The following is a 288358-nucleotide window of genomic DNA, read 5'->3' on the forward strand; positions in this document are numbered from 1 at the left end:
GCTCCGGAAGTCTGCAAAGTGCAGCAGTTTGCCTTTGGGACTTGGTGTTGCCAAGGGCTTCTGGGGCAGAGAAACCCTAAGTGAAACCTGGTGAGGAAGGGGTGAAAAAGAAGTTAAAAAAGAAAGATTTCTATTCCCTCAAGTGAGGGGACTTTCTTTTATGTAGAAAGGCAACATAGGAAAGAAAAGTAAGCACTGTAGAGTCAGAAGACCAGGTTCAACTCCCAGCTCTGTTACTCACTGTGTGGCATCAGACAAGGGTTTTAACCTTGTCATTCCAAGTCTCTATTCCTTCATTTGTCAAATGGATGTATAAATACTACACCTAAAGGGGACTGCTGAGGCTTAAATGAGATCATTCTGTGCTTACTTCCTAGTACAGTGCCTGGCACATGGTAAGTACTGAATAACTATAGCTGTTATTAATACGTCTCAGGATGTAGGGGATGACATTGTCTAGTGACTCTGAAAGTCATACTGGATATTGTTAGTGTGCTTTGTGGACAGGCTTCCCCACAACCTCACAGACTCCCTTCGCTGTCCTGTTCTGTCGTAATAGCTGATGTTGCTGCTTCCCTTTCCTTCTCCTCCCTGCCTTGTAATTCTGAACACCACGCTTCCCTGTTACTATAAGTGTTCTGATTTAATAACTTAGCAACTCCATAATATGCTTTTAATGTCTTTCTTTATAAATGAGCTCATGGCAATTAGTGACGACGCACTGAAAATGGGAGACACAAGTTAGAGCAGAAGTTATATAAATTGATGAAAGGACTCTGGTCTTGCATAGAGAAGGATCCATTAGCCATTTAGTACTATTCTTAGAAGTGGCAACCAGTGTCTATGTTGCAAACCCATGTATTGATGAGACTGTTGTTCCTTAACAGGCCCTAAAAGATATTTTGATTACTACAAAACTCTCATTGTTAGTGTGCAACTAACATCTCTTTTCACTAGCAGTACCACTAAAGTATCTTCAAGTGGCATGAAAGTGCCCTTAACCAGATGGACTAAGAATGACAGTATTGTTCAGAATTCAGCAAGCTCCAGCTTCAACCACCAGCATCAGCTGGGAGTTGTATCCATTTACCTCCTCATTTGCAGTCTCCACCCTGGAATCTGGCATGGCATTAGGGAATCTCAACTTGGCGTCCACGGACTTCTGGATACCAGAAGTAGACAGTCCTAAAGAAGGACTACCTGCCCTTGATGTGTAGTTTTGTATGTGTATTCTCTTTTTGGGAAAAGGATCCATAGCTTTCTACAAGGGGCGTTTAATCCTCAAAAAGCTTGAGTCATAGTAGAGGAAAACTCTATTCCTGCTGCCCATGTTCTACCAAGACACCTGGGTTCTGCACAAGTATAGCTTCATTTTCAAAGAAGGAAAAGATCTTATTGTTCTGAAGGACTTTTTTTTTTTTTGAAGGACTTTTTATCATGTGCCTTCTGCCAGTTCATTCTCAGAAATCTTCACCAAATTAAGCTAATTAAATTATTATCCAGGCACATTCTTTCATCATTTGATGGATTTGATTTCCCCACTTCCTGCCATGAACTGTCCACTTACTGCATTATCTGTTTCAGACCAGACAGTCTGCAGACTGCCCTAAGGCTTTGGCAGGGGAAAAAAAAACATTAAACAAAACTAAACGTGGATGAATGGAACAGAGAACATATGATTTCTCAATTATTGGGGGCACAGCTGTCTCACTGAACCAAAATAATGCTTCTCTCAGTTAAAGCAGCAGAAACCACAAAACACAAGTTATGTTGGTGGGATTCAAATGACTTTTAATTCTTATTTTCCTAACGTTTTACAGTTAAGTGTGGGGAGTAGAGACAGGGATGAAAAAGGAAGGGAAAAGGGAAAGGAAGAAAACTATTCTTTCAAGTTCCTCGAATGACTGAAGCGTGTGCTAGGATAACAAAGTTCAGTAAAAGCATCAAGTCCTTTTCACCACAGAGCTGCTAATGGAGATGTGTGACAGAGATATGGCAACTCTTAAGATCTGGTGGAAGTGACTCCAACAGAGAATTAATTCTGCATCAAACTTGGCACACATGGAAGACTGGGCAATGCAGCTGCTACACAGCTGGGCAGATGAAAACTGGACTCTCCAGAATCTACTTCCTAGCATGTGAGTAGGCGCGTGTGTGCCCCTTCTCTGGTCTGAGCATCTCGTCCTCTCCAGCAGGGAAGAGACACCCCACCAACCATGCATCAGTGGGAAAATTGTCTGGGCAGGACTCTTTTAGAAAAGAAAAGATTTCTTTTTTATATTTGCTGGTGGTGTTGATTGACCAGAAGTGACTTTTACTTTTGGGCAGGAGCTTTGTGTCCTGGCGATAACATAATCTATACTTAGCATTCTTAAAAGGCATAGGAGTGAAAACAAGGCCTCTTTAGGACCTAGACTAGTGGGAACGGGCATACGTGGATTCTGCCGAAGGGTAAAGGCATGAAACAGCTAATTCTCTATCACAAGTGAACTGCCACAGATAAATGAGACCTTGGCTTTTCCCATTCATACACATACTCACCTCTTCTAGCTTTTACTACTAAAATCTAAGGTCAGCTTAATCACAGTTTGGGATTAACTATGATTGTGCTTCTAAAAGTTAAGGTGAAAAGCTACATTCTTAATAACGTTTTCCTTTTTCCTAATGAAATGGATTTGAATAAGCTAAAAGCCTAAAATCTAGGGACTCTTTTCATTATTTTATTTGTTGGGGGCAAACCATAAAACTTATCACTGCCATTTTTTTTTTAAACTATAGGAATAGAAGGACATGAAACGGACAGGAAGTCATTACACGCATCACAGAAATGGGCAGCATGCATCTAATTCTACCTACTGAGCAGACAGAGCTAAAGGGGGTCAGTTCTCTTGAGAAGAACCTAAATGTGTCTTAAAGGGAAAAATACTGCACTAGCCTTTCTTTCTTTTTTTTTTTCTGAATGGAAGAAAAGGATATATGGAGTTGAGGGGGGCTGGGAGGGAAAGTGTCCATTAAACAAACACCTATCATTGAGTGAGACAGCTCTATCAGGGTGGTGTTGGGTGTGGACTGTGGGTTTACCTTTGGCAGCGATCTTATATCTTAGGTAACTGGAGTGAGACTGAATAGTGGGGTAATAGCTGCGTATGGTGAGTGCATATGGGTTTCAAATTCGGTTCACAGCCAATGAGGATGAGTACAGACTCAGCGCCCTAGTCTGCTCCTCCCCCGACCCTGAGCCATCTATCGCTGTGAAGCCTGAGCGTTTGGTGAGAAAGCTGCATTCTTAGGTAGCTCCCCTGTGATTGCTCTAGGACTGCGGTTTGCTCCGATCTGAGGTGTGGTTTCCTTATTAGAGAAAGAAAGTGTTCAATGCTAAATAGGAGACTGAAGCCTTGAAGACATTGTATAGTGGCGACAGGTGTTCTGCATCAGGAATAGGCTGTTTAACAAGTCAGATGCATATTATCCCCCCTTAAGCATTAACTTTTTTTAAGCAACAGAATTATATTTTTTGGCTTGAAATGGTGCTTTCTTCTATATTGGATTTCTCGGTTTTCTTAGTAGATATCACTGTCTCCTCCAATATTTCTTCAAAACTTTCCCCTATCTGGGAGGTTTTCTTAGAGGCTACCTTAGACGCCTCCTCTTCCTCCTCCTCTTTCTTAAGAGACAGCCCAGTGGATGAGACTTTGGAGGTGGTAGAACTGAGTATTCTAGGTGGGAGCAGATAACTTGGATTGGGAAGTGGAGTCAGCCCTGAAATGCTTAATCCACTGGTGCTAAAACGTGTCTCTTCACCTTCCAGAAGTTTCCTGTAAATGCAACAGAGAAATATTCTCAGGAAGTCGACTTGAAAGTTGTTTTTTTTAAGATTTTAATCCTCCAGCCCCTATTCATTTTAGAAAGATTCCAGATTAGAAAGATTTTGCAGTTTCTTCATGAGAATGAGACCACTAAATATTGAATTTCAAGGCTCAAAGACCTGGACTTTATCTGGCACGTACACACGTACACACACACACACACACACACACACACTCTTACATCTTTAGCACCAGCTGCGTTTAAGGCACTGTCAAGGGGAAACCTATCCTATTCGCAAATACATTTTAAAAAAAACCCTACAACTCCCCTTGGTCTCATCACACCCATTTTTGGCACTTAGAGTCTACAAAGCTCTAAGGAGAAGTAATTTTACTAATTAACACCTTAAGTGAAACAGGGATAAGCAGGTAAGAAGTCCACAAAGGAACTGCCTAATTCAGCCTGAACTTGAGATTTGTATTTTTTCAATGTGTAGGGATACAAAGGAAAGGGAATCAGCAATAACAGAAACCAGTGAATTAAGCTGTTTCAGATACCAAGCTTTTCCCAGGCTGGCTTAAACAGCATCATAAAAGAATGGCCCCAATACCTTTTTTCTCATAACTCTAATAATTTTTTATCACCTTTTTTTAAAAATCAGAAAATCGAAACACTATCAACTCCTCTTGGAGTTTTGTTTTGAAGTAGTATACCTAGTATAAGGATAAAAAGGAAAAATTCTCAGACAGATCTGGGGTTGAGTCTGAGCTCTTCCATTGCCAGCGGTGTGACTTTAAGCCTGTTATACAATCTGTGGTTCAAGTTTTCTCATCTGCAAAATGGGAATAATATGACTTGATACCTAGATAATGTATATGCAGTACCTAATATAGTGCCTGTCAGTAGTCATTCAAAAAATAGTAGCTGCTGTTATTTATTTATTTTTTTAAAGGTAAATGTTCACTTACATATTGCTTGAGTAGGAATCCAGGGGGATACCTCACCTATAGGGACTTTCTATGGCATATGAACCCTATTTTTAAAGTGAAGGTCTGATGGATTTTATTTCAACTCACATTATCCCCTTAAATCCTAGCAGAGGTAGGTAGACTACTCCAGGCCGAGTAAGATGGAGCTGGATATAACCACGTCGAGGGACGTAAGGGTCAGCTCACCTAGAAGGATGTCTTTCCTCATCCCCCCGCCCCCCACCCATCAGAAAGCAGAGAGATTAAAACCGCTTATTTGGGCAGCGATGCGCCAGGTGATGGGATAGGCTTGGGTGAGTGTGCCCTGTGACGTACCTGTAAGCTGCTATCTCAATGTCAAGAGCCATTTTGACATTGAGCAAGTCCTGGTATTCCCGTAGGTGGCGGGCCATTTCACTCTTGGTGTTCCTCAGGTCATTCTCCAGTTGCCCAATGTTATCCTGAAAAGCAACACATGCCCAACATATTTAGGCCAAACCAGATGACATTCACTGAGACTGAGACTGAGACTGAAAGCAAGGATTCGCAACCTTGCCTACACATTAGAAATTCAGACCTGTCCCCCAGCCCAGATTCTGATTCATTTGTTCTAGGGTGGGGTCCCAGCATGTGCATTTTTTCTTAAGGTCCCCAAGAGATGTGGATATATTTCTGCCACGGGGCACATGGTTCTCAGCTGAACACTGGGGAGATACTCGTTTTTTATTTACTCACCATCCCCCCCTTGCTTGTTATATTACTGCTGAATCACTCAGTTGATACACGTCCTTTCCAAAACCAAAGGTTCAGATGAGGGGCTTAGATTCAGGAAATTCCAACTGTGGAAAGCACAGAGAGGATGGCAAGTCTTCTCTGCCTCCATTCGTTTTGATGCTTTCCTGGAAGTCTGCTACTCAATCACTTTACTGAAAGCATTTTATATGACAGATAGGGAGGAAGCATAAACACTCCAACGAATTTTTTTTAATCTAAATGGCAGACTGAAGTTATAATATTTTTGGATTGTCAGCTTCTATTTGAAATTATAATACTTTTAAAAAAGAAACTAAGTTCATATAATACTTCTGCTTTAAGCCCCTCCAGATGCACACCTAGGCAAAGAAAAACAAAATAGCTTTAAATTTGTGATTCTTGAGAAACCAGAGGATCTTTTAAAAACACAGCAGATCCTACTACTCATCTGCTTAAAACCCTCCAACAGCTTTGGAATTCAGTCCAAACTCCTCAGCACGGCCTATACTCTTCCCATTGCTCAAAGTGTTTCCGTTACCCTGGTCTTCTCTTTTGCTCCTTGAACTCAGCAAGTTCATTGCTATCCCAGGCCCTTTAGGCTAGCTATTTCCTGTTTGGAATGCTCCGTGGTGGGTCTTCACATGGCTGACTCCATGTCATACGAGATTCCGTTCAAATGCCCTTTACTAAGACAGGTGCTCCTTGGCATCCAATACAAGTACCCTTTCCACACCGATCTAGTTTCCACACTGATCTAGCCTGTGATTTTACCATAAGCCAGGGCAGCTGCTAGCCCAGGAAGGAACTTTGTGTAAATGAGAAAAAGTCACTTCCAGTGGGAAGACAAATTAGAAAAAAGCCCCCACTTGAAACTGGCCACTCTGCTTTTTAGCGCTTATCATTATCTGGATAATTCTTTGTTGGGGGGGAGGGGAGGTGTCCTGTGAATGTAGGAATTTTTAGCAGCGTCCCTGATGTCTACCCACTAGATGCTAGTAGCACATGCCCTCTCTCCCAGTGGTGATAACCAATGTCTTCGGACATTGCTAAACGTCCCCGGGAGGGTTAATCACTATTAGAGAACCATTGCACGCAGATGTAATTTACATGGAAATGTGGACCCCTTCTGTCTAGTTCACCCCTGGAAGCCCACAGCCCAGATGCTCAATGAATGACTGTTGAATGAATGAATGATGCTACACAAGCATTTCTTTTCTTATTCTGAGCAAATAACTTGTAATTCAGTTGCAACTCCGTCAACACAAAGAGCATAGTGACTGAGAGTTATTTTCATCAAACAGTGATGCAGATAAACATATTAGAAACCTCAAGAAAGTAAGTGCTGAGGAACCCTTTGAACTTCCCTTGTGTTCCCTTGTGGGGACGATGAAGTGATGGTGAAAGGCAGGGCTGATGCATCAGAGGGTGCAACCTTCCAAATCAAGAGAATCTGCACAAAGAATTAAAATTCATACCACCTACCTGTTCTATAAATATTGACAGGATTGCCACAAAGAAGAAACTCAGTTAACTGATAGGTACAGAGCAAGGGATGATAAGCAGTGAAGAAAATACATAACACACTGAACAGCGATGAAAATATTCCAGAGCGTATTAAGAAATCATGAAGGTTTAAAAGGATTTTTATCAAGAAATTTTACCTGATGGTTGCTATATTTGAGGCTAAACTAACCTAGAAGCAAGCCTGCTAGTGACGCATTAGGGGTAAGAGAATCAATATTACGGTGGTAAGGGGGAAAAGAGTCTAGGGTGAAGGAAAAAGGAGAGGGAGTATACTCATTACACAAAGGAGCAAGAGAAACGTTATACGAAGAAAAAAAGAGGATTTCGTCAGGATCTTTGGGTTGCACTTCTTGCCCTGCCACAAACATCTAATGTACCTCAGGCAAATCCCTTAAAACACCAGATTATTATTTTTTGTTTGTTTTTCATGAAGATGTATATATCCATAACAGATTTTTTCAAAATGACAATTCTAAATAAAAACCCTTCTAAAGTGGTTTGTACTACTCTTTCCTAGACATAATGCAACTTTTCTCAGCAACTACTCAGGCTGCTTATTTCTATCCTAAATGCCCCTTAGAGCAGCGTTCGAATCAGTGTTTGCTACGTATTGCTTTTCTTTGTCCTGAAAGTTGAACTAATCTGTTTCTCCTCTTGACAATGCCTGACTCCAGTGATTCCTCTTCTGTCTTGCTGCAGGATTGAAATCCAAATAGCAAAGTGCTTTAGAATCATGTAAAGTAACAATAAATAGGCTGGAGGCAGCATAAGGGCCAACTTCCTAATATGTGATTCAGAGATAGGCTTTTTGTCACATCAGCAGGTTAACTAGGTCTTTTTTTTTTTTTAATTATTTTTGTTTCACAGCTGTGTTTTCTGAATAAGAGGTTGTTGAGGACCTGAGTTCCAGATAGATGAAATTTCTTTGACCTTTTCTTTTGTACATTTCACGTCTCTTTTATGAAACAGTGTAGACAAAAAGCACAACTTTGCTCCTTTTAGAAGGAACTGTGTTGACTGCTGACCACTGCTCCTCAATGTCTAGTCTCTTTGTTTGCACTCTCTTCCCCATACCAGGCTGTCTTGCATTGCCCTTCAAAAGCCCTGCCAAAGATGGCCTCCAGCTCGAAATGTGAGCGGAGCACTGCGGTCTGCCCCCTCCCCCAACCATGCAGCTGCTGCTGGCTTAGCCTGAGGGAATGGGAGAGAGGCACTCCCTGCTCCACCGGGGTCTCTCCTGGAATGGCTAACATGAGTGCTGAGCATCTTCCTCAGGGCCAGAAGGATGTGGGCTGGGAGTAACTGGCCACACTAGCATCTGCAGTGGAGCACAGGAACAACAGACAGTGCTGTGGGTTTCATCACTTTTAGGGACCCTCAGCCAGGTGAGCAGTAGTGAGTGCAGCACAATCTGATTGAAAGAGGCTGTTCAGAATTACTGAAAGACGCTTGATAAACGGAGGTGGGGAGAGGGGATTCTATATGTGGTACACGCGCACGAAGGTCACTCCGCTGGCCTTTTCTCACTCCTGTCTTTGCTTTAGCCCATCTTCCCCCCGCCTCCCACCACCATACTTTAAAATGTTGCATTATACGTATTTCTATAGGCTGGTTTACACTGGGAAGTTTAAGTCAATGCACCCCCAAATCAGTCTGAGGAATGACAGTGCTTTTATTGAAATTGCATATTCCTGGGCCCCACCTGCAAACTACTGAATCCATATCTTTGTGAGTGGGCCTGAGAATCTTTCTGTTAAGCTCCCAAGTAACCTTGGTAGGTCAATGGGTTTAGGAACCACTAGTTTTTTCTGTAAAGGCTCTATCAGGATGGCCCAGGTGACAATAATACAGTGAGGTAGAGGGGGCAAAAACAGAACAAGAGAGAGCAAAAAGCACATGGAAGAGTTGAAAAAAAAAGAGAAAGAGAGACCGAATGAAGCTTTTTCCTTGAATTCTAATTTCAGAAATGGATCTATCAAGCTATAGATTTATACTCAGCCACTGCCACTCCCAATCTCCAAGGGGCCAGCCCCTTCCTGCTATTTAATTAGGCTGCATTCCAACCTCATACTGGAGAGAAGAGGGCAGACTCGGCTCATCTCCCTGGAGAGCAGTAACTAATGGTGTGATCTTGATTGTTCAGCAAGGTCTTTCAAGGAAAGCTTCAGCCTTCCAAGACTGACCATAGTATAGGGCCAGGGCCTCCAGTACTCTGCAAAAATGTCCTTAGACATCTTTGGCAGAACAGGGACCCTAATGGTGGTGAAGCAGCTATGCAGGAACCAGAATCACTCTGTGTCAGAAATGGAAAGCCTTCAGCTAAAGAGGGTGGCTCCTTTTGGCTTCTGAGGACAACAGCCCTAACTCCTCATAATTTTTCCTGCTCTCTCATCCACCATTGTATACTTACTGTGTCACCTTGAATCATTCGTCACCCTTTCAAAAGTGTGATAAGCTTTCTTTCCTCAAGGAGGCTGTCAATTCTCAGAGTCAGGGAAAATGTGACTTTAATGGGGCCTTCCTCTGCCTCTAAGAGCGTGGCAAACCTGCAAAGGAAAATGGCCCTACCACTAATCTCTGAAGCAGAAGAAAGAGAACGGCCTCCCATTACTGCAGTGAAAGGGGAGGGTGATGGGGTTAAAGGGCAAGAAAACAATGGCTGAATCTCACTGTGGAGAAGGAGGCTTTTCATCTCCATCAGCATTGCTAAGACTGTTAGCGAGAATAGCCTGATGACACCCTTGTGACTTCAGGATCCACAGGGGAAGATGTGAGCCCCTCCTCAGCCTTAGGTCCTAAGAGGTAGGAAATATATATATACACATACATATATATACACACACACATATATATTAACACACACACACATATATGTGTGTGTATATATATATATATAAATCTGTTGTCTGATCTTCACTTCCATTCACAGCAGGTCCACTGAGGCTCTGAGGCTAAAGCTGATGGGGGCAGCACAGCAGAGCTGCAGACCTGGCAGCTTCTGTTGTTTTGTTGTTTTCTGCAGACTACGTCTGGATGACCCTACTATTGTCTAACACTGAAAGCCTTTTAAAGCAAACAAAACAAGTCAGACAATACTATCACTACCTCTCAGAATATAGGGGCTATAACCAGGAAACAGAGGACATGGCAAAGCCCAATTCAGATGGCAGTTGTGGGTAAGTCATCCTTTTAAGAGCAGTACTGAGCTAGCCCTTCTGAAGACCACCTAACTCATCCTTTGAAGCTTCTAGAAAAAAACATGAAGTCTTAATTAACTAAATGGGATTAGTTCAGGCCATCTGGGACCTAGGCCACATAGTGAAAAGTTCAAGTTACAGATATTGAAACAGAATAGAAGTATTTATTGGAATATTACTGTAATTCCAAACACCAAAACGAATGTTCTAAGCAAGCTTTCTTCCTTTATCAAAGGGAGTAATTTATAATGAACAGCAAATACTGCGTGTCAATAATAATTCTCTAACTCCAGACTAAAATAGCACTTTGAGGTTTCACTCCTTTCTTGATTGCATTTTATTAATGTTCCCAAACTCTATTAATTTTATGAAATGTAAAATCTTGGCTAGGATGAATTACTGCAAGTTTCCAAATTATTAGCATTCTATCCCATGAAGCTTTTATTGCAACTTGAAACTGAACCACACTATTTAGATTCTTTTCTACACGTTTCTCTTGCCTCTGTGTCCTTTGTAGTCATAAGCCCAGAATGTTCTGTGTGGTAAAATGAAGATGCAGTGGCCTTTGTTTGAAGAGAAAAGGAGAAAAGAGCCAATCGATACCGTCACGAGAGCTTAGAGGACAGGCAAAGACAGAAGAAAAATAAGTGACCTATAACAAAGATGAACCCATCTCTGTGATTTAGCACATGCATTTAGGATGGAAAAATGTTAAGGAAATGGGCATTTTCAAGTGGGACTTCACTGCTGCTGAGCAGATTAAGTGGTTTTTGTTAAGTGCTAAGCCATCCATGAAAGTGAAAATTGATGCTGTCCACGAGGTGACCTTTGATTGCAGGTAGCCGAGACGGATGTGTTGGTGTTGCAGAAGAAAAAAAAAAAATCAAAGCAGTTAATTGCCTGGAGAGTCATAACTGGGACATGAGACAGGAGGGAAATTCTGAGATGGGAAGAACTCGAGATCAGCACCGAGGACAGCGCCCGACCATTCTCATTTGCTAAAGGCTGTAAAGCTTTCCTTAGGAAGAAATATCTTTAGTCGGTCGACGAGGGAACCGTGTGTGTGTTGGGGGAGGACAGAGCAGGGCGGTTATTACCCGCCCAATCACTCATCTCGTTGGCTCCCAATCTCTACTCCTTTGAGGGCAAAAGTCAAGACAATGGGATAGAACCCTTCCCAGTTTAGTCCTGCATTCTTCCTCCAACCCAAGGGCAGAAATATTTCCAGGGCGCACAGAAAGCCTTCTAACGTCAGTCAAACAAGCCAGACAGCGGAAACAGCACCGCCAACCACGGAGAGGCTATGACCCACCCCCGCTGGGCTCACTCCTACTTTGGGTGGGGGCTGTTCTTCAGGTCGCCAGCGTGTTTATGCCCACTTGCTGACAAGAAGGCATGAGTTAGATTTTCAGACCCCGAAAAACAGAAGCTTGAGGGCTGCTTTGTTAGAAGGGCTCGGAAAGGAACATAAGAGAGGGGCAGGGAAAGAGTGCGTCTAGGCCCCTAAAATTAGCGAGAGAGGCTCCAGGGCTTTTTGTTTGCCAATGCCTCCAGGCGGGGCTCTTTCTGTCCCCTCCCTTAGCCTCCCCTTGGTTTCTAGGCCCCAACTGTGCGAGGAAATATGCGCGGGAGAGAAAAGGACTCCCCTCCCTACGCAGCGCTCCAACTTTTACCTGGTAGCTAGCCACCTCGGCACTGTGCCGCTCCTCCAGCTCCAGGATCTGCCTCTCCAAGGACTCATTGGCCCCGCGCAGCCCCTCGATCTCAATGGTGCGTGCCTGCAGCTGGCGCCGGTACTCGTGAATCTCCTCGCGGCTGGCCCTGATGGCCTCGGTGCTGCGCGCCGCCTGCTCGTTCAGGTTGGCAAACTTGGACTTGTACCACTCCTCGGCCGACTGCAGATTCTTGGCGGCCAGGGACTCATACTGGGCGCGGATCTCCCGCAGCGCCGAACTCAGGTCTGGTTTAGCCACAGCCACGTCCACCTCGGCCGCGGCCTGCGACGACGCCTGCAGCGTGGCCAGCAGCTCAGCCACCTCCTCGTCGTGCACCTGGCGCACGAAGGCTAGCTCGTCCAGCAGCGACTCCACCTTCTTCTCCAGATCCAGACGGGCCAGCGTGGCGCCGTCCACGTCGCGCTGCTGCGCCTTCAGGGCGCGCTCGGCCCCTTCGCGCCCTCGGCTCTCCTCCTCGCAGCGCGCCCGCAGCCGCTGCACCTCCTCGGCCAGCCCGTCGCGCTCCAGCAGGGCCTGCGCGCGCGCGGAGCTCGCCTCCTCCAACTGCGCGCGCAGCTCGCGCAGCTCGCGCTGGAAGAGCTCGCCGACGCGCGACGGCTCGGCGTGGCGCTGCCGCAGCGCGGCCAGCTCGGCCTCGAGCGCGCGGTTCTGCGTCTCCAGCTGGTGCACCTTCTCAATGAACACGGCGAAGCGGTCGTTGAGGCCCTGCAGCTGCTCCTTCTCGTTAGTGCGGATGATCTTGTATTCGTTGGTGCGCGCCGCCGCCTGACTCAGGTCCAGCCCGTCGGACGCCGGAGAGCGGCGGTAGGCCAGGCCCAGGCCGAGCGACGAGGCCGAGGAGCAGGCAGCCGCCGAGGCCACATTGCCGCGGGACAGCGACTGCGAGCGGAAGCTGCCCGCGCCGCCGGCCCCGGAGAGGCGCGAGGACAGGCGCGAGCCGTCTCCGAACACCTTGCGGTAGGAGGAGGCGGCGCACAGGTAGTGCTCCGAGCCGAAGCTCATGGTGCCGGGACCAGGGCCGGGAGAGCGGCTGCGGCGGGAGCTGGCGAGCAGCGGAGAGGTGCGGCGGGCGGGGCGCGGCGGGGTGGCGTGCACCGGGTTTTAAGGCGGGGCGGGAGGGGGGGGGGGGCTGGCGCGGCGCGTTGTGGGCGGAGCTCCTGCTCCGGGTCTGGCGGAGAGAGGGAAGAGGGGCATCCAGGAGCGGGGGCGGGGAAGCGCAGTGACTACCGCAGCTCCTTGCGCCACGGACCGAGGGCGCGGGGACAGAGCTGTTTGCGGAGGAGCCACCCCCTGTCTGAAGCGCCCTTCCCTTAGAATCGTCTGGTTTGAAAGTGTCTTGTGCAGAGAGTGCCTAAACGATCGGGGTTTCCCCTACGGAAACCACACGGCTCCATCGCGTCCCTTGACCCTGTCCTCCTTGCCGCCTTTAATCCACTGGGAGGTTAGTGTTTTCTGGAAGGTGTGCTGTACGCTTATCTCCACCCCGGAGCTCCCGAGCGTGAGGCCTTGTTTTTCTAGATAGAGTGTGGACCCTCAGGGCGCGGCTTTGTCCCCTCCTTCCGCCCGCTTGGGGTTCCCAGGGGAAAAGTGGGTCTACGTCAGAGAGCATCTCATCAGCTGTTCCTCTGCAGCTCTCGGGAGCGCCCGGGGTTGGGTGGCTGTGCCGAAAAGCTGCGACACCCGGGGGAGAGAAGGGAGGAAGGTGAAGAGCGTGGGCCTGAGTTGCAGGGAGTGGAGAAAAAAGGAGGAAAGAGCTGGGATGGCCACGATGGGCAGAGCTGAGGTGTCCCTGCCACTTGTATAAGTGTGCTCTCCTGTTCACCACCGTCCCCTACCACTCTCCATTGAAAAACGTCCACCTTCTTACTGCATCTGCTTTACCTGTGTGGCCCTATAGCCATTTGAGATTTCAGTCTGTGTAAATCTTCATCTGGTTTAGGCAGGGCCCCTTCTTGTGGAAATCTGTCTTTGGACAAAAGGAGTCCTTGCAAACAGATTAAACTCCAAAAGTGGGGTAGAGTGCTGATGGCTGAGCTGGCCTCCATCACTAGGCGGTGGTGGATTTCCAAGAATGGGATCTGTAAAGATGAAGGCTGGGAGGAGGCCCTGTGGGGTCTTCAAACTTATAATCTTTCAGGATGTGGCTGTGCTTTGAGAGGGAGGAGGAAGAACTTTTTAGTAGATTCCAGAATTCCAAACTGAAGGCCTTTCTTAATCTTGGAATCTCAAGGATGTAGTTCTAGGGTAAGTTTTACTTCCATGGAGGAAATATTATATGAGACAGGCCACTAAAGGAAGAGGGGAATAGAGTCCTATGGGACTTTGGAGCATATTCTTGGCTTTGTGTTGTGTGTCATGTACGATGGTCAAGCTCTGCCACAGCCTGTCCCCGAGGTTCCTAATCATTCTTTCCTCACTGCGTCATTCTGCTTGTTAGAGCAGTGAGACTCTTGAAGTCTTATTCATTTCCATGCAGCCAGAATAAGGCTAAATGGGCTTCAGAAAGGTTTTGGCCAATAACAAAGTAGCAGGCTGGTTTATGATTCAAACAAGGTGATGGGTTTGAATCGTGGCTCCTACCACCTACTAAGCATGCGGAGATAACAACACCTACCTCACAAGGTCATGAGAGATGAGTTGGTGCATGTGAAGGTGCTTCGTACAGGTGTATGGCGTTGTTTTCATCATTGCCCTCTTTTAAATAACGGATGTGGCTTTGCATCTACCATCAACAGCAAATGAGGTGGGTTTCATAGTGGGATTGTCCACAATATCCTTGCACAGGCCTCCAGGCTGTCCCTTAGGAGTGCGAATACAGCCCTCTTGACTCTTTGTGCTACCAAGGGCCAACATGAGTGTGGCTGAGTGGAAACAACCACAGATAATTAAAAAATCTTACTTCTGGGCTGTTGTTCCAATCTCATTGTAACCATATTTTTCAGGACTACCACAACTCAGCAAGATATCCTAGTTGGAGTTTCACCTCTCTTTTTCTTTCCATCCTCCAACAGAAGCAGTAATCCAAAGGCAAAACACACACAGAGCAGAAGAAGGTGAGGCAAAAGGCCTGAATAACCCATCAAAGGGGTAGTGACCCTGGAAAGTCTAAAGTGGGCTGCATTTTGCAGTTTCTGACTAGCTTACCTGAGATTCCACACTGAGATTCCTGCATGAGACTTGTGCCTCCCTGCCTCCCCTTTCTTGGCATACCCCCCATAGACCCAGATTGTTTGGCTTTAATCATTGTAGCACAAAGCTGTACTACCAACGAGTGATCTTGGCTGAGTCTCAAACCACAACTCCTTCCAGCTGGCCAGGTCTCCTGAGGGAATGCCCTGCCTTATGCAAAAGGGTGTGTATTCATCTTCCTGTAGTGTCAGACTCAGGCACTGCAGACCCATTGTTCATTTATCCCGAGGTTCTCCCTTGTGCTACATCCTCTGTGGCCTCTCTGCAGCATTTGGCAGTGCTCACTACTCTCCTGGGTGTCAAGGACTCAGTCCTTGGCTTTCTGCTCTTCTTCATAAACTTTTTTTTTAGATATGATGTCTCCCAGAGGCAGGGTCCCTTGTGGTAAAGTTCTCTCCGTAAGAGCTCTAGTTTTGCATCATGGTTCTTCCTAGCCATGGAACTTAGAATAAGTCACTATTATTTGCTGAACATTAGTCTCTTCATCTGTAAAATTTCAATAAAACCATCCACCTGAGTGGTCTCCTAACCTGACTGCTCATTAGAAGTACCTGGGAACTTAAATTCAGATTCCCAGGCATTACCCCAGACTCATTGAATTTAGGTTTGAGAACCCTTGATCTCCCCCTTGTGAGATTACTGTGAGATTTAAATGAGGTTATGTATATAAAGTGTGTATCACACTGCCTGCCATGTGCTTGCTCAATAAGTGGTGGCTATTAGAAGTAGTAGCTTCTTTCATTCATTTGTTCAGCAAATATTTACTGAGTATAAGGCACTGGACTAGGTGCTAGGACTCTGATTCCATGCGACTGGACTTCTAGCAAAAAAGACAGATTAAACAACTAATTACACAGTTAATTGTTAATTATAATTGTGACAAGTGCTCTAAAAGAGAATATCAGATCCTATGGGGCATAAAACAAAAGACCTGACCTATGTTGATGGTTCCCAAATCCCTATTTCCAACTTCCAACTCCAGACTCACATCTCCAACTGCCTGTTGGACATCTCCTCAAGAATGGTTGTTGCTCTCCAAGTACTGTTATCTAAAAGTGAACTTATCATGTCCCTCTAGCCTCTCCACCTCAGCCCACTTCTCTCTCTCTCTCTCTTTTTTTTGGCTGCTCCATGCAGCATGCATTCCCTGACCAGGGATCGAACTCAGGTCCCCTGCATTGGGAACACAGAGTCTTAACCATTGGACCACCAGGGAAGTCCCCCTACATCTTGATCTTAACTGTTCTGTCCCACCCGTTCCTCTTCTTGTGCAATTCTTTCTTCCTGGGATTTTTTCCTCTGTCCCAATTTCAACTGTTAAGGCTCAAATGCTACCTCCTTGAGGAAGCCTTCCCTGATATTTCCAATGTAAAGTGATCCTCCCCTCTCATGAACTCTCCTCCTCCTACCCACAGGCTTTAAAATACTCACATGACTCAAAATTACCTCCCATCTTCTGCTGTAATTATTTGCGTGTTTGTCTAAACTGAACTGGAAGCTCCTTGAGCACAACTCTTCTATATCTATGTATCTCTCTCAGCATCTGTCACAGTTTTAAACACGTGTGAGGAGAAAAAAAAATGGTTGAATTTTTCCAAACACTTGGGAAGACTCTTTAGCATGGCACCAAGGGTGTGATCTATAAAAGAAATCAAGAAACTTGACCCCAACGTTTAATAAGATGAAAAGACAAACCACAGACTGGGAGAAAGTATTTGCAAATCACATATCCAACAAAGGATTTGTATCCGTAGTATATAAAGAACTCTAAATACAGCGGTAAGAAAATGAACATTCCAATTAGAAAATGGACAAAAGACTTGAGCAGACACTTCATCAAAGGGACTATACAGATGGCAAATAAGCATTTAAAAATATGTTCAACATATTTTTGGGGAAATGCAAATTAAAACTGCAGTGATATACACTATATACTTACTAGAGTGGCTGAGACAAAATACTGACACTAGCAAGTGCTTACAAAGATTCAGAGCATCTGGATCTCTTACCCACTGCTGGAGGGACTGTAAAATGGTACAGCCACTCTGGAAAACACTTTGGCAGTTTCTTATAAAGTTAAAAATACATTTACTGTATGACTCAGCAATCTCACTCCTGAGTATTTAGCCTAGAAAACTGAAAACTTATGTCCACAGGAAAATTTGTATGTGAATGTTCACAGCAGCTTTCTTCTTTATAGATGAAAAGAGAAAACAACCCAAATATCCTTCAGCAGGTGAATGGATAAACAAACTGTGATATATCCATCCAGTGAAATGCTACTCAGTATTAAAAAGAATCAACTATTGGGCTTCCCTGGTGGCACAGTGGTTAAGAATCTTCCTGCCAATGCAGGGAACACGGGTCCCATCCCTGGTCTGGGAAGATCCCACATGCTGCAGAGCAACTTAGCCCCTGTGCCACAACTGCTGAGCCTGTGCTCTAGAGCCTGCAAGCCACAGCTGTTGAGCCCACGTGCCACAGCTACTGAAGCCCGTGCGCCTAGAGCCCATGCTCTGCAAAGAGAAGGCACAGCAATGAGAAGCCCATGCGCCCAGAGGAAGAGTAGCCCCGCTCTCCGCAAGTAGAGAAAGCCCATGCACAGCAACAAAGCCCCAGTACAGCCAAAAAATAAATAAATGAATAAAATAAATAAATTTTTTAAAAAATCAACTATTGATGAATAATTCTCAACAACTTGGATGAATCACGAGGGCGTTATGCTGAGTGAAAAAGTGTTCTGTATTATGTGACTCCATTTATGTAACATTCTTGAAATGACAAAATTATAGTGATTGAGAACAGATCAATGGTCAACGGATTAGGGTTGGGGGAGGATGCAACTATAAAGGGGTAACATGAAGGTTGTTTTGTGGTGATGGAACAGTTCTGTTACTCAAATTTATACACATGATGAAAATTCATAGAATGAAAGAGGAGAGAGAGAGAGAAAGGGAGGAACTTAGTGAAATCCAGATAAGGTCTATAGTTGAATTAATTTGTTCTGTCAGTGTCATTTTCCTGGTTTTGATAATGTACTAAGGTTATGTAAGATGTTATCATGAAGAGTGAGCTGGATGCATGGTACCTGGGAACTTTCCATACTATTTTTGCATCTTCTTGTGGGTCTTAAACTATTTCAAAGTAAGAAATAGTTCTTTGAAAATTATACATATCAAAAATAGGCAAATGTTCTTTGGAGATATGTGCTGAAGTATTTAGGTTTGCAATGTCATGATTTATATAACTTACTCTCGGTTTGGCAAAAATAGTACACACACGCGCACACACACACACAGATGCGGGGGAGATAAAGCAAATGTGGTAAAAAGTTAACAGTTGGTGAATGCAGATGTTTATTGTATTATTAGTCTTGCAACTTTTCTATAGGTTTGGAACTTTTCAAAATAAAAAGTTATGAAAATTGATTAATATATAGACAGATAGGTAGAAAGATAAAGTAAACAAAAAAGAATGTATTATCCATATCTGGAATTGAACCAGTGACCTTCAATCTAATACTCTACCAACTTCATCTAATTACAAATGCTCTCCCTCCTCCCCTCCTGCCCAGCAAATAGGAAAATCCTGCTTGTTCTGGAGTAACAACAACCAAAAAAAAGGTCAGAATTTACATTCTGTTGGGAGTATTTTAAGTGTTATACTGAATCCTTGGCATTACCATAGCCAATTAACAAATATTTACTGACCCCTGGCTATGTGCCAGGTGCTGGAATTATAGCAATAAACATAGCTAGAAGTGATAAAAAGTGTCCGTTTCTCAGATTAATTTTTCAGTAAATATAGAATCATACACATTTTATATACTGTTCTACAACTTTCATTCTTTACTTCAAAAATTGTGGCCATTTACCCACATCAATTATATAGACCTGTTTACTTCTTTTTATAATTCAGTGTGGTGTTCAGTTATATGGATGTGCCATAAGTTTCTTTTTTTTGAGGTACACCAAGTTCAATCATCTGTATTTATACCTATATCCCCATATTCCCTCCCTCCCTCAACTCCCTCACACCCTCCCCATCCCAGTCCTCTAAGGCATCATCCATCCTCGAGGTGAACTCCCTTTGTTATACAGCAACTTCCCACTGGCTATCTATTTTACAGTTGGTAGTATATATATGTCTATGCTACCCTCTCACTTCGTCTCAGCTTCCCCTTCACCCCCCACCCCCCCAAACCTTGAGTTCTCCAGTCCATTCTCTGCATCTGCGTCCTTGTTCTTGTCTTGTCACTGAGTTCATCAGTACCATTTTTAGATTCCGTATATATGAGTTAGCATACAATATCTGTCTTTCTCTTTCTGAGTTACTTCACTCTGTATGACAGACTCTAGGTCTATCCACCTCATTACATATAGCTCCATCTCATTCCTTTTTATAGCTGAGTAATATTCCATTGTATATATATGCCACATCTTCTGTATCCATTCATTTGTTGATGGGCATTTAGGTTGCTTCCATGTCCTGGCTATTGTAAATAATGCTGCAATAAACATTATGGTACATGTTTCTTTTGGGATTATGGTTTTCTCTGGGTATATGCCCAGTAGTGGGATTACTGGATCATATGGTAGTTCTATTTTTAGTTTTTTAAGGAACCTCCAAACTGTTTTCCATAGTGGCTGTACCAACTTACATTCCCACCAACAGTGCAGGAGAGTTCCCTTTTCTCCACACCCTCTCCAACATTTGTTGTTTCCAGATTTTGTGATGATGGCCATTCTGATCGGTGTGAGGTGATACCTCATTGTGGCTTTGACTTGCATTTCTCTGATGATTAGTGATGTTGAACATCTTTTCATGTGTTTGTTGGCCATCATAAGTTGTTTACTCAGCTTCTTGTTAGACTTTCATACTGTTTTTAGTTTTTCCCTATTAAAAACACCCTAATTTTTTAAAAAGAAAGAAAAATACATTACCTGAAAGACAAAGAAAATATATTAAGTCCAGCCTCCACCTCTACTGTGCCTTAAACAGTCAACCAGCCAACATTTATTGAACACCTACTGTGTGTCCAGCTACACGTTTGTGCTGTTTGTGTCCATTTGTGTAGAAGACATGAGACGTGGTCACTGCCTCTAAGGAGCTTACGATTAGTTGAAGAGCTATGACTAATTTGAGGTCCTAACTTACGGACTACCATAAGGCAGTATGTATTTGACTGAAGATGACTTGTGCTAAGCACTTAGAGGTAAGCCCACCCCTTTTCTGTGTCTGGTTTTATACAAGTAATATTTGTTCAGCCAAGTTTCTTTAGCACCCATGAAAAGATGTTTGCATGAGTGTATCATTAAGGCATGTGGGGAGGATTATGTCCCAAACTTTCTGGAGAGGTGGGTATTTTTTTTAACCAAGACACGTGAAAAAACATGGCATCAAGCTAAGTCATACACCTATTTGTCTTCTGTCCATAGAAATGAAACTATTTGTACCTACAAGAAAAGATAAAAGACTATGAGTTCTTTAGTATGGCTCAATTGATGGGCTACAATCTATGTGGTTGTAGCTTTGCTCACAAATTGGTGTTTACACAGTTTTGCATTGCATTGTTTGATGCACAGCCTTTTGTGCCCTTGAGCTTGTTCCATATTTTTGCTTAGGTATTACTTGGTGATCATTCTTATTTAAAAATAAAATAAAAACAAAAGTTTCTGTGTTTTGGCTTTAGCAGTCTCTCCATGCTTAAGCTGATCCAGAAGGCTCTGTGTGTTTGTGTACTTCTCTCTCTCATCCTTCCCCCCTTCCCAGAATTAGCTCTTCATTTCCCTCTTCTAAATCCTAGTTTAGGCTGAACCAGAGTTGCCAGGGCCCCAGGGTTAGGAGAAACAGGGACGCTTGCCCGCTCAGTTAAACTTCAGGACCTAGGACAGCTCCTCAGCCTTCCTGGTGTGGGTGCCTACTTTTTAGACCTCACAGAATGTCAGAACGGAATCAAATTTGAGAAGCCATTTGGCCCACCACCTGCCTTTTGATGATGCCTAGAGAAAGGATCCCACTCAGCAAATATTTCAGAATTATTAAGTGCCTGGCTGTGGGAAATACAAAGGGATCAGAGGGCTCCCTCTCCTCCAGCATTTTCTGTACCTACGTGTCTGCTGATGCCTAAAATATCCTTCAGTTCAACTCAGCAAACTTATATGGATCAAGCTTTTTCCTCCCTGGAAAGAGATACGGCCTAAATACAGCTATGCTATAGGAAGGGGAACAAAGGGACCCCAGTTTGAATGAGAAAAAAGTTCCTCTCGAGGGCTTGTTTCAAAGGGGACTAGAGGAAAAAAAACAAAACAAAACAGAGGGGACTAGAGGAAAAGACAGCACAGAGCATTGGGAGCCCAAAAGGAGCTGGAGAGGCAATGGCAGGAGGAGGTAACGGAGAGGGGCGTTCAGAGAAGTTTGGGGTCTCTGAAGGCAGATGTGGTGAGCTTCACACTGTTGACACCAGTGTACCGTGAGCACGCAGTCCAAGGAGAAGCCTCACACTTCCTTTTAAAGAATACAGAGGCCTGTTGTTTCCTGTTCCAAATACACATAGCAAGAGTCACCAGACTCATTTTCAAAAGATATTATGTAATGATTTAATACATTTTTGTCTTCATTGTTCCTCACAATAAACTTAGGAAGGGTCTTATTATTTCCATTTTTCAAATGAATAAACTGAGACACTGAGAGGTTGGGTAAGTTGCCCAAAGTGACACAGCTGGAAAATGACAGAGCTGAGTCTTGAACTCAGTTTCTCTGACTCCAAGCTGGTGTTCTTTCCATCACATTGCATCCCTAACAGGGTGTTTGTGTGCATGTGGTAAAATATATATAACATGAATTTTACTGTTTTAACCGTTTTAAAGTGTACAATTCAGTGGCATTAATTACATTCACAAGGTTGTGTAATCATTACAACTATCTGTTTCTAAAACCTTTTCATCACCCCAAACAGAAACGCTGTAACCATCAAATAATAATCCCCCATCCCTCCCAGACCCCAGCCTCTGGTAACTTCTATGTTCTGTCACTTTTATTTTGACTATTCCCGATACCTTATATAGGTGGGAATGATAGAATATTTGTCCTTTTGTGCCTGGCTTATTTTATTTAGTGTAATGTTTTCAAGGTTCATCAATGTTGTAGCAGGCACCAGAGTTCCATTTCTTTTCATGGCCCAATAGGGTCTTTTTTTTTTTTTTTGACCCCAACTTATTTTTTTAATTGAAGTATAGTTGATTTACAGTATAAAAGTTTCAAGTATATGACATATTCAACATTTTTATAGATGATACACCATTTAAAGTTGTTACAGAATAGTGGCTGTATTTCCTTGTGCTGTATAATATATCCTTGCTGCTTATTTATTTATTTATTTATTTTTAAGAACTTTTATTGAGATACAGTTAACAGACAATAAACTGCATGTATTTAGAGTGTACAATTTGGTATCCCAATCTCCCAATTCATTCCCCCCCAATCCTCCCCACTTTCCCCACTTGGTGTCCATATGTTTGTTCTCTACATCTGTGTCTCTATGTCTGCCTTGCAAACCAGTTGAGATCAATTTTTCAGTACCATTTTCCTATAGTCCACATATATGTGTTAATATACGATATTTGTTTTTCTCTTTCTGACTCACTTCACTCTGTATGACAGTCTCTAGGTCCATCCACGTCTCTACAAATGTCCCAGTTTCATTGCTTGTTACAGCTGAGTAATATTCCATTGTATATATGTACCACATCTTTTTTATCCATTCATCTGTTGATGGACATTTATGTTGCTTCCATGTCCTGGCTATTGTAAATAGTGCTGCAGTGAACACTGGAATGCATTTGTCTCTTTAAATGATGTTGTTTTCTGGGTATATGCCCAGTAGTGGGATTGCTGGGTCATATGGTAACTCTGTTTTTAGTTTTTCAAGGAACCTCCATACTGTTCTCCATAGTGGCTGTATCAATTTACATTCCCACCAACAGTGCAGGAGCATTCCCTTTTCTCCACACCCTCTCCAGCATTTACTGTTTGTAGATTTTCCGATGATGCCCATTCTAACCAGTGCGAGGTGATACCTCATTGTAGTTTTGATTTGCATTTCTCTGCTAATTAGTGATGTTGAGCAGCTTTTCATGTGCCTCTTGGCCATCCATATGTCTTCTTTGGAGAAATGCCTATTTAGGTCTTCTGCCCATTTTTTGATTGGGTTGTTTGTTTTTTTGACATTGAGCTGGGTGAACTGTTTATATATTTTGGAGATTAATCCTTTGTCTGTTGATTCACTTGCAAATATTTTCTCCCATTCTGAGGGTTGTCTTTTCATCTTGCTTATCACTTCCTTTGCTGTGCAGAAGCTTTAAAGTTTCATTAGGTCCCACTTATTTATTTTTGTTTTTATTTCCATTACTCAAGGGGGTAGATCAGAAAAGATCTTGCTGTTATTTACATCGAAGAGTGTTCTTCCCTAATAGGGTCTTTTGATTGCAAAGCACAGATTCACTCAGACCACCAGAAGTAAGGAGAGGTTATTGTAAGCAATCTTATAGAATTTTTAAAAATTTTATTTATTTATTTGGCTGCCCTGGGTCTTAGTTGCGGCAGCAGGCTCTTCATTGCTGCATGCAGGATCTTTAGTTGCAGCATGCGGGCTCTTCGTTGCAGCATGCGGGATCTGGTTCCGTGACCAGGGATGAAACGCGGGCCTCCTGAATAGGGAGCATGGAGTCTTAGCCACTGGACTGCCAGGGAAGTCCCAGCAACCTTATAGAATTAAGGAAGACAGAAATTTCAGCCACAAAGCTAGAAGTTCAGGAATAGCCATATGGCTGGACCTACTGGGGACTTAAATACAGTTTAGAATATGATAAGCACAGCTTTAGGGACCAGAATGTCTCATTGCCCCTTTAGAGGCAGGAGTTTGCTGTTTTCTGATACTTGGCCATTTTGCCATCTTAGTAATCTGCTTCCACAGCTCCTGTATGGTCTGGCACTACCAACCACTTACTTTTTACTGTCTGAAAAGCAATGATCAGGCTTTTGCTGACCCCAGATTTCTACCATTTCTTTTATCCCTCTGTGTGCTTCATCTCCTGTGCCCACTGTCAACTGACAAGCTTTCTCCAAAAATCTGATTCTGTTTGCTGATTCGTCTGGTTAGTCTCCAATCATCTCATACCATACCTCCTCATAAGCCACCTGCCTGCCCAGAAATTAGCTGCCCTTGAGTCAGGCATCTTTCCTTGCTCTGATCACTTGTGGCCAGGGTGATAAGTCACGTGGTATTAAACATGGCTCTTAATGGTAAAGGCCTGCCTCTGTCAGTCAGAGGTTGAGAGCATGGCAGGCAGGAGCCCAGAGAGTCATTGACTTCGTTCTTCTACATCAGCTCTCCCACACTCTGCTGTGGGGCTGTCTGTTGTACTTTAACTCTATGGCCTGCATCTACTTCTGTGACTTCTCAAGTCATGAAGTCATGGAGCAGAGGTGTAAATGTCTGGGTTAATGTATACTATGCAGATGTTTATACACATATTTTTGGATTTTATTTTAGATTTAGGTACAGGTGTACCTCAGAGATATTGGGGATTCAGTTCCAGAACAATGTAATAAAGTGACTATCTAAAACTAATATCACAATAAAGCAACTCACATGAATTTTTTGGTTTTCCTGTGCATATAAAAGTTACATTTACACTACATTACACCGTAGTCTATTGAATGTGCAATAGCATTAGGTCTAAAAAAATGTACATACCTTAATTAAAAATATTGCTAAAAAATGCTAACCTTCATCTGAGCCTTCAGCGAATCACAATCTTTTTGCCGAAGGGAGGTTTTAAATATCTCAAGAATTACCAATATGTGACACAGAGACATGAAGTGAGCAAATGCTGTTGGAAAAATGGCACTGATAGGCTTGCTTGATGCAGGGTTCCCACAAACCTTCAATTTGTAAAAATAAAACAAAACAAAAGAAACCCACAGTATCTACAAAGCATAATAAAGTGAAGGACAGTAAAATGAGGTATACCTGCACAAATAATTGCTGTATGGTAATATGTAGTTTGGAGTTGCTTGAAATATCTCCAGCTTGTGTCAAGCTGCCTACTTACAGTTTCTGAATGGGATTGTTTCAAGACTGAAAATCCGTTTTCAGTTCTCTTGCCAAGTCTGCAGTAACAGGAAGGTATTCAGAACACAGGGTACACTGAGGTGTTCCAAATCCATGAAGTGGATTCCACTTCATATAAACTGTAGGGAAAAGGCCTGGACCATGGGACTCAGGGCATTCCTAGTTGGGTGACTGTGACAGAGGATGGAGTGCCTACCAAATAGCACATAAATACCTCTGTTCCCAATACCCTTGTGGTTAGGCTAGGGCAGGTGACTAGTTCCAGCCAAGGGGCTGTGAGAAGTGATACGTGTTCTCCACACTTTCTCTTCCTGGAAGGTATGAATTGAGTTGGCAGAACCCACAACAGCAGACTGGATCCCTGAGTTATCATCTGGAATGGTGTTTCCCTGGGGGGTCTCCTGGCCTGCAGAGGACTTTTTGTGAGTAGGAAATAAATCTCTATGGGTTAGGCCCTAGAGACTGGGGTTTGACTGTCACTACAGCACAGTCTAGTGTTCCCCTAACTGGTACAGTCACTAACTAACAACGTGAGCTTGGACAGGTAACAGTATCAGTCCTCATCTTCCTCTTCTGAAACTCAAGACACGCCCCAGATAGTCTCAAAGGTCACCTTCTAAGATTCTCTGATTGCTAGTTGACCACGTCCTCTTGATTTTTCCTGGGTGAGGTTTCTGTCCATTTCTTTCTATTCTTACTGCCATTGAGGTATATTATTTCTCACTTAAGTCATTCCAATAGCCTTCTAATTGCTCCCCACCATGTCACCCGCCTCATGCATTTCAGCCTTCCTAGTTTCTCAGCGTAGATTATGCCATCTTCTTCTTCAAAAGCCTTCACTAGCTGCCCACTGCCTACTGAACAAAATCCGTGTGATGTCTGACATTTGAAGTCCTTGATAATCTGTGATTGGTTATTTGTGCAGAGCTCTCTCCCCAAGCTGTACTGTGGGCTCCTTGATTTTCAGAATCATGCGTGTCTGACTCAGTTTATAGCCTCCCACACAGTTAATGACTATTGATGTGGAACATCAAATATCTCCAAACTAGGAACGAAGCCCTAAGAAATTGATAGAAACCACCCAAGGAATTTCAGTGATGGTATTCGGCAGTTAGCATGCCTGTGTTCTGCATAGTGGACACATGCAGAATATGTGTATGTTAAAATTTGCATCCAAGGTTGATTAAAGACTATCTGAAAGGCCTTGTGCAGTAATGGAGGTAAGGAACTTACAAAAGTTGTAAGGCAAGGCCCCTGCCCTCCAGGGATGCAGGGGACATGTGTGCATGAAGAGGTCTGCATAGAACAGCAAAGGAATCCTTGAAGTGGCTTCCTGGGGACACAGCAAAGGGAAACTGCTTAGTTGGGCTGGCCCTGGTGCAGCCCTCCTTCAAAGAAGTACTGTGACTCAGACCCCATTGGCTTCACCCCTGGTGTCACAGGGGACCCCTGGTGGGCGCAACACACAGGCAGAGGAGAAAAAAAGGAGAAATTAGAAAAGAAGATTTTCCACGTATGAGTTTATGTCATCAGTGAATAGGAATAGTTTTACTTCTTCCTTCCTAATCTGAAGGCTTTTTAAATTTCTTTTTTCTTGCCTAATTCCTTGGCTAGAACTCCAGTACATGTTGGTTAGACATGGGAAGAGTGGATATCCTTGTCTTGTCCCTGATTTTTGGTGGACAGTTTTCAGTCTTTCACCATTGTGATGTTAACTCTGAGGCTTTGTAGATGGCTTTAATGAGGCTGAGAAAGTTCCTTTCTATTTCTAGTTTGTCGAGTGTTTTTGTCATGAAAGGGTGTTAGATTTTGACAAATACATTTTCTGCATCTATTGAAATGATCACATGTAGCTTTTGTCCTTTATTCCATTAATGTGGTGTATTACACTGATTGATTTTCATACATTCAGCAACCATTGCATTGCTGGGATAAATCTCACTTGGTCTTGAGGATCAAGTACTGCTTGAAGCAGTTAAGTAAATACAAAAGACAGTACAAATATATTTTTTGTAACTTTATTTTCTCCTATCTTATTTAAGAGATAACTACATAAAGCAATAATAATAAATTTGCATTGATGGGCACACAATGTATTAAGATATAGTCTATATGACAATAATATTATAAAGAAGGGGAGAGGGAACAGAGGTATATGGGGGCAAAAGTTTTATATAATAGTGAAATTAGTTGGCATTAATCAGAACCAAATTGTTATTAGTTAAGATGGTCAATGTAATTCCAATTATAACTGTCCCATTATACATTGTTCATAGTCCAAGGGCAATGACTAAGAAGTTAACTCAAAAATACAGTAAACAAGGGAATTAAGATGGTACACCAGAACATAGCTAATCAACACAAAAGAAGATAGTAATTGAAAAATAAGAGGAACAGAAAAGATATACAACATATAAAAAACAAATAGAAAAATAACAGATAAAATTCCTATCTTATGATCAGTTATATTAAATGTAACTGGGTTGAACATTTCAATTAAAGGGCAGAGAGTGCTATAGTGGATTTTTAAAAAATGATCCAACTATATGCTATCTACAAGAGACTCACTTTAGATTCAAAGACAGGAATAGGTAGAAGTAAACGAATGGGAAAGATATTCCATGCAAATAGTAACTAAAAGAGAGGTGGAGTGGCTGTCCTAACATCTTACAAAATAGACTTGAAGACAAAAATTGTTACAAGAGACAAAGAAGGACATTATATAATGATATAAAGATACAACACTTACAAAAATATATGCACCTAACAGCAGAGCCTCAAAATAAATGGAGCAAGTATTGACCATATTGGAAGGAAAAATAGTTCAATAATAGTTGGATGCTTTATTATCCCCATTTTCAATAATGAATAGAACAACTAGACTGGTGCACATGGAATATTCTCCAGGATAGACCAAATATTAGGCCAGAAAACAAATCTCAATAAATTTTTTAAAAATTGAAATCATACAAAGTATCTTCTCCAACCACAGTAGAATTAAGCTAGAAATCAATAGCAGAAGGAAGTTTGGAAAATTCACAAATATGTGAAAATTACACAACACACTCCTAAATAACAAAAAAACCTATTAGAGTTACTAAACAGGTTTGGCAAGGTTGAGGAATCAATGTACAAAAAAAAAAAAGAAAAGAAAAAAAAAAGGTGTGCTTCTATAAGCCAGCAATGAACAACCTGAAAATTAAATTTTAAAAATTCCACTTATAATAGCATTAAAATAATAAATACAGTTTACCCTTGAACAACATGGGGGTTAGAGGTGCCAACCTCTGCTCCAAGCATGCAGTTGGAAACCCATGTATAATTTTATAGTTGGCCCTCTGGGGTTCCACATCCACAAAGTCAATTAACTATGGATTGTATAGTACCATAGTACTTATTGAAAAAAATTCATATGTAAGTAGATCCATGCAGCTCAAACGCATGTTGTTCAAGGGTCAACTGTACTAAGAAATAAATTTAACAAAAGAAATTCAAAACACTGAAAACTATAAAACATCATTGAAGGAAGTTAAAGATCTAAATAAATGAAAAGATATCCCATGTTCGTGTAGTGGAGGGCTTAATATTGTTACGATGGCAATACTCCCTGAATTGATCTACAGAATTAATGTGGTCCTTATCAAAATCCCAGCTGCCTTTTTTGCAGCTGGACGTGGACAAACTGATTCTAAATTCATATGGAATTGCAAGGAATCCTGAATAGCCAAACCAATTCAGAAAAAGAAGAACCGAGCTGGAGGACTCATGGTTCCTGATTTCAAAACTTATTACGAATCTATAGTAACTAGAACACTGTGGTACTGGCATACGATAGACATATAAATCAATGGACTAGAATCAAGTGTCCAGAAATAATCTCATACATCTAAGGTGACTTGATTTTGACAAGACCATTCAGTGGGGAAAAGAATAGTCTTTCCAGTAAGTGATTTGGGGTCAACTGTATAGATGCATGCAAAAGAACGAAGCTGACCTGTATTTGTTTGCTAGGGTTGCCATAACAAATACTACACACTGGATGGCCTCCCACCACAGAAATATATTTTCTCACAGTTCTGGAGGCTGGTAGTCTAAAATGAAGGTGTTGGCTGAGTGGATTTCTTCTGAGTCCTCTCTCCTTGGCTTGTAGATGGCCATCTTCTCCTTCTGTTTTCACATGGTCTTTCCTCTGTGTGTCCCTGTGTCCTTATCTCCTCTTCTTACAGGGAGACCGGTCATATTGAATTAGGGCCCACAGCAGTGATGTCATTTAACTGTAATTACCTCTTTAAAGATCCTGTCTCCAAATACAGTCACATTCTGGGGTACTGGGGGTTAGGACTTCAGCACATGAATTGGGGAGATGGGGTGCACACTTCAGTATGTGAGGGTGACCTTGGGAGCCCAGCCCAGAGCATCACAGAGCCCAGAGATCCAGAGTAGCAAGCTCCCTGCAGCAGGTAGAGGCAGGCTGTGCATGGAGGTTTTTATCAGCCACACATGTAGCGGTGACAGAAGCTCCCCCAAACAGGTTCTCTGGTGAATGGTAATGTATCTTCCGTTCTCTGTCCTTAAAGCACTTAGAAGACACTGGCCCCTTTGGTTTGTGTAAAACCGGGGATGCAGGACAACTCAAGGGGAGAAAGGGATATTAGACTTTCTGTTTATCTGGCATGTGGGTGATCAAGCTGATTTTCTTTTGAAAAGTAGAAGAGATGTGACCTTATGTGTCTCCTAGGCTGGCGATTCTGTTGTTTCAGGTCATGCTGGTTATATCAACTCAAGCTGGGCTTCTGCGACACAGTTACTTCATATCTTTTGTCATTATTTCTTTCCTTGTTTCTTTGGCTAGCAGGGCTAGGATAGTGGAAAACCAGAATTCTAAAGCGAATAGAAGGGCCCTTAAAATGAATAGAGAGCACTGCCCCCCCATGTATCTTAGTATCCGGTAAAATGCGACCATGCCCCCTTCCCACTCACCACAGATAACGTGATTTTCTCATCATTTGAGACAATTTGCTTCCCAGCCTTTCCATCCTTGTTGCTTCTTCTCAGTCCCCATAGGTGGACACACGCTGAGTGGTCTGTAATGAATGTTTTGTGATCTATCATTTCTATTGCTCAGATAAATTCATTTTTAAGAAATTAATTAGGATGGATTATTCCTGCTCTAGGAGCTCATGTTTAATGACTTGGTGCATTTAAAGGCCCGGACATGCAGGTAGTGTCAGGCCCTAATTCAAAGGCTTTTTTCCTCTCTGTTTCTTCATTTAGAACAATGTATTCCCTCTCTCTCATAAAAATAGGTTCAAAGTCGTAGGTAGGTTGTAGCTACTCCTCCAAAGATTCTTTCAGAATTAGGGTTTTTTTACCTCCTCCTTTTGGCTGCGCCACACGGTTTGCAGGATCTCAGTTCCCTGACCAGGGATTGAACCCGGGCCACGGCAGTGACAGCCCGGAATCCTAATCGCTAGGCAACCGGGGACTCCCAGGGCTCTTGTGATAATTAGAGAAATGTCCCAAACTGAGATTCCTGCCAGTCTCTTGAAAAGAACAAAGGTTTATTTTTTCCTCCTATTTCTTCGTTCTAATTCTCTCTTCTGGTTTTTAAAAATTTAACTTGTACTTTCTATTTCTCATGTTGCTATAGTCTTCAAATATTTTAAGAATTATATTTCATAATTTTCACTTTTAATAGCTGTATTATAGCCCATCAGGTTGGTATAGTTTACTTAGTCATTCCTCATAGCTGGACATTTAGGTTTTTTGTTCTTCAGTTTTTACCATTGTAAAAAACACTGCAGTGAACACTTTTTCTCATTTTTTTTCTTCTTTTCAGTTATTTACTTAAGGCAAACTCCCAGAAGCAGAATCACTGTATTAAAGTGCACAGACATACGTTGCAAAATTGTTTTCTAAATGGATGTGCCAGTATATCATTTGGAATTTATTAGTGTGTTTATTTTACCATACCCTCACCAACATGAAGGATTATAATTTTAAAACTTTGCTAACTAGAATGTATATCTTTATTCTCAACTTTTTGTTTTGAAATATTTCAAATCTTCTGAAAAGTTATGAGTGAAACAATGAACACTGGATGCCCTTTCCTTAGATTCAATTGTTAACATTTTGCCATATTTGCTTTAACTCTTTTTTTTTTTAATTTATTATTTTTTTGGGGGTACACCAAGTTCAATCATCTGTTTTTATACACATATCCCCGTATTCCCTCCCTCCTTCGACTCCCCCCCCACCCTCCCTCGAGTCCCCCCTACCCTCCCTGTCCCAGTCCTCTAAGGCATCTTCCATCCTCCAGCTGAACTCCCTTTGTTATACAACAACTTCCCACTGGCTATCTATTTTACAGTTAGTAGTATATATATGTCTGTGCTACTCTCTTGCTTCGTATCAGCTTCCCCTTCACCCCCCGCCCCCGCTTTAACTCTTATTTAAAAAAATTTCATTTATTTATTTTTTGGCTGCATTGGGTCTTTGTTGCTGCACGTGGGTTTTCTCTAGTTGTGGTGAGTGGGGGCTACTCTCCATTGTGGTACGCAGACCTCTCATTGCGGTGGGTTCTCTTGTTGCAGAACACGGGCTCTAGGTGCGGGCTTCAGTACTTGTGGCACGAGCTCAGTAGTTGTGGCTCACGGGCTTAGTTGCTCTGCAGCATGTGGGATCTTCCCGGACCAGGGATCAAACTCATGTCCCCTGCATTGGCAGGTGGATTCTTAACCACCGCCCCACCAGGGAAGTCCCTGATTTAACTCTTTATATAGAGACATACATACATACAGCTTTCCCTAAACTATTGAGTTAGTTGTAGGCATCATGACACTTCACTCCCAAATACTTTAGCAAGTGTCTCCCAAGAACATGGACGTTCTCCTGCATAGCTGCAGCATAATTATCACCCTTGATGATAATTTAACATTGATGCAAGGCTATATTTAAGATATATCCATATTCTAATTTCCCTGATTATCTTTTATAGCTTGTTTTGTTGGGGTGGGTTTTTGTTTTTGTTTTTGTTTTTTTGATTTTGGATCATACATTGCATTTGGTTGATATATCTTTTCTATTTTCTTTAATCTAGAAGAGTTTTTTGGTGTTTTTTTGTTGTTGTTTGTTTGTTTTTTTAACATTGATCTTGTTGAAGCAGCCAGGACAGTTGTTTTGTCTTTATCTGATTCTTTCATTGTGTTTACATTCAAGTTAGACACTTTTGGCAGGAGTACTACACAGACAATGTTGTGCCCTTCCTGGTGCATCACATTTGGAGGCTAGTGATATCAGATGGTCTCATCATGTTAAAGCTTTTATTTTGTGACCATTTTGACTTACAATTATTATTTCCTAGGAAGGACAGTGCCCTCCAAACTACTGGCTAAGAGAATCCAAACTACTTCCTTTCTAATAGGAAGGGAGAGGGAAGTAACTCCAGTTGAGCACTTACTCTATTCCAGACACCATGCCAAGGGTGTTTACAGAATTAATCCCTTTAATCCCTTATAACAATTCAGGGGTTATTATACACATTTCACACATATGGAATCTAAGGCTTAAAGAAAGGACCAACTAACATTTCAAAGTTCCAGAAACTGATGGAGCTTATTAGTTTTAATACAGGTCAGTCTTACTTTAAAGCTCATGCTTATTCAACATATTATACCTTCTTAAAACCAGGTTCAGAATAAAGTGGAGTATCCTCACATAGACCCATCCAACATGGGGTAATGAAAGGATGGCAAGTACAAGGTGCGTACATGACCTCTCACCATTTGTCACCCACGGCAGGCATTGCTAATCAAACCCACCACGTAACCCTCCAAGCCTAGGTGTTTTGAATTCTTTCCCAAGTCACTGTTCCAGGCATGTGCTAACAATTGAGAGGAGTCAATAGGGGAGATAAAATTATTCTGTGGATTTGTAAGCAGGCACACATAGGTTCAAACCTATAATTTACCGCTTACCAGCTGTATGACTTTGGGCAAGTCACTTAACCTTTCTGAGGCTCAGTTTTGTTATCTATAAGTTGAAATAATATGTAATTTGCACTAAAGTTTTAGTAGAATTATCACAGGATTGTTATGTTTGTAAAAGTTCACAGACTTGTACCTGGTCTGTATTTTGAACTCAAGAATGTATAGCTTTTGACGCTCAACATTGCTAATCATGAGAGAAAGGTACTGATAAATCAAAACCACAATGAGATATCACCTCATATCTGTCAGGAAGGCTATTATCAAAAAGACAATAAATAACAAATGTTGGTGAGGTTGTGGAGAAAAGGGAAACCTCATGCACTCTTGGAGGGAATGTAAGTTGGTGCAGCCTCTATGGAAGACAGTATGGAAGTTCCTCAAAAAACTAAAAATAGAACTCCCAAGCTATCCAGCAATTCCACTCCTGGGTATATATCCAAAAAAAAACAAAAGCAGTCATTCAAAAAAGATACATTCATAGCAGCATCATTTACAGTAACCAAGATATAGAAGCAACCTGAGTGTCTGTCAACAAATGAATGGATAAGGAAGATGTGATACACACACACACACACACACACACACACACACACACACACACTGGAATACTATGCAGCCATAAAAAAAATGAAATTTTGCTTTTCGCAATGACATGGATGGACCTGGAGGGTATTATGAAATAAGTCAGGGAAAAAGTGTATGTTATCACCTCTGTGCAGAATCTAAAAAGATAAAATGAATAAATATAACAAACAGAAAGACTCAGAGGTTTAGAGAACAAACTAGTGGTTACCGGTGGGGAGAGAGAGGGGGCAAGATAGGGGCAAGGGCTTAAGAGGTACAAACTACCATGTTTAAAATAAATCAGCTACAAGGATATATATTGTACAGCACAGGGAATATGGCCAATATTTTATAATAACTTTAAATGGAGTATAATCTATAAAAATTTTGAATCACTGTGTTGCATACCTGAAACCAATATTGTAAATCAACTGTATCTCCAAAAAGAAGTATGGCTTTTAAGGAGCCCCTTCTATCACTTCAGTTCTTGCTCTGTAGACCCTGGAAAACATTAAGAAAACAAGGAAATTATATCAAGGAACCCAAGTTTGGAGAGAAACACACACCGCACATAAGTACAGGCTGTGAGTTCTGTAGAGGTTAAAAAAGTAGTGAAGGAGAGCCTGGTTGGAGTGCTACAGGGTGGCCTTCTGGAGGAGGTGGGATCTGAGCGGGTCCGATGGAGATTTAGGGTTTGAATGAGCCACCGGTGAGGAGGTGGTGCAACATATGCAAAAGTGGTAAGAGAAAGTCAACAGTACAGAAAGGAGACCGGCCCGTTTGGAACATAGGGTTGAGCCTGAAGAACGGCTTGGGATAAGGAGAGTCTTCAGGTGAGAAGGAAAAGCCCCTCCAGGCAGTCATCTTTGGTTTCTCTCGCTTTCCCAGCCGGCCTTACCCAGTTAGCCCCAAAGAGCACCCCGGAGGCCAGAGACGCTGCACAGCTTTGGGCTACCACCAGGGGGCAGTATGGTCCAACATCTTAGCGCCTCTCCTGTTCGTTTAGAACTTTTTCTGAGGTCCTCTTTTGTGCCAGGAGCTGAGCTGGGAGTTTAAGAGTATCTATCCACCAATCTAAGGGTCTAACGTTTGTGGTGCTCTTTGCATGGAGGTTACAATGTACTTTTTCCTCGCTGATCTCATCGGATACTAATCACAACCGTGGTCTCTGTGTATTAGTCTCATCTCCATGGAGGAATTGGTGTTGAGGGGTTTAAATTCAAACTGACTGTGAGGGGATCTGCATTTGAACCCAGGGCTGCGATCTCCAGCCTGTGCCCTCTGCTACAACCTGCAGCCTTTTGTCAAGGGGCTAAGAGTTTACAAATATATAGCTCAATGAATGAGTTATATTAATAATTATTAAAAAACAGTGGCAGGGGGCTTCCCTGGTGGCTCAGTGGTTAAGAATCCGCCTGCCAGTGCAGGGGACACAGGTTGGACCCCTGGTCGGGGAAGATCCTACATGCCGCGGAGCAGCTAAGCCCCTGTGCTATAGCTAGTGAGCCTGCGCTTTAGAGCCGGAGAGCCACAACGATTGAGCCCGCTAGGGGCAACTACTGAAGCCCACGTTCCTAGAGCCCATGCTTAACAACAAGAGAAGCCACCACAATGAGAAGCCCGCGCACGGCAGTGAAGACTAGCCCCTGCTGTCCGCAACTACAGAAAGCCCAGGCGCAGCAACAAAGATCCAATGCAGCCAATAAATAAAAAATACCCCCCCAAACCAGTGGCAGAATTTCAGTTGGAGAATATGAAAAAGTTCTGGAGATGGATAGTGGTGGTGGTTGCATAGCAATGTGTATGTACTTAATGCCACTGAAATGTTCGCTTAAAAATGATTAAAGTAGTAAATTTCGTTATGTATATCTTACCACTATTTAAAAACTTTCACTAATAATAATGGTTAATGTTATATATTAGTAGCTGTCTTTTTAAAGCACTTATGAATGTATTAATCATTTAATTCTCACAACCACTAGTTGAGGTAGGTTCTATTCTTATTGCCTTTTAACATATAATTTCAGGAATTCCCTGGCGGTCCAATGGTTAGGACTCCGCATTTTTACTGCCCAGGGCATGGGTTCAATCCCTGGTCGGGGGAACTAGGATCCTGCAAGCTGAGTGGCACAGCCAAAAAATAAAATAAAATAATTTTTATCACTTGGTCTGTCCTTCCCCCCTCCCTCCCCCACAACAACTCCAGTACAGGCTATGATCTGCACCTAACTAATCCTTGTTTGACCAGCATTTTAAAGTGTGATGGAGTGGAAAGACCATGGGCTTTGAAACCGACTGATCTGGAGCTGATATGGGCTCCGCTGCTTTACCAGCTGAATGTTCTTGGGCAAGATACTTAATCTCGCGGAGCCTCAATTTTTTCATTTATGAAATAAAGATAATAATAGTACCCACTTCATAGGGGTGTTGTGATGGGCAGATCAGTGTAAAATGCTTAGCGTAATGCTGATACGTGGTAAGCACTTGAAAACAATGGCCATTCTTATTATTTGCACATAGTAGAGTATTCAGGAAGTAATACATAAATGGATTGCTGTGTCTTGAGAGTACCAGAAATAGCTCCTGGCCCTCCTGGGCACCTTGGAGGGAGGATATTCAGTCCCAATCGGTTTAACCCAATCAGTCCAGGAATGATAGGACTGGGTAAGGTTCTTTGAGTCCAGCTCCATCATTTTACAGAGGAAGCCAAAGCCCAAGGAAGGGAGTCGTTTTGTGCGAGGCCACCCTTTGTGTTGGTCAGCCAGGAAGCTACCCTGAGAAGGAGTCTGGTGTGGTGAGAGCCCCGCCCCTGGATCCAGGCCTGGGTGGTGATTCGAGCTTCATGTTAGCCAGCCTGGGGCCCCTCCCAGAAAGCAGGTTGTCATCAAGTCCCTTCCGGCCTTGGATCTGTTCTGAGAGGTGCTCACCTCTGCCCTTTTCCTGCAGGAGCAGCTAAGAGGATCATGAAACTGGGAAATCAGCTGTTCATCCTAGCTTCTACGGTGGGGAGTGAGGGAAGAGAGGCAAGTTGAGGGGCCCTGGGCACCTAGCCCCAGAAACACCTTTAGTTAATATTTATTCTTTTGCCTTCTTTGGCCTGGAAACCAAGGGGAATCCAGGCAGCACCGTGTGAAGCAAGATCCCAGGGGCTCTGAGAAACATGTTTCAGTGAGAGGTAACTCAGCACAGGCCTCGGAACCACAGGGAGTGGCCCCCAGCCTGGATTCTGCGTAGGCCTGTGCACACTATGTGGGCCACCGTAGCTGTTACTCTTTGTTTTCTCAGGGGAGATTTTGTCTCCTAGGAGCCCGAGGATGTCCTGGCCACCCCCCAGCTATATGTGGGTGGTAGGATCAGAGTCCTTGTTGTGGTTTGATCTCTAAATAATGCACTTTCCCTTGAAGAAGCCCTTCACATCTTGCCTGGATGCAGCAACTCTCCTTCTCTCCAGACTGGGATTTCTAGAACAGATGTTATCAGAACACTCCCAAAAGGTGCCTCACTGCTTATAAATTGAGCTCTCATCCTTAGCACAACATGGTCCTGACCAAAATTTCTGTCTCATCCCAACCCCCGCTCCTTCCTCCCACCAGGTACCCTACACTCTAACCCAGGGTTTTGCAGTGTGAACTGTCCTCAGAAGCACCAAGAACACGTCGTAAAAATGCAGATTCCGGACTTCCTAGGTGACGCAGTAGTTAAGAATCCGCCTGCCAATGCAGGGAACATGGGTTCGAGCCCTGCTCTGGGAAGATTCCACGTGCCACAGAGCAACTGAGCCTGTGCGCCACAACTGTTGAGCCTGTGCTCTAGAGCCCGTGAGCCACAGTTGTTGAGCCCATGTGCCACAACCATTGAAGCCCATGCACCTGGGGCCTGTGCTCCACAACAAGAGAAGCCACTACAATGAGCAGCCTGCGCACCACAATGAAGAGTGGCCCCCGCTCTCAGCAACTAGAGAAAGCCCGTGTGCAGCAACGAAGACCCAACACAGCCAATAAATAAATAAAATAAATAAATAAATAAATAAATAAATAAATAAATAATTTTTTAAAATGCAGATTCCTAGACCTACCAAATCCATTGCTCCTGGGGCCTGGGAACCTGCTTTTTAATGATGCTGAGGCTGATTCTTGTGCAGACTACCATTTAAGAACTACTGCTCTGCCACACCAGACTGTCAAGTTTCATGACTATCTGGGCCCTCAGTGCCCTTTCTCATACTCTTCCTCTTCCTAGAATGCCCTTCCTACCCTCCCCAGGCTGGTGCACTCTGTTCCTTCTTTAAGGTTTATCTCACGTCAGCTCTTCTGTGCTCCTTCCCCCAAATCTAAGTTCCTTTTTTTGTGTTCACACAACCCCACTGTACTGTCTACCTACCTCTGCCCTAGAATTTTCATATTGTCAGGGTTGGTTCCTCTGCTTGTTTGTGAGTTCCATAAAGAGTGTAGGATAATTCGTTTTTGAATCCCCGGGATCTGTCAAAGTAGCTGGCAGCAAGAAGCCATGTTTGCTGAATGAATGAATGAATGAATGAACGAATGAATGAAGAGCAGGCTCCAGTCTAACTCAGAAAGGTAGACTCAACCCATTTTGAAACTGAGAGAGCCAGGATTAATCATGCAGGTTTCCTGCCTCACAGTTTCAGTCTGCTACTTGGTCTAAATATTTGGTCTACTCTTGAGGAAGCTACAGATTTACATTTTGGCAAGAGGTATTTAGATTAGCCATGAGTTAGCACTTAGAATTTTTTTTTTTAAATCTCAAAATGTGATTCTGTCTTAAACCAAGGAACTACTTTCTCCTAATCTCTTTGAGGATAGAACCCATCAGACTTTTTCTCCACCTCACATCTGTTCCTCGGGATCATCTGTCTCATAATTCTTGACCTTTTAACTCTAGTGCCATACCTGCCACTTCCGCCAGGCACACCCTGGACCTTGTCATGACTCTCCAGCTAAGAAATGCCAACATGCTGGTCTTTGGCCAGAACTTCCTTGCCTTCGGCTTACTCACTTCCCACTCCCAGTTCACCTGCTCTCTGACATTATGACACCCTGGTCTCTTTCTTAAGCCCCAGCCCACAAGTAGCCTCCTTTCTTCTTCCCCTTCCACAGGGAGGTGTCCTTCCTCCCATCTGAGGCAGTCTCTCACCTGGGCGCTGGACTCCATCCCTCCTCGTCCCTCGGCACTGGGCCATCATCGTCACCTCCCTTTCCTCCATCTTCAGTCCCTCCTCTGGCTGTTTCCCTATCATACATCAACACAGTCAAGCTCCTCTCACCTTTGCAGCTTCCGTCCTCTAGCTATTAGTCAGTTAAGGTCTGGGACCAGTTCTGCTGCATGGAGGTTTCCCCAAACCACCAAGCAATACTTGGATACCAGCTGGGTGTCCTACAGTTCAACTCAGTTCTGACACTGTCTACCCAGAGATAGCATCAGATCCCACAGGTTAAGGGCTCAGTCCAAGACTGCCCACCCATCTTCAGATGCTAATTGAAAGCCCATGTTGTGACCCGTGCTTCTGACCAGCTGGCTATGAGTTAGAAGTTCCCACAACCCCCTCCTTCCTTGGGTTTGATTAATTTGCTAGAGGGGCTCACAGAACTCAGAGACACATTTTACGTATTAGATCACTGGTTTATTTTAAAAGGATATAACTCACGGATAGCCAGACAGAAAGAGATGGTCACCAACCTGGAAGCACTCTAAACCCCATTCTTTTGGGTTTTTATGGAAGCTTCATTGTATAAGCATGATTGATTAAATCATTGGCCATGGGTGATTGATTCAACTTCCAGCCCCTCTCCCATTCCCGGAGGTCAGGGCCTGGGAAAGGTCCCACCCCTCTGAAAACATGGTTGATTCTCCTGGCAGCCAGCCCCATCCTTAGGTGGTCCAAGAGACCTCACTAACAAAAGACATTTTATCACTTTCATCTCTTAGGAAATTCCAAGGGTTTTAGAAGCTCTGCCAGAAACATATGAAGACCAAATATATATATTTCTTGTTATAAATCACAGTATCACACCAATCTTTCAAGTTCCCTTCATAGCATAGCTCATCAAGAGTAGGTCCAATTTGCTGCCCACTCACTCCCAACCGGTTTCTGTCTCCACCACTCCAGTGGTTCTTCCCAAGGCCCCAGGTACTCCCAGCCTCCTAATTGTAAAATCCACTGAGCAGTTTTTAGTTGCTATCTTGCCTGCACTTTGTGTGCTATTTGACACCAGGAGCCACTTTTTTCTTCTTGAAGAAAGAAAGTGGCTCCTGTTCTTCCTCAGTTTGCGGAGCACTCTACCGACCATGGTCTTTATGGGGTCCTCTTCCTATTCTCAAATGTCAGTAGCCCATACTTTTCCTTGTTTAGCCTTCTTAGCTTCTTGTTTTATTCGCTCCCTCTGATTATACCTCATATAGTCTAAAGCTTGCCACTTGTTATACGAGACATCTAACATCTCTGAACTTTAGTAAAATGATAGTTGTCATGAAAAGTACAACGTGCATATGAAGCACCCGGCAAAGGACCTGCCACAGAGTAGAGTGCTTTATTCTCCATTTGTTCCCTAAACGGTAGTGCTTTGTATTATTATTGTTAATAATATAAAATAATGTCTTTATCTCTGCCCTATAGGTTTACATCTCTCATTATTATTATTTTAATTTTTAAAAAAATTTTATTTATTTTTGGCTGCATTGGGTCTTCATTGCTGCACGCGGGCTTTCTCTAGTTGTCGCGAGCGGGGGCTGCTCTTCCTTGTGGTGCATGGGCTTCTCAGTGCGGTGGCTTCTCTTGTTGCGGAGCATGAGCTCTAGGCGAGCAGGCTTCAGTAGTTGTGGCATGTGGGCTCAATAGTTGTGGCTCTTGGGCTCTAGAGCGCAGGCTCCATAATTGTGGCACACTGGCTTAGTTGCTCCACAGCATGTGGAATCTTCCCAGACCAGGGATCAAACCCGTGTCCCCTGCATTGGCAGGTGGATTCTTAACCACTGTGCCACGAGGGGAGTCCTCTTATTGTTTTTTAAACCTTTTTTATGGTGATTTTTGACCAGTCCCTGGAGTAGACAGAATTGCATGATGAATCTCTATGTGCCATGACTCAGTTCTAACAACCATCACCCCATGGCCAGCCCTGCCCCATTCAAACCTATTTTCTACAAAAAAATACAAACTTTAAAAAAATAATAATACTATTATCATACTTAAAAACATATCCAACCTTCTGAGATCAATATGTAGTATATCTGATTCCTTTAAGATATTGCCACCTGGATATTCTCCAGGTGCTTCAAACTCAGCTTGTCCAAAGCTGAACTCACCACCTTCTCAGAAACCTGTTTCTCCCCCACAACTCTCTGGGCCCTGTCTTGGTGATGGACACCACTGTTCATCACTTCCTCAGGTCAGGACTTTGGGAGTAGCCTTTCAGCTCCTCAACCTTCCTGACGCCCCATCCAGCCACCAACTGCCTAAAGATCTCTAGTGTCTGTCCCCTACGTCTCCCCTGCCACTGTCTTACTGTCAGGCTCTTCTTGGGTTCTTTGCCTCTGGGCATTAGTTTTTTTTTTTTTTGGATGCTTTGGGTCTTTGTTGCTGCATTGGGCTTTCTCTAGTTGTGGCGAGTGGGGGCTACTCTTTGTTGCAGGCTTCTCAGTGTGGTGGCTTCTCTTGTTGTGGAGCATGGGCTCTAGGCATGAGGGCTTCAGTAGCTGCAGCAAGCAGGCTCAGTAGTTGTGGCTCACGGGGCTCTAGAGCGAAGGCTCACTAGTAGTGCCGCACGGGCTTAGTTGCTTCGTGGCATGTGGGATCTGCCCGGACCAGGAATCAAATCTGTGTCCCCTGCATTGGTAGGTGGATTCTTAACCACTGCACCACCAGGGAAGTCCCCTGGGCATTAGCTTTTTTTTTTTAAAGGACTTTTATTGACATGTAATTGACATACAATAAACTGCATGTGTTTAAAGTGTACAATTTGATCTTTTTTCCTCCTATTATTAATGTATATATGGCAATCCCAATCTCCCAATTTATTCCACACCAACCCCCCTCCCCCCAAGTTTTCTCTTCTTGGTGTCCATATGTTTGTTTGTTTGTTCTCTACATCTATGTCTCTATTTCTGCCTTGCAAACCACATTAGTTTTTTAACCGGTCTTCTCATTGAATTTTCACCTAATAACCTATTAATGCTATTGCCATAATTTTTTGTGTGTGGTAAAATCCACATAACATAAAATTTACCGTTTTAACCTATACGGTTAAGTGGCATCAAGTGTATTCACATTGTTGTGAAATCACTACCACCAACCAGCTCTAGAAATTTTCATCTTCCCAAACTGAAACTCTGTACCCATTAAACAATAACCCTCCATGACCCATTCCCCTGGCTTCTGGTAACCATGTTTCTACTTTCTGTCTCTATAAATTTGACTGCTCTGGGTATTTCATACAGTATTTGTCCTTTTGTGGCTGGTTTATTTCACTTAGCACCATAAGATTCAAGGTTCATCCACGTTGTAACATGTACCAGAATTTTCTTCCTTTTTAAGACCGACAAATGTTCCGATGTATATGTGTACACTGCATTTTGTTTGTTTATTCATTCGTCACTTGGGTTGCTTTTACCCGTCAGCTATTATGAATAATGTTGCTGAAACCATGCACCTCAGGTTGAGACTTGAACCCACGTGTCGGGACTCATACGCAGCCAAAACCCACGGTCTTCCAACTGAGATCACACACCTGGTTTCAGGACGTAATGAAGCTCAGGTTCTTGATGTCTTATTGTAGGAAGAATTCAGTGAGAGACAAAGTGATAGGTAAGAAGTGGGTTTATTTAGAAAGAAACACACTCCACAGACAAGAGTGTGGGCCATCTCAGAAGGCGAGAGAGGCACCAGGGTATGGGGTTGTCAGTCTTTATAAGGGTGGGTAATTTCATAGGCTAATGAGCGGAGTATTCCAGCTATTTGGGGAAGGGGCGGGGATTTCCAGGACCCTTGCGGTCAGCCTTGGAACTGTCATGGCGCCTGTGGGTGTGTCATTTCGCTTGCTGCTGTGTTACAGTGAGCATGTACTAAGGCTCAAGGACCCGTGGAAGTCGACTTGTCCGCCATCTTGGACCCATTTTGTTCTCATCAGTTTATGTCCTGTCCTCGGGCTGTGTCATTCTTTCAAAGATTGCACCCTGCCTCCTTCCCTCCTGTTCACTGCTATGAACGTGAGCGGACAAATATCTCTTTGAGACCCTGCTTTCAATTCTTTTGAATACATAACCCAGAAGTGGAATTGCTGGACCATACAGTAATTCTATTTTTAATTTTTTGAGGAACTGCCCTACTGTCTTCCAGAGCACCTGCTCCATTTTACATTCCCACCAGCAATACACAAGTGTTCAGTTTTTCCATTCTCACCAACACTTGTTATTTTCTATCTTTTTGATTATAGCCGTCCTCCTGGCTGTGAGGTGATTATCTCATTGTGGTTTTGGTTTGAGTTTCCCTGATAATTAGTGACAATGAACATCTTTTCATGTGCTTATTGGCCATTTGTGTGTCTTCTTTGGAGAGATATCGATTCAAGTGCTTTGCTCACTTTTGAATTGGATTTTTTTTTGTTGACCCATTGCAGGAGTTGCCCTTTTTCTCTGTTAAGAGTGTACTTTGATGCACAGTAATTTTTAATTTTGATGTAGTCCACTTTTTTTTCTTTTGTTGCCTGTGCTTTTGGTATCATATCCTCCAATAACCTTTTAAGCACATACATTTACATCCTTCCACTGTCCGTTTATAATCCTACTATGGTTCCCTCTTTTAAACTCCTTAATGATCTAGTCTCTGTACTTCAGTCTCACCTCTTGGAGATAGCTCCACCCAAGTGTACTTATCCAGTCAGTATGAATTACTGCATAGCTCTGAGCTTTCACCATTCTTCACACTGGCTAGTCCTGCTTTCTCTACCTTTTCGCTTTTCACTAAACTACCTTTCTTTCAGCTTTTAAGACTTCTTCAATACCTCCTCCTCTAAGAAGACTTCTTTGACTTTTCCCAGAGTTAGGTGCCTTCCTTGTCCTTCCATTGTTGACTTTTACTATAACACTTAGCAGACTGTGTTTTAAGTGTAGGCTCACCTGTGTCCTGTCCCTCCAGGTAGACTGTAAATTCCTTAAGGGCAGGATCCTATCCCTGCGCTGTCATCTGTATGGTGCTCAAACTTAGTCGAACAGTTGAACTGGAATCTCTGCCACTGTTCAGTTGTTTTGACCTTGAGAAAACTAGTTAAACTCCCCGAGGCCTCAATTTTCTCATAAAACTATTATGATTTTGTTTGTAAAGTGCTTGGTACTTACTCTGACCCAGAATAAGTGCTCAGCAAAAAATGAGCTGCTATTATCAGCCTGTTGAAATGATATCTCAAACTCTAATCAGTTGTATGACTTTGAGCAAAATTCTTAAACTGCCAGGGTTTTCCTTCTGTGAAGTCAGGTGTTTGACCTGGATCCTCTGTGGCAGTGGTTCTCAAGCTAGGCTGCACATGGCAATCTTCTGGGGAGCTTTAAAAATACTGATGTCCAGGTCCCTCTTCCAAAGATTCTGTTTCATTGGTGTGAGGTACAGCCAGGCAAAGTTATTTTTTAAAAGCTCCCCTGTGATTCTAATGTTCAGCCAGAATTAAGAACCACTGATCTAAAGTTTCTTCCAGATATAACACGTTGATATAACAAGCTGAGCTGCCAGGATTCTTTGGAGGCAGGGGGATGGAATGTCTGCCAGCATTCTTCTGCTATCACTCTTTGTTAGTTTAGCAGGAAGCGTTACTGAACAGGCTCACTAAGCTGGAATTCCAAGAGTATTTGTGGATTCCTGAGTGTTTAATACTTAGCAGCTCCCTCCATCCAGGAGCGACCTGGGGGACCAGGACTCTGAGAAAGAAAAAATTGGCTTTTCCTTACCCCACTGCTCTAACCCAAGGCCTTGGAGTCTACCCTGGAGTGTTGTACTGTGGCGTCCTAGTCCGGCTGGAGGAGAAGGTGGAGGGAAGGATCATGGGTATAAATTAGTGGGGAAACTTGGGGCCCTGACTGGAAGGGGCTGAGACTGAGCATCACAAATATGCATTGTATACAGTGCTTTAACACCAAATTCACAGCCATTACTTATGTGATTCCCACAACTACCTTGAGAAATACGAAGCAGGTATTACTGCCCCCATTTTGTAGAAGAGAAAAGAAAAGAAAAGGGTCTGAATGATTGAGGACCTCACCAAAAATTACACAGCTGGGTGAGCAGCAGGGCCAGCATGGGAGCCCCTGTGTCCTGACTCCCCATCCTGGCCTCTCTCACTATGTCTGCGCACCCAGTGTGAGATAACAGAAAACACGTACTGGTCTCTTTCTCTGGTTCCTGGCACAGAGCTCCTGAAACCCTTGTAGTTTCCTGGGTGATAGGAGTGTTTTTCATTCTAATGAGGTGACTCTGGGTGGGTTCCTGGATGGCTCCTGGGTGACCTAACTGGAAAGACCAAGCTATGATTAGAAGCTTGGACTTTTCAGCCCCGCCTCCCATTCCCTTAAGAAGGGAGAAGGGTTGAAAATGGAATTAATGATCAGTCATGCCTATGTGAAGAAGCCTCCATAAAAATCCCAAAGCCATGGAGCTCGGGGAGCGTCTAGGTCGGTGAACACATCCACGTACTAGGATAGTGACGCACCCGGATTCACTGGGACAGAAGCTTCTGTGCTCAGACCCTCCGAGACTTCACCTTTGTATCTCTTCATCTGGCTGTTCATCTGTATCTTTATCATATCCTTTAATAAATCAGTAAATGTAAGTAAATGTGTCTCTGAGTTCTGTCAGCCACCCTAGCGAATAATCAAATCCAAGGAAGAAAAGGTCATGGCAACCCCCAATTTGTAGCCAAGTCAGACAGAAGTTGTGGGGGGCCTACTACTTGTGATTGGCATCTGAAACTTGGTTGCAGTGAGGGGAGAGGGGCAGTCTCATGGGACTGAGCCCTTAACCTGTGGGATCTGATGCTATCTCTAGTAGATAGTGCCAGAATTTAATTAAATTGTAGAACACCCCGCTGTGTCACAGAGAATTGCTCGGTGTAGGGGAAAACCCCACACATCTGGTGGCAGACGTGTTCCGAATGTGGTAGTGATGTGATAGTAAAGGCAAAACTCAAGTGGAAAGACTGAGGTTTTTTTCTAAAATACTCAGGTAGCTTAGTCTTTCTTGGCTCCTTGGAATGGGAGCCATGGTTCTAAAAGGCTCCATCAAATGCTGCCGTGAACAATTAAAATGACTCTGCCCAATTCCCTGGTGATCCTTCACCTCTGAGTATAGCAGTGCTACCCGGGATCATTAGACAGTGCCTTCAGTTTTGCCGAGTTTGGGGTGTTCAGTGCTAGCTTTGGGGCTTGGACATTCAGGGAGGTGTTTAGTTACAGTGGCCCATGTGTCCAGGGACACTTGCAAGGGCCTGTAGAGCACTGTTACCAAATGCTGGGTCACGGACAGGGGTTGGCCCTAGGCCACTGGCTCAAGATGAAATGGAAAAACCAGAACAGGGTAGTGATTTTTTTTTTCCCACTAAGCTCAAGTTAATTTAAAGTCTTGTCTTTTATTCTGAGATTATGTCTTTCCTTCTTTTTTTGGTGTTAAAATTGCCTTTCATGAAATAGTAGTGATGGTAGATGGCGGTTTATTTTAATGTCCTGAATGACATAGTTAAAATGGCCACCCGGACTTCCTAGGTGGCGCAGTGGTTAAGAATCTGCCTGCCAATGCAAGGGACATGGGTTCGAGCCCTGCTCTGGGAAGATTCCACACGCCGCGGAACAACTAAGCCCATGCGCCACAACTATTGAGCCTGTTCTGTAGAGCCCATGAGCCACAACTGTTGAGCCCATGTGGCACAACTATTGAAGCCCGCGTGCCTAGAGCCTGTGCTCCACAACAAGAGAAGCCACTACAATGAGGAGCCCGCACACCACAATGAAGAGGAGCCCCCGCTTGCATCAACTAGAGAAAGCCCGTGTGCAGCAACAAAATCCAATGCAGCCAATAAAATAAATAAATAAATAAATAAATAAATAAATAAATAAATAAATAATTTTTAAAAAATGGCCACCCTATGTGAATTCCCAAAACTGCTTTTGAAATGTTATCGATCCAAGGAATCCTGAGTCTGGTAACACTCACCATTTTGGAGGGCCGTGTGATCCCAACTCCTCAGGAGCATGGAAGGCCACAGAGAGAGCATGAACAATGAACAGTAAAGTAATTAAAATGCCTGGAATTGGGCTTTGCCTTCCATAAGTTCACAGAACCACTCTGGTTTTATTTAACGAACATTTACATGGTGCTTCCTACGTGCCCAGCCTCAATTGCTACACAGTCATGATCTCATTTCATCCTCATGAAGCCTATGAGGTACATGCTATTATTATCGTCACCTCCATTTTAAAGATGAGGAAACTAAGACGTGAGGGTATTGAGAAACTTGCCCAATGTCACAGCTGGTTCAGAGCAGAGCCAGAAGTCGAAGCCAGGGGTTCTGGCTTTGGAGGCCATACTCTGAATCTGTAAACCATGCTGCCTGGTTAGAAACAATTTCAGACTTCTGTGTCCTGTAATGATCTATTTTCAGCCTCTGATTCCATGGACAGAAGCTGCCTGTGGACTAAGCTGCCTGATCTGTATTGAGCGGCTGTCAGTGATCTCTTTTGAGCCCTTCCCACAACACCATTGGGAGAATCAGTGGGCAGATGGCCCTTGGGCAGAGCCTGGCAAGTCAGCAATGACAAAGGCAATGAACTTTGGATAAGGTCAGCAAGTCCTTGTAACTTGGAACCTGAGTCTGTGCAAAGGCCTTCTGAGAGGTCCCCTAGAGCCTAGACATGTGGTTTTCAAACACATTTTTTAAAACAACTATACCCTTTTTTCAGTCATAGACACATGGGCAGTTAATACATACACACATACACCCCATCTATGTGAAATCCCTTCTTAAAACAAATACAAGGGGAGGGTGTGTTGAAGCAGAAGTGGGGATCCAGTTGACCTTACTCTTATCCCCTATGAAGTATGGAGTCACTGTCTGGGATCCTAGAGCTTTGAAGTTTGAAAACCATTGCTCCAGACCAGGGTTTCCTGGACATGTCCTACAAAATATTAGTCTTGTAAGATGCTTTGTAGGAAAAAAAAAGTTTCATGGTCAAATATGTTTGGGAAACTCTGTGTGTTTTATCCTTACTTTGGGATTACAGTTACTATTTAGCAGATACAGAGTCTGAAGTCCTGGAAGGAAGTGAAACCACTTTTAATCCACAATTTTCCTTTTAAAAAAATGGATGAATTGGAAAAAAAAAGGGTGAATTGTTTTATATTTACACAGTGAAATACTATAGAGCAATGAAAATAGACAAACAATTGCTACATATGGATGCATCTTACAACTATAATGTTAAGTGAAAGAAGCCAGGCACAAAGGCATGCATACTATATGAGTCCATTTATGTAAAGTTCAAAATCAGGCAAAAATACATCTATGGATTGGAAGTCAGAGTAGTGATTATCAATGAGAGGTGAAGTAGTGCCCGGACAGAGCATAAGATGAGTTTTGAAGCCTCTTTTTATATTTTATATCTTGATTTGGGTGGTGGTTACATAGGTATGTTTACTTTGTGAAAAATGATTTGTGCATTTTTCTGCATATATGTATGTTTATGTTATAGTTCAGAAACAATAAAGGGAAAAACAAACAACATACCAACATTGAAGGAACCAAAAAAGAAATGTACATGAATTTAACTCATCAAAAATATAATCTTTTTTTTTTCTAAATAAATTTATTTATTTATTTATTGGCTCCTGTTGGGTCTTCATTGCTGCGTGAGGGCTTTCTCTGATTGTGGAGAGCAGGGGCTACTCTTCGTTGCTGTGTGGTGGCTTCTCTTGTTGCGGAGCACAGGCTTTAGGTGCACGGGCTCAGTAGTTGTGGCTCGAGGGCACAGTAGTTGTGGCACACAGGGTTAGTGGTTGTAGCTCTAGGGCTCTAGAACAGAGGCTCAGTAGTTGTGGTACATGGCCTTAGTTGCTTCGTGGCATGTGGGATCTTCCCGGGCCAGGGATCGAACCTGTGTACTCTGCATTGGCAGGCAGATTCTTAACCACTGCACCACCAGGAAAGTCTCTTTATTTTTTTTTTAAGCTCTTTATTGGAATATAATTGCTTTACACTCTTGTACCAGGTTTTGAGGTACACCAAAGTGAATCAGCTGTATTTATACATATATCCCCATATCCTCTCCCTCCTGCGACTCCCTTCCACCCTCCCTGTCCTGGCCCTCTAAGTCATCACCCATCATTGAGTTGATCTCCCTTTGTGATACAGCAACTTCCCACTAGCTATCTATTTCACAGTTGGTAGTGTATCTATGTCTATGCTACTCTCTCACTTCGTCACAACTTCCCCTTCGCCCCCCCGCTAGACCCGTGTCTTCAAGTCCATTTTCTACATCTGTATCTTTATTCTTGCCCTGTCACTGGGTTCATCAGTACCATTTTTTTTAGATTCCATATATATGAGTTAGCGTACCATATTTGTTTTTCTCTTTCTAGCTTACTTCACTCTGTGTGACAGTCTCTAGGTCCATCCATGTCTCTACAAATGTCCCAATTTTGTTCCTTTTTACAGCTAATATTCCATTGTATATATATGCCACATCTTCTTTATCCATTCATCTGTTGATGAGCATTTAGGTTGCTTCCATGTCCTGGCTATTGTAAATAGTGCTGCAATAAACATTATGGTACATGTTCCTTTTTGGATTATGGTTTCCTCTGGGTGTATGCCCAGTAGTGGGATTACTGGGTCATATGGTAGTTCCACTTTTAGTTTTTTAAGGAACCTCCGAACTGTTTTCCGTAGTGGCTGTACCAGCTTACATTCCCAGCAACAGTGCAGGAGAGTTCCCTTTTCTCCACACCCTCTCCAACATTTATTGTTTCTAGATGTTTTGATGATGGCTATTCTGACCGGTGTGAGGTTATATCTCATTGTGGCTTTGACTTGCATTTCTCTAATGATTAGTGATGTTGAACATCTTTTCATGTGTTTGTTAGCCATCTGCATGTCTTCTTTGGAGAAATGTCTATTTAGGTCTTCTGCCCATTTGTGGCTTGGGTTATTTGCTTTTTTGGTATTAAGCTGCATGAGCTGCTTATATATTTTGGAGATTAATCCTTTGTCAGTTGCTTCGCTGGCAAATATTTTCTCCCATTCTGAGGGTTGTCTTCTTATCTTGTTTATGGTTTCTTTCGCTGTGTAAAAGCTTTTAAGTTTCATTAGATCCCATCTGTTTATTCTTGATATTATTTCCATGATTCTAGGAGGTGGGTCAAAAAGGATCTTGCTTTGATGGATGTCACAGAGTGTTCTGCCTATGTTTTCCTCTAGGATTTTTATAGCGTCTGGCCGTGCATTTAGGTCTTTAATCCATTTGGAGTTTATTTTTGTGTATGGTGTTAGGAAGTGTTCTAATTTCATTCTTTTACAAGTTGCTGTCCAATTTTCCCAGCACCACTTATGGAAGAGGCTTTTTTCCATTGTATATTCTTGCCTCCTTTGTCAAAGATAAGGTTCCCATATATGTGTGGGTTCTCTATTCTGTTCCATTGATCTACCTTTCTGTTTTTGTGCCAGTACCATACTGTCTTGATCACTGTAGTCTTGTAGTATAGTTTGAAGTCAGGAAGCCTGATTCCACCAACTCCATCTTTCCTTCTCAAGATTGCTTTGGCTATTTGGGGTCTTTTGTGTTTCCACACAAATCGTAAGATTTCTTGTTCTAGTTCTGTGAAAAATGCCATTGGTAATTTGATGGGGATTGCATTGAATCTGTAAATTGCTTTGGGTAGGATAGTCATTTTCACAATATTGATTCTTCCAATCCAAGAACATGGTATGTCCCTCCATCAGCTTGTATCGTCTTTGATTTCTTTCATCAGTGTCTTATAGTTTTCTGCATACAGGTCTTTTGCCTCCTTAGGCAGGTATATTAGTACAGGTTTTCTGAATCAGGTTATCTGATTCAAAGGCAAGCCTCCTGGAAAACTCATAGGATGAAGGGTTTCCCCTGGACCACCACTAGAGAAAAGGCATTATAGTATGCACTGAGCAAGGAGGCCCACATTTGTTTGACTCTCTAGTCTGTTGTGTTTCAGGTCTTCATTCCTAATTCCCTGTGTATTAGTTTCCTATTGCTGATGTAACTAATTATCACAAATTTCGTGGCTTGAAGCAACACAAAATTATTTTCTTAGTTCTAGAAGTCAGAAGTCTGAAATGGATTTCAGTGGATTAAAATCAAGGTCTTATACAGCTATGTTCCTAGGTTCCTTCCAGAGGCTGTAGGGGAAAATCAGTCTCCTTGCCTCCTTCAGCTCTTAGAGGCAGGTATTCCTTGGCTCACGGCCCCCTTCCATCTTCATAACTAGCAATGGCCTGCCAAGTCTTTCTCACATCGCATCACTGACAGTGACTCTTGTCCTTCCCTCTTTTACTTTTAAAGATCATTATGAGTCCATTGAATCCACCTGGAAAATTCAGACTACACTCCCTACTTAAGGTCAGCTGATTAGCAAACAATTTCATCTGCTACCTTAATTCTCCTTTGCTCTATAATTGTGATATAGTCATAGGTTCTGGGGATTAGACCATTATTCTGTTTACCGTACCTGCTAAGGGATTAGATACAGATCCTAGAATTTAGCCTATTCTCTCTTCTGGTAGCATGGATTTTCTTTGAGATAGTTAGCATCTGACCAAAAAATTAATTGAAAATAATTGTTTTGGGTTCGCTAAAACTAAAATTAATGAACTTGACTATCCATCACTCAAATGAGAGAAGATTTATTTACTATTAACCCAATAGGACACTTGTTACAAGAGTGCTGTTGATGCAAGGTAAGGGAGGACCCCAGTTTGTGACAGGCTTGGAAAACTGTGTGGGTCTCAGGGATTGTACCCTTTTCATACCAATGAAATGCAATCATTGAGGGCTAGTATCTGACATCTGAAGTGGAGCCAAGAAAGGGGATTAAAAGACTGGTGCTCTGAAGGTGAGGTGGCATAGTTTATAATCCCCGATTTTACAACTATGAGTCAGTTTCGTTGTTTGGGTCAATTGAATAGTTTCCACAGTATTGAAAGACTGCTGTTCACAGTGACTCCTTGGACTAGCAAAGAAGGAATAGACCCAAAAAGTCAGTTGTTGCCCAGGCAGCAGGCAGCAGGCAGCAGGAGGTGGCTCAGATTGCCTGCTACCATGGCAACATTGAGTACTGTCACAGGCAGGCATGGGGTAGATAGTTAGCAATTTCAGAGAACACATGGACCACCTGCATCAGAATTACCTGGAGAGTTAAACATGAATTCCCAGGCCACACAGCCAGAGATTGGGATGGGGTCTGGAATCTGTCCTTTTGAAAGGCAATCCTTATTCTTGATTCTAGTTTGAGAACCACTGATTGAAGAAAATAATGCATCCCTGTTACAAGTCCCTATACAAACCCTTGTTGTATATCCCTGGATGAGGCTTCACCTCTTTGCTCTGAAAACCAGAGCCATTTTCTTGCTTACAACGGCCCAATCTTCTAAAGACAAAGTAGATGTGCTGTCCCAGGAATTTACAATGACAAATGTCCAAGCTTTGCAAGTGCTAAGAGTTTAAATAGACCTTTCATGATTTCTGCAAGAATGGAACTTTTTCCCCCCAAGGAATATCTAGTAACATCTCACAGAACTACTCATGCCAAAATATACTTTGGGACTCCCCAGATAAATTTTCCAAGTGGGGGAAATGCTGTTCAGTATCACTGGGAAGGACTAGGGTGGGACCTAAGCAGGGTTTGATATGAACCCAGGACTGGAGAGGATGGTTAAGATGCAGGACTAAGTCTCTGATATGACAGAGAGATACCATTCTCTCTCTAGGAAGGTGGGACTATAGCACATACATAAAGAACACCACACAAGCTTCCTGATTTTTCTAATCACTGCTGTCACGAGCCACTGTTGCTGATGAGAGTGTATTCTTATCCCTATGTGGGTTAAGAACAAGTGGATTGGTGGATGTGTGAAGTTCAAAGTGTTTTATATTTCTCTAATACTATTGGGTTGGCCAAAAAGTTTGTTCATGTTTTTCCGTGTAAGATGGTACAGAAAAACCTGAACAAACTTTTGGCCAACCCAATGCTTGTAACTCAAGGCCTGGGCAGATTCTGATTTGCTAGTTGTAGTGAACACTCTTGACTGCCTACGTAGCATCCAACCCCCACCCCTTCTCCCTGTCAGAAATCCTAGTTTTGCTCAGATATCCTCTCGATCCCCAAACCCAGGGACAAATGTGATTAATCAGTGTATGGTCATTCCTTGGCAATGATTATTGGTCTTGGGAGTCTGCATCTGTCCTAATTCATCCCAATGAGGTTGAAGGGAAAGACTTAGAATCTTTTGTTGACACAAACAGGGATACTTGCAGCCATCCTACAAGCAAATGAGGGGAACGTGTTTTAGGAGGAAGGCAACCCTGAAGGTTGTAGGACAGAGAAATCAAACCTGTTCCTTGTGGCAGTGGCAGTGACTGAATCATGTACCCCGGAGTCCACCATACCTCTGGATTTTCTTTTTACTTTTTTCGTTAATTAATTTATTTTATTGGCTGTGTTGGGTGGTTTTGTTTTTTTTTTTTTTTTTTTTTTTGCTGTGCACGGGCTTTCTTTAGTTGCAGTGAGTGGGGGCTACTCTTCATTGTGGTGTGCAGGCTCTTCATTGCCATGGCTGCTCTTGTTGCGAAGCACGGGCTCTAGGTGCGTGGGCTTCAGTAGTTGTAGCACATGGGCTCAATAGTTGGGCGCACGGGCTCCATGGCATGTGGGATCTTCCTGGAGCAGAGATCAAACGCGTGTCCCCTGCATTGGCAGGTGGATTCTTAACCACTGCGCCACCTGGGAAGTCCCTGGATTTTCTTATTGTTTAAGCCTGTTTTTTTTTTTTATAGTTCTTTTCTTTTTTTTTTTTCTTTTATAAATTTATTTATTTATTTATTTTATTTATTTGCTGGCTGTGTTGGGTCTTCATTGCTGCACACGGACTTTCTCCAGTTGCTGCGAGCGGGGGCTACTCTTCATTGTGGTGCGCAGGCTCCTCATTGTAGTGGCTTCTCTTGTTGCGGAGCACAGGCCCTAGGCGTGTGGGCTTCAATAGTTGCAGCACATGGGCTCAGTAGTTGTGGCTCACGGGCTCTAGAGCACAGGCTCAATAGTTGTGGCGCACGGGCTTAGTTGCTCCGTGGCATGTGGAATCTTCCCAGGGCAGGGCTTGAACCCGTGTCCCCTGCATTGGCAGGCGGATTCTTAACCACTGCGCCACCTAGGAAGTCCTAAGCCTGTTTTAACTGGGTTTCCTGTTACTTGTGGTCAGAAATCTCCCAATGTCTACAGTTGCTGGTTTGCTTTGTACTCTCTGGTTTATGCATCTTATATGTAACATGTAAAAAAGTAAAAAGATTAGATTGTGGGCTGAAAAAAAATTTGTTTATATAAAAGTTGTTGTGAGTTGTGTGCTTCTTCCTGTGTTACCAGGCCTTTCAGTTGTCACAAGTGTCCACATCCAGAAAACAAATTCATTAAATCAGTTGCTTTTTGTATTCCTTGTCTCAAAAATAATTATACATTTGTTTAGCTTCCTTTTAGCACAGGATGTTGTTTACTGGGATTGATACATAGTGCCAAGATGGGGACATTCAGTTAGGAAGTGCTTTTACTGACTAATGGCATAAAGCCTAAACTTACCTATGCTTATCAAAGAATTGGTTTGCCAGTTTAATGTAATCAAATGAGTAAATGCTCTTTTTCATTCTGACATTAGTATGCGTTATTCTTTGGTCCTAATATAGATGTTGCTTAACCTGAACATGTGAAATGCTCTATAGGGGGCTGGCAAGTCTGGTCCCACAGGGAAGATGCAGTGTCCCACAATGTTCCATCATAAGCACAACAATTTAACACTTAGAGACCGAGATTGGAACGCTTGGTGATGTAGCAGATCTACCTGGAAACAGTACTAGTGTCTCACTCGAGTTCCTGCTCCAGGAGACTGCTGGCAACTTCACAAGGTAGAACACAGGGATGTAAGCCCTGATGTGCTTTTTTTGGTGGTTTTAAATAATTTAATCAAACTCACAGCATTGTAAAAGGCATTAAAATAAAATCCACTCACAATCCTACCACACATTCATTTAGTTATTAATTAATTTATGTAAAAAATATATATGGAATACCCAATATGCCAGATCCTGGGCTAGGTGCTGTATCCTCTCTCAGTGGATGAGACAGACACAGTGGACAAGACTGTCCCTACTCCTCTGGAGCTTGCAGCCTAATGAAAAGGCAGATATTAAATACATAATCACACAAATATTTATTTAATTGCAGTTATGGGAAGGGGAAGGAAGGTATGGGCAACATGAAAGAAAATGCTGGGGTAGGGAGATGGGAAAGGCCTCTCTGAGTTACATTTGCACTAAGGCTGACAGGATGAATAGAATTCAAAATGTAAAAAGAGCTTTTATGGAGGGACATGGGGACCAGCAACTGAAAAGTGGCAATTTGGAAGGAGCTCAGTGAACATGGAGGAAATGGTCCTATTTATGTATTTGATTTTTGTTTAAGTTTTTTTGAATTTTTTTTCCCACTTTTAAAAAATATTTTAAAGTCTGTGTAATATGGTTTAGCATATTAGGCTTTACCTTGGGATAGTGAATATAGTTCTCTGCGCTATGTAGTAGGACCTTGTTGTTTATCCATTCTGTGTGTAATAATTTGCATCCGCTAACCTCAAACTCCCAGTCCATCTGTCCCTTGAATTTTTTTTACTATGGTAAAATATATATAACAAAATTTGCCATTTTAACCATTTTTAAGTGTGCAATTCAGTGGCATGAGCACATTCACAGTGTTGTGCAACCATCACCACTGCCTGTTTTCAACATTCTTTTTCATCATCACAAACTGAAATTCTGGGCCCATTAAGCAATAACTTCCTGTTCCTCCCCACTGCCCCAGTCCCTGGTAACCTCTCATCTACTTTCTGTCTCTATAAATTTGCCTACTTTAGATATTTCACAAAAGTGGTATCATATGATATTTGTCTTTTTTGTTTGGCTCATTTTACTTGGCATGATGTTCTCAAGGTTTATCCATGTTGTGGCAGGTACCAGAACTTCATTTATCTGTAGGGCTGAGTAATAAATAGTCCATTGTATGGTTGTATCATACTTTGTTTAACCATTCATGTGTTGATGGACATTTCGGCTAATTCCACCTTTTGGCTACTATGAATGATGCTACTATGAACATTCACATGTGAGTGTCTGTTTGAATCCTCAGGTCTTTTGGGTATATACCCAGAAGTAGAATTGCTGGGTCATGTGGTAATTCTACGTTTAGCTTTCTGAGGAACCACCACAGAGGCTGCACCATTTTACTTTCCTACCAGCAATGCAGAAGAGTTCCAGTTTCCCTACATCCTTGCCAACACTTACCACCTCCTTTTTTTCCCTTAAAGTATGTATGAAGTAGTATCTCTATGTATTTGATTCTGACTCTTCTGTCTCCTCAGGAATCCATCTATCCTGAAACTGTGAAGTTCTTCAAGACCACTGATCTGGCATGGGGCTTATAACGACCTACCTTCGTGTTCTACACAAGTGTCTCATTTCCTAAACAGATGTTCAGCAGCTCTGGGGTAAAGTGTGGCTGGGGGACCACCGTAGATTTCCAGTATTTACTACCTGGTAGATGTTTGGTAAATAGAATGATTGTGATAAAGGTTGCAGATCTTGTCTCTTTCATGTTGTAAACACTCAGTGGAAGTTTCCAACAGGCATTTAAGACATTTTTGCTTGATTCACATGAATTAATTTTCATGAGTATATGAGGCAATTGATCGGCTGGTTACATTCCATTCATTTAAACTGCAGACGTGATCTCTGCTACTCCTCTGCTCTGTGCTGTCAGGTACTATCCATTGCACTTAAGATAAGGTTGCAGATTATTTACATGGTCTGCCGTGCCCTGTGAAGTCTAGTTCTGCCTCCTTACAGGCCTTTTTTTTTTTTTTTTTTACCACTCTCTCCCTTTCTCTCTAGGCTGCTGATCATTCTGCAGATATACAAGGCTCATCCTTACTTCAGGGCCTTTGTGCCCACTGGTCCCTTTTTCAGGAATTCCCTACTCTTCCAAGAAAGCCCATCTCTCATTTTTTTACTTTAAAAAGTCCTATTCATCCTTTAGGTCTCAGCTGAGATGTTTCCTCGGAGAAATGTTTCATGACCCTCTCCCTACCCGAAAGCCAAGCCCCTTTTACTTTTCCTGCATCTTTTACTTTTCCTGCATAGCACTTACCAAATTGTAGTAAAATAGTTATTTGTTTATTTAAAGTCCATCTTTCCAGGCAGTCAGAAACCTACACGAGGGCAGAAACTCATGTCTTTTTTATCAGTGTTAGGCACATGGAAGGAGTTCAGTGCATATTTTTGAAGACATGTAGGTGCTCCTGAGTCCTACATGGATGTCCTATCTCTCGAGCTGGACAGATGTTTCTAGCTGGACTAAATGTTTTCTGATTGCTTCCTTGAATAATGCCTGTACAGGCATTATCACAGTAAGTGCTGACCCTGTGCTACTAGAGAAAGGCCGATGAAAAAGAGAGGAGACTTCCAAAGTGGCTGATTGGATCTACGACTGAATACTTCCTGGGAGAAAGATTTGGGGGCAGGCTGTTCCTAGGCCATAGGCCAGGGTGTTGAGCAATGCTTGCATTTCTCTGAGGGATTCTGCCAAGAAGCAGAGAACTGATGAGTGACCTGTGAATGCAGCTCACATTCTGGGTGACTCAGAGTTTATGGTATTCTGGAGGGAAACTGTGTTAATCAGAGGGGTAGGGCAGCCATATGGGTGCTTGGGCAGGAAGTTTGGTGAGAAGCCATCCACGGCCACAGTGGGATGGCCTTTCTTGCCAAATACTGCCTGGGCCCTTCCGCCAATGTCAAGAGACACCAAGCAAGCCACTTAAGGCTCTTCATTGCTTCCTCAGGCTCCCCAGCCCTCTGTTAGAAGGTTGTCTTGTAGTTGGCATGGCCTGTCTTACTCCTGAAAGTCATGAGATCAAGTATCTTGTCCTTTTGCTTTCTTTTGCATTTTTAAATTAATTTTGGATTAAAAAAGCAATGCATGAGTACATTTATCTTCTAAAACTTTGAAACTAAAGCTGGTACCCCCTTTAAACATTACCCTCAATCTTGATCCTTTACCCCTATCTTTAAAGATAACCTCTGATAAAAGAGTTTGGCAGGTAGCCTTACAATCTGTTCTGAAAATCTTTTACAAACTTAGCGTATAATTGTCTTAGTTTGGGCTGCTATAACAGGATACTAGAGACTGGGTGGTCTATAAATAATAGAAATTTATTTCTCACAGTTCTAGAGTCTGGGAAATCCAAAAGCAAGGTATTAGATTCAGTGTTTGGTGAGGGCCCACTTCCTGGTTCAGAGACAGCTGTCTTCTTGCTGTGTCCTCACAGGGCAGAAGGGAGGAGGCAGCTCTCTGGGATCTCTTATAAGGGCACTAATTCCATTTATGAGGGCTCTGCCCAAAGGTCCACCTTCAGATACCATCACGTTGGGGATGAGGTTTCAGCATACGAATTTAGAGGGGATACAAATATTGTCTATAGCAGGGATGATAACAAATAATGGTATTTATGTTTGGTTTTTTAAAAATATTTTATGTATTTATTTATTTATTTGGTTGCACCAGGTCTTAGTTGCAGCAAGTGGGCTCCTTGGCTATGGCATGAGAACTTTTAGTTGCGGCCTGTATGTGGGGCCTAGTTCCCTGACCAGGGATTGAACCCAGGCCCCCTATGTCAGTGTTTTGTTTTATTTATTTATTTATTTATTTATTTTTGGCTGCGCTGGGTCTTCATTGCTGCACACAGACTTTCTCTAGTTGCGGAGAGCGGGGGCTACTCTGTTGTGATGTGTGGGCTTCTCATTGTGGTGGCTTCTCTTGTTGCGGAGTGTGGGCTATAGGCGCGCGGGCTTCAGTAGTTGTGGCACTTGGGCTCAGTAGTTGTGGCTTGCAGGCTATAGAGCACAGGCTCAGTAGTTGTGGCGCTGGGGCTTAGTTGCTCTGCAGCATGTGGGATCTCCCGGACCAGGGCTCAAATCTGTGTCCCCTGCATTGGCAGGCAGAATTGTAACCACTGCGCCACCAGGGAAGTCCCTGTGTGTGTTTTATATTAACTTTTTATTTTGAAATAATTTTAAATTTACAGAAGAGTTACAAAGATAGTACAGAAAGTTTCACTGTACCTTTCACTGAGCCTGTCTTAATGTTAACAGCTAACATAACTCTGGTTCAGTGATCAAAACTAAGAAGTTAACATGGGTACAACACAAGTAATTAAACTATACACTTTATTAGAACCTCACCAGTTTTCCCACTAATGTCCCTTTTCTGTTCCAGGATCCAATCCAGGATCCCCAATGTGTTTAGTTGTCTCCCTAGTCTCCTTTAATCTGTGATAATTCTCTGTGTTTTCTAGGCTTTCGTGACCTTAACACTTTTGAAGAGTCCAGGTCAGGTATTTTGTAGACTATCCCTCAGTTTGGGCTTGTCTGATGATTTTTTCATGGTTAGACTAAAGTTATGCATTTTGGGGGGAGTTTTTAAAAAATATTAAATCAATCAATCTTATGCTGCAACTTGCTGTTTTCATTCAACAATATGATTTTAAGACAGATCTATATTAACATATATAGATCAAGGTCACATTTAAAATTCTCTACATTATTCCATTATATGAGTATTCTGCACTTTATTTAGCTATCCCCCTATTACTGGGCATTTTGGCTGATTCCAAATTTTCTTTATTAGCAATATCATAGTAATTATCCTTGTACATACGTCCATAACATGGAGTTATGGTAGATAACTAGAAGTGGCATTGCTGAGACATGGATTTAATAGATGTCCAGTTGTCCTCTAAAAGGCTGTGACAATTTACATTCTTTTGATATCATGAAGCTTGAAAATTGTTGCCAATATCAGTTTTAATTTCCATTTCTCTGGTTACTACTGAGGTTGGGAATCTTTTTTTATCCTATTGGCAACTTATATTTTCTTTTCTTTACTGCCTATTTACATTTGCTCATTTTTCTAGTGAATTTTTTTTTCTTATTGATTTGTTGAGTCCTTTATATGTTCCAGATACAAATCCTTTGTCTTACATATTACAACTTTTTTCTCCTAGTCTGTTATCTCTTAACTTTGTTTCCCATTTTTTTCTTTAAGTTATTTCATGTGTCTGATTAAACATCTTTTTTTCTTATTTTTTCTTTTGGAAACAAAATTCTTGATTATAAAAGTAATATAAACAATGTAGAAAATCTGGGAAATTTATGAAAAAGTATAAAGAAGAAACCACCCCAAGTCTTATGACTGAGAGAAAAGCCCTATGAACATACTCAGTCGCATATTTCTTTCTAGTCTTGTATGTGTGCACGCACGTTTTTTGCTCAGTTGAGATCACATTGCGTATTTGCTATTTGTTTAGTGCCATGGTCCTTAGACACAAACTCTGGCCTTTTTCCACATGCACTTGGTTTAAAGGTAGTGTCAGACTACCTTCCAACTCTGACTTCTTCTCCCCACACATCCTGAAAAATCTAGTAGGTGAGAGGCCCAAGGCCTGTCCTCAGCCGACCTGAAGTTGGCTCAGAAACACAAGAGAGGGTAGAAATGCGCCAGCAGGGCGCTTATTAAAAAGTCTTGGAGGTTTTAGCTGACTGTAAGCTCAATGAGTCAATAGTGCAGGTGCCAAGAACTTTATTGCTTGAATGCAAGGCAATACAAGGAGGAAGCTACAGTCCTGCTTTGCACTAATGGTACCACAAACATTTGGTTCAGTCTTGGGGAACGTACTCTAAAGCAGCCACAGTCAAACTGACTAGGTTTGTGAGAAGAATGAAGACGAAGATCCTCCAAACTAGGACAAAGGAGAAACAATGGAAGGAATGGGAGATACTGGTCTGGAAAAGAGAAGACCTTGGGCAGAAGTTTTCAGGTATCTGAAACGTAGAAGGTGGGAGAGAGACTAGACCTGTTTGTTCTCTGAAGCTCCAACGGATAGGGCTTGTCCAGACAGTGGACGCTTAAGAAACACCTTCTGGCTGGTCAGAGCTGCAGAGACTAAGGAATGCATTGCTCTGGAAATAGTGGCTTTCTGTCATTGAGGAGTCTTCTTTCAGACGCGAGTTGGTGGTGGGTGGGTGGGAGCTGATACAATAATCCACATCTTTTGAGTGCTATGTTCCAGGACTGTGCCGAGGATTTTCCCTCTATTGTTTTATTTCATCCTGTCACCACCCCATGAGGTAGGTACTGTTGTTATCCACCCCTATATTAAAGATGAGGGAAACTTGGTGTACCCCCCAAAAACTAAAAAAAAAAAAAAAAAAGATGAAGGAACTGGGCATGCTGAAGTCACGTATATGGCCCAAGGTGACACAGTTGGCGAGCTGTGGAACTGGGATTCCAACCGTTTCTGACAAACTCCAAAGCCGGTACTTTCAGTCGTCATTGGGATTCAAGCATGGTATGAGAGTCTGGACCAGAGGGTTTCTGAGGTCCGTTCGAGTGGAAGATTCTGTGGCTCGGAGAATGGATGCCCCCACTCCTCTAAGGGAAAGCGTTGGAGTGTAAGTGAGGTAGTCCAGGGCCCTACAGAAGGCCCTGGGATGTAGACCTAAAGGACATGGAAGGGTTGTCAACGTGCGTCACCCCAACAGGTCAGCGGCGGGCGATGCTCTGTGTTTTGAAGATCCGCAGACCCGCGCGAGGGACGGGAACGCAGGCACGCCTCGCGGCTCCACGCCCGCCGCGCGGCCAGGGAGCGTCGCAGCTGCCGCGTTCTGCGGCGGAGCTGGAGGACGGAACAGCGCGCTGATCCCTGGCCGGGCGCGAGCGGGGGGCGGGGCCGGGGCGGTGGGGGCTGGGAGGGCGCGCGCCCGGGAGGCTGCGGCAGTTGCGCGCTGGGATTGCTGCCGTGCGGCGGGGCCGGTGAGTGCGGCGGGACCGGCGGGCGGGAGGGGAGGGAGGGGGCGGGCGAGGGAGCGAGGGAGGGGGCGCGGTAGAGCGCGCGACCTGGGCCAGGGTCCCCCGCCTGCGCCCGCCCGGGCCCTGTCAGGCCGCTGCGCCCCTCGGGCGCATCCCGTCCGAGCGCCCGCCTGCGTGCCCGTGGATTCCGCGCCCGCGGCTCCGCACGCCCCCAGCCCCAGGTCGCCCGTTCTCCGGAGCAGCCCCTTCCTCCGCGCCGCGGAGACGCCCCCGGCCCCGCGTCACGCTCGCGCCATTGTTTCCCGGCCTCGGGCCCGCTGGGACCCGCCTTCCTCTCGGAGCGCGGCCCTCCGACTCGCCGCTTTCCGGCCCCTTGCCCCGCTTTTCCCTCCGGCTGATGGCAGCCCCCATCCCGCCTCGGCCGGACACCCCTCTGCTCCGTTATGCTTGCATTTTCCGGCCGACGCCTGGCTTCCTCCCGTCCGCAAAGCCTGGCTTTCCGCCCTGTTAATGGACCTCCCCACCCCTTGCGCGTTCCGGGTCAACGCTGAGGAGCCCGCCGGCAGCTGTGTTAGGATGCAAGGCTGACAGCGTTGTAGCAAGAACCACCAGAAATTGCCAGCTGAAAGCCCACATGCCAGTTTTGTCGTTTGCAGCGCTTCCTGGAAAGCTCACATCGAATTGCAAGCCGCCAAAAAAAAAAAAAAAAAAGTGCTGGTTATTTCCCAATGGTTCCCAAGTCAGAGGCCAGCTGTCCTGTGGCAGTCGATCCTTTTCCTGGGGACCCCTGAAGCCCTGGAGAGCTGAGTGAGAGGCAGATCCGAGGCCTACACCATTAGGTGTAAACATGACGTGTGGGGGCTTTGACTCCGGTAGGCCTTAGCTTTTAAAGACAGTAGGTAGAGTTGGGTGTCAGATGTAGTGTGTCCCCTCGCTGTCGACTTTGGGCCGTTGTTTTGAGGATGCATTGTAAGTGCTGTGCTCTGCCGTGACTAGTCACCATTATAGGGTTGTGTGTGTGCGCCCGTGTGCGTGTCGGGGTGCGGACAGCTTCTTCTTGATTGAACTTGTTTCATAATGACTGTATACTGTTCATTTTGCCTCTTACGGCAGCGGATGCAAACTCTGAAAACTGTAATGTGAAACAGTGCCATTTACCGTGGAAACTTAATGTTATTGACGTCTTTTTAGATTTTTACCTCGATACTTTTAAACAGTGGTCCGAATTTATCCAGATGAAGACATCCAGGCCTGAAGAGGTTAAGTTCAAGAAGACACAGCCTGTAATTAAAAGCAGAGCTCCACATGCTGAGTTGATGCTAGAGCACACAGACTTTATTTTTGAAATGCATTTCTATTGCAGTATCAGCCACTGCATTTCGGTATGGGTTGCTTTATCACTCTCATCAACCCAGACTTTAGAGATCAACTAATCTGTAAAATGAGAGGGCCGAAGGAGATATTCGGCAGGGGTTCTTTCAGTTCTAAGATTTTATTCCATTGTTTGCAAATTTACAATCAGCTACAAGTTTCCAAAAGTTCATAATTGTAGGAAGATTTATGTAGATATTTACATAGGGTGTCTGCAAAGCCTTACTAGTGATGTCAGGTGTATCTTCTTAAAGAAAGCCAAATTACAGTGGAATGTTAGGAATGTCCGTTCATCTGTCTCTAGGCTGTTTCTGCTGTTTAATGGAAAGAAAGCACACAAAACTTTTTTTTAAGTACATCTTTTTATTGCTTACCTCTCTTACCAAAAAGCTTAAATTCAATAGTAAAAAAAAAAAAACCCAACCAACTTTATCATATTATTTATGATAAATAAATACCATATCTTTTCCAGTTCTTATCTAAATATACTTTTTATGTAGTTATAATTGCTGTACACATTTAAAATTTTGCACTTCCCCACATTTCTGAGATGTCTGTGTATCTAGAGAATTCATCTACTTTTCATTTGTGGAGGCTCTGTAACATGCTTTTATGCCTAGTAGTCAATAATGCTTGGCATACAGGCCCTCAGTAAATTTTTGTTGAATGAATGTAATATTTTGAGCAGCTTAAACAACATCTAGGAACACAAAATGTTAAATATCACAAGGCATATGTTAAATGACATGTGAGCAGTAAAGGCAGTCAATACGAAGGCACATGAGCCAGGAGACGGCATCACATACGTTTAAGGGCCTGGGTTTTGGAGTCTGGGTTTGAGACCTGGCTTGCCACTTACCATCCATGCAGCCTTGGAGAACTGAACCTTAGAGAGCCTCACTCAGTTTCCCTCACCATGAAAAAGGGAAAAATAGAGCAAATTTCAGAGTTGTGTGTGTTGAATGGGATAATTCTATTGAAGCAATACTGGCACATATTAAATTCTCTATAAATGTTAGCTATTAATACTGTTTTTTTGGTTTAAAGTGGAGAGATTACTGTAGGTTGGTGGGGTCAGGGAAAATATCATAGAGAAGGTGACACTTGAGAGTAGGGAGAGGATGCAAATGTGGATATATCGAGAGTTTACTGAATAGATTGTTCTCACTAAAACTGGGTTTGATAGATAAAACTGGAGAGAGAAATTCTAGTAAACTGTTTACAAGATATGCTACATGGGTTTCTTGCAGATAGAGCAGAATTAATGGAGTAAGGCAACCCTTATTTATGAGTAGCTGCAGTTTGTTTTGTTTTTTAAGTTCAGACATGAAAAAGTCATTTGCTTTAAGGAAATTAATAGCAAATTGTTATGGAGTGCTAAGGTCCTTGTCTTTTTTTTTTTTTAAAATATTTATTTATTTATTTATTTATTTATTGGCTGCATTGGGTCTTGCTGCACATGGGCTTTCTCTAGTTGCAGGCTCTCTTTAGTTGCAGTGAGCGCAGAGCTACTGTTTCTTGCTATGCACAGGCTTCTTATTGTGGAGGCTTCTCTTGTTGTGGAGCACAGGCTCTAAGCATTCAGGCTTTCAGTAGTTGTGGCACGCAGGCTCAGTAGTTGTGACTCGTGGGCTGTAGAGCACAGGCTCAGTAGCTGTGGTGCTCAGGCTTAATTGTTCCACAGCATGTGGGATCTTCCCAGACCAGGGATCGAACCTGTGTCCCCTGCGTTGGCAGGCAGATTCTTAACCAGTACGCCACCAGGGAAGTCCTGGTCCTTGTCATTTGACACAGTAAATCTTATGTGACTTTTTACTATTTGAAATTTGTGTTTTATGGTTGTGTTTTCAGTGGCTGTTTTCTCTTTTCCTTTTTGTGGAAAACAGCTTTAGCAGCATCCCCACCCCCCCTGCAAATAGCAAAATTACCAGCAGAGCAGCAGAATGGTCTGGTCTCCCTTTTAGGTCGAATACAGACTCAGAAGGATTAAATTGACTTGGAGAGTGTTGAGCTTTTGTTCCTACCTTTTCTGTATTTCTTTTGGTTGGGAAGCATTATCAAAAGTGTGAGATGAAAAAGCCTGCTTTGTCAGGCTTTGGAAAGAGAAGACTGAAATCTGGTGCCTGAAGTTTAATGGCTAAAAATATATAGGTATATATATATATTTATAGACATGTAAAATATACATATATTGTACCCTATTGTATTTGGGTACAATAGGCCTGTCATATCTGGATGCAGAACTGGAAAAAAAAACAGAGGGTGACTGTAGTGCACCATTTTATATAAAGAGCTTGAGCATCTGCGGATTTTGGTATCTGTGATGGGGTGTGTGTCCTGGAACCAACCCCCCACAGATACTGAGTGACCACTGTATTAGCAAGTTTCCTTTTCAAATGTCCAGTGGAGTATATGTTTTTTTTTGTTTTTGTTTTAAAATTAATTAATTTATTTATTTTATTGGCTGTGTTGGGTCTTTTTTGCTGTGCGCGGGCTTTCTTTTAGTTGTGGTGAGTGGGGGCTCCTCTTCGTTGTGATGGGTGGGCTCCTCATTGCCGTGGCTTCTCTTGTTGTGGAGCACAGGCTCTAGGCGCGTGGGCTTCAGTAGTTGCAGTACATGGGCTCAATAGTTGTGGCTCACAGGCTCTAAAGCGCAGGCTCAATAGTTGTGGCACACGGGCTTAGTTGCTCTGTGGCATGTGGGATCTTCCTGGAGCAGGGATCGAACCCGTGTCCCCTGCATTGGCAGGCGGATTCTTAACCACTGCGCCACCTAGGAAGCCCAGAGTATATGTTTTTTAATGCTCCTTGATTCAGTTTAATGTGGTTTCTTTCGTGTTTTAATTTAGATTTATTTAAAAACATGAACTATTTTAAAAAACAGGAAATAATGTAATGATCATCTTAATTATAGACCATCATATTTATTTTATGGGTTTTTTTCCATTTTCTAATTGTGTAGTCTCTCTTTTCAATTATTTCAATTATTCAATTATTATATTTTTCAAAGGGATAAAATTACAGATACAGTTGAGGCCTGTGTGAATCATTGCTGATCCTATTCCCCTGTCTTCTCCTGTCATGAATTCAGTAATTGTCATTCCCATTATATTTGTATACTTTTAGTAATATGTATATATCCATAAAAGTGCATATACTCTTTTTTAATGTATTATGCACATGATTCTGCAACTTGTTTTTTTATTCAACATTGTTTTTATTTTTTTTTGAAGGTATGATGATTTTATGGTAAAGCATTGATGAAAGAAGCTCATGAAGATATGAGGGGGAGGGGGCAGTGTTTAACTTCTTCCCCAGCCTGTGTTTCCAAGTCTATCCCCATATTGGGGCTATTCTTTTTTAAAATTTATTTTATTGATGTAACATTGATTTATAACATTATATAAGTTTCACAAGTGTGGCATCTTATTTCCACTACTGTATGCCCTTTGCGCACCACCAAAAATGTAGTGTCCATCCATCACCATACAGTTGATCCCCTTTACCCATTTTGCCCTCTGCTCCAGTCACTACTACTCTGTTCTATGTTTTTGTTTGGTTTGGTTTGTTCATTTATTTATTGTTTATTAGTTTTTTTATATTCCGCATGCGTGAAGTCATATGGTATTTGTTTCTCCATCTGACTTATTTCACTTAGCTTGATATCCTTAAGGTCCTTCAGTGTTGTTGCAAATGACAAGATTTCATCTTTTTATGGCTGAGTAGTATTCCATTGTGTGTGTATGTGTATATACCCCACATCTTTTCATCCATTGGTGGGCACTAGGTTGTTTCCAGTCTTGGCTATTGTGAATAATGTCGGGATGAACATAGGGGTGCATGTGTCTTTTTTCAGATTAGTGTTTTCATATTCTTTGGATAACTATCCAGAAGTGGATTAGCTGGATCACATGGTAGTTCTATTCTTAATTTTTTGAGGAATGTCCATACTATCTTACACAGGGGCTGCACCAATTTATGTTCCCACCAACAGTGTATGAGGGTTCCCTTCCCTCCACATCCTCACCAGCACTTGTTATTTCTTGTTTGTTTGTTTTTTAATTAATTAATTTAAAATTGGCTTTGTTGGGTCTTTGTTGCTGTGTGTGGGCTTTCTCAAGCTGCTGTGAGTGGGGGCTACTCTTCGTTGCAGTGCACGGGCTTCTCATTGCGGTGGCTTTTCTTGTTGCAGAGCATGGGCTTTAAGTGTGCAGGCTTCAGTAATTGTAGCACGTGGGCTCAATAGTTGTGGCTCACGGTCTCTAGGACGCAGGCTCAGTAGTTGTGGCACATGGGGTTAGTTGCTCCACAGCATGTGGGATCTTCCCACAACAGAGATCAAACCCGTATCCATTGGTAGGCAGATTCTTAGCCACTGCACCACCAGGGAAGTCCCATATTTCCTGTTTTTTTGCTAATAGCCATTCTGTCAAATCAGAGTTAATATCTCTTTGCGGTTTTAATTTGCATTGCCCTAGTAATTAGTGATGTTGTTTAACATTGTTTTTGCTACATATTCATGTTGATAGATATATCTTTAGTTCATTCATTTTAATTGCTCTGTAATAATGCATTATATGAATAAGCCAGTTTGTTTATGAATATTTACGGGTTTCTGCCTTTTTTGCTATTGTTAACAATGCTGTGATAAACATGCTTGAATGTGTCATCTTGTTTACACGTGTGAGACAGAATTCTAAGCCTAGGGAATTCTTAGGTTGTAGGGTATGAGGATCCTCACCTTTATTGGATAAAGCCGAATTATTTTCCTAAATACTAAATACAAAATACCCATCAGCAGGTTGTGGGAGTTCCTATTTTACCATGTCCTTACAAACACTGATATTGTCAGACTCTTAAATTATAAAATCAAATTAAATTTCATTTTAATTTGCTTTTCCATTTATTGTAAGGATTTATTCCATTACATCCATTTATTCTAAGGTTTTCTTTTCTGTAAGTTGCTGTCTGTATCCTTCATTTGTTTTTCTGTTGGCTTATTTACTTTCCCATCATTAGTTTGCAGCTCTCTTTTATACTAATCCTCTCAGTTATGATGTTGCAAATATCTTTTCAGTGGTTGCTCTTTACTTTTTGTTGTGCATAAGTTTTACATTTTTTAATTAATTAATTTGGCTGCATTAGGTCTTTGTTGCTGTGCACAGTGTCTCTCTAGTTGTGGCGAGTGGGGGCTACTCTTCATTCTTGTGTGCAGGCTTCTCATTATGGTAGCTTGTCTTGTTGCTGAGCATGGGCTCTGGGTGTGCAGGCTTCAGTAGTTGTGGCTCGAGGGCTCAGTAGTTGTGGTGCACAGGCTTAGCTGCTCGGAGGCATGGGGGATCTTCCCGGACCAGGGCTCGAAACTGTGTCCCCTGCATTGGCAGGTGGATTCTTACCCACTGTGCTTCCAGAGAAATCTCAAGTTTTACATTTTTATTCCAACTTTTTATTTGAAAAATTTCAGTCCTACAGAAAAGTACAGTGATAGTACAGTGAATACACTTATACCTTTCACCTGGATTCACCAATTGTTAACATTTTGCCACATTTTTTCTTTCATATATACATTTTTTTCCTAAACCATTGAAAAGTAAGTTACAGATGTCATGACACTTCTTCATCTCTCAAAAGATACTTGAATATCCTAAAAACAAGGATGTCCTATAAAACTACAGTATAATTATCACATTTAATATGAATGCAATGTTATTATCTAATATACAGTGCATATTAAAATTTTTTCAGTTGTTACAGTAATGGCCTTTGTAGTTATTCTCCAGCCCCAACCCTGGTCCAGGATCATAAGTTGCATTCAGTTGCCATGTCCCTTTAGTTACACTTAATCTGCAACAGGTCTGCAGATTTTTGCTTTCATAATATTGATATATTTGAAGAGTCGAGGTCAGTTGTTGAATAGAATATCCTTCAATTTGGATTTGTTTGGTCATTTCCTTGGGTGTTTAAACTCAGACTAAATGTTTTTGGCAGGAACAAGCTTTAAATTTTACCATAGTCAAATTTGTCTATCTTTTCCTTTATAGTTGTGTTGCTTTTATCTAAGAAAGCCTTTGCTACCTTGATGTCATAGGGCTTTTCATGTCTATTTTCTTCTAAAAGTTGTATGGTTTTTTTTTAATATATATATTTAGGCTTATAGATGATGTTTGTTTTTTCTGCTTTGTCTACCTTTAATATGCTGTTCAGTTAGCATTTGTGTTACACATTCTTTTTCTGCCATTGTGTTTGTCTAAACTACTCTGTAAATTCATAAAGACTGAATGGCTTTTGTTATGTACTACATTGTGAAAATTTTGAGTTATCTGACCATGCTGAAGGTGTAGAGGTTGAAACAGCTCAAACATTCTGTATGAAAATTGTAAAAATTTTAAGATATATTTGTAAGAATTTCAGCATAGTATCATGCTGTAAATAAGACCAAAATGTAACATTGGAATCTTTCACAAATCTGAAACCAGTAAATGCCATATTTTTAGCCTTGGATTATTGACTTTTGCAGTAGATTTGATCAGATAATCCTATGTGGAACTAAGAGCTTTCAGGAAAGAAAGAAACCTATAGATAGTAGATTAAAGATACTTAGATTGACATGAAAAAAATGTGAAATTGTATAGCCTTGGGCATATAATTGACACTCTGAAGTTTTGACTCTAAAAATAGAAACCTGTTATAACTTTCCTCCAAACATAAAGTACTACATTGTGCAGAGGCCATTACGTTGTGTATAGGCTGCAAGTATTAAACATTGTGGGCTCTAGTATTATAATAATTTATTACGCACTGTGTGTCCGGCCACTGTTCTTATTAATGCATTAAATCCTTGTTCCAACTTTGACCATTTTGGAGTAGAAGAAACTGAAGTAATTGTATAATTTGCTCAATCATAGAATTAATTAGTGTTGGAGACAGGTTTTGAACCTGGACAGAATGGCTCCCAGAATCTGCACTCTTCACTACAGGTATAATTCTATGACCTTGGTCAAATTATTTAACATCTATTTGCTGTTTTCTTCTTCGTACAATGAAGATAATAGTACCTAATTCATATGGTTGTTGTGAGAAGTCAATTAGATAAAATATGTATAGAGCTTAGAATAATACATGAAAAAAAGTGAACACTCAATAAAAGTTACGATGTTAGCATTACTAAGGTATTGAACTTATGCATATCTTTGAATTTTTACCAAATAAGTGCACTGCGCCATAAATATGAATGTATGTATACAAAAAAGTAGAAATACCATGGTGATTATTTCTGCCTTTCTGATTTTTATCTTTTATTATTTTGGAAGAGGAAAGATAACAGCGAAAACATAATTGAATGGCAAGCCAGGAGCTCGTTGGTAAGAGAATGAGTTCTTTTTGAAATGAAGCAGAATATTTTATCTGCTTTTTAAAAGAATTTCAAGAATCATTACTAAAGGTGCAAAGTATTATATATTAGCTGAATGTAAAAACTCTTCAGGTCTGTTACCTTTATGCTTTTGAAAGACCTTAATTAATTACAGCAATGTTTTGAAGAAGTAAAAGTCATATGGTGGTCCTCCCTTACCGCGATTTCGCTTTCCATAGTTTGAGTAACTGCAGTCGACCATAGTCCAAAAATATTAAATGGAAAATTCCAGAAATAAACATTTCATAAGTTTTAGGTTGTGTGCCATTCTGAGTTGATGAAATTTTGCACCATCCTGCCCGGGATCCCCAATCATTGATATCCTCATGGCTCAAAATCCAGGCTCACCCAAAGCGGATGATCCTCCTTGTGACATATCATCTGAAGGTCAATAGTACCCTAACACTATGTCACAGTGCCTATGTCATTCACCTTGCTTCATCTCATTACATAGGCATTTTATCATCTCACATCATCACAAGAAGAAGGATAAATTCAGTAGAGTAGGAGAGAGAGAAAGAAGACCACAGTCATATAACTTGTTACAGTGTATTGTTGGAATTGTTTTATTACTAGTTATTGTTGTTAATATGCCTCTTATTTGCCTAATTTGTAAATTAAACTTTATCATAGGTATGTATGTATAAGGGGAAATATAGTATACATAGCGTTTGGTACTATCCACAGTTTCAGGCATCCACTGGAGGTCTTGGAATCTATCCCTACTCGGATAAGGGAGGACTGCTGTACTACATATTCTCAAGCCCAGTCATTTAAAATGTTTTCTTTACATGGTCTCTTGTTCCTTTTTGTCAACAACCATGTTATACTTGAAGGTCTGGTATTACGCAAAACATTCATTTGAAAGCAGCCTTCATGTGCAGATGTAGAACAAATATTGCATTTTGTATGGTATGGCAGAGGTAATGGAATTCTAGGAGTAGTGGCAGTAAAGTGTTCAGGATGACATAAAATTCGGGTCTTTTTTGTATATTTTTGGAACTTCAGGAACATATGCAGTGAATTTACATTTTCTAGTTACAGTTTCAAACTAGAGATTGGAGCATGTTGTTACTCAAAGAGGAAAAACAAATTGTCCAGGCAACAGGTACTGCATTTCTTATTTGACAAGATCTTTTTTCAGTTTTGTTATTTTCCATCAGAGAACAAGGAACCTTTTGTTCCAAGGCCTGGTGTGAAAATGTTAGCAAAATACTGCATTAATCAAGCTAAGAATCTTACTCATTTCTGAACCAAGAGTAAGATTTCATGAAGATTCATTTAGAGCATTAAAAAGAACTTGTGTGATATTCTTGCATTTTCAGGCTTACACAGAACTTAGCTTCTGAGAAGCAAAGCGCTCCAAGTGTAGGGGTTTAGGAGTTTATTTCTACCTGTATATATCAAGTCTGCAGTTCAAGGGATTGGGGATACAGCAGTGAGCAAAACAGGTCTCACCCTCATGGAACTTACATTTTAGAGAAAAGGACTTGACTGTAGGAAACTGTCAAATGCATTTTGTCTGGAAATGTAAATGTGCAGAAAAGAAAAATAAAGTGGGGTAAGAGGATAGCAAGTGACGTGTGAATAGACAAGTGCAATTTTATTAGTTGGAGTTTGTTAGCCACCTGTATCACTTGGTGTGTAAACTATGAATGTTGGTCTTTTACAAATGTATAGTGTAACTTGGGGCAAATGATATAAAGAACTCTGAATGAAAATAATGAAATGAAAAATGAACAAAAAACTTCCTCATAAACTAAAAGATAGGAGTTAATAAAACATTTAACACAATTTATACTTAACATACTTTTAAGGAGTCTTTTTGGGAAAAATTGATATTCCTTCATCTTAAAATATTTTATGTGATTATTTTCTTTCACGTATTTTATGATTATAAGGAACAAAGCTTACAAGAATATTTTCGAAGCTATATTTTATTTCAAAGTGCTATTCTTTGAGTTAGGGGTGCCCTGTTAACTACAGATACTGTGATTTAGGTTTTCGGCAGTATTGTTAGACGAATTAATCTAAATTTGGATCTGACTTTCCTTGTTTTCCAGGGAATGTATTTGTAAGTAAATGGGTTTGTGGTCTTGTTACGGAGGGGACCCTTGATGGCAACATAATGATATAACTGGCTAATTTACCTCTACACTTTCTTGGTTTTACTTGCTCATTTGCCAAGGATTAGGATTATCAGGGGCTATATGTAAAATGTTAGTATGATACCAGGCATACAGATGGACGATATAGCTTTAACTTTTCCCATAAAATAAACTAGTTTAATATGTGTAATATGCAGTTGAAGTTGTATTTATGAAAATAAAATAAGTTTCAGGCTAGTGAGAAAATTCGAAAAAGCCATCCAAAATTATCCTTTCCATTCAAGTCTCAGAGCAGTGTTCATTGTTCTTAGAATGAAAATGGCTGACGATAAAATTTATAAATTCCTAGTTTTTTATTTCAAACACAAAATAAATTCCAGCGAAGTTTAGTAGAACACTGAGTTCATATTTACTTACAGTTATCATTACCCTATTATCTATAGTGACACTCTTATCCCATTGAAAGGTGAATATTGGTTCAAACTGCCATGTGTATTAAACACTTTGCCTGATGAACCTGTGCTACATACTGTGCTACTCACTTCTTTCCAAGTGAGCTACTGACATAACCTGAACAGACCTTAAACTGGCCTTGCTAACCAGGCTGCAGATTGCTCACTCAGGCTTAGCCTGCAGTTTCAGTTACTCTTTGCTTCCTGTTTTCAGAAGTTGCCTAGAGCTTTTGGGGCAGCTGGTTTCCCTTTCTTTGGGGGAGGGTGATGTTAGTGGTGAAGGGAACTATATATGTTTTGCCTCTGAAATATTTTTAAAGGGTGAAACTAAAATATTTTAAATGCCCGAGAGTTCATTTCAGTTGTTACTCTTCAGATACAACTACTTTGCAGGCTGGATATTTTATATTGAAGCAAAAGACTGTTTCATTGTAAACTGTACCACTGTTGCTTGGAAGGAATTAAAATCTGAGCTTTTTATTCAGCATTATTCGCTGTTGTACCTTACTGAAAAAACTACTCTTAAGTTTGACACTATAAATGGTGGCGAGTGAAATGTTTACCTACTTACTGGACCTGGAACACTCATTTTTTTTTTGCCAGATCATCACCATCATCTAATTTTATTGTCACTGTGAAAAATAGTGAAGCATTAGATAGACTGATTCTGTGCATAGAGTCCAGAGCTCTGTCATAGAAACGCTAACACGTTAGATAAGATCGTAGGAAAACTCAAATAAGGAATGTTTTGAAGATGATTTAAGAAAATCTCACCCCTTTTCCTTCACACAACTATATAGACTTCATGGCAGATTTTATTTCATATTAATGATAATATGGTTACTTAATCATTTATGTTTACATTTTTAGTTGAAGAAAATTTTGTTTTACCTTTGCTGAGACTCTGTAACTTGAATTTTTAAAATAAAATGTATTTTGTTTAGTCCATGAATGATCCAAGAAAGTGCTTTGAATTTTTCCTGCAAATAATTTGAAGAAATACAAAAAGAAATTAAAAAATATGGGGGAAATCTTGTGTTAGTGTAATTACCTCAGGTTTGTAAGGAAAGAGGAAAAGAAAAGCCTGACTTTTTTTTTTTTTTTTAAGTTCTTTATTGGAGTATAATTGCTTTACACTGTTGTGCCAGTTTCTGCTGTACAGCAAAGTGAATCAGCTGTATTTATACTTACATCCCCATATCCCCACCCTCCCTATCCCAGCCCTCTAAGTCATCATCCATCATCGCAGTGATCTCCCTGTGTTATGCAGCAGCTTCCCACTAGCTGTTTTACATTTGGTGGTGTATATATGTCAGTGCTACTCTCTCACTTCGTCCCAGCTTCCCCTTCGCCCCGCACCTGTTGTCCTCGAGTCCGTTCTCTATATCTGCATCTTTATTCTTGCCCTGTCACTGGGTTCATCAGTACCATTTTTTTAGAGTCCATGTACAGTATATGAGTTAGCATACAGTATTTGTTTTTCTCTTTCTGGCTTATAGCCTGACTTTTTAAAAGAAAGTTTTATTGAGGTATAAATACATACAACAAACTGTATAATTTTAGAATGTACGGTAAGTTTTGACACATATATATATGTGTAACTATGAAACAGTCACCGTAATTGAGGTAATGAACATATCACACCCAAAAGTTTCTTCAGGCCCTACCCCACCTCACTCCTTCACTCCAGGCAACCACCCATCTGCTTTCTGTCACTGTAGATTAGTTGGCATTTTCTAGAATTTTATATAAACAGAATCATATAGTGTGCACTCATTTTTTTTGTCTTTCACTCAGCATAATTTTGAGATTTATTCATGTTGTATATCAATAGTTCATTCCTTTTTATTGCATAACATATTCCATTGTATGGATATAACAAAGTGTGTGTTACCTGTTCATAGACATTTGGGTTGTTTTCAGTTTCTGTTACAAACAAAGCTGTTGTGAATATTCATGTGCAAGTCTTTATATGTATATATGCTTTCATTTCTCTTGGACAATTACTCGAGAGTAGGAAGATTGGGACAGGGTAGTCATTATGTTTAATATTTAAAGAAATGGCAGGAGTTGCCTGGTGGTCTAGTGATTAGGATTCCGGGCTTTCACTGTCGGGGCCTGGATTCAGTCCCTGGTCGGGAACTGAGATCTGCAAGCTGCGCGAGTGGCCGAAAAAAGAAAAAAACAAAAACAGATGGCAAATTGTTTTCCAAAGTGCTTATACCATTTTTATATTCTCACCAGCAGTGTATTAGAGTTCTGGTTGCTCTATATCCTCATTAAATTTAGCATGGTCCTTTGGCTGCGCAGTGAGGCATGCGTGATCTTAGCTCTCCAACCAGGGGTTGAACCCCTGCCCCTTGGAGTGGAAGTGCAGAGTCCTAACCACTGGACCACTAGGGAAGTCCCTGGTCAGTCTTTCTAATTTTAAACATTCTAATAGGTATATGGTAGAATCTCATTATGGCTGTAATTTGCATTTCTCTGATGATAAATGATGTTGCATATCATTTTATGTGCTTATTGGCCATGTGTATATATTTTTTGATGAAGCATCTGTTCAGATATTCTGCCTGTATTTTAATTATTGGATTCTTTGTCTTGTGTTTTGAGAGCTTTTTATATGTTCTGGATACAAGTTCTTTTATCAGACATGTGATTTGCAAATATTTTCCCCCAGACTGTAGCTTATCTCTCCCTTTTCCTCCCAAAGAGTGATAGGAAACATTTTAATGGAAACACAATATGAAAATACAATTTTGTTTTATTTATATTCCTCTGTTAGCCATGAAAAGGGATAAGTTGAGTATACAAACAAGACTGAAGAGACAATATTTAAACTTCCTAAGGGAGTAAAATATTTTAAATGTTTTTGCATCACTCATATGCATATAAACCATAATGTGCAAAACAGATTAACATGACTTGTAATGCCAGCCTAGTAGTAAGTTATTTATTGTTTGTTTTATTTTATCTGTCATCCCCTCACTTTACTGAGGTCTCTGAACAAATATTATTTCCTTATAGCTACCTTCCAGGGTTTTCTTATAATATTACTATTATCATTATTTCTTCACCTTATTTGTTTTACCTGTACCATATACCACTTATCACTGCCTGACAGTGTATTTGGTTACTCTCTGACTCTTCCACTAAGATGTAAGCTCCATGAGGCTGAGAATTTGTCTCTTTTGTTGTAGCTTGTCTTTTCCTCCTCTTACGGGTGTCTTTTGAAGAGCAGAAGTTTCAAATTTTGATGGAATCTAATTTATCAACTTTTTTTCCTTTATCCTTTGTGCCTTCAGTTTTGGAACTAGGAAATTTTGACTAACCCAAAGCTCACAAAGACTTTGCTTTATGTTTTCTTCTAGAAGTCTTATAGTCTTAGATTTTACATTTAGACCTATGGTCCATTTTGCGCATCAGTGATCATCACCATTCTGTCTTCCAGGTCACTTATTCGCCCTTCTGCCTCAGTTAATCTGCTATTGGTTCCTTCTAGTGTACTTTTCATTTCAGTTGTTGTGTTGCATATCTCTGTTTCTTTGCTCTTTAATTCTTCTAGGTCTTTGGTAAACTTTTCTTGCAACTTTTCGATCTTTGCATCCAGTCTTTTTTCAAAGTCCTGGATCATCTTCACCATCATTATTCTGAATTCCTTCTCTGTAAGGGTGCCTGTCTCCTCTTCATTTAGTTGTTTTTCTGGTGTTTTATCCTGTCCCTTCATCTGGTACAAAGTCCTCTGCTTTTTCATTTTCTCTATCTTTCTGTGGTTGTGGTTTTCAGTTCCACAAGATGAAATACTGCTGATATTGCTTGATCCTGCTGTCTGCTCTCTTGTGGAGGAAGCTATTTAGGAGGCTCGTGGGTGCTTCCTGATGGGAAGGACTGATGGTGGGAAGGGCTGTGTGGGTGGAGCTCAGTAAGCCTATGGTCCATTTCGAATGGACCATAGGTCTAATAATTTTTGTATATGCTGAGAGATGCCTGATTGTACCGGCTAGGATAGAACCTCCAGTACAATCTTGAGTAGAAGTGGTGAGAGTGTACATCTCTTTTTCCTGATCTTAGAGGGAAAACATTGAGTCTTTCACCTTTTTAGTATATTAGCTGTAGGTTTTTGGTAGATGCACTTTATCATACTGAGGAAGTTATCTTTATTTTTTTAATTAATATTTTTGGCTGCATTGGGTCTTCGTTGCTGTGCACAGGCTTTCTCTAGTTGCAATGAATGGGGGCTATTCTTTGTTGCGGCACACAGGCCTCTTATTGTGGTGGCTTCTCTTGTGGAGCACAGGCTCTAGACATGTGGGCTTCAGTAGTTGCAGCACATGGGCTTCAGTAGTTGTGGCTCTTGGGCTCTAGAGCGCAGGCTCGGTAGTTGTGGTGCACGGGCTTAGTTGCTCTGCCACATGTGGGATCTTCACTGACCACGGTTCGAACCTGTGTCCCCTGCATTGGCAGGCAGATTCTTAACCACTGCGCACCAGGGAAGTCCAGGAAGTTACCTTTATAACTAGTTTCCTGAGAGTTTTTATCAGGAAAGCATGTTGAATTTTGTCTTATGCTTTTTCTGTATGTATTGCGATGATCGTACAGTTTTTCTTTTCCTTTTTTTTTTAAGTCAGCTAATACATTGATTGATTTTAGCATGTTAAATAATCTCTGAATTCCTGGGATTAACTCCACTTGGTTGTATTATTCTTTTAAAATATTATTGGATTTAATTTTTATTTCTGCGTGATCAGTAATAATTTCCCTGCTTTCATCTGATTCTAGTTATTTGCATCTTATCTCTGCTTCCTAGTCATTCTAGCTAAGAGTTTGTCAATATTGTTGGTCATTTCAAAGAATGAACTTTTGGTTTCATTGATTCTCTTTATTCTCCATTTTATTTATTTCTTCTCTAATGGTTATTATTACCTTCCTTTTGCTGGGCTTGGGCTTAGTTTGCTCATCTTGTTTTTGCTGATCTAGTTCCTCTAGGTATAAAGTTAGGTTATTGATTTGAGATGTTTCTTCTTTTTTAATGAAGGCATTTACAGCTATAAATTTTCCTCTGAGTATGTGCTGACTTCCCTGCATCCCATAAGTTTTGGTATGCTGTGTTTTTGTTTTCTTTTGTCTCAACTATTTTCTAGTTTTCCTTGTGATTTCTTCTTTGACCCATTGGTTGTTTAAGAATGTGTTGTTTAACTTCCACATATTTGTGAATTTTGTAGTTTTCCTTATGTTATTAACTTCTAGCTTTATTCCATCATGATGAGAGAAGATATTTTATATGATTTCAATTTTTTTAACATTTATTAAGACCTACTTTATGATTGAATATATGGTCTATTCTGGATAATGTTCTGTGCACTTGAGGAGAATGTATATTCTGTTGTTGGGTGGAGTGGTCTGTGTATGTCTTTTAAGTCTAGTTAGTTTATAGTGTTGTTCAAGCCCTCTATATCCTTATCAATATTGGTGTTAAATGTTCTATCTATTGTTGGAAGTGAGGTATATATAACAATTGTTTTATATATATATAAAAAAATATATTTTTTTATTTTTCATCTTCTTTTCCATTATGGTTTATTATGGGATATTGAATATAGTTCCCTGTGCTATACAGTAAGACCTTGTTGTTTACCTGTTTTATATATAGTAATTTGTATCTGCTAATCCCAAACTTCTGATTTATCCCTCCCTCATCCTGTTGGTAACCTCAAGTTTTTTTTCTGTGTCTGTGAATCTGTTTCTGTTTTGTAAATAAGTTCATTTGTATCATATTTTAGAGTCCATATATTGGTGATATCATATGATATTTGTCTTTCTCTTTCTGACTTACTTCGCCTATTATGATAACCTCCAGGTCCATCCATGTTGCTGCAAATGATATTAATTCATTCTTTTTTTATGGCTGAGTAATATCCCATTGTATATTGGTACAACATCTTCTTTATTCATCTGTCGACGGACATTTAGATTGCTTCCATGTCTTGGCTATTGTAAATAGTACATTGGGATGCGTGTGTCTTTTCAGATTATAGTTTTCTCCGGATATATGCCCAAGAGCAGGATTGCTGGATCATATGGCAACTTTATTTTTATTTTTTTGGTTTTTTTTTTTTTCTTTTGTTTTGAACCTCAGGATGGAGGACAGACGTTATTTATTTATATGAACCATTTTATTTATTTATTTATTTATTTATTATTTGTGGTTACAGCTGTATGTCATGCCAGATCCTAGCTCCCCGACCAGTGGTTGAATCTGTGCCCTTGGCATTGAAAGCTTGGAGTCCCAACCACTGGACCACCAGGGAATTCCCTATTTTTAGTTTTTTTAAGGAACTTCCCTACTGTTTTCTATAATGGTTGCACCAGTTTACATCCCCATCAACAGTGTGGGAGGGTTCCCTTTTCTCCACACCCTCTCCAGCATTTGTTATTTATAGACTACTAACTGATCGCCATTCTCATCAGTGTGAGGTGATACTTCATTGTAGTTTTGATTTACATTTTTCTAATTTAACGATGTTGAGCATCTTTTCATGTGCTTATTGGCCATCTGTATGTCTTCTTTGGAGAAGTCTTCTGCCTATTTTTTGATTGGATTATTTTTGTTGTTATTGTTTCTGAGTTGTATGAGCTGTTTGTGTATTTTGGAATTAAGGCCTTGTCAGTCACATCATTTGCAGATATTTTCTCCCAGTCCATAGGTTGTCTTTTCATTTTGTTTATGATTTCCTTTGCTGTGTAAAAGCTTGTAAGTTTGATTAGGTCTCATTTGTTTATTTTTGCTTTTATTTTTATTGCCTTGGGAGACTGACCTAAGAAAACAGTGATACAATTTACATCAGAGAATGTTTTGCCTATGTTCTTTTCTAGGAGTTTTGTGGTGTCATGTCATATTTAAGTCTTTACAGCCTTTTTTTTTTTTTTTTTTTGGCTGGGGTAGATATTTAAAACAATGTAATTTTTAAAATATGGGTGAGTGAAATTCTGCCACCTTGCTATTTTTTTGTTTGCTTTGTTGTTTCCTTTTTCTCTTTTTATCTCATATTTTGGGTTGATCATTTCTTGTTTCCATTTTATCTCTTTTGTTGCCTTGTTAGCTGAAACTTTGCTATTTTGGTGATTGCTTTGGGTGTACAGTATGCATCTTTACCTTATCACCATCTGCTTTCGAGTGGTTTTATACTACTTCATGTGGACTATAGGAATCTTAAAATAGTATACTTCTGTTTTCTTCCTACCCATCTTTGGGTTATTACTGTGATATATTTTACTTCTGTATATGTTATAAACTTAACAATGTTATTATTACTTTTGCTTTAAACAGTTCTCTTTTAAAAAGACTTAATAGTAGGGAAAAAATCTTTTATAGTTATCCATTCCTTTGTGTAGATTGATTTCCATCTGGTATTGTTTTCCTCTTACCTGAAGACTTCCTTTAAAATTTCTTTTAGTCTGCTGGTGATTAATTCTTTCAGCTTTTGTACGTCTGAAAAAGTCTTTATTTCTGAAAGATGTTTTTGCCAGGTAAAAAATTCTGGGTTGACATTTATTTTCTTTCAGTACTTTAAAGGTGTTTCTCCACTTTTCTGTGGCTTCATTGCTTTGGATGAGAAATTTGTTTTTTTCTTCTCTATATGTTGTATTCTCTTTCTAGCTGTTTCTTTAGTATTTTCTCTTTATCACTCTTTTTAAGTAATTTGATTTTGATATGCCTGGGTGTAGTTTTCTTGTTTTGTGTTCTTGGGGGTTTGCTGAGTTTTCTTGGGCCTGTAGATTTATAATTTTTATTAAGTTTGTAAAGTTTTTACCCACTCTTTCTATAAATATTTTTTCTGTCTTCCCTCTTTCTCTTTTCTTCTGTGGACTCCAATTATGCATATATTTGAAATCAGAATACACTTGAAACTGTTGCACAGGTCACTGATCTGTTTTAATTTGGATAGCTTCTGTTGCTGTGTCTTCAAGTTACAGATGTTTTCTTTAATGTCTAATCTGTTACTAACCTATTCAGTGTATTTCTCATCTCATGTATTTGTTACTTCTAGATGTTTGATTTGGGTCTTTTCAAAATTTTTTTCATGCCTGTACTAAACATTTTCAGTCTTCTGGTTTTTGGAACATATGAAATATACTCAGTTATCAATTATATATTTGAATTATATATTATATATTGAATTTTCTCCAATTATAATACCTTTGTGTCTTTGAGTATTCTGTCATCTGTGTCATTTGTGGGTTTGCATCAGTTGATTTTTCTCCTCATTATGTATCATATTTTCCTTTTTCTTTGAATGCTGCTAAGTTTTTTCTTGGAAGCTAGACATTATAAATTTTACCTTGTTAGGTGCTGGATATTTTTGTATTCTTATGCATATTCTTATTTTTTGACATAGTTAAATTCCTTGGAAGCAGTTTGATCCTTTCAGGTCTTGCTTTTAACCTTTGCTAGGCAGGACCAGAGCAATATTTAGTCTAGGTAATTTTGGCCTACTACAGACACAAAACCCTTCGAACTACTCTACTTAATACCATGTAATGATGAGGTTTTCCATTCTGGCTGATTGGGGCAGGAACTATCCTTGCTTGTGTGAGCTTCAGAGATTGTTCCCTCAGAACCCTTTGGCTATACTTCCTAGGTGGCACAGTAGGTAAGAATCAGCCTGCCAGTGCAGGGGACACAGGTTCTATCCCTGCCACAGGAAGATAGCACATGCTGCAGAGCAACTAAGCCCATGCGCCACAACTATTGAGCCTGCGCTCTAGAGCCCATGAGCCACAACTATGGAGCCTATGTGCTGCGACTACTGAAGCACACAAGCCTAGAGCTGGTGCTGCACAACAAGAGAGGCCACCACAGTGAGGAGCCTGTGTACCACAACGAAGAGTAGCCCCTGCTTGCCACAACTAGAGAAGGCCCGTGTGCAGCAGCGAAGACCCAACACAGTCAATAAAGTAAACAAACAAACAGATGAATAAATAACCCTTTGGCTGGTTCTTTTTAGAGCCTTGGGTGGTTTCCTCACTGAGGAAACCAAATCATGTGTGTGCTAATCAATATGCAAAGGAAGATTAGAGGGTTCACCCTCTGCAGATCTCCTTAACTTTTAAAAAAAATTTAATCTCTTTTTTTTAGAACTTTTATTGAGATATAATTGACATACAGTAAACTGCATATATTCGTTAACTTTTTAAAAATAAAAAGAGATAGACTTTTGTGAATACTGTTAGAGATTCTTAAAAATTGTTATTCACTTAAGACCTTAACAATAAATAAACAAAATTTATTTCCTATACTTTACTATATGGACTATAATTGCAGTAGAACTCAAGTTGAAGTTTTTCTTTAATGGCATGACTATTCTGATATCTCTTAATTCATCACAAAATACAAATTTCATTTCTGAGTCTTATTTAAACTTATGTAAGATATAGTCCTAGTTCTTCCCTCAACCTCCATTCCCCCCGCCCCCCCAAAAGTCATTGAAGTTCCATTGTAATTCTCTACTTTTCAAAATTTCACCCTCTTTTGATCCACAAAATAGTCTGGATTTGCTACATGAATTAAAAAAAAAAAACCCTCATAGTATATCTAATCTAGGTTCAATTTTAATAGCCTAGCAAATAACTTCTCTTAAGTTGTGTGGGATCCTAGTTCCCCTACCAGGGATTGAACCAGTGCCTCCTGAAATGGAGGTGCAGAGTCTGTTTTTTTTGTTTTTTGTTTTTAATTTTTATGTTGTCTCTGATATTCTTTTTTTTTTAAATAATTTTATTGGGTATAGTTGACATACAATAAACTGCATATATTTAACATGTACAGTTTGATATTTTTTCTTACTAGTAATGTATATATGGCAGTCCCAATCTCCCAATTCATCCCACTCCAACCCCCCACCCCTTCCCACCTTGGTGTCCATATGTTTGTTCTCTACATCTGTGTCTCTTTTTCTGTCTTGCAAACTGGCTGATCTGTACCATTTTTCTAGATTATGCATATGTGTTAACATATGATATTTGTTTTTCTGTTTCTGACTTTCTTCACTCTGTATGACAGTCTCTGGGTTCATCCGTGTCTCTACAAATGACCCAATTTCATTCCTTTTTACGGCTGAGTAATATTCCATTGTATGTATGTACCACATCTTCTTTATCCATTCATCTGTTGATGGACATTTAGGTTGCTTCCATGTCCTAACTATTGTAAATAGTACTGCATGAACATTGGGGTGCATGTGTCCTTTTGTATTATGGTTTTCTCTGGGTATAGGCCCAGTAGTGGGATTGCTGGGTCATATGGTAATTCTATTTTTAGTTTTTTAAGGAATCTCCATACTGTTCTCCATAGTGGCTGTATCAATTTACATTCCCAACAACAGTGCAAGAGGGTCCCTTTTCTCCACACCCACTCCAGCATTTACTGTTCGTAGATTTTCTGATGATGCCCATTCTAACTGTGTGAGGTGTGAGGTGATATACCTCATTGTAGTCACTTTCACAATATTGATTCTTCCAATCCAAGAACATGGTATATCTCTACATCTGTTTGTGTCATCTTTGATTTCTTTCATCAGTGTCTTATAGTTTTTTGAATACAGGTCTTTTACCTCCTTAGGTAGGTTTATTCCTAGGTATTTTATTCTTTTTGTTGCAGTGGTGAATGGGGTTGTTTCCTTAATTTCTCTTTCTGATCTTTTGTTGTTGATGTATAGAAATGCAAGAGATTTCTGTGTGTTAATTTTGTATCCTGCAACTTTACCAAATTCACTGATTAGTAGTTTTCTGGTGGCATCTTTAGGATTTTCTATGTATAGTATCATGTCATCTGCAAACAGTGACAGTTTTACTTCTTCTTTTCCAATTTGGATTCCTTTTATTTCTTTTTATTTCATTGCTGTGGCAAGGACTTCCAAAACTATGTTGAATAGTAGTGGCAAGAGTGGACATCCTTGTCTTGTTCCTGGGCTTAAAAGGAATGCCTCCAGTTCTTCACCATTGAGAAGGATGTTGGCTGTGGGTTTGTTGGCCTTTATTATGTTGAGGTACATGGCCTTTATTATGTTGAGGTACATGGCCTTTATTATGTTGAGGTAGGTTCCCTCTGTGCCCACTTTCTGGAGAGTTTTTATCATAAGTGGGTGTTGAATTTTGTCAAAAGCTTTTTCTGCATCTGTTGAGATGATGATATGGTTTTTATTCTTCAGTTTGTTAATATGGTGTATCACATTTATTGATTTGCATGTATTGAAGAATTCTTGCATCCCTGGGGTAAATCCGACTTTATCATGAGATATGATCCTTTTAATATGTGTTGAATTCTGTTTGCTAGTATTTTGCTGAGGATTTTTGCATCTATGTTCATCAGTGATATTGGTCTGTAGTTTTCTTTTTTTGTAGTATCTTTGGTTTTGGTATCAGGGTGATGGTGGTTTCATAGAACGAGTTTGGAAGTGTTCTTCCCTTTGCAATTTTTGGGAAGAGTTTGAGAAGGATAGGTGCTAGTTCTTCTGTAGATGTTTGATAGAATTTGCCTGTGGAGCCATCTGGTCCTGGACTTTTGTTTGTTGAAAGGTTTTTCATTAGTTTCAATTTCATTACTTGTGATTGGTCTGTTTATATATTTTCTGTTTCTTCTTGGTTCAGTTTTGGAAGGTTATACCTTTCTAAGAATTTGTCCGTTTCTTCCAGATTGTCCATTTTATTGGCATATGGTTGCTTGTAGTAGTCTCTTATGATCCTTTGTATTTCTGCAGTGTCAATTGTAATCTCTCCTTTTTCATTTCTAATTTTATTGATTTGAATCCTCTCCTTTTTTTTCTTGATGAGTCTGGCTAAAGGTTTGTAAATTTTATCTTCTCAAAGAACCAACTTTTAGTTTTATTGATCCTTGCTATTGTTTTCATCATTTCTATTTCATTAATTTCTACTCTGATCTTTATGATTTCTTTCCGTCTAACTTTGGGGGGTTTTTTGGTTCTTCTTTCTTTAATTGCTTTAAGTATAAGGTTAGATTGTTTATTTGAGTTTTTTCTTGTTTCTTGAGGTGAGATTGAATTGCTGTAAACTTCCCTCTTAGAACTATTTTTGCTGCATCCCATAGGTTTTGGGTCATTGTATTTTCATTGTCATTTGTTTCTATGTATTTTTTTATTTCCTCTTTGATTTCTTTAGTGATCTCTTGGTTATTTAGTAGCATATTGCTTAGCCTCCATATGTTTGTGTTTTTTACAGTTTTTTTCCCTTTAATTGATTTCTAATCTTATAGCATTGTGGTCAGAAAAGATGCTCGATATGATTTCAGTTTTCTTAAATTTTCCGAGACTTGATTTGTAACCAAAGGTGTGATCTATCCTGGAGAATGTTCCATGTGCACTTGAGAAGAACGTGTAATCTGCTGTTTTTGGATGGAGCGTCCTATAAATATCAGTTAAGTCTGTCTGGTCTATTGTGTCATTTAAAGCTCGTGCTCCCTTATTAATTTTTTGTCTGTATTATCTGTCCATTGGTGTAAGTGATTAAAGTCCCCAATATTATCATGTTACTGTTGATTTCCTCTTTTATAGTTGTTTGCGTTTGCCTTATATATTGAGGTTCTCCTATATTGGGTGCATATACATTTGTAATTGTTATATCTTCTTTTTAGATTGATCCCTTGATCATTATGTAGTGTCCTTTTTTGTCTCTTGCAACAGTATTTTAAAGTCTGTTTTATCTGATGTGAGTATTGCTACTGCAGCTTTCTTTTGATTTCCATTTGCATGGAATATCTTTTCCCATCCCCTCACTTTCAGTCTGTATGTGTCCCTAGTTCTGAAGTGGGTCTCTTGTAGACAGAATGCATATGGGTCTTGTTTTTTTATCCATTCAGCCAGTCTGTGTCTTTTGGTTGGAGCATTTAATCCTTTTACATTTAAGGTAATTATTGATATGTATGTTCCTATTACCATTTTCTTAATTGTTTTGGGTTTGTTTTTGTATGTTCTTGTCTTCTCTTGTGTTTCCCACTTAGAGAAGTTCCTTTGTTTAATGTTGTCCCTGAGGTCTCTTAGGCTGTCTTCATCTCTTATCTTTCTTTTTTCTTTTTTCTGTTCCACGGCAGTGATTTCCACCATTCCGCCTTCCAGGTCACTTATCCATTCTTCTGCCTCAGTTTTTCTGCTATTGATTCCTTCTAGTGTATTTTTTATTTCAGTTATTGTGTTTTTCATCTCTCTTTGTTTGTTCTTTAATTCTTCCAGGTCTTTGTTAAACATTTCTTGCATCTTCTCCATTCTTTTTCTGAAGTCCTGGACCAGCTTCACTATCATTATTCTGAATTCTTTTTCTGGAAGCTTGCCCATCTCCACTTCATTTAGTTGTTTTTCTGGGATTTTATCTTGTTCCTTCATCTGGTACAAAGTTCTCTGCCTTTTCATTTTGTCTGTCTTTCTGTGCCTGTGGTTTTCATTCTGCAGGCTGCAGGATTATAGTTATTCTTGCTACTGCTGTCTACCCTCTGGTGGATGAGGCTGTACAAGAGGCTTGTGCATGCTTCCTATTGGGAGGGACTGGTAGTGAGTAGAGCTGGGTGTTGCTCTGGTGGGCAGAGCTCAGTAAAACTTTAATTCGCTTGTCTGTTGATGAGTGGGGCTGAGTTCCCTCCCTGTTGGTTGTTTGGCAGTTACCTACTCACCTCATTTTAGCTGTTTATCCTAATGAGGTGAAATGTTTTAGTTTATTTCTTCTTCTAGTTCAGTCTTAAATATTAGCTGCAAGATAATTTACCACAGAAAAATATAAAAGCATAGTATAATTAGAAGTCAAATATGCGCGCTTCCCTGGTGGTGCAGTGGTTAATAATCTGCCTACCAATGCAGAGTACACGAGCTTAAGCCCTGGTCTGGGAAGATCCCACATGCTGTGGCGCTACTAAGCCCGTGCACCACAACTACTGAGCCTGTGCTCTAGAGCCCACGAGCCACGACTATTGAGCCTGTGTGCCACAACTACCGAAGCCCACGAGCCTAGAACCCTGCTCTGCAGCAAAAGAAGCCACTGCAGTAAGAAGCCTGCACACCGCCATGAGGAGTAGCCCCCGCTCACCACAACTAAAAGCCCATGTGCAGCAATGAAGGCCCAATGCAGCTAAAACATAAATAAATAAATTTATTTTAAAAAAAGTCAAATACTCATGACTTATATTTGTACTACCATTGATTGAGTTTAGTATGTTTATCAGAATTAAAAAGTTGCTTACTTCACGTATTTTGAACATATGTTAACTGAAACTTATATGTTTTCACAAGTCTGTGGTCTCAGCCCCTTTACTAGAATCTAGGATTAAAGTAAATTATTTCTGGCAGCCATGTAGAAATTACTATATAAAATTATTTTCCTAAGTTTACATAGTTAAAAGTGTTGGTATGATTTTTCAGTATATTTCCATATTCTTTTTTTTTTTTTTAGTTTATTTTTTGCCTGCGTTGGGTCTTTGTTGCTGTGTGAGGGCTTTCTCTAGTTGCAGAGATCAGGGGCTCCTCTTTGGTGTGGTGTGCGGGCTTCTTATTGCAGTGGCTTCTCTCAGTGTGGGGCACAGGCTCTAGTCATGTGGGCTTCAGTACTTGTGGCTTGCAGGCTCTAGAGCACAGGCTCAGTAGTTGTGGCGCCTGGGTTTAGTTGCTCCGCAACATGTGGAATCTTCCTGGACCAGGGAGCAAACCTGTGTCCCCTGCATTGGCAGGCAGATTCCAAACCACTGCACTACCAGGGGAGCCCTTATTTACATTTTCAATGTATTTAAATGGATATATCAGACAATTTGCAAGCTAGAGTTTCACTAATTTTTAAAAAAACCTCATATCAGTATACGGATGTCAGTGTTAATCTGCTAAATTACTGACTTTATTTTCTAGAACTGAGCATACAATTAAAATAAAATGACCACCTCCTGGAGTGATCGGTTACAAAATGCAGCAGATATGCCTGCTAACATGGATAAACATGCCCTGAAAAAGTATCGACGGGAAGCCTACCATCGGTAAGTACTTTGTCTATTTAATCCTCAAAACAGCTCTGTAAAGTGGGCATATGATATCTTCATTTTACAGATGATGAAATTAATGTGCAGAGTGGTTAGGTAATTTACCCTAGATCACAAAGCTGGTTCATGGTCCAAACCCAGTCCAAAGTCCAGAATTTTATTGCCAGATTTTTAACCACGCTGCTTGCTGCTTTTTTAAAAAAAATTCTTACTGCTTCTTATATCTACTAAGAAAAGTCCTTAAGAGCAGAAAGTCTTCAGCTGTTAGAAAATTGTGCCTTAGTTATTAATAATGCAGTTCTTAATTGCCATTTGCCACAGGCTGATTATAGTTTTTAAATAGAGTTTTAGAATTGTGCCTACTGATTACTGTGTTAGATTGAATGTGGGTAATTCTGGCTATTAGCAGTGGGGTTTTTTTGTTTTTTTGTTTTTTTTTTCTTTAAGAACTTTTATTGAGATACAGTTAACATATAATAAACTGCATATATTTAGAGTGTACAATTTAGTATTTTTTTTCTTATTAGTAATGTATATATGGCAATCCCAATCCCCCAATTCATTCCCCCCCAGCCCTCCCCACTTTCACCACTTGGTGTCCATATGTTTGTTCTCTACATCTGTGTCTCTATTTCTAGCAGTGTTTTGTAATATTGATTTAAGACTTTAAATTTTTCTCTAAATCATTTTTCCTTTAAAAGTTTAAAATGTAAGTATTTTCAGTTTATTTGCCACTTTCAATGGATTCAATTAAATGGCTGCTTCTAAATTTTAATGGCTGCCTGAATCTTAAGTAACTGAAATACTTGGAAGTAGGTACTGCAATTAGGAATCATTTGGTTTTAGACAGAAATTAGAAATTTAAACTTGTAGCATAGAAAGATCTGGGCCCTAGTAGAGCTGTCTCTGCCTCCATCCTGGGAAAGCCAGGAATAAGTGGAAATGCTGGTGTATTGGTAGTGCAAAAATGTTGCATGGGAGCTCCAGGAAGTCTACAACAACTCATAATTACTCATCTGTTCTGGGATGATTAAACTAGCTTATACAGATAAGTTTTTGTAAGCAAACAAAAAAATAATTCTGAGTCCATTCTTCTCTGTGCAGGAAAGCTAGGTCAGAATTAGGTAACATTTTAGTGCTTCAGTAAGCATTAATATTTTGAAGAAAATAATTACTTGATATTGACTATTTTGAAAGTTCATTATTGTATCAATAGTTGGTTTTTAAAGTAAGCTGGCGATGTTTCCCTCATGGTAGGTCACAAGGTAGCATTTTTTCCAATTCATTAATGTTTACATTATGAAAAAAATTAATACAAGAACAGATATTATACTATAGAATAAAATTTTGGAAACTTATGTCAAGAGAGTTCAAGATGAAAAATTAAAAACTGACTTCCAAAAGCAAAAAACTTTGTATTCAGATCATTTAATTTATGATATATACAAACTTTTATCACTTTTAGGTGAAAACCATACCTTCCTGACAACTAGTGTCACATTCTTAGAAGGATGCAAAGGATGAACCCCAAACCTCAAAAAATGTGCTAATTTTTGTACTCTGAGTGTAAAACATCGGTACTGCCTTTTCCAAGTTCCAAATCTTTTATTCTCCTTTTTTTTGTTTGCTTGTTATGTTCATTGGGAAACACCTGTTACTTCTACATTCTTGATTCAGTTTGCTCATAGGGCTTTCATGTTCTCTTACCAGCTTCATGCAGTGCAAACTATCCTTTCTCCTCAGTTTCATTTAATGCATGTTTATATTTCACGTATTCTTGGAGCTCAGTATGACCTAAATTAAACACATGAACTGACAACAAATCTCTTGTCTTGGCAAGGTAGACTCTCCAGTCCATCCCACTGTAGGCAGAACGCCTTTACCTTGTTTTAGGCCTCCATAAGTTTTCTGTTTTGATCACTTAGTGGTACAGATCTATCAGAAAGAAAAATGAGCCATATTTATACTAGTAGTATACTTCAAGGAACCAAAACATTTATATTGAATATTTGTACATAATTTTAATAATCAAGATCAAAAAGAAATGTATACAACTGATCTACTTTAAAAATGTAAATGTCTAGGAATCAGATACATTGTATATTTATGACACATTGGACCTAGGAACATAGTGAAGATGACAAAATATAAGCTTATAATGCTGTCTTTGAAATTAGTTCTAAGCAATAGAAAAGGAGTGAACAATTGGAATCAGAGTTGAAAGAGCTGGGTTCAGGTTTTGTTGTGATTCTGGGGAGGCCATTTAGCCTCCCTGGGTGGTGGTTTCTTTAGCTGTAAAATGATGAGGTAAAGAGGAAAATCTTTAAGGTTTCTTCTAGCTTTGAAAATTCTGTGCTCAATAAATGTTTGTTGCTTTGAACTTAATAATTGTTAATTAATAGTTACTTACTTGGGAGCTTATACACACTGAATGTAAGAGTCTGCCTGCCTGCCTGCCTGCCTTCCTTTCGGCTGTGTTGGGTCTTCCTCACTGTGTGTGGACTTTCCCTAGTTGTGGCCAGCGGGGGCTACTCTTCGTTGTGGTATGTGGGCTTGTCAGGGTGGTGGCTTCTCTTGTTGTGGAGCACGGGCTCTAGGCATGCGGGCTTTGGTAGTTGTAGCATACAGGCTCAGTGGTTGTGGTGCACGGGCTTAGTTGCTCCAAGGCATGTGGGATGTTCCCGGACCAGGGCTTGAACCCATGTCCCCTGCATTGGCAGGTGGATTCTTAACCTCTGCACAACCAGGGAAGCCCGGTGTAAGAGTCTTTAATCAGCTGATCCTCAAGTAAAAACAAGCTGAGCATTTACTGAATAAACTCCTGATCACTGGCCCAGCAGGTTGTGATTTCACCTTCATGGCAATTCTCTGATGACTGTGTTTATATGAAGGAAACAAAGAGTTTCATAACAAATTGATTTAACTCTTATTAAGCAGAAACATCTGCTGACTATGTAGCATTTCTAGAATTTAGGCTGCTGTTTTTCCTTAAACCCTGAAAAGGTAAAAATATTTCAGGTTCCCATTAAGATAAGAAGATTCAAAATCAGTCAGTGGATACTTGTGATCCTCTGCAGGGTGTGAGATGTTACTAGGTGTACACAGGAATTAAAAATGTGAAAGACTGTTTATGTGTGTATGTGTAAATAAAATACATAACATGCATTTGGAAGAGATAAAAGACAGGTTTTTATACTTTCTATTCAATTATTTGCTTAGTCTTTATATACATAAAGTATACCTTCAGTTATGATTGTAACGTATTTATCAGTGGAAACACGGGCTTGAATTATGCAGTGAAGAGAGATCATCTAGGAAACATTAGGTGTCCTAATTGTATTTAATATGTCACAGCCTGAGAGTACTTCTGACTCATTTAGAATGATACTTCCTGGAAGATTTCAGACAGAATCTGAAATAGAAAAAGCATCTTAAAGGGTTGAATTTTTATATCATTTAAAACTTTTTCCCCCTTATTTCTATGTTAATAAAGTACACATAACATAAAATTTGCTATCTTAACAAATTAAATACATTCACATTGTTATGTATTTATCACCACTGTCCATCCCCACAACTCTTTTCGTTTTGTAAAATTGAAATCTTATACCTATAGAGCAGTAACTTTCCATTCTCCCCTCACCCCAGCCCTTGGCAACCAGTCACCATTACCTTTCTGTGTTGATTATTTTGACCACCCTAAGTATCTCATATAAATGGAGTCATATAGTATTTGTCTTTTTGTGACTGGCTTATTTCACTTAGCATGATGTCTTCAAGGTTCATCCATGTTGTAGCGTATTGCAGAATTTCCTTTTAGTATAAAGAATTAGGTTCTTGACCTCTTGCAGGTATTTGCTTTTTTTAATTAAAATTTTTAAATAAAAAGCATTTGAAAGAAATTTATTTTAGTTTTCTAGTTAAGTCAGTTTGTACAATTTCTATTTCAGGGCTTTTTATTAAAGACATTTATTGGAGTTGGTAATTTATCATTGGTTCAATTAGGCAGGCTATGATGATCATTTATTGTAACTGTACATTGTTTGTGATGCTTTAGAATTCCCTTTTAGAAGAAGCTAAATATTTTTAATTAAGTAAACGAATATCTAACTTATAACCTTTTTCTTGCCAAATATTGGTCTTCTGAGTTTCAATATGGAAATGATGGTCATGTGTCATTATTGAGAAACTGACCTGGGACAGGCAGAGCACTCTATGACATAAATTACAGCAAGATCCTTTCTGACCCATCTCCTAGAGTAATGGAAATAACAAAAATAAATAAATGGGACCTAATGAAACTTAAAAGCTTTTACACAGCAAAGGAAACCATAAATAAGACGAAAAGACAACCCTCAGATAGGAGAAAATATTTGCAAATGAAGCAACTGACAAAGGATTAATCTCCAAAATATGCAAGCAGCTCAGTATCAAAAAACAACCCAATCCAAAAATGGGTGGAAGACCTAAATAGACATTTCTCCAAAGAAGACATACAGATGGCCAACAAACACATGAAAAGATGTTCAGCATCACTAATCATTAGACAAATGCAAATCAAAACCACAATGAGGTATTATCTCACACTGGTCAGAATGGCCATCGTCAGAAAATGTAGAAACCACAATTGCTGGAGTGGGTGTGGAGAAAAGGGACCCTCTTGCACTGTTGGTGGGAATGTAAGTTGTTACAGCCACTATGGAGAATAGTATGGAGGTTCCTTAAAAAACTAAAAATAGACCTACCATATGACCCAGCAATCCCACTACTGGGCATATACCCTGAGAAAACTGTAATTCAAAAAGATATATGTAGCATAATATTCATTGCAACACTATTTACAATAGCCAGGACATGGAAGACACCAAAATGTCCATCGACAGACGATTGGATAAAGATGTGGCACATATATACAATGGAATATTACTCAGTCATGAAAAGGAACAAAATTGAGTTATTTGTAGTGAGGTAGTTGGTCCTAGAGTCTGTCATACAGAGTGAAGTAAGTCAGAAAGAGAAAAACAAATACTGTAAGCTAACACATACATATAAAATCTAAAAAAAAAATTGGTACTGATGAACCTAGTGGCAGGGCAGAAATAAAAAAGCAGACATAGAGAATGGACTTGAGGACATGGTGGGGAAAGGGGTAGCTGGGACGAAGTGAGAGAGTAGCACTGACATGTATACACTACCAACTGTAAAATGGTTGGCCAGTGGGAAGCTGTTGCGTAGCACAGGGAGATCAACTCGATGCTTTGTGACTACCTAGAGGGGTGGGAGGGAGGCTCAAGAGGGAGGGGATATGGGGATATATGTATACATATAACTGATTCACTTTGTTGTACAGCAGAAACTGACAAAATATTGTAAAGCGGTTGTACTCCAATAAAGATCTGGGGGGAGAAAAAAGAAATGGCCTTCAGGATGTATGACTTGTTCATCTTCCATTTCCTTATTATGATTGTTGAGTCTTCTAGGCTGTGGCTAGTCATCAGGCCAAGCCCTTCATTGGAATATGTTTTGGTATATGGTCAGAAGACAGGCTGAGCTGCTCATATGTTATTGTGACTTGAAGGAGGCAGGTTAGACAATTACTTCTTAAATAGTATCCTGTTTAAAATCTGATAGTGATGAGTACACGTCACAGTTTGTATCTACCAAACCCAGGAATGGAACAATTCGAATTTTCATCTGCTCTCCCTGTTGACAGTGCCCTGGATGCTGAAGTCAGGTATTTGGTTTTATCCTTTTAAAGTTTCAGGGATTACAGTACAAAAGAATTTCTGTAAGTGAATTTGCTCTTTGTTTATGAATACGGCTTATGAATTTATCAGTGGGTTTTATCATGTTGAACTGAAATTTGATAAATAATTGGGCTTGTGAATTTTTGGTTATCTAATCTTTTGCCTTATTTTTTTAATTTTCTTTTTTAATTTTCATTGGTAGAGTTGCTTTACAGTGTTGTATTAGTTTCTGCTGTACAGCAAAGTGAATCAGCTATATGTATACATATATCCCCTCTTTTTTGTATTTCCTTCCCATTTAGGTCACCACAGAGCACTAAGTAAAGTTCCCTGTGCTATACAGCAGGTTTTCATTAGTTATGTATTTTATACATAGTAGTATATGTATGTCAACCCCAATCTCCCAATTATCCCCACCTTCCCTTGCCTTATTTTGAAAGACATTGCAGTCCTTTGTCTTTAAAGTTCTTTGTATATTTATCTGAAATTATTTTTTAAAAATATTTATTTTATTTTTGGCTGTGTAGGGTCTTAGTTGTGGCATGTGATCTTTCTTGTGGCATGTGGGCTCTTTGTTGCGGCACATGGGCTTCACTCTAGTTGTGGCGTGTGGGCTTAGTAGTTGAGGTGTGCAGGCCCAGTAGTTGAGGCGCACGGGCTTAGGTGCCCTGCTGCACATGGGATCTTAGTTCCTCAACCAGGGATTGAACCCAGGTCTCCTGCATTGCAAGGCGGGTTCTTAACCACTGGACCACCAGAGAAATCCCTGAAATTATTTTTTTAAATTGAAATTTTGGCCTTCATATCAGTATTTATTAAAATCTAGTGAATAATAATTTATTCTCCAGTCAAAATAAGTATTATATATGTTTATGGAACAGAAAGGAATTTGTGTACATATATAACATTTTTAGTACCTATAGCTTGGCACACTAGTAGAATTAGAAAGGTTTATGATTTTTTTTTTTTTAACCTCAAATTAAAAGTAGGTATCAGGTTTTATGCAGAAAGACTACAGATCAATAAATTTTAATTTTTTTCTCACTTAACCACTTATGGATATCACAAGAATGCTTTTTAGTTGTCATCAGTCAAGCCGAATTAACCTGCCATTTTAGTATGGTTTCAAATATTAAAATGAATAAATTGTTAAAATTTCAGTAGCCATAATATAAATTGAAAATCACATGGAAATATAGGTCCTCAGAAATGCCAAGGAGCCATCTTTAAATAATGTAGATATATCTTGTCAGAATAAAAAGAGTGAGGTAGAGTATCAGAACTGTATTAAAATCTTTTTGTTAGTATATCATTCTGATGCTTTGGTTAGTGTTTCATATTCCTGAGGAATGACAGATGAGGATTCAGGGATTGGTAAGATTTATAAATTTTATTTATTTTGGCCCAAAACAATTGATCGACAGAATACTATGCAGCAATAAAAAAGGAATGCACTATTGATACATACAACTTTAATACAGCTCAAGAAAACCATGCTGAGTCAATAAAGCAAATTTCTAAAGGTTACTTGCTGTATGATTCCATGTCTGCAACATTCCTGAAATGACAAAATTATGGAGAGTACTGGTTGCCAGGGGTTAGGGATTGGCTTGGGTGGAGGGAGGTGGGTGTAGCTATAAAAAGTAGTACAGGGAATCCTTGTGATGGAACTGTTTTGTATCTTGACTCATTGGTGATTATGTGAATCTACACACACACACAGAAATGAGTGCATGTGAAACTGATGAAATCTGGTTGGGGAATTGTATCAATGTCAGTTTCCTGGTTGTGATATTGTACAATATTTTCACAAGATGTTCCCATTGAGGGGAAACTGGGTGAAGAGTATAGGGAATCTCTCTGTATTATTTCTTACTACTGTATGTGAATCTACAATTATCTCAACATAAAAAGTTGAATTTTAAAAATTCAGTGACATACTTTTTCTTACATCATAGGTATTGTCTGTTCTAGATACAACTATGTTTTATAATGTGCAGTGATACTACTTTATGAAATACAAATTCTCTGAACTTTATTGTTCAAAAGAAGATGGTGGATCCTAAAATCTGCTCAGTTTGTTTCTCTGCCACCATTCCCTCTATGCTTCTTCCCAAAGCAGTGTACCTAAAAGTAAAATAAAAAAAGAAAGTAGTGGTGGAGGTGGTGGCAGCAAGGAAGAGAAAGAATAAAAGATAGCAGATCTTTGATTTAATGAAATCCTATAGTAAGAAACTCAGGCTGAGGAAATGTTACTTATATTTAGATAGTATATTTCACCTTCAAAGATTCTTGTGTGTGTATGTATCTCTCTCTCTCTCTCTCTCTATCTATCTATCTATCTATCTAATTTTTTTGGCCGCTCTGCACAGCTTGTGGGATCTCAGTTCACTGACCAGGGATTGAACCTGGGCCATGGCAGTGAAAGCCCCGAACCCTAACCACTAGGAAACCAGGGAACTCTCTCAAGGATTGTTTTGGATATGGCTTCTTTTATTTGGTGTAATGTCTGAGAGATTCATCCATGTTTTTGTGTATATCAGTAATTTGTTCTTTTTTATTACTATCTGGCATTCCACTGTATCATTTTACCACAGTTTGTTTATTTTCTGTTAATGGACCTTTGGGCTTTTTTCAGTTTTTAGCTGCAGACTGAGAAAATATTTGTAAATCACACATCTGATAAGGGACTTGTATTCACAATATAGGAAGAACTTTTAAGATTCAGTAATATGAAAACAATCCAATGAAGAAATGGGTAAAAGACTGACACGTCACTCCAGAGGATATATGGATGGCATAAAAGCACGTTTGTAATATCACTAGCCATTAGGGAATACAAGTTAAAACCACATTGTATATGCCTATTACAATGGCTAAAATAAAAAATACTGGCAATACCAAGTGTTGTCAAGGATGTGGAGCAGTTGGTACTGTGATACATTGCTATAGCTACTCTGCAGAACAGTTTAGTAGTTTCTTATAAAGTTAGAGACACTTAGCCAATGACCCAGAGATCTTACTCCTAGATATAAATGAAAACTTTATGCTCACACAAAAAACTGTACATGAGTAATGTTTATAGTATATTGGTTTGTAATTGCCTCAAATAAGAGACAATGCAAATATCCTTTAGTGGGTGAATGCATAAATAAAATACAGTACATCCACACCATAAAATATGACTCAGAAAAAAGGAATACACTATTGATAAGACACAGCAACTTGGATGACTCTCAAAGATACAACGCTAAGTCAAAGGAGCCAGTCTTAAGAGGTTTCATAGTGTATGATTCTATTTATATAGTACTCTCAAAGACAAAACTATAGTGATGGAGAACTGATCAGTGGGTTCTCGGAGTTGTCACAGGAGGGGAAGTGTGACCATAAGAGGAAAGCAGAAGAGTTTTGGGGGGTGATGGAACCATTTTTTTGTTTTTTAATTTATTTAAAAAAATTTTTGGCTGCATTGGGTCTTCGTTGCTGCTTACAGGCTTTGTCTAGTTGTGGCGTGTGGGCTTCCCATTGCAGTGGCTTCTCTTGTTGCAGAGCGTGGGCTCTAGGCATGTGGGCTTCAGTAGTTGTGGCATGTGGGCTCAGTAGTTGTGGCTCGCAGGCTCTAGAGCACAAGCTCAGTAGTTGCGGTGCACAGGCCCAGCAGCTCCACGGCATATGGGATCTTCCTGGACCAGGGCTCGAATCCGTGTCGCCTGCATTGGCAGGCAGATTCTTAACCACTGTGCTACCAGGGAAGTCCGATGGAACTGTTTTGATTCCAGATTGTGGTAGTTATCATACAAATCTATAACTGTATTAAAATTCATAGACATGCACACCCCAAAAGTTCAATTTTACTGTATTTTAATTTTGAAAAAATAAGAATAAGAATACCAAGGAGTAGAATTGCTGGGCCATATGGTAAAGCATGAGTGGTTGCTCTGATTTACAATTTTACCTGCACTGTGTGAAAGCAGTGTGACCAGCACTTTAATAGTAATCTCTTGAATAGTGTTTTTAATTTAAAAATTATTTTGGTGGATATGTAGTGGCATATAAGTTTGCTTTTAATTTATATTTTTCTGGTGAATAATTAGGTTGAACACCTCTTCGTATGTTAACTAGCCATTTGGATACTGTCTTTTGCGACTTGACTATTCAAGTTATTTGCTAATTGGGTTGTCTCTTTTTCTTATTGATTTGTCTTGATATAGGTTCTTTTTTTAAAAAACAGCTTTATTGAGATATAATTCATGTAACATAAAATAGTAATATACAGTTCAGTGGGATTTAGTATGTTGAGAGTTATGTAACCATCACCACTAATTCCAGAACATTTTTATCACCCCAAAAAGGAACCCCACACTCTTTAGCAGTTACTCACCACTCCCTTCTCTCCTCAATCCCTGAGAGCTAATAATCTACTTTGTCTCTATGGAATTGCCTATTATGGACATTTCATATAAATGGAATCATGAAATATGTGGCTTTTTTTCTATCTCTTTCACTTAGTGTTTTCAGGGTTCATCCATATTGTAGCATGAATTAGTACTTAATTCCTTTAATGGCTGAATAATATTGCATTGTATGACTATACCACATTATGTTTATCTATTCATCTGTTGCTTAATATTTGGATTGTTTCGACATTTTGGCTGGTACGAATAATACTACAAACATTTGTGTATACATTTTGTGTGGACGTGTTTTCAGTGTTGGGGGTTATATATCTAGCAGTGAAATTTGCTGGGTCATATGGTAACTTTAACTTATTGAAGAATTATCAAACTGTTTTCCAGTGCAAATGCATCTTTTTCATTCCCTTCAGCTATGTACGTGGCTTCCAATTTCTCTACGCCCTCTACTTGTTATTGTTAGTGGGTTTTTAAAAATTATTGTGGTCATCCTAGTGTGTGTATGTGGTGGTATCTCACTGTGCTTTTGATTTGTATTTCCCTTATGATTAATGATGTTGAGCATCTTTTTATGTTCCTATTGGCCATTTGTATATCTTCTTTTGAGAAATATCTCTTCAGAGCCTTTGCCTATTTCTTATTTATTTATTTATTGGCTGCATTGGGTCTTTGTTGCTGCATGTGGGCTTTCTTTAGTTGTGGGGAGTGGGGGCTACTCTTTGTTGTGGTGTGTGGGCTTCTCATTGTGGTGGCTCTTCTTGTGGAGGACGGGCTCTAGGTGCATGGCCTTCAGTAGTTGTGGCAGACAGGCTCAGTAGTTGTGGCTCTCGGGCTTTAGGGCACAGGCTCAGCAGTTGTGGTGCATAGGCTCAGTTGCTCCCTGGCATGTGGGATCTTCTTTGACCAGGGATGGAACTGGTGTCCCCTGCATTGGCAGGCAGATTCTTAACCACTGTGCCACGAGAGAAGTCCCTGCCCATTTCTTGAATTGTCTTTTTACTGTTGTATCAATTCTTTATGTATTCTAGATACTTAACCTTTGTCTGATATATGAATTCTAGATATTTTATCCCATTCTGCGGCTTGTCTTTTCATCCTTCCTGGTAAAGTCATTTGAAAGACAAACTTTTTTTTTTGATACTGATGAAGTCTAATTTATCTATGATTTTTGTTACTTTTGCTTTTGTTGTCATGTTTAAGAAATCATTGCTTAGTCAACAGTCATGAAGATTTATACTTATATTTTCTTCTGAGAGTTTTATGGTTTTATGTTTTTTATTTAGGTTTTGGATGTATTTTGAGTTAATTTTTGTATATGGTGCAAGATAGGGGTTTAAATTCATTCTTTTGCATGTGAATATTTAGTTGTCTTAGCTCTGTTTGCTGAAAAAGAATATTGTTTCCACAATAAATTGTTTGATACGCTTGTCAAATATCTGTTAGCCATAGATATATGTGTTTATTTCTGCACTCTCAATTGTATTCCACTGGTCTAGTTGTCTATTCCTATGTCAGTACTACACAGTCTTAATTGCTACAGCTTTATATTAAGCTTTGAAATTGTGATGTGAGTCCTTCAGTTAGTTTTTCCTTCCTTTTCAGAATTGTTTGGACTATTCTGGAGACCTTCTACATGCTTAAGAATTTTAGAATCAGCTTGTCAATTTCTGTAAAAAAAGCTAGATGGGATTTTTATAGGGATTGTACTGAATCTAGATATCAGGTTGAGGAGTATCATCATCTCAACAATATCAAGTGTTCCAATTGATGTACATCATATGTCTTTACATTTATTTAGACCTTCTTTAATCACTTTCAGCAGTTTTTGTAGTTATCAGTGTATAGGTCTTAACACTACTTTTGTTTAATTCATTTCTAATTAGTCTATGATTTTTGGTGCTATAGTAAATGGAATTGTTTTCTTAATTTTATTTTCAGATTGTACCTTGCTAGTTTATGGAAATACAACTGATTTTTGCATATTGATCTTATATTCTGCAGCTTTGCTGAATTCGCTTATTAGCTCTGTGTGTGTGTGTGTGTGTGTGTGTATTCTTTAGGTATTTCTATATATAAGGTCGTGTCATCTGCAAATAAGGATAGTTTTACTTCTTTTCCAATTTGGAGGCCCCTTTCTTGCCTGATGGCCTTAGCTAGAATGTCCAGTACCATGCTGAATAGAACTTGTGAGAGTGAACATCCTTTTCTTTTTGTCTCACCTTAGGAAGAAAGGTTGTAGTCTTTAATGATTAAGTATAATGGTAGCTGCAGAGTTTTCATAGCTGCCCTTTATCAGGTTGAGGAAGTTCTTTTCTTTTTCTTTTTTTTTTAATTTTTATTGGAAAAAAATTTTTTTCTTGGAGTATAAGTTGCTTTACAATGTTTTGTTACTTTCTATTATATAGCAAAGTGAATCAGCTATACATATACATGTATCCCCTCTTTTTTGGATTTCCTTCCCATTTAGGTCACCACAGAGCTTTGAGTAGAGTTTCCTTTGCTATTCAGTAGGTTGTCATTAGTTATCAATTTTATAGTGTATGTATGTCAATCCCAATCTCTGTATTCATCCCACCACCCCTCTTTCCCCCTTGGTACCCATATGTTTGTTCTCTATGTCTGTGTCTCCCTGCATTGTAAATAAGATCGTCTATACCAATTTTTTCAGATTCCACATATATGCGTTAATATACGATATTTGTTTTTCTCATTCTGATCTCCTTTACTCTGTATGACAGCCTCTAGGTCCATCCATCTCTGTAAATGACCCAACTTCGTTCCTTTTTATGGCTAATATTTAATTGTATTTATGTACCACATTTTCTTTATCTGTTCCTCTGTTGATGGATATTTAGGTTGTTTCCATGTGAGGAAGTTCTTTTCTTTTCTTAGTTTGAGGTTCCTTTCTATTCCTAGTTTGCAGAACCAAGGAAATAAAGGGCTGACTGCAGAGTTATATGTGGATTTTCGACTCTCTGGGGTTTGGTGCCCAAACACTCTCCTTGTTCAGGGGTCAACTATATTATTATAGATAATAGTAACACACTCTCAAAAGTCAAAACTATGCCAAAGGCCTATCAGAAATGTTATTCTAATATTCCTTCCAAAATTGGTAGATAATAAACTTTGAATTTCTTTTTGTTTATCATGCTCAGGAGTCTTTGCAGCTCTTGATTCTATGCTTGTCTTTAATTGGTTTATAAATTCTCAGGTATTATCTTTTCATGTGTTGTCCTTGCTCTATTCTCTTTCTGCTTTCCTTCTGAACTTTAGTAAGCATATGTTAGACTTTGGCACTGTGTTCCTCTCTTCTCTTATCCTTTCTTTTGTATTTTCCATCCTTTTTTCTCTCCGTGATACATTCTGGAAGGTTTTTCCTGACCTACCTTCGAGTTTACTAATTCTCTTTGGTTGGGTCTGACCTGAATCTATTCATCACGTTTTTAAGTTTAGTTTTTATTATTTTTTAGTTTCTTCAGAATTTCATTTTGGAATCTTTTTTCAAATATGTTCTGTTACTTTTTATAGTTTCCAGTTATATATAAAACATTTAAATCTTAATGAACTTTGGTTTAAGAATCAGAAAAACCTGAAGTATGTTCCTGGCTCCATTTCCAACCACATCCTTTTCAAAGCTTTTTAAAAGAGAATTGTAATTGTTACTATTCCCATTAGGAAGTCAAACCATCTCTGAATGCAACTACCATAGATCCAAGAAATGGAGAGTAATACAATCATCAATCCCAAATTTTAATCTCTTAATTATTTTTTTAAAGTGTTTGAAATTATTTAGATAATACACAAGTAAATTATTACTGTGCAATATTCAGGAATACAAAAATATATAGAGTAAAATATGAAAGTTCCCCTTCATTTATCCTTTCACCCCCACTCCTCTTTGTCATAGGTAAACACTGCCAGTAGTTGGAGGTCATTCTTCTTGTCCCCTTTCAATACATTTAAACACACACGCGGACGTGTGCGCTTTAATACAGCCTCCTTATCTTTCTAGATTCTGGCCTATTCTTTTCATTCCTGATGGTGCTAGTCCAGGCTCTGGTCATCACTGTTGTGGATTACAAAAGTAACCCCCATTAGGTCTCCCTGTCTTTAGCCTTGTTCTCTTCAGATCCGTTTTGTAAATCATGTTTATCACCCTGCTTAAGACCTTCAGTGTCATCACGTCCAGCGTGCCGTGGGAGAAATTCTAAGCCCATTGATAGAGCATTTTAAGGCCCTGTGAGGACTGATCCTTTCCATTCCACTTTTGTCTTGAGCAGCTCCCTTCCTCATGCTCTGTATTCCATCAACTGTGAATTGCATCTAGGTTTTCCCCACACGTCATAATGTCTGTGTCACTCTGCTTTTCATTCATAGTTTCTCTTCTGTTGGAATGTTCTCCAGCCCACTTTTCCTCTTAGTCTGATTAACACCTGCTAATCCTTTTAGTGTGGTGCTTAGGAGTCTGGGCCTTGGGTTAACGTTTTAGATTATTTTGTTTAATTTCTTCAGAATCATAGTATTTAACTACTTTAAACTTTGTTTTGTCATCTGTGAAACTGGAATAATTTCTACCTCATAGAGTTATTTGAGGATTAAATGAGATAATAAATATATAAAGTGCTTTATTAGCACAGTGTCGGTTTAACAACAACAACTTGGGCATCCTGTCTTTCAAGACTCTGACAGGAGAATATAGATGCACCTCTCTGTTGTGCATATCTCCAATACTACAATTACATACGACTTTTTAACTGTTTTTGAATGGGCTTTCCTCCATTAGACTTTAAACTCCTTAAAATCAAGGACTGTTATGTTTGTCTGTATTACTGGTACCAGGCACTGGCACGTAGAGATTTAGTAAATATTTCTTAAATATATGAACTGTTTGAAATAGCTAGACAATGCAGTCTCTTTTGCACAGTAAGCTCATCATGTAAGTGTGCATACCCTCTGCTCAAGTGAGATTTTTGTTTTCCTTTCTCTTTACAAGTAGTAAAGTCTTAAAATAGTGATTGCATTTATTTCCACCACACTGAGCTGTGATGCCACAAGCTGGAAATCCAGGGAAGCCATGGGAAGTTGGCACTCTTAGGGATTAGATCATTTTTCCATATTCAGTTTGTATTCTTTTATTTATGGAATTTGCTTTGAGGAGCGTGAAAGTCCTTCATATTCATGTATAATTTGAGAACTGGATTTTTAATATTTATTTCCAAGAAGATATTTTGGTGAGGTAATGCTTTGACAATCAAATTGCTTTCCCTGTACCCCAACCCACCAAGTTACAATAGTTCTTTGAGTGCTTACAAACGACAGACAACAACCCTACCAGATGTTATCTGTCTTATATAGATGAAAAATCTCAGGCTTAGGTTAAGTAACCTATTCAGCAGAAAGCAGAATTTAAACCTAGCTGCTGCGGTGCACATTCTCATCCCATTGCAGTGTACTATTTTCCTAAATAAACTGAAAATAACTTTAGTTTGAATTTATACTATTTAGTAGTGCTTTTAGTTACTTGGTGACTATTTAAACATTTTAGTAATTAACAGAAACCTTTATGGCAAGATATTTAGATACTATTTAAAGCTTTTTAAAATTTAAATTTAAATTCAACTAGTATTTCTTTAAGGTATGTATATTTTATTTTTAATTTGAATTATCAATAGGAGGATTTATTTGCCATATCAGTGTTCTTAGACTTTAGCACACTTGTTTATTTCTTCCCCGTTGCATAATCCCTATGCATTATATTGGTCAGGAGGCAGGAATGTTGCAGATGTTTTTCTTTCAAACTTCAACTTGCTCTAAGATTTGAAGTTAACCTTTAGAATGTTCTGGGTATATCCCCCACATGCCAAAGATCTGTAAATTTCTTTTCACATGGGCTGAAATTTTCAAGCATTTGAGTAAAATATTTGTGAACACAGATGTTTTCCTTAAAAGCAGTTAATGATCAGAAAAAAGACCACAGTGTGGAAACACTTTAGGTTCCTCCCGTAATATGATCGGCACATAAATACTTCCTTCTCTTGTAGTTCACATTGTTCATTTTCTAAGGGGAGGAAATAACTAAACTTATAATTAAAACATAGTATTATGTGTTATGTTTTGTTTTGTTTTTTTCTCCCAGAGTAAACTAAATGATTTGGACTGACTAGGGCCGCTCCATTCTGTGAAACTCACATTGTTTGCGTACTGTTGGCGGGCCTCATTAGGGGGTAAATTTGCTTTTTCTGTGTGTTTGCCAGTAACGATTCCTGTCTCTTACGGGAACTTGCCATTTGGATTGTCTCCTTCCTAAACTGGCCAGCCTTACACAGTTCAGACCATTAGTTATTTTTCCTGCTCTTCAGTTTTTTCCTATTATTCTTTGGTTTTCAAGTATTTGAAGCTGTGGATATTAGTCTCTGAGATATTGCCTGGTTAGGGTTCGGCATCGTGCCCGAATTTGTTGGGCCTCTCAGGGCCCGAGTTCTCTGTGCTTTAACAAATGAGCTACAGTTCTCAAGAGATCAGTGAAGCTTGTTTGTTGATCCTGTATTCTCTTCCAGAGGAAGTAGATCTTTGAGAATGTCTAAGGAAGGGTGAGTTTGTTATTCTTTTCTCCTCATTTTTCTCAGTGAAGAGATGTTCTAGTCATCTGAGTGAATTGGAAGATTAATAAACAGTGCTACCAGCCTGAGAGTGGAGATAGGGGGAGAGATTGAAAGAAATTCAGCGGAAAGTTTACATTGTTAGTGTTTCACATGTAATCTGCTGTAAAGTTACTATTGCTATTTTGAAAGACTGCATTGAGAATGGATGATCTTAATAGAAATTTAGTGAGATATAAGCACCCTGTTTACCCTTTGGTAAACTCATTTTGTTTTTCAGTAGGAAGTGTTTATGAAGACTGGAAGCAAACAGAAGTGTCTTACCAAAGAATTTTACATAGAAATGAGTGAAGTTTAAAAATTCAAATGCATTTTAAAATAATGTGTACCTTTAGAAAATGGTGTGAAAGACTGAAAAGCAGCCTGTGATTTTGTTTTCTTTCTGGGCAGTGTAGACAAAAAATAATTTCAAGTGGAATCCCATATTCCTCTTTATTTTACAATATAAAATAGTTCTGTTGGGTTTTATATTGTCTTTATATTGTTTTCTCTTATGTTTCAGAGTCTGAATTATTATTGATAATCTTTTTGTGACCACTATAATAGGTGACATAAATTAATAGCTGCGTACTCTTAATTATCTCATTTCTAGCCCTCAAGCATAACTAGACCTGGTTAATTTGAGAGAGACATTCCCTTTGATCAGATAGGACATAGATTCCCTCAAAATTAAGTCTTTAAAAATACAGTGCAATTTAAATTTTGATTTTCTTGAAGTTCTTAATTTTTTTCTAGTTCTTTTTTCTAATAGAAATTTTGAAATAGTTTCAGAACTTCATGTTTAGAATTTATTTTAATCTAATCCTGTATTGATTATGAACAAAATAAAATTGGCCCATTTTACTGCTGTTTTAAAACCTCATTTTTGAATAAAGAGAACAGCCATGGGTATAAATACTTCTGTATTATTTTTAGACCTCTCATGACGTCACTAGAATTTTGAGGTTTCCTTTAAATGTGAAAATTTGAGAGAACTGTCTCTTCAGGTTTGTATGTTTTCTTTCCTTCCAGCACTGGCTACAGATTTGCAGTTTTTGTTAAACAGTTTTTACAATAAATATTATCATGGATGCTGGTAATATTTGTCAGGCTTGTACAAGTGGTTGTCTATGAAGCTGGTTTATAGATTTAAGAAGAACTGTATTTTTAGATACAGTCAAAATTAGTACTACTTTTTCCCCTATGGTAAAGCATATGCTAGAATTGGTTAGTTAGAAAGAGATCTATGTAAGTCAGAGGCCTGAGATACTCTTTTAGATTTATTTCTAGGGGCCAGTGGGGCAGTTCTCATACTGCCTGAATAGGTAATGAACAAGTGCATTTGAAATGCATGGATCATATAAATGAAATTTGTTAGCTTTTATTTTCCTTTGCTATCTTTAGAAATAAATGAATAAACTTTCTACTTTGGGATGGAAAGAATTCTTATGTTCAGAATTTTGGTATGTGTGATATTTTGATATCTATGAAATATTTCCCTAATAGTAATGAGAAAGGATTGTTAGTAGAGTTAAATCATCAAAAATTATACTTGAGCCTTATGTAAACCTATAGTAATCAAGATAGTGTGGTATTAGTGTAAGGATAGATATATATAGATCATGAAACCTAATAGGGAATTTGTAGACCCATACATATATAGTCAGTTGATTTTCAGTAATGAGGCCATGGTAATTCACTGGCAAAAGGTTAGTCTTTTTTAACAGATGTGCTGAAACAACTAAACATTTGTACAGAAAAAAAATGAGCCTCAACCATATATTAAAAAAAAACACAAAAGGGACCATAGACCTAAATATAAAAAAGTGTAGGTGAAAATGTTTGTGAATTAGATAAAGATTTCTCAGAAAAAATACATAAAAAATAAAAACTTGGAAGACAAAATTGATAAATTGGGCTTCATCACAGTTTTTAAAAACACTGCTTTTTGAAAGACAACATTAAGAAAATGAAAGGGCAAGCCATAGACTGGGAGAAAATATTCTCAATACGTATGTATCTGATATAGGACTTATATCCAGGATATATGAAGAATTGTTATAATGCAATAATGAGACAAACAACCCAGTTTATAAATGATTCTTCACACAAAAAGACATAGCCAATAAGCACTTCAAAAGATGCTTTACATCATTAGTCATTAGGGAAATACAAATTAAAACTACAGGTATATCACTGCAGACCCATTAGAATGACTAAAATTAAAAACACTGACAATGTGGAGCAACGGAAACTCTCATGCATTGTTGATGAGAATGCAAAATAAAAAAGATTTTGGCAATGTCTTTTTTTTAAAACTATTAAGTTGTATACTTTTTTTTACTAATTAATTTATTGATTAATTGATTGATTGGCTGTGTTGGGTGTATGTTGCTGTGTTTGGGCTTTCCCTAGTTGCAGCAAGCGGGGGCCACTCTTCATCATGGTGCACAGACTTCTCATTGCAGTAGCTTCTCTTTTTGTGGAGCATGGGCTCTAGGCATGCAGGCTTCAGTAGTTGTGGCACACGGGCTCAATAGTTGTGGCTTGCAGGCTCTAGAGGGCAGGTTCAGTAGTTGTGGCGCACAGGCTTAGTTGCTCCGCGGCTTATGGAATCTTCCTGGAGCAGGGATCAAACCCGTGTCTCCTGCATTGGTAGGCGGATTCTTAACCACTGAATCACCAGGGAAGTCCCGGCAATGTCTTTTAAAGTTAAACATATACTTACTATGAACTAATGAGTCCTCATCTAGGTATTTACTCCAAGAGAAATGAAAGCATGTACCCACACAGATTTGTATGTGAGTGTTCATAGCATCATTATTTACAATAGTCAGAAACTGGAAGCAACTCAAAATATCCATTAGCTGAATGGGTAAACAAATTGTGATATATCCATACAATGGAATACTATTTAGGAATAAAAGAACTAATTTTTTATACACATAACAACATGAATGAGTCTCAGAAGTACTGTGCTAAGAAAAATGACCAGACATAGACTACATGGTGTTTGATTCCATTTATATGAAAACTGTAGTGACAGAAAGCATAGATGAGTGGTAGTCTGTGGCCGTGGGTTAGACGTATTGTAAAAGGACATGAAGGAATATTTTGGGTTGATTGTGGTAGTTGTTACATGAGTGTACAATTGCCAAAATTCACCAAACTTCACACTTAAAATGGGTGGATTTCACTTTAAGTAAGTTATACCTCAGTAAAGTATATACCTCAACTTGTTTATTTAAAATTTTGTAAATAAAATGGTTATTGTTTATGCATATTCAAGGGAATATATTTAGGAAAATACAGGTGCCCTAGGATGTGTAATGCAAAGGAAAAAAAAAATGCCTTCTCCTTCCAGTGTCATGATTGAACACTAGTCTTCTAAAGCTGTTAGAATGCCTTTTATTCCTAGAGCTGCTGTCCTTTAGGCTGCATTTATAAATTATCTTCTATACATTGGTTTTTACTTTAAAAAATTGAGGAGAAAAAGTAAAAATGAATTTAGGGGGAAATAGGAAAAAAAGATTGGAAAAACCTGTTTTTATTTAGACTGATTTTAGAACAGTAAATTTATTTTCAGAAATCCTGACAATGTTTCTGGTTTCTCCCTTAATTTATGTATTTTTCATTTGTTAGTCCTGTTTTTTATTCCCCACCATTCTGCTCTCATTACTGCAGTTTCTTCATTTGAGGTTGAAGGTGAAGGGAATTTTAATGTCTTTTTCTTAAAGAGAGTCTCCTTATAAAGTATGCTTTGAAGTCTTTGGGGGAAAGATAGCATGATCACTGCTTTTAGTCTTTTATCCCTTTTAAGATACACATTTTTTTCACATTTAGACATCTCTGAATTTGGGCTACATCTAGCAATATACCACCTAGAATTAAGTTGAGTTCTTCTAGAAAGGATTTCATTTCTCTCAGTCACTTAGGGGCAATATTAACCACCCTAGTAGTGTAAATTCAGACCACAAACCTACCTGACTGAATTGTTCAAATTCTCAGGGGGAGGTTTTTCCCCTTTCTTGGACTCAGTGTCAAGGCTGAGATGTACAGATGTTTTTTATGTTCTTTCTCTGTGTTGCAGGTTTATTTCTCCTTTCCCTTGTATTATGGGTATTGCCCTTTGATAATCCTAGCTATATGAGGCTCTGACTTTTCTTGGGCATCCCTTCTACCCACGCCACCTCGCCCTTGCCTAGTAGCATATAATATGGGTGAGTTTTACAATTGATGGCATCTTAAATTTTAATCATCTTTAATTTTGTTCAGTGCATGCTTCCACATTCTCTTCTTTTCACCAGAACTTATTTATATTGAGTATTTGAGTGAGAAAAATTAATATTGTAATTCATGTATTATTTTAGAAATGATAATATGCTCGTTTAGACTTTTAAAACACAGGGTGCTGTTCTCATGGTATCTGATAAACAAAATGTATCCCTCCTGAGGATGTTCCTCAGAGAAAATATTCAGAAAAATTAGTAAGAAGTTATTGGCTGGTAATTTATGAAAACAAAAACTAATGCTTAAATGACCTTTGTTTATATAGTCTAGTCTGAAATTTATTGTTGTGTCTATATCCATGGTTTTTGAACTTTGAATTTTTAAGAATCCATTTCATAAATTAGAAAGTTTTTACCCCCCTTTTTTTTTTTTTTTTTTTTACATTACTAACATTCTTTTACTGAAGAATGGGGACATAAAGGCAGGCTGAGGTCTTGCCATTATGTTTTTTAAAGAACAGCTTTATTGAGATATAGTTCACATACCATTCAGTTAACCCTTTAAAGAGTACAATTCGGTGGTTTTAGTATATTCACGAGTTGTGCAACCAACAGCACTATCTAATTTTAGAACATTTTTAGTACCCCCCTGCCCCAAGGAAACTCCCCATTCCCTCTTCCCCACAACCCCTGGCAACCACTAACTGCTGTTAAGGTTTTAGTTTAAGTTTAATTTTTAGTTCTGTTAAATATTGTGTCTGATCTTTACCAGGCCCTATGCTCGTTGTTGGGAAGGCAATAAATCCTGGCCTCAAAGTTTATAATCCAGTAAAGAATAAGATAATTAAACACATACTTTATGTATATGATAAAATATAGAAATAAATGAAAGGATTTTGAATATTCATACTGCTCACTTGGATCACAACTTTATAGAATTTTAGTTGTTGGTGAAATCTCTTTCATTAACTAAAAAGCAGTCTGAGACCCAGAGACATCACTGTTCCATAGTTCTCTGGCGTGGCCAGAATAGTTTCTTAAAGAAATCACTTGAAATTGCTGGGTCTTGAAAAATAAGATAGAGATAACTGAGAAGGACATTTCAGGTATGGAGAACAGGATAAACAAAGCCTCAGGGCACTTTTAGGAAATAACAAGTAGTTCATTTTGGTTATTAGAGCAAAAGGTGTGTGATGTGGAGCAACGTGTGATAAAACTGATTTTGGGAAGATGGAGAAAGGCTTTGGACTCCTTGAAGATACAAAAATTTTTACTATGTTAGTCTGGTGGTAGGCAGTGAGGAATGTCTAAAGGTTATTAAGTAGGAGAGCAACATGGTTAGAGTGGGGCATTAGGACAGTGCTTCTCATGTATGTTGGGGAACCAGTTTATTAAAAAAATTTTCTATTTTGTTTCAAATTGATACACTTATAAAATATAATAAAAATGAATTACTAGAAAAATGAAGAGATAAAATGTAAGTATACATTTTTTATGTTCAACAAAATTTTTCTGTCAAATTGCGATAAAAGTTTCTAAATATTTATGATTTCTTGAAATAGTAACACTTCACAAATCAGTATTGGCCTGTGGGCCACACTTTGAGTAGCACTACCTCAAAGCAATTAATTTGGCATTAGTGTGCGGGCAGAGCAATTGGGAGATGATTGCTGGAGAGTAAATGAGAACCTGGCCAAGTTGTTAGCAGTTTGAATTGAATGGAAGATCTGGATTAGAGACATTTGGAAATTTAAATAAAGGCAAGTGAGATGATGTGGATTTGAGAGAGAGGAGAGAATCAAAAGATGTTAACTAGGGTTTAGGCTTGAGGGGAAAATGAGAGGCCATAGCAGAAATAAAAAGAAAGATACTCAATTAGGTTTTCAACAAAAATTCACATTATAGCATTTTTCTGTTAATTCACACACACACACACACACACACACACACACACTCTCACACACACACACACACACACTCACACACTCATTTGGTTGGTGCGCCCTCCAAAAAGTACTTGTAACTTTTGCTTCTCTTTGTAACAAACTGAGTAATATAATTATACAAACCCACCACCAGAACATGCCTAAGAAGATTTTTTACTTGTATCCTTAGTCTCATTTGTTGTTGCAGTAACTGTTATTGGGCCTTTGGCCAGGAAATTGTGACTCCTAGGCAGGGGGAGGAGCTAGGGATAAAGTTTACCAGTGCCAAAGAAATTCTATTCCGAATGGATTTGTGTGGAGCAACAGTGATATCCAATGACAAGTTAAATTAGACACAGAGGTGTTTTCTCCAACACTGTCTCAGAAGATACATGCTGTTGAGGGGGGCTGCTTCAGACTAAAACAGTCTTTTTGAAGTAAGGTTAAAGTCACACACAAAAAAAGTATAGTAGGGACTTGAAGAAGAATTTTGTTATGTGACTTCAAGAACTAGTTGACTCAGATAGTTTCACACTTTGCAGAACGGCAACCAGTGACAGATGAGGTAATGCTGCTTTGAATTATGAGTTAAATCTCAAAACCATTAAGAGTTTGCTATTTACAAAATTCCAGATTTAGTAAATTGCATGTTATGTTCCTTAAGTGTGAGAATACTAGATCCCTATTTTGAAAGCACATTATATTAATAGTCTTATTTCTTTTGATTAGTATCTATTTGGATAGCATTTCTTCAAGTTTTATGCCTTACTGCAGTGTTATGTGATAGTAAAAACTGTTACATTTGTCTTTGTGTTGAAGTGTGTGTCTAGTTTTATAGTGTTTCTGGGTCTGTCTCCTAAAGATGGTCTGTTTTAATCAAATCTCTATCTTTCAAATGACTTAGTACGCAGGAATTTCTGGCTGATAACTGCGTTTTAAGTTTGGATGCTTAGTTCAGTCATGCTTTCTAGGGTGGCAGCTTTGTGCTTTATTTAAAGCAAGCTTTGGAAAGTTAGTTTCATACATATACTCAGGCTCTTGAAGATAGAGGCAGAATATGTTCCATTGGTTAATAATTTAGAAAAGTGACACAAGTTAACTGGCATTGACAGAGATACTGTCACGGTCCTGGTACCAATAGAAATTTTTGGATTCCCCAAGCAGATACGATATTTTTATTTTAAATGTGTGGTGGAACAATGAGCCAGTCTTTTAATTCATATAGTACCTAACACTTTCTTTTATTATAATAGTAAAGAATAGTTATTAGTTTGAGGCCAGGAGATCAGTTTCTCTTTAAGACTATATTCTGGAGACGTGGTATTTCTGGCTCAAGGCTGCCTCTCTGCTGAAGTCAGTGCATACTTTCAGCATTTGGATGTTTATTATCTTTGTAAATCGTAGCATGTATATTACTGCAGTTCTCTATACTGCAGCTGTTCCATTTTATCATCATAGCTCTGCTTATGCACTTTAGATATTCATACATGAATTAGATTTAGTTCCCTATTGCCCCCATCTCCCACGTTGTAGCATAAATTAGGGAAAGAAAAGGAGAGATGAGAATATATATATGAGATTTTTCTTTTTGTTTCATAATAGGAATAAATTAGACAGGGAGACAGGAGTGATTGTTTCTTTTTAAGTTCAGGAGTTGCTTCTGTGGGTGAGGGTACTTATTTTAAATGAAAATGAAAAGAGTATTTGGTTTCATAGAAAAATGTCTTATTTTCTAATTTTAGACATCTGGAAAGTCTTTCGTAGTTTTAACTACTCCCTAAAGGACAGCTTCTAGGATATATGTTGTAAAACGGTACCTGCTTTGTAATAGGCATTCAGCAAATGTGTTGATTGAATAAAGTGACCAGTTAGTCAAAGAGGAAAGAGTGTGATTTGATGGATATTTAGTAATGATTATTTTCAGAGAAACAACAGATTTTCTTACTCTGGATCATTCCCAGAGTTTCTGTGGATAATACCTAAGGTACATTATGAGCTCTATATCCTTAAAAAATATGAGTGCAGGCTTAACTTCTCTTCTGGAGGAGAAAGAAACAGGTAAACTATCTAGCTGGGTCTGTGGGTAGTTTCTACCTTTATCAGTGATTGAGTGATACTAGCAAAGTATCTTTTTTTCCTGTGATTTTAGCTGTGCTTAAAACCAGCTTGCATCATTCTTCTGTCAGAATCAAAGCTGTTTCTTTTATTATGTGGTCCTACATATATCTCCCCTGGATAGAAAAATCTTCCCAGCCTGTTCCTGCCTGAATTCCCATAGAATATTTTAGGCATGTCAGCTGTTTGGGCTCTGATCAAGGATTTGATCCAGTTGGCCCCCTAGCCTGAACTGAGAGTGTGTTTGCAAAGCCCCAGCTTCAGTGTGTTTCCAGAGTTAAAACCATTACTCTGTGCCTTTTCCCTCGCTTGTGCCTTTTCACAAGGATTTATATAACTGGAAAAAGGTGATAATAAAGTAGATGCTCCAATCGATAGAGTGAAGTTTGGTGAAGTGGTAGAAGGGTCATGGTGATGTATTGGAGTTTGGGGATTTTTCAAAAAGACTTGGGTGGGTGTCATTTATCCTCTAATTCGCTGTATCTTTCAGCTATTCACTACTCCTCCCCTCCCTTCCACTATTAACCCAATCAAAGTAAATGTTGATTTTCCAAAATACCAGGTTTTCTTAGAGAAAGAAAGTATAAACATTTTGTATAACATCTGTCTCAGGAACGAAGAGTTTTATAAAGCTAATCTAGTATGCATAGCGTGCACTGTAAGTAATGATTTTCATATTTTTTAGAAGATAACGTTTCTGAATTCAAAGACCTATTGATTTTAAGTCCCCGATTAAAATATTTTTAAGCAAATACTTGATTATTTGTCTGCATTTAAAATTGGTGCACATCAGGGAACTCTGCTCAATGCTATGTGGCAGCCTGGATGGGAGGGGAGTTTGGGGGAGAATGGATACATGCATATATATGGCTGGGTCCCTTTGCTGTGTGCTTGAAACTGTCACAACATTGTTAATCAGCTATACTCCAATATAAAATAAAAAGTTAAAAAAAATAAAAGTGATACATACATTGAGATGAGAGGGAAAGTTTAAAACAGTAATATTAAAGTTTAAAACAGTAATATTTCAGTTGGTGAGAAGTTAAAAAAAAAAAGTCATTATCTGGATTAGTGGTTTCCAAACTTGAGTATTTCACAGTTAAAATATGGAACATTCATCCCTTTGTGTGCTTATTTACAAATTATCTATACTACTGTCCTTACTTGTATGTAGTAGAAAACATACACAAATCAGACATTTTTAAATCATAAGTCTGAGTAGAAGCCTGTAATATTTTCTTCTGTATCCCAGTGGAGTCTTCTGTATCCCCAGGTGGAGTCACTCCTCTTTGGAGACTGCTGACCTGTATTGTTAATAAGAGAAGCCCAGCCTAGGTATCTTTATTTTTACCAAGTTTCTTGGGTGATTTGTAGCATTCTCATTTCTCATAGTTACTTATGAAATGAAGGCAAAGAATAGGTTTGGTAATAAGAGGATAAACCATTCTGTAATTTCGGCCATCAAACTTTGGGATCAGATGGAGGGGTATCTTTATTTTCAGTGATGGTTAAAACTTACCGCAAAGCATCATCGTGGTGATGATCCACCATACTCTTATATGTTTAGTTTTCACTGTGTCTTCATAGCAATCGTTCTGAAATTTGAATGTGATTATTTCATTTCATCAAAATCTGATAATTTGTTCTTGCCTAAAGGATGAAGTCCAGACTCTCTAATGTGGCATGCAAAGTCTTCATTAATTTGACCCTTGCTATCCTTTAAAGCTTCGTATCGTTTATTACCTCTTTCCCTTCTCCTCTGAAAAACTTCCGTTTGCAAAAACAAACAGAAAAGTAAAACCAAAGAAAAGCCAGCGCCAGCCCCAGTAAATGTTTTTTGGTTCACTGCAGACCCTGTCTTTCCTTTGTCATTCTGTCTGGAATGCCTTTCTTACTTTGTCCTACTGGAAAACTTCTGCTTATTGTTTAAGATCAGCTCAAACATCTTATCTGGTCTCTAAACAACTTGTGTTCTCTCCTGCATGTTATTTTATAGCATTTATTGGATTGCTATAATTATTCACTTGTAAGTCTCTGTCTTGCTATGCTGTATTCCTCAAAGATAGAGATTGTGAGTTAAAATATAAGTTCCATGAGGGCAGGTACTCTTTTGTTCTTTGTTGTATCACAGTATCTAGCATATAGTAGGCATTCACTAATTTGTTGAATAAATTTGTTTATATTTATGTCTTTACTGTCTGGTGTATAGTAGGCTTTAAATAAACCTCTGTTTATTAAATAAATTATAAATGAATGGGTGAATGAATTATAAAATCTCAGAAATAAGCATATTTTATGGGGTCAGATTTAGAAAACAAGAGCTGATTCTCTGAAATCTTGAGTACATGGCATCATTAAAATCAAGACACAATAAGAAGTTCACATATTTTTGTATGGTATTTGATGTCACTTATGGTATAAGGAGGCTTGAATAATTTATATTATGAATCTTACTCTTGGTATTTAAATGAGATCTAGAAAGATCACCAAATAATTCCATTGAACTTAATTTTGTTGTTATTTCAGTGTTAATTGAGATACCATTTTTTTTACTCCTTTAGGGTGTTTGTGAACCGGAGTTTAGCCATGGAAAAAATTAAGTGTTTTGGTTTTGATATGGATTATACGCTCGCTGGTAAGTAGCACTTTCTAATTGCTTAAGATCTACTACTTTGGATATAACACAGTAGGCCGTTCAATAAACACTTGTTGATGTAGTCATATATTTAGCTGCCAGAAGCTCTTGTTACCAGGCTGCTTTCATTGAGATTTGTGAGTATTGAAATTACTAGATGTCCTTGAGCTTTAGATTGTACAGATAGGTAGAACAAGTGCTAAATTATTTTAGAGACCCTGGTAAGAAATGATGAGGAAATTATACATTAATGTGTGTATTTGGGCACTTTTGGCTTTCACTCTGTTAAGCTGTTCTTCAAGGATGGAATTTTGTATCTCTCCACCACAGATAAACTTTCATCAGGTAAAAATTTTAATGTTATTCTTAAGACAAGTGAAAACTGTGTTGATTTTCTCTTGAGATGATTGGACATGTACCATGTGAAGACTTTAAAAACTAGCGCTGTTACTTTGTTCATTATCAGATAGGCCATAAACACCAGCACTTTGCTGTTTTTCCCTTCCTGTCTCTGGGGTAGACTGGAAATATTCACTGTGTTAGCCAGTAGTTGCAACATCTTTTCAGAACTTATGAAGCCTTTATTAAAATATTTGCAATCTGACAGAAATGTCATTTAATTTAAAAAGCAGTAGGGATGAACAAGGATCAGCTGTACAGCACAGGGAACTATATTCTGTATTTGATATCTTGTAATAATCTAAAATGAAAAAGAACCTGAAAAAGAATACATATATGTATAACTGAATCACTTTGCTGTACCCCTGAAACTTAACACATTATCAATCAACTATACTTAAATTAAGGGAAAAAAAACTAAAAAAAAAAGTAGGGCACGTGCATATATGTATGTGCGTGCACATGTATACAGCTGTGACACTCAAAAGAATCTTTCAGTAATTTTCTCTAAAAAATACTGTCTTTAAGTACACAAAAACATTAAGATGTATTAATTTACTTATCTTCAGAAACTTTATATAACAGTATTAGAAAGTTTATATGATCTCAAATAAGACAGATCTCAATTTGATGTTCAGTTTAGGCTTACAAATATAAGCAAGTAATATAAATGTACAAAAATGAGCATGTGTACTTTATAGGTACTTGTCACATAGATGTGCGTATGGTATTTTACCAAACAAGTTATATATTGAAAATATACACTGACTTGATTTGAGTTTCCCTTTCTTCCTTCTATATTCTTTGTTATTTATTTGGTTTTCTATTGCCTTAAAGTTGTTTTTGCAGCAGCCAGATTCTTTTATATTTTCCTAATTAGACACAGACTTCTAGGTACACTTGTCAGAAAGCAGTTCGAGGCACTATACTTTCTCAATGTAAATCTTGCTGTCCAAATTGGGAGAAAATCCTGCAGTCTCTCTCCTTTCTAGAATTCTACTCGCCAGGGAAAAGAATGACCAGGTAGTTTGGCAGCTGAAAGGGATGTTAATTAAAGCAGAAATAGAAGTTAATGGGGCCGAAAAGTGACAAACTTTTTTTTCTTGGTTATTAAGACAGTCTCACTGTATTGAAGTAGTTCAGTTCAGTAAGTATTTATTGGAAGCCTGCAGTGTGCCTGGCACATTTTGTTACTGACCATTGAGATAACTCTATATTCCCTTGGGAATAATTAAAAAACAAATTCTCTTTAACAAAAAAGTCACTGAATCTTAGTTTCTAAGCTTTAAAGCTACCTTATGGTTTCTTCTTTTTATATGCTTTTTTTTTTGTAATCCCACTTTATATTTTAATGCTTACTCTTAGTCTAGACACTAATATACTCTGCTTATATACAATAGTAATTATTAACATTTATTAAGTGCTTATTACAAGCCAAGCCCTGTTCTAAGTGTTTTACATAGGTTATTTCATTTAATACATAGATTATCTTATTCACATCACTTATTTAATATTTACAAAATCCTATGAGGCAGATACTACTATTGTCTTCATTTTACATAGGACGCTAATCAATCGTGGTATTTTAGTTTACCCAGTATAAAATATGCACTAATTATTCAAGTTAAATACTTTTAAATGTGAACTGATTTTTAAAAAAATTTTTATGGTATAGAATTTATTAAGAAACACATAGGTAAGACTCCTGCATCTAGGAAGGAAATCAGAGTGATCGTAAGGAAGAAAGCAGGGTGCGAGAGTCCTGAATACCTTGATTAAGAAAATATGATAATGAAGATTATGGTCAGTTACAGAAACCTATGAAAATGTTAGGAGAATTTGTTTTTGTAAGTTACTTAGAAGGACTAGGCAGTTGGTCCTGACCTTTTAAAATTTTAATAAACTTTATTGAGGAATAAGTTACATACAATAAAATACATGCATTTTAAGTGTATCGATTGAGTTTGACAAAATGTACACACCTGTCTAACCACCACCACAATCAAGATATAGAATTTTTCCATCACTCCAGAAAGTTCTCTCATTGCCTTTTTGAAGTTACTTCTCTTTTCTGCCCCACTCTTTGCCCCAGGGCTTTTTGTCACTACAGATTAATTTTACCTTTCCAGAATTTCATGTAAATGGAATCATGCTCTAATGTACTCTTGTTTCTGGCTTCTTTTGTTTAGCATAATTTTCTTCTGTGATTCATTCATGTTGTGTCTGTCAGTAGGTAGTTCATTCTTTTTTTTTTTTTTAACCCCTTTTTAAACTTTTTATTTTGAAATATTTTTAGACCTATGGAAGAGCTGCAAAAATAAGAGTTTGCCTTTACTCTCTCCTAATGGTAACATCTTACTTGACCATGGTTGACTGTAGTACAATTATAAAAACTAAGAAATTAACATTAGTACAGTACTGTTAATTGAACTACAGACTTTATTCAGTTTTTACACTAAAGTCCTTTATTCCAACCCAAGATCCAAACCAGAATCTCACATTGCATTTAGTTGTCATATTTCCTTTCTCTCTCCTATGACACTTCCTGAATCTTTCATGTCTTTCATTGCTTTGACACTTTTGAAGAGTACTGGTTAGGTGTATTTGTAGAATGTTTCACAGTTTGGGTTTGTCTGATGTTTTTTCATGAATAGATTGAAGTATTATGCGTACTTGGGAAGAATACCACAGAAGTGATGTGGCTTTTCTTAGATCATGATACATACATAATGTTAATAGGTTGTATTACTAGTGATGTTAACTAGTCAAAATTATGAAATTCTCCTTTCTCTTTAAACTTTACTTTTTTTTTTTTTTGGAGGGGAGGCCAAGTAGTAGTCCTTTGTTTTTATACTGCAATTTGTTTATCCATTTATCTGTTGATGGGCATTTGGATTGTTTCCATTTTGGGGCTATTGTGAGTAAAACTGTTAAGAACATTGGTGTACAAGTCTTTTTGTGGATGTATGTTTTTATTTTTTCCTGGGAAAATGCTTAAGGAGTGCAATTGCCAGTTTATGTTTACCTCGTAGGAAACTGACAAATGGTTTTTCAAAATAGTGATACTGTTTTAAATTTCTACCCAGCAAACATGCAAATTCTAGTCACTTCACTCCTTATCTACACTTGATATTGTCAGTCCTTTGAATTTTAGCCATTCTAGTGAACGTGTAGTGTAATTTCACTGTGACTTTACTTCGTATTTCTCTATTAACTAGTGATGTTGAAAATTTCCATGTACTTATTGGCTATTTGTATTTCTTTTGTGAAGTGCCTGTTCAAATGCCCATGGTTTAATTGGGTTGTTTGTCTTTTTATTTTCAAGTTATAGAAGTTCTTTATATATTCTGAATACTGGTCCTTTATCAGGTATATATCATGTGAATATATTGACCAATATGTGTTTGTCTATTGACATTCTGTTCCATTGATCTAAGTGAATATCACATGGTCTTGATTGATTATTGTAGGTTTATAGTTAGTCTTGAAGTCAGGTAGTGTTAAGTCCTCTAACTTTATTCTTTTCTCGAATTGTTTTGATATTCTAGGTCCTTCACGTTTCTGTATAAATTTTAGAATAAGCTTATCAGTTTTTCAGAAAAACGTGGTGGGATTTTGATTAGGATTGTCTTGATCCCTTGTTCCATTAGTGGAGAATTGACGTCTTAACTACGTAGAATCTTCCAGTCCATGAACATGATATTAATACATCATTCCATTTACCTAACCTTCTTTAATATCTTCTAGCAATTTTTTTTGTGATTTTTGGTGTAAAGATCTTATACGTATTTTGTCACATTTATCTCTTAAGTATTTCATATTTTTATGTAGTTGTAAATGGGGTTTTAAATTTCATTTTCTATTTTTTTGTCATTTGCATTTGGAAATGCAGCTTATTTTTATATCCTGTGAATTGTTAATTTGCTTATTATTCAGTAGTTCTAGTAGCTCTTTTGTAGATTCCTTAGAATTATCTACATATATTATCATATCATCAAAGCAAATAATTTACTTTTTCCTTTCCAATCTGTGGATCTTATTTTATTTTTGGCCTCATCACACTGACTAAAACCTTAGTACCATGTTGAATAGAGGTGTTGAGAATTGACTTCCTTGCATGTTCTTGATCTTAGGTAGAGAATATGCAGTTTTTCACTATTAAGTATGACCTTTGTAGGTTTTTTGTAGATGATTTTTGTTAGGTTGAGGAAGTTCCCTTTTATTGTTAGTTTTCTGAGTGTTTTTTTTTTTAACATAAATGGGTGCTGAATTTCATCAAATGTTTTTCTGCCTCAGTTGAGATGATCATATGGTTTTTTGTTTTTTAGTCTGTTGAAAGGGTGAGTTACATTGATTGGTTTATGAATGTTAAACCAATTTTGCATTCCTGGAATAAATCCTGCTTGGTCATGTACCTTTTTGTGTGTGTGTGTGTGAATTTGATTTGCTATTTTGTTGAGGATTTTTGTATTATGTTCATGAAGGGTATTAGCTGATAGTTTTCTTGTAATGTCTGTCTAATTTTGGTTTTTAGGGTAATGTTGGCCTCATATAATGAGTTGGAAACCATTTTGTTTTCTTCTTTTTTCTTTTCTCTCTCTCTCTGTTTGTTTGTTTGTTTTTTGGCTATGCCTTGTGGCTTGTGGGATTTTAAGTTCCCCAACCAAGGATTCAACTTGGGCCTTCTGAAGTGAAAGCAAAGATCCTTCTTATTTTTGGAAAGTAGGATTGATATTATTTTTTCCTTAAATATTTGATAGGATTAACTAGTGAAGCCATGTAAGCCAGGAGTTATCTTTTTGTGGGAAGGTTTCAGATTTTACATTCAACTTTTAAACATAGGTATGGGGCAAGTCAGTTTCTATTTCTTCTTGTATCAGTTTTGATAATTTGTGCCTTTTCATTTGTTTTAAATTTATTGGCATCAAATTATTCACAATTTTTTAAATTATTCTTTTGATGTCTGTAGGATCTGTAGAAATGTTCTTGTTTTCATTCCTGATATTGGTAATTTGTACCTTTGGTTTTTTCTTCATCAATCTAGCTAGAGGTTTATCTGTGTTATCAATCCCCCTCCCCCCACCCAGAACCACCTTTTGGTTTCAATGAGTGCATGACAATGAGGAAGATTTAAATTTTAAAGGTGATTTTAAAGTAATTATTTATAACTCTGAGGTTTCAACCTGCTTTTATGATAATTGTTAACTATAAAAACTGGTTACTTATATGGATAATACTTTATTAATTTTATATTTCAGGCATAATTATCTTTATTTGGTTTATATTTTTTATTAGTACCTAGGCAATAACCACTTTTATCTTTGATTATAACTTTTAAGTTTGTTTTGCTTCTGTATTCTAACTCTTAGCACCATTAACATTTTTTATGTTATTGACCTACATTCTTGCTTCAGGCGTTATTATTGGAAAATGCTAATTCTCTGTGCAGAATGAATTATGGCACTTTCTTTCATTTTTTTCCCCGTATATGTTAGACTAGAGTTTGGGGAGTAGAGAATTAGTTGTTTTAGCCTTTTTTTCAGTATTAGTTCAGTATATATTAAGTGCTTAATAAATAATAGCTGTTACAATAAATAGCTACCTTCTTTGTATACTGCTGTTCCTAACTAGAGAAGACATTCAGTATAACCATTTGCTTTTTTTTAATGGGGGAAGGAACAAGCCGGTAAATGTTCATTTTATCTGAAATGAAATCAGATATGCTCTAAAATTGCTATCTAGCATAATCTATGAATTGGCTGTTCTGACAAACAATATTTTGAGTGCTACAGAGTTGCCATTTACAACATAGATGGATTATTAGTTTTCAGAGTTAGAATGTAATGAAATTGATAGTAAGGCTAGGATTGATGCTTCTGAAGTGTCTGGATAGGACATCACATCTCAAATGGCAGTTATGTTTTGGAATGGTATATTCAGTGAGAGAGGGTAATTATTGGCTCAGGGCCTACCTTATTATCACACTGTAAACTTTGCCTGAATTTCTTCTGAGAAAAATTACATAGGTTTTCTCAAAGTCTCTCTTCCCTTGTTTACAAATATATGACACATATATATGTCTTTTTCATGGAAAGTGTTGGGGATGGGATCTAATTGTGGAGATTAAGCTCTTTTCATAAGGAAACAGTTCTGTTTTTGGTCTAGAAAATGGCCATAGGAACCTTCCTTGGGAGGAGGGGGGTCATGGTTTGAGTTAGCTTTGATTTTTCACCTTTAGTTCATATTGATAGGTAAGAAAATTGGCTTTGAATAATCCTTATGTCAAATGTTTGAGTTGATAGAATTAGTGATGAATAATCATTTAAAACTTTGATTTGTGACTAATAAATAAGGAAGAGGATAATTGAGGCAAGAATACATACATGGACTCTAAAAATGTTAAGCTGTGTATATAATTATTTCAAACGTGTAATTTTCCCAAAGTAAATTATGTGGACATTTGGTAGAATGAAGTTAAGTTGTGGGGTTTTTTGTTTGTTTTTTGTTTTAGTTTATTAGAAGAGAAACTGATGGCCTTACATTAACTTTTAAAAACTGTATGATTTTGCTTACAGTTTGGTACATTTATTCCCCTGAATGAAGTGAATCAGTGTTCAATATCATAAGCCGTTCTAATGGGAACCACATTATCTTCAGCCTCATACCTCAGACAGGTTTTTAGAGAAGATCCCTTTATCATCAGCTATCCCTGTAATTAAAGCAAGCTATACATTTTTTGTTTGTAGTTTATTTGCAGGATTTCTATGTAAGATTGACATTTTTATATAAGATAAAAATTAAAACTCCTAAACAAAAAACGTTTGGACCTAAATCAGTTTTAATCCTGAAATCTGCCTATAGAATTAATGCCAGAATTGGTATTTATTTAGCGCCATCTCTGTAATGCTATAAATTAACACTTTATTTTTCTAATGGGACTGTGTACGTTAATTATGGTCTAGCCAGTTTGTCTACTAAGTGCAAGTGAGTTTATATATGAAAATCAGTGTTTAGAATCTAGGTCATACTTAGTCCTGTATATTATTAGCTTTGCCACTGGCCAGTGGTGGACTGTGTTTTATATAAAAAGTAACTTTTAGGCCTATTTATGATTCCTCTCTCAATCAAATTACCTTATCAACATGCTTTCCACATGATGCATATTAGAAACTGGTCCCTTGCATTTTTGGCTTCCTCTGCAGGTAAGTGTTTTTCTTTTCCCTTTTCTTGAGGCTTCTCTTCCCCTTAATTAGATCTGTTGAGTGCTCTGGTTTCCTATTTTCTTAAGTTGCCCTAGTGTAGGCCCTTTCTAGACCTCAGAATTTGTTTGTGGTCTTTTTCTGAGAGTAATCTTAGCCTTTTTGTGCTTAAGTGGGACAGACAGATGGGTCAGACTTGTAAGTGCATTCTCTAGGACAAATCAAGCCAAAAAAGATCTTGATGGTCGACCTAAGATTAGGTCTTTGGACTTGTGAGACAGCAAGAAAGTTGTCTTTAACCCAATTACTCCCTCTCCATAGAATGAAGGAACCAGTGTATACCATTTGTGAATTTTATTTGACTTTGTTTCCATAGAGTACTCCTAAAAATGTTATGTGGCTGAATTCGTTGCTACTAACAGTAGACAGAAGAGTAAAAATAGAAAAGAAAAGGAAGATTGGAGTTTTTAGGGTTTAGTGCTTGTTCATTTTTCAAGTGGCATATAGGCATAAACAGACCTGTGGTTTCCATTACTCTTAGTATTCTGTTACTTGGTATTATAATATTATACCCAGAAATTTATTGTTGAGGTTTCAAATGAGAAAATCTTTTATGATTAAATGAGTGACATAATATATTTACATGATCTCCTCATGGTTATAGATCATCACTTTCTGACAGACTGCTAAATCTACAAAATGTGGTTTCTTTTACAAGCAAAATGCTAGTCAGTAGCTGTTAAATGAGAGTAATCTGGGTATAAAAAAGTGATTCAAAAAAATCCTTTCTGTTTTGAAGGATAAGCCCCGTACACTCTGAGTTTAGGCTCAGTCTTGTTTTTCATCTTTGCCTTAGAAGCTATGTGGTTGGAGAAGAAGAATAAACCTCGGAATGTGATAGACTTGGGTTTGGATGCCAGCTCTACCTTGTACTAGCTCTTGGCATGTTACTTAACCTCCCTGAGTCTCAGTTTCTTCATTTACTCCAAAAAGAGGGAAGGAGTATGGGGATAAACTGTTGGTATAAAGTTTGAATGGAATAATGTATATAAAATAGATAAATGCAATGAAAGTAGTTTTCTTGCTCTGACTGATGATACCAAAATATTAATATACTAAACTTGAGTGTAAGAGAAACTCTAAGGAGAAAAGTATCAATATTAAACTCATTTGTACTCCTATGTATTGTGGGAAAACCTGGAATGCTAAGCAGATGGCAGTGGAATATTTAATCACTTTTTTGAATTTTCTTCTTAGGTATTGCAAATGATCACAAACTTAATAGAAAGTTAAAAACCTTTTCTGAGTAAATTTTTAATGACAGGATATTTGGCATCAGATTATATTTCCATAGACATTAAGCATTATTTTTGGTGAAAGGTTATTTCTTATCAGGATCATGCTGAAGGAATAGATTTCTGAGAAAAGGCCCTTATTTAAATTTAAAATTTTTACTTTATGACAAAGGTATCACTCATATGCTTCTAATAAGTGTAAGGGGAGTTATTTGCTTTTTTGAAACAGTAAGACTCTTTTAAGTAGAAAGAATTAGTTGATGTTTGTGGTTACATGAAAGACTTAAAACGCAGTAAGTTCCTTGGAATTAACATAATTATATATGTAGAATTGTTAAGTTTTCAGACATTTTTACTTCAAGGGAGAGTAGTGCAACATTTTGTGGATCGGGAGAAGGTTTGTTAATATTTACTTAATGCCCTTCACAAATACAGAGTGACTCTTGGTTTAGGATTATGAAAATATTACTATTTTTTTTTTTTAAGATTTCTTTTTGATGTGGACTTTTTTTTTAAGTCTTTATTGAATTTGTTATAACATTGCTTCTATTTTATGTTTTGGGTTTTTGGCTGTGGGGCATGTGGGATCTTAGCTTCCCAACCAGGGATCGAACCCTCACCCCCTGCATTGGAAGGCAAAGTCTTAACCATTGGGCAACCAGGGAAGTCCCTGTATTACTGTTTTTAACTTGGTTCATTTAGGAAATCGTCTTGATTTTTCTTTTTTCAGTTAAGAAATCTAGTGGGTTTTTTGTTTGTTGGTTGGTTGGTTGGTTTACCCTCTTGGGCTCAAAGATCCCAAAGAGACACATTCCAATGTTTTCCTGGCTTCGACACCTTTAGGTTCTGAGCCATTTCACTAAGTCCAGCAATAAGTTCCTTATTTCTATTACTGTTTCAGAACTAGTGGCTGCCATGGGCAGTGTCTAGTCTCCCCCATCTTTTCTGAGAAATTGTCAGGAGGAAGAGAAAAACTTATTAAGCATGTATTATTATGAGCTAGAAAATGTACTTTATGTACAGTGTAACTCTTAATCCTCACATCAGCCCTCTGAGGTAGGGATTACTAGCTCCATTTTACAAATAAGGCCACCAAGTCAACAGGTAAAATGACCTGTATGTAGCAAGTACATTGACTTAAGACTCAGCTAAAATTTAAATCTAGGTCAGTTTCCATTTCTCATGCTGCTCCCAGCTATCAGAGGTATAGAAATTATTTACTTACCCCTAGATGAGAAATTAATAAGAGAAAAAAACTCATAAGCATGAAAGATCATCCTTTTTTTCCAAAAATAGGAATTCTCCCTAGGGCAAAATCCATCTTGCTCTTGCATTTAAATGTAATCCTCATTCTTAGACTACAGATACAGTAGTTGCCCCTTACCTGCAGTTTCACTTTCCATGGTTTCATTTACCCACAGTCAACTGTCTGAAAATATTAAAAAAAAAAAAAAAAAGAAAATTCCAGAAATAAGCAATTCATAAATTTTAAATTGCACACTGTTCTGAGTAGTATGATGGAGTCTCTCACCTTCCTGTTCCATCCCACCCAGAATGTGAATCATCCCCTTGTCCAGTGTATCCTCCCTGTTAGTCACATAGTGGCCCTCTCACTTATTAGATCAACTGTAATGGTATCACAGTGCTTGTATTCAAGTGGCTTTTATTTTTTTTTTTAATAATGGCCCCAAGGGGCAAGAGTAGTAATGCAGGCAGTTCATATTTGCTGAAGAGAAGCCTTTCAGTGCTTCCTTTAAGTGAAAAAGTGAAAGTTCTCAACTTAAAAATAAGGAAAGAAAATAATCATATGCTTAATTAATATTTGCTGAAGAGAAGCCTTTCAGTGCTTCCTTTAAGTGCTTCCTTTAAGTGAAAAAGTGAAAGTTCTCAATTAATAAGGAAAGAAAATAATCATATGCTGAGGTTACTAAGATCTACAGTAAGAATGAATTTTCTATTCGCAAAATTGTGAAGAAGGAAATAGAAATTCGTGCTAGTTCTGCTGTCACCTCAAACTACAAAAGTTTGGCCACCGTTTATGTAATGAGTGCTTAGTTAAGATGGAATAATTCTTCTATTTTATTATTAGTTATTGTTCATCTCTTACTTTGCCTAATTTATAAGTTAAACTTTATCAGAGGTATGTATGTACATGAAAAAAAACAGAATATATTTAAGGTTTGGTACTGTCTGTAGTTTCAGGCATCCCCTGGGGTTCTTGGAACAAAGCCACCAAAGATGAAGGGGGAATATTGTAGTTTTCTGCAGTTTTTCTTTCTTTAATTTTTAGGAGCAATCTTAAGGGAATGAAGCCTCAAGAGTACTGTATAAATATTCTATTGTTAGAATTCTAAAATTGTGCTTTTTTTCAATTCAAAAATCTTGGGAGGGATTGAAAATATATTTTAGACTCATTCTTTTTGAATTTTTCTGTCCTCTCCATTCTAGGCCATATCATTAGTCGCTGGGGATGAAATTTAATTAAGCCAAAACCTAAGCACTTTGCATTAACAAGCCTCAAGTGGGGAGAGAAGATAGAATAAAGCTATTAGGAGTATCAAGGAAGAAATTAAGAGAAACTAGTTCTTGCTTTTGGTAAATCTACTACTAGCGGAAGCATCTCAGGACTTTTGATCTCTCATCCTATCCTTTCAGGCATAGTAGATGCACTCTGATCTTGTTTTATTGTTATTGGAATTGACTCAATTCACTTGACATTTAAATGAACATTTTTTGCATGGTGTATTTACTTGGAGTAAAGTCCAGGGCACTCAGATCATGTTTCTGTCAGCAATTGTATATTCTTACCAAACTTATTGGCATTAGAGGCATTTAAAAGGGTGAGGAAAAACAATCTAAAGTAAGAAGTATTATACAATATTGCTGTACTGTCACTGAAGACATCTCAAGCAAGGCAGAGCACTTTTTTCCTCCCTTTTTTTAATTGTGGTAAAATATCCATAACATAAAATTCACAATTTCTTCATTTTTAAGCGTATAATTGAGTGACATTAAATACATCCACAGCGTTGTGCAACCTTCACACTATCCATTTCCAGACCTTTTTCATCATCCCAAACAGAAACTCTGTACTCATTAAGCAGTAACTCCCCATTCCCTCCTCCCTTCAATCTCTATAACCTCTAATGTACTTTCTGTCTCTGTGAATCTACCTATTCTATATATTTCATATAAATAGGAGAGTCATAGAATATTTGTCTTTTTATGTCTGGCTTATATCTCTTAGCATAATGTTTTCAAATTTCATCCATGTTGTAGCATATCTTAGAATTTCATTCCTTTTGAGGGCTGAATAATATTCAATTATATTTATATACCACATTTTGTTTATCCATCATCTGTCAGTGGATACTTTGGTTGCTTCCACCTTTTGGCAACTGTAACTAATGCTACTGTGAACATTGGTGTACAGGTATCCGCTTAAGTCCTTGCTTTCAGTTATTCTAGGTCTATACCCTGGAATGGAATTGCTGGCTCATATGATAATTCTCTGTTTAACTTTTTGGGGGGATTGCCACACTATTTTCCACAGTGGCTGTACCATTTTACAGTCCCGTCAGGCATTCAAGAGGGTTCCAATGTCTCCACATCCTGGCCAACACTTATTTCCAGGTTTTTGTTGTTTTTGTTTTGATAATAGTCATCCTAATGGGTGTGAGGTAGTATCTCATTGTGGTTTTGATTTACATTTCCCTAATGGCTGGTGATGCTGAGCATCTTTCATGTGTTTATTAGCCATTTGTATATCTTATTTGGAGAAATATCTATTTAAAGTCCTTTGTCCAATTTTTAAACAGGTTGTTTGCTTTGCTGTCTTTGAGTTGTAGGAGCTCTTTAAGTAATTTGCAAATATTGTCTCTCATTCTGTGCTGTTTTTTCACTCTCTTGATAGTGTCTTTTGAAGTGGAAAAGTTTTTAATTTTGATGAAGTCTAATTTATTTTTTCTTCTGTTGCCTGTGCTCATTGCCAAATCCAGCGTAATGAAATATAATGAAATATATTGAAATGTAATGAAATATTTCATTATATTGCCAGATCCAACATAATGAAAATGTTCTAAGTGTTTTATATTTTTAGCTCTTAATATTTAGATCTTCGATCCATTTTGAGTTAATTTTTGTGTGTGGTATAAGGTAAGGGTCTAACTTCATTCTTTCACACGTGGACATTTAGTTTTCTCAGCACCGTTGAAAAGATTGCTCTTTCTTTGCTGAATAGACTTGACATTCTTGTCAAAAATCATTTGACCGTATATGCAGGGAGAACACTTTTTAAAAAAATGAAGCATATGACGATGTTAACTTTTATGTCTGTGCTCCAGCATCTCTCCTTAAAGATGGGGCTCCTCGTAATAGTGATGAACTAAATTAACATGGTACATCAGCTGAGTTGAACTTACCGTGGATAGTGTGTAAACTGGATGGATCTGTTTGAAGTTCTTAGTGTGACAACCCCTGCTGTCACACTAAGAACTTCTCTTAAAGCAGGGGTCCCCAAAGCCGGGGCTGAGGACCTCTACCTGTCTGTGGCCTGTTAGGGACCAGGCTGCACAGCAGGAGGTGAGTGGCGGGCTTCCCATCCAGGGAAGTGCCACGTCCCATAGCTCCTGATTTGCTTGCATTACGGCCTGAACCATCCTCCCCCACCTCTACCACCATCTGTGGAAAAATTGTCTTCCGCAAAACTGGTCTCTGGTGCCACAAAGGTTGGGGACCGCTATCTTAAAGGAAAGCATTTCTTTCTTTCTTTCTTTCTTTCTTTTTTTTTTTTTTTTACTTTTTGGCTGCATTGGGTCTTTGTTGCTGGGTGCGGGCTTTCTCTAGTTGTGGAGAGCGGGGACTATTCTTCCTTGTGGTGTGATGGCTTCTATTGTTGCATGCTCTAGGCCCCTTGGGCTTCAGTAGTTGGGGCACGCAGGCTCAGCAGTTGTGGTGCATGGGCTTAAGTTGCTCCATGGCATGTGGGATCCTCCCTGACAAAAGCTCAAACCTGTGTCCCCTGCATTGACAGGCGGATTCTTAACCACTGCGCCACCAAGGAAGCCCAGGAATGCATTTCTTGAGAAGTTTTTTTGTACAAATTAAGGAAGATAACCAAAAGGAAGATAATCAGAAAAGCCAGGGAAGTTCTCATTTGTTCTAGGTCATGAGATAGTAGTCAGAGCATCCTTCTCATTACTTGGAAAATGTAGAACTTGCACATTACCTTACTCCTGAGTCCTCCAAACAGGTTGTCGATGTGCAGGAGGTTTTAGTGTTAGTTAATAATCGCGTCCAAGTCAGTGAACGTTATTAACCACCGTGTCCTCTGACTTATTCTTGAGGGATTTATCAGTGTGTGCGTGGATCAAAAGTTCACAATTGCAGATTAAAGGAATATAAAAATAGGTGTAGTTTGATAAGTGAAATGCATTCGTTATCCCCCTTAGTAATCTCTTTTTTGTAAAAGAACTTTTGAACAGGGGTTTTTTGTTTCTTGTTTTTCTGATATAGTAGAATAAGGGGATAAGCTGAGTGAACAGAGGAACTACGGTAACAGATAAAAGGGGGGGAAACATCTTTCCAAAAAGAGATAATCCCTTTCCAGGAAAGAAAAAAACAAGGATGGTGGTTGATAAAATTATCAATAAAAATAAATTGGAGAATACCTTCATAAAACTAAGCAAAACAAAAATTGAATTAGAATATATTATGACTCAGTCCAAAAGAGAGAATTGTGAAGAGGAAAAGTGATAATTTAGTGCTAGAGTCCAATCAGTGATTTGTATCAAGGATCCATTTAGAATAAGCTTAACCTGACAGGACCTGTTGGTTGAGTGGGTTTACATCGCTGGAAGGTTTGTTACCTGTAAAGCAATAAAATTACTTCTATGTAAATGCCCAAAAGGGATTTGAGGTGACTTGCAAAATTAAACACATATAAGATGGGTCAAAAGTCTTATTTTTTTAAAGAAAGCCCGTAAGAAAATATGCTTAAGAAAATATGCTTCCAAATAGATATTATCCTTCATAAAGTCACCTTATTAGGGAAAACTTATTGCAATACCACTGTCATTTCTTAGAATTTTAGGAATTCTTTTGGAATTGTTTCCCTAGCCAGTTTATAAACATACCACAAGAAAACCTGCTTCATTCACTTCCAGTAGTCACACCTGTTTTTTTAACCCGGCTTGAATTCCCCTTTTAGTTGGCGGTTGCTCTGAATAACGCAACCCCGCCCACCTTAAATTCATCATCTGCTGATGGAAATATGCCACCAGGGGAGATATACATCTAGAACAATGTGCTGTTGACTCTGAAAGTAATTTTGAAAGAAGAATTTCAAATATGTTTTGAGTATTGATTGCATTATTGGAATAAGTATCAATATATATTGCCTCGGGAGTGATTATTTTGGTTGGGAGAAGGCTCACTTGGATGAGTCAATTTTATTACATTTACTTTTAGAAGCCGTTATTTGGGGAGAGAGTGGGGGAAAAATAAAAGGCATAATACAGTTTGATTGTTTTCACTTCAGGATTGTTTTGTTTGGTTTTGTTCTGGAGGTTTTTTGGTTTATTTTTCTGTTATTTTGGGGTAGTTGTCTATTAGAGAGAACTTACTTAAGAATAGATTCATTGATGCTTAGGTAGAAATACATGTCTTCTTTAATAGTTTGTTTCTTTAACTGAACTCAGCTATTCTTTTTTTTTAACTGAGCTATTGTTGATGACATCCCTAATTTGAAATTTTTCTCACGTTTTACGCCGGTTTATTTTCTTTGGCCTGACGTATCAGCCTGTGTGTTAACTCTGATTTCCTAAGAGTATTAATGTATGGTAATACTAAAAGCCAGTACTATCATACCAAAAGATCAGTGCTTTTGGTAGAACTTATTTTCTCATCAAGACTATAAAATTGGTAACTATAGTATAGTTAAAATATTTCTGAGCAATCCTTAATTTGAAAGGCTTTTATTATAACTTATTGCTGATAAAAAAGACTGTTCTGGTATTGCATTGGCCTCTAAATGGGAAGGATATTTAAGCAGTAATTAAAGGATCACCTGACCTAGATAATGAAATAATTCTGTAGGTGTATGTATATGATACTTATGTGAGTTTGTGCTATTTAAATATTCTGTTAAAAATCAGTTTAGGACTTCCCTGGTGGCGTAGTGGTTAAGAATCCGCCTGCCAGTGCAGGGGACACGGGTTCGAGCCCTGGTCTGGGAGGATCCCACATGCCACGGAGCTGCTGGGCCCGTGCACCGCAACTACTGAGCCTGTGTGCTCTAGAGCCCGCAGACCACAACCACTGAGCCCACAACTGCTGAAGCCCGTGTGTGGCTAGAGCCCGTGCTCCACAGCAAGAGAAGCCACTGCAATGAGAAGCCCTCCCACAGCAAGAAAGACTAGCCCCCACTCACCGCAACTAGAGAAAGCCTGCACACAGCAACGAAGACCCAACGCAGCCAATGAATGAATAAATGAATAAGTAAATAAATTTATTAAAAAATCCGTTTAAAAACTTTTTCATCTGATAAAAGTTACTCAGTTGGGGAAGAATAAATTAGGGAGGATAGATGAAATAAGAATCCAAAATAGTGATAATTGTTAAAGTTTGGGTGGTGGTTTTAAAGTAGCTCATTTAATATTCTGTCTACTTTTGTGTATGATTAATAAAGTTTAATAAAGTTAAGTTTAAAAATCAGGTGGAGGAAACTGACAAAACACCAACAAAGTGATTTTATTTTTAAAAGGACATTTAAAGTTAAAGGTCTTTTTTATTTAGTCTTTTCATTTTCATTTGAGAATATAATCTTTATTTTAGCTCTTCTTACTGCTTTTTCTTAAACTTAAGGATTTCTTCTACTACCTCCCTCAAGAAATGAAATAATATTTCTCCAGCCAAGCATACTTTTGAGGTAGTCTCTGTATGTTAGGAAAGAATTTTAAAAAATAATACTGCAGTGCATTATCTTCTTGTGGATTAAAGTTCTTTATATTAGTTGAGATAAATACTCTCAAAACTATTATTTTTAGATATATATTTATGTTATATATTACCCATGTTAGGTTTACACATTACTTTTAGGCAGTCTGTCTATCTATCTACACTTAGTTTCCAGGCTTTGATTTCCTTTGTCATTTCCGTATCCCAGTAGAATTTTCACTAATTTTAGATTCATCCTCTGAATTGCAGTAATATATGTTTTGTTCCTAGATCATTAGGAAATTTCAAAGATTGCTTAATAAAACCCACTTCCATCTCCTCCATATTACATGGTGACTGATAGAGATAATCTACTATCAGTGTTTATGGTCTTTGTTTTCCATTGTCAGGCATAAAAGCATTCAGATGTAAGCCAGACTTTTTTGTGTGTGTGATTAAATTTCATGTAATATTAGTTGTATCAGTAAAATTACTAAAATGAATCTTTTTTTAATATCCCATGCCATTTTCAGCATGGATAAACTTGTTTTCAAAATAGTCCTAACATAATAGCTATCTTTGATTCATTCTCTCTTCTGCTTGCACATTCTCTGAATGTTGCTTTATCATGGGGATAATGGCCACTGAGAACAGTACAAATGATAATAGAGTTAAGCTGTGTAGGGAAGATTTAGGTTAAACCTTAGGGATAAAACCTGCTGCGTCAGGGAACTCTAATTGTTGGTTACCTAGGCAGGATTGTGAGTTGTTAAATCACTGGAAACGTTTGATTTCACAGTCATGTGAAGGAAATCAGATTCAGATAATTACAATTGTTATGGCCTAATTGTTACAGCGTTGTGGTAGGGGACCAAATTAAGTGACTAGGTAATAATTCCTTTATTTCCTAAATTTTTTTTAGCCAGCCCCTCAATTTTTCCTTGAGACGAATAGAGCAACAGCATTATCTAGGATACTCTGTGGTTGTTGAAGAATGAATTTTTCCACCTGGATTTCCAATTCATTAAGTACCTAAATTCTGTTTCTTTAAGACTCTTTGAGGAGGGGAATTCCCTGGCCGTCCAGAGGTTAGGACTCTGAGCTCTCGCTGCTGAGGGCCTGGGTTCGATCCCTGGTGGGGGAACTATCAGTAGGCTCCCAGGACCTGCGTGGCACAGCCAAAAAAAAAACAAAAAACAACCAACTCTCTTTGAGGATGACAGAGAAACCATTTCAGTTAGATGGAGAACTTAAGTGGAAGTATCTGATCTAAAGTATACACTAGAGGTTGCACACCAGTGGCCCATGGGCACAGCTCAGACCACAGACCCATAGTTTGGCTCAAATAGAGTTTGTTGGTTTTTTAAATTGAGTCAGTAGTTAAAAATTGGGAGATTCCAAGTAAAAATCTAGGCTGGTTATTATCACATAAATGGCAGCAGTTGGCTCTCATTCCCACGGGGGGAGTCAGCTACAGCCGACAGCTGCTTCCCCCTTTAGGTCAAGACATGCACCAACACTTAGACCATTTTGCACATTAATTGACTTGCCTGACCCTGGTACAGGTGTTTGGAACATATTATTTGAATCTGAGTCTCAGAAAGCTTGGTAAACTATAGTACCTTGAGGTACCAGTTATAAAAATGAATCGTCCATGTAAACCTGAGTAAATCATGCGTGTTTTTTAAGAAGACTTCCTGAGCTCGGTTAATTGGCCCCATTTCTGTCCCTCTGTACCTCCTTAGTCACATTGTATTGTGGATCTTCTAAAATTTATTATAAATATCTAATTGTATATCCCTGTAGTGCACTACGAGCTTCTTCAGGCCAAAGACCATGAATTATTTTGTTTTCTGTTCCTAGCATCTAGTACCTGTATACAGTAGGTATCCAAATATCTGTTACAATCTTCTAACTTTAGTACAGGCATTTGAGTGTGATGATCTCTTCTTATTTGAGAAAATTATATAGTATTTCTTTCTTTTTTTTAAATTACAAGCAGCTTCTTTGAGTAAAGAGGACTTTTAAAGTTATTTCAATAATTTTCAGTTTTCCTGTTTTAAATAGATAACAGTAGCCTAAATACACATTCCTAGTAAGCATACAGGTTCTCAGAGGAAAAAATTTATGTTAGGTAATTTTTGCAATTTTATTTTAAAATAAACATTCTTTTAATACTCTTGGTAACTTTTAAAACAAATCTTTTAATTACCATTTAGCTTTGCTTTTGCAATGAATTGAGATTGGCAGTCTTTGAGAATCTACTTGTTTACTTATTTACACGTCTAGCCATGTGGGAGTTGGTTTTATTTTATATTACTGAAAGTGTTGAATGGTATCTAACTTTTGTATTTTAGGTAAATTAAAATTGAGGTACTTTTTAGAATTTTTCAATATCTTTTTAGATCATTTGTAATCTCTTAGGTTAGAGAGAAAGTTTTTGACTATGTCTATGATACTGTGTTGGGGTTTTCAAACAGTTGTGAAAAGTAGAAAAAAGTCCTCTGATATCTGTTTATATGGGAATGCAAAGATTTAATTTAAAAGTTCCTAATGAAAATGTGAATTATTACCTTTCCTAGTTACAGTCTCAGAGCCAAGATCATTTAGCCAATAAATAGAGAACATTGATGTTGATCACATTTATAGCATCAAAGCAAATAACTATTCTTGAGTGGTTGGGTTGGATTTTTGGTTTTCATAGTAATTGGTAGTGTTGGTTTCTTCTAGTTGTAATGTTTTTAGAAATTTTCAACATTGTCGGTAGTCATTTTTGCTCTTCCATTTAGTACCATCTCCCTTTCACAAAAAAATCCAGAAGTTGGAGAAATCTAACCATATGTTTTCAAAAACCTAAATGTCTCTAGGGAAAATGACTCCCTATAAAGTTAAACATAATTCATATCTTAAAAGTATCATTATCAGGACTTCCTAGCTGGCACAGTGGTTAAGAGTCTGCCTGCCAATGCAGGGGACACGGGTTCGAGCCCTGCTCTGGGAAGATCCCACATGCCATGGAGCAACTAAGCCTGTGAGCCACAACTATTGAGCCCATGTACCACAACTACTGAAGCCCACGTGCCTAGAGCCCATGCTTAACAACAAGAGAAGCCACCGCAATGAGGAGCCCACACACCACAATGAAGAGTAGCCCCTGCTCGCCACAACTAGAGAGAGCAGAAAGCCTGTGTGCAGCAACGAAGACCCAACGCAGCCAATAAACAAATAAAACGGATAAAAAATTTTTTTAAAGTATCATTATCTTGAAAGGATTTATGTGTCTTCAAGTCAGTTATTTTACTAGATTAGGTAGTTTCTTTAACTTTATGAAAGTAAAATAAGAACCAAAATAAAAATTTTCCCATCTATTTCATATTTAGACATCTGGTTAGATTTTTAGTAGGGTGAAGTTGGTTCTTATCTTTATTAAAATTACAAATTCAGGTGTTAGAAGGGTAGAAAAGTAGGTAGGTAGATAGGCACAGGTAGACTTAGTTTAATTGGGTACTTAAAAGTGAGATGAGACTGCTCTGGTTTATTCTTATATCCTTTATAGTCTGTTTCACTTAACTGTAGTTCAATTTTAAACACTGTTTACCAGTTGTGTTCAGTTTCTACCATATAAACTTGAAATATACTAGAAAAAATAAAGTAAGGCAAAATAAATTTATTTTTCTGTTTGTCTTTTGACTTAACATTTCAGGATCAGACTTGGCTTGTATTCCAGGCTCAGGGTACCAGAAAAGTTAAATAACGTATAATATTTAAGCTTATCTTCAATACCCTTGTTTTGCTATGGCTAATTAGACAAATTTTAGTGATGGTCAGAGGCTTCTAAATAGGAGGAAATAACTCCTATTAATACCAATTTCCAAATGGTATCTCTCTGTTCCAGCCCATCACAACAGTTTTAAAACCAGTTTTTGTTTTTGTTTTGTTTTGTTGCTTTGTTTTGTTTTTTAACAGGAGAGCCAGTGTAACTCCTTCAAGACTGGAGTGACACACTCTGCATCTGCATCTGCCTCGTGTGAGTTCTCATTTTGGCAGCAGCATTCTGCTAGGCTGGAACCTCTGTAGAGGTTTGCCCTTCCTTTTTCTAAAATCTATAAACTACTACACAGTGTGTCTTGGTGGCAAAGGTAAAAAGTGCATGAGAATTCCAGACTCCCCTGCAGAAAGTTTTTGGCTCACCCAAAGGGACTGTCTCCTCTAATACAGATTCTATTTTGTATGAACAAAATCCACTCAAAACAGAGCCCACAATTTTCATCCCCACAACATGCGGCTGATATTTTTTGAAGAACTGTTTTTCTGTTGCAGATTATGGAGTAAAGAATATCTTTAAATGCTCTCAGTAGCTTCAGCTTTCAAAGCTTTGGTTGTTCTCTTTATAGTCTGGTTACGTAACCTGAGAACACTGTGTGCTGCCCTGGTGCCTGAAGCCTTCCTCTTTTTTGGACTCTGGCCCTTAAAATAACCTCTTCCTTTGTCTTTGGATATTGGGTAAATTAGGATAGGCCTGAGGATCTTCTTGAAGAAGAAGTAAGCAGTGAATGTGTGAGGCTGTGTTTACTCTTGAAACTGTTGGCAGTGTTTTCAAAAGTCAGTTGTGAGAATTGAGTCTGAAGCTATGCATCATTTACTTGCCAGTTTTGCCAGAGAAATTGAAATTAGAGCCTCTGCAGCTGTGGGGAGGCATATAGAGCTCTAAGTCTAAGGTGGTATATATGGTTCCACACAGATGTCAAGGCTGGCTTTGAAGGGCCTGGTTGATTAAAAAGGAATTTTGCTTTTTATTTATTTATTTATTTGAGGCATGATGGTACTTTGTAGGCTTCAGGAATTGTCATTTTTGCCACCAAGTCAGAACAAATTGTGATTATTCCCAAGGGACACTTAGAACAAAACATCTAGAGTCATGCTTTGTGCAGCTGCAATTCTGTTTCTCCAGCCCTGGTTGTACTGTATAGTTTTCTAGCAGATGATTTAATGACCTGGGAGTTCGTGTTCCTGAAATGATTATCCGGGAAGCTTATGAGAAAATGTCAATAGCTTGTAGGTCTTACTGATTAACATAGAGCTTAGTGAAATAGTGTTGTCAGAATGGAACTTGGACTCTCTTTGCTAAATCCATTCCCACCTGTGATTAGAGCAGTTTATTTTGGACTAGTTGAAAGAAATTGGAGGGAGAGTAGTGTGTTTCAACGCCCAAGCTTAAATTTTGATGGCCTACATAATCTAGAAATTCATTTTTAACAGTGGCACTATATGCTGCCACAAAAGGCTTTGGATGAGACTCAGGGAGACCTAAATTCTGGCTTCAGCTGGTGTTTGTACTTGCTGTGTAACTTCACATTTAGCAAATGGGGAAAATACATTGTGATTTTTGGAAGCACCCTAAACTCATTGAGAGAAAGGATATTTAAAGTATTTATTTCTGTAGGTGGAATTTCTAGAGCGTCATCTCAGTTGAACGGAATACTGCCTTGGAATAAACACAGTGTGACAAGAATATAGTGTTTTATTTTCTGTTATTCTGTTCTTTATGGAGGCAAAATGGGGAATTGAGTTCTCTGCTTTCCCACATTTTTTTTTTCACCAAAAATTCTGAATACGTTGATTTGGGTTTCAATCCACATTGCCTCGTAGAAATAGATTTTAATCACTATTACTCCATCACTTCTCTAACTGGGAAAATTGTTCATTTAGGGATGAGCCTGGGTGCCTGTGATTAAGTTTTGTTTCTGTCTCCCACTCTTAAGGCATATCCAGCAAATTATCTTTCTGGAAAATCTATAATTGAAAACATTTTGTATGGGCCAAATCCTTTGAAAGTGAATGTCAATGGATAATCCAAATTACTTAGCTATACTGGAGTTTTGTTCCGTTAAATATTGTTTGAAATAAGTGGGGCTTTGTTAGGATTGAGAAGTAATTTTTGTTTTATGGAAATTTTGTTAAAATGAAATTTACTTTCAGTTGAGGTGGAAGGAAGCACAGGGTGGGGTGAGATATTATTTTATATTCTCAAAATAATTCAGATTAACATCAATGGATACCATGCTTTCCTGGCTTTATGATAATACACCAGCTCTTATTCTGTTAGCATGTATGAATATGTAGCACTTCCTTTACTGTAGTGTACATCATCCACATTTAAGAATTCTACACTTGAGGATTCAAAAAGTTTTGCTGGGGAGGAATGGGTGAAGATGGGGCTGGAATTGAGGGGAGGAGAAAAATATAGCCAGTTTTGAAAATGTCAGCTAAGGTTACCATTAGCATTAAATTATTATTACCCCTGAGACCACAGAAGAAATGACAGCTTCTTTTGGCATTGTTCTGGTGAGATGAGACTTAAGCATCTCCTAAAGAACCTTAAAATTTTGAGGTTTTAAATATGACAAATGTTTATTAAAGGATTTTAAAAGCTCACCTTACTTTTTTAAAATTTCACTTTAATTAAATAGAATAGATAATTACATTAATATGTTACAAGTTTTAAAGGTACACAAGAAGGTACATAAAAGTCTTCTTCCTTCCCCTGTCTCTTAGCCACTCAGTTCCCTTCTGTGGAGGCAACCACTATTACTGTTTTCTTTTATGTATTTCCAGAAATATTCTAAAGGATTGCTTTTGGAAAGGGAAAGCTGAATCATGCTCATTAAAACATTAGCACTAACTTGGATAGGCAGACTAATTGCAATGAAGAATCAGTTTGAGCCATAGGCTATATATGTTAATTATAGATAGAAGAACTATAATAATAATAATAGTTTCATTATTATAGGATGTTTGCGGGGTTTTTGGCCTCATTTGGCCAAGATTTCAGGTCTTTTTATTTTTATTTTTGATATGGCTTTCCTGCCATAGAGACTGATGGAACGATGCCTACTTACCTCTTTCATTTGGAAGAAACCTGTTTAAAGGAGCAACATTTTCTTTATGCTGAACTGCAATGATGATTCTGAAAAGATTTTTCATTATAGAAAACTTCAGACATATAATACTAGAGAGAAACCCCTGTATTCCAAAATCCATTTTATTTCACCTGTAAAAAACTCATTATTCTTCTTTGGCATAAAATATATATACCTCCTTATCTGCCCATACTCACTCTTCCATAATCATGTCTAATAAAATGAGTTATAATTCTTCAATGTCTAAGTCCCAATTTGTATCCAGATTTCCCTGTCTCAGACATGTCTTTTTATGGTTGTTTTAGCACTAATAATTTGTAAAATGCAATTTTGATGGCTATGACATTGTAAGGGCTGATAAAGAAAACAAGTAAACCCTAACAAATGGAATCATGTTGATTGGAGGAGTTTAAAGCAACTAGTAAGCCAGATAGGAATTCTAAAAATAGACTGGTCTTTAAAAAAAAAATACAGCTGATTTTGAAGGATTCCTACACCAATCATGCACATCAGTGAGGACTTCAACATACATAGACCTCTCTATCTAGTTTTATATTAATTATATTCTCATGGTTAATATCACAGCTGTGCAAATTACATTTCTGTCCCCCCTCCGTTAGATTGTGGGCATGAAAGAATAAACAGGAAAAATGTTTGGTTCCTAAGAATGAAGGAACTCTTGTGAAATGCCTGATAATTCATCTTGTTGCTGTTCCTCCTACTAAAATATGACCTGTTCCACAGGCTGACAGTTGAGTTCTGTGATTACTCAGGGTGGTACAAAACATGGAGTTGAAGGAAACGAAGAAAAATTGCAGATTTAGGATGAGAGAGAAATTGGGAAAGTAGAAATTCGCTCATTTGCCTTCTATTTTAATTGGCTATTCTTTTAATGAGAACCTCCTCTTTGTACAGTGTACAAGTCCCCGGAGTATGAGTCCCTTGGCTTTGAGCTTACCGTGGAGAGATTAGTTTCTATTGGCTATCCTCAGGAGCTGCTCAGCTTTGCATATGATTCTACATTCCCTACCAGGTAATTTTTCAAGATTATTTTTGGGTTAAGACCCCTCCTTATATCCCCAAAATTAATAATTCCAAATGCACCCCAACCAAAAAACTCCTCCCAGACAAACAAACAACAAAACATTAAAAGGTTCTTTGGGTTTTTTTTGTGTTTTTTGTTTGGTTTTGGTAGGTGTTGATTCTGTAATGACCAGAAACCTTTCATGTACACCATATATTTTGTGTTCCTGACTTGAACTTTGAACTTAGTTTATTGTTATTAAAGAAGATCCATTTATGAGAAAGAAGAGGGATTATTAAAACTGATGGGTAGTAATCAGAGATGCTCCTCCCTTACACTGTTGGAGAGCAGTTACATGTTTTGCTAATATATTTAACTTGGTAATCAGGAGCCTTCTTGGCAGTTTGCATTTCTGGATTTGATAAGAAAGATTTGAGATTAAGAAAAGATGATACTTGTTTTGAGATGCCATTCTGTATATATCCCATATACAACATGTAATAGAGGGAAATATAAGCCAGCTCAGTTGTCCAAGGAAATTGAGAGACTCTGTTTTAGAAGAGAACCTGCTGTATTAAGAGGAACTGTTGTTTTACACATTTGATTAAGCTTTTATTTCTCACATAAAACAGTTGTGATTATTTATCTGGACAGAGTAAATATTTGTTAGTTGATCTGAGATTAGTTTTTAAGATTTTATTCACTCACTTCAGCCTCTAGAATTATATTGTTTGGGGACATACTTGAGCTGCTGTAAAACTTGAATAAGGTTGAGGGTTGGTTTGTGTTGATGGAGTAAATACTACGTTAGGTTATTGCCTTTATTACTTTGCATGATTGGTGATGTCTTCATTTTTACATAGGGGACTTGTCTTTGATACACTATATGGAAATCTTTTGAAAGTTGATGCCTATGGAAACCTCTTGGTCTGTGCACATGGATTTAACTTCATAAGGGGGTGAGTACAAAGAACCTTTTACCTCTTTCTAGTGTTTTTACAGTCAAACAATAAGAAGCTGACATTGTCTCCCCAGATATAATATAATTTCCTATTCCCTCATCATTAAAGAGCAATTCCTTTACATAGGATACTTAACAATTAGTTATTAGGCAGTTAGGACCCAAACTGACTTATAAATATACTTAGCAGTTACATTTCATTTAAAGTGCCTTCTAATTATATAGCATACAACAAAGCTAATCATGAAACTAGCCCCAAAAAGAACAGTAGTGGCTTTGACTTATTTGAAATTCTAAGATTTTTATTTTCTCCTTTTTTAATACAGTTCTCAGGTAGCTGCTCAGAAGAGGTATGTACATAAAAGTGCTTTGAAAAATTTGAAAGTCATTTACAGCAATGTGAATGACTAAGATTTTTAACAGCTAATACATTATTTTTTATATTCTAATGAATACCTTAAGGTAATTAATCATGTGGTTAAAAATTTTTAAAACATTGGGTTAAAAATGAATACAGAGGGGCTTCCTGGGTGGTGTGGTGGTTAAGAATCTGCCTGCCAATGCAGGGGTCATGGGTTCGATCCTTGCTCCAGGAAGATCCTACATACCGCGGAGCAGCTAAGTCCGTGTGCCACAACTATTGAGCCTGTGCTCTAGAGCCCATGTGCCGCAACTGCTGAAGCCCACATGCCTAGAACTTGTGCTCTGCAACAAAAGAAGCTACTGCAGTGAGGAGCCCTTGCACCACAATGAAGAGTAGCCCCCACGCACCGCAACTAGAGAAAGCCTATGTGCAGCGGTGAAGACCCAGTGCAGCCAATTAATTAATTAATTAAAAAAATGAATACAGTGATACTATTTAAAACAAATAAGGTTAAGTTATATTTTCATAATTAGAACATTTTCACTATTCTTACTAATTTGGACTTTTTACCCTAGTAATAAACAGCAGATAAAATTTAGTGTCTAGTGTTTTTTTTGTTTTTTTTTTTTGAAACATCTCAATTTTTTCTTTAAAAATCACGATGCCACAATTTGACAATTTCTATAGTTGTGGCTTTACAATTACAGTATATATTTTCTCTACTGTTACACTACCTAATTTACTACTGACACTGTATTAGGTCATAGCAACTCTTAAAACCAAAATGGGTTAAGTGTCAGTCTGTTATTTATTTTCAGTAGTAAAGTAGTAAAAAACCACAGTCTACACTGAAATTGTTAAAGAGACAGTGTCTTTTTGGTAAATACATTTTGTGATAGGAGACACTAACAGAAACTGTATCAGAGTTTTCCTTTAAATCTGAGGTCACAGCAATGCCCTATTTGGAATTGAATCATCTGTTACAAGACTCTTCAGCTGGCATTACACAGGCTAAACAGTTTCCAAGTATACATAGTGAGAACAGTATGAAGTAAACCATCCTACCTTGACACATCTGGTTAGGCCAGTGGTTTAGCTATCTTCCTTTCACTGTTTCTCTCATGAGGGGTTTGTGCAAGTTTATGAATATCAGAAGGCAGGATTTAGAATGTGAAGTGACTGCAAATAGTATTAAAAACCCAAGCTATTTTATGTATGGATGTTGTCACTACAATTCAGAATCCCAATGATGATGAACCAAGATTCTATTTATGATTGTCTGAAAAGGGATCTTTGTGTTGGGTTTGGGTGGGGGGTAGTCAGAAAAGAAAAGGAAGAGAAGCAGTTCTTTATATTAGTACCACAATTAGATTTACTAACTCAAGATCCACAGACCTCCTTTCTTCCCCCAAATAAGCCAGTAAAGTTTCCACATAGCTCCTTGGGAAATACATTTACTATTGTTTCAGAAATAAGTCATTTATGAATAAATGCAGAATCATTCAAACAGTACTTAGCACTGTACAGTCCTTAGAATTAGAAAAAAAAAAAACGCCCATGGAGAAGAACAGAATGAAGATGGAGGGAAAGGGAGATAATGACTGAAGTGTAGTGGTGGACAAGGTTGGAAGGAAAATTAGGGCTCCACGAAGCATCACCTTACATGCCTTTCCATTGAGTTGGAGCCTCTTTTCAGACAATAGTAAAGACTTTTAAAGCTTTAGGATAATATTGAGATCAAGTCTTTATTCTATGGGTCCCAGATAATTAGCAGTACTGTACTATAACCGTTTTCTTCCCAACTCCAAGTCTAGCATCCCTTCTTTTAGGTTACGTTACATCCCCATGAAATAATTTTTATTTTAAATGTATACTAACGTGACTTGACACTTAATTTAAATGAAATGTAGGGAATTCTCTGGCGGTCCCATGGTTAGGACTCCGTACTTTCACTGCCAAGGGTGCAGGTTCGATCCCTGGTTGGGAAACGAAGATTCTGCAAGCCATGAGGTGTGGCCAAACGTTAAAAAAAAAAAAAAAAGGTAAAACAAATATTATAGTAAAAAAAATGTAATTGGTAACTGTATTTATAAGTCTGTTTAGGTTCTAATTGCCTAATAAAGAACAATATTTATGTAAAGGAATTATTCTTTAATGATGGCAGCGTCATCTTTCTAAACCTGACTGAGGAAAGTGTATTATTACTATTCCCTTCTGCCTTAATTTTCATTATAGAGAATCTTAGAAGGCTAGAAGATATGCTATTCCACAAAGTTATTCTTTATTGGGAACTCTTTTTGTTTTTTTGGTTTTTTTAGCTCTTTATTGGAATATAATTGCTTTACACTCTTGTGCCAGTTTTTGAGGTACACCAGAGTGAATCAGCTGTATTTATACATATATCCCCATAGCGACTCCCTCCCACCCTCCCTATCCTGATCCTCTAAGTCATCACTCATCATTGAATTTATCTCCCTGTGTTATGCAGCAACTTCCCACTAGCTATCTGTTTTACATTTGATAGTGTATATATGTCAATGCTACTCTCTCACTTCTTCCCAGCTTCCCCTTCACCCCCCCGCCCCCGCCAACCCCGTGTCCTCAAGTCCGTTCTCTACATCTGCATCTTTATTCTTGCCCTGTTACTGGGTTCATCAGCACCATTTTTTTAGATTCCATATATATGAGTTAGCATGTGGTATTTGTTTTTCTCTTTCTCGCTTACTTCGTTCTGTATAACAGTCTCTAGGTCTATCCACCTCATTACAGGTAACTCAGTTTCATTCCTTTCTATGGCTGAGAAATATTCCATTGTATATATGTGCCACATCTTCTTTATCCATTCATCTGCTGATGGGCATTTAGGTTGCTTCCTTGTCCTGGCTATTGTAAATAGTGCTGCAATGAACATTATGGTACATGTTTCTCTTAGGATTATGGTTTCCTCTGGGTATGTGCCCAGCAGTGGGAACTCTTATTTCAGAAGGGTGACTAAGACAGGGAGCCAATGTGATTTTATATTCCTAACTAGAGTTTATGCCATTTGTAGTTAACAAACCCAAGCAGGAATTCACCCAAGTTATTCTGAGTATAAACTTTAAATTTGGTGTCTCTTATTTAAAGTAGTTAATCTTCATATATTCACTGTGAGGACTGTGCATTTTATATTTTAGTTTTTCTCCCTTTTGGTTTTTCTCCCTTTTGGTTTGTCTGTTGTATTTTTATTAACACTGTCCCCTTCCTCTTCTTGCAGTGTTTTATTTCGCTCTTCAGGGTTCTCATGTGCCTCTAACTTCTGTTTGTTTCACAGGCTTTTTCTTTTCAACTCTGGATATCCTCTGTGGATCTAGTCTTAGTCTTCTCTTATATCTATTTTTTAATCTAGTTTTCTTGATTCTGTTTATGGTACCACCACCCTCTCAGAGACACCTTCGTGTAAGCATCATCGTCTTTGGCTCTTCTGTCCTTCATCTACCACATCCGATCAGTTGCCTGGTCTTGTTCATTTTACCTTGGCAATCTCTTTTGAATAATTCTTCTTTAATTTCCTTTGTGCTCACTCTAGGACATACCCCTCCTGCTCTCAACTGGACTGCTGCAGTAACCCCCTAACTGATTTCCCAGGCCTCTGTCTCTGTGTCAGTTTTTGCTGCATAATAAATTACTTCAAAACTTAGTGGCTTAAAATAATGGCCATTTGATTTAGCTCAAAATTCTGAGAGTCAGCTGGGCAATCCTGGGGTTGCTCAGCTGATCTAGAATGGCCTCGCTCACATGTCTGGCTGTTGGCAGCCTGTTGGCTGGGGCACCTCATTTCTGCATGTAGCCTTCTATCTTCCAGCAGGTTATCTCACTGTCATTCACATAGCAGTCTCAGAGTTCCAAGTGCAGTAAGAGTAGGCAAGCCCCAATACACAAGTGTTTTTCCAAGTCTCTGCCTGGATCCCATTTGCTGCTATTCAAGCCTGTACTCAAGGATGGAGAAATAGACTGAGCCTCTTAATCGGAGAAACTGCAAAGTCACATTACAAAAGAATAGGAAGAATTTGTAGCTGTTTTTGCAACACATCACATTTCTTTTTCCATTTTATCCTAAAACTCCCACTAATTTAATATTTTTACAATTCAGCTCTGATGGTTCAGCTCTGATGGTTTTATCCTTCTGCTTAAAAACTGTCAGTGTCACTGTGTTGACCCTGAATGAAGTATAAAGACAATAGCATGATTGCCTCAATTCATCTTTCCGGCTTCAGTTTTCTCTGTTGCTCTTTCTCTACTTGAATTTGACAAGTTTCTGGATTGGTCTATCTAGCTTTTAAGGGCTAGCTCAAGTGCTCCCACTTTCATGAATTCTTTCTAGATTCTCCTCTCCACATTCCTACATCCACTTCTCTCTACCCCTTAAGTTGAGATTGTCTCCCCTTCCTCGGTTTTCTCGTAGCTCTTCACACCTTTCTTGTAGTTGTGATTTTTTACCTTGTTGTAATTGTCTTTGTATGTGACTCACCTCCCTTACCAGACTGAGAACTTTTTAGGGGTTGGAACCAAGCTTATTCCTTTTCAGAGCTACCCATGTGTATCACCTGGAACCCTGCATTGCACATAGCCACCAAAATATTTGAATTAATTTTTGAAATATGAATATGTCTCAGAGTTATAATGTTACTTTGAATGTCAGTTAATTTAAAACTTTTTATTTCAGACCAGAAACTAGAGAGCAGTATCCAAATAAATTTATTCAACGAGATGACACTGAAAGATTTTACATTCTGAACACACTATTCAACCTACCAGGTAGACTCATTCTGTGCTTATATATACCAGTGCCTTCCCTTCTTTCCATGATCATTTGTCTTGGCTCAAGGGACATAATGAAACAGATTTTAATTATCTCACTTACAGCTTATGAATATCTATTCTTCATTTTTCAGAGACCTACCTGTTGGCCTGCCTAGTAGATTTTTTTACTAATTGTCCCAGATATACCAGGTATGTATATACTATATTTTCTTTTTCCAATTGATTTTTTAAAATTAATGTACAGGGTTTTAGAGAACTGGCCATTGTAGGTCTTTTCTGCTTTTCTGAAGTGAATTTAGTGCTAGTGAGAGATGCCACATTGCCAGCCTGAGAGATGGGACAGCACCAGCAGCTCCATGCAGGCTCTCACCTCCCACACGGCCCTCTCCTTGCCAGTGTGCTGCAGCCATGTTTGGAAGGGACCACTTCTGATTGGCTTCTCCTGGGAATGAAGACGGCCAGCAGAGGTGCTAATTGTGACAACTGAGTGGGAGGTTTGTGTGATGATTATCTGTCCAAGCAGAATTGCACTAAAACCCCCCGACTCATTTCACAGCAGCTACCCAGGAGCCATTCAGGGATGGTAATTTAGTTTCATTCCCAGGCCCAGCAAGATTTGATTGAGGCATAAATACTGTTTATCCTCCCTGAAGTAAAATTTTGCTTAAGTCTTGAAAACGTTATGCTTTTCTTTCTAGGGGGAATTGTAAGTTCAGCCATATGTGCCAGAATTTGCAAACTTCTTATCCTCTTTAGGCTTTATCCACTTCAAGGCACTAAATTCGGTGGAGCACTAAGTCACTAAGTTAAATAGAAAATAGACAATACCTTAGTATCTAGAGACAATGTCAGAAAAGTCAGGGTGGAGAGAACATAAATTACTAATTTTAAATGTTTCTTTGATGGGAACCTGTTTCTTAAAAGTGATGAATAACAGAACCTAATTTTTTTGGAACTGGCCTTTGAGCTTCCATTCAGTGTATTCTTCTACCATTTTGTACTCGTTCACAGTTATTGTATTCCATTGAACACTATAGTCATCTCTGGTGGTCAAAATGGATTTTCATTAGGCAGTAATTATTTTCTGAATTAGCCACACAGCCTTTCTATGTGACAGTGGAACCTTTGGGTCCCCTGGGCAGTGTTTGATATTCATTTTATTTATCCTCTTTTGGATTCCCTGTCATGTTCTTTTCATCTTTCTGTAGCTGTGAAACAGGATTTAAAGATGGGGACCTCTTCATGTCTTACCGGAGTATGTTCCAGGATGTAAGAGATGCAGTTGACTGGGTTCATTACAAGGTACCTAGGGGCTGCTGCTTCTGCTAACTGCCTGGCATGTGTTTTTTATGGTCTGACATTAACTTTCCAAGTGCAAATAGAGCAGAAATTTTCATCTGTTGAAAAAAGGGGGGGGGGGAGGGATTTGCTTCTAGTGATAGCTCTCTAGAATACTTGTGTTCTGCTCTGGTTGTCCTGCTCACAGAGGTAATGCTGAACTTTCCTCAGTGGTAGTGCTTGGCTTCCAGATCTTCTTTTAGTTTGTATTTCCCAAACTTACTGGAAGAGATTTTATTTTAGCATTAGGATTATACTTACCTTATCCTTTTAGGATGATTATGGTCCATTTGTTTTTTCCAAATACCTCCCACTTGGCCAATAACATTAACTAATTAATATTATTTTTACATTTATTATAAACTGTCCTGAATAAACTATGAAATGCCTTTTGATTTCTAGTTTAAAATAAAAATAGTTTTATATTTTAAATACATTTTGGAGGCGGAGTTGTAGCAAATCACATCTTCCACTTTACCCTGGCCTCCTTTACTTTATCTACTTTCCACTTTGGAAATACTTAAGAAATGCATTTAGATTGATAGCAGACACAGTTTTTATAATAAACTTAAAAATCAATTTGTTCTTTTCTTGCTTTTTTTCTTTTTCTAGGGTTCCCTTAAAGAAAAGACAGTTGAAAATCTTGAAAAGTATGTAGTCAAAGATGTAAGTAATAAAGGGAAAAATTGATCTGCATGATAGCTTCCTTTACTTATTAGGGAAATTAATAACAAGCTTATTTATAATGAAATGGACAAGAGAAGATGTTTCTTCGTTGTGACAGTTTAACACATGTCAGGTATAGTCACCAGGAGTTTTCAGCTGGAGTGTGGGTTTTAGTTTTTCTTGTTTGTTGTTAGGCAGGGAGACCCAGAGTTTCATTTGTCCGCTTGGCACAGTGCACACCCCTGTGCTGAGTGATCACCTTCATTACCCCACTTAATCTTCCATGTAGCCGGGAGTTAGTTATCACTACCTCTGCTTTATAGATGAAGAAACTGGGGACTTGGAGGATTAAATAACTTGCCCAAGTTCATACAGTTAATAAGTAGTAAAGCCTAAATGTATCCTGGATCATAACCACAGCGCTAGGTCATCTAAAAAATGTACATATCTGTGTATGGTGACTGTTATTTAAGTTGTCTTTAACCTACCAACAGGGAATAATGAGGAAAGCTTTAAAATACTTCAAAAGACATTAGTGGAAAACCTAATAAAAATTTTAAATATGTGTAGTTCAGTTAAAAGCATTGTGCCAATGTTAATTTCTTAGTTTTGATCACTGTACTGGAGTTAACATGTTAATATTAAGGAAAGGTGGAAGAAGAATATATGGGAACCCTCTACTATTTTCACAACTTTTCTGTTAGTCTGAAATTATTTCAAAATAAAAAGTACACACAGACACACACAAGCACTGAGGAGATGAGATACTTCTTCCTTTCCTTACAGAGTAAAAGTAGAATGCTATTATTTTCTCAAAGTTCTTTGGTAAAGATTTCTTATTGTTTTCAGTCTTTGTACCTCCTGTTTCCTGTCCAATCCCACCCCCATGGTTATTGTTTGAAGAAAGAACACTGAGGGGTTCTGGAGCGGTTCAGGAGGGTTTAAGTGAAGGAACCTATTTACTGTGAGAGAAGGAAAGGCTGTTTTTCTTTCTGGTCACATCAGGAGTTAGAATTTCTTCATGTGTCTGCAGGTAGGTCTGGGCATTTCTAGGTTGCATCCTACACGTATCATGTCATTTTTGTAAGGTATTCCATAAAATGAAAGTATACACAATGAAGCCATACCTGATACTCTCCATGGAGTATTTAGCTGATGATGTTTAAAATCAACTTCTCCTGATCTCTAACACACTTAATTTACTTACTTTAAGAGATTACAAGGTAAATTTAAACTCTTTCCTGAGGCAGACATAATAAGGAAGTTAGGTATGTTTTTAATAGGCATATAATCATTTGTATATTTTATGTATAAATCTATTATATATACCATGTATATACTACATGTATAATAATTCATGCATAGTGACAGTGTGGTCTTCTAAATGCAAAATTCTGAAACCAACAAACCAACCATCCATCCCTTGAAGGGCATCCCCTATTCCTGTTTCAGTGGACAACAGTCCAGTATCTACTCCACAGTGTAAGTGAATATATACAGATGGTCCCCAACTTAAGATTTTTTGACTTTACAATGGTGTGAAAGTGATATACATTCCGTAGAAACTGTACGTGGAATTCTGAATTTTGATCTTTTCCCGGGCCGCTGATGTGCCCTGCGATACTCTCGTGACGCTGGCCAGCAGCAGTGAGCTGCGGCTCACAGTCAGCCACGTGGTCACAAGGGTAAACAACTGATAACGCCCATTCTGCTTTTTTTTTTTATTTTTATTTATTTATTATTTATTTGGTTGTGCAGGTCTTAGTTGCAGCTTGTGAGCTCTTTAGTTGCGGCTGGCAGGCTCCTTAGTTGAGGTTCTCCAGCTCCTTAGTTGTGGCATGCAAACTCTTAGTTGCAGCATGCACGTGGGATCTAGCTCCCTGACCAGGGATTGAACCCGGGCCCCCTGCATTGGGAGCAAGGAGTCTTAACCACAGGACCACCAGGGAAGTCCCCATTCTGCTTTTCACTTTCAGTACAGTATTCAATAAATTCCATCAGATATTCAGCACCGTATTATAAAATAGGCTTTGTGTTCAATGATTTTGCCCAACTGTAGGCCAGTGTATTTTCTCAGCATGTTTAAAGCAGGCTAGGCTAACTGTCATGTTTGGTGCATAGTTGGAACATAAGCCCAGCACTAGTGGAGGAGTGTCTGTGTCTGTGTTTTGGTGTCTCACTCATCCTCATCATCATATTTCAGGGAAAACTGCCTTTGCTTCTGAGCCGGATGAAGGAAGTAGGGAAAGTATTTCTTGCCACCAACAGTGACTATAAGTATACAGATGTAAGTGCTTAATATTCATATTTGATTATTTATACAAAGGAATTATTTTGGACTAAAGAACTGTGAATATGATGAGGAAGGTAGTTTATTAAGTGAGGGTAGTTTTTTGCCATTTCATTTTGAAAGAAGAATGTAAAAAGCAAAAATATATAGTGTACATCCAAGTGGTTTTCAAATTTTTCTAAATATTTCTTTTGATTATTTTCCCTGATTACAGTTGGCTACTTGAAGATTTTTGCTTTGGGGTTATTTCATTTGTGCTGCTTAAAATGTCTTCTTCATCTCTGTGAGTGATTTGTAAATAAAACTTGAGAAGTTACACCCTTTATTGCACATGTGTACGTACGTGCCCTCCCTGCTGTTGGGAGCCAGACAAATAGATGTTTTGACTCTTGGCCATCAAAATTTACTACCTCTTAACTTAAAAGTTTGCCGTGATTAAAGCATATAGAAAAGCTGATTTAACTCCTTAACCTCATGTTACTTTTGCTAAGACAGTTACAAGTACACAGTAGTGGTAAGAAGCTCAGTGCTCCTCAATCCTCTTTATGTAAAATGCTGATTTAGAAGTCTGGTGATTTGGAGTAAGCAAGTAAGTTGGCTTGGTTGGTCTAGGAACAGTAGTAAGAGGGCCAAGGTATGTCATTTCCACGTGAGTCATTAGTTTTCTCTACATCCTTATCTCAGATACCTCTTACCTCCAAATATGTGTTCCAGTCCACTAGGAGAACTGGATAGGAATATATGGATGAATCTGTACAAAAAATATCTTCTAGAAGAAGTCTATGTTCTATTGAGAATGTCAGAAGCTTGCGTTTGTTTGCTATGATGAAGCATTCATTTCCAGCTTCCACTGCCATGATTTCATAAACTTTAGAGGAAACAAGAATGTGATGAATCTTATATTTAAAAAGACACGTCTTATAAAAAGCTTGTGTGTGATTTCTTTAGGTGTCATATATCTCTTGCAGAAGTGGTATATGGACCTTAATGTTGAATTTTTTTTTTCCAGAAAATTATGACTTACCTGTTTGATTTCCCACATGGCCCCAAGGTACTGTATGTAACTTAATAGACTGTTGCTTTAGTAACAATGAATGCATTTAATATCCTGGAATATTGAGGGTAAAAAATCGGTCAGGAGCCATCCAGAAATCTTCATTAATATTAGAAGTAATGCAGGAGCTAGTATAATTTAAAGTTGCTACCACTTTGAAAACTTGGTGGACAGAAATAAGAGATTGATGTGGTATTTAGCAGAATGGGATCAGCATAATTTTATGCCCAAGAACTTCTATACAGAATTGCTACATTTGTGTGGCAAAGAAAGGGATTTTTAAGTTGAAGAAGATAATGTGATGAAAAGAAACAGAGAAAATGTATATATTCTCGACAACTTCTAGATTCTGCTGTTAGTTATTGTTGAGTTTTGTGCCAAAAGAACAGCTAACCTTGATATTTAGCAGAGAAATTTTCATTCCTATAGTATGGCCATATTTAGATTTAAGGAATACTCATTGCAATTTAGTCACTAGGCTTCTTTGAATAAATGTCAGTAAATAAGTGTTTTAAGGTCACCCAAAAGCACAGTAGGCAGTGCTCTTTGTCTTGACCTTAAAAGGTTAATGCCATGGTTCCAGTTCAGGATGGACGTCATCTTAACAGGCATACCTTCTACATTAGTGCTTATTAACCTGCAATATGAGCCAAAGCCCAGTGTGTACCTGGACCCGTCATTCATTCTGAGAACATAACCCATGAAATTCGCTAATAATAGTTCCATGTTAGTTGTATACTTCAGTTCTGATGCTAATATGCCTCTTTCTTAATCTCGTACGTATTTGTTTTGCATCTCTCCCTAGCCTCTTTAAGCCTCTTGTAGCCCATTTTTAGAGTAGGAGCACACTTTCTTTCATATGTTAAATTGCTTGAAATAAATTAATTAAATTGCTTGAAACAAATTAAAATAGAGATTATTAGAGTCATTATTTATATTTTCACTTTGCCTGCTTCCAAAAAGATGTGTCTTATATAATAAGCCACAGTATGTTTTTAATAAAATAGTGGGATTTTGTGGTTATACTCAGTATTTCTACATTGCTTTCATCTGACTGAGAAGAAACATTAGTGCCTTAAGGTTAGGAGTGATCTTTTAGCTTTTGCTGTTTCTCCCCTATCAGCCTGGGAGCTCCCACCGACCATGGCAGTCCTACTTTGACCTGATCTTGGTGGACGCACGGAAACCACTCTTTTTTGGAGAAGGCACAGTACTGCGTCAGGTGGATACTGTAAGTTGACAGTAAGGTCTGTCTGCGAGCAATTATCCTTCATGTTCCTCCTTTCCCCACTCCTACTCTTCCCAAGGAAAGAGGTATTTTTAACTTACTAGCCATCTCTCTCTTTTGAAGTTAATCTAAGAGTTTTGGTCTTAATTGATATAGCTGAATAATTCAAATGAATATAATTCAAAAGTGACATTCATTTGGCTGCCTAGCATTTTGGGTGGAGATTGTGATAGAAGGATAAAGCATTACAACGTCCATATTCTTTTCTCACAGAAAACCGGCAAGCTGAAAATTGGTACCTACACGGGCCCCTTACAGCATGGCATTGTCTACTCTGGGGGTGAGTCACAGACTTCCCTTTCTCTAGTGTAAGGCTTTGCTCAGACTTCATATGAAAGCTTTGCTGTCCTGGCACAGTGCCACATATACTCTTTAGTATTCTAAAAATATAGTCTCTTGATGGTAAACACTTCAATCACCTACTAATACAACAGGAGTCAGGGAGAAGGGGTTGGAGAAGTTGTCAGTATGTCCTAATGAATCCTTGATTTTCACTAAAAGGATCAGTTTTTTCCCATCCTCATTTTGCCTATTTGAGGCATTTTCTCAGTGTCTGGAATCGTGGGGTGGTTCCCAGGGAGTCCTCAAGGGGTTTTTAGGAGCCGCTGTGAACGTGGATGCATATTTTCTTGGAATGAGTAGTAGTTGAACAAAACCAACTTAATGGCAGATCTGTGATGAGAAAGGGCAGTGGTACTTTGGAGGGTTATGTTCCCTAAAGCTGTGACCTGTAGTTTTGTTGCTCTTGGATTTGGTGATCAAGAGCTCTGGTCAGCACAGTGGAGCTAAAGGCCTCGTCTTAGAGGCAATACAAAGATTGATGGAAAAAGACAGTGGTGAGTCTTTGTCTTTAAGAAAGGTGAGCCCTTTTTCTGCTGTTCCTCACATAATTAAAAGAATAAAATTATTCTGTATTGTATTTAATGGTTATGTTACATGGAATGCTGGTTTTTAATATGGAGACATTTTTGTTTTCTGATTGTTCATTCCATTGTTTCAGGTTCATCTGATACAATCTGTGATCTGTTGGGAGCCAAGGGCAAAGACATTTTATATATTGGAGATCACATTTTTGGGGACATTTTAAAATCAAAGAAACGGCAAGGGTGGCGAACTTTCTTGGTGATTCCTGAACTTGCACAGGAGCTGCATGTCTGGACTGATAAGAGTTGTAAGGAGCCATTATTCTTACTTTATACATCTTTAACATAGCTAGTTTATATCTGAATGGCCAGCTCTGAATCAGTCCTCTTTGATGAACCATTACTTTGTATTCGGGGGCGGGGGGGGGTGGCGGGTCAGAGGCAGTCAAAAGATGGGCCCTTATATTTGGATATCTCCTCATATAGCCAGATATTTCACAGGAGTCCAGAATTTTAAGAGGTTATCTTCTTCAGCCTTCTTCTTGCATCCCTTTAAAGTTTAGAATGTTACTGTTCTGAGTTATGTTACAGTAGCAACTGAACCCTGAACTCTGCTTTCCTCTGTCATCCTGGATTTGTTCAACCCCGCCTACTAGTTCCAGTCTCTCTGCTACCAGCTCGTATCTGTGATTCTGGGGCATTGAAGGCTCCGAGTGCTGATCACCTGGTATTTTTTTATTTGCTCTTCTGAGAAGTAGAGAATGAGGCATTCTCTGAACGGAACTGTACTCTGCACTGAACTGAGCTGTGGCCCTAGCTGTGTAAAGGTGTCTGACACACGCAAGTTCTCCAGCCAGTCCTAGCTAGCGCCATTCAGTGTGGCAGTGGAAGGCCCTGCCTCAGGTAGTTACCCTGGCTCCACCACTTAGTATCGTCATGCCCTTAGGCAGGTTGCTGAGACACCCTGCATCGTAGAATCCTCAGATGTGAAAATGAGGATAGTACCTCCTCTCATAAAGCTGCTGAGACCTCCCTGAGGCAAGGCCTATATAAAGGAGATAGAAGTAACCACCTTTCTCAACCGGGGCTCCTCATCTGAACCACAGAACAGAGAAAATGATTTGAATGACTCTCAGTTCTCCCAGAGACGGTAGATAAAGAAAATGTGTTATGTATAGTGGATGTATCACAGCTTAATTCTCTTTGGGGGAACCCGGCTGAGAAAGGCCGGAACACACAGAAAGTGTGCAGCGCACGTGGCGATTGCTAGTGCTTGTGCTTCTCGGTGGGATCTTCTGGCTAGCCTTACATCTGCATTTTCAGCTTGCCACCTGCAGAATTTTAGAAATCTAGTTGATTTGATTCTGTTTTCTGGACTTGTGACTCATTCTTTTATCGAAAAATGGAACTGTTAATACTTGCTTTGCTGACACACCTAAGATGGGTATGAATTGGCGCTTTGTAAGCTCAGAATCAGCATCCAGTTGGTAAGGTTATATATAGTTGGTGGTTTTAAGGAAGAAGAAAGGCAGTTAAGGAGGAAATTCTGGCATCATCTGCCAGATTCCAAGCAGTGTCATTGGGTTTTCCTGAAGGCGGGGGAGGGAAGTCATTTTTATACTCACCTGTAGCTTTACTTTTCAGTCATATCAACAGCCTTTAAATTTAGTCTTAGCAGCAGTTAAAAACTACATGCTTTTTGATTTACTTAGAACATTTTCCTTTTCCTTCCAAACTTTAGCACTTTTTGAAGAGCTTCAGAGCTTGGATATTTTCTTGGCTGAACTCTACAAGTAAGTTTCCTAATTCTAAAAATTTCCTCCCTAAAAACCATCTACCTCTTCAGGAGTCACCAAGATGTAAGAGATGTCCTTTCAGAGATTTTCACTGGATTTTTCTTGTCTCCAGGCACCTTGACAGCAGCAGCAATGAGCGCCCAGACATTAGCTCTATCCAGAGACGTATTAAGGTATCCAAATGGGATTTGGGAGAAAACTTGGAAAATAAACTTCAAGTGATGTCTGTGTTTCTGATTTTATACAGGGAGTGGCATACAGTCAGTGTTCGGTAATTGTTTGTCAAATGAGCTGAGCCTTAATCTTGTTGTTTGTTTTAGAAAGTGACTCATGACATGGACATGTGCTATGGGATGATGGGAAGCCTCTTCCGCAGTGGCTCCCGGCAGACCCTCTTTGCCAGTCAGGTGATGCGCTATGCTGATCTCTATGCAGCATCTTTCATCAATCTGCTGTATTACCCCTTCAGCTACCTCTTCAGAGCTGCCCATGTCTTGGTGAGTTAATATAGCCTAAAGCTACTATTTACAGTTAAGATAACTGTTAAGGCCAAGATCTGCAACTAGCTATCTGGCATGGCACCAGGAGATTAGAAAGAAATGCTCTAAATATGCACAGCCCATTGCCAGGTTACATGGTTGCACAAAAAGGAGTCTTTGAGGAAGTATGATCAAGATAGAATGTTACAAAGCTTAACTTTACTCTGAAAGCTACTCGGTTTAAAAGTTGTTTGGTGAAGACTTTCGTCTATTATCAGTGCTAAATGAGAGAAGTGTAGTTTTATATTCCTATATTCTAATACTGACCTATATTTCTAGACTTTTTTGCTGTGAAATAGGAAATAATAATCTCTTCTCTCCCATCTTATCCAGTTTCAGGCTGTGGTACACAATGCGGGCACAGTTTTTAGGGTTTGGGAAAGAAAAGATAGGCAGTTTTAGGAACTTGTGGGAAGGTACTTCACTATCTGAATTGGCTTCACCTCTGGTCCATTATTGGTGCTTCTGTACAGCCAGCTAACAGAGGCCGAGGGATTAGGATCTAGGAGACAGCTGTTTTGTTTCACCTGCTTTCTGAACATCTGACTTTGTTGTAGATGCCTCATGAGTCAACAGTGGAACACATACATGTAGATATCAATGAGATGGAATCCCCCCTTGCAACCCGGAACCGCACATCAGTGGATTTTAAAGATACCGACTATAAGCGGCACCAGCTCACACGGTCGATTAGTGAGATTAAACCCCCCAACCTCTTCCCACTGGCCCCCCAGGAAATTACACACTGCCATGATGAAGATGATGATGAGGAAGAGGAAGAGGAAGAATGAGGAGGAAAATCAAAACTCTGAGCACCCATTAAACAAGTTCTGGCAGGACTCACAGAAGCAAAGGGTGTCCCTGTGTGGGTCCTAGTGGGGGGTGGGGGGCTCCATCAAAGGTACATCTGGAAAGTTTCTGAAGACTTTAAGATATTCTAATCATAGGGAGATACTTGTTTTAGTTTTGTGTGTCTGCACTCTGCAGATGGTTCAAAATTGTAATGGAGTCTGTATCGGAGGAAGGAAAGGGTGAAACTGGGCTGGACTGCATGCAGCTGGCTCCGTTGTGGCTTGTGACTGTTTCCTTGTCTTGTGTCATCATCAGTGTGTCATACTGTATCCAGATACACTAAGGGTGGTGAAGGGTCTCAGAGTGGAGCAAGGAAGACAATGGGATGAGGTGATCCAAAAATGTTATGGTACAAATTGTGTTCTTACTCCAAAACCCATCTTTTTCAGTGCATTACATAAGTATTGTGTATCAGTGGAGAAATATATTATTTCCATTATCAAATGTAGTCTTCTGTTAAGGTCAGGGTTCCTTTACGAGCTTTTAAGTGTCCTCAGTGACTCCAGTAAGCCTGCTGTCAGCGGCTTCGCTGACGTGTTCTCTACTTCGCTGACGTGTTCTCTACTTCGCTGACGTGTTCTCTACTTGCTCTAGGGCTGGTCTGGAATGGACTGCAGCGATTTCATTCTGAGGCAAAAGTCTTTATCCGCTTCTACATGTTTTTGATTGATAACAAAAATGCTTATTATCCCCAAAACATAGTCTTTTTCTCACCTGGGATAAATCTATAGAAAGAATTTAGCTGAAAGAAGACAAAGGAGCAAGCCACCTGAAAAGAACAAAACACCATAACAGAGTGAAATTCATTAGTGTGGGCCATACAGTGTGGCTCCGGCCTCCCCGTTCCTGCCTTCTCTGTCCTCTTGCTGTATTTCAAATTCAAGCATTAGAGGGTGAGAAGAGGGCTCTGTAAGCCAGAACCTTTACAAAAACAGAGGGCACAATCAGTGTGAATAAATTCACATCAGAATCCCAAGTGAAGTCACTTCTTGTTGTGAACAAGAATGGCTCATCACTGTGCACTTTAAGGTATTGTAACTGCCTTGACCAGAGCAGTGAAAGTTGTTACAGCATTTTTCACAGTGGTGTAAACTCTTACTTTAACCTTCATATGTTTTTTCCATTCTTACTGTCATTTGTCAACACGAGAGGGTAGATTAGCTGCTCTAGAATTCAATAAAGTGTAATATTTCTAATACTGACTCTGACCCCTTCCTGTAGCACAACTGTAGTAACTGCTGGTCTTCAGGTGGGTTTAGGTTTGACTTAGTGATATCACTTTGACTTTCTCTTAAAGGAAATACAGTCTAGCATGATGAATGGCTAAATTTATAGCACTTAAATAGGCCCCAGTTTTTTCATGGAAAAGTTTTTGGTACAGGACTACGAGGTGAGGCTTTTTTTTTTTTTTTTTTTTAAATCATAGATAGGGAACACAGCTCAGTAACTTAGCCAAGGCCATATTCACCACTTTCAAGACATATGGCTTTACATTATCACATCAAGATGTGTACATTCTGTTATTAGGAATTTATGCTACTTTTAAAGTATTAGGTTAGAAATACTATTGCAGATAGCAATTAGATACTGTTTAAATTTTAGCGAATGTGATCACTGCAGCTATTACTCTCGTTCAAGATGGCGATATTGCCCAGTTTGACACTGTCTTCAGTGTTCCCAAAGCCCAAATAATATCTGAGTGACTTAGGACAACTACATGGCTAACTTATTATCATGGTACCTTTAAGTATCTTCCCTGTTAGAGCAAGGACCAACATGATCTTGTTGCTTTAATTTACCACCCTTTTTGTATTTGTTTTATTCACATAAGATCTTATCTAAGAATTTCTTTTCAGCTAGAAGAGTCTGGTGGTGGGTCCAAAGATTGAGAAGCTAAAAGCACACACCTGGAATAAGAATTCCACTACTGGCTACAGCTTCCTTCTGGACCACCAAAATAGACTTTAAAGAGCTAGGATGCCATAAGAGTCAAAAACCCAGAGCAGAGATGATGCTTCTCTGCATATTATTCCCATTAGAAGAGTGTGCTGGGGAGTAAGTGGTCCATGTGCAGGTACTTAGAGCAGCTGTAATTGGACTTGTTAAAACATGAGTATGAGTTTCTCTCTGTTGCTAATAATTAAGGAAGCTAAACATAAAATAATAATTTTCCTTTAAAAAAAAACAAAACAAAAAAAACCAACCCTAAGGTGTTTAGACTAAGAGGAAGTTCTCCCAACTTTTCAGAATTTCTTTCCTGGGTATTTGGAAAACACCACTTAGTTTCAGACTTTGTAAGGCCCCAGGCACCCTGGCATATCCAGCAGCTAGTCAGAGGCACAGCAGACCGCAGCCCAGCCTCTGCAAGAGGACTTGCGCCCTACAGTCATCTCTACAGAGATGGTCAGGTAAAGCTCAGATGGTGTATTTTACAAAAGTTATTTAAAGCCATGAAAGTTTAGTGTTCTGTTCAGACCTTAAATTTTCTACCATAAGCTCTGTTGAGACCTAAAATAAAAAAGCAAGCCCTTCAAGATACCCTTTCTAAGATGCTTTTAGGAAAAGTGGGTCTTAACAGAACAACTTAGAGCTACAAATCCTTTAGACATGTTTTGTATTGTTTTTAAGCAACCACTTTAAAAAAGCCACTTGCAGTGACATGTCATATTTAAAAGTACTTTGTCCATGTTTAGATATTCCTAAATCAGATTTATTTATTTAAGAAATATTTTGTCAGCAACTTTAAAGCCCTGTAATTTTTCCGAGACTGCCAGAGGATTTAAAAATACTCTGCTTATTCACCACAAATAGCCTGAGACAAACAACTGCATATCTAAGTCTACATTAAGGGTAGGAGCCTTGTCCACATTCCATATTATGGAAACTATTTAACCTTTCTTTGATGGTGGGAAAAATGGTAGCTATGATCTAGCTATTGCCATACACTTAATCCCAGTTCCTCAGTTCAGCAGTTTATGTCTCAACCCTTAGGTTTCTCATGACATTCTTTCTTGGTGACTAGAGCATAGAGCTATTCTTAAAGTTTTTCCTCAAATGGAACAATTTCAAATGATACACAGCTTTGGGAGGCCCTGAGAATGAAATCTCGACCATGGAGCTACCGAAACAGCCTTGAAAAAAAGAGCAGTGCACAGCCACCAGAGAGCAGGGAGGACATGCACACGCACGGCAGCTGGGATGCAGAGCCAAGTGACTTCCAGGAACCCACGTCCCATCTCACACCCTCCAGGAACGGGGAAGCGGCACTGCACGCTGTTCTCACTGCCGAGCACGTAGGAATAGCAGAAAGCAAGTCATCTACGGAGAGAACGCGTTCATTTACAGAATGAACAAGGCAGCTTTTCTGTTTAACCTGTCCGTCTCAACAGTTTCTCCCCTGTCCTCAGACACAGTGTGTTCATCCCAAGTCCACAACTATCTGACTTGTTCCCGCAAAGGTATGCAGTTTCAAGAATAAAATATAAACATTAGTTTAAGTCCCTCTACAGAGCTTTAACAGAAAAAAATACTCCCGATTGAACACAGAACACCTCATCTCAAGCTCGTCGACTCTTACTGCAAGTGTAAGTAATCTGTTTTCTAATTTAAAATGACAAAAGTTTTCAGTCTGGTCCCTTTATGTTTCTTCCCATAAAATACCTTTGCTCCATTTTATTACTAGAAAAAGGATGGATTGGACAGATTGTTTCATGAATCAAATTAGGTACAAGCATTCACCCCAATGCTCGGCTCTCCCACTGCACTCTTCCGAAAGCCGTGTCTGGCCAGGGCTATAGATGAGGCCTGAAGAGTCTAGTCCAAGATAAACCTCATCATACACTCCGGAGCCCAAGCAGCTGTGTGCATGGTCTTTGCACAAAAGACAGCAATAGTCCTTCCAAGTCACAAGTTCCTGAGATATTTGGAAAGAGGACTTATACAAATCTTCCCAACACTGAAAAATGTTAATTAAGTGTCCAATCTTGAAAGAGGGTTTGTACCAAAGGTAGTCTTCAACTTGTGGGTGTGGGTATTTTGAAAAAATTAACTTCATTTTTGGAGCCACTGCCCTCAAGTCAGTGATGGAGCAGAATTGTGGCAGGGACGCTGGCTTCATCTAAAATTCCTGCCATGTGTTGGCCTGCTGCTTGAGCACTTCATGATTACTCATACCCTAGGAGGAAAAGCACTCTGACAAAGAATTCCTGTAACCTACTCCCTGCATCCTTAGGCCTGACAGTCATCCACCAGGGGACATGGCATGCCACCAGAATGTCACAGGGAGACACTATAACCATCGCTTTTTTCTGGGAGTTTTTGAAAGAGCAGAGATGTGAGGACCTTGGAGGGAAAATGATAAAACAATCATACGAGAAGCCAAACATTTAGTAGCCATCTCATGTAATTCAACTTTTTTGGCTTTAATAAGGAATCATCTCTGTATTAAATTGAATTACCTTCAACCAATGTGTTTTCAGAAATCAACTCCAGGCTACAAAAAGGTCATTCAGTTTGTACCACTTTCTCTACAAGACTGTCTGATCCCTCTCTGTGTCCGCAGAAGTGCTGAGTGGAGAAGAGGCGCTGGGCGGCAGCATCTGTTAGATGGAACAGAAGCCCCAGCGCTTTCACGTGGTACAGCTGAGAAGTAAACTGACATGTGGGCAACCCCATGGGTACAGAGGGAAGGCTTAGACAAATCTCATCTTCACCGAAGGAAAAAAATACCTTTCTTTTCCTTGGAGAATTTCCTGATTTGACCTCAGGACTCATCTAGACAAAGTGAGTACGGTGGGAAAAACTAAGCAAAGCAGCCAACTGGAGAGAGTGTGCCTTCCCTGGCCCTGCTTGCTGATTTCTGCTCTGCTGCTAAGGAGAGCAAACAGACTTCCAAGAAGATGACACTTCACTGGAATGTAGATCTACCTTGTTCCACTTTCAAGAAATTGGGGGTGATGATTGGGAGGTGGGAGTGCTGGTTAGGTCAGGAAGTGTCTCAGCCAGTCTTGTCAACAGTTCTTCACTAAAATGTCTCCATCCACAGGACTAGTGTAAGTAAAACAGATTGAGAACATCATGGTTAAAACAATATGGTAGGAAAAACAAGGGACCAATCATCAAGAGGCCCAATCCTCAGAAGACTGTAAAACAGAGACAAAGAATGGAAGAAAAAAGGGTTCCAAAAGGATGTGGTCTAGGAATAGGTCACAGAGGGGCCGTGAACCTCAACTGGAAGATCTTCAGGGTCTGGTCACATGAGTGAAGAGGGTAGAAAGAAGACTGGAATCGAAGTGGCAATGGAAGAGGATGTGGCTTATTAGGGACCGTGGGAGGCAGTGGATCCTGAAGAGCATCTGACCATGACTCACCACATCCACGCCCAGTGTTTTTAACTTGAGGGCGGACCATCTGTGCCTGCTGCAACCATTGTCCTAGGCTTCCCATCGCAGAGAAGGATCTACAGAGCCATTTTCATCTTTAAGAGCCAATTGAGAGGCTTGAACGAGGCCTTTGGTCTTGCCTAGGAAAAAACAGCTTAGATATTGGCAGCTGAAGTGTATGTTATTAGTGACTGAGCAGCAAATGTCTGGGACAGGTTGAGTGGATACCTCCAGTATCTACCTAAAATGTACTGATGAGGACAGATTACAATCCTTAAGAAAACACATCCCTGGCATTGGCTGTACCAGGCTGGAAGTTGGAGACTCAGTTCTAGCACCCACTTCTCTTGTAAAATAAGACTTGGTGGTGTACATTCAAAGGAAACACCCTGCTGTGTTGCCATGCCGACCACCAATCCCAGCTTTCCCACCAGGCAGGGGACCGAGGCTGGTGTTGCATAGGTGACGGGAAAGAGGGAACACACATTCGCTAGAAGGGTGAACAGAAATCATCATTTATCTAAATAGAATAATAGAAATGAACAAAAACCTTTTAAAACAATCACAAAATTTACAAATAAATTGATACAAAATAAATAGGAGACTGTAAATCTACAACATCATTTGAATTATAAAATGCATTCATTATGACAATCAGCTCATGAAACCTATACATGTCATTTGTGCTTATTTAGGTTTATGTACACAGCTCTGGGTACTGTGTTCAGAAAAATTCACTGCTACAAAGCTCGGAATGTACACTATGATACAGTGAGTAAAGGCTAAGGAGGATGGAAATCAGACTCAAAACAGGGTCTCATTTGAGGCGCCAAGGCAGTGTTGGCATTGGGCCTCAAAACCAAGAAAAGGCATATTAGAAGCCCAGACGGGCAGGCAGCTTCCATGGTCCGGAGAGATGGATTCTGCAATCCAAGGTGGGAATTAGGGACCATCACTGTTGTGGGGCCAGGCCACCAACCTAGCTTGGGAGGGTGGGAGTGAGGAAGGAGGCTCTGGCCTCACAGCCACGCTGTACCACTACCTAGAGAATAGACCCAGTCACCGGGAAACCACCTCTAAAGTATTTCACGGAGGTACCTAAGAGGCCCTGCCATGAAGTAGGAGACCTGTCTCCATCCTCTTCTCAAACACTTGCCATCAGGAATAGAGGTGGGCCCAATAAAAGGGGCCAGGACACTAGGACCAACATAAGAGCAGCAACCTGTTTAAGACAAAAACAAAACCGCTCCTTCTCACCCACTTAAAAGACAACAGAACCCCAGGCTCCATGGATGAGGGCTCCAGAACAGATCTCATAGTCATAGACAATGTACTAACAGTAGAGGCATATGTACATAATAAATAATAATATAAAATAAAGCATATACATTTGTGGACTTAAAGGACTCCGGAAACAAGAAAAGTCAGTGGACTGACACACTCCACCTTCACAGCAGACTTCAGACACGGGGAGTGACGAATCAGGAGCCTGGGGCTCACTGGGGAACGAGAGTCCTGAGGCCTTTTCTGCCTCTCCCTTCTGCTCTGCGAGCCTGAAACCAGCTGTTTATATCCAAGGGGCCTGGACCTCCAACAAAAAGGGCAGGAACTCGAGGCCCACCAGTCCAAGAGGACTCTGGCCCCCAAAAGAATCACTTCTTGAGTGAATCCATGTTGGTCAGATGGGGCAAATGCCAGAAGACAGCCTGCCATGTGAGGCAAGACAATACTCCCAGTCATTCTTCCAATTCATTTACGTTTAATACCCAGTGGTTATCGAAACTTGGAAATGTATACTCATTCAAGTCTTATAGTATGTGTTGGATCTGTGTACATATAAACCTTGGCATACAAACTCCTAGAACTTTACTCTCTTGCCACTTAGAACCTTTGTTTCCATGTTGCTTCAAGTACAGCCTGATATATAAAACAACTCTTCTGAGATGATATCAGTGGCTCTAGCATATACAGAGAGAAAACGTACTTGAGCTGAGCCAACCACCGAGGCCTGAAAAGCAAAGAAGGTCCCCAGCCTGAGACGGTGGGAGGAAAACTGCTCTAAGCACTGCAGCTGCTGTGAACTGCCATCTTCCTCCTGTTCTCAGGGCTGACCAGGGACTCTGGCATCTTCAGGCAGGGCAGAAGGAAAACCAGCACGTAAGCACTCCCTGCAGGAAGGATGCCTACATGTGCTGGAGGGAAGGCCCAGTGTCATGGCCTTGAGCAAGCTTGGCATGGGTGCCCCGCACATCCACAAATAGAGGCAAACATCATCCTAGAATCCTCCAAACTCATCTCTCCTGTCAGCCCACTCGAGTACAAAAGAAACGTGGAAAGAGAAAAATCTGCAAATGGCCCTGAGGTATAAAAATCCACTGAGTAGGTTGTTCACTGATATATCTACATGGGAAAAGTTTCTGAATCACCAAATCATTTCCATACTGAACTCTCAATCCCTCCTAATTCTGGGTTAACCTGCAGTCCACCAAGATGCCCATGCTGGACAGAAGCACCACTAGTCCAGAGACCGGAATAGAACCACACCTGACCCAGAACAAGAGCCTGTGTCCTCCAGGAAGAAAGTGAGCACTGGCACCTCCGAAGCCTCCACTCTCTGAACTGCCAGCTCAGCCTCACAGCCCTCAACGCTCTGTCTCCGGGATCAGAGCTGAGGGGGGAATTGCTCCCACTCTTGTGCTAGCAAGGAGCTTGTATCGTGTGACATGCACCAAGCCAACCCTCCCTGGTGGCTTCCTGCTTAGAATCCCACAGAACAAGGTGAGCACCGTCCTGTGCCAGCCCAGGTGAGTCCCCTGCCTGGGCTGGGCCCTGGGAAACACTGGAGGAATCGTGGTCTTCTGGCCCAAGGAAAGGCAAAGATGGCTAGTTCCCTGGCTGGTTTTCAGAAGATGACAGGATTGGGTTTTGTTTTTGTTTTTGACCAGCCAGGACACAGGCTCAATTGGCCAGGGCCTACTTAGATCTGCTCCTCAACCTGAGGTAATTTGAGGACAGAAGGTCATGGTCCCTGCTTAGCCTGAATATCCTGTTGCTTTGTTTCCTAAGGGAAATGCAATCCTACTTGTATCTAGCACTATTTTCCTAGACTTGGAGAAGCTGGTCCTTGAGTTGTACGGTACTGGGGATAGCACAGGGAAATATATTCACAGTTAATGTTCCATATTAGTGTGAAATTCTGCAATCAACATTTGCACGAAAGTTCCTTGAAATAATATTAGAAAATGGCAAGATGCCCTACTTCTCCCACTTGGGGAAGACAACCCTGTCAGCATGGGCACTGAGCTCTCTTCCAGAAGTGAGGTGGGGAGGGAGGGGGAAAGAGTTACCTGGCGTGCCCTTTGAAATTCAAATTATGTAAGAACCAAGGCTTAAACTAGTTGATTAACATCCCAATTTCCACGCACAAATCTTAAAGTTCCGTTTTCCTAAGAGTTTAAACATATGATTTTGGACTTGCCTGATGAATATGGAACAGAGAAAGGGAGGGAACCTCTAAAGCAGTAGGAAGAAAGTCTCTCTCATTTAAGAATAGAAAGCACACTGTCCTGGGAACACTTGGATACTAGGAATCCAGTTCCAGGAGGAACCTTCGGGATGTCAGAGTGGCTGCTTAGGAGCGGGAGGCGGCCCTGTCTGGTCCCTCAGAGCCAGGGCTTGCAGCAGGGCCCACGGAGGCCACTGAAGAGGACAGTGAGGCCCTGGGCCTGACAATGGGGCTCCCACAGAATTCAGGCCCCTGGGCCCTGCGTCTGCCGCACGGCCCACTCCCCACCCATGCTTACAAAGCAGCAGCCCTAGGAGAGGACGATCCACCAGGGGTACTAAGGACTGGCCGCTGCACATCAAGAGCTCAACGATTTGATGGTCTTTCTCGGCCTTGCTCTCATGTACTTTATAGACATGAATTGCATAGACCTCCTAAGCCCAAATCATTCTCCTGCTGCCCCACAGTGTAAAACTCAAAGGTAAAGAGTTGTTTACGGAAAATAAATACGAACTTGGGAGGCTAAAATTTCATCCTCCAGGAGCCCTGCTGCAAAGCCCCCCCGCCAGCTCCTTTAGAGAGAGGACTTTTCAAAAAGCCACACACTGAGCAGGTAAGACAGTATGGAAAAGTTCTCCATTTCTCCCTGAAGTCAAGGAGCCAGCAGTTGGAATCCTCTCAGCGGGGCTTTAGGATTCACAGAGGAGCAGTGGGGCTCCAAAAAGATCCAACACAATAACTGTGATTCCAGAGGCTCCTTCCAGTAGCAAGGCGCCTGGGAAGTGTGTGTGGAGAGGCAGGTGGAAGCAGCGCGGCCAGGGGAAGCTGAGGGCGAAGATCCTGGGGGCCAGAGGAACCACGGCCTGGCAGCCAGCTCCACCAGACCACAGGGACAGCCAGTGCTGTCCCAGCCCAGAGCGCGGCGTTGTGGTGGGGGCGGAACCCTCCCCCCCACCCCGGCAAGGCCCGGGTTTCACTCTATTACAGGGAACTCTCTCATTTCTGAGTCCCCTACAGACAACCCCTGTTCCCTTGTCATATCATACTGGCATTGTGCTCAGCTAGACGCATCTTAAAAGAAAGTGAGACCGTTACACTTGGATGGGTCTGTGTATAAAAGGAGATGCTCATAGTACAGGGTCCCACTAATGTCAAGCTCCGCAGTGGGAGCGCCATCCCACGGTGGTAACTTGGGTGCCGACAGCAGGCCACTCAGCCCGAGGGGGCACCCCGGTGACTTCTACCAGGTGAGACTAGTACTTCGCTCACTAAGGGCCACAACCTTCTGAGGAAGATGCTCTAGGACTGATGTCCCAGAGAAAACGCTGCACCAGGTGCGCACATGACACTGGAGCCACTGAGCTGCTCACCGGGAGGCAAGCCCAGCGTGTTGCTGGTACTTCCCCAACAGCAGCTCCCGCCCGCCAGCGCCCAGACTGGGGTGCACGGTCCTACCTGGAGGAAGGAGAAGAAACTGCCGCTTAGCCCCAGGGCTTCCCTTCGTGCAGTGAGACCCAATGGAGAAAATGCTATCTTCTCGCCTAGGGACTGGACGCAGCGCGGACTGACAGGTCTACATGAAAACTGTGGTCGGTAGGAGTCATTTCAGTGTAGGAATATTGCCGACAAAATGCACATATCCCTTGGGTTAACACGTAAAACACAGATAAGAGAGTTAAGAATTAAGTCACTCAAGAAATACCTCCTGACATTAATTTCACTACACATGATGAATTTGGTATTAAAATAAGACAGAGACACACATGAAATGGCCACAACACACATTTGGTTTCTGAATCCCTGCTCGGGGCCAAACTGACCCTGGCTGTACAGGCAGCCTCTCTGGCGTGGGCCGCGTCTGAGGCGGGAGGCACAGAGGTCCTCGGGTGGGGACACAGCCAGTGCTGGTGGGCCCTGCGGACCCAGGGACAGAGGGGAAGAGGGACAGTTGGCTCCCTGGAAGGAGGGGCAGGGGCTGGCAGTCCCCAGAGTTTCCTCCTTTAGACCCATGGGTCTAAACGTGCCTTCTCGGCAGGGCGCACAGAGCACAGCTGGAAGGTCTGACTCCTTTTCTGACAATGACATACGTCCCAGCGGGAAGGGCAGGGGCGTGGACTCCACACCACGAGTTTACTCGAGGGCCCTGTGGAAGATTTCCATTTGGCATCTGTGTAGCAGCATCTTGGGTTAACAAGAGCAAGGACGGGGCGGTAGGTGACGGCGCTCTGTAAGCTGGGGCGGGGAAGAGGCCTGGCTGAGCTGGAGATCCCAGGCTGTGGCAATGTTGGGGTGAAGCCACCCTGCCTCTTGCAAAGATAAACCATGGGTTTAAAATTCATTAACATTCATTTTGGTGACAAAAATTCCTTAGAGTGGGAGCAAAGCCACATTCCAAGCAAATGTTAAACCTTTCTGAGGGAAAGGGACACCGTTAAACATTAACTTAAACAACACTGAGCTCAGAGGCGACTGTGGGTCCCTGTGCGGGCTTACAGCCTTGCAGGTCTGTGTCATTCATCCTTCAAGTTCGACAGCGACACCCACTGGGGCACAGAGGAAGGGTGCCCCTCCCTGGGGGGCCAAGGAAGGCCACTGGAGGGACGAGTCCATCCTCTTAAGGTCACATCATGGGGTCACAGCAGAGTTCAGACAGAACAATTTGAAACTCTGCAAAAGACACTTTTTAAAAACATCATCTCTCGGAAAAAAATAAATCGCAACAATCTTGAACTTCATGCAAATCGAGGGAGGAGGAGAGCGGATAACAATAAAAGGTACAGCTGAAAAAATAAACATGATTCTATTCGGGTGGAAGAAGTTCATCTCCATAATCTCAAATGCCACGCCCTGGCTGTCAATTTCACATCTCCGGTTTCCATTCCTGCCTTCCCCGGCCTCCTCTGCTGCTTCCAGGAAGGGGACAAAGTCTTTGGTCTCAGGATGTTGCAGGAGGCTGCGTGGCACACAAGCTCACACTAACGGGATTCACGGTCAGATGGTGGGGGCGGGGCCGGGGCGGCGCCCTAGATGGCGCCTTCGCTGTGCAGGCTGTGGTTGGCCTTGGTGTGTGTTACACAGTTCTGTTCATTGAGCAGGTTGGCCGTCTCATCTGGCAACCCGTCGTGCAGCTCCGTAAGAGTCAATTCAATTTTAGTGTTTTCACTGTCTGAAGACTGAGGAGTTTTGTCCATCCGGGATGCCATCAAGGCATTTTGGTATTGCTGTCTTGAGATCTGGGGCCAGGAGATGGTACAGAAAACAAACCAAGATAATGTTTATTTTTAGGTTCTCTTGTCTCCACACGGTATTTATTACACCTTATATCCCCCAAAGGGCCCCTAGCAGTTGCTCTAGGAGAAAACCATCCTTGAGTATAAACTGAGCCACTTTTTAAAGTTCAAGTTGATTCTAGTGAACAAGTCAGTTTTTACTGAAATATAAGCCATTTCCAAATTTTGCCTCAAAATTTCACAGAGACTAGAAAATGGAGATAGGCTTCCATCAGCAAAAGCTGGCTAATCCCCCCAAAGCCATCCTTATTTTGGACTAAGAAAAGAGACCCATCTCCAGGGCAGGAGGTGAGCAGAGGGTCCTTCCCAGAAAGTCTTCCAAGTCTCCCAAAGTCGTGAGCTCATGAAGACCGGCTGAAAGGGTTTACTCTTTTTCTCACCATCTCCAGCTTTCATTCCCTGAAAAAGCCACATTTGATTCGGCAGCTCACTGGACAGAGGCAAGGAGATCGGTGTTCTTCCAGCCGGAGTCATGCGCACAGGAGCTGGAGGCAGGGCACCCGCAAAATGACCAAGGAAGGCTCAGCGCGATGGTGGGGGAGCCTGCCAGGCCCAGCCGAGCCACCCTCTCCTCTTACCTTAACAAACTGGAGATCGGAGAGGGCGCGCACGGAGTAGTCAGGGATGTAGACCTGGAGGAATGAAGAGTTGAGCTGATTGTTGCTGCTCCCCAGTGTCGGCGTCATCGCATCAATCCGGTCACTGCGACTGAGGGAGTCCGAGTGATTCAAGCCGCACGGGCGAGGAGGTGACTTGTTTTCACCTGGAAAAGGAGAAAAAACCCCAACTGCCTTTTAGGTGAGGTAGACGTAACTCCAAGTCAGCTCTTCATTTTCCAAGTAAAGTAATAATGAATAGACAAGCTCAATTAACTTATACCAGCCACCTCAGCCATGCAGCTCAGCTGCAGGGCCTCCTACAGAGCACTCGAGGCTTCTCCTGCAACAGGTTCCAGCCCCGTCCACACGAACAGACCCAGTCCTCCGAGTCTCCAATAGCAAAGACCCCATGGCGGCACACTATGTCAGGAGCACCGGCCAGGGAGGTGAGGCCCGAGATACAGAAGCTACTTGATACAAAACGCGGACTGTAGGAAGGGAACACTGCATTATTTTGCCAGAAGCAAAAAACAAAGGACTCGAGAATGGTCATGAATCAGTGCATGTTTTTAAAGGGATCAAAACAGTTCTAGAAGTCTGCTCACACCATACCTCACAGCCAAGCCTGTTACCTTTGCCTCTGACCCCAGTAAAATCCCTCTCAGGCAGCCCAAGGACATCTCAGGATTTTAAGAACCCTAGAAGACACCAAACCCTTAGAAGGTTTGATTAGGTTCCCTTAGGTGCTGGGGAAGTCTTCAGTGAGATCGACAGTACTCTTTCATTAAAACAAAGTGAAAGGAAATCCAGGTGAGTCTAAGTGTTGCTGCTTTTAAAGGCATGTTCACCCATAGCTTCTAATAAATTTCTTTTTTCTTAAAATTTGTTTATTTATTGGCTGCACTGGGTCTTTGTTGCTGCACACGGGCTTTCTCTAGTTGTGGCGAGCAGCGGCTACTCTTCATTGTGGTGCGTGGTCTCCTCATTGTAGTGGCTTCTCTTGTTGCGGAGCACCGGCTCTAGGTGCGTGGGCTTCAGTATTTGCGGCACATGGGCTCAGCAGTTGTGGCTCACGGGCTCTACTGCGCAGGCTCAATAGTTGTGGTGCACAGGCTTAGTTGCTCTGTGGCATGTGGGATCTTCCTGGAGCAGGAAGGATGGAACCCGTGTCCCCTGCACTGGCAGGCAGATTCCTAACCACTGCACCACCTAGGAAGTCCCCTAATAAATTTCATTAAAAATAAAACCCATCCCCTCGCCAAGGCTTCTTCCATTTTTGCTTTTCTAGTCAAACCTATTGCACAAATATCCATCGGGTGTCCACACTGGATTGCACGATGTCACAGGATTGAAAGGGACCGATTCTTCCACCTGATGGCTGGTCCTCTTTGCAATGTGTCACTGACTGGTTTTCGGCTCGTCCCACCCTTCCACTACGGGAAAGTCTGTCATCACACCCATCAAAATCTGCTCCCCCAACTTCACTCTCCTCCACGCTATGGGGCTCTACCAAGTACCGTCCATTCCTCTGCTACTTAGAATAGCCCTTAAAAGTCTGAAGACAGTTAAGTCTCTTCCTCTCCAAGCTAAATGGTTCAACTGTTCACGTCACATGTTTTATCCCCCCTTACCCATCCTGACCACTGCCTGAGAGTCCATTCAGCAAATGTCCCTCTTTTTTTTTTTTTTGGCTGTGCCATGCAGCATGAGGAATCTTAGTTCCCCAACCAAGGATCGAACCCCTGCACCTTGCATTGGGCGTGCAGAGTCTTAACCACTGGACTGCCAGGGAAGTCCCAACAAATATCCCTCTTAAAACATGACATGCAGAACAAAACATGGCAAGTATTCAAGGAACCTCATATGACAAGTTCCCTTTCTCCTAAAATTTTCATGTCACAGCTTTCCCTACAATTTTCATGTCATGAACCAATTTTCCATTGTTAGTCAAAATTAAACTCAACAGCAGTTCCTCTTGTTGCTTCCACTTATCTACGAGAACAAGGCAAATTAATTTATCAGATGTTGTCTATTTAGATGACCCAACTTAGATGCCCCAACTTTGCTAAGCCTCAGATTCCCTGTCTGTAAAAGGTGAATAGTAATAGCACACCTCGTAAGGTCGGATGAAGACTCAGCATGAGATAAAGTATGTGAAGTGCGTAGCACAGCGTCTGACACCCAGTAAGTGCCTGATAAAGGAGCCTTGTTCACATTATTATATTCTTTCCCATAAGCAGGCTTCCAGACCTCTCCACCACGTGCCTACCCTCAGGATCAAGCTTTGCTGTACTTGTGATAACTCTGCACAGGCTGATGGATAGAACGGTCTGTGAAACAAGGGACCCCGCTGTATCCCTGGGCTTTAGCCCAAAATCTAGATACTTCTGAAATGGTGATTACTTCTGTGGGTTACAATTTTAGGTTATAAAAACAAAATGTTTTTCTTACTGATCAGACCCTGTGCATCGCCAGATCACTGGCTGAGGCCTTACACAGCGCTTCTCAATCTCCTGTTGTTTCCTCTGAGGAGGATTACATGGCAATTTCCCTGGTCTCCCAAAGTATCTAGACTCCTAGTCAGCTTCCTCTCAACCCACTGCCCTCTGTTTTTTGAGATATGAACCCTCTCCTTTGCCAGGAACCCACTGCCTGGCGTCACAGCCACAGTCTGGAGCAGTAGACCGTTTTCCAGGACCTCTTCTGCATCTCGACAGGAACCAGCACAATCACCTTTCATCGACATGTGGTGAGATGTGCGAGTCTTCGCACCAAGGAGAACCAAGACTCTAAGTGGCCACTGCCCAGTGCAGGTCATATTTTGCTGCTAAATTTATGTGCCAAGGTTTTATGCCAATAATGATGAAAAAAAAACTTTCAATTTTAATTCCTCTCATGCCTTCTCAGAATTGTTTTCTTTCTGTTTTTTTGCCTTGGCTTATTTTAGTCATCCTACCTAGGAATCCTTTCATTTGCTAGTAAGCTAGAAAGACACAAAGAAACATTCCCAGCCTCCTCCCTTAGAGCCACCAGGCACCATGTGGAACTGGCTGGAAATCACTGGTGTAGTTCAACCCCCATTTATCAGGCTTCGTATTGTTGTAATGCCAGCACCTCAAAGGTATGGACCCACAAAATAGATTTTCTTACTACTAGATCAAATGGAAGGGGCAGAACTAAGAAATCTCTAAGTTCTACAGAAAAAGTAAAACACAAATGACATTTCCATGAGCTTCACCCAAATGTCACTTTACTTCCACATCTGTGACATTTTAAATCGGTAGCAGATGCCAGCAAATAAAATGGGAAGGAAAAAATACAAACACACATATAAATACATACTTATGCATACATATACGTATACATACACATCTGTATGTGTATATATGTACAGTCTGTCAGCTGATTTGATTCCAATAGCCCCATGAGTAATAGCTTATGCCCAAACAACCCCTTTTTTTCTTAAGAACAGGACCTGAGAGAATATTAGCTTCTTTCTAAGACAAGTACTGCCTCCTTTACCAAATATCAGCATTTTAGAGTTTTGCTGAAACTGGATTATGAAATACAAATTTCGTAAGATTTTAAAATATAAGCTGTATGGAAGAAAATAAATACAGAAAAGTTGTACTACCAAACAGGAAAGCCCAGCAATTTTAATTAAAGAGAGATTAAACCTTTGCCTTTCTTTTTTAGCAGCTGGACATAATAGCCAGGCATGACCACACTCTCCTGCAGGGCAATAACCAGCAGCTCGTGAGGAATGTGCACAGCACTAATTTCAAAACAAAGAGAGAGACAGGAGAAGCGTGGCCACCTGCCCAGCAAAGGGTGGAAATACATGCACCTTGTTCACATGGATGCCAGAAAAAGGACCAGAGAAATAGGAATGTTGGCGCCTCTGCGGATGGGGTACTTTCTTGTGTATCAAGAAAAGTTCATAGTCCTTCAGCTTTTTGGCTGCCGGTGTTCTGCATAAGAATCCTCGGGTTTGGGGGTCTCTGCAAATTTCACGCACCATGACTTTGCTGAGGTCACCGAAAGAACCAAAGGGCAGCCCCAAAAATCCAAGGTCAGCAGTGTGGGTGGGACAAGCAGGGAACCCATGTCAGAGCCACTCTCTCCTTCCCAGTATCAACACCGTTCATGTTCCAAGATTCCCTTCCCATCTCCCAAACCCTTTCCGCATCTACTGTGGGCTTATGCTTTCCTGGATAGCTCACTAGGTCACAGAACCGTGGAGTTTTAGAGCTCAAAGAAAAACTGAAAAGGGACCAAATAAAGGGAGCAGACTTGGCCAGCCGGGCTTTGGTGGGGTCAAGGGAGGCAATCAGAATTATGAAAAGGAAACATGCAGAATTACCTGGAGAACCTGCTGCTAACAACTCTGTTCTGCTGACAACAAAGGTACGAGACAGGGACAAAGGAACTGAAAAATGGAGAAAAACAGGGTGAGACTGTATCAAAAGGCAAGAAAGGAGCTCTCTGTAATCAAGGGACAGGAGTGGATACCTGTTCTACCCATATGAGCGTTCAGTTCCAGAAATGCAGAAGCCTATATGATATTATATAAACCAATAGAACACACACTGCTTTCCAGGAAGAGGAAACCTAATCACATGCTTCTTAACTAACCTAGAAATCTCTTCAGCCATTAATACCCAATTGCAGATTAGAGCTCAAAACGTGCCCCCAAGGACTTCAGTCACAGCTAGCCACACAAAGCGGAGCCCGACTCATCCAGGGCCCCCAGAGCATGAGCCCCGCCGCCTGTGCCAGCACCTCGGTGCTCCTTCACTGCGCAGCCGACAGCGTCCCTGTCTGTGGCAAGCAACTATTCGATTCCTTTACCTTCTTAATTAGTCTGATTGTAACTCTGACCGGATGCTTTGAAATTTCAAAGTATTCCATAGCAATCCAAAGTTCCTCTAATGAGGAAGGTAAGTGAAGAACATCATACGCAGATCTCCTGGGAATGGCAGACCAAAGTCAATCAACATGCCCTACCAGGCAGGGGTCATATGTTCCGGGCAGGTTTTTGCTTTTTTTGTTTTTAAATTAAGGTATAATTGAAAAATAACTGGGCAGGTCTTGATGACTGATTACAGTAGGGTCTTTCCAGGCAATCACCATTAATAAACGTTATCTTGAGATTACTGTACTAATTGTATCTCTCAATGAATATACAAGATCCTAGATCCTAATTGTAAAGTCAAGTAAAACACCGGGCTTTGTAGTAAGTAAGATGCTATTAATGAAATTCCCTTCCCTCCGAGCATTTCCACACTGGGTAAGGCGATTGTAGCCCCGCACGCTTTCTATACGGAAGGCCTGGTCTTCAATTCCTTTTCTTCATGTGATTTACCCTTATATAAATCCATAATTCAATATGAACTGGACTGATTTTTAGGTTTCAAGAACTAGTGATCAATAAAAATGTACAACTTAACTCCTCTAGCTTTCTTTTCTAAGCTACCTTATATATATCTGATTCTGCTAACCTGGGGCTAATCTGAGGTTGGTGGCCAAGCAATAGTCACAATCTCAACACCTACTTGTGTTATACAAACATTTCCTCTTGTGCTTTAAAGGCTGCAAAGCACTCGTGTAAATATCATCACATCCTATTCTAATAATCTCAGGAGGTAATCTTATATCCTTTTAATAATGAGGAAGCCAAGGGCCTCTCTCAGTCAGGTAACCATAAATGGAACTCCGGCTGTCACTCAGGTTTTCTTGGCCTAGTTAAGAATCTCTCCATCCTCTTGCAAGCAGTGAAAACAGAAGATCACCTTCAAGTTTACAGCAGACATCTACTAATTAAGTGGGGTCAGACAGGCTTGTGTTCACACTGGGTGTCAGACAATGAGGACAATGGCCCACGTCACTCAAAAACCTGCAGCAGGGCAGTGAGGAGATGCACTGGGGGCAGGGGAGGTTTAGAAACGGCAGAGAATTCTTGACGTCTCCCTGGCTTCCTAACTGTAACATCTCCAGGCACCTGAGACGTTGTGTGGCGCAGCAGATGAGGGCCAATGGCACAACACAGACTTGTCTGGAGGTGTCCCTCCCTCTTTTGAGACTGGTTTTCAGAAGTGACAGCATTCTTCTAGGATGGGCTAATTTTAAGTTTGATGTTTATAAAAGACGTTTCCTAGCACAGCATGTCATTTGGTATTTTGGCCACAAGGTGGTACTCCAGCCTCCGTTACCTGCCTGCCCTGTTCCAGCGGGGATGAGGTAGCGAAGCAAGGCCAAGAGGGACCATTCAAGTCCCATTCCAGAGGTGACCCAAGTACCTGCGTCCATGTTCCTACTGGACACACACTGCCTTCTGGCATCTTGTGCTCAGAGCCCGGGGTCCAGACCCCGTGGCACCCCCACCCTTCGTTGGCTGACTTAACTGGCCAGCTCTCTAGCTAAGAAGAGCTGGCTTATAGGCAATGGATATATATTAACAACCTCAACTATCCTCAGAAAAATGCAAATTAAAAAACATCCAGAATAGTTAACACCTAAAAGATTCAACAGTGTCGAGCGATGGATGTGGAGTGACGGGAACGCTGGTCAGCACGGGCAGGAGTGGGACTGCCTCAGCCCTCCCGGGAAACTGTGGGGCAGCAGCTGTTAACGGTGACCCTGCCTACATATACACTCCTACATATACACCCAACAGAAATGTCTTCAAAGGATGTGTACAGTGTCACAGCCACACAGTTCACAGTAGCCCCCAAACAGGAAACGACCCCAGTGTCCATCTGCAGTGAAAAGAATACATGCATTGCTGTGTGTTCACACCATGGAACACTATACAGAGTTTAAGCTCACACAGCAGTACAGATGCATGTGACCAGGACAACACTGGGGAGGAGGAGCCAGACTCAATGTAACACATCCTGTATAATTCCATTTACCTGAAGTTCCAAAACAAACAAACAAACAAAAACTAGTCAGTACTTAGAAGTCAAGATAGTGGTTAATTTGGGGAGATAGTGACTAAAGGGGAGGGTGGTGGTGGGAGTTCTCTGGGGTTGCTGATGTCCTGTCTCTTGATCTGGGAGCTGGGTTCAGTTTGTGAAAATTCATGGAGGTATATATGTATGATGTGAGCAGTTTTTTTCTGTATACACGATATACAATAAAAAGTTCAAAAAGTAAATAAATAGGGTTAGCCGGCAGGTACAGAGAGAAAGATGACAGTACAAGGGCATGATTTCCTAGCCTTGCCCTGAGGCTGAGAAGGAAACTCACCTGGGGAGGCTGTAAGGGCCATGACACCATAGTACGAAAAAGCACTGGCTTCAAACTTCATACCTTCTTTCCCAGCTTCTACTTCCACTTTCCCCTGTGAAAAGAAAAAAAAGGGAGCATTTTCAGTCCAATTACATGCATTTCTTTGCAAATTTTATGCAAGATTTAGTCTTTCCTCAGATTTTTATCTAAATTCCTTTCCCAACAATCCCAAGGAAGTTAAAAAAAAAAAAAAAAGCCTCAGATAATCTTTCCCACTTAGATGGGGGGAGGGTTAATTCATCTTAAATATGAAAAACTGCATTTAGCTGGAGATGCAGAGTTAACAGTAGTGTGACGTTTAATTTCCATGAGTCCACTTAGTATTTTCCAGCATCCCAGTTTGTGGATTCTTCAAGAGCCCTCCCAGTAATAAAAAGATGAGGCTCTTGTTCCATCCACGGGACAAACACTGAGAAGGTGCTCAGTGATGGTCACCTAAGCAGTCCCACGGGAGCCCAAGTCGGAGCAGAGTCAGGGGCAAGGGCCAACATGGGTTGTGACCATCCAACAGGGAGGACTACACCGGCTCCCAGGGGCAGAACTCTTATTTCCCCAGCATGGGTCCTGACCAACTGAGCAGACACCTCGCAGGCCAACCCCCGGTCATCCAGACACCGCAGAGGCACTGCAGCACCGTGGTACCTCTCGGACAAGCACCTTAAGAGATCCTGTTTCATTAGGACAAAACCTCTTCCAAGGTTCTCCCTTTTCTTTCCTTCCTCGAACTTGACTACAACTTCTTCACTCTCATCATCTCCTCCGGGACAAACTGGGCCTTCTTCATCCCTCTAGCCTTATGGGTCACCATAATCCCTTCAGGGTGCTCAACGTGCATTTTCTGGGCTATTGAAGAACCCTCAGAAGTGAGTTGCATTCTAGATTTCCAAGCCAAGGGTCAGAACAGCTCTTGCTCATCTCACCTATAATTACTGCCTCTCCAGTAAGAGGGTACCTTTACAAAGGTGCATCCTTTACCATGGGTAAACAAAAATTAAGCTACCATTCATTGAAGAGAAACTGTGCTAACAATTCACAGTGCTTATTAATCCATTTAACGCTCACAACTCTACGAAGCAGACACAATTACCACCCCCTTATGAATCAGGAGAGCAGGGCTCACAAAGATGACGTAACCGAAGAACAAGCTCTTCGCCAACATGCTACACGGTGCCACCCACGGGCACAGACTGTTGCTGTGATCACCCCCATTGCTCTACACCAGATCCCCACTATGGAAGCCCTTTCTCAAATCCCTTATTCAGAAAACTATCTGTTGTCTCTCTCTTAGGTTTTCCCTTCACTCAATAGAAAACATTAGTTTTAACAATCTTCCACCAATTTTCTTGCTGTAATATAAAATCAACCTGTGAACCAACAGGCACTAAAAAGCCTGCCCATGCAGGGTCCTCAGGAGAGGCTGTGCAGCCTCTTGAGAAAGCAGCCCTTGCTCCTCTGAGAGCATGCAATCCTGGAAAGGGAGAGCCCATGACACTCAATGATACAAGGCAGTAAACAAAAATTCTACATGAGGAAAAAGACAAGAAGAATATACGGAGCTCAGAGAGAAAAAACTACTTCCTGTCCTTGTCTAAAGATAAATTTTATACAGGAAAGAGAATCTAAGGAGGAGTAGGATTTGAGCCAAGAGAAGGGAACGGTGTCGAGGAAGGTGAGAGGTGGGTGACAGCAGACTTCCAGGCTCAGGAAAGAAGGGGAGATAGGTTTGGAAAAGCAGTTTGGTGCGCAGGTCGGACTGTGGAACAGCTCCTTGAAGGCGGGCTAATGAGGTCAGGTCCTTGAGCAGAGGAACACGGTTTCAGGAAGATCAAGTCCAGACGTACACGAGAGCAGTAACCACAGGATTGGGAAAAGATCGCTATGAGATAAGGAATCAGCGTACTTTGGTGAAAGCATAAGGGAGAAAGAAGTGTAAGGAGAGAGTGGGGCATCGATAAGCACGGGGGAAATCCACTCTGAGCAACGTGAAGAACGGGGACCCCGTGAGTGGAGACGGCAATGCGGGGAAGGGGCTGCGTCGGTGATGGGGGCCGGGACGAGAGGACAAATCCCCTTTAAGAAAACACGGCCTGTTGAAGAGTCCATCAAGAGGTTGACATGGAAGGACAAAGGTCAGGGAAAAGGTCAGAACTGAAGACAGGGGTCTGAGAGAGAAGAGAAAGTGGATAGAGAAAAGGAGCAACTGCAGCCTGTGACTGAGAGTGGGAGGAGGAAAAGAAACCAATATGGGACCAAAGGGAAAACAGACATAAGGAGAAGCAGACAATCGTGTCACCACATAAGCTAGGAGAGGGAAGAACCTCAGGGGCAAGTCAGAGTCACTGAGGAGGGGGCCACTGGGGCCTGAGGGAGTCTCTTCCTGAAGAAACCGGACAGTGGAGGGGATGGGAGGGCAGGCGGGACAAAGCGCAGGCAGCAGGGTCACCAGCGGAGATGCCAGCAGCCTGGGGTCAGGTGAGGGCTGCTTAGGGTTAGGGAAATCGGGGCAGAAAGGGCAAGAAGTTAGTGGATGGAGAGGAGGTGGGAACTCAAGGAGCAAAAGCCAAAAGCTGGCAGGAAAGAACGGGATGCAGAGTCCCTGAGGGAGGCGGAGCGACACCATAGAGGCGGTGAGCAACAGAAATGAACGTGCTCCCCGGTGTACACCTTCAGTTACTTATCCATTCCTTCATGGACTAATCCTTGATTTTGTATCAGAGAGCTAGGATGCACATATATGCTATTTGAAACTGTCTGCCTCATTGACTGTAAGCTCAAAAGTGGCTGCAGGACCATCTTGTAACCTGCACTGCTATGCACAAAATCAGGAGGGAGGACCAAATGCCGCAGAGTGACTTCCATCTCTGTGGATCTCCTGTTGATCTGGATCTTTTATTTACTTATTTATTGCTTAAAACAAGTTACAGGGCCTTCTGTGTTCTGTGTCCCTGCAAATGGGTATCAGCTCTGGAACCCCTGTGCACCCTGGCCTCTCTGGAGACTCCCCCAGAAGCTGTGAATCTATGAATGAAATCAGGACAACTGCTCAAAGATTTGCAGGCCCCTCAGCTGATCTCTCCTCTGCACCCCCCCAAGACAGGTCGGCAGGTGGGGGCAGGATCCGCTATCTTCCTTCTGGAGTCTACCTAATCTAGATCCATCAGATTACAAGGCAGGTATACTAGGTCAGTGGTTCCCAGCTGCTTGGATTCCAAGAACTAGGAAAACCCATCTTCCTCCTCAGAAACAGAGAGAGGGTTGCCACATTTTTATTTGATAAAATAAAGATTTTTTAAAACACAGCTATCTACTGTGACCATCATTTCACAAAAGCCCAGATATTAACACCCAAATATAGAAAATATATTTCACAATAACAGGTCTTTAAGCAGAATACATACAGCTTCATGAAGAAACTCACTGCAACTGTCTTTATTTTTCTCATTTTGCCTCAAACTGGCAAAAACTTTGTCAAGCACCAGCATTTACGAACCACTGCACTAGACTAATTTTGCTTCAGTTATAAAACTGCAGTAGAGGAGAGGAGCCCTGCAGTTCTTTCCGTTCTAACATTCTGTGATTCTGCAATTCCAAAAGTTTAAAAAACTACCCAGCCCTATATCCTTCTCTAGAGGAGTGAAGCTTTCCTGGCAGGCAAGTTTTAGAAACATCCAGTGAACACATTTATTATTCACCTATATGTATCAATGACTCAAGAAAGTGACCATTTTCCAGTACACCTACCAGTACACAAAGCAGCGCTGCTCCATGAGGAAACAGCCTGCCTGGCTCAAAACTCAACCAGGTATCTTCTCAGAAAACAACTTTTTCCATATAGGCAAAGAGCTACATCAACAATCTTACTTTTGAAACATTCTCGAATTTGTTCTAGTTTAGTGTATCACCAAAAAAAAAAAAAGAAAGAAAAATCAGGACAGGATAGTCTCCCAAAGGAAGCGAGGGCTTCGTGTTGGTGAACTGACAAAACAGGAAGAAGGCTTCACTGTCCCAAGCAAAGCTGGCTCCCTGAGTAAAGTTACTACCTAGTCCTTTGGCAAGAGGTATTAGATAACTCTTTTCAAAGTTTCTAAGTATTCACAAAGTACTCAACAGTCACATGCTGTACCTGGCCTCAAGGCAGAAGCCTAAGCTATCCTTGCTGGCACAAACAAGATCAAGCAATCAATGGAGGCCTTGGACTCAAGGCTGAAGACCCTCAGATCCTATATACTGAGCACCTACTTGGTCTCCCACTCACTCTAGAATTGAGTTATTTTTTCATTTTGTTTTTGCTTTTTAAATCACCATCACAAAGCAGGGTTTGACACCTAAAAGGAGGTAACAAAATGCCAGGGGCATAAACGCCAGGTTGTGTTCACCAGCACTGCCCAGCAGAAGGGGAAGCACCACTCAGACATTCTCTAGCAGCATTTTTCAATCTGGAGTCCACAGATGTAGTCCTGGGACTCAGCAAGTTTGCTTCATAAACACTTAAATTAAAAAAAAATTTTTTTTGACAGTCAAAAATTAATTTATATATATCTCGGGCTATCTGGTTGACCATCTTCTAACCAAGTGCTGCCACCAGATGTCAGTGCCAGCATTTGCCTTAGTGCTCAAATCTCTGTTAAGAAGTTGTTCTTACGACATGAATCATAGAGGCTAAGCCTTGCTACTCAACCAGCTGGGAGCTTGTGAGAAATGAAGCATTTCAGACTCCGCCCTAGATGTACTGAATCCCCAAGGGATTCCCAAGCACACTGAAGTGTGAGAAGCACTGACCCAAATAGAAGGAAACAGAGGAGGACAAACAATCCAGTCACACCCAATAGAGGCCAAATAACAGCACACACTGCACAAACGTACAGAGTAGCTCCAACTGAGCACAGGGCTGGAGGGTGCTGGCACACGGGGCCTCGCCAGGCACATGGGGACCCAAGTGTGCTGAATGCAAGAGCTGGCGCCAGAGCTCCCTGCTACCGTCCTGGGACCATTGGCACTTTCCTACTAGCCAATGTCATTTACACATTTGAAATACTAATTACAAACTTGTTTTCTTTACTGTTCTGTGTAAGAGTTCTTAGCTCAAAGGGTTCAAAGGAGCTCATATTAGTTTACACACATTTACAAACATTTAATTTTTTAAAAAATAGAGTCAACACTAGGTATCTAAGTAATTTTTCTCTTTAACATGGCTGTGTTATCTGTACACAACTCAAGAGTGAGGAAGCACTATTCACTGCGACACCTAGACCCTACAACTCAAAACTCCATGAGAAGGTTTGGTACTTAAGGCTTAAATTCCTCTCCCAATAACAAATAAGATGATATTAAATATTGTCAAGGGCTGTTTAGTTCTAAGATGCTACCTGCCACCTCCGCAAAAGAACAGATTTCACTCCACAGGGAAAAACCCTTTCGAATCTATGTCAGAAGTCCTAAAAAGGAGAGTGGGGGGGCAATTGAACAACAAAAAACCTGGGGCATGAAATCAATAAAAATTAACACCAGGAAAAAAAGTGTCCCTTTCTACTGATTATATAATTGGCAAAGAAAAAAGCTATTCCTCTTGTTTTCCTATTATTCTTTATATTTGCTAAAATCATAACCTGATTAAGTGTTGTATAAGAACAATCCTATTTTTCATTTGCTTAGACATTTTATTCCCCAAAGGATCAACAAATCCTTCAGGGTAAAATATCAACTAGATATATTAGAAAAATGGCTTATAATAGTTATAATTACATGAACACTATCTTTGACATATTTTTGTACATGCTTTCTACTTCTTTTATGCCCATATAATGATCTCTCATATTATCATACTGAAATTTGATTAGCTTAGACATATGGACTATTTCTACTGCTTTAATTATAAATGATAGATTTACTATAAATCTACCGCATAAACAGCTTTATTTTTTTTAAAAAAAGCAATGATTTCTTGAGATGCATGTATGTGAGGGATTGTATACATCGTACTCCCAAAAGGAAGCTGCCAGTTTAAGGATGTGATTGGTTTTACAAAATTTTTTTCTTTTTTCATCACTGTTCATCATGGATTTTTACAAAGATTTTTTGTTTTTGTTTTTGGTTTGTTTTCCAAATCAAGGATGGATGCTTAATTTTGTCAGCTGCCTTCCTGATATCTATTGATGTGACGAGTAGAGGGCTTTTTTCCTTTAGTGCTTCCCTAATTAACACGGCGTATTTAAGTTTTGTTGTCCTTCTATTAAACTAGCCCTGAATACCTAAAATAATCCTAATTCAGTCACAGTCACAGTGAATAACTCTTTGAGTCTGTTATTGGTCTCTAACTGCTACCTTTTTATTTAGGAACTCTCCATCAATGTGGACAAGTGAGACTGGCCCAGAACAATACCAGACTTTAGATTAGGTCATGTCGTAAAGAATGCATTTAACTATCAAATCATCTTGTTCTATTTGTACAATATAGAAATTGAGTTCTTTAGAGTCTCAATTTTTTTTTCAAGTGATTCCTTTGATGCTAGCTGCTTTTTTTTGGAGGAAAGAAGAACTTCTAGTTTTTTTTTCCCTCTTACCACATTAATTATGCCAATAGAATACTGATTTTGTTAATCTTTTAAAAGAATGAATCGATTTTATTTATGGGATGTAAAACTTTCATTTTAAAAGTCATTTTCATGACAATTATTTAATTTGTTCTTCTTTTTAGTTTATTGCTTTGTTCTATTATAGAAAATTACAGATACATTTTTTTCTTATGTAAGTACTTAGAGGAATAAAATTTAAAACTTTGATATACTGTGTACACAGTATTTCTATTATTTAATAGTCTTTTATGATGTTCTATATATTTTATGATATTCTATATATTTTCTCCCTGATTCAGTTGCTATTTAGGGTTTTTATAGTTTGCCATTAATTCTATTTTTTAACAAGTCTTTATTTAAATAGGTAGTACATACACATGGAAATTCAAAGGGAGAAGTCAGTCTCCCTTCCACCCTATTCCTAGTCCTCCAGGCCGCCTCCTTAGAGGCAACGATTATTATCAGTGTGTGTGTGTGTGTGTGTGTGTGTGTGTGTGTAAAAGAAAGACAGGTTTGGGGTTTTTTTTTTCTTCTTCTTACACAAATAAGAGTAGATTATACACTCTTCTATACATCATGTATAAACTTTTGTAAGAAAATTCATCACAATTTTAAAATAGCTTAGTACTTTTCAATTATGCATTTTTATGTCTAAATTTCATTATGATCTATGCAGGTAGTTTTATGAAATTTCTTTCTGAATTTACTAGAATTTACATGTGACAGAGCATATGACCAATTTTTATGAAGGATTCACATAAAACATTTTTTAAAGTGTATTTCCCTGGCTTTATGTTTAATTTTATTCAACTTGGTTAATTTTTTATTTTATTATTTATACAATTTAAAACTAACATTTTTTCTTGCTCTTTTATGATGTTGGAAAAAATTTTCCAACAAAATTATGTTCCTATCCATTTCTACTTTTATATGTGTATTTTAAGTTATTTAAGGCATGTAGAGCCAATAAAATTTTCTTTCACTCTTTATTGTGCTTTTATCACAATACATTTTAGTGAAAAAATCTACTTTCTTAGATAAAACTTGAAGTGCCTTTTCATTCAGATGTAGCAGGAGGTATGTGTCCCATAACCTATAGGATATTCTTTTAAGGACACTTACTTAAATGGCTTGCTTTGAATAAATTAGACTTTATTTTATCCAGAGTTTAAACTCAAAGTGATGTTTCTATTTATAATTATATTCCAAACATTAATTACTTAACAAAAGACTTTTCCTAGTATCTGCATGTCTGCAGAAGAGGGCAGCCCGCTGGCACTGAGGCCATGAAAAGAAGGCAGCTACAGCTGCTTTCTTCTGGTTTAATGCTCTTGAAATACAGTGGAACATGTTCAATGACCTGGCATGAATTTCCAATGATGGATTAGTGATATTTTAGGGTGGAATATACTCTGTAAATGGTGACAGCTATGCTAGACTGACAGGGTATTATGATATTTCATTTTGTCATACTCTGGATACCTCAGGTAACTGGCTAGCCTGCAAGAATATGATTTTCACCAAACTTTATGATTCAAACACCTCCATAAAACCTTTAAATCTTTATAAAACCCCCATAACATCATCAGTTCCAAGAACTTGTCACATTTATAAAAATATTTTACATGACATAAGTATTCAAATATAGGTACATAGACTAAAAGCCTTATCAAAAATATCTTTAAAGGTCTGCTTAAAAAGGGACAAGGATTATGAAGTCCCTCTTCCATAATACCTATTTTTAGATCTATCAGCCAGGAAATGGCTTTCTTACATAGCAATAGAGCATTACTGAATCAGAATGCATAAATGCTAACTATATAAAAATCGATGCCTGAAAGCCACAGAGTTTCTAATATTACTGAAATTCACAATGTCTGTCCTCAAAGTTCTCCTAAATAAACTGTCTTTAACGTAATTCAGTTTCTCTAGGTTTAAGAAATATTCACATCCAGATTTCATGAGACACATGAATGCTTTACTCCTTCACTGTAGTAAATAAATTCCCGGCAGCCCCCTCAGAGTTTCAAGCCTGTCCATCCCCAGAGAAAAAGAAAAACACAATTCAGGATTGAATGAGGTAGAAGAATCAGGGTACTGACTTAGAAAACCTGCAAACAGAAGTTTCCAAGAAACACTGTATGAAAGCAGTATATGCCCAGTTAATCCACAGACTTTTCTACAGTTCCTCACTTCTGCTTCCACAACTCACTATACAGTCCAAACACGGGGCATGAACACAACACTTCCCAGGGTTTCTAACATCTAGACATCTGATAAGAGTTATTTTCAAATAAAAAGGACCTTCTTAATTCATTCAGAAAATTGGGACTTGCTGGACTCATGTAAATTGTAGATGGGCCTACCAAGTGCTACTTGTACTCTTATAAAGATCCCTCCAATTCTTACCTAGGAAGTAACCAAGAAATAGGAGATGCTTAAGGGGCTAGTATTCTTGTACTGAAATACACTTGGAATTCCTATAAAAGTAATTCCTCAATAAAGAGGTACAAGAAATCAATAAACCCAGCACGCTATTCATTGATCATGCTATTCACCTTGGTCTCCATGCCAAGAGCTGTGCTCTACCAAGCGAAACTGTGGGATAACAAGGGCTTCCTGTCAACTCAAGCACAGAAGCCCCTCCAGGAGGGTTCAGAATGGATGGACCTTCTCAGCTTATATAGTGGATTATATTACAGTGAGAAGGAGGCAAGTCACCATTGCCATGAGAGGCTGTGATTATCCCAACAGTTCCTCGTTAAAACAGAATCTGGTTAGTAACCAGGAATAAAAACGATAATAAATGGATTATTTTGATGGCGTTAAGGGAGGAGACCATAAGGCACCTCTAGCGAGCTGTGCAAGACCAAGTCCTGATGAGGGATGGAAGAAAGAAAAGATGTTAAAAAGACGCTCCAAGCAACTCATAACACTTAAATTTCCAATGCCCAGCCAAGATTTAGACATGCACAGGGAACTCCCCAAACTTTCCAACAAAAATACAAACACCTGCATTCACCCTTCTCCAAATGAATGCCTCAACGCCTCAGCAATCATTAAGTGCCCGTCAGAATTGGAAATTAAAGTAACTAATAACATTGCTTTATACTGAAATTGTTCGCAGATATGAAAACGGGGAGATGAAATTCTCCCACCTACAAGGCCACCCCAGAAGTTAAGTATGTAATCCTTGACTCCCATTCACCTACGCCAAGTCTCCTCAGAACCAGAAAGGTGGGTACTCAATAAGATCAAACAACAACTGATTAATTCTTCTGACCTGCAAAATGAGAACGAAGTAGTCTACAGGTTTGTTTCGCTGGTAGAGGTAGTATTCTGGGGCTTTCTTGTTCTTCTCATCATACTTCAGTTCCTGGATGACATTGGGGTGCTTTAGCAGCCTTAGAAGGATCTTCTCTGACATCTGGGATGGGCTAAATGCTTCTACTTCTATAGATATAAACACAACTTGATATTACACTTCAAATGGATGGAAAAAAATGATACTAGTGATTACGGTGTTTAGAGAAAAGAATACTTGGAATTGAAGCGATACAGTATGGATTGACAAGACTTCCATTTGGTGATCCGCTGGGGGCAGATTACCTGGGAGAAATTAGAAAGTGCTGAATTCTCATGTCTGTTGCTTTAAAATTTTTCCTTTTCAACCTGTCATTGGTTTCAGTTCTCACAAAAATACCCTCATTTTCTGACTGACACAAAGGAACATCAACCAGAAGCAGGCTCCAGGACTGCCGGGACACCCTGCAACGGGCCACAGAAGACCGGCTGTCCGACAACAGCCAAAGGAAGAAGCAGAGGTCAGGAAGCGTCTAGGTGTGGGTTAGTACCAGGTGCACAGACGCAGTGCTTCACATCTCATTCTCCCATTCAACTACCCTAAGAAAGTCTGGGAACAAAGGAAGGTAGAGCTTCAGAATAAAAGCAAGGCACGTGCACACATCAACATGCACTCCAACTTGCTAATTAAAAAAAAGTAATGTTGATCTGAATCTACAAAGAGATTGATTTTATTAAAATAACAAAACCCAAAATTACTGACTTCAGGGCGCTCTACTGAAAGTGGGCTTTATGGTATCTCAGAGGCAGAGCAGGGTAACATTTAGTTTTCAACTGTGGTTCTTAAATGATGAGGAACAATATTATCAGAAACAGAAAATAACAAGCAAGTTAAAGATATTGCTCATGTGTTTTAAAATTTTTTAAATTATGTTCTACGTGAGACAAATTCTGCATTAGCTTCTGTGACTTTTTTGCAATAACAAAATAAGATAGTACATTGTGGAAATTTTGGAAAATACAGAAAAAGGTAAAGAAAATAAAATCACCTATAAATCAACCACTTCTACCCATTTTGAGCAACTGGTGAGCACTGCGTCCCAATACCTCACCTCGGCGTGAGCGCCGCGTGCGTGAGTGTGCACACACACACACGGATAATCTTGTGTGCACGTGGTTTTATATTCTGTTTCTTCTCACTTTACATTAAATTATGAGTATTTTCCCATGTCATAAATATTACATGGTAAGCATTTCCAGGTATCTGAAAATATGATCTTAAAGAGTGCATAACATTCCATCACGGGGCTGCCGTTAGCCTTCTTTTCAAAATATCTTAAGTACACTGCATTCAGATGAAAGGCGTGGGCTGCCCATCTTGGACACAGACGTCTTCTACAGGCCACTGGGTACTCTTAGATTTTCTCACACTTCCCCTGGTCAACAGAGCTCACCCTTCGCCTAGAGAGCCATCTGGGGATGTGAGCAGGGTCAGTCAGGCTCTCAAGTCCGTTTGACCTTGACCTCTCTGGAGCAGTCAGTGCTGGCTGGGTTGGTGGTTTAATAATGTGAACACTTGCCTCCTGGAATGGACCCAAGTTAACAATCTGATTTGAAGAGGCCATCAAGAAATCCATGTCAGAGTTCTTAGAATTTCTGATTTCATTAAAACCATAAAGGGTAAAGATTTAATTTTGAAAATTTATTGTTCTTCTTTGCAAATCATAGCACCTGTGTCACCACGGATGTCCAACTGTTCTTCCGAGGCAAGCTGAAGAGAGAGCTACTCAACTGTCCGACACACCACGAGGTGGTGTCTGGTTTGCACTGTCCGCCTGCTCCGCCAGCTGGCTCTCCCCTGGACTGAGCTGAAGCGGATGGCCTGGCCTACAGTTCACATGCAGTGTGGCACTAACATTCATCCTTACCTTTCAGACCAATTTTAAGTTACTGGTCCACCCCTGGTAAATGTCTCAGAGGGTTCATGCCGACACTGAACATGGGAGAGGAGAGAATTTAAAAAGAAAAAAACATAACAAAACAAACAAAACAAAGAAACAAAAAACAAAACACAAAAGTGGCATTACTTATCACCCCATTTCCCAGTCTCCACCCCCAGCCCACCCCAGTCAGCGGTGGGTGAGAAACTTGCTCCAGGGTTGGCAGAGATTTCAAACTGTGATAAGCTGCACTTGCCTGTTGCTAGGAAACGGTGCATGGCCAGGAGAAGCTGTGGTGATATTTTAACCTTCATCTCGCTGTCTGTCTGCTTAAAGGCAGAAAAATCTTGCTTTCTTTCTCGATGGGCCACTTTCTTTTTCGTTCTGTTATCAGCTGAGGGACGAATGAGAAAAGGAAAAAGTAAGAAAATGCATTCCGTTAGATCAGGGCTCCTTTTGAATGAAAATGACAACATATTGGGAAGGCGAGGCTCTCTCTCCAGATGGTAGGCATACTCCATACAAGCGCCACATGCAAAGGGGAAGGGAGAGAGAGGCCTCCTCAGACCAGCGCCGCAGTCGTGACTGTGACACAATCCAAAGTAAGAAACCACAGGCAACCCGATGAGGAGCAGCTATCGCCACACTTGGTGAAGATCTTCAGAGCCCTTAGAAGTACATTATTGGGCAGCTGTAGACAAGAATCCTCCCCTCGTAGAGCCTACACAACCACATAGCAACAGAGCACGTAGCCCGGAGCACACACAGGCTCCTGCTACTTGGGTCGCCACATTGCAGTGAAGAATAACTGTGCTACAGAAGACACAGGGAAGCGTGCCCCTGCCTTTAAGAGGCTCGCAGCCTCTGCTGAAGGAGGGGACACACACACACACACACACACACACACACACACAATCTCAAGAAACAAACAAGAACACTTTCATGGAACAGTATTTTAATAATAATATCTGTTAACTGCATTTCTACCCCAGACCATGAGATCCTCAAGGTCAAGCACATACAAAGGAAGATTCAGAACAGAGGTCCACACGCCTCCCCTGCAGAGGGCTGCACAGTATATACTTCAGACTCATGGGCCACGCATGCTCTGTTGCAGCTCCTCAACTCTGCTGTTTGGCGAAAAGCAGCCACATGTAAATGAATTAGCAGGGCTGTGCTGCAGTAAAACTTTATTATGGATATGAAGTTTTAATTTCGTATCATTTTTGCATGTCACAAAATAAAATTATCCCTTCGATTTTTTTTTCAACAAGTGAAAAACGTAAAAAACATTTTTACGTTGTGGGTCATATAAAAACAGATGGCAGGCACTTGAGGGCTGGAGTTTGCCAATCCTTGATCTAGAAGGTGTCTAATGCAAAACCTTTTTTCAAGTATTTTTCTGGACAAAGTAATGATCAAGAAAAAACTAGGTTAGAGACAGCATCCTAATTGCTTGCTTTTTTTTCCCCAAGAATCATGAGTCTTTACATCACCATTTCATGCCGAGGGCAAAACAGCGTGATTACTAACTAGGCTTGTCCTGGGGAGAAGGCGATCATGACCTATAATTTTCCCGTCTCAAATTCTCTTTAGAATCAGGAAGCACAAATCAATGCAAGCATTTCTAAATAATTTTCTAATGACAAAGGTAGTCATCCTCCCTGATCTGAATCAAGAATATACCTGAACCACAAGTTCAGCATCTCAACTCAGGAAGACATGTAGAAATCAGTCTCATCAAGGTTTAAAAGAAATGAACTGAAGTGTAAACGTAAGAGCTCATAAATGTCTAGATTATCTTTCTCACAATGAGGATTACCCTGGGGAAACACATAAATATGCAGAGACACACTTGGTATTAAACAGTCACTGTGAGAAAGGATGAAAAGAATGTAAACACACAATTAACAATATTCTCTATTATGAAATCTCTAATTATTCTCCAGGAGTCAAAAGGATAAAACACATAGGAACTGGTGTGTTTTAAAGAACATTATACAGATGTGAGGGAAAAAATAAGATACATTTTCAGAAGCAGGTCAAGAGTTAAATACAAAATTTATTTTTTTAAGGGTGCGTGGAGGACTTTTTAAATTTTAAAATTAGGGACATTCCCTTCTAACAGGACTGAATAAAAATCACCCTGCTTTGAGCAAGCCTGGCTTTGTCCTGGGTGCTTCAGGCCATTTGAACGGTCCATTTTCCCCTCCAAGTCATGCTTTAAAAGCCAAACAGGACAAAAAGAGCCCAGATTCTCTTTCTCTATACCACCTTTGAGAGCCCCTAACATCTCAGGCCTTGAGCCATCTTTGGCATTAAGAATCTCTTGAAAGAGTCTTACTTTGCTAGGAGTGAGGCTAAGGAAGAAGGTTTAAGCTCCACAGTCCAACAGTTGCAGACTTTAATGAGACAGGATTCAAGTTCAATGCTCAGCTCAGGATCAAGCCTACTCCTGGGCAAACAGGTGTGGATACTCTCCTTCCCCTGTCCTGATCCAAGCCCACCTCTCAAAAGGCAGAGAAGGAGCTAAAACACATTTTTTGTTGTGTACCCTAACCTGTCCTGCTTTCTCTATATACCCCGCCGCACCACCACTGCCCCAGGAAAACTACACCTGCAAACCTCACCTCTACCCTGGGCCATGGGTCCTGGAACAAGGAAATTTCAACAGTTGCTATCCATCAATCCATCCAACAACCCCCCCACTCCCTTCTAAGTATCTGAATTATGACCTTAAGTAAGTCAGAAATTTATCTGAAAACAATGTGCCTAATTGTGTAAAATGAATATTTAGTAAAGAATAATTCTTCTTCCAGATGTAAAATAAATATGAAAACCAAGAATGGAGGTTCCTGTTCGGGGCTAGTAATGCCCAGATCAATGGTTAGAAGCAATTGGCTTTTCAAAAAAACATGGCCAGTTGACATCAAAGGACTTGCCTCTTCTTCCCTGATGAAGGGACTGGAATAAAATATACTGGTAGGCAGTACCCAGCCTACACACACAGTGCATAATTAGAAACAGGCAGACAACAGCTGGAGAGATGTCAGATGACTCACAAACAACATGACAAATAAAAGCAAAGGTTTTGGAAAATTACATTCAGGCAATGGTACTCACTGTATAAATCTGTTTCATCTAGAATCTCAGATTTGATGATTTCTTCAATCACATCCTCTAATGTGACAATTCCCAGAACTTCATAAAATGGATCCCCTTCCCCCTCATTGTTTACTCGCTGCACAATAGCCAGGTGAGATTTACCTTTAAAGAAAAGAAAACAAAGAGGTAATTTTCAGAGGAAAGTGTCTTAACTCCTGAATGAAGTCCTATAAATGATTACGGTAAAAACAGCAGCAAACGCAGATACCAGATTATCAAAGTCTACCTTTCCGCATTTAAAAATGGTTTGGAAATACCACAAACAAACAGAAAAGCTTCATGGGCCATAGAAAGTAAGACCAGTTAAGCCAGAAAGCATTATTGTCTACACACACGTACCATCGTGTTACCATTTACTTCCTAATGGATTTGGTCTTCCGTTATGTCAGCTCTTCCTTTGTGACCTTTTAGCAACTGCTACCTTACTTTAGGAGAGCAGTTCTCAAAGTGTGGTCTGTGGACCCCTAGGGGTGCCCAAGACCCTTTTAGGAGAGTCAGCAAAGTCAAACTATTTTCATTTAGAATACTAAAATGTTCCTGGAATTTTCCACTGTGTTGATATTTGCACCAATGGTGTAAAAGTGCCTGAGCGCAAATCAAGGCAGCGGTAGCAGTGGTCACTATACTAGTGGTCACTGTCTTCTCCACCACACACACACACATGGAAAGGTGAAAAAAAATCAGTTCCTCTTAAGAATACCTTTTCAATTAGGAGTTTGGGATTAAAATATACACACTATCATATATAAAATAGATAACCAACAAGGACCTACTGTATAGCACAGGGATGTCTACTCAATATCTTGTAATAACCTATAATGGAATATATACACAGGAATACATGAATCACACACACATACACATTTATGAATCATTCTTCCGTATACCTGAAACTAACACAACACTGTAAATCAACTATATTTCAATGAAAATTTAAAAATAAAATAATTCTTTTCAGGAGGAAAAAAAGAATATCCTTGATGAAGCAGTAAAATTTATTACTTTCATTATATCCTGATTCCCAGGACCTGTCTGTCAATACTGTACATGAAAAACAGCGAAGTACCATAAAACACTTCTGTTGCACTCTGAAGTACGATAGCTGTTTTGAGCACAAGGACTCATGCAAACTGGGTTGCAAGTTGCACCAGCCACTTTTTTCATTGAACATCATTTTTATTTGAAAGAATGACTACCAAACAAACTGTGGTTATTTCAACTTGGATATCTGGCAGGCATTTTCTTGAAAATGAACAAGATGAGCCTGTTCCATTAAGGAAAACAACAGCAGTGTTTGCTGCCAAAGATAACATCTGAGCTTTCAAGGGAAAATTAGAATTTGGGGAAACTTGTATCCACCACCAAGAGCTTAAGAGCTTCTCAGGAAAGACTTTTCTGATGAGACAGGTGGTGCTATTAACAAATGTGATTTAAAAAATACTGAACAATAAAATGTGTCAGCATTTCAAAGATCTGCAAAACTCTGTGAACCAGTATTTTCCAAATGACCATGGCCATGATGTTACCAAATCGTGCATGGGTAAATGATTTATTCAGAATGCAATACATAACAGTGGATTTTTTTAAAAAAACTTTTTATTTTGCAGTAATTTTAGATTTACAGAAAAGTTGCAAAGACAGTAGAGTTCCTGTATACTCTTTACTCAGTCTCCCCCAATGATAACATCTTACTTGATTTATCACGATATATTCATCAAAACTAGAAATTGACAGGGATATGGTAATGTTCAGTACATTCCAGATTTTATATGGATTTCACCAGTTTTTCCATTAATGTCCTCTTTCTGGTCAAGTATGCAATCCAGAGTGCCACACTGCATTTAGCTGTCATGTCTTCCCAGGTTCCTCTGGTCTGTGACAGTTTCCCAGTCTTCCCTTGTTTTTCATGACCTTGACAGTCAAGTAGTACTGGTTAGTTACTCTGTAGAATGACCTCTGCTCTGGATATGTCTGATGTTTTTCTCACGATTAGACTGGGATTATGAGTCTTCTCGTTACATCATATCAGGTCTCACATGGCAGCCACACATCACAGGTGATGCTCACCTTCACCACTTGGTTAAGGTAGTATTTCCCAGGTTTCTCCACTGCAAAGTTACTAATTTTTCCCTTTCCCTCACTCTACTTTTTGGAAGCAAGTCACTAGGTCTAGCCCACCCCCAGGGAGGGGTAAGCAGTAAGAATTAAGCTCTACTTCCTGGAGTCAGGGAGTAGCTACATAGATTATTCAGAATTCTTCTGTAAGGTAGATTCCAGACCAAACGATTTTAATGTAACAGTGCACCAAAAGTCCACTGGCATAGTTTCAGATTCTGTATTCCAGCTAACCTTTAAGAAATTTTCACTTGGGGATTTCCCTGGTGGCACAGTGGTTAATCTGCCTGCCAATGCAGGGGACACAGGTTTGAGCCGTGGTCTGGGAAGATCCCACATGCCACGGAGCAAATAAGCCCATGTACCAAAACCACTGAGCACACGTGCTGCAGCTACTGAAGGCCGCGCACCTAGAGCCCGTGCTCTATAATAAGAGAAGCCACTGCAATAAGAAGCCTGCGCACCGCAGCGAAGAGTAGCCCCTGCTCTCCACAAATAGAGAAAGCCCGTGCAGCAACGAAGACCCAACACAGCCAGTAATTAATTAATTATTTAAAAAAAAGAAACTATCCCTTGGGGAGTTTTGGTATGTTATCAAAGAAGCACTTCCACAATTATTCAAAAAGGCTATTAAAATACCCCTCCTTCTTCCAAATACATATCTGTGTGAGGCCAGATTTTCTTCACATATTTCAATTAAAACAGTATACAGCACAGACTGAATGCAAAAGAGAATCCAGCTGCCCTCCATTTAGCTAGATTTAATAAAGAGATACACAGAAAGGTAAACAACAGCACTATTTATATTTTTGGAAAAACGTTATTTTTAATAAAAATGTTATTTATGTTAACATGTAATGGATTTATGATTATCCCTTGAAAATGAATAAGTAAATGTTTAAAAATTCTTGGGTTTCGTTTCAAATATAGTAAACATCAAAAAGATATAACCTATAAAGAAGAGCACATGCTGTGAAGCTGACCAGTCCTGTATGTGAACTCCAGCATTGCCACTTTAGCCATCACCAGCCATGTCATCATGAGCAAACTACATAACTTTTTTTTTTAATGCTAATTTAGCTGAAGGCCTAATTTGAACCATTAGCTTTTTTTTAATATACATTTATTTATTTATTGGCTGCGTTGGGTCTTCATTGCTGCGCACAGGCTTTCTCTAGTGGCAGCGAGCGAGCAGGGGCTACTCTTCATTGCAGTGCACAGGCTTCTCATTGCAGTGGCTCCTCTTTGTTGTGGAGCACAGGCTCTAGGCATGTGGGCGTCAGTAGTTGTGGCACTTGGGCTCAAAGGTTGTGGCTCGCAGGCTCTAGAGTACAGGTTCAGCAGTTGTGGCGCACAGGCTTAGTTGCTCCGCGCCATGTGGGATCTTCCCAGACCAGGGCTCAAACCTGTGTCCGTTGTATTGGCAGGCAGATTCTTAACCACTGCGCCACCAGGAAAGTCCCCTATGTAACTTTTCTAAGCCTCACTCTCCTCTTCTTTAAACCCAGATTTAGGATAATTGCTGCCACACTGGATTATCATGAGTATCAGAGATAACGTTGGTACCTAGCAAAGACAGTGCCTGGGATCCACTGGGTGATCAATAAATGGTAGCTCCTATTAATTTATTAATATTCTTCCTCAATTCTAAGGCTCCATCAATGTATTACCAGCTTAGTTAGAGAAAAAAAAAGCCCACTACATTAAATGTACACTGTGGTTAAAAGATGCATTTCAATTTCAGAAAGATCTTTTAAAATACTAAATTTATCTCAAACACCAATATTGGTTTTCCCAACCCAAGACATGCAAGGTATCTGAAACTTATCCTTAAGTTAAGCCAAGGAGACGTGATATCTAAAAATTTCATGATCAGTTAACATGTATATTATTTTTTTAAATGTCAGAGTGAGGTGGGTTTTTGGGGGGGGTGTGAGTGAGAGGGTGTCCTTTAAATAAAGTTTACTTAAAACTTCAAACTGGGTGAGTTTGCTCAGACACAACCAGCCAGACAAACTAAAAATACCCTGAAGGCCAGGTCTGATCACGTTCCCAGCACTTACTCAGAGACTGCCTTTGGTTCTGTAGGTTTGTCCGCCCTTTTCCGCTCTGCCTCCGACCCCTCTTTAGGCAACACTGTCTGGAGGCCCAGAAGTTTAGATTGTTAGACAATTAGGCATCCTAACAATTTGCATCTTTAGCATGCTCACGCTTAAAGAATGAAAATATTTTGAGCAAATGAGACTAGGAGGGAAACTTATCAGCAATAGATATAAACACCGCATCAGGTCAAGTCAATTCTAGTCTAGTCAATTTGGTTCGGTCAGTTTCTCACATCTGCTTTCCCAAGGACCCAAACATAAGCAGTTAAAAATTCTTGGTGAATGCTGTCTGTCGAAAGTTAAATTCTTTTGCTATTCCCAGCTTGTGATCATTTAAAAGGAATTTTCCAAAGCAAGGTCTAATATTAGACTCAAAATGAAGTTTCCATTCCACTGAGGCGCTATTCTCACCAAAGTAACTACCGCATAATCAGATTGTCTTGGAGCAATTCGTTTAAATGCAGATGGACATACTTGAAATACCAGCTCAACAGCACCAACAGATCTGACTGGAAAGGGCCTTACTCTAGGAGAAATTATTCATGTAAGCTAGGCTTCTTAGACTGAAAATTAAGTTTTCTTCCGAGCTCACTTGTACCCTTTCACACCCCACCTCCAATGTTGAAACTTCTTCATCTGCCCCAGAGCCACATATTTTTAGCTTTGGAATTCCTGGTGAGAAGTCTTGTTTTTTGAACCTTCTTCCCAGTAAGCAGTACGAAAAAAATGATACCCCTCTTCTCTAATCGTGCTTTTGGAGGACAGCGATATAAGGTACTTCTTCCCCCACTTAACCGTTCACTGCAGGGAATTCAGTCTTCGGCCTCATCAATGCAGCAATCAAAAGGAAAATGTAAACTTGTCAACATAGAAATTTTAAAAACTGAGCTCAAACAGTATCCTTCTTAATCTGAGTCTTGGAGGGATTAAGCCAGTATTGAAAGCAGCAGAGCAATGTTGGGGAAACAAATAAAAGACATTTATAAACCAAAAACTAGAAAAGATTATAAACTGATGGACTCTTAACCTCCAAAAAGAAGAATGAAAATACAGCAGTCAGCACAATATGCAATTTCAGGCATTAAGTAGCACTAAAACTTTAAATATACGTAGATTAAATAAACTTGATTAACTACAGAATAAAGCAGGCACTGCTGTCACAATTAGGGCTTGGAGACAGCCCTCTGTGGCTAGTTATATTCTTGCAGTCATGCAGTATCCATGTCATTTCAAACCGTCCTGAAATTTTAACCATAGTCTCTCTCCACCTAGTCTGGTCCTAGATCACTAAGGGATCACTAAGTCAGACCTAAGAGAATCTATGCAGGCCTATCTTCAGAGTTCAGGGCGCTATAAATACATTTCCGTTCAAATTCAGAATTATAATCAAGTTATTATTAAATAATCACCTAAATTTTAACTGCTACATGCTCAAAACAGGGCACTTGCACAGATGAAATTACAAGAACATGTCTTCATTGTGAGGCAGGCTAGGTAAAGTCATCGATACACAGTAAAACTGGGGTCAAGTTTCTGCCTCTGCCTGCTTCCACTGCTCCCACATCAAAGCACTGCATATTCTCTCTAGAGAGTCAGCCCAGAAAGGTAGCAGGCTGCCACACTCACATCTTTTAACCTTAACCACAATGCTAGGCTCAAATTCTGAAAGACAGATATCATTTGTATTTTGAGAGGAATAATTAGCAAGACCATGATTAGACTGACAAAGGGTACCTTAACCGCCTGTTGAAAATATGGACTCGCTTGCTGTCACACAAGTTCGATGTCAATCATGTGAGATGGAACAGTAGACAGGGTAACTGAAATAGCTAAGGAAGAAAACCAAGAGGGTAGATGAAGTAGAACGGAGCCGTGACACAGCTGAGCTAATAACAAGTGACAGGCAGTAGTCCAAGAGACCTAACAATGAGAGAACGAGGCAGAAAGAGTCCTAAAATGCCACTCGAACAGCAGGAAGAAAACAACCAAGATTCAACAATGAGAAACTAAAGCCAAACGTTTTGTATCTGCCATGGCTGCTGTGTCGCAGAACTGCAGGGGCACAGAATGCGAGGCCTAAGCTTCCCCGGAGGCTGTGCAGTGTCGCGGCCGCTCACTAAACAGGGGTAGGGCAAATGAGGCGCTTGATATGCCTTTGTTTTCAAACATTTCCCAGTTTATCTAACGTAAGGACTGTAATAATTCAGTAAGTAAAAATCAATAATAAAGTTCCTAAGATTTAGTTCTATGGAAGTAGTGATAAAAGAAAGAAATGCTAAGTCAGAATTCAGGTCCCCTGTCACTAAAACAAAACAGGATGGAGGACAGATTTGGATGGCCATACTTAAGATCTCCCAAGGAAACCAGTTTGCATATTAGTCATCAAGGAAGTCAATACACTTCAAATAGCATTAGAGTTAGATTTAGTCTGATTTACAAAAAGTGAACAAACTGATCAATGAGCTAATGTTTATGAACATAAATTTATAATCCATAAAACACAATGCTATGTACGTATCCATGAACTAGTCACACAAATCCATTTGTTCACTCAGTAAACATGTGCTGAATGCCTACTATGTGCCAGGCTCGTACCTCAGGAATCAAGACAAAGCTCCGGCTTTCAAGGAACATTCTGGCAGGGGAGACCGACATTAAGGGAAACACAGTATAAAAACACGTCAGATTGTATAAAATGTGCTGTGGAGAACAAAAAAGCAGGGGCCGAATTACTCCATACAGGCTAGCCAGGGAAAGGCCTCCCTGGTAAAGGGACAGTTGAGCAGTGCTAAAGAACATCGTGGAGCCCAAGGAAGCAAGGAAGGGGCCGGGGAAGACGCTTCAGGTGGAGGGAACGATGGAGCCCTGAAGAGGGGAGACCCGGCATGCGTGAGGGGAAGCAAGGAGGCCGGTGTGGCTGCAACAGAGTGAGCCGGAGAGGAAGAAGCAAAGGTGGGGGGGAGGGCGGATCATGTCCCCATTACATTTTTGGAGGTGGGAAGTCACTGAGCTGAAGAGCCACTTGATCTGTATTGTTTTGAAAGGATCGGTGGCTGCTGTGGTAAGAAAAGCCTTGGCGGCTGGTGGGAGGGAGACGCAGTGGGGAAGGCAGAGCCAGGAAAGGGAAACCCGGTGAAGAAGTTATGTCAGCGATTCCAACGAGACGGGACGGTGGCCGGGACCGGATGGTAACAGTGGAGGGGTGAGAAGTACTTAGATTCCAGGCATGTATTTTAGAAAGAGCCAACAGGTTTTGCTGATGGACTGAATGTAGGCGGGAGGGAAGGAGACAAGCCAAGGCTGAGTCTAAGATTTGGGGGTCTGAGTAGTGGGGAGGATAGAGCTGCCTTTTACTGAGGAGCACTGTGGAAGGTACATGTCTAGAAGGAAGAAATCAGTTCAGTTTTAGACAGGTTAAGTTCAAGATGGCTACTAGACATCCTAGTGGAAATGTGAAACAGGCAGTTACATACCTAAGTACAGAATGAAAGAGAGAGAGAGAGATGTGGGTTACAGATGAAACGTGAGAACCCCCCAGAGAAGAGAGCCTAGTGAAGCCAGATACCGGAGGAGATCACCAAGAGAGAGGGTGTGGGCAGAGAAAAGATCCCAGCACTGAGCCTGGGGCGGCGGACGTCTCATAGTGCAGGAAGTGGAGATACAGCCAAGAAGGAGACTGAGAAGGAGGGGCTGGTGAGGTGAGCAGAGAATAGAGAGAATGGTGTTTTGGAAGCCAAATTTTTAAAAACTACCTCAAGAAGCAGAAAAGAGTCAGAAGTATCAAATGCAGCCAAAAGGTCATGAAAGATGATTTTGGTGACGAGATACTCAAGAAAGGTCAGAGAGGAAGAGTCCAAGGATTATCACCTCAGTGCCATCCGCTGTGATTTCCACAGCAGCCCTTCCTGCTTTTAACAGGGACACACACACTGGCCTGCTTCTGCCAGGCAGCCTTCACCAGAGAGAAAAGGGCTGTGTCTTTAGACAGAGTCTGGTTTGTCCTCCCCCAAATAACACCTCCCTCTTTTGAGTACCCACTTCTGGAAATGATGCCATCAGATCTCCAATCACCCAGGCTTACACATCTAAATCACATCACCTTTGCCTCTTCTCTCCATTTCTCCCAACCCTTTTTTTTTTCTTTTTAATGAAGAATGAATGAATGAATATATATCTACATTCAAGAACGTGTATAAAATGCACAGAACTACCACCCAGGAGGAACCAGAGGGGTCAGGGCCTAACAGTGGACTTCAGGGGTGTAGGAGGCAGGAAGGGGGGGGAGCAGCAGGAACGGGGAACAGAGCGGGACAGGAGAAGCAGCTAAGCAGGGTAAGCAGACTTCAGCAGGTTCCGAGGGGAGTACAGGCCTGCCTGTGGCCTCTCCAGTAGGACCTCCTTTCTGCAACCCCCTCTCTCTGTTAATAGCAGGTCCTCCCAAATAGATGACCTGGTGGTCCAGCAACATATCTAACGATGACTCAGTGGCAATACAACCTCAGAACAAGGGCAGCAATGCTCCTACTCCATGTAGCCTACGTGGAAGACTGTGCTCAGGTCTGGGTCTCGTATTTTATAAGAGGCAAACTGAGGCGAGAACTACCAAGATCTTGTAAGATGTACAAACTATGGCACATGGGAAGGAAATGGAGGCCAGAGACATTGAGCCAGAGGAGAAACCTGGGCAGGGATGAGGCAGGATGGCAGGCTTCAAATCTCTGAAGCAGAAAGCAACCGTTTGGTTCTTGTGCCTCCTCAGCGGACAGCTTGCTACCTACACACTCGTACCTCACTTACCACAAGGTTAGTTGTTTCCCTAATTAGATCATAAACTACTTGACGACAGGGACCTCTGTGTTACTCGTCTTTGTATCACTCTTCATCTGCAGGTCCCGCCAAGTCTAGCACAGTAACTAACACTTACATACACAAAGGTAAAACTTACAAAACCACAAAATAATTATATCATTCTGTTACTCAAGGTGCTCATTTTCCATCAACAACAAAATTTAAAAGAGAATGTGTGAGTAGAGTTTAAAGGCCATCAGGAATCTGGTCCCCAAAACCCCCATCTTTCCATCTTTTTGTCTCCATCATATTCCTCTTTCGCTCTCATTGTCCAGCCAATCAAATGACTTGATTTTCTCCAGTTGTACCCTCCATGGTTTTACTCAACCCCACAGAACAAGCAGGAAGGAGCCTCTGCTCCGGGGAAGGATCAGCAATCCCAGTAGCCCGACCCCTCCACGCACGGCCCTAACGCAAGCCCCTGGGACCGCCCCACCTCGGCCACAGCACAGTCACACCTAACTCCTGACAAAGCCACACCCGGGCTGGGAGTACCTGGGTCTCTACATCTCTTAATAGTAGATAGGGGCCTATCTCTTAATAGGCTCCTACCCTACCCATCGCCCTCTCAACTCAACAGGTGCAAAATCAGAAGAAAAAGAAACCTTGAATCACAAGCTATGTTACACAAAAACAGCTAATACCTCACAGGTTTTTGTAATGAATACATGGATGAATTCTTATGCCTTGCAGATCTTCTACTGACCAATATGGTGATAGATCTAGTATTATAACATGAGTACCATGGTAAAGTTTGCTTAAGGAGCAACAAGACGATTTCATTTTGGGAGATCACCTTGCTATTTCTGTCCTGTTTAAAGCTAAAATGGGAAAAAAAAAAAAATTTTTTTTTTAAGTACTTATTTTACCTTACCATCCCCACCAAAGCTAAGTGCATTTTTTCCAACTGAACTTTCCCACCATAAAATACACCAGAAAAATGTGACACAGATCTTAAAATAGTCCTATATAAACAATACAGGAGTATATATATAGAAGCACTTGCTGTATATAGAAATCACTGGTTTTAAGTGATGATAACTGTTACTATTCTAGGAGACAAAAGCCCTCTTTTACCAAAAGTTTTACTACTTCTAAAAATTCCAATGGTCACCCAGTTAAGTGGCTGGCCAAGATCTCCCTAGCAGGATAGCTTCTCCACTCCAGGTATGTGGGGGTCCCTTAGCCACCAACAACCTCACTCCCAGTTAGGTCACGTCTGCCAGGAGGTTTACTAGGGTGGAATATGGAATCGTGGTTTCCTAAAAAAAATCTAATGGGGGGGGGTGGAGTGAGGGTAGGAGTTTATTTGATGTAGACAGTATTTCTTAATAAGGTCATTTCCTGGGTAGAACCCTGAATTTATCTACTAATTTAGATTATAACAGCTTTCAGGGAACAGACCTGCTGTTCATCGGCCAAACTCTGCAAGTAAGAAGGGCACTCACTCACTGAGGTGCTCACCTCTAAGGGACTTTAAAAAAAAAAAAAAAGAAGCAAAGCCCACACCTTCCCTAACGTGACTGCAGAGTCCTGGGCACAGTACACGGAGTCCCCAGGAGTCAGAGCACCTAGGCTGGGTTTACCAGGGCCCAGCCCCAATGTTGCTCCCTGGAGGTTACCTCTGATTATCCCAGGCTTCCTTCTATTTGCTATAAATACCTGTTTCTTAACTTTTAAACTGAGTTTGGTCCCACCTTCCCATCCTTAACTGTAGTTTCTTATTCTGTATCCCTAAAATAGAAATACCTAAAAGAGAAAGACATTTCAAGTTGAAAATATCTTTTAAGGCAATCAACGTTTCATAAAAGAATTATATTTGTAGATATCTTTAGAATGTCACTATTTATTTTTGACTGGTTGAATTTCACTTCTCTACAAAACTCTGTTGCAGTAAGATCAGAAATACACACTGAGAAAATCCAGTCCACGTGGTTCTCAGATTTTGACAGCTGTATCAATGGAGATTTGGGGAAGCTGTGGCTGCTTTCAAGGACATCAACATTTGCACCTAGAAAAGTTCCTGAAATACATGAAAACTACAGATAGCTGCCCGGCACATCAGAGGCATGCAAATATTCACTAAATGAGTGAATCCACACGCATCTAGGTCCTTCCAATACGGTTGTATTTTCGATCTATACAACTTTCTGGGCTAAAATGGTATGTGTCCTACAACTAACTACCTCCTGCACATTTCTAGAGGTTTCCACTTGACTTAACGTTTTAGGTTATGTTCGGCCTTATTTTTGAGGTAGTAAATCACATCTTTTCTCGGTCACCATCATTACAGAGTGAAGACTCCATCTTTTTACAGTATGCCCAATATTTCATCTAAGAATTTAAGCTTGAGTAGTGTTTACTATAAAAATGTTTTGTAAAAAATCATCTGTCACTTACTATATACTGAGTATGTAGTTTATCTGAGCATAGGACTAAGATATATAGGTAACTACCTCCTTAAGAAAACATGACTTTCTAAAGATTTTTTTTTTGATGTGGACCTTTTTTTTTTAAAGTCTTTATTGAATTTGTTACAATATTGCTTCTGTTTTATGTTTTGTTTTTTTGGCCATGTGTGCTCCCTGAGCAGGGATAGAAAACCGTACCCCCTGCGCTGGAAGGCAAAGTCTTGACCACTGGACCACCAGGGAAGTCCCAAAACATGACTATTTTTAAAAGATGGATTATAAAATGATTAATCATATTATAAAAGGATTGCTTTATAAAATGAATCTTTTAATTAGAATTTTATTTTGAAATAATTGTGCATTCTTCTGCAGTTGTGAGAAATAACAGAAATATCTCATGTGTTTTTACCCAAGGTGCCACATACTTTTTGCCCATGCAGTTTCCTCCTTGCAAAACCAAATCATGTGACAGCACAACATCACAATCAGCATACTGACATTGATACAGTCACATACAGAACATTTCCATCACCACAAGGACCCCTCCTGTTGTCCTTTCACAACCACACTCACTTCCCTTCCCACTCCCACCCCCCCAGAACAGATCATTTTAATAGCTTCTCTGGTGAAGTAAGTGCTTAGTTTTCCACTGGCAGTGACTCTTAAGCTTTGGCTTTTAAGTTTAAACAAATATTTAAAAACTCACAAAATGGCCATCAGTAGGAAAACATTTTTCAGCCAACAAAAACCTGTTTTACATGCAACTTTTGAAAACTCAAGAGTGGGGTTCAGTCCTGACAAGATTAACGAACCAGGCTCCCCTGGCTGAGGCACACAGCGGGCAGTTCTACAACCGTGAGTGCTCAGATGGGACTGCTTATAGAGAGCAGCAGAGACACCAGCCCTGATTTAATAAACACCTGCAGACGCACCTCTGTGGCAGTATTTTCTAGGCAGTTCCTCTGGCTTCTCTGAATGTGATGGATTTTGGATGTGTCAACTCGGATAGCTAACAGCCCTCAGTAATTCAATTAAACATGAACTCAGTGACAAGAATAAGGATGCAGATACAGAGAATGGACTGGAGAACCTGAGGTATGGGAGGGGGCGGGGGGTGAAGGGGAAGCTGAGACGAAGCGAGAGAGTAGCACAGACATATATATACTACCAACTGTAAAATAGTCAGTGGGAAGTTGTTGTATAACAAAGGAAGTCCAACTCGAGGATGGAAGATGCCTTAGAGGACTGGGGCAGGGAGGGTGGCGGGGACTCGAGGGGGGGGAGTCAAGGAAGGGAGGGAATACGGGGATATGTGTATAAAAACAGATGATTGAACCTGATGTACCCCCCCAAAAAAAATAAAATAATTAAAAAAAAAAAAAAAAAACATGAACCCAGGTGCTGCTGTGAAGGGCTTTTGCAGATGCAGTTAAAGTCCCTAATGGGTCGACTTTAAGGGTAGCTATCTTGGGTGGGACTGATTCAATCTGCTGAAGGCCTTAAAAGCAGGGTAGAGACTTTCTGAGAGAGAGACCTTCCACCTGTCGAAAGCAGCTGCAGACCACACCCGTGGGGTTTCCACCTACTCATGACCTTCCCTTCCTGACAGCCTGCCCTTCCAACTCGAGACTTTCTTAGACAGCCTCCACAATTACATACGCCTCCTCCTTAGAAGAAATTCCTTAATGAATGCGGTGTGTGTCTGAGTATCTGTCTTCTACTGGGTTCTCCTTGTTGAACCATGACTGACCTACTCAGGATCCACACCGCAAAGGGATTTAGAAAGCAGATACCAAAGGAAAACTAGGATTAGGGAATTCCCTGGAGATCCAGTGGTTAGGGCTCCATGTTTTCACTGCCGAGGGCACCGGTTCAATGCCTGGTCAGGGAACTAAGCTCCCACAAGCCTCATGGCATGGCCAAAAAAAAAAAGAAAAGTAGGATTTGACTAAGTTATATTTCCCAAACCCATGACAATGGGTGACTGATCGTCTAGGAAGGCGTACTAATATATATACTAAATGCCACAGAGACCTGCTGAATGAACTTCCTGGTAGAAATAGCAAGTAAAGTATCCTTTGAGAACCAAAAATTAACCTAGACTAAATTTCGGTTGTATTTAAAAGACAGGAAGCCAAATCATTTACTTCAAACCATTCACGTGGACTATCCTGTTATGGACAGCCCTTTGGTCCTCCCACCTAACTTAGGGTTCCAGGCCACAAATAATGGATGGGCTCACATTCCCACACCACCACCAGCTGTTCGCTCTCTTTTGCTTGTTCTTCAGTCTTGCTGCCAGATACGTTAGCCAGAAACCCAAAGTGAGGCAATTAATATAAGATTCCAGTCACTTAATAGCCCGTCCAAAATGATTTGTGAGAAAAATCTTATGAACCAAGAGAACAGAAACTGAGGAGTTTTTTCCATTATTCTCCTCTCCCAGAGTATTTAAAGACTTGGATTTTCCCATCTTTAGGAGAAATATTTTCTTATAAATAGTGAGGCATGCTGGGCATCTCCATCTTTTTGGTGGTCTGTACCACTCACTGTACACTCACTGGAATTTTTTCCTAGTAAATGACCATCAATGGAAAACGTGGCTAAGACAAAGGATGGCTTGCTTTCAGGCTGAGATGATGGGAACCTTCCCATCTTTCCCAAGAGATAAGTAGTTCTTCTATAGAACCGAGGGGCTTATTTTAGAACCAATGAGTCTATTTCTGTCTTTCCTTTAGACTTGTAGCTTTCATAAGGATGATAAATGAGGACTGACTGTGTCAGTGAGGTAACAGCGCAAAGGTTAGTAATTGCCCAGCATATCCAGTAAAAGGAGAGTCGAAAAAGAGAACACACTTCCACTGCTGAGGTAAGGCCAACTACCAAGTGTTTTAATTTTATGATTTGCTCTTCTGTTCCTTCCTTGTGTCTTAGTCTCTGGATCAATAACATTTTGAACTTTGTTTTAGCAGTCCAGGACTCCACATCGACTGAACTAATTTCTTGGATGATTTCTACAACACAAGGAGGCAAGATCAGTAACTATACAGACATAAAAACATGGCTCTCTTGTGACAAAGTGAAAAAAAATTACCTAAGTCCAGACAATTTGCTAAAAAATACTACAGACCAACCCATACATTTGCTTTACGAGCAGGCATTTTAAGGAGAGAGGTGACTTTATCACTTCTTTTAAGACCTGCTTAGGGACTTCCCTGGTGGCACAGTGGTTAAGATCTGCCTGCCAACGCTGGGGACACCGGTTCGATCCCTGGTCCGAAAAGATCCCACATGTCGTGGAGCAACTAAGCCTGTGTGCCACAACTACTGAGCCTGCAAGCCACAATTAATGAGCCCTCGTGCCACAACTATTGAAGCCTACACACCTAGAGTCTGTGCTCCGCTACAAGAGAAGCCACCACTCTCCACAACTAGAGAAAGCCCACATGCAGCCACGAAGACCCAATGCAGCCAATAAAATAAGTAAATATGTAAATAAATAAATAAATAAATCTGCTTAAAGGGAAAACTAAAGGCTGGTTTTGTTAAGAAAAACCTTATCCCCTTTTCTTATTCAAGTCTCCTCTTTTCAGAAGTCCTTCCTGATAACCTCCAGTTGACATATGGAAATGCAACTGCTATTATAAATTATTATACAGTTAATATGTTAATAATTATGTATTACCATATAGCTAATCACATGATGAGGGGAAAGGGCTATCAAATTATCAAATTATCAAGTGCTGGGGTTGCAGGGAAAAATGAAAAGTCATCTAGTTCAAATCCTAATCCAATGCATTAATCCCAACTGCAAATTTTGTGCAAATAATAAATTTGAAAAGCTACAAAGGGGGCAAAAATACTGAGTATTTTTCTTGCTGACCTGAGATAACAGAAGTCCTAGCGTTTTAGTCTTCTGTTTTCAGCCCTAGAAACCTCAAGCACTTCATCCTCACCACAGAAGAGAAAAAAGATACAGTCAGATGACTTTAAAAGCCAAACATTTTCTACTTAAAATTCCTTCTGACCACTCCCATTATCTAATCTGTCCTCCCAGTATCTCTTAAAAATGTGTCAGAGATAAAAGAAAGAAGTTTTTGTATTTCTATAAGGAAAGACATCCATCACTAGAGAAGCCTCGTTAAATAAATTCTCGTAAATGCACACAATGGAATACTATGCAGCCATTAAACAGGATCAAAGTAGGTCTACCTAAATTGTTATGAAAAGTTACCCAAATACACTAAGGAAAAAGAAAACTGGAGTATTTTACATAGTATGATCCTATTCGTATAAATCATGTATGTATAGGAAAACTCTGGCAAGCATTGATTGGTTAGCAGACATTTGGTCCTATCCAAAATGTCCGTAAGACATCCTTGATATTCAGTCTTGTCCATAACCATTTGGCATGGACCAAATATGCTCAGGACGTTTTGGACAGGAAAACGCCCTACAAGGGAAATAGTTAACAGTAGCATGTTGACTAAAATTCATAATAACCATCAAAAGTTTGTGTCCTACAAACTAATTCTGATAAAAGTCTATTCTGTGTGATTGTCATCAAAAAGTAAAAAAGAATGGAGATTTATAAACCATATGCACTGCACTGATATATATAATTCTAACAAGATAGGATGGTTGACTAGGAATGAATGAGAACAGAATCCACTGTCAATATCAGACGCCTCCTAGTCGCCACTTCGGAATCCTCTCGGCCCCATCGCTTACCCCTTCCACTCCTTCCACTGCCACAGCAACCAGTTCCACACACGCTTATATTGGCTTCATGCCCATGTGACCAGTGCAAGCAGACTTCACCTCATATACAGCTCATGGCACAGCTCACTGCCTCTCTCACTTCTTCCTTGGGACTTCTGAACAGAGAAGGATTTAGTGACCATGGGAGAATGTGTCCCCTTCTGCATTCGAGCAATTCTGAGAGCATCTCACAAGGCTGCTTTAAAAGTCCTAGGTATGATAGAACAACTGCTGCCTGTAGCCAAAATGAACACACTGTCACATCCTTGAATCCTCTTTCCTTCCTTCCCATTTCACTTCCCTTGTCCTCAACCCCTGCTTCCTGGGATCCTATTCCAAATAAAGCCTCCAGCACACAAGCCTTTGTATCAGAAGTTTTTCTACTGACCAGTTTCTAGCTTCGTACATTTCATCCTCTTCTATTTCCATGATACCACTGCCAGGGGTGTTAAGACACATTCGCATCTCGACACAATGCTGGTTTTGTACCTTTGTGTCACAATACCAGGTGAGCTGGCACAGTGCAGGGGTATTTCTCAAGGTCATTCCTACACCGGGATGGCTAGCAATAACTATACACTGAAGTGACTGCAAATCCAAACTAAATGTACCCCCAGCTCAACTTTCCCGCAGCTAGATTCCAAAAACACCTCGGACCATTCCAACATTAGAAACAAAAAGAGCAAAAGGGTAATTAAGAATGCCAAGAGAGAAATTTTGATCAATTGTAGTTAAAATATCTGGATTTTGCAAATTTTACAAAAACACATGACCATGTAAATAAACACATTTGCGAGGGCTCTTTGCAGGCTGTGCATGTGAGAAGCATTTAAGTTTAAAGTTAATTAGCTTTATGATAAATCTGCTTTTCACTACGTACTAATCAAATAACTGTAACAAAAGTAGACAGAACACAAAGACTGAAAAGGATCAAATCTATATACTACCATCATCCCCAGTCTAATCTTCTCTCCTAAACTTCAGATATAAAAATATTCCAACTGCCTACTTGATCCTCTTCACTTGTTCTATGGGCATCTCAGGTTCAACATGCCCCAAACTAAATCTATCATCTTCTTTACCAAACCTGTTCCTCCACGTCTATTCCTCTTGCTGACTAATGGTACCAGTATATATCAAGTGTGAAATTGCGGGAGTCATCTTAAATTCCTCCTTCTTCTCTAGTTTCACACTGCTATGGCAAACTGGTTACCAAACACTGTGTTAAGTTGTAAATTTAAGACCACCTCTGAATATCTGTTGGATCTCTCCCATATTCTCCATCCCCATCACTAGCTCACCTTAGTTACAGACCCTCAATATTTCTCTTCTGAACTGCAACAACCTTCTAACTTCTCTAACTTTAATCTCCCCAAAGCCAACTCCCTGATGCCATTGTAATCTTTCTAAAAAGCAAATCTGAACATGTTATTCTACTGCTTAAAATTCTTTAATGGCTTCCCATTACATGTAGGATAGTTTAAATGTTTCAGTCTGGCCTACAAAGCTATCACGACATGACCCCTCACTCTTTCTCTAGCCTCATCTCCTACATCTTTGGTCATTCAATATCAGAGCACACTTTCTGCCACTCTCCTGTGCTATTTTATGGTTCCCTCTGCCAAGAACACTTTCCTTCCCTTGGCTCCTTTACTCTTATTTTCCTTCAAGGATGCAATTCAAGTATCCTCTCACCCTGGAAGTCTTCCTAATCTCACCTATGCCAATTGGGTTTGATGTCCTGTCTCTGTGTTTCCATAGAGCCTTCACTAGCTCCATTAGAGGATTTATTATCCTATATTACAGTTTTCTCTCTCCTCTACTATACTGTCAGATTCTTTTTTTTTTTGGGGGGGGGTACACCAAGTTCAATCATCTGTTTTAATACACATATCCCCGTATTCCCTCCCTTCCTTGACTCCCCCACCTCGACTACTGTCAGATTCTTGAAGGCAAGAGTTCTCTTTTATATCTAAAGCCTCAGAAGCTAGCGTGGTGCGAGGTATGTAATATTATCAATAAGTGCTGAATAAATAGCACAAATTAATCATAAGAAAATGAGAAGGGTGATGAAGATTAGGGAAAAAAAAATAGTGTTATCTTTGCAAGCTCTTGTCATAAGAGGAGATTGCTTTTCTTCCTGGGACACAATGTAGTAAACGGGGCCAATCAGTGACTACCGGTTGATTGCAATTTTTAGCAACTGTTTCCCAGAAGAGTGACCAATTGTTGTTACCTAATCTAAGGCCTGGTACATAAAAGACTCTCATTTCCTATTTAATGTAATTGTACTGATTTTATTATTTTAGCTCCTATTGGCACCAAATTTTAGAAAAGTTACAATAGAGTTTGTCCCCAGATGAAGCCAGCTTGAAAAACAAGTACAAATCAAACCCTGTGCTCCTTCCTGTTGGGCTTGAGAATATCTTCAAAGAATTTTCATTGTCTTATTAAATACACAACATGAATTCAGCCTGGAAACCGAGACTCAAATACTGAAATATGATGGTTTGTCAAATGAAAAAAAAGAGAAAGAGAGAAAGAGAAAGAAATGCACTTAGCTTACTAAATGAATGAATGTTCAAAAGAAGTCAACGTTCATTTGCTTACATAAAGAGCAAACACTTTTTGAGGTATCTGCCCCTTGGTCAAAATGACAACATGTCTCAAGCTTTCTGGGAGTAGGTATTACAACTACCTGATAAGCACATCATCTTGGTTACTGACACCATTCAGAAAAATCTAGGTCATCCTTGGTCACTAATCCCTCACCTGAAAAGTCAGTTTTAGAACTCAAATATGTGTGCTGGAACCCCAGAGAATACTGTCAGTGACTAAGGGCTTAAACTAAAATTAGATCTGGGTTTGGATCCTTTGGTTCTGCTACACACTAGCTGTGTGACCAAAGACAACTCATTTACCCTCTCTTGGCCTCTCACTTTAATCATCTGTGAAACAGATAAATCCCAAGTTACTATGAAAACTCAATGAAAAGTTTAGAATTTAATATAGTACCTGGCACATAGCAAGTTATGCAATAAACACTGATTATATTCCTGGTGAGCTTTCTCCTGGTTCTGGAAGCTAACAATCGTCTCAAATGAAGATGTATAATACTTTTAATATCTACAGAAACAGGAACTTGGGATCACTGGGAATATTCAGCTACAAACTGCTTCTTTTAAAATAGAGACTATGGGCTTCGATGAAGAGCATAATTTACATCACCTGAGCATTCAATCCTATGCAGGCTTGTTTTAAAGTTCTTCAGCATAGCAACTCCACAAGTTGTTCACTCTGTTTCTCAAAACCAAAACTCTGCAGCTGGGTGGATGCAAATGGGTTACGGAGATTGTCCTCCCTCCCCTCTCACCTCTAGAAGTAGCTGCTCCTGCTTACTGGATGAGGCAGTGGGGAGGGCGGCCCATGAAGGAAGCTTGTACAGCCACTGCCTTTGTCATATTTCCTCTGTGAAGAAACAGAAGACTTCAGTTCCTGAGACTGGTTAAGCTCTAGAATAGAGAACTAAGGAACTACTTTGTATTCTCCCAGAAATCTCATCTCTCTGTGCATAGCGGCACTGCAGCAGAACTGCTACACATTTTTGCATCTTGATCAGGAAACTAGAATGATAATGGACACAGGTAGCCTGCCACACACCATAAGTTGAAGGAAGCTGGCACAGAGCAGAGAAAGACTCAAAGACTGAGGGAAGGTGAAGAGGAAAAGCCAGTGAAAGAATAAATGATATACAATGACCATGCCAACGCTGACACTTGCAAAAACACTGTGAAGATTACTATGTTTAAGATCGGAATTGACTTGAGGTCAATATGGTCTCCTCTGGTGCTAGTCATGGATTCATTCAATAAATACTTTCATTGAGCACTCACTACGTGCTAAGCACTGTACTAAGCATTAGGGATTAAAATAAACACATACAAATAAGACTAGTCTTCACGGTTAAGGAACTAGAAATCTAGTGTGAAAGACAAGTAGAATTATAACATGGTAGACTCTCTCAAGGGACCTCCATGTGACAATCTGCTGATTAACTGACACACTTATTCTCCCTGTGAAACACACTCACTGAGGCCCACAGCACACTTTTGGCTAGTAAAACTATTGAATACTATCTAGCATTCTGCATACTCTACTCGTGTAGAGTAAGTAGAATGTTTACTAAGAATTGGCTATTTTTGTTCCCAAACCTATCTATCACATCTGTACTTGATGCTACAATTTAAATATTACAGAAACAGATGAGAATAAAAAGGAATTGCTGTTTCCATGGGAAGAATGAATCCTCTGGAAAGAATCAGTAAAAGCAAGTTGCTTTAAAAATAAACAAAACAAACAAAAAACTCAAAACAAACGTATGAATATGGGGAGGGGGGTATTGGATGAACTGGGATATTGAGATTGACATATATACACTACTATGTATAAAACAGATAACTAATGAGAACCTACTGCATAGCACAGGGAACTCAATGCTCTGTGGTGACCTAAATGGGAAGGAAATCCAAAAAAGAGGAGATATATGTATACGTATGGCTGATTCACTTTGCTATACAGCAGAAACTGACACAGCAACGTAAAGCAACTCTACTCCAATTAAAAAAAAAAAAAAAACCCCAAAACACCTCAAAAACCAATACTGAATTAGGAGTGGGCAAGAGAATCATGAAAAGTGAGGAAAAAAATCTTAATGATTCTGCACTTTGTATTGTTTGTTCTAAAATTCTTTGTATTACTTGTTCCACTTAGAAAACTCAAATTTAGACAACTGAGAGAAGATATAATATAGATGCTAGATGGTCTCCTTCAACCATTACAGGGAACACAAGTCAGCCCACATTCAAAGAAAAAGCCTTGGTCTTATATTAGAAGAATGGTAATGTTTTCCAATGCCTGTTGAAATCAACTGATTCAGGCAAAGAACATAAATGACTGCTAAACATTGGAGGAAAGGTTGATGGAGAAAATAATTTTCATGTGACGCCAAAGTATCACTCCATGAATTACTGTGATAATCTGTGGAAGGGGGAAAATATATCCTTACAATGGAGACAACTGGTAGTCGCCACCTTAATCAAGTGATTCAACATCATCAACAGTGAACAACTAGACTGTGTGCCATCTGATGTGATGTGCTGTGAAGTACAGCTCATCCTCTATAAAGTATTCTTGCCGAAAGTGTTTAAGAATTTGGATCTGATTTCCCGTGTATAGGTAATACAGGAGATCAGAAAATTAGTTAAATGATATAATGAAAAAACAATCATACAAACCCAAAATGTAGAATATTCTACCAAAGAAGTAGCTTGGTTTCATTAAAAAGTCAATGCCATTATTAATTTTATTTGGTATTATTATGACACCAGTTTGGTTATATAAGAATATGTCTTTATTTTTTAGAGCTCAAAGGAGTAAAATGACATGTCTTGAATTTGTTTTTAAGATATTCTAGCCAAGAAAAAAGTGAAGCAAATATGGCAAAATGTGATAATTACTGAACCAATGAATATATTGGGGTTATTAACTGCCTATTTTTACTACTTCTGTTTATACGCTTGAAACATAAAAAATAGAAAACACTCAACGTCATGAAAAAAACTGAGGAGGGGATTGTTCTAGCTTAAAAGAGACATAACAGCCAAATGCAATGCACAAACCCTGGCTGAATCCATGTTAGAAAAAAAATTGTGAATGACATTTTGGGAAAATAACAATTAGAAAATTCAAATATGGACGGGGTAGTAAATGATTTGGAGGAACAATAAATTTCTCAGTGATAATGGAATGAGGATGATATAGGAGAAGTAATGCTGAACACTTCAGGGCCAACTGTCATGATGTCTGCAATTTACTATGAAATGGTTAAAAAAAACATTAAGAACTATCAAATCTAGGAGGTAGGTATGTGAATATTCATTACACCAGTTTTTAACTTCTCTGTATTTTTCAACATTTTCATAATCAAAAGTGGTAACAGCTTGTCAAATGGTTGTAAATGCTTCATTCAAAATAATATATTTAAGATATGTATATAATTGTTTAAATTCCATACTTCAGTTAACTTTGTTTTTTAGTGAACCAACCGAAAGGTAGGAGGGGGAAAGGATGCAGACAGTGGGGCATTGATACATGTTTAACAACCAGCTCTCTGGGGAAAACAGCCCTGGTGTGTCGCATTTGCCAGTTTCCATGGTAAGAACATCCCTACCACAACTGATTCCAAATTACTAACAAGATGTTACTGAACAGAGGGCTGGGAAGAGAAGAGTGTAATCGGTCTTTCCAGCCAGTAAGAGCCAGTTTCCAACACACCGCTGAATCCAGATCGTAACAGAAGGATACCAGCCGTAACAGGAGAGAGAGAAGATGGTCTGCAGAAAACAAAGAAGCAACGTCATCAGCTCACAAGGGGCAAGGTGGCAGAGCAGAAAGAGGTTTGAACACAGAAGACAAAGTATTAAATTATATACAAATATGCAGCACAACGCTTGGTGTATAGTAATTACTAACTTACCAAGCATCTTCTACTATTATTCTACTATTATTTTCTAACCTGATGCATAATCTAAAAGGTCATCTCACCTTTTTAAGACATCATATGGTGGTTGCTTCTAGGGGGGAGAACTGAATGGCTGGGCAAATTGCAGTCAGGAGTAGGAGGAAGCTACTTTACTGCTTTGAGCCTTTTCAATTTTGAAAAATGTGAATGTATTACATATTCAAAATAGAAATGAAATTGAAATCTATGAATTGTAGGATATGGGTCTCTTGAGAGAGCTCTTCTCTCACCTTAAGTCCCTAACCTGACATGTACGCAGTTATGCATTCATCCCCATCATTCCTAATATAAGAATTTAAAAATCAACAACCATAAACCAACAAGAAAAGTTCCAAATCATTATGCCCAGCTGGCACGGTGGAAACTGCAGTTTAAGAAGTCTATTTACACGTGGAAAAGTTAGAATCTTGGCTGCCTCAGTACTCACGACAAGATTCACATGAAGTCTTCACTTACTCAGAATGCCACATTTCACTCCAGAACACATTCACTCAATAAATATTTACTGAGTACTTTCTACGTCTTTGGGTTTGGGAACACACATGAATAGAATTCTCTCTCCAACTCTAAGAAGTTCAAACTTGGCCTTGGAAATTTTCCTTTACTCAGAATTTATCTAATCTTAGGCAACTATCTTTAGGCCGAAATCACTATTTATGTATATGAACAGTAGAAGCAGTTCTTAAAGGAACCAATATTTTCTCATAACTTTGCTGGAAAACACATTTTGTTACATGAATCCTGCCTTGAAACCGTAAATTAGAGGTGCATTCTTCTAGGGGAGAAAGGCCATAAAAAAAGGAGCACATTAACATGACTCTTAGATGATGAGCCGTGGTACGTCCAACTCTCTATAGGACTCCATGCCTCCACTGGCAGCAGTCAAGTGAATTAGCAGAAGTCAAGAGAGAATTGCAATCCTTGGAGTAAAATAACCCCCCTGCAGGCCTCCTCCATCATCAAGGTCAAGTGGGAGCCCCAGAACTCTTTGTGTTTCTGGCAAGACCACTCCCTGGTCTCCCCTTCAATATCTGCAGCCTCTCCATGAATGTCTGTCTTGGGATCACCACGACTAATTCCATCATGCCCTTTATACCACTCACCACCAGAAGCCCAGGACTCCAAGGCCATCCCTTATTTTTCACCAGCCTCAAGTGGTTGCCTCACATGCACACATGCAATAGCACTCTGCTGAAGACTCAGGAGAACCCCTTGCAGATCTGTGGAACTCTCTCTTCTCCAATATCCTCTGAATTCCAGTCTCTTTGACCTCCTTGAATTCTCAACGTTGTCTCCTGAACTCAGGGAGACTGGCAGGCTCTGTTCAGGCTACCCCTCCTTGTATCGCGACCTCCATCCAGGTAGAAAGCTGGGGCGATCATAAGGGCTCACCTTCTCCCAAGGATCATTTTTGTGCATTGCCTGCTGTCCAATGTCTGAAAACCACTACTTCAATATACTTTGTACAGCTTTCCACTAGTTTGAGGAAGGAGGGTATCTCTGGTCCCTGTTACTCCACACGGGCACAAATGGAAGTCTCTCTTGCATATGATGTTTATTTTCCATCCTTAGTCACTTTCTTCCACGGTCACTCCCTTGACCTTGCCATTCACAACTGTTGCAATCCCTCATTATCTCAATTCCAAACATCTACTTTCCAACCGACACCTCCTATTTTTTTTTAGTACCCCAATTGCTAGCACCCCAATTCCAACAATCCTTTGCCTCACTTTCAATCCATTGTTTCTACCACCCTCACATGTCCTCTTTCTCCTCCTAATCGACCTCTACTTTATTCCATTGTCAATCACTTTAGCTAGACCCTCAACTCTCTGGCCCCTCTCACTTTACCTTATTTGCCTGGCTAAATAACAACCCGGGTTAAATCCAACTCATTATCTAAGAAATAGTACATATTTTATGTTTTTATCTTATTTATTGTCTCCTATTCCACTAGAAGGACAGCTCCATGAAGGGAGGGATTCCCATTCGCTTTGTTTACTGCTGTATTCCCAAAGCTGAAAACAGTCCCCAATAAACGGATAATACTCATTATTTCTTGACTGGTTTAAATAATAAAACCCAATGTTCAAAATAAGTATACAAATGAAAACACTACAAGTGAAATGTATCATTATATCTAGGATATCAAACTGCTTCTTGCCATAGATCATTAAAAAAAAAAGCAGATAATGTGTATATACTTCCATCCCTATTTTTTCTTTTTATAACCTCTCTTCAATGATTTTTTTTTTTGTAATGTTATATACATGGTTGTGACAAGATGGCAAACTAGACTGGGTTCCCAACACAATCTTGGAGATCCCAGAGACAGGTTAATAAAACTGTCACACTGACATAAAAGCTGTGAGACAAACCTCAGACAATGGAAAGCCGTCACGCTTCAGCTAGGAGGAGAGGCCTGTGCTAGGTCCTGAGCAGGTGGCGTGGAGGAGACAGGAAGAGAGAGGCTTCTTGAGGTGTGTTTCTTTCTCTATGCTGCTCACGCTTTCCTGGCCCCCACTGCTCACAGCACTCTCCTGCCCAGTTGGCTCCAACAGCAGTATTAGGGTGGTGCACTCAAGGGGACTGGGTTGGGGAGCAGTAAAATACAGGTACAAGCAACTGCAAAGGCCTGAGTGTATCTTCCTCTTCCCACCCACCTTCCCAGTCAGAGTAAGGTGAGGACTATCATCAGAGAAAGCTCTCGGCAGCACAAGCCAGTGCCTATGCTCTGTCCCGGAGTCCAGAGATCCAGCAACAGATGACATGGCCAATGAACCAGAGAAAATGGATTCATAGAGAAGACGGATGAGCTCATCTTAGGGGCACAGCTGCTACAGAGAAAAACAAAATGAAAGCACCTATAGCAGCCTAAATCAAGTTACTGGATCAGTGTGGAAAAGAATAAATTAGTAAATATCTTCAAAGAGGGATCGTAACTGGAAACATGCACTAAAAACAAGAAATTTTAAAATAAGGACCAACTAGAGTTAATGGTATGAAAAATTAAGAGCCAAGGTAATAAAGAACCCAATGGCTGGGATGAAGAGCCAAAGATCAGGGTAAGAAACTCTCCTAGACGATATTAGGAAGGGGGAAAAAAAAGATGGAAAATAAGAAACATCAAGAGGTAGAGGACGGAAGTGGAAGTGTCACTATAGCTATGTAATGAGGCCCAGAGGAAAAGGAGGGGGAAAAACAAAAGGAGAAAAATATCTGAACAAGAAATTACTGAGGGGTCCCAGATTTAGAAAAAGATGTAAGACCTCAGACTGAAAAAACCGCATAAAAAGGGAAAAGAAGAGGGAGAAAATTTTTATAACTAGTCACAGTATAATGAAATGAAAGAATAACAAAAAGAAAAAAATTCCTAACGTTTAGAGGCAAAGTAAATCACTTATAAAGGAAAAATAAGAATCAGATTAACTCCAGAATTCTCAAAAGCAATACTGGTTCTAAGAAGTCAAAGGAGTGATAGGTTCAAAGGTATGAGAGAAAAAACTTCAAACTGAGAAATAAGAAATACATATTCTGGAATACATGATAAAAATGGAAAGGGTAAGTAAATAACTTGTTAAGTTTACTACTGTCTAAATAAGTTACCAAAAGTAAATTCATAAAGCCACAGACACTCCCCCCACCCAAAATAAAAAGAAAGAAAAAGTAAATCCATAGCAATTCCAGAACTAAAATTCTTTAAAAATCAAAGCACTCTGGAGTGGGATGGAGGAGAGGGGTGTTGAGGGTATAGAGAGGAAGATGAAAACTTCTAAGATACTAGTCTTTTTTGAAGTGTGTGGGGAATACATACATTTAAAGGTTTGAAATAGGGAAAGATTTTCAATAGGAATAAACACCAGGATATATATTATCAAATTAAGAGTTAAGGACAACTACCAAAAGAATATAAGTAGAATGTATAACTTTCAAACAGGAGGACTATTAGATTTAGCCAATAGATGGTAGGAAGAGAACAGCAAAAATAAGCAAACAAAACATGAAATAAAATAGCTTAAAAAAATCAAAATACAAAAATATTGTAGGATTGATATAAATGGGTCTAGCTCACTGACATTCTCAGAATAACTTTTTAAAAGATACAAGTAATATATGCTTACTGTACAGAAAACATGAGGAAGTAATTTGGAAAACAGTCTAATGAAGAAATTAAAAATCACCAATAAAACCCCACCTTTCAGGTATTTTTCTCTACTGAAGTGTATATTACATATTACATATTTTTTTTCACAAAAAATACCTCTTTTTGTACTTAAGTCTGAAAATCTTTGCATATCAATCAACATGGAACCTTATAATGATTTTTAGTAGGTAAATTACAGTTCTATTTTATGTCACCATAATTGTTAGATATCCAATGTACTTCATTTCTTCTAGATTAGACATTTCAATTGTTTCCAACCTGTCATCTTTCATATAATGTTCGATATTTCCTCCTGGGAAAACTATCCTTCCCTGACCACTACCTCCACCTCCACAGGGTTTAGAGAAGGCCCACAGAGTTTTATGTGGTAAGACTGCCCCCTCCATCACTTGGCTCTCCTCCTCTACTGGGAGACTCTCATCACCACATGCAAAGCCCAAAATATTTCCTATCTTTAAAACCAAAAAACCTCTCCAGATCCCCTCTTTCCTACTATCATTCCATTTCTCTACTGCTCTTTATAGCAAAACCCTTAACAGAACTGTCTCCGTTCACCGTCTCTATTTCCTCATCTTTCATGTCAATATGTTTCAAACTAGTCTTGTCCAATGAAACTGCTCTTATGAAGATCTCCAGTGGCCTCTTATTTGCATAAATTCCAAGATCAATTCTTAGCCCTTATCTTATTCAATTTTTGGTTACCCCTTTCCTGAAACAGTCTCTTCACTTGGCTTAGACCACACTTCCCTAGTTTCTCTCCTTAACAGCCCCTCCACCTCAAACTCCCTTGCTGGTTCCTCTCCCTCCCCCGACCTCTAGAAGACGGAGTACTCCTGCTCTTCATTCTTGGATCTCTTCTCTTCTCTGTGGACACTTACTCACTTGAGTACTTTATCTCATTTAGTCTCAGAGTTTTAAATATCTACTTACGTCTCCATCCAGATCACCCCTCTGAATGTCAGATTTATATGTCCAACTGCCTACCGGACATCTCTACCAGGCTGTCTACCAGGCATATGAAACTTTCTTTAAATCTGTTTCTCCTCTAGTAGGGGAAGGGATGTATCGACATTCACCAAAATCATTTGCTCGAAAACCAAAACCAAAAACCTAGGCTTCATCCTTCACTTTTTCCTCACTTCTGATCCTTTGAAAAATATCTAGAATTTGATCTCTCACCACCCCCACCGACCTCCTTGGTCCAAGCCGCTATTATCTCTCACCTGAACTGCAATAACAGCTTACTAACTGGTCTCTCTGCCTTACTCTCATTCTCTATGATAAATTCGTTGCAGAACAGCCAAAGTAATCTTTTCAATTTCTCTCAGATCCTGTCACTCCCCTGCTCAAAAACTCCCCATCGCACTTAAGAGTAGAAACAACCCCTCACCGTGACCTGCGAGGCCTTACGGAGCCCTGCTGCTCTTTGTGACTTTTCCCCACCGCTCCGGGCTTACTGTTCTCTACACGCTTCCTGCTCTTCCTTAAATATGCCAAACACACACCTGCCAAAGGATCTTTGCTCTCCCTCCTCCCACTTGTGGACCACTCTTCTCTCGATTCTCATGTTTCTTACTCCCCTACTTCATTCAGGTCTCTGCTCAAATGTTACCCCTTATGCAGCCTTCCCTGACCATCCCATCTCAAATAGCTCCCCCTGCCACCGTCAAAGGCCCTCTTTCTATGCTATATGTAGCACTTATCAGTATCTGATAGTATATTTCATAGTTATTTGCTCATTCTGCTCCCCACTTAGATGTAGAATGCACGAAGTCAGGGACATTATCCTAGTGACACTGTATCCTCCGTGCCTGGAACATTGTCTGGCACATAACAGGCACCAAATCTTTGAGTAATACTAACTGCACATCCTCAGCCATGCATCTTCATGTCTTTTTCTATTAAGGGCTAATGATGCATCTTTTCCTATTCCTACAAAAATTGAGATTCAGATAAGAACAATGTAGAAAAAATGTTATTACAAAATATCTCAGATGTAAACAGTATACAAGTAAACAAATATCCATGTACCTATTATCCAGTTTAAGGAATAAAACATTATAAATATAGTTGAGCCCCACGAATACCCACCTGCTATAATCAGGCAGCCTAATATCAGATCTGAAGAAAAAATAAAGGATAGAAAGTGTTTTTTGATTCACCTATTTTTTCACCTGCTTTTTTTAAAAAAAATGAAAATAAAACTATTTGACAAAGTACGATAAGTATTAAAAAAAAAAAAAGGCAGGGGGGAGCTCCATGTTACAGTGAGATTGAGAGTTCTGAACACAGAAAACAAAAGAAAGGGAGAAGAAATACTAGGAAAGTGGGCAAAAGGAAGCAGAGGCCTGGTGAGGTTTTTACGGCGACACCTGGAGAGGAGCGAGGCCAGAGCAAGGTAACACTAGGAGCTAGGTGCTGGGCATCTGCCCTCCCTCCTGAACACACGATTACAGGATGATTACACAGCCTGGCTGAGGGATCAGGATCTGATGAGGTACACATCACAGGAAGTGCAGGCGACATTGTCATTGCAGTTGGGCACCGCAGCCTGCACCGCGGCTGGTGAGTGAACGCTGCTGTATGTGGCAGAGGGGAAACAAGCTGGCGGCTCTAAGCATAAGTAGAACAGAGATGGAAAATCTTTTTAATTAGAAGAATACTTTAAGGATTGAATAAAGTTAGAGTTAAACTGGAAACTCCATGACCCATTAAAAATAGATCTTTTAGATCTCTGTCACTAAAGAGCAGCATCAGTAATGCAACAGAACAATTTCATACGCAATCAAATTTCTAACATATCTAGTAGTATCTAACACTATTCTGCCACAAAAGCTACTGGCTCCACAGAGAATAGCTGACTGTGGTCTTGGGCGGGGTGGGGGATACATCAGGATGGGACTGGAATACCTTGTTTTTGCCAGAAAGTCTAGAAAGGAACCAGTTTAAAAGGTCAGATGGCAACTTGACCATTAATTCTGTGAAAATTCATTAGTCTTAATGGTACTCAAAAGGGGAGAAATCTTTTGAGCTATAGGGTACCTGTGGTGAAGAGGGCAAACAGAAGTTAAAATCCAGCCGGGCTTAGCTAGCTGAACCTTGAGTCCTGACCTGGGGCCTATTGTAATTATTTCACCTGCGGCATCTTTCTTTTAATTCACACAGAACGTCCTGTTTGTGCTAAGAGATGGTCCTTGGTATAGGGTTACGGTGTATGTGAGTTTCCAATAGTATTTATTTTAAACTGTTATGTGCCAATCAACCTAAATTATTATCTCTTGACAACTAGACAGAGTTCTGTCAGTACAAACTGAACAGGAAAGATGCAGTCTAGGTAGGGTCTGCAGAATCCTGTCACCTCTAAAGTAGGTTAAGAGACTATGGTCAAAAATTAGATAAGCACAAGATACAAAAAGAGGCAGAGGCCTGGACAGTCCCATTACTATAAGGAGTTTAGGCCAAAAAAACAAGCCTGGAATTATCGACCCAAACCTGTACCTCCAACCTAAAACCCTATAGTAGGTTCAGAATGGCAATTCTGTCCATCCTGCTTGGGTACATTTGTAATCCCTGAATGAAGAGACAGTAGTGATATTTTTGTTTAAGTTGTATTTATACGAGGGTAGTAATAACTTTTATTACCATTATGGTCATTAGTGTATGCTCTTAAAGTGTTTAAAATTCTTAAGAGACGATGACTTCTTAAAGTTTTATCTTAAAGACTTCTTTGATTTATCGGAAGTTTGAAGTACTTGAGGAAATCAGATATATTAAATTTGTAAGTACAACTTGTACTAAGGAACTCTAATCAAGTTTCTAAATGGTATGAAAATGAGAATTTCATCCATTAAATTTAAAAGCATTTGAGCATCAAAATACTAGCAGATGTGTCTTTAATATTAACAAATTTAATGGACTTATTATCGTTTTATTTTACTGGATTCATTACCTTTTTGTTGTGTTTTAAAGGTTTAAAGAAAACAGGCTTTTAAAAATCATGATTTTAGTAAGCTAAACTCTGACAAGCCATTAAGTTACTCAGGGGCTGCCTGGCACTGTAGAACCAGAGAGCCTACATTTAAATTTCTGCCCTCGATCCCACTTCAGGCAAGTGACTTGAATTTTTGTGCCTCATGGTCTTCATTTGTAAAACAAAATAATAATAGCACCTGTACCAAAGTCCTTGTGCGGACTGAATTAACACATACAAAGCACTTGAACAGCTGGAGAAAGTTGTAAGTGCTTTAGACATGTTAGCTATAACCACTATTTTTGATGTAACCCGACAAGGCGATGAATGCCTTGAGGCCAAGGACAATGTCGTGTCTCTATATTTCTAGCATTTAGCACACTGCCTGGTACCCAACAGGTATTCAATTAATATTGCCTGAATTTAACCGACTCATCTAAAATTCTAGCTATTAGGTTGTGGGTTGCAAGCTATAACACATAAAGGGAACCACCAGGATAAATGGCAGAAGCAAAGATAAAAGGGCCAACAGGGTCTTCCCTGGCAGTCCAGTGGTTAAGACTCCACGTTTCCAATGCAGGGGGCGCAGGTTCGAACCCTGGTCAGGGACTAAGATCCCACATGCAGCGAGGCATGGCCAAAAAATAAAAATTTAAAAAAAAAAGAATAAAAACAAGACCCCAAATCTTATACAGTCAAAAAATATTGTTTCTTGGAACGGTTTTTTTTTTTTTTTTTTAATTTATTCCGGGTTTCTCAAGGTCCACCTTGTATTGAGGGAGTTCAACTGGGATCCAACAGTAATAGTCAATCAAAATCTAGACCCTCAGTCTAGAATTATACAGATTCACTAGAGAATGAGAATCCCCTCCCCCAATAAATTAACAGTTCACTGTAGAATTAATTACTTTAACTTTTTCCACCAAAACTTGTTACTGAATTAAAGTTCAATACAGCCTTAACCCATTCAATTCGGGACACCCTTTTGATTTTCCATTGCTCTTGGATTTTCCAGCAGTTTAGTCTCATTTGGGTTAATTACCAGTGCTCTAGATGGAAAATTTTCCTGGTAGGTTGTTCCACTCATAGCCATTTAGAAAGCACTGCTTGCGTCAGACTCTGTTTTCTGCTTGGATAAAGGGGGCTGTTACTTCAAACCCCAGTTTTTCTTGGCATTCCATAGTCACACTTCATTGGGTACACCCTGTGCTTCCCTTCTACCAATGACCTTTCAAAGCGAAATGCTTTATCTAACTCACCAAGTTAACAGATGTACCTTTCCTTAGAGTACTGCTTAAGGCCAAAGAGGCTATAATTCCAACATAGACATCACATGACTGCAGGAATAGTAATCATAACTAGCAATTATTGAGGGCCTGGGTAGGTTAGGCACTGTGCTTGTATATCTCATTTAATGACCCAAGAACCCCATGAGGAAGACATTCATTCCATCTTATAAATGACAAAACTGAGACTTAAAAAGGCTAACATTCCCTGGGTTTCTGTCCTCCCTTCAAAGGACTCTAAGTAGATTACTCAAAACAGCTTCCTCACACAGAATAGGGCCCACTGAACTACTGTCCTCATTTTATAAGAAATGGAAGGTCAAAGGTTTTATAGCTAAGTAGTATACAAACAAATGTGAACTCTAGTTGATTCCAAAATCCATGCTAATTATTTCGCTATGCTATCTATACAACTAAATAAGGCCTTTCACAGAACTTCCTTCCACTCTCAGCTAAGGAATGAAAAACCCGACTGAAAAACCTCTGTTTTGTAAAAGAAGGAAAAAGAAGGAAGGAAAGGCTATGGCAACTTCTCTCTCCAAAGGGTCTTAAAAGTCTTATTTAAAACAGCAGACTATATCAAACTGGCTAGAATCACAGGGAAATATCATTAACTACTGAACCCTTTCTAGAACACTCTCCAGTGTCTTCAGAACTTCAGTAAACTGCTTTGCTTCCAAGTAAATAAGTTCAACCATTTTTTGCAATTCCATTCAAGATTTTATTTTTAATAAATGTGTCATCTGTCTTTTCTCTCAAAACCCAATTATAGGTTATTCTGTAACATGTATTATACAGTGGTCTGCTCAGCTCAGTTCTGACTAATGAAACTGCACTCATTTTTAGAAGCTCTCATTCTGTACTTCTTACTGATAGGAAGTATTCTAAAATTCAACCTAGTACTGAATGTTCAATTTAACTCAAAAAAATTCAGTTGTACCAGATTATTTCTTAATAATGGTATCTCTAGCAAGGTTTATTTTTTGTTTGTTTGTTTTTTGGTATTTGTTTTTTCAAATGAGCTTAGAATTTAAAATGGGAATTCAAGGAGCACTCATGCAATATTTACAAATTATCAAACTTTCATTGAGCTCAATAATTTAACGTCTCCAACTAGAAAACTGTATTATTAAATACTCCTGACCTGAAACCTACAGCTATACGTTGCAATCTAATCTTACACAAAAAAGTGCAGAAGTATCCTAAATTTTGCAGCTTAATGGTGTTCACAAAATTGAGCTCAAATAATGTCCTAATCACATAAATTAACATCTCCCTAATTAAGGACTGAGATAAAATTTCCTTTACTAAGCAAATAGTTTACTTTATATTAATAGTATAAATTAATTGACTACAATTCTATTAGACAACATTTAAAATAGATGAGAGGTTTATTTTAGTTTGATATATATTGCATGAAACTGCTTTCCAGAAAGAATACAAGTCTATTTTTCTATACCCTTAACAATGGATTGTCAATCTTTGTATTTCATTTAATGAAGTGTGTAAAATATGGTGTCTTATTGATACTAGGTTAGATTTAATAGTTTCATGTTTTTGACTACTGGTATTTCTTTTTTTCATATCCTCGGTCTGTTTTTATACTGGCATATTTATCCTTTTAAAAGTTTTACTTAAAAGCTCTTTGTAAATTAAGTATTTTGTGCTATCATTTGTTTTGCAAATATTTATCCCAATCTGTGGTTGCCTTTTTTTTTTTTTTTTTTTTTTTTTTGGCTCACGGGCTTAGCTGCTCCGCGGCATGTGGGATCTTCCTGGAGCAGGGATTGAACTCATGTCCTCTGCATTGGCAGGCGGATTCCCAACCACTGCGCCACCTAGGAAGCCCCTGTGGTTGCCTTTTAACAGGTTTGGCTACAACCCATAAATTATCAATCTTTTCCTTCATGAATTCTGGGTTTTGTGTAATCTTAGAAAGGCCTTCCAATTAGAAGTATAAAAATAATGTGTTCTCCTACAGTTGATTCATTTGCAATTTGTTCTGGCATAAGAGGTGGCCACCTCTTTCTTTTGAGTGTACTATATACTCCTAAATTCTAAAATTCTGAGACAGGTTGATCAAAAAGCTAGTGTGTGCCACATTCATATTTTTCACGACTTTAAAAAATTTAGATCTATTCCACCATCACCTAGTTGTCATTTGTTTTTCTAAAGATTACTTTTTAGCCCAAGTCATCCTCTTAACTATGTTAGTTATCCTTTTCCAGCTCAATCATGTTTTTCCCGTATTATTGTATCCAAGACTGAAACTGATCCTTCAGATGTAATAAAAGATTTTAGTACATGACCAGGATGGTCCCTCTGTTAGGTTTGTTTGTTGCATTGGGTCTTCGTTGCCACACATGCGCCTTCTCTAGTTGCAGAACATGGCTTTCTCTAGTTGCAGCGAGTGGGGGCTACTCCTTATTGTGGTGCATGGGCTTGTCATTGCGGTGGCTTCTCTTGGTGCGGAGCACCGGCTCTAGGTGCATGGGCTTCAGTAGTTGCGGCACAAGGGCTCAGTAGTTGTGTCTCACAGGCTCTAGAGTGCAGGCTCAACAGTTGTGGTGCACAGGCCTAGTTGCTCCACGGCATGTGGGATCTTCCCATGTCCCCTGCATTGGCAGGTGGATTTTTAACCACTGCAACACCTAGGAAGTCCCAGGTTTTGTATTTCTTAATGCCCAGTACTTTATCTAAACTGTACTGAACCACTGTTTTTGTTTTTTATTTTTATTTTTTTAAGCTCTTTATTGGAATATAATTGCTTTACACTCTTGTACCAGCTTATGAGGTACACCAAAGTGATGAACCACTGTTTTTAGAACATGGTTTATAATAAGTCTTAGCTCATATTCCTCTGACAAAAAGTATATACTTTATCCTTGTCCACAATGAACCTCATTTATCAAGAGTTTGATCATTCACATAGGCACATAAAAAATTCTTAAACATTATCAATGATACCTAGGAAACTATAACATATAAAATCTCTCAGACGTTGCTGGTAGAAGTGTTAACTACTTTAACCTCACTGGAGGGCAATTTGGTCAAATCTATCAAAGCTGCAAATGCAGACATCCCTTGATTTATCAATTCTATTTCTAGGAATTCATCCTACAGGTAAACTTACACATGTGTAAAATGATGCATGAACAAGGAAATATTTTGTTGCATTGTTAATAGTGGTAAAAGTTTGCAAACAACTTAGAGAGACAGTTAAATCAATTATGACACATCCATACAATAAACATTGTGCAGCCATAAAAAAAAGAGGATGCTCTTTCACATATCAATACAAAATTATCTCGAAGACACACAGTGTGTGGGGGGGGGGGAGAAATGTGCACACAACATCATCTCATGTGCAATAAAAAGTGGGAAAATATACTTTTTGAGTATTTCTGGAAGGATATACAAGAATAACATTGTTGCCTCCAGAGGGAGAGTCCTGGTAGCAGGGGGAAGGGACTTCACTGTATACGTTTTTGCACTCTAAAGATTTATACATTGGGGACCCTTGAACAACAGAGATCCACTTATATGTGGATTTTTTTCACTAAACACATACTATGGAAGCCAGAGTTGGTTGAATCCACGGATGTGGAACCAGGGATACAAAGGGAGGACCATAAAGTTATATTCAGATTTTCAATTGCATGGAGGCTTGTTGTCCCTAACCCTCACCTTGTTTAAAATCACCTGTACTGTGAGTGCATTACCTTTGCAAAAGAAAACAGCAGAACATTTACCAGTTGCTTTTTGAATATTTTTAAGCTTATTTTTACCTGGCAGTATACTTCGTAGTCTTTTCCTTTAATTCTCACACTTTTCATAACATATCCTTTGATTAAAATTGTTTACTTTGCCAATAGTTACAAAATGCCTTTATTAAGCAAAGATGAGATAGCATGAGCAAATATTAAGTGCCCTCCATGTGCCAAGCACTGTGCTGGATGTTAAGACATATACTGTCTCTGCTTAAAGTTATGTCACTATTATAATTTTTTTCCCCAAGAGGAAAAAAATTTTCCCCCGATTACAAAAAAGTAATATAAGCTTACTGCTTTAAAGAAAAAAAAAAAGACAATGGAAAATATAAAATGAAAATGTTTAATCCCACTATCAAGAGACAATGATTATTAACATTTCGTGCATCTTTCTAAAGTTTCTTTCATTTCAGATATATCTTAAAAACACAAGAGTGGGGACTGTATCATATATATTACTTGGCAATGTATATTTCCCTCTGAAGAATATATATAAACATCTTCCTATATTATTAAGTACAATATTGAAATGTTTTAAATTTTGTTTTAAATCAAATATGTATTGATATGATTAAACATCCCCCCTACTTAACTCTTCAATAATGTTCCAACTTTTTTTTTAAACAGGTTCTTTTGTAATTATTTCCAGCTCTTTGATGTTTCTACTGTTTTTTTTTTTAATTTCTAACATTTTAATAAAATAACTTGAATTAGTGAAGTTCAATGAGATCCTTGCACTGCAAGTCTCTACTATTTGCTCTTCAACAGTGGAGCTTTCTAGGTGAAAAGAACCTTGTTAAAGGCAAACTACCTTGCAGAAAGATTTACCAGTGAGAGAATATGTAGATTACATTTAAAGACATGCTTTGAAAATTGATTAGAAAAATAATTATCTCTGAGTGTTCATACTTTCTTTTCCCCAAAACTGAATTTTACTGAAAAGTCTGGTTCTCATTAAGTGTCATATAACAAAACACATTATTCATTTACATATATATGCATTTGAATAATTCCATTATATTACATTCTGAAAACAAATTAAAATGTTTGGGTATATTTACATATTCATAAACTGGTATTTTTTGACAGTTTATATGGAAACTTTTTTTTTTTTGGCCACACCACACAACATGTGGCATCTTAGTTCCCTGATCAGGGATCGAACCTACACCCCCTGCAATAGAAGCATGAAGTCTGGACCACTGGACCACCAGGGAAGTCCCAAAAACTGTCTTTTAAACATAAATCATAATTATATTTCTTATCTAATGTATGATTATTAATACTAAAATCGATCTCTTTAGAAAACTTCTAAACAAATCAAATACTTCTCTACATTTCAAAATTGATCAAGTAATTAAAAACATACATTTTATACACACACACACAGCCCCCTAATGAGACCATGCTCCTTTTATGAGGTTAATAATATCTAGCTTTCCCCCAAGCATATTTTTCCTTCAAAATCTAATTACTGAGCAACACTTCTCCGATTCAATCCCAGTTTTTTAAAGTCTGCTAAAATGTCATAAACCAACATAGAATTTCTCTTAAGAATTTTTTCATAAATGGTCATATTTTTAAGGACACTCAAAATGTTCTTGTAGTTGAGTGTATCAGGTTGTCCAAACTCACAGGCATTTAGCTAATATTATAAACTTTAATTAAAAATGGAAGTTTGAAAAGTCTGATTTTTCAAATGCTTGTTAATATGCATTTCAGAGTCCATGAAAGTACAATGTGAACATCTGAAAAAATTTTTTTAAGAATTTCTTATTTCTGTTTTAATTTCTGGTTTAATACATCTATTGAAATCTAATCTATACACAGTGGTAACAGCAGAGCTGGTCATGAGCATGTGACCCATGCTCAGAAGGGCCCCATACTTGGTTTAAAGTTCTGCTGTTGTTGTCTTGAAATTCTCAATTTTTGAGCAAAGTACCCCACATTTTCACTCTGTCCTGCACCACACAAATTATACAGCTGATCCTGGGTAACAATGAGGGCTCCGCCCAATAATTTGAAGCTAAGATGAATAAGGTCTCTCTCTAAAATTAAACACAGAAACTAGTAAAAACAAAAACAAAAACATACCAGCAGTGCTCTAGCACAAGAAAATGTAAATACATTATCTGAAAAAGATCTGGAACACACAAAACTCCACTTAGTGGGATTTAGGAACAATCTTAGAGAAAGAGAGAAATAATGCAGTTATTATTTTAGTGAAAAGAGATTTAACTCTATTATATCCAGCTTTATGAACGTAGCTGGAAGGACAATCCCTTGAAGATGAATGAGAGAGAAAAAACAAAGGCGTTATAATATCCAGCCATGAGCTGGATATATATATATATATAATATCTGTTCCTGAGCTACAATGTCCTCACGCCATATATCCCTATCACTGACGAGTTACTGGGTCAGAGCTTAAGGCCTTAAGAATAAAAATCATATAAAAACCTAATTAATTTAAAAAGTTAGATATGCCATAGACAAGTTCCAATAAACTTTAAAGGATTAAAACAGAGTATTTTCTTTGATCACAGTGGCATGAACCTACAAAGCAACAGCAAAAGGATAACTAGGAAGTCCCAAATACAGTTGTGAATTAACTATAAGTAGAAGGAAATTAGAAAGTATTTTCAGCTAATATTAAAAATAAGACATATAAAAACTTGTAGAATGCACCTAAAACTATGCTTTAAAGGGACCCTAAAAAAGAAAGCTGAAAATCAGTAACTGAAGTATGTATCTCAATAAATCAGAAATTTTTAAACCCAAAGAAACTAGAACAATAGATGAAGCAAAAAAATAATGAAATAGACAACAACATGCAATAGATAGATTTAAAAAAAAAAGTTAGTTCTTTGATAAGACAATGTAATTGATAAGTATCTGGCAAGGCAAATCAAGGGGGGCAAAAAGGAAAACGCAAGTTACCAATGATAGGAAAGTAAAGGAGCCATAACTATAGGTACTATAGATATTAAAAAGATACTTAAGAACACGTTTTGAACAATTTTCAAGTATATATTTTAGAGTATTTTTAAAAACACATTTGTAAACTTATAAAAACAAATTCTTAGTAAAACACCAAAACTAATTAAGAAATAAACAGTTCTATATCTACAAAATGTATTAAACCTAGAACTAAAAACCTTCCCTCAAAAGACAAATCTAGGCCCAGCTGCTTCACCAGTAAACTCTTTCAGACATTTAGAGAAGACACAATAACTATTTTACATGAATTCTTCCAGAGACAGAAAAAGTGGAATACTTCCCAATTCATTTTATGAGGCCAGCATAAAATATGACAAACATATAACAAGGGAGATCATATGCTAATCTCCCTTATTAACAGAGGTAATAATTCTTAACAAAATAGCAGCCAATCAATCCAGAGATTTATTTATTTATATTTATATTTATATTTATGTATATATATAAAAGTGTCAATACATCCTAAATTCCAAGAATAGAAGGTTGCTTTGACATTAAAAAAAAAAAAATCAGTGTAATTCATCCCATTAACAAAATAAAGGAGAAAAGTCACATATAATCACCTCAATAAAAGGAGAAATAGCATTTGACAAAATTCACCATCTAGCCATGATTTCAAAAACAAGAAACCCCAAAAAGCTTTTAGCAAAGTTAAGATCAGAAGGAGTCATTTTTAATCTGATGAAGGGTATCTACACAAAATCTAAAGCAAATATCATCCTTAATGGTGACATAGTGAAAGCTTTCCTCCCTGAAATGGGAAATAAGACAAAGATACCCACTATTTCTCTTATTCAACACTATACTGGAGATCCTTTAGGCGAGAAAACAGACAAACAGTATATGGTTTGGAAAGTAAAGAAATAAAACTCATCATTTGTATGACATGATTGAGTTCACACACACACACAATCCACAAGAATCTATACATAAACAATGAAAATTGAGTGAATTTACCAATATGCTTGATTAAAGGTCAATAAACAAAAGTCAGCTGTTCTATATATCAGCCATCAACAATTAATCTAAAAATAAAACCATTTACAACAGCATTAACAATGAAATATTTAAGAATACACTAGCAAAATAAAATCTCTACACAGAAAACAACTGTTACTGAAAGAAATTAAAGACTACATCAATAATGGAGGGTGATATACCATGTTCAGAGATTTGGATGTTGTGAAGACATCAGTTCTTCCTCAAATTGATTTCTAGAGTCAATACAATCTCAATCAAAATTCTGGCAGGTTTATGTGTGTGGAAACTGACACTAATTATAAAATTTAGATGAAAATGCAAAGGTCCAAGAAAAGCTGAGACAATCTTGAAGAAATACAAAGTTCAAGGACTTATATTAGCAAATATCAAGTCCCATATAAAACTGAAATCATTAGGAGTGTGGTACTGGCACAAATTGAAAAACCAATCAATGCAATAGAATAAAAAGTCCAGAAACAGACTCACACAGACATAAACAAATGAATCGTATATTGTAAAATGCTGGTAGGAATGTAAACTGACACAATTACTTTGCAAACTGTTTGGCATTATTTACTAAAACTCAATGTAGGTATATTCTATGACCTTGCTACTCAAAGTATGGTCCATAACCAGTACAACTGGAATTCCCTTAAGCTTGCTAAAAATGCAGACTCTCAGGCCCCATCCCAGATCTATTGAAGTAAAATGTACATTTTAACAAGACCCCCCATGATTGATGTGCACAGGACAGTTTGAGAAGCACTGCCCTAGGATCCAGCAGTTTCACTCACTGATATACACACATCCATCAGAAATGCATACAGATGTCCACCAAGAGAGATGTACAAGAGCATTTATAATAACACTACTGCTAGCAGAAACACAACTGAAACCGCCCACCCTAGCCAAAGACAGTAACAACTTGCATGAGTTATTTTACCACAGGAAATCCTGGTAAGGAACATGGAACTAACAAGCTACCATCAACTGGAAGGATACGGGAAAGCTCAAAAGGAGAGAGGAGAAACTTCCTAGGTGGCGCAGTGGTTAAGAATCTGCCTACTAATGCAAGGGACACAGGTTCAATTCCTGCTCCAGGAAGATCCCACATGCCACGGAACAACTAAGCCCGTGTGCCACAACTACTGAAGCCTGGGCACCTAGAGCCTGTGCTCTGCAACAAGAGAAGCCACCACAATGAGGAGCCCATGCACCACAATGAATAGCCCCTGCTTGCCACAACTAGAGAAAAGAAAGCCTGTGCAGCAATGAAAACTTAACGCAACCAATAAATAAATAAATATTTTTTAAAAAAAAAAAAGGAGAGAGGAAACACCAGTCCACATGTCCTACCAACCTCTCAGAATCCTCTTCACTGGAACTGATCTTGGCTAAGAGATGTGCACGCCACCAGAAAGGACCCTAAGTCAAAATGATTGGCCAGAGACAACCTGGAAACTGATCCCATCACCATAAAACCCCAGACTGTGAGCCACACGGCAGAGCAGTTCTCCTGGGTTCCCTTACCCTCCTGCCCTCAGCCCAGGCGTCCCTCCCAATAAAGTCTCTTGCTTTTTTTTGTCAGCATGTGTGTCTCTTCGGACAATTCATTTCCGAGTGTTAGACAGGAGCCCACTCTTGGGCTCTGGAAGGGATCCCCCTTCCTGTAACACTATTAAGAGCCAAAAGCAAAAACTACCCCAATGCTGAAAAATGGAAAGAAAAAGTTGTGGTATAATCACAAAATAGAGTGCTATTCAGCAATGAGAAGGAACACTCTAACTACAACCCATAAATACAATGCTGTATAAAAGAAGCAGACCAAAAGAATACATCTTGTATGTTTTAATTTACATGAAGTACACAAACAAGAAAAACTATCAATGATGAAGTCAGGGCAGTGGTTATTACCTTTAGGTGACATGGAAGCCTTATTCCCTCCTAGTTACTATTTCTTGATATGCATATTTTTATACTTTTGTGTACATTTATATATATATATATACACGTTATACTTTTTTAAAATTTCATTTAAAAGTACCAGAAGGTTAAATGGGTCAACTACACAGAAAATGAATTCTCTCTCAATAAATCTGTTACTTTGGGCTTCCTAGGTGGTGCAGTGGTTAAGAATCCGCCTGCCAATGCAGAGGACACGGGTTCGATCCCTGCTCCAGGAAGATCCCACATGCCACGGAGCAACTAAGCCCGTGTGCCAAAAAAATAAAAAAATAAAAAAAAATAAATCTGTTACTTTTTTTTTAAAGTTCTGGAAGGAAATACAGCAAAACCTAAAAAATAAGTTATCTCTGGGAGATAAGATTTATAATGCTTGTTTTCTCTTGTTTATTCTTCTGAGTTTCTCATTCCTTATTTTCTATCACTGAGGACACTAATTTAATAAGTTATTTTACAAACTTTTGTGGAGGAAGATTGAGAGATTATCCCTAGTGTGACCTCCCAAGGGTTTCAGTGACACTGGGAAACCATTCAAAAACTAAGTAATTTTTGCTATAACTAAATAAAAACATTTTAGTTCTAAAAGCTAATTTATGGCACCTACATACAAGGCAAACTAAAACAAAATTTACTCTATGAATTACCATAATGTTTTCCAGTTTTCAAAAAGTTCCTAAAGAAAATAGGAACCCAGCTAGCTTAGGTAGAGAAAATACAAATAGAATTTCAATGCTTCAAGTTATGTGGTTTTGGAAAAATTGTTTAACCAGGAATATATGTTACTCTTATATTGTTAAGTTATAGATACCTTTTCATGTCAATATTTTAAAATCTACCTTATCCCCTCTTTTTTTTAAACAGCTATGAGGTATAATTTACAGGCCATACATTTCACCCAAGTATATAATTAAATGGTTTACAGTACATTCACAGAGTTATACAACCATCACCACTATCTAAAACAGCAGAATTTTTTCATCACCCCCAAAAGAACCCTATACCAATCAGCAGTTACTCCCAACCCCTTACCCCCATCATCAGGCAAGCATTAATTCATTTTCTGTTTCCAGATTTGCCTATTCTGGACATTCAACAATTTTTATAGTTTGCAGAGTACAAATTCTACAATTCTTTTAACTATATTCCTAAGTATTCTGTTCTATTGTAAATAAAATTTTCTTAATCTCATTGTTGGATTGTCTATTGTGAATGCAGAGAAATATGAGTGACTTTCCTATACTATTGCTGTGGTACCCTCCCTGCCATCCTGCTGAACTCATTTATTAACTCTAATAGTTTTGTAGTGGATTCTTTAGGATTTTCTATGTACAAGACTGTGTTGTGCCATCTGCAAACATAGTTTAACTTCTTCCTTTCCAATCTGAGTACCAACCTTACCCTTTCTTAGGGGCTATAGATTATTCATCACACATTACCATCACATTGATATTTTAAAGGCCATCCTGCATAGAGGCAACACAGTATTTTTTAAGTTCCTTGTAGTTGTTCACTCCAAATTAGCATATACACATTACGGACACATTAATTTCTAGAACAAAATAGTAGCCTGAGAATAATATAATACTCACATGGGGTTACATTTGATAGCGAAAGAAAAGAGTGGAAAGTACTTATCTTTAGGAGTATTGAATAGCTTGTCAATTATGCATATTGACGTGGTTAGCCAAGCCATTCTAATTTCCTTTGCTACTACGCTAAATATATTAAGCCCTGAGGGGCTTCCTTGCTCTAGATGCTGGTAAAACTACTCTGCAAATTTAAGTATGCATTCACTGAGCTCCCAATCTACTGCCTGAAGTCACATTTGCATTATGAGTAAGAAAGCCATAAACGGGGCTTCAGTATAAATAAGGAACTAATCCTGCTTTTATGAAGCAAGACGTAAGTACTAATGAAAATGTTTTTCTAAAAGCCAACTAGGTGGGTACAATTTTATGGGGCATCAAAATAGATTTTACAAACTATAACTTAGAGATATCCAGAAGCAGGGGGGAAAAATAAAACTTGAATGCTAACATAAGGCTATAAAGGTGGTATACGTCCTGTAGCACAAGCCACGTTAAATATATGATTTTTTTTTTTATGCTAAAGGAGATGTCTCTTCTACACCTTCACTTCAATCAACCTTCCGGGACTTCCTACGTGGCACAGTGGTTGAGAATCCACCTGCCAATGCAGGGGACATGAGTTCGATCCCTGCCCCAAGAAGATACCACATGCCGCAGAGCAACTAAGCCCGTGCGCCACAACTACTGAGCCTGTGCTCTAGAGCCTGTGAGCCACAACTATTGAGCCCATGTGCCACAACTACTGAAGCCCACATGCCTAGAGCCCATGCTCCGCAACAAGAGAGGCCACTACAATGAGGAACCCGAGCACCACAATGAAGAGTAGCCCCGCTTGCCGCAACTAGAGAAACCCTGTGTGCAGCAACGAAGACCCAACACAGCCAATAAAATAAATTAATTAATTAATTAAAAAAAAATCAACCTGCCAATGCAGGGGACACAGGTTCAATTCCTGGTCCAGAAAAATCCCACATGCCAAGAAGCAACTAAGCCTGTGCGCCACAACTTTTGAGCCTGCACTCTAGAGCCCATGTGCCACAACTATGAGCCCTCATGCTGCTACTACTGAAGCCCGCAGGCCTAGAGCCCGTGCTCCCCAACAAGAGAAGTCACTGCAATGAGGAGCCCACACACCGCAATGAAGAGTATCCCACTCTCGCTGCAACTAGAGAAAGCCCGCATGCAGCAACGAAAACCCAATGCAGCCAAAATAAATAAGTTTTTAAATACATACATAAACACAGCTGGTCTACAGCATATGAAATTTACATTTTAGATGTTGCATACAGAAATATTAAAACCAAAACACTAGGCTTCACATCTGTTTTTCCATTATATTTAAATTATTCATCGGAATTTGAAACAAACTTTTATATACACTCAGTATCTAAATTATAAGCAGGTTGTATTCCTATGTTTTGAAATCAGAACTAAAATTTCCCACAGGAATAATATCATAAGATGTGATAAGATTTTTTCATAAAGAGCTGTTTATCACAGTTGTTAAAATCTACTATGTAAAATACAGTATTGGACTCAGCAATAATATAGAGTCAGTAACCTTTTGTGGGCTATTCTAGTTACTTAAGCATTAATTGTGACATTTTTAACACTTAGCAAAGGCATTATTTTTTTTAATTAATTTATTTATTTATTGGCTGCATTGGGTCTTTATTGCTGCACATGGGCTTTCTCTAGTTGCAGCAAGTGGGGGCTACACTTCATTGTAGTGTGTGGGCTCCTCATTGTGGTGGCTTCTCTTGTTGCAGAGCATGGGCCGTAGGCACGTGGGCTTCAGAAGTTGCAGCACATGGGCTCAGTAGTTGTGGCGCATGAGCTTAGTTGCTCTGCGGCATGTGGGATCTTCCTGGAGCAGGGATCGAACCCATGTCCCCTGCATTGGCAGGCAGATTCCTAACCACTGCACCACCTAGGAAGTTCCAAAGGTGTTATTTTTTAAGATCTTTTAAAAATATTTTGACTTTTGTTCTCCCTTCACACTCATTTTGAAAATGATTTGATGAGGTCCTCAATGTCTATAATGTCAATGCAAAGCAAAAACATAGAAAGAAGAAAATAAAATAGCACAATAACAGCTAACTGGAGAAAAACATAAATTAATATTTCCTTCACGGGAAAAAGCAAAGGAAGTTGAATCTTTAGGAACACAGCTTTTGTTCTTAACCCTTTTACTATGGCTATGACCACGTGGCAAGCAATAAACAAACCTGCAGAACAGCTGTAAGGACATGGTGGCAATGTTCATGCAAGGTGCTCACAAGTCACGTGCCTTCCGTATCTCAGAGTGCCAGTGCTGTATTTCTTCAACAGTATTTCAAATTCAAACATAAAAATCTTCATCTTCTCTTTGGGGGTACAGAAAATATCAGTGGAGTAATTGTATATGGTCAGATAAGCTAAATTATTTACTATCATGAATACATTCATTCTCCTTACTTTCTAGAAGACATTTATTTACCTCATCTACAATTCCAGATGTTCAGTGAGGTTTTTCACTCAGGTGACAAAAAAAGACTTTTCATCTTTGTTCTTTAAGAAATATCTGGCTTCAGGACTTCCTAGGTGGCACAGTGGGTAAGAATCCGCCTGCCAATGCAGGGGACACGGGTTCGATCCCTGCCCTGGGAAGATACCACATGCCATGGAGCAACTAAGCCCGTGAGCCACAACTACTGAGCCCATGTGCCGCAATTACTGAAGCCCACACGCCTAGAGCCCGTGCTCTGCAACGAGAGGCCACTGCAATGAGAAGACCGCGCACCACAATGAAGAGTAGCCCCTGCTTGCTGCAACTAGAGAAAGCCCATGTGCAGCAACGAAGACCCAACACAGCCAATAAAATAAATAAATAAATTTATTTATTTATTAAAAAAAAAAAAAGGAAATATCTGGCTTCAAAATGAAGAACAAACATCTGTCAACATAACCTGCAATCTAGTCATTCCTTTCCCCTGGACCTCCACTGGCATTAAGTAACTTGGATTTGCCTTGGTAATAATAGGCTACTGAGGGAATACAGTGCAATGTTCCTGAGCTGAAGGATCGGCTCTCCAGGCCAGAAGCACATGGTTCCTAATAGGGCTTGTTTGCACAATCTGCTCCTGTTGACCTGTGAACCTATAGCTACTGCAGCCCTCCCAATCACTTCCCCTACAACATGCCTTAGCAAATGCTCAACTTCACTTTTACTTTCTCTTCCTGCTACCTTACTTTACTGCTCACCCTAAATGGATTATTTGGTCATTCTATTTCTTTACACTTTACTACCTGTTTTTATGAATGGGCTCTACAATTTGAAAATACTCCTCAGGAACAAGGACTCACCTGGAGGTATCATCAAAATTTAAATGTTTCAATATTCAGACAAAGGTGTTATTTTTCCACATAGTTAGACTAGAAATCCAGCACTGTGCTGTGTATCTCTTTTGTAATGGAGTGATATGGGGTCTAATTCCCTTCCCCTTGGGTCTGGGCTGACCCTACTGACTCACTAGGAACCAAAAGAAGAACAGAACTATGCAATTTCTGAGACTAGGTCAGAATAACCCTAGCAGCTTCCCCTTGTTCTCTAGGGATGCTTGATCTCTGGACAGACCGTCTCCAAAAGTTCCCTGTGCAGACCCTCCCTCTCAGAACACAGCCATCATGCATACAAAATCAAGTCACATAGAGAAGCCATGTGTAAGGGCTCCAGTCAGCATTTTCGTTGAGTAGAGCCTTCAAGTCATCCCAGCCTGGACACTAGACATGGGAGTGAAGAAGCCTCCAGATGATTCTGGCCTCCAGCTTTTGAGTCTGTCTTTCAAATCTTCTCAGCTGAAACCCTAGACTTCGGAGTACAAAGCAAGCCATCTTTGTTATGGCCTGAAATCCACAGAATCTGTGGGTATGATAAAATTATTTTCAAACCATTAACATTTGGTTGTAGTTTGTTACACAGCAATCAGTAACTATAACAGAGTTCCCACAGTTAATGAATTCCAGAAAGAAAACAGAAAATAGGAGAAAACTAGCAAAGTAGTATTTGGAAAGAACATGCATCTTCAAACCTAAATGGCCTACCAATGGCCAATACAACAAATTTTAAAGATTTATGTCAAGACATATCGTTGCAATCTTCCAAAGATCACGTATAAAATCAGCCCTCTAAAATGGAACAAGACTTAGGATAAGACTGGCCTCCTCACCATTAAGACTGGTTGCTAGCAGATAATAAAGCAATCAAAGGTCTCAGGGAAAATTTTTCCAACCTCAAATTCCACACCCTATCAGCCATTACATGTAGAGGCTGAATAAAAGGACTCACAAATGTACTTTCTTTACGTCTTTCAATAAGATGGTCCTTCAGCATATGTCCCATCATTATCAGGGAGTGTGTCAAGAAAGGAGGAAATACAGGATTGAGAAAACAAGCTAGGAAAACAGTAATGGGAACTCGCAGGATGAAAATTAGGAACAAATGCCTAAAGAGTAACTGGTCTAGTCTGGAGCAACAACGGGCTCCAGGGAGATTTTGGGGCGTGAGGGAGATTTTGGGGCGTGAGGGAGAACAGAACTCAGCAGATTATATAATAAAATGGAGAGTCTGAAAATAATTGATCATATAATAAAGGCAAGAACCTCAAAGAACAAGAAAAGCAATTAGAAAAAAGACAGTGTACAAGAAAGGAAATGTAATCAAGGAACAGTACTAGGATGAGAAGTGAACCGTATTTATAACCATATTAATGTAAGTGATTTATAGATTCAACCTATATACAAATCAAAGATGACAATAGCAGTTGCATTACAGAATGAAATCAAAATCTCACCAGCTTGATAATATATTGGTAAAAGTCCTTTACTTTTAATAACACAAAGTAAAAAGATGTCACAAGTTGGAATTATAAGAGGGAGGATGGAAGAAAAAGGTAGAAGCACTACTGTTCTAACTATTGAAAACAGGGGGGAAAAAACACAGATAAAACCAAACTTTAGTTTTTTTGAAAAGGTCAAAAAAATCGATAAATCTTTAGCAAGAGTAACAAAGAAAAAAAGCAGACATAACAAATTTTGTCAAGAATAAAAAGAAGGAATTTTGTTACAGACATTAAAAGAATAAGACATTAAAAGAAGAGAATACTACAAACAATGCTACAACACATAAATCCAACAATTTAGGTGAAATGGGCCAATTCCTTATAAACTCCAAACTATCAAAACTGATCCAAGACAGGGACTTCCCCGGTGGCACAGTGGTTAAGACTCTGAGCTCTCAATGTAGGAGGTCAGGTTCAATCCCTAGTCAGGGAACTAGGTCCCATATGCATGACACAACTAAGGAGCCCTCCTGCTGCAAATAAGACCCCACGCAACCAAATAAATATTAAAAAAAAAAAAAACTCATCCAAGATGAAATAGATAACCGAAACATTTAACAAAATTTAATTGTAGGTAAAAATCTTCTGTCTCTATCTCTTTATCACAGATATAGAAAACTAATGGTTGCCAGTGGGGAGAGGCTAGGGGGGAAGGGACAAAATAGGGGTAGGGAATTAAGAGGTACAAACTATTAGGTATAAAATAAGCTACAGAGATATACTGTACAACATGGGGAATATAGCCAGTATTTTACAGTAACTATAAATGGAGTGTAACATTTAAAAATTGTGAATCACTATACTATATACCTGTAACTTATAAAATATTATATAACAACTATACTTTGGTTTAAAACAAAACAACCTTTTGGGAAAAAATCTCCAGGCCCTATGATTTCACTGGTGAAGTCTATCAAACGTTTAAAAAAGAAGTAACACTAAATATATACAATCTCTACAGAAAATATAAAAGGTAGATACGTTTCCCATTTTATGAGATCAGCATTAACCTGATTCCAAAGCCAGACAAAATGACTGAAGGAAAAACTGCAGACCAGTATCCCTTCCTTATAAACCTATACGCAAAATTCCTCAACATAGTACAGTCAGCCCTTTCTATCTGTGGGTTCTGCATTTGAATTCAACTAACTGTGGATCAAAGATTTCAGAGAAAAAAATAGCAAAAAAAACCCCCAAAACTTCAATTTCCCTCACAGAGGCAACTATTTACACAGCATTTGCATTTGTATTTACAACTACTTATATAACATTTACACTGTATTAGGTATTATAAGTAATCTAGAGATGATATAAAATATAAGGGAGAGTGGCATAGGTTACATGGATACTACATATATATATACATTTTATATAAGGGACTTGAACATCTGAGGATTTTGGTATCCATCATGGTCCTGGATGGAACCAATCCCATGAGACTACCAAGGAATGACTGAATTAACAAATGTCTAGCCAAACCAGACCAGTAATCTACTCTGGCCATTGGAAATGTATGAAACACACCATCCTCATAGCAAAATTTCTACCATATAAGTTTTTCAATGCACACAAGCAGTAAACATAATTATCAAAAATCCAAATACTATGGTAGGCTCAAAGGGAAGTATACATTCATTCAAATAACAGTTTCTGAATATCAAGCTCTGTAAGTCAGTTACAAATAAGCCAAGGACAATGTCCTAGAAGAACTAATGACCTAGAGAAGAGATACAGATACCTTTGTTATACGGTCATCTTTTGGTATGGGGTTGGGGTTGGTTCCAGCACACCACCCTCCTATACCAAAATCCAGGAATGCTCAACTCCCTCATACAAAATGGCACAGTATTTGCATATGACCTAAGCACATCCTCCCCACACTCTCTATCATCTCTAGATTACCTATAATTATTTACATGTAAATGCTATGTAAGCAGATGTAAATACAATATAAATGCCATGTAGACAGTTGCCAGCAAGCAGCAAAGATAAATTTTCTTTCTTGGAACTTTCTGGAAATTTTTTGAATACTTAGTATCCACCAGCTGGTTGCACACACAGATGGGGGACATGTGGATTACCCACTTACCACTATCAAAAATCCATCCTGGGGTACATACACCTGATGAGGGTGTAATTATGATCCTCATTTTCTAGATCAGGGAAAGGAAGCTTAGAGAGATTAACTAGATCTGCTCAAGATTGCTCCCACAGCTGGAAAATGAGAGTGCCAAGGTTCAAATCCAGGGTTGACACCAAAGCCTGGGCTATTAGCTACTGTGATTATGATGTGGGAGGCAAGAGAATCAGGAACAGGCAAGGAATCACACTCCCACTCACAAGTAGGTAGACAGTGCACAGCTCAACCTCCCACCCTTCTCCCCGACATATACGCCCCCTCCCTTTCATTAGCACCCAAACAGAAAGGCAGAAAGGAATTGGAGCTGCTCCCCATAAAGGCTGCCCCCAACTAAGGTGGGTACCAGAGCCAAGTCTTTGGCAGATATGTTTACTTTGGAAGAAGAATGCCAAGGGACACGATTCCTGCCCTCAGAAAGCTTAGTCTAGTTTATACCCAAAGGTCATGTCCTCAAATTGTCCTCAAACACATGGTGTGCTCAGGGATTGTAATACATATGCACCTACACATCAGTGTGTGTAGTAGGTGTAATAGCTGTGCAAATGCACATTATATATGGAGAGCACTGTAGATTCTCTCTAAAAAAAATTCCTAGTAGTGCCATTCTACTTAATAATGTAATACTTCATAGCTGAGCTAAACAGACTCTCACCCTAGCTATGAGAATTTTTTTTAAAAAGTTTACTAAGAGTATAACCAAGACCTTAAGGGTTACTGGTTAAACTATTAAGAACTCTTTCAAAGTAGCCTCAAGCAGTTAGAAGTATCTATCTACGTGCAAAATCAAGACCCAGGTAATTGTAAATTCCTAACGGATCATGCTAGTTTACATGTGATTTACATCTTATATACATATACACACAAATGATACTATAACATTCCTTGGAAAATACTGTGTTTAAGATCTTAAGCTGATTTAGACTGGCCTTCCCTCTACTCCCTCAAGTTAGCAGGGCTTTACTGCACGTGATGGAGTTTAAGAAATAAAATAATCAAAATTCTAAGAGTTAAGCAAACCAATTATGAAGAAGTGGGATGTCAGCATAATGGAAAACATTAGATGTCACAGTTCAAATCTTGAGATCATATACCACAATTTTAAAATGAAGTAATCCAAAAGAATAAAAATATCCATTTTAATCCATGTCTTTTTTCTTCAATTATTTCTATCCCATTTTAGCTAGAAAGGATTTCATGAGGGAGAAGAGTAAAAACTGGGGACACACTCTTTCAAAATTACAAATTTCCTAGGACCACAATGGAAAATATAAAAGTTGGGTCCTAAAGGGGCTCAGAACAAGCCTCCCAAAAATGGGCCATTTTTGCATGCGGCTCATCCTGAGCTAAAGGCAATCAAGACCCTGCAGCTGCGGGAGAAACTTCTATTTCTCCCTTAACTATCTAGAAGAATTTAAACTGGAGATTTTTCCTAGAAAAGGTTATTATCTGAGACAAAATTTACCTAAGTGGGACTTCCCTGGTGGCACAGTGGTTAAGAATCCACCTACCAATGCAGGGGACACAGGTTCTATCCCTGGTCCAGGAAGATCCCACATGCTGTGAAGCAACTAAGCCCATGCACAACAATTACTAAGCCTGCGCTCTAGAGTCCACAAGCCACAACTACTGAACCCGCATGCTGCAACTACTGAAGCCTACGCTCCTGGAGCCTGTGCTCCACAACAAGAGAAGCCACTGCACTGAGAACCCTGCATACTACAGCGAAGAACAGACCCTGGTCACCACAATCAGAGAAAGCCCATGCACAACAACGAAGACCCAATGCAGCCAAAAATAAATTAAAAATAAAAATTTTTAAAAATTTATCTAAGCAGCCCCATCCACATGGCAAACAAACATACCAAATATTTGCTCTTTTTGTCTTGTGAATGACCCTCCTGTCCTTGGAAGCCCCAGACCCTTATCCCCTTCCTTAGTTCAGGATGGCATGTATACTTCATTTTACCTTTCTGTCTCTCAACCTCTCATGTATGTGGGGTCTCTGACTCTCTCATGTATATGCGATTCCCATAACTAACAGATATTTTTCTTCCAGTTTTATCAACACACACTTGACATACACACAGCACTAAAAGTTTAAAATGTACAGGATACTGATTTGACATCAAGTGATTATCACAAAATTAGTGAACATCCCTCATCTCATGTAGGAACAAATTAAAGAAACAGAAGTTTTTTCCTTGTGATGAGAATTCGTGACAGTAAATCCTAACAACTTTCATATATTACACACAGCAATGTTAATTATATTTATCATGTTGTGTGTTACAATCTAGTACTTATTTTTCTGATAACTGGAAGTTTCCACCTTTCGATTGCCTTCATCCAATTCCTCTTCCCTCTCCCTTCCAACTCCGGCAACCACAAATCTGACTTTTTTTCTATGAATTTGTTTCTGAAATATAGTTGCCCTATTAAACTATGTTAGCTCCTACTACACAATATATTGATTTGATAATTTTAGACATTTCAAAAGGATTACCACAGTAAATCGTTATGATCTGTCACCATACAAAGAAATTACATAATTATTGACTATATTCCCACACTGTACATTTCATACCTGTGACTCATTTATTTTGCAGCTGGAAGTTTGTACCTGTTAATATCCCTTATCTACTTCTCGCCTCCCCACATCCCCATTCCATCTGGCAACCCAAAATTAAATTTGATTTTCTCCTGTTGATCTGACTCATGTCAATTTAATTCTTAGACCAGCCAGAAGAACCTAGAAAGGTAGAGGACAGTCTTCTTCCTTCCTGATGGGTCTCAATCTTGAAGAGAGAGATCTCATCCTACTCTCCAATGATAATGCAAATTCTCCATCTGGTTGAAGGATGGGGTAAAAGAAACAAGAAGGTACATTTCTGCAAAGATCTTTAAAATTCCACAACCTCAAACAACCACTCAAGGCACGCACATTAAGGAAGGAATGAAGACATTCCCTCACACCTCATAAATCAAAAAGCAAGAAGGGTTAGAAAGAGAACCAAGATTACACTAACAAGGCTTTCCACTCTGCCAACCACAGAGGAACTGCAGCCAAGACGCAGATTACTGTGATGACCATCCCTCTGGAGGTTGAACCCTCGGATACAACAGAAAAGGTAAAGGCCAAGATCCAGGATAAGGAAGGAATTCCTCCTAATAAGCAAAGACTTCTTTGCTGGCAAGCAACTGCAAGACAGACTTTGCCTACAACATTCAAAGGTGTCCACTCTTCACCTTGTGTGGAGACTTCGTGGTGGTGCTAAGAAAAAAGAATCTTAAACCACTCCCAAGAAGAATGAGAGAAAGAAGGTCAAGCTGGCTGCCCCAAAATACTATAAGGTGAGTGAGAATGGAAAAACTCAGCCACCTTCGCAAGGAGTGCCCTTCAGATGAATGTGGCAGCTGGAGTTTTCATGGCCAGCCACTTTGACAGACGCTATCGTGGCAACTGTGGTCTGATCTATTGTTTCAAGAAACTGGAAAACAATTGTATACAGGTTAACGAAAGACATGAACTAATAAACTTAAAAAAAAAAAAAAAAATCCACGAAAGAAACCCAGTGTGGAGTTTCGGTGAAGAATGTTCTAGATTGGGAATTGGGCTTGTTCTCTTCTCAACCCCCTCACTGACCTTGTGCCCTGTCCACCTGAAAGCCCAATGGACATGAAATGTAAGGGGCTGTGACAACTGTTATTATAAATGACACAGGGGACTTCCCTGGTGGTCCAGTGGTTAAGACTCCGGGGCTTCTGCTGCAGGGGACACAGGTTTGATTCCTGGTTGGGGGACTAGGATCCCGCATGTTGTGCAGTGCAGCCAAAAAATAAAATACATAAATAAATAAATGACACTGTTCCTAACCATTCTACTTACCTTCAGTGAGCCAGAAGCCCTAGAGTTTAACAAATGAGTGAGGAGGACATTTTAAAAAACCCAAAGTACCTTTAAGAGTTTCATTTTCTTAGTGTAGTTAGACATGACTCACCTCAACTAAGAACTCACACAAAACAATATTTTTTCTTCCCTGGCACACGAGGCAAGCCTGAATTAAAAAAAAAAAGAAAATTATTTGGTGATGTAGCCTCAGGAAAAAATGGCAAGAGAAAAGAAGACCCCACCTAAATTTTTAGGAAAGACAAAAGTTACTCACTAAAGGAAGAGTAATCTTTAGGAGCTGTTGAAGACGACCGAAAAGATACTGAAAGCTTCCCCTGCTCATCTGGACATGTTGCCAGGGCTTCAGTGATGGTGGTTTGCTTGTCTATATGGACAGAAGTGACTCAGGGGAGAGGACTTTAAAACCACTCCTGTTTACCTAATGGAACTCAATGTTCAGAATGCTGGTCTCACTCCTTTACCCACCTCTCTCCTGGTTCACTCACCACAAACAAGGGCTGAGATCACTTCCCCAAGCAGGAGGAGGGAGGGAAGATACTACTACATACTATAATCTTATATTTTTACTTTTCACCCTGGCACATGTATTTGGCAATGATCTCTGCAAACTTCTAAAGCACCATAAAACTACAGTAAGGTGAATAATCACCCTCAATTAACTCACCAATCCTAATAATGAATGGTCTTCCTTGCCAGTCTCCTTATCACTGTTTTGTGTTTTTGTTTTTTGCTGGCGCTGCACAGCATGTGGGATCTTAGCTCCCCGACCAGGGCTGGAACCCGTGCCCCCTGCAGTGGAAGCACAGAGTCTTAACCACTGGACCTCCCAGACCAGTCCCTCCTTATCACTGATATAAAAGAAGTTTTGCACCAAATTCAGAACCTCTCAAATCTAGTTTTCATCTTATAACACACATGTTTAAGGACTCAGAGGGGGAGATCTTTATCATTTATCTGATACACACATCCTGCAGGTGACTATGTTCAAGCCTCTGGAACTCTTTCAGTCACACGCACACCCCATACCCATCATTTTTTAGTGGTGTCTTCAGCTCAATTTCAGTCACACTTCAGTCACACTCGCCTCAGTGCCATCTGAGCACACCCGTGCTGAAGCCTTCCACCGTCATCCCAAGAAGACCCCCTCTCTTCTATGACTTGGCGCATGTCATACACTGAGATGTTGGGATCCCCTTCCTCAACGGCAGGTCTCATTCCCCCTCACATCTGGCACAGGCGGCCCTCAATTACTGTTGTGGAACAGTGAATTAACGTGTCTCCCCACCTCTGAGACACTGATTCATGGCCGTCACTCTTTTTGCAGACTTGGCTCCAGATTCCCGTTGTCTCTGCGGCCTTCTCTGATGCAGCCGTTCTACACCAACCCTTCCACTACTACCATCACCATCAAGCAGTCCTTCCTGCAACAGATACTCTCTGAGCCTCTATCACAAGCCAGGCGCTGCTCTCAGGCTGGGAATAAAGCAATGAACCAAACAGATACAAATCCCTGCCCTTGCGGCACATACATTCTAACAGGGGAGGAGTGGGATGCCCTGGACATCTCACATTCAATTTGAACTTCATTATAATTCAGTTGTTTTGATTCTGTATTGATTCAAGTGACTGTCTAGACTCCTGGGGTAGATATTCTGCAAAGACAGGTACCAACAACTCCTCCTAAACCTGCAGACGTAGGACTCCTCCTCCTATCAAGAGGTAGACTATTTGCTCTCTACCTGAACCCAAGCTGCCCTGTGACTTGATCAACAGACTCCTCAGAAGTGACTGCTGTGCCAGGTCTGGGCCTGGGCCCTAAGAGGCCTGACAGCTTCCACTGTCTGGGAAACCAGGTACCGTGTAAAGACGCTCAGCCTATCCTGCTACAGAGAAGGCCGTGTGGAGAGAAGGCCCCGAGGATGAGAACCGTGGCACTCCAGGTGACAGCCAGCATGAGGCCGCAGACACGTGAGTGAGGCCCCCGCAGACCTTCCAGCCACCGAGTAGATGCAGCCCCGTGAGCGAGCCCAGCAAGCATCGCTGGAGCAGAGCTCACCACCCATGATAAACTCCTCAATCACAGCATCACGACCAATAAGATGGTGGTTGTTTAAGCCACTACATTTTTTTGGGGGCGGGGGGTGTTATTAGACAGCAACAGATAACTGAGATCCTGCCTTAACGAGACAGAGCGCTTAACCAGAGTCAGGGGTGGTATCTTCTACATGTTTCTAAGCCTTCATTATGTCCATTGTGGTTAGGCAGAAAGGAAACACCCCGTCAAGATCTGATGAGTGAATATTTATAAAACTAAATGGGGGAGAGGATTCTGGGAAGATGCCAGAGAATGAAGCACCAGCAACCTATCTCCCACCTGGACATCGGCTGCCTTGGTAGAATCTGTCAGACTTAACCATTGTGGAACTTTGAAGGCTTGCAGTTTCCAGGGGAAGACTTAGATGGTAAATTGTGAATTTCAGTCAATTTTGGTTCTTAGCACAGTAGGAGCTACCTGTCCTCCATCCCAGGCCCCTTGGCAGACAACTGTGAATGTTTTCCTGGCATCACTGCCCACAGCTTGTGGGAGCTAGGGTGGGCCAAAAGGATGCTTTTCTCCAAATACTGGGGATCCTTGCTCTGACTGCTGACAGCTGCTTTTGATCACAGAGTATAGAAAACGAGGCGGGGGGCATTGTCGCTGTGCTTCCCCAACCCTGTCACAGCCCCTTCCCTTCTAGCTGAAATGAATTCCAGGGGATTTAAAAGGCCAGACCCCTTCTCCCCCTTCATTTTTCACTTTTTCCCCTATTGGAGCCAGACATTAAAGGCTAGGACATTCAAAAACAACTGCATATATGGAGAAAATTAGAAAGTGACTGCTGCATGCCCGGGGAAAGGTTCAGAAAAGACCTGGGAAGACCTTCAGTTTACACTCAGGCTGATCCTCAACAAACAGACCATCTACAACAATTAAAAACAGTAAGAAAAACAAGCAAACCCTAGGGAAGGGGGAAATCTTATTTCCAGAGTTACCACATCATTAAATTCAAAAGGCCAGTAAAATAAATTACAAGGCATAAAAAGGAACAGAAAAGTACGGCCCATTCAAAGAAAAAAAAAAAAATCAACAGAAGCTATCCTTGAAAAAGACATAATGACTGATATACTAGATCAAGACTTCAATGTAACTGTCTTAAAGATGCCCAACGGACTAAAGGGAGCTATGGAAAAACTCAAGAAAACAATGTGTGAACAAAATGGAAATATCAATAAAGAGACAGAAAACTTAGAAAGAACCAAAAGGAAATTCTGGAGCTGAAAAGTACATAGCTGAAATGAAAAATTCATTAGAAGGTTTCAAAGGCAGATTTCAGTAGATGGAAGACTGAGAGAACGTGAAGATAGGACAATGGAAATTACTGAGTCTGAAGAAAAGAAAAAAGATGCAAGAAAAGCAAGCAGAGCCTAAGGGAACTGTAGGACACCATTAGGAAGACCAACATAAGCATAGTGGTTAGTCACAGTAGGAAAAAAAAAGAGAAAAAGACAGAATACTTGAAGAACTAATGGCTAAAAATGTCCCAAATTTTATGAAATACATGAATATAAACATCCAAGGCATTCAACAAACTCCAAGTAAGAAGAACTCAAAGAGACCCACTCCAAGACACATTATAATCAAAGTTCCAAAAGACAAAAGAATCTTGAAAGCACAAGAGAAGTGACTCATCACATACAAGGGGCCCTCAATAAGAACACCAGACTTCTTGTCAGAAACTTCAGAGGCCATAGGACAATGGGTTGATATAGTCAAAGTGCTAGAAGGGAAAAAAATATCAAATGAGACTCCCACATCCGGAAAATACAGATCTCAGCAATTACAAAAGCTAGTATTATTATAACAGTGGTTTGTAACTATACTTCTACATGATTTAAGAGACTAACATTTACAGAAAAAAAAAAAAATCAATGTAAAAGCTAGTATTACTGTAACTTGGGCTTCTCACTCCAAATCTTGTTTTCTGCAAAATATGAGTAGTGCATTTTAAAGAATTATAAGTTTGTTTTTGAGTGTACTATGTATAAAGATGTTAGTTTTGTGGCATCAACAACCAAAAGTGGTGTGGACAAAGCTGTAAAGACTTACATTACTAAAATCAGAAATGAAAGTGGGGACATTAGCACTGGTTCTATAGAAATAATAATAAAAAAAAAAAGGACAGAAGTACTATGGACAATTGGATGCCAACAAATCAGATAACCAGATGAAATGGACAAATTCCTAGAACCACAAAATCTACCAAGATTAAATCATGAAGAACTAGAAATTCTGATTATTCCTGTAACTAATAAGGAGACTGAATTGGTAATCAACAATCTCCCAAAGAGGGAACCAGAATGTGAAGCAATCTGAAACAACAGAGTTGTATCAGCCTGAACTGATTCTCGACTTTGGGAAAGGAATACACCTCAAAACACTTAGAATTCAGAAGAGAAAGCAGGCATTTGTGTCTTCTTTCCCTGTGCAACTCACAAGGGTCTTCTCCCAAGCACCATGACACCATCCCATGACGCTATCCAGTCCTGGGGGATGCCCAATACAAAGCCAGGCAAGCTGGGTTCCAACTCAGCTTCGGCTCTGATAGGACTCAAGTTGCTTCTATTTGCTGTGTCTCAGTTTCCTCATTTACAAAATGAGGGGTTGGTTAAGACTTCGCTCTTGTACTCTCCGCTCCTAAGTTCTAGAACTCTGATTCTTAAGAGCGAAAAAACAAAACACTGTACAGACTCTTATTTTCATATATGCTTTAACATATTCTTTTCAAGAGAGGGAAGAAAATGGAAAAGAAAGAATAAATAATGGTAAAAGATGAAAAAAAAAAATCTCCCAAAGAAAAACCCTGGACCTGATGTATTGACTAGTGAATTCTACCATGCATTTAAAGAACAAACACCAATCCCTCTCAAACTTTTCCAAAAGACTGAAGATGAGGGGATACTTCTAAACTCCTTCTCTGAGGCCAGCATTACCTTTATACCAAAGATGGATAGAACACAACAAGAAAACTACAGACCAATATCCCTTGTGAACACTGATGCCAAAACCTTCAACAAAATGCAGCAATGATAAGTCAGCAGCATATTAAAAGGATTATATACCATGACCAAGTGGGATTTATTCCTGAAATGTAAGGATGGTTTGACAAAAAGAAAAAAAAATGCTTATCAACAGAATGAAGGAAAAGCATCCACATGATCATCTCAATCGATGCAGAAAAGGAATTTGACAGAATTCAATACCCTTTCATGACAAGAACACTCAAACTAGGAATAGAAGGAAACTACCTCAACATAAGAAAAGCCGTATGTGAAAAACCCATGGAGAACATCATACTCAATGGTCCAAGACTGAAAGCATTTCCTCTAAGATCAGGACCAAAGCAAGGATACCCACTTTCAGCATTTCTACTCAACACTGGAAGTTCTACCCAGAACAGTCTACTCAGTATTGGAAGTTCCACCCAGAGCAATTAGGCTAGAAAAAGAAAGGCACCCAAATTGGAAAGGAAGAAGTAAAATCTGTTTGCAGATGATATATCTTATATGTAGGAAACCCTAAAGATTCCACACACACACACACACACAAAACCTGTTAAAACTAACAAATTCAGAAAAGTAGCAAAATATAAAGCCAACACAGAAAAATCAGTTGCATTTCTATATACAAACAACAAACAATTTGAAAAGGAAATTACAAAAACAATTTTGTTCACAAAAACAATTCTATTCACAATAGTATCTAAAATAATAAAATACTTAGGAATTAATTTAACCAAGGAGGGGGAAGATTTGTACAACCATAATTACAAACACTGACAAAAGAAATTAAGGACATATATAGAAACATCCCATGTTCATTAATTGGAAATCTTAATACTGCTAAGATATCCATACTACCCAAAGCTGCTACAGATTCAGTGCAGTCCCTACCAAATCCCAATCATGTTGTTTGCAGAAATAGAGAAAACCCATCCTAAAATTCATATGGAATCTCAGAATGACCCAAGTAGCCAAAGCGATCTTGAAACAGAACAAAATTGGAGGACATACTTCCTGATTTCAAAACTTACCACAAAGCTACAGCAATGAAGCCAGTGTAGTACTAGTGAACAAAAATATATACCAATGGAATCTACTAGCCCAGAAATAAACCCTTGCATATATGGACAAATGATTTTTGACAAGGTTCCAAACCTTCAATGGGGAAATAATATTCTTTTCAACAAATAGTCCTGGGAAAACTGGATACCCACACACAAGAGAATGAAGTTGGATTTGTATCTAACACCATATACAAAAATTAACTTAAAAAATGGATCAAGGACCTAAATATAAGCCCTAAAAGTATAAAACTCTTAGAAGAAAACACAGCACAAAAGTTTCATAACATTGGATTTGGCAATAATTTCTTGGGTATGAAACCAATGGCACAGAAAACAAAAGAAAAAAATAAATAGGACTTCAGGAAAATTTTAAAAGTTGTACATCAAAAGATACTATCAGAGTAAAAAGGCAACCCACAGTATAGCAGAAAATATTTACAAATCATTTATCTAATAAAGGAATAATATCCAGCATATATCAATGTAACTCCTAAAACTCAAACAATAAAACAACTCATTTAAAAATGGGCAAAGGGACTTCCTTGGTAGCACAGTGATTAAGAATCTGCCTGCCAATGCAGGGGACATGCGTTTGATCCCTGGTCTGGGAAGATCCCACATGCCATGGAGCAAACTAAGCTCGTTCGCCACAACTACTGAGCCTGTGCTCTAGAGCCCGCAAGCCACAACTACTGAAGCCTGTGCACCTAGAGCCTGTACTCCACAACAAGAGAAGCCACCATAATGAGAAGCCTACACACAGCAACAAAGAGTAGCCCCCGCTTGCCTCAACTAGAGAAAGCCCCATCGCAGAAACGAAAACCCAATGCAGCAGGTAAAATAAAAAAATTTAAAAAAAAATCCACCTGCCAATGCCGGGAACACAGGTTTGATCCCTGGTCTGGGAAGATTCCACATGCCTCAGAGCAACTGAGCCTGTGCGCCACAACTACTGAGCCTGTGCTCTAGAGCCTGAGAGCCACAACTACTGAGCCTGCATGCTGCAACTACTGAAGCCTGTGCACCTAGAGTCCATGCTCCACAATAAGAGAAGCCACCCCACTGCGAAGCCCATGCACTGCAACGAGGAGTAGTCCCCACTCACCACAACTAGAGAAAGCCCTGTCGCAGCAACAAAGACCCAACGTAGCCAAAAAAAAAAAAAAAGGGCAAAGGATTTGAATAAACATTTCCCCAAAGAAGATACGTGAATGGCCATGAAGTACACAAAAAGATGCTCAACATCACTAGTCATTAGGGAAAAGCAAATCAAAACTACCATAACATATCACCTCACACCCACTGGGATGGCTACTATCAAAAAACCAAAAAATATTAAGTGTTGATGAGGACATGGAGAAACTGGAACCCTTGTGACCTGCTGATGGGAATGTAAAATGGTATAGCCACTGTAGAAAACAGTATGGTAGTTCCTCCGAAAATTAAAAACAGAATCATCATATAATCCAGGATTTCCACTTCCGGGTCTATTCTAAAAAGAAAAACTGAAAGGAGAGTGTGGAGGAGCTATATGCACTCCCATGTTCACAGAAGCATTATTCACAATAGCTAAAACAGAAGTAAACAGTGTGTCCATGGACTGAAAAATAGATAAACAAAATGTGATATATACACATAATGGAATATTATCAAGCCTTTAAAAAGAAGAAAATTCTGCAATACTTTGCAACATGGATAAATCTTGAGGACATTATCCTAAATAAGCTAAGCACAAAAAGGTAAAAACTACCCTAAGTACCTCATATAAATGGAATCAGGCAATCAAAAAAATCATGACAAAAGAAGGCAGAATGGTGCCTGCCAGGGTCTGTGGGTAGGGGGAAATGGGAGTTACTGTTTAATGGGTATAGAGTTGCAATTTTATAACTTGAAAAGAATTATGGAGGTGGAAGGAGGTCGTGGTTATACAACAATGTGAATATATTTAATACCACTGAACTATACACGTAAAGATGGTTGAGATCGTAAAGTTTGTGTTCTAACACAAATTAAAAAAAAAAACCTAAATGGGATATCTATAAGCATGGAGGAGGCCTAGAGCATTTTATTTTTGGACAGAGGACTCAAATCATTTTTTGACGGTGTATCCTCTTAGTTAAATGTTGACCATGCCTCCCCCAAAATATTTGTATTTATTTATGTTATACACAAACATTACTATATTAATACATTATGGACATCATGCAATATCTTCAAAGATAAATTTAAGAATAAGTATAAATATGTTTATATAAAGATACTTATGTTTGAATAGACATGTGAGTCCTACCGAATCCTAGTGGTTGGCTGTGCATGCAACTTACCTTGGGGACAGACAACTGCTTTAGAGTAAACCAGTTTTTAGGTTATTCTCTAATTCCTTCTTCCTCCTTCCAATTCTCTCCCCTTGGCCTTTGTACTCTAAACTATTACAGTTTTCTTCCTTTCAATGTTTTCCTTCAGTAGTTCCACTCCCTGCTTCCACCCTTTAAATATAGGCTTTGGTTATCTGGCCTTCTGCTCTTCCAAGAACATCCTCCCTTGGCAATTTCATCTTGGTCAGTGACTAACCATCACCAGAAGTCTTCTTAGCTTGTCCTCTCTATGCATTAGCCTACGACCACTGAACATTTACACCTGAGTCAAAAATCTCACCACTAGTATATCATCTAGTCCATCCTACCCACACTGTCAATGCCCACACAAAACCCTCCAACTGCTTATCCAGCTTCTGCTGCATCACCCCTAATAATGTAACTACACATCGGGGAGCAATACAGAACATTTTCTAACAACTCTACTTGCTGGAAATTCTACTAATATCAAGCTGAAACCAACTTCCCTGTAACTTCCATATTGGTTTTAGTTTTGGCTTCTGGGGTCTCACAAAATACCCCATTACTACCCACACTCAAATCTAAATCAAATGCACTATCTTTGTAATCTTTCAGTTTCAGTGGCAAGACACGGTTACCTTCTCCAAGCAAAATAGGGCAGGTGAACATGAGAGTTAATTTGTGCCCTTTAAACCAAAAGATGCAATGAACACTACAGGTGAAACAGGGCAAGCACAGAACAACAGCCAGGCCTAAAACACAGTTTAGTGGATATAAGAAACTATGGGTCTCCAAGCTGATGGATAATACAGTAAGTCCCCTACATATAAACAAGTTCCGTTCCAAGAGTGCGTTTATAAGTCCAACAAAGCCTAGGTACCCAACTAACACAATCGGGTATACAGTACTGTACTGTAATAGGTTTATAATACTTTTCACACAAATAATACATGAAAAAAACAAACTAAAAATAAAGAAAACATTTTAAATCTTACAATACAGTCCCTTGAAAAGTACAGTAGTACAGTATAACAGCTGGCATATAGGGGCTGGTATCGAGTGAACAGACAAGAAGAGTTACTGATTGCAGGAGGGAGAGGAGGTGGGAGATGGTAGAGCTGAGGGATCGTCAGCAAAAGGAGATGGAGGGCGAGCTGCCATTTCACTCACGCCTGATGCTGATGTTACAGGTTCTGGTTCCTTGCTGGATTCAATTCTATCTACCCTCTTGAAAAAATTTGGGGTAGTAGCTCTTTTTTTCTCATCATAGATGACACAGTAGCACTGGATTGCATTCTGAACAGCTGCTGCAACCTTTGCGTACCATTCTACGTTCAGGTCCTGTGCCTCAAGAACTGATAGTGCCTCCTCAAATAAAGAAAATCCCCTTGCCATTTCCTGCATCAAGAATCTCTTCCATTCTTCAGTTACTTCTTCTTCCACCTGTTTCTCTTTGTCCTTTCTCTGGGCCTCCAGTTCCATCAGGTCTTCATTAGTTAGCTCCTTGTGTTGCACAGCAAGGAGTTTAATGAAGTCATCCTCTTGCAGATCTAGCTTGAAATATAGATACTGTGCTACTGTATAGAATACAGTAGTACAGTATACAAAAGCACAACCACTTGTAGAGGATGCATGCACGTGATAATGTATGCCAGACACGTGAACTAAAATACATGATTGGACATGTGAACACATGTTCGCATCTTTGAAAGTTCGTAACTTGAAGTTTCATATGTAAGCAACTTACTGTGCACCAAAGTCTGAGGTCTCTCTTCAGTTGGCGGGGCATGTTCTTTCTCTGTTTAGAGAATTGGGCAAGTCCCCCATGCTCTCAATCCTGCTTTTACTACTGTTCCTTGATGACATATTGTGAACTGATTGGAATAGCTCTTTAAGCTACAGTGCATCAACATGATCTAGTAATTTAAAAGCAAAACAAAAACACACTCTATTGTAAAATAAGCCATCAAGTGCTTAAACAGTAGGAATTTCTGGGTACTCATGATTTGGCCATGACGTTGGTGGAGTTGATGGCTAGAAGGAATATGACTAAGAGCAGTCAGTAAGAACCCAAGGAAGAATCTGAAGTAGTGCAGGGTGACACATCAGCCAAGAATATACCCAGAGGACTTCCTAGGTGGCGCAGTGGTAAAGAATCCACCTGCCAATGCAGGGAACATGGGTTCGAGCCCTGCCCTGGGAAGATTCCACATGGCACGGAGCAACTAAGCCCGTGCGCCACAACTATTGAGCCTGTGCTCTAGAGCCCGTGAGCCACAACTACTGAGCCCATGTGCTGCAACTGTTGAAGCCCACACGCCTAGGGCCTGTGCTCCACAACAAGAGATGCCACTACCATAAGAAGCCTGTGCACCACAATGAAGAGTAGCCCCCGCTCTCAGCAACTAGAGAAAGCCCGTGTGCAGCAACGAAGAGCCAATGCAGCCAATAAATAAAAATAAATAAATAAATAAATTTATTTTAAAAAAAAAGAAAGAAAAAAGAATATACCCAGAGAATACCAAAGAGAACACAAATGCAACTGTGCTCTTCTGGCCTGTTTACGGCCATTCACTCGGCAGCAAGGGACCACAAAGACTTCCTATATCTAGCTCTGATGATAAGGAAAAGAAGCTTTGCAAGTTCTCAATGATGTCTTAAAAAGACTAGGCTGTATCAGACAAAATATGTAGATACAGAAGAGAAGTCCTAATTAAGTTACATATGAGGGTGAGAAGAGGAAAAACATGTTTCAGACAAAGAAAAAAATCAACTATGCAAATTCTTCTGAGAAAAAAAGACAAAACAATTAGAGCAATTTAGAATTCTCAAGGTCTGCCAAGGTTTCCTACACAAAGCAAGAATTTCTTCCACTTGCTGCAGAAAAGAAAGATCTTTCTCGTTCATATTTCTCTTACATGTTAGAAAATACTGCAAACTGCAGTCTTTCAGTCCTTAAGAGCAACTAAAATATAATCACACAATTACATTTACATTACATTCTGTGCTTGGACTGTCAAAGAAACATCTTGTATAAAAACAGATGATTGAACTTGGTGTACCCCCCAAAAAATAATAAATTAAAAAAAAAAAAAGAAACTTCTTGTTCTAGAGAGAATATTTCCTGAGCTTTTTACACACACTTCTTTAAAATCACTTAACATCAAAATTTGTTTCCTGCAAAAGAGACTTGGAGCCATTGCTATAGCTTAAAACATCTGAATTCCCTCAGTGGTTACTAGGAACTATGATAATAGAGATTATTTTTATTAGTGTTTCTCTGAATTTTATTCATTTGTAATACTTTCTATAGTCATCCTACTCTTCAGCTTTCTTAAACTGGCCAATTTAGCCTTGAGTATTCCACTAATTCCAGAAATTTTTTAATTTCTCTGGTCCTCACTCTTTACCCATGACATACATTCATTTACTCATTCAAATATTTACTGAGCTACTGCCAGCCAACAAGTCTCCTAAGACTTACAACCCAAGTGCTATATAAAATAAAAAAGGCTAGACTAAGATTTTATTATCCCTTTAAGATCTAAAATTTCATGATATAAAAGATCTATATTTACCACTTAATTGGATCAAAAAGGCAGAAGACAAAAACTTGTCATTATTAAGAAATACAAATATTTAGACCACACCCAAGCAAGGTCTGCATCAATCTTGGGAGCAAATTTCTAGCTGTATCACAAGTTCCTGTCCTAACAAATAAAGTCAATGACTGTACTGACCAAACAATGGGTCACAAACATACGAATCTCCTTCCAAACTATGAAAGGCTGAAATGATTAAACACTGCAGATTGGATAGTTATTTAAACCTATATTAGCTCATGTTTGAGGGATAGTTTTTTAATAGAGTTCATAAAGAGGGCTTTCTATAACTTGTTATTTAATTAATGTTAATTTTTTATACATTCAAAAGTTCATACCACAGTAGAAGTTTACTGAATGCAATACCAAGCACAAAACTGTACTGCAACTCAGTCGCTGAGTTTAAAAACATGTTCTTCAAACACTTGTCTGAAATAACAATGAAAGTACTGTCATCTAATTCAGAACAATAAACATTCATATATACCAGTAGGAACACTTGTTTCCAGCTGCTTACAAGTCCCAGAGTCATAACTAATACACTGATGAAAACAATTACTTGCATCTGAAGGCCCTAAAGCCACAAACAACATACTACTAATCAAAGCTTTATAGCCTTGACTACACAGGGGAATGCGGTGAGGCCCAGCAAAATGCCCAAAGGGAAGCCAGCTTATCTCTCCCGCAAATTGGTCATGTTTTTCTCTCTTTTCTGCCAAATCCATGAAGAAGGAACATGCTTCACATACAATTCGATGAAAAGAACCCTAAAAACATATTTTATATTCCTGAGACTTAATCCTGAAATTTAACCTGTCATTTACTATACATTTCACTATTGCAGGCTCCAGGCTAATCCTATGATAGATATGGTCCCTGTCTTCCCTGAAGGTTAAGGTCTAGTGCGATAGAGCAATATGAAACAAATAACTAGTGTGATAAATACTGTGAAAGAACAATAACAGTGTTAAGGTTTAGAGGAGAATCTTACCTAATACAAGAAGGGAAAGAACACCACCCGGAGAAAGTGACATTTAATCAGACATCTGAAGGATGTTACTTATCTTAAATTTTTTCTCTGCACATTTGCACAGGTATTTGTTTTTGGTCAAATAAGTTAAAAAAAATCCTATTTTGGAACTATAGTCAGCTGGTATATTTAAAATACAAGAAAAGGACGTAAGCATTTCTGTTTGCCCTCTGCCATCACCATGTGAAGATCACACCTTGGCTAGACTGCTGGTCCCCAAGGAGGATGAGACATCTGAAACAGAGCTAGGTCACACCAGTCGTCCCAGCCAAGACCATCTGAGACCAGCTGACAGCCAGACAACTCCCAACCAGACAGCAGAGCCCCTAAGCCAACCACCCCAGAAATGTTTTGAATAAACACTTATTGTGAGCAACTGACATTTCCCAGTTATCTGCCATGCAGCATTACTATGGCAATAGATAACTGGTACACAAGATCTTAAAAAATTACTATTCCTGCATCTTTTCTCTGGAAACCATTGAAGGATATCTTCTCCCAAGATAAGTGAATAAACCAAGAAAGACTCTGATTTGGGATTCAGAAGTGAAGGATTTAAACACAGGAAAGAAGATAAAGAGAATTTTTAGGTTAATTTGTGAAGGTAAGATTCAGAGCAACAGGCCAGTACAGCTCTATAGTTCCTATCGGCAATCTAGGACAAATGCTTTCAAAACAACCTGTACAACTGATATATAACCCCATGTGTTTTAGAATTCTGGTAAGGAGTATGGGGATAATAAGCTAGTGATGTGAAGAAGAGTAAGCAAACAAGAAAATAAGGATTATGGAAAATTCCAGGGGGGAAAAAACTGTATAAGAAAAGATGTGATCATGACACACTACCTGGCTCGCAGTGAACAATTTTCACATGCTAATAACAGTGTACAAATAAACATGTTAGTTTGATATAAGAAGTTAGGGAATGCTTCCCTGAGAAGGTGACATCTGAAAACAATTGGAAGCATGTCTTTAAGTTTTGGATAATTATACTGGAAGGACAGGGAGAAAGATGTGTGTGTGCAGATGGAGGAAGGAAGTGTAGGAAAAGCATATACGCATCTTCCAGTGTAGGAAGCCCTTAAATAAGATCTAAAACTAAAAAACAAACAGCAATTTAACCACAAATTTTTAAAATATCAAATTTAATAGCATAAGAAACAGCTAAGCATTGAAAACAGTCAACTCTGAGGAGTGGGAACTGGGAAGAGACAGGGCTGCTATTTTTAATCATAAGCCTGGTATCTTTTGAAGCTATTATTTTAAATAAAAATTAAATTTTTTAATCAATTTTTAACCTCATTTGCCTTACTTCCATTCTCCTCAAATTTTTATTTCTAGACACCTAATGTCTATTACAACTAGAACTATTTCCTGAATTCATTTATTCATTCAACTATTTATTGGGCAGTGACTAATTTCCACTGTTTTTGATAAGCAATTAACAAACTAAGTCTCTGTTGGGGGACACACATAATATTTTAGATATATCAAACATATAGATAGGCCAGGAAGTAAGTGGTAAGAAGTAAGGTAGTGCAAAATAAACAGATGGATAGGAAGGGCTATTTATATACATTGGCGGCATTTAAGCAGACATCTGAAGTTAATAAGGGAGCAGGTCATGCAGATATGTGGCAGAAGAACAAAGAAGTGGAGAGAACAGCTAGTGCAAAGGCCCTAAGATGTAAGTGCACTTAGCATGTTCAAAGACAAGTTGGGAAACCAGCTATACAGGGCCTTATGTGCCATTGTAAGTACTTTAGCTATTATTCTAAGTGAGCTAATAAACCACTGATGGGTTTTCAAATGAGTAACAGGAGTTAACTTTTACTTTTTAAAAGACCACTTGCTGGTGTACAATCACTCACAAAAAAAAAACAAAAAACAAAAAAACTGGTGATATATACTACAGCTCAGGCTAGTACATACTGAAACAGAAATCCCATTCCTAGGTCTATACCCAACATAAATGTATACATATTATGTCCCAAAAGCCATGCACTAGAACATTCATAGCAGCATGATTCACAATAGCTAAACACTGGGAACTCTCTGTACGCCCATCAGTGGTAGAATGGATAAATAAACTGTTGTTTATTAGCACAATGGAGGAGTTCGCAGCAATGAGAAGAAACCAAATTTCATGCACCATCGTGGATGACTCTCACACATAATGTTGCAAAAAAAAGCCAGACTCAAAGCTTATACTTTATGTAAATAGCATCATACAGTGTGTAATAACAGGCAAGACTAACCTATACTCTTAAAAGGTTAAGACAGGGCTCCCTAGGTGGCGCAGTGGTTAAGAATCTGCCTGCCAATGCAGAGGTCACGGGTTCAATCCCAGCTCCAGGAAGATCCCACATGCCACGGAGCAACTAAGCCCGTGTGCCCAAAAAAAAAAAAGGTTAAGACAGTGGTCATCCTTGGGGCACCAGTGGCTGCAAGGGAACGTGAGGAGCTGCTGGTCACGTGCTGCTTCTTGCTCTGGGTGCTGGACATACGGGTGTGTTCAGCCTGTGAAAATTCACTGCAAACCCGTAGCATGCGCACCTGTGTTTATTAAGGTCAGTAAAGTTCTTTTTTAAAGGTGAATCGGACTGCTGTGTGGAAAATGGATTCTAAGAAGGCAAAGAAGAAATAGCAGGGAGAGCAGTTAGGAAGCTAGGGTAATTCTCCAGTGTAAGACGATGGTGGCTCAAGAGGGAGAGGCAGGGATGGTGTCGAGTGGCCACATCTTGGAATATTTTGAAGCTAAAGCCAACATGACTTCCTGAGAGACTATACCCAACGGTGAAAGCAATAAGGATAACACTAAGATTTTTTACCTTGACAACTGGAAAACAGAACTGCCTTAATTGAAGTGGAGAAGACTACAGCAGATTTGGAGAATGTATGGGGGGGAAGTCTATTTTTTGAGCAGATTATGTTTATGAAGGGTCCAAGTAGAGCTGTTAAACCTGTAGTTGGATATATGAACCTGGAGTTCATGAAAATCTGGGCTGGAAAATCAATTTGGGAGTTGTGAGCAAAATCACATAGTTTTAAAACCAAGGGACTGCCTGCCTCAGCCAAGCGATCAAGCTTAACATCAACACTCATTAAGTCATGTTGATGGTGTGTACCCCTGATGTGAGGTGATGAGAGCGACACGGTGGCTTCCTCCCCAAACCCTTAACTCCTGACAAATCCTTCCACAAAACACCTGACCAGTACTCCCTAAAATTGTCAAGATCCTCAAAAACAAGGAAAATGTGAGACACAGAGAACAAGGGACTCTGTCTATTAGCTTCATTCCTCTCGTCACCTGTTTTCTCACTTCTTCCTTCTTACCTTCACACTGCCTTTGACCTTGCTTCCACTCTGCTGCTCCCTCGAGGGCAGCACTGTCCAACAGAAGTTTATGTGTGGATGAAAAGAAATATTCTACACCTGGGCTAATACAGTAGCCCTGAGGCATGTGTGGCTACTGAGCACTTGCCATGTATCTATTGTGACTGAGGAACTAAACTTTTAGTTTTATATAATCTTAATTAATTTAAATTTAAACAGGCATACATGGCTACTGGTTACTATTTGGACAGCACGGATCTGAGTTCAGGGTCCCTTATCTGATCCTTTCTTTTCCTGACCCTTTATAAGCCATGACACTTCTGACTCTCCATGATTATCTTGGCCCTAGAATATCTTTAAACAAAACCTGAAGTCAGATTGCACTTGGCCTTGGTTCCTCTCTCTCTACATCCAACAGCAACACTGGAAATGGACAGGAGTCTCCTGGTCCAAACGACCTCCCTCACTAACCTGCTTGTTAACTTAGGCCTCAGAGGTCACTAAGAAATTGATGCCTGTGAATTCAAGGAGAGATTTCTCAAATGTGAATTTCTTTTTTTTTTTTTTTTAAACAAGGGAAAAAAGATTCCAAGTGTTAATTATAAACTAGATATTAAAAACTCTTTACAAATATAAAACAAAAAAATCCAAATTAATGATGTCCATTTAGTGAGATAAGGAATGTACTCCTAAAAGTAAACCAGTATTCACAGTGTGAATATGGTACCAGCTTACACAGCACATACTCCTGCCACCTTCAAGTCAAACGGTTGTAAAATCCTCACTTGTACAGTGTGTCTTTACAGCCATCGGGCAGGAAGACAGCATTCCATTAAGACCTTTTCTCATTAACACACGGTAATTATGGCAGGATGATCTGCTACAGACCCCAAATGAAGTGCCAGGGCTCAGTGATAATGTGGTCATCCAGAAGATTCCAACTATACTTATGTTCATATTGAAAGATTACATTGAAATAAATACAATTAAAAAAAATTTTTTTTACAGAGAACAAGGACCCTGAGAGTAAGTCCAAACCATCAGAGAACTCTAGCTTGAGAAACAAACAATTCCCAGTTGAAAATACCAACAGCCATGAGAGAGCAACTAATAAGAGCTTGTTATAATTTAGCTATCAGATGCTTTCCACCCTGGTCAAAAGAGAACAGCTCTTCAGAAAGTTACTTTCACAGAGGTCAATGTCTTTTTTAAATCTTTTTGCTAGGGAGAGAATACTACAGTGAGCCTCCCTGTACCCAGCAGCCCACTTGACCAATTATCAACCTGCAAAGGTTCAGTTTTAAATGAGGATACCAGCAACATCTCAGTGAAGTGCCAAGACAAGTAAGAAGTACAATAAAGAGAAGGTAAAGGGGCTCCTATTTATTCAGTCAAGAAGCAGTTATCCAACCCTTACCACACATCCAACCAACCCTGAGATTCCAAAGACACGAACATGGTCCCTGTCTTCCTGAAGCTTTCAGTCTAGGGGGTTTGAAAACCACCAGGCAATTACAAAGCAGTCTAAAACATGTTATAACAGGCTAAGTAAAGTACCGGGTGGGCACCTAACCCAGACTCAAAGGCTGGGGAAAGGCTAAAACATGAAGGATGAGGAGGAATTTTCTGAGCACAGCAATTCTACATCACTCTTTACTACATTCTTCTCTCACTAGTCATAAGGTTCTACGCATAAGAGTCTATGCTTTTTCTCCTTTTAAATTCACTATCCCTCCAAAGAGTCTGTGAACTTGAAAGAAAATGAGCATAAGGAGGTACGTTTTAGTTTATCTGGGGCTCAGACTGCCTCAAGATCTCTCTCTCAGCTTCCAAACCCTTCAGTCTGCTCAACGACCTCATACTCACCAAATGTTATTTTCATTAATCATCCAAATTTCTCTCCCCTTCTCTCAAGAATGTCGAGGTTTCTCAACTGAAAGGACCCAGTAAGGTTCTTTCAAGAGAAGGGAGCAGAATTTCGCCTCAGACTGGAAGTGGCTCACGTTTACTGCTAGGAGATCCCCTCCTCCCCTATGGTGAGAACATATTTCAAACTGCTGACTTCATTGTAATTGTGATTCCCAAAGCTGTGGCCAACTCCAGAGGGGCCAATTACAGCCCACCGACATTTTCTCAGTTTTAAATGGCTACGCTTCTATTACCCTGTAACCCTAAACTACTGCCTAACATTTATTACAAGATCATATACCAAAGAATTTTACAACTGGAAGGAGTCCTTAGAGATCATTTAGTGCAGTGGTTTGCAGATTGTTCCAAAGAAGTGCTTCACAGGCCCTGCTGACACAGACAAATTTTAAGGTGAAGAAGTCACTCATTCAGGTTTATAAAGACCTTGGCATAAAGCTCCTCCTGCCTCCTCAGTGCACATACACACACATAACTGTGTCAGTGATGAGAAGAGGCTGCAACTCTGGGGAGCGCCGTTTTAAGTGTTCCAGCCCACACGATCCACTTGGATAAACCTGCTCAGGTAGGTGCACTCTCCATTCACGGACACGGACCTGAGCAGAGTGGCAAAGAAGGCTGAAGTGCATCTGCTGGCTCATGCCCTCTAAAGCCATTACTATCAGCTGCAAAATAATGAACTTGATAATGTCATAACAGTCTATTAAAATCTGAGTATGATAAACTTTGGATGTTTACTGCCTTTTCAATTTATGAGGAAAAGTGAGCAGCTGTTAGCAATTCGACTTCAATTCCCCTAACACACGGCTGCCAAATGTTTGGTCAACCAACGCCCTCACACCTCTAGCAACAGAAGTTTATTTTCCATTCAATCATGAGACAGCTTTCACTGTAAATTATTCCTTAAATGGACCTATGTCTTTCTTCCCGTAGCTTCCATCCATTGGCCTTAGTTCTATCCCCTGGAAGCACAAGGTACAAATCCTTCTCCTTTAAAAATGTTTTCTTGTGGCCTCCCCCATGCCCCAAGTTCTCTCATCTGGGAACCAAATATTCTTTCAACCATTCTTCCGCATGTGGCATCCAGTCCCTTCGTCATCTTGTCTACCACCTCTGAACGTACTCCAGCATCAGTATTCCAGAATGGACCTGGATTCGATGGTTGTATCCACTCGAGTACAGAATACAACTATCCTCTCCCCCAATTCTAGATGTTCCTTTTTTAATAGTGCACCTGAGGTTGACTTTTTGTTGCTGCACTTCACTACTGACTCACACTCGGCTGTCGGCCAGTGCCCCAAAGTGCTACTATCACCCACGTATCCCTCAACATCCTCCTGTGCTTACCTGTGCAACTGGTTTTATGGACCAAAAATAGTTAAACTTCATCTAATTTTAACCACTCCATCATCTTAGTTTGACAAAAACATGACAATTCCAGTCTGGACATGTACAGGTCCTCTAGATCTTAGATCTGTTTTTTTGTGCTTTTCTTTCTCCCTCTCCAAAGTAAAGGCCTGATCGGATGACCCGGCTCCAGGCTCAACACCTGCTAACTTAAATATCCCTTCCAACCCCTCCATTTCAAGCCAAAAGGAATCATTTCAAACATTTGCACCTGGAATTCAGCTCTTCTTCAAAACCACAATCAGCAGAGACATGGATGGACCTAGAGACTGTCATACAGAGTGAAGTGAGTCAGAAAGAAAAACAAATATCGTATATTAACACATATATGTGGAATATAGAAAAATGGTACAGATCAACTGGTTTGCAAGGCAGAAATAGAGACACAGATGTAGAAAAACATATGGACACCAAGTGGGGAAAGCGGGGAGGGTTGGGGGGGAATGAATTGGGAGATTGGGATACCAAATTGTACACTCTAAATATATGCAGTTTATTGTAAAAAAAAAAAAAAAAAAAAGATGAAGACCTAAAGCATAATGTCATTTAGCAGGTAGGAAAAATGGATGCAAATTATTGATGTTATGGAAATTACACAAAGCCTTCTAGAAAACATTTGCTTGGTTTACTAAGTAGACAAAAAAACAGGCTTGTAGCGTCATACAACAGTTGTTTTATTTATTTATTTATTATTTTTTTTGAGGTACACCAAGTTCAATCATCTGCACTTTATACACATATCCCCGTATTCCCTCCCTCCCTCCAACAGTTGTTTAAATGCAACTTTAATGTCTTTTCTTCCTAGTCCATCTGTTTCTGAAGCCACAGGAAAAGCTATAAATATTTCAAAATAAATCAACTTGAAAAAACAAAATAAAAAAATAAAATAAAAATAAAAATGAAAATAAAAAATAAAATAGCTCATGTGAAAGGGAAAAAAAAGAAGAAAAAGAAAGCAAGAGTAGTACATTAAAAACAAAAACAAACAAACAAACAAAAACCACAATCAGCAATAGGAAAAGGCAAGGAAATGGTACTTACCTGGTTCCTTCAATGTCTAACTCCAACACTCCTAAAAAGTTTCCCCAGGAGTTCCCTGGTTGCCTAGTAGTTAGGATCCTAGGCTTTCACGGCCGTGGCCCAGGTTCAGTCCTTGGTCAGAGAACTGAGATCCTGCAAGCTGCACCGTGGCACAGCCAAAAATTTTTTTTAATTTTTTAAAATAAAATTTTTAAGATAAAAGTTTTCCCATTCTTTTTCAATAGTTATCTTTCACCCCCAGTAATGGATCAGCTACAACTGCATGAAGGACATGGGTGACAGAGAAGCTGAGCTGTAATAGGTAGAATTTTAAAAGGCAGCGATTTTGGAAGACAATAGGGAGCAATTCCACATAAAGATTCAATAAGTAAATATACAGGATGAAAAAACAGTACATATGAAAGATACTGTTCGTTTAGTGACTAAAAATTGGAGTATATAGAGAAAAGTAAAAGAACTAATATTTCATTCAAAAGGTCTAAAATGCCACACTAAGAAGGCTAGACTTTGCTGTAGCTGTTTGCCATTAAAAGTTATTGAATAAAGTAGTGATTTAATCAGAATCATAGTTTGAGAAGACTGATCTGAAAGCAGTGTATAAAACTAATTAGAGGGAAAGAAATACTAGAGAAGAGACCACTTGGGAACATGAAGACCAACAGAGAAAAAAACTGTATTGAGGTATGACAGATTCAAAAGTAAAAACAGAAAATTATCCATATTTCATTGAATCTAAGATGATTTTAAAATGCACCATTACTTTATGTACAACTAAGAAATAAAAAAAAGTTGCCAAAAAAAAGCTGCCAAATAAACCACGACATGCTATCTTCAATTTCATAGATGTTGAAAATGTGAAAAAAAATGTACATTTACAATCAATGAAATAGAGCCTACAGTTTTGGGTTTGTTTTAACACAACTGGCTTGAGTTTTTTTATCAAGCACATTAAGTCTCTCACTAAATCTCCAGGCCTGTCTCAGGAATTCAACAGATCCAGGTGGAAGTAATCATCCAGCACCACTCCCTTCATTCTAAGATGTCTGCTTTACATACTGTGGTTTCTAACCAGGGTTTGATATCAATCATGAGGGAAGCGTCTTCCTCTCCCTTCAAAACAAAACCCAGAATTGGATCCCACACCTGATCCACCAAGTAAGAATATGTTGGTAGGAAACCACAGCATGTGTACTGGAAAAACTCCCCTAAGTTATTCTGATGCTCCTCTGATCAGCAACCACTACATTAAAAGATAGTTACGCTTAAAATATTCAAGCACAGAAACGCTAAGCTTACCTCCAAACCTATAAGTGATAAATGCTTGGCAAATTTAACATAAAACTTCTGTAAGGGAAAACTCCACCATAAAGAAAAATAAGTTATTCCAGGGAGACACTAGCTGGGTACATCTGTCCAGGATAAAACCTGTCTCCACCGATATGTTACAGGAACCCGAAGGCACACATCCCAGCTGTTGCTGTGAACCTACCCCCTCCTCTGAGTCCGCACACGACACAGAGGACCTTGTCTACCTGTTCTTTTCAGGTTGTCCAAGTGAACCTCTTCAAGACCTGAAGCTCTTGTTCAGGCAGGACAAAGAAACTTCACAATCCAAGGCTGAGTCCCCACTATCACGATTTTCTTTTTTGCCTTCCAACACTCCAGCCCACGCACAGATTAACTAGCACGCTCTAGTGGATTTGGACACTTACTGTCCTCCTTGCTCTGCAAATTTTCTATGAGTGTTGCTATAGCCCTGCACCTATACCCCAGAGGGAACTTCTCTGCCCACAGTGGGTGGTTTAAAGTGAGTCACCTAAAACCTCAGGACCCCATACTTACCACTGGGTTTTAAGTCACTATAGCATTTCTCTTAATACTCCTTTGCTACCTGCTCTCTGGTTACCTCTCAGGATCAAAACTCTGGTGCAACTATGACATTATTAACTACTCTAGCCTTTCTCTACTTCTTTCCTTTGTCCACAGGATGGACAGATAATTCCCTGGTTTGCATTGTTCAAATTCTCACCTCTTCCACTCAGCTAATTAAACGCTGGGTTTGCTTGTCTGGAGCTAAGTCCGTCATTGACCATAGCAACCCCTTTGTCCATCCTGTAAAAGACTGTAGCCAAGTTCCTGAGGGAAAATGGTTTTCCACTGAACACCAAAGACTCAGTGCAGTAATGTACAGAGTCAGAATTGTTCATTTTCCTGAAGAAAATTCTATTATCTCTTGTTTAACTTTTCCCCTATTAACAGAAGGAAAGGATAAAGTCAAAATGTGGGGACAGGGACTTCCCTGGTGGCGCACTGGTTAAGAATCCGCCTGCCAATGCAGGGGACGTGAGTTTGAGCCCTGGCCTGGGAAGATCCCACATGCCTCGGAGCAACTAAGCCCGTGAGCCACAACTTCTAAGCCTGCACTCTAGAGCCCACAAACCACAACTAGTGAGTCCATGCACTGCAACTACTGAAGCCGGGATGCCCAGAGCCCGGGCTCTGCAACAAGAGAAGCCACTTCAATGAGAAGACCGCAAACCACAACAAAGGAAGGAAGGAGGTAGGGAAGGAGGAGGGGGAAGGAGGGAAAGTTAAATAATCTAAAACAATGTGGGGACAAAGAACTGGCATTAAAGCACCCCAACATTTTATGACGGCCCCTCCCCAGCCGGAGCTCCAGCTGCCTGTTTGCGCTCAAACCCCAATCCACTACCCAGTGGAGGAAGGACCCACACTGGAGGAGATACTGACAGACTGGACATGGATGGAATGCACTGGGTATGTGGTTGGAGAATATCTCCACAACAACATAATTAGACGGCTAGGCCTTAAAACCTTGGGCCCACTAGTCTACGGTGCCCTACCAGGATGCATTTTTGTATGCCAGGTAGATAAACAACCATGGGCTGCTAATTGCTTAACACAATTATTCCACACCCATGCAGTGTGTATCCCTTTCTCAAGTCATTTCTTAAACGAATCAAGCACTGGACTAGTTCATTAAAACTGTCCACCCGATTAACTTGAGATTTACCCAGAAACATCCCAGATGGAGATGCCTGTTTGTTGTTGTTTTTAAGTAGCTCTTATTTTTATTTGTTCTCACTGTATGATAGGCATGGTGTCCCCATTTTCCAGATGAGGAAACTGAGGATTAGAGTCATTGAATAACTTGTCTGGGGACACACAGGTAGAATGGTAGAGACAGCGTTTGAATCCTGGCTTTTCAGAGTCTATATCACAAACTCCTGAAAGTATGAAAGGTTTAACACAAACCCTTCCCTTTCTCTTTCCTTCCTTTCTTCCCTCTGTTCCTTCTTTTCTCTTTTGACAAATATTTTGAGTACTTACTATGTGCTAGATGCTGTTTTAAGCACCACACAGCACAGAAACAATTTCGGTGTTTTTTGATCCAGAGAGTTCCCCCACTTTCCCTTCCCCAGGCCCTCCCCTAACCTTTTTGTTTTGTTTTTGTTTTTAAAGCTCTTTATCGGAATATAATTGCTTTACACTCTTGTGCCAGTTTTTGAGGTACACCAAAGTGAATCAGCTGTATTTATACATATATCTCCATATCCCCTTCCTCCCGCAATTCCCTCCCAGAGATGCCTGTTTCTTTGGGTACACACTGTTACCATGGTGGGGAGCAGCTGCCCACCAACATGTCCTTCAAAACTGGTCTCACAACCTCACCATCCTAGGCAGGGAGACTGCTAAATCTCTTACTAATTTACAGGAGTCTCTAGATTCCCTGGCCAAGGTGGTCCTTGACAACCAATTGGCCCTGGATTACCCTTCGGCAGAACAAAAAAGGGGATGTGCCATTGCCAATACTTCCTGTTGCACGTAGGTCAACACCTCTTCCCAGATAGAAACCAACATTGAGAAAATTCAGCAACAAGCCACCTGGCTTCAGCAGACAGTTAACCACCAATCCTTGCTATTCAATATAGGCAGGGAAATTGAAAACTGATTTACTGGTTTATGCTCTTGGATCCCACAAGTTTGTGTCTTTTAGGCTTCAACAGTTTGAAGTGAGGCTCATGATGGCTCAAGGAATTCAGCTCATTCCAGCAGAGGGTGGCCCAGGTCCCTACAGGTCCTTGGGATAGTCAGCAAGGGACTTCCACACCTCTAGGGTAGGCTAGGGTCCATGGCCCCTGTCCAGCAGGAAGAAGTTTAGAAGAGACCTTCAGCCCCTTACGCCTTAAGAATAAGGGTGTAGAGTCTCTCAGCGGGGAAGGAAACAGGCCTGGGACCTGGGAGCTTTGCTGCAGTGCTGCAAAGCTTGTACCTGGACACACCTCTCCTTAAGCCATAAAATACAAAGAAACTACATGGGATTAAAAATAACTGCGCGCATGTGCAGTTGGGGCAAATTCTGAACCCAAAAGATACAAAAGACAAAGAAAACAAAAAAAACCAACTGTCATTTCTGAAGAGCCAGAGCAAAAACTGGGTGTCGGGAGCAAAAGTCCAGTACCACGCACGACGCATGCCCCCCTGCATTCAACACCACAAAGGGGTGGTCAAACCACCTAAGCCACCCCTCCTGCCCCACCCCCTGGACACACCCCTATGCACAGCCCATATAAAGAATGAGCTCACCTCCCCCTTGGGGAGCAAGCAAGGGAAACTGTTACTTGTTTTCACTCCCTCCTGCAGCAGCAGGGGCCCCAATATAGCCTTGCTTGAAAAAAAAAAAAAAAAGAAAGAAAGAAAAAAAGAAGAAAAATAAGTTGTGAGAAAATACTTGCAGATTATGAGTTAACGCCAAAATATATAAAGACCTCCTATTAATTAGAAGATAAAAAAACAAGCCAGGACTTCCTTGGTGGCACAGTGGTTAAGAATCTGCCTGCCAAGGCAGGGGACACAGGTTTCAGCTCTGGCCTGGGAAGATCCCACATGCTGCAGAGCAACTAAGCCCATGCGCCACAACTATTGAGCCTGTGCACTAGAGCCTGTGAGCCACAACTATTGAGCCTGTGTGCCACAACTATTGAAGCCCACACACCTAGAGCCTGTGCTCCACAACAAGAGAAGCCACTACAATGAGGAGCCCGCGCACCACAAGGAAGAGTAGCCCCTGCTCGCTTCAACTAGAGAAAGTCCCTGTGCAGCAACGAAGACTCAATGCAGCCAATAAATAAAATAAATCAAAAAAAAAAAAAAAACCAATCCAAAAGGAAAATAAGCAAATCAATAGTCAATTCAAAGTACAAATGGCAAGGGACTTCCCTGGTGGCGCAGTGGTTAAGAATCCACCTGCCAACACAGGGGACGTGGGTTCCAGCTCTGGCCTGGGAAGATCCCACATGCTGCAGAGCAACTAAGCCCAAGAGCCACAACTAGTGAGCCTGCGCTCTAGAGTCCATGTGCCACAACTACTGAAGCCCCTGCACCTAGAGCCCATGCTCTGCAGCAAGAGAAGCCCACGAACCACAATGAAGAGTAGCCCCCACCCTCCACAACCAGAGAAAGCCCGTGCACAGCAAGGAAGACCCAACACAGCCAATAAATCGAATAAATATCAAAAAAAAATTTTTAAGAAGTACAAACGGCTAATAAATACAAAAAAGGCTCGGTTTCACTAAAGAGTGCAAATTATAACAATGACAAATTATAACAATCTTTCACTTATCAAATAGGCAAAAATGTTAAAAGAATAACAGTGGTAGGTAAGGCTATCTGAAGCACATGGGTATTATCTATAGAAGAATCAAAAATTCATCAACGGTTAAACTATAGTAGAATCATACAAAGCTATGCAGTTGCTAAAATAAATCAGGCAAATCTTTATGTATGCATGTGGAAAAACTGGCCACTGTAGACTGTGCCAAGTTAAAAAAAGACACTTTGATGTTAAAACAACATGTATACTGTAACTTCATTTTTGTAAAAACCACAAAATCCAACTGGGTATGTTTATATCCTTACAGAAAAAGGTCTAAAAGTAAGCAGACCTAATCCTTAACAGTGATGACCAATAAGAGTATGGTGAGGGGGGTGGGTGATGGAGACTTAACTCTTACTTTATATATTATATTTCTCTACTGTTTTGATTTTTACAATAAACAATTTTTTAAAATTTCCCAATTAATGAAAAAGTATCACTTGCATACCATCACTTTCCAAACTTTTCTGAGACTAAGCAAGAGATAGAACAGGTGAGCGAGAAGTTAGAGAAGTTGGCAAACATCTTCTGTGAAGGACCAGAGAGTAAATATTTTAGGCTTTATAGGCCATAGTTTGTCATCGCAACTTAACTCTTGCCATTATAGCACCAAAGCAACCAGAGATCATATGTAACCCAGTAAGCTTGGTTACATTCCCATCAAAATTTGACACTGAGGTCTTCTTAGGTGGCACAGTGGGTAAGAATCCGCCTGCCAATGCAGGGGACACAGGTTCGATCCCTGCTCCAGGAAGATCCACATGCCACGGAGACACTAAGCCCATGCACCACAACTACTGAGCCTGCGCTCTACAGCCCGTGAGCCACAACTATTGAGCCCGTGTGCTGCAACTACTGAAGCCCTCGCACCTAGAGCCTGTGCTCCACAAGAGAAGCCACCAAAATGAGGAGCCTGTGCACTACAATGAAGAGTAGCCTGCGCTTGAGGGGGGCCACCACTAGAGAAAGCCCGTGTGCAGCACCAAAGAGCCAACACAGCCAATAAATAAATCTGTTTTAAAAAATTTGACACTGAAATCTTAGTTTCATATAGTTTTCACATATCACAAAACACTATTCTTTTCTTTTAAAAGAAGTGAAAAAAAATTCGTTACTCTGAAGGCATAGGAAAGCAGGTGGTAGGCCACAGGCAGTAGTTTGCATTATAAGATAACTTTACAAATCTCAAAGAGAATAAACACAGCAAACAAACAAGTAGTCGCTAGCAAAATACTGTCTGAATTCTTTGCATATAAAATTTCTTTCAAGAGTTATAAAAATATAGAGTGAACCACACCACCAATTATCACTATTATAAAAGGAGCTCTCTCAGCTGACAGAATTTACATTAAAAAGGATTCTTAGTCACTAGAGAAACGCAAATTAAAGCCACAATAAGATATCACTACACTTCCACTAGAATAATTATAATACAAAAGACTGGCAATACCAAATGTTGAGGATGTAGAAAAACTAGAACGCTCAAATACTGCTGGTTTGTAAAACAGCATAGCCACTTTGGAGAACAGCTTGGTGGTTTCTTAGAAAGTTAAATATATACTTACTATATGATCCAGTAATTTCACTCCTAGGTGTATCTACTCAAGAGAAACGAAAACATATGTCCACATGAAGACATTTATGCAAATGTCCATAGGAGTATTATTCTCATAATAGCCCCAAACCTAAAGGCAATACAACTGCAATCAACTAGCAAATAATAAACATAGTTTATCCACACAACAGAATACAATCAATCAATAACAAGGAACAAGCTACTGACATGCGATAACATGGCTGAACAAAGCATTACACTAAGTGAAAGAAGCCAGACATAAAAGACTATATGATATGTAGTATTCAGTACCCAGTTCCAACATGTGGATTTTTTACCCCCACACCCAGCTATTCTTTGACACCAGCCAGGTGTCCTACAATTCAACTCAATTCTGACACTATCCAGAGGTAATACCAGATTCCACCGGTTTAGGGCTCAGTCTCACAAGACTGTGCCCCACTTTAGATGGCAATCACAAGTCCATATTGTTACCTGTGCTTCTGACCAACTGGCTATAAATCAGAGGTTCCCATCACCCCCTTGCATGGGTTCGATTAATTTGCTAAAGTGGCTCAGAGCACTCTGGAAAGTAGTTTACTCACTAGATCACCAGCTTATTACAAAGGATAGTAAAGGATACAAATCAAGAACAGCCTGATGAAGACACACATAAAAGATACAAAGGAGCTTCTGTACCTGTGGGGTTCAGGGCCCAGCACAAGGCTGCGGGCATTCTGGTTTACCAACCTGGGAGCTCTCCAAACCCAATCCTTTTGGATTTTTATGGAGACTTCATGATTGATTGAATTCAATCACCAGCTGCCAATGATTTAACCTCCAACTAATTCAATTCAACCTCCAGAGAGAGCTGGGGGGAGTGGGGTGGGACTGAAAGTTTCAACCCTCCAATCACAAGGTTGGTCCCCCTGGAACCAGCCCCCATCCTTAAGTGCTTTCCAAAAGTCACCTTATTAACGTAAACTCAGGTATGTTTGAGAGGGATCTGTTATGAACATCCAGATGGCTTTAACACTCTTATCACTTGGGAAATTCCAAGGGTTTTAGGAGCTCTAAGCCAGAAACAGGGGACAAAGACCAACTATTTATTTCCTACTATACATCAGAGTGTCACATTATATGACTCCCATTTATATGAAATTTCTAGAAAAGGCAAATCTATCCAGACAGAAAGCAGATCAGTGGCTGCCCCTTGGAGGCAAAAGCAGAGGTGAAGTGTAAATCAGTGGGAGGGAACTTTGAGGGACGAAGGCAAATGTTCCAAAACTAGACTGGGGTGATGGTTGCACGACTCTATAAATTGACTTTTCAAGTCACTGACTTGTATACTCACAATAAGAAGATTTTATGATATGCAAACTACACCTCCATAAACTGTTAAAAGGGGGCGAGAGATCCAGGTAGCCTAGTGGACCCACCAAGCGGCTCATGGCTCTCAGCATGCCCCAGGTCCTTCCCTGATGCTGAGTCTTCGCTCTGGGGGCTCCCGGAAGGCCTCCGAAACCAAGTGACTCCTCCTGGAAACTTGACCCCACCCCCACTTCACTCCCAAGGAGTTGGCTTCTTCGACTCTTCCCAGCACTTTGTGCTTGGACTTTTTATCTTAGTCACCTTTAGTCCTAACCTTTTATTCTGCGATAAATTCCTTGAGGAAGGAACTGTGTAATAAAATCATCTATTCTTTATTACACCATACATATAGCAGGCACTTAATGAATATTTGTAATACTGAGTTATAAAATCTATGGGATTAGGTGCTAAGCAAAACCCTCTTGTACATCCGCATGAAAAGTGGCAAAAATCTAAACCTTTAAAACTCACTCATATTACCTACCTCCCCCACCCTCCTCCAACAAATCATTATCTAAATCCCTTCCAATTGTTCAGAAAACATTTCTAGTATGCTCATTCCAGACTTTTCCATATTAACTGAGCAAATATAGGAATCACGAATCACAACCCAATGCTGAGCACAAACAAACCTGACAGCCGGGTATGAAATCTGCAAGTCAGTGGAAACTTAATGAGAAAAAAGAAAATATAGCTCCATATACTTCTACCAAACGCAAATTTCAACCCATATGAAATTCCCAAACTAGAAAAAATATCAACTCTAGAAGCCCTTCTGGTAAAATCCTGGTTGAAATGAAGATCCGCAGCTGTGATAGAGGCTACTTTTTATCTTAAGAAGTGTTAGTGCGGGTATTACAAACCAAACTTGGGTCCGCTCACCTGCCTCACAGCAAAGCCAATTTACTGACATCGGGTTGAGATGAAGGAAGAACAGTACACTGTTCACTGCAGGGCCCAGCAAAGAAAACTGAAGGCTCATGCTCAAGAGACTTGAACTCCCTGATGGCTTTCACAGAAGGGTTTTTAAAGGAAACGGTCTGAGTGAGAGCTGCAGGGCGCATGTCTTTCTTCTGATTGGTTGGAGGTGAAGTAACAGGTGGTGTTTTACGAATCAACCTAAACTGGTTTCAACCAGTCTGGGGTCTATGTGCTCATGCTCAGCATGTAGTTACCATCCTTCACCTGGGCGGCAGGTCTTAGTTCCAGTAGAACAACTCCAAGTGTCAGACTGCTAAGCATATTCCTTGAGGAGGAGCTAGGACTCGGTTTTATCAGTGCCCTATTGTTTCTCGACTGCTTTTCCTTTGTTTCTGCATCCATCACTTCCCTAATTAGTAACTGCTTGAGTCTGCTCTTTGGAACTCAGGGAATGCTTAGGAGAACAAAGCCTTTTTCTACAGACAAGAAATGGGGGATGCAGAGGGGCTTTTGTACCCAGGAGGGCCTCGTAGTGTCCTCCTTTGTTTCAATCCCCCCTTTTCTTTGATACCCTTCAATCCTGAGGAGAATAGGGGGAGGGAAAAGAAAGAGAATAAAGTTTGAACAGAGAGGTTAATCATCAACTCGGCAAGGTAACTTGGTTTCAGGGGGACTCGATTTCACTGGTCACTTTTGCCTGAAACAGACAACACAGAGACCTTGAAGTTTAGAAATGTTCTGACAACTCTATGACTTCTCAAACTCTGGCCTTCGGTTTTCTAACTTCATATATAACTGACTTCTGAAAATTATTTGCTCGTATTTTCAAAGAAGGTAAAACAAGGCACTTTCTTTTTGAAGTCACAACTTGCATCAGATGGAATTGAACTCTCCCAAAAATGATGCACTGAGATAGGGTACATAAAGTCCAAACACGGATAAGGATGAAAAAGCTGACTCAAGACTAGAAAAACAAGCTGTAAGACGGTGAAGCAGACGCTATGAGGGATTCGAAACCATCGACTGGTCATCTTCAAGGAGGAAATCTGAGATTTTAAGACATTCCATCTCCATTCGAACAGCAAATATTAACTATGAAAACAGTCTGAAGTGATTACACACCACTGGGACAGAGGCACACAACGGCAGCTAGTGAAAAAAGATATGCCACTTGCATTTTTGCTCAGACCTGCTAATAATTAGACACCTATTTTAAACACCTGTGGCTGTAGTAAGTGTAAACCCTTCAGTATTAAATATCTGTGATTTTATTAAATCAACATAAGCCATCCCAATATGGGAGTAAGAGGGAGGGAAAATACTGAAAGCATTGTTAACTTTTCATCCTTGAATGGCTGATGCTCCAAACAAGCCCGGACAGGGTGGGGAGGAACCACAATCATTGAGAACTATGTGTCAGGTGCTTTACCTGTATCTCATGGAATCTTCACCAGACTCCTATGAGGTGTTTTAAAGAGAAGACTGAGGAACAGAAAGGCAAAGTAAGGCCCAGAGCTAGTAAGTAGCAGAGCCAAAGTTTCTCTTTCCTACCATCTCACACCACCTCCCTAAGCTGAATAGTTTGTCCACTTAACTAGCTCTCACTGCCAGTTAATTAATTACAGGACACCTGACACCAATACTACTCTCTTGATTTCTCCATTAAGAACACCTAATTAGCCAATTAAGTGGACATTTTCTATAAGTAATTTTCAATATTACTTTATGCATAAAATTACACTTCATTACAATTGGTAGACTACAAATTCCTTGAGGAGAGACTCAATAAACAACTGTAGAATATTTTTTAAAAACCATTATGCCACTCTTAGGTTCCTTACTGAAAAGACTGGCATCCAAACATTTGTATCTTTCCTTTATCCTAAAGTAAAGGAAAGCAATAAACAATGGTCTTAATTTCTAAAAGAAAACTCAAAACATACGATTCTGTGACCAGAAATAATTGCCTTTTTTAAATTCCCACACACTTTGTGTTTGTCTCTTTGAACACCTACCATCTTCTATGTGGATTAAGATTATTTCCGTACATGCTTTACCTTCTCTACCAGACTGTAAGCAACTTTAATATGTCCCACAGCATCTGGAATAGCAGATGCTGAATAAATGTTTAAATGAAGAAAATTATTTTTTTCCCCTACATTTCTGTCATACAGATGCTCAGAATCAATGTGGTTAATAAAAAATAAAAAAGATTTCTACAAAAATAATGAGATTCTCCGGGAACAATCAGCCTTGAATCCAAGTCGATTTCTGTCATCAGGTTCTAATTAAGAACGGCAGATAAAGCAGATGGAGAACAGCTTTAATCTTCATGCTAAGTTGATCCTTCTCTGGTGAAAACACAGAAAAATTGTTTGGACAAGCCAACTGAACAAACATGATATTGGATGTCTAGAGGAAAGTCATTCTTCAAGAGTCTTCTTTCCACTAGATGGCTATCTGAACTTTAACCAAGAGAGCTGGTCCAAAGGAAAGGGATCACTTACTGTTACTGTGCATTCCAGCTAGGCCAAGGAAAGGGGATGGTGGTAATGGGGGAAAAAATTAAAGACAGGGAGGGGTTTGTGTGGGTTTTTTTTCCCTGTTTTTTAAAAAGGTTTCCCCTTTGGGAACTGCTTACTTAGTCCTCTTCCCATTTTACTTGTTCATATCATTTACGCAGCAATGTAGAAGTATTTTCATAGAACTGACAAAATTGTGCCAAAGTTCTCATCAAAGAAGTTTAGGGTTTACTTACACTGATTTGCCATTTGATTTCTGATGCAAGCTCTCAGGACTTTGGCCCATCTAAATATGAAATCTTTCATTTTTTTAATGAATGGCTCCAAGATAAAGGTAAACATTAATTATTTAATGCTACCAAATAGTTTTTCCATTAAGGATAATGTGTTGTGATCTATAGAGTAAAACTCTGGCCATCTAAAGTGAACCCACGTAAGGCCATGTGTTCAAAATCTTTATCTAATACTGATGTTTATTCACTTTTTTTGATTATAGAATAAAAACCTCATAAAAAATTGGTAAATTTTTAAAACATTTTATTTTGTTTCTGTATAATCTTTAAAAGTTTTTTTCTGTGCAGACTTACAAAATTGGTATAATACTGTAATATATAATGTACATCATATGGTGAGAATTTTCCCACGTTACTAATTATGCTTTTTAAGTACATCATTTTAACAGCTATGTAATATTTCATCATTTGTATATATCTTGTTGGACATTTGAATTGTTTCCAATATTTTTCTGGTTGAATAATACTTTCATAAACATCTCTGTGCACACTTCTATGTCTCAATTAGACCACATCCTCAGGAAAGATGACTAGAAGAATAATCACAGGAACCCCAAACAAAAATGTTCACGAGAAAGGGTGTGTCAATTCCCACCAGCAGTGAGAGTGCCCATCTCCTCATACTCAGGTCAACACTGAATTTTACCATTAAAGAATTGGGTGTGGTTTTTTTTTTCTGCTCATTAGGTAAAAACTGTATCTTGATGTTTGTATTTAATTTTATTACCAAAGTGGAAATTATCTTCACTTTTTAAAATTTAAGTGGCTTATTTCAAGTCAGAAGTCTGTTTTTTTTTCATCAGCATGATTACACAGTCTTCTTTAAAACTTTGTAAAATTTCAACTGGCTCTAAAAGGCTTTACTCTATACCATGACAGATTTGGCTATTCTTAAAATAGATTAACCACTGGGGGGGGGGGGTATATCTTTAAAACAGAATTTCATATCATCTAAGTTAACTTAATTCTAAAATTTTATCATTGAATTTTACAATTAAAATGCTAAGGTAGTTATACTGCTTTAAATCCAGGAGCTAAAAACAATACAAAATTCTCTGTTTTACAGGAAGAAAAACATTTCATTACTGTTTCTTTTGTTAAAATGTAAATATTTCTTTTTATAACACATGCTCAAAATGAGTTACTAGAGAAATAGCCTCAGCATTGCAAAAAATACCTTTAATCCTTGGGTATAAGTCAATGTTCTTTCTTTTCATAATTTCAGCTTCTTATAAATGAGAGAGATTTCTTGGCTAATCAAGAACATTTAAATATCAATTAGGGACTTCCCTGGTGGCGCAGTGGTTAAGACTGCACTCCCAATGCAGGGGGCCTGGGTTGGATCCCTGGTCAGGCAACTAGATCCCACATGCATGCCAAAACTTAAGAGTTCGCATGCCACAACTAAGAAGCCCACGTGCTGCAACTAAGGAGCAGGCAAGCTGCAACAAAGGAACCCACTTGTCACAACTAAGACCCAATGCAACCAAATAAATATTTTTTAAATAATAAATATATAATCACTTAAAACAGCAGAATCAAATTACGCAATGATCCATTTCAAGAGCCTGGTGTCTCTTACATTATTTGATGGAGAAAGAACAATAGAGAGGTAAGAATGGTCTGCTTCATCTGGTGGGATGTTTCTGTGTAGCCATTTAAAATTGTGTTGACATATATGCGGAATATAGAAAAATGGTACAAATCAACCCGTTTGCAAGGCAGAAATAGAGACACAGATGTAGAGAACAAACACATGGACACCAAGTGGGGAAAACAGGGAGGGTTGGGGGGGAATGAATTGGGAGATTGGGCTTGCCATAAAAAAAAATTTTTTTTAATAAAAATAAAAAATAAAATAAAATTGTGTCGAGTTTGACATAACACTAAGGGGGGGGGGGAGATACAACACTATAATCCCTGTAATTATGTTAAAATCATAGCACATAATCTCACTATAATTATGTTAAAAATAAATTAATATGCACTAGGAAGAAAAAAGATATGTTAAAATGATGAAGGAAAACAAATGACATTGCTTTCAATAGTTAAATTTTGGTTGTTTTACTGCAATAACACTATGCATTCATGTAACAGTAATAACAAAAGAGGTCATAATTCTTTAGTTACCGCCCCTCCAATAACCCTTCGGTCACGATCTGCAGAGGGTGTACACACCTGTACACAACAGTATGACCATTAACACAGGAAAGTGGTACTGAAACTCTCAATATACAGAGCATCCACCAAGTTTTAAATGAAATGCAAGTAAAAGATCACAGTGATTTTTAAAAACTACTTTTACTGAGCACTTGATGTGTCAGGCACTGTGCTGAGCCTCCACACGGACTAGTTCATGTACCCCTCGCACAAGTCTAGATGATATTACCACTATTCTATTTTAAAGATGAGGATGCTGGGGCTTACACATAAGCTGAGGTAACTGGCCCAGTGTCACATAGCTATGAAGTAGAGAAGCCAGGGCTCAAGGTCAGATGTTTAACTCCAAAGCTCATGCTCTTATTGAGCACGAGACGCTGGCATCTCTTCATTAATAACCACAGGGAGTGTGTAAACCACATCCAACATTCCGGATGCACATTGCAGATACAGATTATAGCTTCCTGGGTTATAATCACAGCTTCATTTACCCTTCCACAAAAACCTTGAGAATCCCTCCTGAACAGAAGTAACATATTTGATTCATTTTTTCATGTGTAGTTTATACTGGAAAATGTGTAACGATAAAATGATCTCACTCAAAACTTCCAAAACCAGGATGACTGTCTCTGCCTCTGAAAGTGCAAGTCAAATTTTGGCTATTGTCTAAAATGGGTTTTTTAAAGCACCAAGATGAATTAGCCATCACAAGCCAAAGCACAAAGTCCAAGTTGTAAAAAACAAACACAAGTTGCTGGAATTTAGAACAAGTCAGTTCAGACTCAACAGTCTATGGTAGGAAAAGGGAATAGCTTTAAGATGAGGCCATGCCAAAAACTATCCAACTTTAATTCCTTTGCTGTCCGCACAATATTACTTTTTCAAACTAAGTATATAGAAGAGTCTCAAATTATTCAACATGGGAAGAAAAAATGAAAACTGGACTTTCTAAAATATCACACAATTCAATGTTCTCTCCCAGAGCAACTGCTACTTAGTATTGTAGCATTCTAGATTGTGGTATGTGTAGGGATTTATTACAGAGAAGCAAAAAGTAGTATCAAAATGAGCAGTTCTCTGGTCTAATAGAGCCCAAAGTGCTAGATTAATTTCTATATGGCACCTGAAACTGTGTCAAAATTAAACAGAGAAATTAGTCCCTGTTTTAAAAAGATGGTATTCTTCCATTAGTACTTATTCCAAGGACAAAAGTCAAGACCTTAGAAATAAAAGAAATCCTGACCTAAAGGCTATCAAAGAGCCTTCGTTAGTGAGAAGAAACGCCATACAACTCTAAAAACATTACTTTGTTGATTTCCTAATACAAAAACAGTGACTGGGCATAAAAGATGCTTGATAAATGTTAATGAACATATAATTACCTAGTGCATAAAGTTCAAATCACTCAACCTGGCACTCGCATACTTCCCCTTCTAGACCAGTTTTTTCCAATCTCCCACTACGCTCTTCCTTGCCTTCCTCCCACATTCATCCTCAAGAGGAAACAGCCTCTCCCATCCCTGTCGCTACCAGTGGAAATCCTACTCATCTTTCAAGGTCTTCTTCAAAAGCCCACTTCTCGGGGGCTTCCTAGGTGGCGCAGCGGTTAAGAATCCACCTGCCAATGCAGGGGACACGGGTTCGATCTCTGCTCCAGGAAGATCCCACGTGCCGCGGAGCAACTAAGCCCGTGTGCCACAACTATCGAGCCTGCGCTCTAGAGCCCGATCCACAACTATTGGGCCCACGTGCTGCAACTACTGAAGCCCCCGCGCCTAGAGCCTGTGCTCCGCAACAAGAGAAGCCACGGCAATGAGAAGCCCGTGCACCACAACTAAGAGTAGCCCCCACTCTCCGCAACTAAAAGAAAGCCCACGCACAGCAACAAAGACCCAACACAGCCGATAAAAAATAAATAAATTTATAATAAAAATAAAAAATAAAATGTGTGGATTTAAAAAAAAAAAAAAGCCCACTTCTCCTAGAAGTCTCCCCCTCCCCCAAGTGGTTCTTAACAATATTCTTTCATCTGTCTCAAAGCACCAGCTTATCCAATAACTACTGGCAATGTCCTCCTCTTCTGCCAAGACACTACGGCAAAGCCCTGAACCAATCAGGGGGCTAAGACTTCCTCATCTCTGCCTCGTCCACCTTAGCCTAGCAGCTTTGTGCCCTGCACACAGTCGGATCAATAAATACTTTTTAATAGATGTAAGAGTAGACATTAAAGGTTGATCTATATCAGGACCCTCACTGTCTTATAAGTATTTATTGATTCATGAACTTAAAAAACCAAATTGTTAAACCTCGAACAGTTACATGGCCTTCAGTTTCCTGACTTGTAAGTTAGGAATAATATCTATTTCATTGGGCTGTTAGCAGGTAAAATTAAATAGCATGGTACCTGGCCTATAGTAGATACTCAGTAAATAGAGCTACAGTCACTATTACATGAAAACTCTTCCTTTCTGCTAGGCAAGTTTTAATCTAAGGAAACCTGAAAGCAGAAATTTTTACTTTTTAGAACTTTATTTCACATAAGCCTTCCCTGAGAAATCACAAGTCATTGTCCCAATATATAACTGGTGGGATACTGAGTTATTAAAACTGTGTAAACTGACTCAATAGTTCGTTAATTCAACACATACCAGTCATATTTTCTTCTCCTGTACACTCACCAGTAGGAAATAATTTCAAGTTTCCCTGTAATATACCCACCGATCTTACAGTGATATCACCAACTACCCCATTAGCACATCCTATAAGTTTCCAGCACAGAACTATCAAGGCCTTCTGGTCAAGTACTGAGGGAGAACTACTTTTTAGTTACAGCTACACTGATATATTTCAGAGACATAGAGAACAGGTCCCATGGGCTTCTACCAGGGGGCATGGAATACTATGCTGCCCTAACACTGAGGATCCTCAGGAAACAAGCCTCATTGTCCCCCAGTACCCTGCTAATAAATCCCAACAGGCTTATTTGAAACAGTACTTATTTAACACTTTTTTAAAAGAGTACTAAAATCAGTATCTTAAAGACTGAGACAAATAACCACACCAATCTTCTTTCAGTTCCTTGAATGCACAATGTTACCTCCCACCTCCTCACCATATCTTCCTGTAATATTCTCTCTTCCACACCCAAATTTCCCCAGTTGACTCTGACTTAACTGTCAGATTTCAAGTCACTCAGAAGTCACCTCCATCCCTCACCTCCCACCTGCTGACATTCTCTCACGACACCAAGCACTTTTCCTCCAGAGCACGTCCCATGATGGCGAGTCTCTGATCCATGTCTATCTCCCCCACTTAACCGTAAGCTCCAAGAGGACAGTGACAGTCTTACTCATCAACAGAAATACAGTATGTTTCAAAAAAGAAATGATCTTTCAAAACTTGGTAACAGAAAATTATGAGACCAGTGTTTTTAACCTGTGGATTTTCAGTGTTCTTCTACATTTCTTCTTTATAAGTATTTCTAAATATTTTAAAAATTCCAGCCAATATCTAAAATCATCATGATGTGAAACTGGAGGACTAACACATTTTTTTAAAACATAGAAACAAAGCCGTTCCACAGCAAAAGCTTTTGCCTGCCTGAACTCGTTCACAGCTTCAGAACACTGTGAAGCATGGCTATTAAATATAAAACTGAACCTTCTATAGGTTTATTTCAAGACCCAGGAAACTGTAAAAGGATTATAGCACCTATGAAGCAGTAAGGAAACACTTAAAATGTATACCAGAGAAGAGATTACAAAACATATGACTGGGAAATTTATGGCAATGAGGTTAAAAACTAAAAACTTGTTCAGAGTAAGCCAGTATTTATAAGAAAAAAAAAATCAGTCCTTTAATGATTCACACTTCCCATTTTACCAACACTTATTATGAGCAAAAAGTTCTGGCATTTGGTGAAAAGTTATTCAAAATATAAGCAAAAGTATATTTTAGAGAAAATAAAAGACATTAATGTATTAAAAAAGCATGTGTTTAGTTCTTTCTCATAAAACAATATTGTGTTCTCCAAGTTGGTACCTTGTATTATTAGTATGTTTGAGGGTTTTCTCCTTATTTGAAAAGTAAACAGCTAGAAAATAAGTACCACGGTGAAGTCTCCAGCCCTTCCTCAACATGCTTAAAGTCCTATTCTGGATGTATATCAAAGGCGTTAAGTAAAGCTTTCAGACTACAGAAAACACTGAAAGTTCAGAATTGAAGCAGTAATGTCTCATAGGTTTTCAATCATTAATGAACTTCCCCTGACGCTTCACCTACCTAACATAGGAGTGAAGAATTTGGGCTGGACTTCCCTAGTGGCACAGTGGTTAAGAATCGCCTGCCAATGCGGGGGACACGGGTTCGAGCCCTTGTCCGGGAAGATCCCACATGCCGCAGAGCAACTAAGCCTGTGCACCACAATTATTGAGCCCATGTGCCACAATTACTGAAGCCCGCGCACCTAGAGACCATGCTCTGCAACAAGAAGCCACCACAATAAGAAGCCCGTGCACCACAAGGAAGAGTAGCCTCCACTCTCCGCAACTAGAGAAAACCCACGTGCAGCAATGAAGACCCAATGCAGCCAATAAATAAATAAAAATTTAAAAAATAAAAATAAAAAAAAGTATTTGGGCTCATAGGTGTTGCATAAGCAGTGGAGAACAGATCTTTAAAAAAATACTTGGGGGCCTTCCCTGGCAGTCCAGTGGTTAAGACTTTGCCTTCCAATGCAGGGGATACAGGTTCCATCCCTGCTCAAGGAAGCTAATATCCCACGTGTCTCGTGGCTCAAAAACCAAAAACATAAAACAGAAGCAATTTTGTAACAAATTCAATAAAGACTTAAAAAAAAAAGTCCACATCAAAAGAAAAATCTTAAAAAAATAAAAGTAATTTAAAAAAAATACGTGGGTTAGAACAACAGCTACCACAAGTGCTTGCTTTAAAAAGTCCTCCATGGTAGAAATTAACCCAAGAGATTTTTCTGGCAATACAGGTGTTCAATTAGTACCAGTAAATATACCCTACTTTTCCCTAAAAGCAAAACAGAGAAGACTCTGGATAGCAATCAATATGTACAAAGAACCATTTACACGTACACTATTTATAAGGGAAAGAATCCTAAAAACCAGTCAAATCAACTGCTCAAATTCTCCCAAACACAACTTTTTTGATTCTATGCCTTTCCCAACTTGTTCCCTCTATCTGCAGTGCCTGACCCTCCCCTCAGCCTTTGGCCTCCTTCAAGACTGCCATAAGGAAGTCTCTATCCTCTCAGTGCTAGAGCACCCCAGAATATTCCCTATAGCACCAATTAACTCATTCTGTCTTTTTCATAACTACAGTCCAGACTTTTCCCCCTATGTTCCTTGAGGACTAACATACCATATAAAATAGCTTTCCACTTTCCATACTGCCTCACACATTCTAGATCAAATATTTATGGAAGCTGTCAGAACTGGAGGGACTTGGAATTCTGAGTTTCAACCATGTCTTTATGGTAAAGCAATCAATGACCACAGAGTTGAAATGGCTTCGCTATTAAAGTGCACATTGATTGAGCACTGTAAGTGGCAAGCCCAGAGATGAACTAAACAAAAATTCCTGACCTCAATGAGCTCACAGTCCAATAAAGAAGATAACTGTAAACAACAATTACCAAAAGGAAAAAAAAAATCCACACAGTGATACATGAGGTATGAACAGGGTCCTATAAGAACTCAGCTGGAAGGTGGGTAGTTAAAGGTCTCCTCTGCACAACTCAACTAAGCTCATGTAATAGTCAAAAAGAGAAGGGA

The 288358-nt window shown here is 39.6% G+C and overlaps 3 protein-coding genes across 6 annotated transcripts in view; 1 reads left to right on the top strand and 2 right to left on the bottom strand.

Annotated features, from left to right (window-relative positions):
• Nucleotides 1-1777: 1777 nt before the first annotated feature.
• INA (internexin neuronal intermediate filament protein alpha) lies at nucleotides 1778-12987 on the bottom strand. The gene is made up of 3 exons (XM_057734466.1): nucleotides 11923-12987; nucleotides 5112-5236; nucleotides 1778-3815 (listed from the first exon to the last, which is right to left on the bottom strand). The coding sequence occupies exons 1-3, from the start codon at nucleotides 12985-12987 to the stop codon at nucleotides 3506-3508; spliced, it is 1500 nt and encodes a 499-aa protein (XP_057590449.1). The 3' UTR covers nucleotides 1778-3505.
• On the top strand, nucleotides 12907-157682 carry NT5C2 (5'-nucleotidase, cytosolic II). 3 transcript variants are annotated; one of them, XM_057734463.1, is made up of 20 exons: nucleotides 12907-13045; nucleotides 56550-56675; nucleotides 88284-88408; nucleotides 116039-116112; nucleotides 140776-140893; nucleotides 141748-141843; nucleotides 142172-142195; nucleotides 146912-147003; nucleotides 147141-147198; nucleotides 148218-148311; nucleotides 148960-149013; nucleotides 151217-151300; nucleotides 152313-152354; nucleotides 153481-153588; nucleotides 153859-153925; nucleotides 154646-154816; nucleotides 156250-156301; nucleotides 156417-156477; nucleotides 156625-156801; nucleotides 157401-157682. In XM_057734463.1, the coding sequence occupies exons 3-20, from the start codon at nucleotides 88308-88310 to the stop codon at nucleotides 157632-157634; spliced, it is 1707 nt and encodes a 568-aa protein (XP_057590446.1). In that variant the 5' UTR covers nucleotides 12907-13045; nucleotides 56550-56675; nucleotides 88284-88307; the 3' UTR covers nucleotides 157635-157682. The 3 variants fall into 3 exon arrangements, with proteins under 3 accessions (XP_057590446.1, XP_057590447.1, XP_057590448.1); XM_057734464.1 differs by lacking the exon at nucleotides 142172-142195; XM_057734465.1 differs by lacking the exons at nucleotides 12907-13045; nucleotides 56550-56675; nucleotides 142172-142195 and adding an exon at nucleotides 62018-62053.
• A 10014-nt stretch (nucleotides 157683-167696) lies between these two features.
• CNNM2 (cyclin and CBS domain divalent metal cation transport mediator 2) overlaps nucleotides 167697-288358 on the bottom strand; it is a 144438-nt gene continuing 23776 nt past the window's right edge. Inside the window, exons 2-8 of one of the 2 annotated variants that reach the window (XM_057736062.1) lie at nucleotides 192702-192845; nucleotides 189835-189972; nucleotides 187619-187788; nucleotides 177722-177815; nucleotides 174834-174899; nucleotides 170450-170634; nucleotides 169191-169814 (exon numbers count right to left, since the gene is read on the bottom strand). In XM_057736062.1, coding sequence (XP_057592045.1) covers nucleotides 169605-169814; nucleotides 170450-170634; nucleotides 174834-174899; nucleotides 177722-177815; nucleotides 187619-187788; nucleotides 189835-189972; nucleotides 192702-192845 — 1007 coding nt within the window. In that variant the 3' untranslated portion in view covers nucleotides 169191-169604. Of the gene's footprint in view, nucleotides 169815-170449; nucleotides 170635-174833; nucleotides 174900-177721; nucleotides 177816-187618; nucleotides 187789-189834; nucleotides 189973-192701; nucleotides 192846-288358 lie in introns of both variants that reach the window. The other variant, XM_057736063.1, reaches the window with a different exon arrangement.

Source organism: Hippopotamus amphibius, chromosome 5, assembly GCF_030028045.1.
Source record: "Hippopotamus amphibius kiboko isolate mHipAmp2 chromosome 5, mHipAmp2.hap2, whole genome shotgun sequence".
Classification (NCBI taxonomy): Eukaryota; Metazoa; Chordata; class Mammalia; order Artiodactyla; family Hippopotamidae; genus Hippopotamus; species Hippopotamus amphibius.

Bases quoted from the DNA above. Each gene is read 5' to 3' on its own strand.
- INA (XM_057734466.1), bottom strand. From the start codon at position 12,987: ATGAGCTTCGGCTCGGAGCACTACCTGTGCGCCGCCTCCTCCTACCGC. The intron at 5,237-11,922 runs GTAAAAGTTGGA...GTTGCTTTTCAG, and splicing joins CCGAGGTGGCTAGCTACCAG to GATAACATTGGGCAACTGGA. The intron at 3,816-5,111 runs GTACGTCACAGG...TTGCATTTACAG, and splicing joins ATTGAGATAGCAGCTTACAG to GAAACTTCTGGAAGGTGAAG.
- NT5C2 (XM_057734463.1), top strand. From the start codon at position 88,308: ATGACCACCTCCTGGAGTGATCGGTTACAAAATGCAGCAGATATGCCT. The intron at 147,004-147,140 runs GTAGACTCATTC...TTCATTTTTCAG, and splicing joins CACACTATTCAACCTACCAG to AGACCTACCTGTTGGCCTGC. The intron at 156,302-156,416 runs GTAAGTTTCCTA...TCTTGTCTCCAG, and splicing joins TTCTTGGCTGAACTCTACAA to GCACCTTGACAGCAGCAGCA.